The sequence below is a fragment of the Cetorhinus maximus genome, unplaced genomic scaffold (genome assembly GCF_964194155.1).
Source record: "Cetorhinus maximus unplaced genomic scaffold, sCetMax3.hap1.1 HAP1_SCAFFOLD_145, whole genome shotgun sequence".
Classification (NCBI taxonomy): Eukaryota; Metazoa; Chordata; class Chondrichthyes; order Lamniformes; family Cetorhinidae; genus Cetorhinus; species Cetorhinus maximus.
This window is the reverse complement of record NW_027596139.1, coordinates 116,318-404,675: the sequence shown is the minus strand read 5'-3', so window position 1 is coordinate 404,675 and position 288,358 is coordinate 116,318. Positions and strand designations below refer to the sequence as shown.

General features: G+C 43.7%; 1 protein-coding gene and 1 non-coding gene across 2 annotated transcripts; both read left to right on the top strand.

Moving 5' to 3' along the window:
* Nucleotides 1-65,179: 65,179 nt before the first annotated feature.
* On the top strand, nt 65,180-189,318 carry LOC144672925 (NACHT, LRR and PYD domains-containing protein 3-like). The gene is given in 19 exon segments (XM_078534938.1): nt 65,180-65,204; nt 72,348-72,443; nt 76,202-76,368; nt 82,304-82,475; nt 82,581-82,646; nt 86,156-87,893; nt 91,869-91,955; nt 92,317-92,492; nt 100,743-100,908; nt 102,384-102,554; nt 103,946-104,110; nt 112,023-112,190; nt 113,541-113,616; nt 158,719-158,884; nt 162,106-162,183; nt 170,576-170,822; nt 174,186-174,343; nt 181,898-182,020; nt 189,233-189,318. Coding segments are annotated over 18 exon segments (4,074 nt in total). The 5' UTR covers nt 65,180-65,204; nt 72,348-72,379.
* Nucleotides 129,779-129,861, top strand: trnac-aca (transfer RNA cysteine (anticodon ACA)). The gene has a single exon. It is a non-coding gene; the product is annotated as a tRNA-Cys (tRNA).
* Nucleotides 189,319-288,358: the final 99,040 nt, after the last annotated feature.

Sequence of the window (288,358 nt, the reverse complement as noted above, 5' to 3'; positions counted from 1 at the left end):
CAAAATGTTAAACTGCTCACCGCGGCTGATCAGCACAGATTGTGAATACTAAGGTTTGAAATCTGGCTGGCTAATAGAATGGAGAAGCAGGATGTAATGGCTAAATTCATCGTTGAAAAAAGAGAGGAGAGGGTTGGAGAGAGAGAGAGGACAAAATAACGTAAAGCTATCATCAGTGTGAAACATGCACAAGGTTGGACGGCTGATATGCTCACAACAATTATTGAGACAAAACTGATTTTAAGTTGCACAAATGATGGTGCCACATATAGTGAGGATTCATGGTGGATCTGCTCGGTGTGAGGTAAAACTGTCAAGCCTTCAAGAGAGTTTATTTTGAAGCTTCATTTTCCTTCCTTACTGCAGGCTAGGCATAATAGGGTCATGTTTTCATTTCCATGATGACAATTGACAGCTTCACTATCGTGATTTAAATACCATCTGACAATTCGGTTGAAAAAAACAACATGATTTCAAGAACATAATTAAATTTAGTGCTCAAGAAAATGTGCTGAGGGAATTGATCACACAAGTATTGTTCCCAGCTTACTGGTACCATAACACAAATGGGCACAGGTAATGATGCTTTATTGCGCTAACTGAACTGTTAAAGACATGTTTGCACTATTATTCTGCTGAAAGATATCCCTTTTTATCTCATCCTACTCTGATTTTAATCAGTTTATCCAACTGCCAAATCCATCAGCTCCTGTCTTCCTTCCAGCTCGGATATGACATTTCCTCTCTCTTCCTAAATATATCATTCACAGTCTAGGCCTCCAAATCACTCTTCCAATGGTATCCAGAACCTTCAACTCACTCTGGTGTGAGTTTATTTATTTTATTTTAAAGACTGTTTGAGCAAAGCACTGATTGATTCGCTTGTAGCAGTAGAACAAACCAGCTGTAATAAACGTTGTCGCAAGGAATTCCGTCCCGTTCGAACCCAGCCCAAATGACAATTTCAGACGTTGGATTCCGCCTGTGTAAAATGCCTTCCGCCTCTCGGCTGGCACTGCACTGCAGAGTCACTCTGTCCTTTCTGTGGAATCGATAACATTGATACAAATTGTTTCAAGATTTCATGAATCATTGTTGTTTTTAAAAATAAAACCCAATCAAAGGTTCAAAAAAACACTGTGAATCGGATGATGCTGCGATAAAGTATTAAGTTCCACCACAGATGGTTCCACCTCCTGCTGTGGCCCCACATCTTAACAATAACTGCTATGCTTTATCTTTCCCCCTCCCAGAGTTAACTTGGCGGCGAATGCGATCCTTTCCCGAGGAAAGTGCTTTCTGCCCAAATGTCTCACTGGGCACCAGCTGGGAAAGGCTGTGACCGATCTCCCTATCGTTCTACCTGAAGCGATATTGCGATGGAATGGGGCGCTTTATTCCCTAGATTACTTCCTGAAAATTACTCCTGTGTGCTACCTCATGATCACCTTGTCCTTTGAAGCAACAGCGCTTTCCATATGGTTCACAGTCGCTTTCAACGTTGACCGATTCGTGGCCATTTGTTGTGAAAAAGTGAGAACAAAGTATTGGCCCGAGAAAACTGAAGCTGTGGATTTTGGAACAGTGAGCGTGGTGGCTGCTTTGAAATGGTCTCATGGGACTTTATACGGGAACCAATATGTAAACTTGATAATGTATTGTTACTTCACCCACATCATCCTTATATTTGATGTTCTTCAGATTTTGCTTCTCAATCTCCCAATGATCAGACATATTTTGATTTCCAGTAGAATCCAACGAAACCTCCAGAGCTGCAATAAGAAAGAGGATCTCTAGGAACTAGAGCTGGTGAGCCGAAGGAATTCCATCATTTTAATTTTCCGAATTTCTGGCAGTTTAATTCTGTTAACGGCATTCCACCTTCTTTATAGCAATTATCCGAATTTCCACAAACTGTTAATATAACAGAAATCAGAGCAGTAATTCTGCAGCGTCACAATAATTGCACCAACACGTGTATTCACATTCTTACCCGGATTAAATCAGAGAGGAGTTGGTGAACGATGTAAAACGCCCCCTCAACCTTAATCCAAAAAGGGCGAATATTCGATTCGAATGATGGCCATCCAGCAGTGTGAGATCCTTGCCCAAGTACACTGGAGCCTGGTGATGGTGATGGTGGTGACTGACTGAATCACCATCACAGAACAGCAAACTCAGCAAGGTGGATCGGAGTGTGGGGGAGGAGGTTTGGGGGGCGGTGGGTAAAGCTTGAGCTGCTACTTGATCCTCTAACAGCTCAGTCAGTGGTGGGCGGGGCGTGTGAAAGTGGGGTTGTTCTGTGAGTGGACTGTTCCATTTATGTTAATGGTGATGCTGTGAAGTGGGGGTTTTTGTGTCCACAGTGCTCTCTGTTAACCATTTATTCATCCATAGGCTTTGGGTGTCGCTGGCAACTCCAACAGTTATTGCATATTCCTAATTGTCCTTGAGACGTTTGTGCTGAGCTGCCTTCTACAACCGCTGAATTCCATGTTGTGTAGTTACACCTACAGTGCGGTGAGGGAGAATTCCAGGAATTTGACACAGCGAAAGTGATTAAATGGCGGTTTATTTCCATGTCATTATGGTGTGTCGTGCTGGGGAAAATGGAGGTGGCGGTCTTCCAATCTGCCTGCTACCCTTGCACTTGTAGGCGGTAGTGGGCGTGAGATTCTAAGGTGCTATGCAAGGAGGGTTGTGGAGCCTGCAGTCCTTCCTGTTGATGGTACACACGGCTGCCAATTTGCGTCGATGGTGGATGTAATGAATGTTCGTGGAAAAGGCAGACAAAGAGCTGCCTGCTTTCTCCTGTATGTTGCCAAGTTTCTCGAATTTTGTTAGAATTACACTGACACAGGCAAATGTGGAGTACACCATCACACTCCAGACTGGTTCCTTGGAGATGATTGTGTTGCAGATCAGAAGTGCTCGCCCTTGCTTTATTCCCAGCGTCTATAAACTTAACGAAGGAGAACACTTTCTTCCTGTACAGCCTGCACAGGATCCACATTGTTATGAACACCAATATCATAACTCCAATTAATCGCCTCCTCTTCAAGGAGAACAGATCAAATTTCACCCACCTAATCAGGTAATTGAATTCTTCCACTTTGAACCACCGTCTGTGCTTCCTCTGTAATACCTTCATGTCATTCCTATCGTGTTCTGTTCAACACTGTGCAAAGCACTGCAGCTGAAGCTGAATTATTGCTGCTCACGTGCTTGTCATGACTGTTTTGCCCTTAAGCTTCACCTCTCTTGCTATAAAACAGAAGGACTGTATGCTTTAACATCATAGTCTGTCAGCTTCACATATTTATGGGAACAAAGCAGCCCTCTCTGCCTCGGACCCACTTTAAAATATACACATGATTCTCAATAAACTGACCTCAATCGTCTTAACAAAGTAATCACTTCAAACCTTTATGTCATTGTCAAATTTTGAAATGATGTGTTGTGCACCCAATTTTCAGCCATTACCGCACACTTTGAAAAGAAGGCAACTAACATTGATACGTTAATTGTTTTTGAGAAAAATGGGAAATGCAAGTTATCTTACGTAGAAAGTTTGGACAGTCTTGGGCAGGATCCAATTTCGAAGAACGAGGGATGAGTGGACATACACATATAAGATCCTGACAGGACTTGACAGGGTGAATGGTGAATGGACGTCTCTCCTCTTCGGAGAGTCTAGAACTTGGTGGATCAGTGAAAAAACATGGATTCTCACATTTAAGACGCAGGTGTGACGAATGTTTCTCTCAGATCTTCGTGAACGTTTCGCTCTCTCTTGTCTAACGAGCAGTGGCATCAGGGCCTGTGTAATTTATTTTTAAGGCAGGTGTAAATGCATACATAACTAACAAGGGAGCCGAAGCTGATCGGGGGTAGGTCAAATGTGGAGTAGAGTTCACAGTAACATCAGCGATGATCTAGATTGTCCAATGACATGTTCTTGCTTCGAATTTGCATGTGTGCGGAGTCTGTTATTGCTGAAGAAACTCAGCCTGTGGCTGTTTCTGTGTAAGAGTGGGAGAGGTGGCTGATCTTTGTGGAGAGATATCTCTGTGTTGGTAATATTTAACTGTGTGAGTGCTGCCGGAGGTGGGCGCTTGTATCCATGAATGGGGAGAAGTCCTCCCTGTGGAGGAAGGCTGCATCAGAAAGACTGAAAAATAGCGATCTACGCCATTGCCTCCTTCTCCTTCTGTCTACTCTCTCTTCTATACAGGTCTTTCTCTGAATGAAACTGTTTCCTACATGTGGCCTTATTTCATTTTGGCCGCCACCTGCTACAAAAAAAAAACATGGGCAGAGATCTCTCGACTCCTCAAATACTGCTCGCTTGTCCATCTCAGATTTTCATCACTTCACCATTGCCGAGCAAGTGTTACATCAGAGCGACAATTCGATCTACTCCTGCTATCATGCGATCAACATAACTTCAGAAAGCATCTTTCAAACTATGACCCAACCACTGTTATCACAGATGAAACACATAAGTTACTTCGTTTTATGGTCAACTTATATCTCGTCATCTGTGAAAATAAAGAAGAGTATATCATATTGCAATTTTAATAAAAACTGAAAATATGTGAAAAGATACCTGATGGTCCGTCAGCATCTGTGAAGGGGGAAACATAGATAAAATTAAGAGTCCAATATTACTTATTTCGTAGGAACGGGAGAGATGTGGATATCTGATCAGTTAAATGTTGTTTTAATAAAACAAAGAAGGGACAGGAGCGCAAATTGAGAGGTCAGGGACATGTGAGAGGGCAGGAGAAATATCATTAGAAAGATGTACTGAAACACAAGACAAAGGGAACGACAAGGAAATGCTGAAGTTTAATAATTAGTTCTCGACCAGGTGCCGATAGCACATGAGCCAGAGTAACGAATTAGCAGGAAATGGCAGAACAAACGCGCTAGCTCTGTCTGAAAGCAACACCAACAACAACAAAAAAAAAACAAGTTACAGACTTGCACGTGTGTAGAATTAAATCTGAAAAAATGAACAAAATTCATTGCCTGAAGATGTTAAATTCAGTGCTGAGTCCAACAGGCTTTCAACTGCCTAACTGCAACTGAAGGTGTTGTCCTTCCAGCCTGCATTGGCCTTCATTAAAACATTCCCAGAAACTGAGGATGGAAGTTTGAGCATGAGAGCAAAGCTGGTGAAGAGACATAGCAAGCGTCAGGAAGGTAAGGTTCATGTCTGACATAGAACATTGATTTATTTTCGCAAAGAGTACACTCACTCTGATTTCGGCCTTCCAAATGTAGACTCAGCGTTGTGTGCAGTGAATATAGTAGACTACATTGAAGGAAGTACAAGTAAATCACGGCTTCACCTGGAGGGATTGCTTGAGGCTTTAATGGTAAAGAGGTAAGACGTAAAGTTGCAAGTATTACACCTCCAGCTATTGCAAGTGAGAGTACGGTTGAACGGCAATGATGGTTTAGCGGTGTTTGCGGGTTGGTCCAAGTGGTCACAGAGACAAATGTTCCTTTGGAATGATGCCAGATTAGAGAAGGGATGATAAATTTGTTCCTGACCTCAAGCTACATTTCGTGTAAGTGACGCAGGCTGCTAGCGTGGAGAAGGAGGGCGAGGGGAACCACATCCTGGCTTCAGGAAGGGAGGGGAAATAATGAATGCAGAAGTTCTGGATATGCATCGGACACGGTCGAGGGGCCAAAATGTGGGAGCTTGCTTGGCTGGGGAAGAAGGAAGTTATTTGGGGATTTTAAATGTGAAAACTAATATCATGACATATGTTAGAGGCAGGAATGTTGGATATTGGAATATAGTCATTACGGAAAGCAGGATGTGAGGATGTTCAGCCGAGGTAGCTGTGGAAATCGGTGGGTTTGTATATAATATTAGTACACAGCCGATCGCCAGCAATTGAGACAGAGAAGTCACGGAAGGGAAGAATCGGAGTTGGATCATGTGAAGGTGAGAAAGCTCCGCAATTGGAAGCAAGTTTGATTGTTTTTATTTTAACCATGGGAAAGCATGAAGTCGCAGCAAAACGGTCATCAATGTTCCGTAAAAAAGACAAACGTCTAAAATGACACCCCCCCCCCACCCCCAACGAAAAAGTCAGATGTAATTCTGGTCCATGCTGCCACCTATACCCCCACCTATGTGAGTGCAAATGTGAGGTGAGAAAAAAAGCTTTTTCAAATAGTGAAAAGTTAGGGTTTTGAATGCACTGCTTGGAAGTTTTGTGTAGGAAGCTTCCGTTGAAGCATTCAAGACGTTATTGGATGTTTATTTCAATTGAAACCGCAAGGAACAAAAAAACAAAGGAAAGCGCCACAGAGAACAGGCCCTTCGTCCTTCCAACCTTGCGTCCATCATATTGCCTGTCAAACTAAAACATTTAGCATTTCTGGTTTCTGTATCCCTCTGTTTGCATCCTATTCGTGTATTTGCCAAGCTGCCTCTTAAACACCACTTGCGTACCTGCTTCCACCACCTGCTCTGGCAGTGCATTCCGGACATTCACTACCCTCTGCGTAAAAGAAGCTTGCCTCGCACGTATCCTCTATAGTATCCTCCTCTCCCCCTAAATCCATGTGCCCTATTAATTGAATCTTTCACCCTGGGGAAAAGCTTCTGACTATCTGCTCTGTCTATGCCACTCAGAGTTGTATAAACTTCCATCAAGTCGCCCCTCAATCTCCGTCGCTCTAGTGAGAACAATCCGAGTTTCTACAACCTCACCTCATAGTTAATAACCCCCAGGCCAGCATCATCCTGGCAAACATACTATGCAGCTTCTCCAACGCCTCCATATATTTCTGGTAATGTGGCGACCAGAATTGCGCGCATTATGCCAAGAGTGGCCTAATGAAGGTTCTATACATCTGCAGCATGACTTTCCAGCCTTAATACTCAATACCCCTGCCAATGAAGGTAAGAATGGCATATGCCTTCCTAACTAACCTGTGAACCTGCGTTGCTACTTTCGGTGACCTGTGGACCAGTAAAACCAGATCCCTCTGCCCGTCGATGCACTCAAGGTGTCTGCCATTTGCTTTATAATTCCTAGCTGTATCAGTCCTTCCAAAATTCATCACCTCACAATTGCACGGACTAAACTCCATCTGCCTTTTCTCTGCCCATGTCTCCAACCCATCTATATCCTGCAGAATCCTTTGACAAACCTCTTCACTATCTGCAATTCCTCCAAACTTAGTGTCGTCGCAACCTTACTAATTAGCCCAGTTACAGTTTTCTTCAAATCATTTACGTATACTGCAAAAAGCAAAGGTCCCAGAAACAATTCCTTCGGAACACCACTAGTCACCGTTCTCCATTCATATAAGCACCCTTCCACTGCTACTGCCTTCTATGACCGACCCAATTCTGTATCCATCTTGCCATCTGATCCTGTGCGACGTTACCTTCACTACCGGTCTTCCCTCAGGGACCTTCTCAAACGTGAAGGTTTACGGGGAATAGACAGCAGGTTTACGCTAAATTAAAATGCCCAGAGTGCCGAAGCAGTCACGATGGGCCGAATGTTCTTCAATGCAATGTTTCAGCTGTGTGACTCTGTGATTCTTATTTGACGAAAGGAAAATAAAAACAATTTAACGTTTGTTTTCTCAAGGAGAGATAAACTTCAGCCAGGCTGTGATGGACGTGGGTGGATGTGGACTGATCGGCCCTCTGTTCATTGAAGAAATTGAGAGCCTTCAAAGCGCCAGTGTGGCGGATGGAGGTCTGGAGAGATAGGATGTACATTGTGAAGTGTGACGATTAGGGCCAGGCAACTGGAAATTAATGACGAGATTGAGGGCGACAGAGTTATCACGAAGCTGGGTAGGAGGCTTCTACACCATGGGGAGAAAGATCTAGACAAGTATGAAGAAATAATTTCACCGGGGGAGGCAAATGTGGAGTTAGTGGGTATAACAGGACAGACATTTTTGAGAGGATTATATTAAGAAGCGAAATGTGGGCTGTATGGGGGCACCATAACTTTAGAGGCTGTAGTGGGAAGGTTTTCTTTGGATTTGAGTTCGGTGGCAGGCCTGGAATCTACGACTTGATTGTACCTCTTGATATGGTTATGGTCCAGATGGGGTGTATAAGAAATGTCTGAGAGTTGATGCTCAGATTCTGCAAAGTCGATGCCTATGCCAGACACGTACGCCATACTGAGTGCGTCAACTTTGTCATTTTATGGATAATGTGTTTTTGTAAATGACTGAACACAAAAAAAACTACAAGTTGATTTAGTTTGTGATTATAATCCAAGCTCATAGAAAAGCCAAAACTCAATTAACTGACGGTTTGACTATACAGTAACACTCGGCTATAAGCTGGCATCATGATGTATAAAGTAACATTGTGACTAGAAAGTAACCGGACACTTGGCAAATAAGTAATCATCCCCTAAAGTGATCAGAAGACCTTCACACCTGCGCAATACTAACGTTTTGGCCATGTTTTTGCAAAGCAAACAAAAACCAAAAGATTATCCACGTCCCAAGATGATTGAAGAGCCAGAAATGGTCGGACTGCTGATGCGCTGCCCCATTTTAAGAACATAATCGACTGCATTTAAACTTTTCCATCACCTCCAAACTAACACAGAGACATTAGCTACCCGACTGCCATTGAACTAACCCGCTGACAATTAACTCCCTCACTCCGCAAATAGGGAAAATTCCCCACAAACGAGCCCTCTTTAAACCAATAAAACAACGTTACTTTCGAGCAATCTAAAAAGTGTAAATCTCGTTCTTCCAGCACAGAATAATCCATAAAGGCACATTCTTATCTGTTGAAATAAAAAATTAAGCAATACTATTAAAATCAAGCTGCACTGGCCCAACTCACATATTGTGAACCTGCAATATGTACCAATGACGTTCCGGAACACCCGTAAACTGACACTGTTCCCGGTAACTTGTTAGTGCCTTAAGCCTATGAACAATGGCAAACTGAACCAAAAACAACAAATTGGCTCAAGAATATCAACCCGACCCCCTGCCAATGTACTTAATCTTGTACTCATTTAAAAATGAAATTTTAAAAATCCTGCTGAGTGATGCACTATCAATTAACTGAACTATTCCAATATAGCGAATAATCACTTAATACAAACTTAGGGTCCATTATATGACTCATTGAGCTGAAAAAAATAATAAAGACCCTCTAAAATATCCGGTAACATTGAGTACTCAAATAGCACTCAGATCTATGTATCAGTAATATAATAAATCAATCCATGGGTTTGATATGAACCCAGTAACTGAATAAGCTCTCTCATTAATCTTACTCATTTTCTACAGACTGACTCACACCAATGAGACGGACGTATGAATGCTCTGGGTCAGCATTTTGAATCATCAACCGTCAATTCAAAAAACAAGCTAAAACTGTGTCAACAAAGGCAAGGTTGTTGCATAGCCTTCGAAGGAAAGCCGGGGACAATTGTGGACCAATTTTAAAACGGTATGCACATCAGGCAAAGTCATTGCGCGCCTTCAAACGAAAGTTCGGGACTATTGAGGAGTAAGGAGAAAGTGGTTTGAACATTAGTCACATTCATTTAATGGCCTTTGAAGTGTGGTTCAAGATGTTTCGGGACGAACAAAGAGACATTCCATTGTCGGCAGAGGGCATCATTGTTGTACTAAACTAGTACTTTGCATGTGTCTCTATTGAGGAACAGATGTTTGCTAAAGTGGGATTAAATGAGTAGCAATTGGCGACATTGAATATGAAACAACATTGATAAATTGGGTCTCTAAACGCCACATAGTCCTCAAAGTAGCAATATCACCTGATCTAAAATCCGCCAGGGGTACAGAAGGCAGGCAGTGATAATGATTGGTCGTTGATTTTTAGTGGAAGCAGCAATACATTACTACTCCGAATGTGTGTGTGATTGGGGAACTTTCTCATATTTCGGAATTACAGCCGTCATCAAGTGAAACATTAAATCCTTCAGCATTATGTAGGAACACTGATCAAGCAAAACAAAAAATAGCAAATGTAATCTTGCTTGGGGGTATTCTATGTGATACATTTTGATGCTATATTCATAGGTGCCAAACAGAAAGATACACCTACCGCGATATTCAAATAACATATAATAACAATGAATCATTGCTGAATCAACATCCATAAAATGACTCGACGCACACACGACTGCTACAATAACCAGCAGATAAGATATTAATAAAACCTCACACGCCACAAAAATTCAGCTCAGTATCCAAATCTTCAATTTTCTGAGCACCCAGGAACTGATTTAGAATTCATCACTTAACAAAGTGACCAGGTCCCATCAACTCACCCCTCACTAATATATGAATACAATGTAGATAAAGCTAACCTAGTGCTCTGAAACTGACCTAACATCTCAGAAATACCCCAGTTTTTTTCACTTGTCATCATATCTAGCCATCTATTAGAATTAAAACTGACAGAACACATATACGCTGACCCACAATCATTAAAAATATCCAGCATCAAAACAAAATAGACATGCTCATTATCCGAGGTGTTTTTAGCCCGGATCCAAATACTCTTTGTAAAGGGGTGCCCAGGACTGCTCTGTGGAGTCTGCCTTTACTGGAAAATTTCTGTATTTCAACAGAATCCTAAACGGTCAGTGGTTCGAGGGCGGTGGGGCGTGGAGGCTGGTGTGAGGGGTTTGGTGAGGGGGGTGGTGGAGTTGGAAACTTCCCATGTTATGGCTGTAGATTTCCGCATCCTCAGAAAATACAATAGTTTGTTAAACCCACCAAGGTAGACGTGATGTGTGTTTCACACGTCGGATTCTCTCGACAGATTACCGACATTTTGTTCCCTGACCAACTATTTATGATACTGGTTACGATTATTTGCTGGCGACATTCTGTTATGTTGGTTTTTTTCGCGTGAATTAATGATGTTACCCAGATGTACTGGCCCGATTCAATGGTTTGGACATGTTCAATGCCCAATAGCATTAAGTCAACATTAGAAGCGAGCAGCTACTAAGATGCTTGTGCAGGCATAACCAGAACGACAGGTGTGTCCTGTCTGCTCAGCAGAACAGCAAAACAAACAGCGAGCTCTCTGTGATTCTACAGGCTGCGAGCTGCTTTGGGTTTGCACACAGCCATCTTCAATACTAATTGCTCATCTTTAGAAAACACATATTTTTACAACAAACATTTCTGTGGGCTCGACTTCTCTCCAAGAATCGGGCTGAATGATGGTAACATTATTCAATTCAAATGATTGGCAATGTTTACTGAAAAAGGTGCAAGTGCATTTCTGCTGTATTTAGGGAATGATTCCTGAGCGGCCTTTTTCCGAGATGCACGTTCGGGGGAAATTGCACAAGTAATAATGGTGGTCTCTGTTATTGGTGATATTGGTAATCGAGCAACTGACTCTTAAATTAAGCATTTGACAAAGTATGACAATAATGAACCCCAATAAATTTAGCCAATGAAGATTCACAATATGCTTAGATTTAGGGTTATTTCAATATCAATAGTTTGCTTTATCCCTCAGTTCAGCTGTTTGAATCTTAAATGTTTCCAATATTTCCTTAAATAGAGTCATCTTCAAATTCCCCTCGACATCGGTGACAAATTATTCTGGTTTTGGGACTACAGACAATGCAATAATTCATATACTATGTAGCCACAAAAAAATAAGAGTACAAACACACAGCGCCAAAAATGCACGCAGAGTTATTTACCTGAGAACCTTTTAAACTGGGTCCTTCTGCCTTGCACCTTGGAGAGAGAAGTTGGAAATATATGTTTGAGTGGATTGTGCCTATCGCTTTCCGCAAGTGATAAGGCCTCTAGAGAAAATGTGCCGGTGTGACAAGTATTTTTTTATTGTTCCGTGTGTTTATTAAAATATTGACCTTACGGCACAAGGTCCTGCACGCTCTTCTCGCTCAAACATAGATTAAAGTGAGATTGCAGAGAGTACATCACACTAAGTTTAAAATATAAAACCTTACAACAATCAAACGAAACCGAATATCAATCATGAGAATAATGAGCTGCCCACCTTGATTCTGATATTTAGAATGATGAGGAAAATTTACCCCGTTTAATTCATGGTGTTCATTCTTTCCATGTATTATTGCCTGCAGGCATTTTCTTCTCCATTTTAAAACCCACTTCCAGCTGGATACGATAATCCTCTTTGTCTTACAATGTCTGTTAATTTTCAAGTGAATTTTCTTTATCATCCGAAAGCCCTCAGTAACCAATCTGTTAACGTTTGAGGTCGCAGTGACCTGCCATGTGTCCCAGAACTGATTTTGGTGAAAGGTCATGTCGACATGAAACGTGACTGGCTTCCTGCCAAAGATGATGAAATGATTGCAAATTATTCTGGCTTTTTTTTATTTCACATCTCCAGCGTCGTATTTTTTGTTTCTTTTCTACTACTGCATGAGAAAGTCCTGAAAACAAGCAAATAGTTGGAGAGAACGTCGGAGAGAAATACAGACAATGAATCACAGAGAGTAAGCCAGGAGCAAGGCAGGCTGAGCGAAACACAGAAAAACATGCATCAACACACACACGCAGAGAAAGAGATTGGTGGAAATCGTTTATATTCTTGAACTTCATAGATGGGCGAGTAGGAATAAGTATTCCAACTGGCTGTGTGTCATTAGCTAGATGGTATGAACATAAAATAATTGTCAACATGGTTGCTGAACAGAAAGCTCATCAAACAGCAACTTTTTAAGATCTGGAATGTACTACTAGAAATAAGGATGTAATCATATTCCTTGGATTTTTGGAGGGCAGTTGGGCACGTACTACAAGACGGCTCATTTTCAGACTTATGGAGGAAAAACCACAGTTGTGACGCAGCAGGTGTATGAGCCCATTGCTTTTCTAAGTTTCTGTTGTAAGTGTCAACGATTCAATGATCCCGTACAGTTTGGTGACTGATTTCCTTTCCTTCCTCACAGGAAAAAAGCGTAGGAATGGTACATGGATAGATTGTATCCATTAATGGGCCGTTTCAATCGCATTACTGTGTGTTGCCAGGCGGCATTTTAGAGCTCTTACATGACAACATCTATCGGTTAATTGGAAGAAAGAAGTCACCTCTGTACAAACTATTTTCAACAAATTAACTGCCGCCTCCGCCGAGGTTTCAGAAGGTGTTGGGAGGAGAGCCAAGCATCAGTGCACCGCATTCGGTTAATGCTCAAGTCCCATCGCCGGAACGCACTGCCGGGAGGCTGCTGCGGTCCATCCTGACTCTAAGTGCACTGCAGCTTCTGAACGTTGAGCGATTACCAATGATCAGTATTATGTTCTCTGTTAAGGCTTCCAATAATATTAAACAATTAACCATATCAAGACAGGGATTGGTATTTACTACTTTAGATATTGGGATGTTATCGAAGGCAGTTGTGGACTTGTTTTCAATATTCGCTCTTCTACCTGGTGTCTCGTGGAATATTGATGGATAATAATATAGAGTGAGAGGATGGGAGCTCAGCACTTTTATAACATGTTCGGTTGCGCATTGAAAGTGCAGCAGCTCACAAGGCAAGGAGTTAAAACTGGAAAGTGGGATTAGGCGGAAGCTATTTTTCGACCCTCGCAGGCTCGTTTGATCAGAGGCCCTCATTCTGTGCTGTAAATTGCGATGGCTTCGCCCGTGAACTAAGGTCCATATTCTCTATCGGCAGCGACCTGATATTCCTGTGCCGGCTGGTTCGACAGGAGTTGAAAGTCATCCCGGCTGAGGAAACTACGTTCAGAGGGCTTCCCCGCTAGATAGTATTGGAGTCGGGGCGTTATTTATTGAAAACGGGAGTTATACATTTAGTTACGTCCTTTATTCATATCGTATGAATTGAAGATTGAACTGGCAAGTTTACTTAGCTGAAATCTTGTTTTATGACTCTATTAGGCAGTTCAATATCTTTCGAAATCGATCATTTTGAATTATATATAGAACATATTACATCTTATTATGATAGTTTCAATGTCCACTTGATATTTACATTAGAGACATTAAAATCCGAAATTGAACATAATTCCCACAGCAGATGAATTTATTGAGAACCCTGCTTCTCTTCCTCAAGCACAGTTTCGTCGAACTTCCGTCTGAATTTCATCTAATATAGAGACAGGCACGAAAGCATTAATAACATCTTGCTCTGCCTGAGTGTTTTGCAAGTTCGTTAAATTGTGTACATTAACATTAAGAATAAAGAACACAATTAATATTATAATGTTTTGTTATGATTAAGTGCATTCTACAAATATATTGGTATTGCAATTTATTTAATCTTTGGGGAATTTTCTTTGTCAATGTTATTCCATAGTTTGCGTACATATTGCACTAAATTATTTGCTTTTGAAGAATCATGTCATCAGTAAGTTGGCTGAAATTTATTCCATATTCTAACTTCTTTCACGCTCCAATGAGGTGGTAATTGAGATATCGAAACTTATTCCTGCATTTCCTTGCAGCTGCCCAATATTATTTGCTGAGTTTCATGTCGATGCCTTGGTTCAGCTTTTTTGCTGCTTCCAGCATGTGTTTTTCCATTGCTGTATAAATATCCAATTTGCAATCACATATGTTGGTTTACTGACTGGAAAAACCTCGCTGCAAAGTTGCCAGGTACAAGGTAAAGTGCTTATGGTTCCATCAATCTGTTTACTTTTTAAAAAGTAATGAATGCATAGTAATCGCCTAGTATTGCCGTTGATATAAGGAAAATGTCTTGTAAATCAAAGAACTGCTGGAGGCACATAATGTAAATTGGTCCACAAATTATTATCAGAAATCCAGGAGTAAACAAAATGCTTTTGCAGAAAACTGGAATATTCTTTCCATAAATTTGCTACTAATTGGGATTGCGTGAAGTGCGTTTTGAAATAGTTAATTTAATTGTGTGGAATTCTGAGTTAGCAGATGATTTGCACATTTGTTTAATTTTAAATTCGTCAAGTACAAACCGCTAAATTTTCTCCAGTGATTTCGTTGTCCGTAAGCTGGGATTTATTTATTTTTTACAGCTGTTTAATTTATTTCCAATTGCAACTGAGACGTGGTGACGTAAGCTCGAAAGTGAGCACACTCCCAGCAGTTTTTTTTTAATCTTGACCGCTGCGCCTCTTGTCCATGAACAGAAGGGTGAACATTGCATTCTAAACTGGTTAATTAAATTCAGCAAATAAGGAGCCGAGCCCATCGCTGTTATAATGGAGAGTATCAGATCTGGGGGATAATTAACTCACCGAGTACAGAATATCAGTCAGAGCTGCAGAATGAACTAATGCAGATGTTTCTATCAGTCAGATGTCTCAATGGAAATGTTGTCAACCCTCCTGGTGATACAGCGAAACAAAGAAACAATTAAATAATTTATTCTGCATTAGAGGGCGGGCTAGAATTTTGGAATATAGTATGATAAAATATTAAGCATTCTCAGCATCAATATTGTTTGAAATAATATTTATCATCAGTAAAATTACTGACTGCAATCCCAAAATATTAACATAGGTAAATTAGTTCTTTTTGTTTCTATTCATTTGCTCTGAGTTTGGATTAGGTTCAATTTTCTTCATAATTAGGACAATTTGATATGAAGTTGGTGCTTTGACTTCATTGATTTTACATGTACAGATACAAGGAAATGATCATGATTTCTCCTCCTCCTTCCACATTGCCGATAACTTTTACACAGAGTCGTGTGGTGTTAAGGGGATCAAGGGGATTATGATTTTTTTCGATCTCCTTGCAGGGGGACGTGCAATTTTTTTTGCTGCTTTCTAGTTCGAAGATTCAAAAATCAATTTTGTTTCACTGACAGGGTATACGTTCCAGCTCTGTTATTAGATAACTATTTTATTTACCGGAAATCATTTCCATTGTCTATTTACTTTAATGAGAAAAGATAGAGAAAAAAAATGCCTAAATTCGGAAACCCTGATTGTATCGGTAATTTAATGACCATTTTCTGCACAGGGTAGAAAGGAGACTGATGTTAGCCAGACGAATTTTCACAGACCCAACGCAGATCAAGTTCAAATTACACAAGCAGGCCTGTTCTGTTCAAATTTGGAACAGGTTGTCTCAGGGGAGCGAAATTTGAAAGGGCTTATTTAATTTCTAGGCATTTCATTGAAGACATATTATGGTCTGTTTTATTTTCGGTTCATTTGGCTTTTAACAGAACAATTATTTTATCCAATTCGATTTACAATTGTGACGTGTATTGTGCAGCTTGCATCTGCTGAACAAAAAGTTTGACATCGCGACAATATTCATATCAAATTTAAATTTCATCCAGAATCCAACTCAAGTAATGAGAGGGTTCGTTTAATTTCACCCCTGCGGCTCTTGTAGACAGAGCAGAGCGTAATTGCAAATCTTGTTAAAGCCAACCTGCTCGAAGCAGAGCGCCGTCACTCTTAGAATAGCATGTATCACATTCTGGGATGGAAGTTCACTCACTGGATGTAGAAACCCAGTAAAACCTGCAGTTGCTGCCGACTGAAATAACGCGCACATTTTTCAAAACTATATTCGTCAGCGGTAGTGCAGTGTGACTGATGTGAGTTGTAATGAGCGGAAAGATTTTAAATCGTGTTTTAAGCTTTGGACTTCTGGGAATTCCTGTAAATTTTGCAAATAGTAAACTTAAATCGAGATAGATTAATATTGGCTTTGAGAGTATAATTATGATTATAATAAGTATCAACTGCACGCTGAAAAATGAGGAGAGTAAAAGATCTCACATCTTCCCGGGAATTAACCGATGAAAATTATTTGATTATTTTTTTTACGGAGATTCTGAAATTAATATCAAGTTTCCTTAGACACGCAATTAATGCATGTTATGTACGTGAACATGAATATTTGTCAGCCTCTTCCTTATACCCAACATTTTTTACATAGGATCATCTTGTATTTAATGAGATATCAGGTCTCAAGTATCAATCTCGTTACGCTCCATGTCACTTTGCATCAAGATTTTAAACTCATTTGTATCTAGGAAGCAGGACGTTCTATCCGAGGGAAATGTTACTCAGTTTTGTAAGTATTGGATAAATGGTTAGTAGTTTTCTAACTTTAGTGACTATTAATCCAACACTAATTCATTGGGTAGGAAATATATATATTTTTTAAATTTGCAATAGTAGATTGCGAGCCTTATCAGTCCTGAGCTTAATGGAGAACTTAACACGAATAATGTTTTTTTTTAATTCATTTTGCTCGCAACTCTACCGTGTGGGGTGTCTGTGTGGGTGGGGTTTGCCTGTGGGATTTGGGGTATTGGGGGTGTCTGGGTGAATGGGGGTTGCCTGAGGGGAATTGGGGGATTGGGGGTGCCTGGGTGGGTGGGGGTTATCTGTGGGGATTTGGGGGTTTGTGGGTGTCTGCGTGGGTCGGGTTCCCTGTGGGGATTTGGGGGATTGGGTGTGTCTGTGTGGGTGGGGGTTGCCTGAGGGGATTTGGGGAATTGGGGGTGTCTGGGTAGGCGGGGGTGCCTGTGGGGACTTGGGGGATTGGGGTGTCTGGAGGTTGAGGGGTCGGGCTTTACGGTGTCCGAGGTGAGGTTGGGGATTTGGGGTCTCCGTGGGAGGCTTGGTGTTGGGGGTGTCAGGATTCTGGGGGTGGAGTTCAGCCGTGTCTGGGGTTGTGGGTTCAGGGTATCTGCGGGTGGTTGGGGTTGAGGTCGTCCGGAGGTCGGGTGTAGGGTTTGAGTCATGGGGGTGCCTGGTGTGGGTTTTGGTGGTGTCTGACGGGGGTTTGAGGGTGTCTGAGGGGGGTGCAGGTTGGCAGTGCCCGGGTGTAGTTGGGTTTGGGATTGTCCAGGGGGTGGGGGCCGGGGGTACGCAGAGGTCGGGGAGTGGTGGTGAGGCTTCAGGATGCCAGGGGTGGGGGTGCGGGTGGGGGGAGTGCAGTGGGAGGAGGTTTCCGGTGTTGGTGGGGTGGGGAGATTTGGGGTTCGGGGTGTCCGACGTCGTGGGGTGTGTGGCTGGGGGCGGGGTTCTGGACGTCTGAGGGGTCTTATTTTTGGGGGAGGGACCAGAGTCGTTGGGGGTGGAGGGCATCCGAAGGCTGGTTCTGGGTCTTGGGAGGTCAGGGAGGGTATTGGAGGTTGGAGGGAATTCCGGGGGTTGGTCGGTCGGAGTTGTGATACGGAGGGGGATGGGTGTGGAGGGGGAAGGGGAGGGGGGGAGGGGGGACGGTGTTACGTAGGTCGGGATGGGTTGGGGTGTCTGAAGATCAGAGGGTGGGGATTGACATTTGTGGCATGCAGAGATCGGGGGGTGAAGTCCGATGTTCAGTGTGGGGCGGGGGTCCAAAGGTCGATGTGGATCCTCAGGTCGCGGTGGGTCCTGAGGTCGAGGTGGGTCCTGAGGTGGAGGTGGGTCCTGAGTTCGAGGTGGGTCCGGGGCTGTGGGTGGGTCCTGAGGTGGAGGTGGGTCCTCAGGTCGAGGTGGGTCCTGAGGTCAAGGTGGGACCAGGGCAGAGGGGGGGAAGGGGGGTCCTGAAGTCGAGGTGGGCCCGGGGCTGTGGTGGTGGGGGGGTGTCCTGAGGTCGAGGTCGGTCCTCAGGTCGAGGTGGGTCCTGAGGTCGAGGTCAATCCTCTCTTCCATTATTTCTAGGGCCACTTCCTTAAGTACTCTGGGATGTAGATTATCAGGCCCTGGGGATTTATCGGCCTTCAATCCCATCAGTTTCTACAACACTATTTCCCTATTCACACTGATTTATTTCAGTTCCACCCTCTCACTAAACCCTGTGTTCCCCAACATTGCTGGTATGTTATTTGTGTCCTCCTTTGTGAAGACAGCCAAAGTATATATTTAGTTGGTCAGCCATTTCTTTGTTCCCTATACTAAATTCCGGTGTTTTTGACTGTCGGGGACCTACATTTGTCTTCACCAATCTTTTTCTCTTCAAATACCTATAGAAAGTTTTACAGTCAGTTTTTATTTTCCCCGCAAGTTTGCTCTCATACTCCATTTTTCTCTTCTTAATCAATCCTTTGGTCCTCCTTTGCTGAATTCTAAACTGCTCCCAAACCTGAGGTATGTTGTTCTTTCTGGCCAATTTGTATGCCTGTTCCTTGGATCTAATACTATCTCTAATTTCCCTTGTAAGCCATGGATTGGCCAACTTTACTATTTTACATTTGCGCCAGACAGGAAAAGCCAATTGTTGAAGTTCACCCATGCGCTCTTTGAACGTTTGCCATTGCCTATCCACTGTCATCCCTTTAAATAACGTTTCCCCATCCATCATAACCAACTCGTGTCTCATACCATCGTAGTTTCCTTTATTAAGATTGAGGACCCTAGTTTCAGAATCAACTACATCGCTCTCCATCTTGATGAAGAATTCTATCATATTATGGTCGCTCGTCCCCAGGGGGCCTCGCACAACTTGATTGCCAATTATTCCTTTCTCATTACACAATACCCAGTCTAGGATGGCCTGTTCTCTGTAATTGGCATAGGACAAATAAGATTAAAGAAACTAATGTGTGGTTCAAAGACTGGTGTGGGAGAATTGGGGATTGTGGGGCACGGACAACAGTATTTGGGAAAGTAGGAACAGTACCGTTTGGGTGGTCTACACCTGAACTGTGCTGGGGCAGGTGTCCTTGTGAGCTGCCTAACTAAGGAAGTAGAGAGGATTTAAAACTGAATAGTAGAGGCAAGGGATCAAATCTCAGAAGATGTGGTCAATTAAAGAGTAGAGACAAGAGAGACAGCTATTAATATGGGAAATAATAAACAGGCTGAAACAGGAATGGACAGAGAGTCCAATTCTCAGGAGTAAATCGGCAGAAAAGGCTATATTCGTTCACGGGATATGGGCATTGCTGGCTAGGCCAGCATTTATTGCCGATCCCTAATTGCCCTTGAGAATGTGGTGGTGAGCTGCTTTCCTGAATAACTGCAGTACATGTGATATCGGTCTGTGGTGACCTGTCTTACTCTCTGTCTCCCACATGTGCATGTGGTGCTGTCTCCTCGTCAGCCTCCCACACTGTCTGCATCACTCTCTCTCTTCCTGTATCTCACCCCACGTTACCCTCACTTGCAGCACATACCCTATATCATCCATCTGTCTACACCTGTGTGTCCATGATCTGATTTACTATCTTTCTTTGTCCAATCTTTCCCACTCTATCAGTTTGCACCATTAACCACTTTCTCCAGCTGCCCACATCTGCCTCTCTCTCTCTTTATCTGTCTCCCCTGCCCGTCACGTTCGCTCAGTCCCCTCATCTCTCTCCTCACATCTGTATCTCTCCATCTACCCATTTATTCTCTTGTTCTCTTTTTTCCACCTGGTGCCCCATCTCTCTGTCTCTCTCTAAACCAGCCCCTTAGTTTGCTGTATCCCCAATTCGCCTCTCTGTCCGTCTACCTCATATGTCTCTCTCTCTGTCTCCTATATCCATGTCTGTCTTTCCTCAGCCATGTCTCTCTCCCCCATCTGTCTCTATCACCGTCTCATCCTTAATCTATCTCCCATGTCTGTGCCTTACCCTCCCCACATTGCCTCCCTATTTCTCTGTCTCTCCCTGTACCTCTGCACCTCTCTCTGCCCTTTGCTCATCTGTATATCCCTCTTTCACTCCCATGCACCTCTCTCTCTATCCTTTCATTGTCTGTCTCTCCATCTTTCAACCATCTTCCCTGGCTCTGTATATCCTCCATCTGTCTCCCCATCATATGGCCCCCAAATACTTATCTCTCTACTTATGCTTCTCTTTCTCTTTGACTCCACCCATCCCTCTCACTCACTCTGCCCCCATACCCCCAGTATATCTCACATCTCTCTCTCCATGTCCCCCCATTCAGCTCCTCCATCTGCTTTCACTTCCAGTCTGCTTCTCCCCAGTTGACTGCCAGTCTGCTTCTCTCTTTCTCCCCCATCTATCCTCCAACAATCTGTATCTACAGGTCTCTCTTTCTATCCCTCTGGCTGTTTCTTATGTATGTCTAGCCAGGTTGTCTTCACATTTCTGTCTCTCTTTCCCACCTGTCTGATTAAATCTTATTTAATAGTTGCTGTTTTACTAATCAAATTGATTCTTTTTGATGGCATAGCAGAGAGGATTGATGAAGGGAATGCAGTGGATGTTGCCTATATGGATTTTAAGAAAGCCTTTGACAACGTAGCACATAAAAGGCTGGTTAAATATTGAGGCTCATGGAGTAGGAGGGTCATTGTCAGCTTGGATAAAAAATTGGTTTAAGGATAGTAAACAAAACAGGTCTTGGTAAAAGGTTGTTTTTCAGAATGGAGGATGGTAGTTTTGTTCCCCAAGGATCAGTGCGAGTACTGCTGCTTTTTAGATATATATATATATATATATTGCAAAAATGTGCAAATATTACCAAACTTTGAGGATGTGGCAAACAGTGAGGATGATATCAACTGACTGCAACAGAATATAGATAGGTTAGCAGAATGGGCAGGCAAGAGGCATTTGGAATTTAATGCAGAGAAGTGTGAGGTGATGCATTTTTCCAGAAGGGAAAGGGAGAGGAAGTATAGACTAAATGTCACAGTTCAAAAGAGTGTTCAGGGACAGAGGGACCTAGGGGTTCACCAGCAGAGATCTTCAAAACTGGAAGGATATATTGGGAGAGCAGTTAGCAAAGCATATGGGATCTTTGCCTTCATCATCAAGGTATTGAGTAAAAAGGTAGGGATGTATTGCTGAACTGGTTAGGTCACAATGAGTGTATTGTGTTCTGGTCACCACACTTTAGGAAGGATGTAAAGGTCCTTGGGAGGATGCAGTGGAGATTTACCTGAATGGTTCCAGGGTTTTAGGTTAGGTTTGAGAATCTGGGGTTTCTTCCTTGGACCAAAGGAGGCGGAGGGGAGATCTGGTAGAGGTGTGCAAGATTGTGACATACATAGATAAGGTAGACAAAGAAAAGCTGTTACCCTTAACTGATGGCACAAGGACTTCGAGATACAGGTTTAAGGTTTTGGGCAAGAGATGCAAGGGATTATGAGGAAAAAGATTATTTATGCAGCCTATGGTAATAACCAAATTTAGCCAAAATTAGATGACTGAGCAAGTGAGTCTGGAAGGCATAGAAATTGTAGGCCAGTTAAGGCACAATGGATTTTGGCAAGGTTGGATGGTGTTTATTTTAATGCAAGGAGTCTGACGAATAAGGCTGATGAGTTGAGGGCACAAATTAACACATGGAAGTATGATGTCATTGCTGTCACAGAAACATGGTTGAGAGAGGGGCAGGATTGGCAGCTCAATATTCTAGGATATAGGGTCTTCAGGCAAGACAGGGAAGGAGGGAAAAGAGGAAAGGGTAACACAGTATTGATCAAGGGATCAATTACAGCAGTAAGGAGGGATGACATCTTAGAAGGATCCTGAAATGGAGGAATATGGGTAGAACAGAAAATCATAAAAGGAGCAATCACCTTGTTGGGAGTGTACTATAGGCCTCCAAACCGTCAGAGAGAAATAGAAGAGCAGATATGTAGGCAAATTTCAGAGAAATGTAAAAATAATAGAGTAGTAATAGTGTGGGATATCAACTTCCCCAACATGAACTGGGTTAGTCAGACTGTGATAGGTTTAGAGGAAGTGAATTTTTAAAATTGCATCCAGGAGAGCTTTTTAAGCCAGTACGTAGAAGGTCCTAAAGAGAGTGGGTGGTCCTGGACTTAATTTTAGGGAATGAAGCTGGGCAAGTGGTAGAGGTATCAGTGGGGGGAGCATTTTGCAGATAGTGATTGCAGATAGATTCAAGGTTGTTATGGAAAAGGACAAAGATGGGCCAGAAATCAGAGTTCTAAATTGGGGGAAAGCCGATTTTAATAAGATCAGATATGATTTGGCCAGAGTGGAATGGGAGCAGCTACTTTTAGGTAAATCTGCGTCAGAACAGTGGGACTCATTCAAGAAGGAAATGGGGAGAGTAGAGGGCCAACATATTCCAATAAAGATAAAGGGTGGGACCAACAAATTCAGGGAACCCTGGATGTCAAGAGATATACAGGATCGGATAAAGAGAAAAAGGAAGGCTTATGGCAGATACCGAGGGCGCAAAACTGTGGAAGCCCTAGAGTAGTATAGAATGTGTAGAGGGGAACTTGAAAAGGAAACTAGGAGAGCAAAAAGGGGGCATGAAAAAAACATTGGCAGGTAAAATAAAGGAAAATCCAAAGTTTTTTTTACAAGTACATTACGAATAAGAGGATAACTGGGGAAAGAGTAGTTCCAAATAAGGTCCATAGTGGTAATTTGTGTGTGGAACCGGAAGACATAGGTAGGGTTCTAACTGAATACTTTGTGCCGGTGTTCACAAGTGAGAGGGTCGACGTAGGTATGGAAATCAGGCAGAAGGACTGGGATATAATTAAAGAAATTAGCATAGAAAAGGGGGCGGTTCTAAGTGGTCTGGCAGGCTTAAAAGTAGATAAGTCTCTAAGCCTGGATGAAATGTATCCCAGGCTGTTGAATGAGGCATCTGTCTGCCTCTGTCTGTCTCGACAAGTCTGCCTGTCCCCTTCCCTCAGGATTTCCCTCCATCAGTTGCTGTCCCCACAATCTGCCTCTTGTACTGAATCTGTCAGATTGTTACTCTGGAAATAGAGGAAATGTCTCAGCAAAAATAACTGAAAATAGAAATAAAAAAGCACCATCACGTGTGCAGAGCTCAGTAAGAGGGAGGTTAACCCTGAACATCCAGACAGGTGTTTTTATTTAAAAATGAAGTGGTGATTCCAGTAATGAGATCCCTCCACAGACACAGCTGGACGAGCTTTGTTTTTCCAGGAGTTTCTATGTTTATTATAAACAAACCGCTCACTGGAAATCCCCCAATCGATAGCAGGAAGCAGCAACACGAGTGCGTGGGAGACAGATACACGCCCCACGCATGCACATCAATGTTTCTGCACCGCCCCCTTTTCAGTGAATATTGATTGGCTACCAGCGCCGGGCATGCGCAGTGAGTTATGTTGCTCCTTCCTCAGCTGCACATTGAATATCACAGTCACCAAAACAGCAGGGAGAGAAACAGAGTGAATCCCACATTGACTCACATTAGTGAGTCTGACAGAAACAGAGATGGACAGACATTGAAATGTTCCAGCTCACAGGCAGGACCAGACACTGAAAGATTCAATCATATAAAAGCAAAATATTACAGGTGCTGGAAATGTGAAATTGTAACAGAAAATCCTGAAAGACTCAGCAGGTCTGGCAGCATCTGTGGAGAGAGAAACAGTTAACGTTTCGAGTCCGTGTGACTCAGAATGAATTTCACACTTGGACATAGTGCAGAGATTGACAATTCACACTAAATCGGAGTCATGTACCATATACGAGACAATCTCTACAAACATCATTCCACGACCGTTGAAATATTAATGTCTGAGACACTCAGTTTTTGTTGTACAAAACTGGTAAAATATAAGAGGAAAATACTGTAAAGTACATAGAAAAGTTTAAATGATATTACAACTGTTTGATCTAACAAAATGCACTTAGATTTCATCTACATCCCCATAATTCCCAATTTTCCCCAGTCCTATTAAATGTGAACAATTATTTTATGTTGTGTCCTTCTTGGATCAGTTCTTCAGTCACAGTTTGTAGGTTGCTTGTTGTTTTTGAAGCTGCACAGAGACACTAAGCAGAAAAAAAACATCCTAAATGAATTGTGAATAGCGATGTCTCTGCACAATGTTTGGGACTTCAAAATTAACAGCTATTGATATGGAGTATATAGATATTACTTTCCAGCTACCAGCTGCTGTTTAACACTCAATAAACCAACAGTCATCAAATCAGAATTGTTAATCTTTCACTAAGAGTGCCGATATCCAAAATCACACCATTCCCAGAAATCTAACCTGTAAAGTTCATTGTTCTGAAGTGTGGGGACATGTAACGGCAGGAACTGAGGTGCAAGGGTAGGGGAAAATGATTTTTAAAAAGGGGGTTAAAAAAGGTTAAAACAATGAATGAATGAAAATCAAAATAAGTAAATAAAATACTTTTTTTAAAAAAAGAAAGATTTAAAAAGGGGTGAAATTTGAGGTGAGGGTTCATGGCCTGATGTTGTGGAAGTCAATATTAAGTCCAGAGGCTGTAAAGTGCCTGTTCGGAAGATCAGATGCTGTTCTTACAGTATAAGTTGGGCTTCACTGGAACATTGCAGCAGGCCAAGGATGGACATGTGGGCATGAGAGCAGGATGGCATGTTGAAATGGCAATTGACAGGAAAGTCAGGATGATGCTTGCGGACAGACCAAAGATGTTCCGCAAAGCAGTCACCCAGCCTGCGTTTGGTTCAGTGTAGAGGAGACTGCATTGGGAGCAGCAAACACAGTAGACCAAATTGAAGAAGGTTAAAGTGATGCATTGCTCCAGCTGAAAGGAATGTTTATGCCCTTGGACGGTGAGGAAGGAGGAGGTAAAGGAGCACGTGTTGCATCTTCTGCGATTGCATGAGAAGGTGTTGTGGGAAAGGGATGAGGTGTTAGGGAATAGTGATGGAAGAGTGGACCAGGGTCTCATGGAGGGAATGGTCCCTACAGAATGCTGACTAGGTGGTTGACAGGAGGATGTTTTTGTTGTTGGCATTGTTGTGGTCACTTTGACAAACGGACCACAGGAGTCTCAGGTACAGGTCATGATCATTTTTCGAGCAATTGCAAGGAGAGAACCATCTCAATGCAGCTTGAGACAGTACTCTGCTAAATTACAAGTGTTCAACATATTTATACATTATTGGTGACATACAAGTACAGTTTCCAGATTCCAATCTAGCCAACATATAGGTTTACATTAAACAGACATCTCTGGTACATGCATCGTCTATCCATATTTTCACCCAGGCAGAGACCTTCCCTCCCATCTAAGCTGGGACCATCTGTCATTCCCCTATCTGTTGAAGATCACACTTCATCTTGGTTGTTTTCCAACCTAAGTCTCCAGTCTAACTCCCAGGACCTTGCTGGTGATTGCAAACCCTGAGGGTGCACGAAGTTTGAGGGTGTATAAGGTTCATATGTTTTAACTCTTTAATTGTTGATTTACTGATTTGCGCTGGCCTGTCTATAGATTCTAATTTATGAAATTCATTCACTTATAATGAATTCTCCCTTACCATAAATTCTCATTTACTCTCTTCCCCCTAACGGTCCCCTCTTTTGGCCCTTGGCCTAGCCCAAGGTAGCCAACGACAGTGGTACTGTCTGTCCCTTTACACACCGCCGCCCATTGATGCTGGCCAGCCATTCAGCTTTGGGTTGTAAAAGGTATCGTCAGACCATCTGTATAATCTGGCCCTTCAATTCAGGCCTCTGGCTTCTAAAACTCCCCCAGCACCACCTCTTTTGCCACCTTTGGGTACAATGAATCAAGTATGTTAAATATATAACTAGTATCAGCTGAATCACCACCAGGGCATAGGAGATCATTTGAATCCACGGGTGTATTTGTACATTTGAGCCTTAGTTCCACCACCATCATGTGGAGGAAATTATTTGCTCGATATCCTCTTTTAAGGCTCTAACCTGTTGCTGCAGTGTATAGTAAGTTCAGTATATCTGCTGAGCCTGTCTCCGAATCGTGGTTAGGTGCTTAGGTAATAAGGGAATTTCATAGGACAACTGGTTCAAATACTGGGTCAGGTTATCCTTAAGACTTTCCTTGACCTAAACAGTAGTCGTTCCTCTCCTGGATAACTCGACCAGTTCCACTTTCCCTACCCTTGCCGTCACCTGTGGGTGTAGGCACACTGAATGATTGTGGATTGGGCACATGCGGTTGCTCCCGTACTGGACCTTTTCCTGCCACGTGGTAATACAATATCTCCCATTCCCCGTATATGCAACATGGGTCGTTTCTTGGCAGCCCATATACTTTCCATTGTACAACTTGTTGCTGCTTTAAACTGGCACTTAGCTCATTCTGTCTCATATATTGGGTGTGCCTACTACTGCGGAGGTCTCTATTCTACACTCTTCTAATGTGGTACGAATTATATTTCCTTCTATGTCTACTGCGTATGGTGGAATGTCATGATACCTAATATAATAATGCCCCTTTATAACCCCAATATTTTCTACTCTATATAATGCCCTGCCGGTTGTTGACATAGGTATGACAGGTGTTACTAATACAATGCCTATCAGCATATTACTATTGACTATACATTCAACATTCAATCTATATATGCGTGCTAAACCTCAGAGCTGGCAACTGGTCAAGTCATGATCCTCATGTTGTGAAAAATTAAATACATGCACATTAGTAACCCACAAAGGAACTACCCCTTCATTAATCTGTCTTAAATTCTCTCAGGCTTGTTGCAGTGCCCAGGATCCATATGTGTTGCAAACATCATTTCTGCTTGCTTTGTCTGAAATATTTTCCCCAATGTTAATCAGTTTATTGATAGTCCCTGCATGACTTTCGAGCATGGCAGCCAGGTTTTGGATTAACCATGTCATGTCCTGGTCTGTGTTTAATTGGGTGTTATGAATTCTCTGTCCCCGCTCTAAAATTTCCTTAAGCTTAAAGCTCAAGGTCTGGACGTTCTGGTCAACAGTTGCCAGTTTCTGAATTAACCACTGATGTCCCTGTATTGAATATCGTAGCGGCAACATTTATCAGGCTGTGCTTAACGGAGTTCCCTCCCAAGCCTGAGCGCATCCCGCTGTTGAACTGAGATGCTTCAGTCATCAGCTGGCCCATCAGAGCCGTATATAGTTTTCGAATATGAGTTGAGCACCACTGGGGCGTGGCAATTCCGGATATGTTCAAGACCACGGGTAGCAGCTCGAGGTGTACATTGTCCATACAAAACTTCTGATTAACCAGTACCGAACCATTCGTCGGTCCTGGATGCATAGTTGGACAAGGTGGATCAGTCAGTGTGGTGTGAGAAGTTTTAATTATCTCTACTCGGACTGTGGAAGTAGAGGTGGGAGGTGGCTAGATTGTGGCTCTTTTGGGCGGACCACCCACGCCCGATCTAAAGCAAACCCTTACTACAATTCGGAAGCATTTGTTCTCCTACTGTTACATTTATTATTCCCCGTTGCGTGTCACATTCGGCACTGTCCGTGCTGGACCAAAGTTCCTCCTGCGATGCGGGATGAGCAGTGATGATCCCCGACCTTGTTGCCAGTACTGATACGCCCACGACCAGGATTGTAGCTCTTTGGAGACATTAACATCGGCTCCCGTTCTCCGGGTTACCGCTTGGTCAATTATCATGTATCTTTAACTGTGTGTAATGCCTTCATTTACTTCCCATTGTCATATCTACAAGTGTGCATGTATCACCTGTCATAATTTCCTCGAATGGTCCATGCCTGTTCGCTCCGGGCTCACCTTGATGATCAGCTTATCCTCCACTTGGTCCATTGATGCTCTTTAGATTTACCAGTTTCCATATCCTTAATCACCTTTCGGTCTCTGACTTCCCTCCTTAACTCATGCAATTGCTTACTTATTTCCCTCACATAGTCTCGCATCCTTCCTTTTAGTGGTCCTACAACTCCCATTTCTACTAAGATTCCCTTGGGCAACTGCATTGTTCTGCTTGTCATTATTTCAAATGGGGTGAACCTGGTGGTCCTGCTTGGGACAGCCCTAAGGCGCATTAGAATATTGGGCTATTCCCTGTCTCTTGAATTGCTTTCACTATTGATGACTTTTTTAAGTAAGGTTCATCCTTTCCAACATCCCCGAGCTTTGTGGCTGTTAGGGAATGTGGAATTTCTGTTTAAATTTAAATTTATACATTTCTTTAATGACTCTTCCTGTGAGATGAGTTCCCTGATCTGAACCCATCTGGATAGGCACCCACACTCCTTCCAATCTACTGTCTCCTGCTGCTGTTCCACGTTGAACCTCAATTCCTTAAACTGCCAACACAACTCTACAATTCAAATTCTTATCTTATCTTTCAATGGCGCAGTATCTTCACTTCCAGTGATGGTTCTCTCTGGGAGCCGCTTAACTCTGCCTGTCATCATAGTGTTAAACCTGTGATCTTACTTTTTGCAGCTCACAGGCACATTAATACAATCAGTGATACATCTATTTAGTCTTTTTCCAGCTTTCCCTTTACCTATCTTGTGTTAAATTGTTGTTAAGTATTATTTCCCCTTACATTTCAATTCCTGAACTACAGATTCCACATAGTTACAACTCTAAGTTTTTTTTCCCCTGACCATGATCATCCAAAGATTGTCTTGGTGTCAGTTTCTCTATTGCCTTGATCGTTTATAATGTTTCCTTGCTCTTTAGGCCATATTAACTATTCTATGTCAATGAGGATCTCTGTCTCTTGATCCTTGCTTATCTCCCCCTGTGCGTTTCCAATGTGTCAGTTGATGGCCAGATTATCAAATTCACTTCCCTTGAAACAGTTTGTATATTGTGTCCCCTTGCCCTAACTCTTTCTCCTATTTGCCTCATAAGATTTTACACATGCAACAGCTACCATCTTATCTTGTTCAGGTTGCCTGGAGAGACTTTAAATTAAATAAAATATTCTCATAACAGTTTTAAAAACAGAAATCAGGCATTGACATGCTCCTTATCTTCTTCTCAAACAACATTTTATTATCTCAAAGGTAACCCACTAAATTGTGTCTGACCCATTTCTTTTAGAATTATCCCAGATTCATTAACTCGGCCAAAAATTGGATTTCGGTCAAATTTTGTCAAGGTCTTGAGCTTAGCTTCATATTTTGGGAACAGACTTACAAATACAAAAGCTTGCAGCATTTGAATTATTGCCAATTGTTGTGCAAAACCCTTTAATATGTAAAATTCCTTTTGAGAACTTTATCACGAACCAAAACTCAAAATTGTAAACTTTGAAAGAAATGTAATTTATGCTATCAAAATTAAAACTGCCTCTTTCTTATGTGTATTGATTTGTAACCAAGCTATAATTCCCATATGTTTATCGACACATTCTCTATCGTTGGATGACATCCTCGTTATTCAAAGTAATCTTCTAAACTACACTGCACTTTACACCTCAAGCCTTGTCCCAACTTCAAATAACAGTGCTGTTGAAGGGTCATGAGGACTCGAAACGTCCACTCTTTTCTTCTCCGTCGATGCTGCCAGACCTGCTGAGTTTTTCCAGGTAATTCTGTTTTTGTTTTGGATTTCCAGCATCTGCAGTAGTTTTTGTTTTTATATTCAAATAACAGTGCTGTTGGGATGCAGATTTCCTTTCATATTTAATTCATCTCTTCAAAAGAAACCACTTTTTATCCATTGGAGCCACCTAGGCCGTGTGTTTATGCCTTTTGGTTTTCCTAGAATCCCTTGCGTTTCAGGTAATTTTTCCCCTCAGAAATTTAGAAAACTAACTCGTCTGAGTTAATGTAACTCGTATGTATCAATCCCAATCCGTTGGAAGCTGGTAATACTAGTCTGCAAGGGGGTGGTACATAGGTTGGTTCATCTAACCCTGTTTAGCTTTATGATACCTTCAAATTGCGATTTTTTTACGCCAGAAATCTCTACTCAAACCTTGTACTCAAAACTTTGGAATGTTTCAGTATACTTTTCCTTTAATCTAACATGGGGCTTTGAACCCTAAAGTGCTGAATTACACACATAAATAACAAGTTACGTAAGAAAACACGTTAAAACTCACATACAAATGCTTCCTTGCACACAAAGAAACTTATATTTAGAGGTATGTATTTATATTCCTGTATCCTTAACTTAATGACTTAAAATTCTCATATTCTAAACGAAACTTCAAATAGCAGTGGTGGAAATAAAGAGATCTTGAAGGCTCCACCTATAGGGACCATCAAACTGACGAAAGCTCACATTTCCCTGCTCCTGCCTGTCAGTGTTTATTAACTCCCTTTTCTCTCTCTCTCTGCACAGCTCAAGCTCTTGTAACTTAGATCACTTATACAAGGTAATAGTATCCATTACCCCTTTCTTTTCCTTATCCTTTTAGTTCTTAGTTCTACCCACCACTGTTTTAGTTCTCCGGAGGTTCCCTGTGGATTCCACCCCTCCTTCTGCATTTTTGTGATTAGTCTTGACTGTTTTTACGCTATGAACCTCGTAATGGAGTCAACGGGTCCCTAGTCGAGTTCCATAGTATGATTCTGTTTCCCTGACCGCCCTCTGTTCTTATTCCTGTCTATCTCTGCGCGGTACGTTCGCACGGCCCTAACAACTTAGTTACTTGCGGTATGTGCAGTTTCACTTATTTCACTGGGATCTGGCCTTCCTGCGCGGCTTCGGTTATGGTTATATTTCAAACCGTAACCCCCCAGCACAGCTCCCCCTCCTCTTAACTTGGGTCTGGCCTTCCTGCGCGGCTTCGGTTATGGTTATATTTCAAACCGCAACTGGCCAGCACGGCTCCGCCTCCTATTTTGGGTAGTGCTCTGGTCTCCCTGCGCGGCTTTGGCCCCGCTAGCCACCTGCGTGTCTCCCCCCTCCTCTCAGCGCCTCCTATCTCTGTCCTGTCCCGAGTCCTCCCCCTGATTATTTGATACTCGGCCGGACTATACTCGGGTAGGCTTAATGGACTAACTACAGGTGGTAAATGAAATATACTCACCTACTTTGCAGAGCCTTCCTGAGAGTCCAATCCGAGTATCTTGCCGACTACGCCAAACTGATTTGGTCACTTTGACAAATGGACAACAGGAGTCTCAGGTACAGGTCACGATCGTTTATTCAAGCAATTGCAAGGAGAGAGCCATCTCAATGCAGCTTGAGATAGCACTCTGCTAAATTACAAGTGTTCAGTATATTTATACATTATTGATCACGTACAAGAACAGTTTCCAGATTCTGATCACGTCAACATACAGGTTTACATTAAACAGACATCTCTGGGACATGCATGTTCCTATTTTCACCCAGGCAGAGACCTTCCCTCCCATCTAAGCTGGGACCATCTGTCCTTCCCCGATCTGTTGAAGAGCACATTCAATCTTGGTTGTTTTCCAACCGAAGTCTCCAGTCTAACTCCCAGGACCTTGCTAGTGATTGCAAACCCTGAGGGTGTACAAAGTATGAGGGTGTATAAAGTTCATCTGGATTAACTGTTTAATTGTTGATTTACTGATTTGCGCTGGTTTGCACTGTCCTGACTATAGATTCTAATTTAAGCAATTTATTCCCTTATAATGAATTCTCCCTTACCATAAATTCTTATATACTTTCTTTCCCCTAACAGCATCATGCTGCAATTGGCGGAAATGGTGGAGGATGATCATTTGAATGCGGAGGCTGGTGGAGAGAAAAGTGAGGACAAGGGGGACCCTATCATGGTTCTGGGAGAGAGGGGAAGGTGTGAAGGCAGAAGCGTGGGAGATGGGTCGGACACGGTTGAGGACCCTGTCAACACAGTGAGGGGTAAACCTCAGATAAGCAAGAAGGGAGACATGTCAGAAGCCCCATTTTGGAAGGTGGAATCACCAGAACAGATGCGACGGAGGTGAAGGAACTGAGAGAATGGGATGGAGTCCTTACAGGAAGCGGGGTGTGAGGAGCTGTAGTCGATGTAGCTGTGGGAGTCAGTGGGCTTGGAATGGATATTGGTGGACAGTCTATCACCACAGCAGCTTTCAGCTTCCTTGGAGCTGAAAGTTTCATCTGATCTTCCTGTCCACTGACATATTTGCATTTCCCCCTTTATTTTTGTAAATTTCTCATTGGATTTCAGAGTTGCAGATTTTGTGTTGAAAGCTCACTGGGAACCCACAGCAGCTCCTTTGATTGACAGCTCTCTCTCTCTCTCTCTCTCTCTCTCTCTCTCTCTCTCTCTCTCTCTCCCCCACGTGACCGGCCGCAGCGTCACACCCCCTTTCCGAGCTGAGACGCCGCGCCTGCGCCCTGCCACCACTGAGCCGCGTTGCCTTAGCAACGGGCCGGGTCCGGCTGATGAGCCGCCTTGTTTTCAGTGTCGGGGGAGCCGGGAGCCCCGTTACTGAGAGTGTCCGCGCTCGGGGGAGGGAGAACCAGCAACACGGTCCGGGGCTGAGTCTCTGTGAACCTGACCCTAAAATAAAAATAACAGACATAAAGGTAACCGACATCAGACAAGGGGTAAAGTATCTGAAAGGTGGGCTGTCCCGGATCAAAGCGGCCGAATGGCCACCCCCAGCTCCAGGTCCCGGCAATGTCCCCCCCGCCCACCGGCCCCGGGCCCTGGAGGTAAAGCGGGCTCTGAGCTCTGGCAGCGGGAACAGGAGGAGCCATTCAGCCCCTCCAGCCTGAGCCGCCCATTCACTCAGATCATGACTGATCCGGGAGACAAACTCCATCCGGCCGCCTGGGCTTCATATCCACAGCCTCGGGCAGCAACAATATCCCCATCTCAGGCTGAACATTATTCACTCAGCTAATGTCTGCTGCTTTATGTGGGAGAGACTTCCCCCCTTCCACAAGTCTTTGTGTGAGGAAGCGTATCCTAACTTTCTCTCCTCAATATCCTGACTCTGATATTAAGATATTTGTCCCCTTGTCCTGGGCTCCCCCACCAGTGAGTAAAGTTTCTGTCTCCTGACCAATCCCTTTAAACACACTAAAACCCTCTGTCAGAGCTGGCAGTTGGAGAGGGGACAGGATGGGGAGTTACTTGTGCCCTCAGTCCTTCAGATAATTCCTTCCAGATCATCATAATTCAATGTTTAAAATAAAAACTCTCCTCCCTCTGCATTTACCACAATTACAGAATACCATAAACCTGTCGTCCTCTGCCTCCCACCCATGTCATTCGAAACACTTATGTCAGTGGAAATCCTTTCGCCCTCATTATCAAAACATTGTTCATTTTAAACTTCTCTGTTCAATCTCCCTTCTATGCTCTAAGGAGAACAGCATTAGTTTCCCCAGGGTCTTCACATAACTGAAGTTTTTTCTCTTTTGTGAGATGTGACTGGCAAGGTCAGCATTTGTTGCCCATCCCTAATTTCCCTTGAGACGGTGGTGCTGAACCAGCTTCTTGAACCGCTGCAGTTCATTTGGTAATATTCCTGATTCCTGGTACTGTTGTGGGAATCCGGTCCGGGGACCCAGAATTGGACGCGGCTGAGGTGGAACCGATGAGTGATAATATATCTTTTAACATAACTTCCTCGTGTTTGTAATTTATAGATTTGTTTATGAAGCTGAAGATTCCTAGCTATTAAAACGATTGTCTCAACTTGTCGTGTTATCTTTAAACATCTGTGTTTGTTATCCCCCAGGTGTCGCTGTTCCTGCAATACCATTAACATTGTACCTCAAATTAACATTATTTTTAATTTGAAGGTTTCAGTTGCATATCTGGAATCTCTAATTGAATAAGTAGAAGGCAGTGGCATGATATGATTGCAGATTGATTTTGGGAAATGGAGAAGGTGGTGATTGTAAATTCAGACAAGGGAGGGAGGTGGATTTTTGGGACTGTTCATGCTCCATTATAAGATCCTTCTCTCTCTCTGTCTTGTTCCAGCTGTTCCCATTTGCACCTGTAATCTGATTGACCCAGTGTGCGAACTCAATTGCTGCTGTGACACTGACTGCTCCTCCACAGACATCAATGCCTTCCCTTTCTGTTTGCCAGGCAGTGAATCGTAAGTGTCTATTAGAGTGTTGCTATATTGGCTCTGAATCAGGAGATGCCTGGATTTTAACTTAAGAATGTAAAAACTATGAGCAGGAGTCGACTGTATGGCCCCTTGAGTCTGCTCTGCCATTCAATATGATCAGGGCTGCTCCTTTGCCTCAACTCGACTTTCCTGCCCGATCCTCATTTCGCTTTTTTTCCTGAGAGATCAAACATTTCAATCTCAGTCTTGAATATACTCAACAATGGAGCGTCCACCATCTCTCGGGTAGAGAATTCCAAGGATTCACTATATTTGAGTCTCCTTATCTGAGTCTTACAAGCCTCCCAACTCTGACAGCTACCTCAACTACAGCTCCTCACACCCTGATCAATGTAAGAACTCCATCCCATTCTCTCAGTTCCTTCGCCTCTGTCGCATGTGTTCTGATGATGCCACTTTCAAAAACAATTCCTCTGACATGTCTTCCTTCTTCCCTAACCAAGGTTTTCCATCCACTGTGGTTGACAGGGCCCTCAACCATGTCCAGCCCATCTCCTGTGTATCTGCCCTCACACATTCCTCTCCCTCCCAGAACCATGATTGGGTTCCCCCTTGTCCTCGCTTATCAACCTACCAGCCTCCGCAATCAAAGGATCATCCTCCGCCATTTCCGCCAACTCCAGCATGATGCAACCACCAATCACATCTTCCCTCCACCCTGCCGGCGGCATTCCGCAGGGATCATTCCCTTCGGTTCACTCTGGTCCACTCCTCTATCACACCCTACACCTCAACCCCCTCCCACGGCACCTTCCCATGCAATCACAGAAGGTTCAACACCTGCCCCTTTACTTCCCCACTCCTCACTGTCCAAGGGCCCAAACACTCCTCTCAAGTGAAGCAGCACTTCCCTCAATTTAGTCTACTGCGTTCGCTGCTTCGAATGAGGTTGTCTCTACATTGGAGAGACCAAGCGCAGACTGGGTTACTGCTTTGCAGAACACCTTCGGTCTGTCTGCAAGCATGACCCAGATCTTCCTGTCGCTTGCCATTTCAACACTCCACCCTTCTCTCATGCCCACATGTCCGTCCTTGGCCTGCTGCAATGTTCCATTGAAGCTCAACACAAACTGGAGGAACAGCACCTCATCTTCCGACTAGGCACTTTGCAGCCTTCTGCACTTAACATTGAGTTCAACAACTTCAGATCATGAACTCTCTCATCCATCCCCACTCCCTTTCCAATCCCCCTTTTTCAAATAGTTTAAATATATTTTTCTTTTCCCACCTATTTTTGTTATTTTTAAATGTATTTTCATCCCTTGTTTAATCTCCTCCTTTTATCCTATTTTGATCCCTTCCCCCCACCCCACCCCACCCCCACTAGGGCTATCTGTACCTTGCTCGTCCTGATTTCTACCCTTAATGTCAGCATTAGCACATTCCTTAGATAATATCACCACCGTCAACACCTTCTTGTCTTTTTGTCTATGACATCTTTTGGATATCTCCACCTATCACTGGCCCTCTATCCAGCTCTACCTACCCCTCCCCCCTCCCCCCCACCTTAAACCAGCTTATATTTCACCTCATTTCAGTATTCACTCAGTTCTGATGAAGAGTCATTCGGACTGAAAACGTTAACTGTGTTGCTCTCCGCAGATGCTGTCAGACCTGCTGAGTTTTTCCAGGTATTTTTGTTTTTGTTTCAAATTTCCAGCATCTGCAGTATTTTGCTTTTATTTTATTATAAACATTTTATTATAAATATTACGGGTGCTGGAAATGTGAAATTGAAACAGAAAATACTGAAAGACTCAGCAGGTCTGGCAGCATCTGTGGAGAGAGAAACAGTTAAAGTTTCGAGTCCATATGACAAAGAAGACACAGAATGAATTTCACACTTGGACAGAGTGCAGAGATTGACAATTTACACTAAATCAGAGTCATGTACCATATACAAAACAATCTCTACAAACATCATTCCATGACCATTGAAATATTAATGTCTGAGACAGTCAGTTTTTGTTGTACGAAACTGGTAAAATATGAGAGGAAAATACTGTAAAATAGATGGAAAAGTTTAAATAATATTATAACTGTTTAATCTAACAAAATGCACTTAGATCTCATCTCCATCCCCATAATTCTCAATTTTCCCCAGTCCTATTAAATGTGAACAATTATTGTATGTTGTGTCCTTGTTGGATCAGTTCTTCAGTCACAGTTTGTAGGTTGCTTGCTTTTTTTGAAGCTGCACAGAGACACTAAGCAGAAAAAAACCCATCCTAAATGAATTGTGAATAGCGATGTCTCTGCACAATGTTTGGGACTTCAAAATTAGCAGTTATTGATATGGAGTATATAGATGTTACTTTGCAGCTACCAGCTGCTGTTTAACACTCAATAAACTCAAATCAGAATTGTTAATCTTTCACTAAGAGTGCTTATATCCAAAATCACACCATTCCCAGAAATCTAACCTGTCAACTTCATTGTTCCGAAGTGTGGGGACATGTACTGGCAGGAAATGAGGTGTGAGGGTAGGGGGAGAAGGCTTTTAAAAAGGGGGTTAAAAAAGGTTAAAACAAAAATGAAAATAAGTAAATAAAAGATTTTTTTATAAAAAGGGATTTACAAAGGGGTGAAGATAGAGGAGAGAGTTCATGGTCTGAAGTTGTGGGAGATAATGTTAAGTTCAGAGGCTGTGAAGTACCTGATTGGAAGATCCAATGCTGTTCTTCAACTTTGCGTTGGGCTTCACTGGAACATTGCAGCAGGCCAGGGATGGACATGTGAGCATGAGAGCAGGATGGCATGTTGAAATGGCAAGTGACAGGAAAGTCAGGATCATGCTTGTGGAGAGACTGAAGGTGTTCTGCAAAGCAGTCACCCAGTCTGCGTTTGGTTTCGCCAGTGTAAAGGAGACTGCATTGGGAGCAGCAAATACAGTAGACCAAATTGAAGAAGGTGCAAGTGAAGCATTGCTTCACCTGAAAGGATTATTTAGGCCCTTGGATGGTGAGGAAGGAGGAGCTAAAGGGGCAGGTGTTGCACCTTCTGCGATTGCATGGGAAGGTGTTGTGGGAAGGGGGTGAGGTGTTAGGCGTGATGGAAGAGTGGACCAGGGTCTCATGGAGGGAATGGTCCGTACAGAATGCTGACAGGGAGGGTGAGGGGAAAATGTTTTAGGTGTTGGCATCGTGCTGCAATTGCTGGGAAAGGTGGAGGATGATCATTTGAATGCAGAGGCTGGTGGGAAGAAAAGTGAGGACAAGGGGGCCCTATCACGGTTCTGGGAGAGAGGGGAAGGTGTGAAGGCAGAGGCGTGGGAGATGGGTCGGACAAGGTTGAGGGCCCTGTCAACAAAGTGAGTGGTAAACCTCAGTTAAGCAAGAGGGAGAAATGTCAGGAGCCCCATTTTGGAAGGTGGCATCATCAGAACAGATGCGACGGAGGTGAAGGAACTGAGAGAATGAGATGGAGTCCTTACAGGAAGCGGGGTGTGAGGAGCTGTAGTCGATGTAGCTGTGGGAGTCAGTGGGCTTGGAATGGATATTGGTGGACAGTCTATCACCACAGCAGCTTTCAGCTTCCTTGGAGCTGAAAGTTTCATCTGATCTTCCTCTCCACTGACATTTGAATTTTCCCCCTTTATTTTTGTAAATTTCTCATTGGATTTCAGAGTTGCAGATCTTGTGTTGAAAGCTCACTGGGGACCCACAGCAGCTCCTTTGATTGACAGCTCACTCTCTCTCTCTCTCTCTATCTCTCTCTCTCTCTCTCTCTCTCTCTCTCTCTCTCTCTCTCTCTCTCCCACGTGACCCGCCGCAGCGTCACACCCCCTTTCCGAGCTGACACGCCGCGCCTGCGCCCTGCCGCGACTGAGCCGCGTTCCCTTAGCAACGGGCCGGGCCCGGCTGATGAGCCGCCTTGTTTCCAGTGTCGGGGGAGCCGGGAGCCCCGTTATTGAGAGTGTCCGCGCTCGGGGGAGGGGGAACCAGCAACAAGGTCCGGGGCTGAGTCTCTGTGAACCTGGGCATTGTTCCTGACCCTAAAATAAAAATAACAGACATAAAGGTAACCGACATCAGACAAGGGGTAAAGTATCTGAAAGGTGGGCTGTCCCGGATCAAAGCGGCCGAATGGCCACCCCCAGCTCCAGGACCCGGCAATGTCCCCCCCGCCCACCGGCCCGGCCCGGCCCCGGGCCCGGGCCCCGGAGGTAAAGCGGGCTCTGAGCTCTGGCAGCGGGAACAGGAGGAGCCATTCAGCCCCTCCAGCCTGAACCGCCCATTCACTCAGATCATGACTGATCCGGGAGACAAACTCCATCCGGCCGCCTGGGCTTCATATCCACAGCCTCGGGCAGCAACAATATCCCCATCTCAGGCTGAACATTATTCACTCAGCTAATGTCTGCTGCTTTATGTGGGAGAGACTTCCCCACTTCCACCAGCCTTTGTGTGAGGAAGCGGTTCCTAACTTTCTCTCCTCAATATCCTGACTCTGATATTAAGATATTTGTCCCCTTGTCCTGGGCTCCCCCACCAGTGAGTAAAGTTTCTGTCTTCTGACCAATCCCTTTAAACACACTAAAATCCTCTGTCAGAGCTGGCAGTTGGAGAGGGGACAGGATGGGGCGTTACTTGTGCCCTCACTCCTTCAGATAATTCCTTCCAGATCATCATAACTCAATGTTTAAAATAAAAACTCTCCTCCCTCTGCTTCTTTTACCACAATTACAGAATACCATAAACCTGTCGTCCTCTGCCTCCCACCCATGTCATTCGAAACACTTATGTCAGTGGAAATCCTTTCGCCCTCATTATCAAAACATTGTTCATTTTAAACTTCTTTTTTCAATCTCCCTTCTATGCTCTAAGGAGAACAGCATTAGTTTCCCCAGGGTCTTCACATAACTGAAGTTTTTTCTCTTTTATGAGATGTGACTGGCAAGGTCAGCATTTGTTGCCCATCCCTAATTACCCTTGAGAAGGTGGTGCTGAACCAGCTTCTTGAACCGCTGCAGTTCATTTGGTAATGTTCCTGATTCCTGGTACTGTTGTGAGAATCCGGTCCAGGGACCCAGAATTGGACGCGACTGAGGCGGAACCGATGACTGATAACATAACTTTTAACATAACTTCCTCGTGTTTGTAATTTATAGATTTGTTTATGAAGCTGAAGATTCCTAGCTTTTAAAACACTTGTCTCAACTTGTCGTGTTATCTTTAAACATCTGTGTTTGTTATCCCCCAGGTGTCGCTGTTCCTGCAATACCATTAACATTGTACCTCAAATTAACATTATTTTTAATTTGAAGGTTTCAGTTGCATATCTGGAATCTCTAATTGAATAAGTAGAAAGCAGTGGCAGGATAAGTTTGCAGATTGATTTTGGGAAATGGAGAAGGTGGTGATTGTAAATTCAGACAAGGAAGGGAGGTGGTTTTTGAGACTGTTCGCGCTCCATTATAAGATCTTTCTCTCTCTCTCTCTCTGTCTTGTTCCAGCTGTTCCCATTTGCACCTGTAATCTGACTGACCCAGTGTGCCACTCAATTACTGCTGTGACACTAACTGCTCCTCCACAGACATCAATGCCTTCCCTTTCTGTTTGCCAGGCAGTGAATTGTAAGTGTCTATTAGAGTGTTACTATATTGGTTCTGAATCAGGAGATGCCTGGATTTTAACTTAAGAATGTAAAAAATAGGAGCAGGAGTCGACTATATGGCCCCTTGAGTCTGCTCTGCCATTCAATATGATCAGGGCTGCTCCTTTTTCTCAACTCCACTTTCCTGCCCGATCCTCATTTTGCTTGATTTCATGAGAGATCAAACATCTCAATCTCAGTGTTGAATTTACTCAACAATGCAGCATCCACCACCTCTCGGGTAGAGAATTCCAAGGATTCACAACATTTGTGTCTCCTTATCTCAGTCTTAAAAGGTCCACTCCTTGTTTTGAAACTGTGCCCCCATGTTCTAGATTCCCAAAGTAGGGGAAAGAACCTCTCAGTGTCTACACTGTCAAGCCCCTTCAGACTCTTGTATCTTTCAATGAGATCACCTCTCATTGTTCTCAACTCAGAATAGGCACAATTTACTCAACCTGCCATCATAGAACAACCCTCTCATCATCCTGTTAACATTCCTACAAAGCCCCTCTTTTCCCTATCCCTGTAACCTCTTCCAGCCCGACAATTCTCATCCTCCTAATCGCGTAACTCCATGGCAATCACATCTGCAGTAAATGTTTGCGGCTCGAACAACTTTAGCTCAGAGTCATTGAGCTGCAGGCCGCACTGCAGACAGTGTAACACATTAGGGAGGGGGAGAGTTACCTGGATACTTTGTACCTGGAGGCAGTCACATCTCTTAGGACAGGGTCTTCTGATTTGGGCAGTGGTCAGGGACAGGAGAGTGTGACTGCGAATGAGGAAGGTAAGGGAACCCTGAACGCAGGGGCTCAGCCTTTGCAATTGTCCAGCAGCTTTGAAGTTCCCTCAGCTTGTTTGGATGAGAGTGGGGGCTGCAGGGTGGATGCCCTGACTGAGCATAGCACCTATATACCAAATTAAGAAACAGAATCTCAAAGGTAATAATCTCTGGATTATAACCTGCACCACATGAAAATTGGCATAGGGCAAATAAGATTAGAAAAATCAATATGTGGCTCAAAGACTGGTCCTGGTTCGTGAGGCACTAGCGCCAGTATTGGGGAAAGTAGGCTCTGTACCGTTGGGACGGTCTAGACCTGAACCATGCTGTCAAGTCATTGTTTCCAGGACTGTTACTGACCTCATCTCCTCTGGAGATCTTCCTTCCACAGCTTCCAACCTAATAGTCTCCCAACCTCGGACGGCCCACTTCTACCACCTACCCAAAATCCACAAACAGGACTGTCCCGGCAGACTGATCGTGTCAGCCTGTTCCTGCCCCACGGAACTCATATCTTGCTATCTTGAATCCATTCTCTCTCCCCTTGTCCAGTCCCTTCCCACCGACATCCGTGATTCCTTTGACACCCTACATCATATCAAAAATTTCGAGTTCCCTGGCCCCAACCGCCTCTTCTTCACCATGGGCCTCCAATCCCTCTACACTTCCATCCCCCACTGGGATGGTCCGATGACTCTCCGCTTCTTCCTCGAAAAGAGGCCCAAACAATCCCCATCCACCACTACTCTCCTCCGTCTGGCTGAACTTGTTCTCACACTGAACAATTTCTCCTTAAACTCCTCTCACTTCCTCCAAATAAAAGGTGTGGCTATGGGTACCCGCATGGGCCCCAGTTATGCCTGTCTCTTTATGGGGTATGTGAAACATTCCTTGTTCCAGTCCTACTCCGGCCCCCTCCCACAACTCTTTCTCCGGTACATCGATGATTACTTCAGTGCTGTTCCATTCTCTCGTCTGGACCTGGAAAAATGTATTAATTTTGCTTCCAATTTCCACCCCATTTTCACATGGTCCATCTCTGACACTTCCCTTCCCTTCCTTGACCTCTCTGTCTCAATTTCTGGTGATAGACTGTCCACCAATATCCAATACAAGCCAACCGACTCCCACAGCTACCTCGACTACAGCTCCTCACACCCCGCTTCCTGTAAGGACTCCATCCCATTCTCTCAGTTCCTTTTCCTCCGTCGCATCTGTTCTGATGATGCCACTTTCAAAAACAGTTCCTCTGACATGTCTTCCTTCTTCCTTAACCGAGGTTTTCCACCCACGGTGGTTAACAGGGCCCTCAACCATATCCGGCCCATCTCCCGCGCATCTGCCCTCACACCTTCCTCTCCCTCCCAGAAACATGATAGGGTCCCCCTTGTCCTCACTTATCACCCCACCAGCCTCAGCATTCAAAGGATCATCCTCCGCCATTTCCGCCAACTCCAGCATGATGCCACCACCAAACACATCTTCCCTTCACACCCCTGACGGCATTCTGCAGGGATCATTCCCTCCGGGACACCCTGGTCCACTCCTCCATCACCCCCTACACCTCAACCCCCTCCCACGGTACATTTCCATGCAACTGCAGAAGGTGCAACACCTGCCCCTTAACTTCCCCTCTCCTCACCGTCCAAGGGCCCAAACACTCCTTTCATGCGAAGCAGCATTTCACTTGCACTTCCCTCAATTTAGTCAACTGCATTCGCTGCTCCCAATGTGGTTTCCTCTACATTGGAGAAACCAAACGCAGACTGGGTGACCGCTTTGCGGAACACCTTCGGTCTGTCCGCAGGCATGACCCAGACTTCCCTGTTGCTTGCCATTTCAACACTCCACCCTGCTCTCATGCCCACATGTCCATCCTTGGCCTGCTGCATTGTTCCAGTGAAGCTCAACACAAACTGGTGGAATAGCACATCATCTTCCGAATAGGCACTTTACAGCCTTCCAGACTGAATATTGAGTTCAACAATTTTAGATCATGAACTCTCTCCTCCATCCTCACCCCCTTTCCAATCCCCTTTTTTTTTCGAATAATTTATATAGATTTTTCTCTTCCCACCTATTTCCATTATTTTAAAATATATTTCCATCCATTCTTTTATCTCTGCCTTTTAGCCTATTTTGATTCCTTCACCCCACCTCCACTAGGGCTATCTGTACCTTGCTTGTCCTTTCTACCCTTAATTAGCACATTCCTTAGATAATATCACCACCTTCAACACCTCTTTGTCCTTTTGTCTGTGACATCTTTTGCTTACCTCCACCTATCACTGGCCCTTTATCCAGCTCTACCTGTCCGACCACCACCCACCCCCCCACCCCCCCTTACACTAGCTTATATTTCACCTCTCTTCTATTTTTACTCAGTTCTGTTGAAGAGTCATATGGACTTGAAACGTTAACTGTGTTCCTCTCCGCAGATGATGCCAGACCTGCTGAGTTTTTCCAGGTATTTTTATGTTTGTTTTGGATTTCCAGCATCCGCAGTTTTTTGCTTTTACCTGCTTTTATATTCTAGTCCTCTCGAATTAAATGCCAACATTGCATTTGCCTTCCTAACTACCGACTCAACCTGCAAGTTAACCTTAAGAGAATCCTGGACGAGGTCTCCCAAGTCCCTTTGCACTCCAGATTTCTGAATTCTCTCCCCATTTAAAAAATAGTCTGTGCCTCTATTCTTCCTACCAAAGTGCATGACCTCACACTTCCCCAAGTTGTATTCCATCTGCCACTTCTTTACCCATTCTCCTAACCTGTCCAAATCCTTCTGCAGCCTCCTTAATACTTCCAGTCCCTCCACTTATCTTTGTATCATCTGCAAACTTAGCCAGGATGCCCTCATCTAGATCATTCATGTATAAAGTGAAAAGTTGTGGTCCCAACACTGACCCCTGCGGAACTCCACCAGTCACCAGCCGCCATCCTGAGAAGGATCCCCTTATCCCCACTCTCTGCCTTCTGCCAGACAGCCAATCTTCTATCCATGCTAGTACCTTGCCTCTAACACCATGGGCTCTTATCTATGAGCAGCCTCTTGTGCGGCACCTTGTCAAAGGCCTTCTGGAAGTCCAAATGGATAACATCCATTGGCTCTCCTTTGTCTAACCTACTCATTACCTCCTCAAAGAATTCTAACAGATTTGTCAGGCATGACCTCCCCTTGATGAAACCATGCTGACTTTGCCCGATATTACCATGCATTTCCAAGTATTCTGAAATCTCATCCTTAATAATGGACTCTAAAATCTTAACAACAACCGAGTTCAGGCTAATCGGCATGTAATTTCCCGTCTTTTGCCTCACTCCCTTCCTAAAGGAATTGTCAATCTCTGCACTATGTCCAAGTGTGAAATTCAATCTGAGGCACATGGACTCGAAACATTAACTGTTTCTCTCTCCACAGATGCTGCCAGACCTGCTGAATCTTTCAGGATTTTCTGTTACAATTTCACATTTCCAGCACCTGTAATATTTTGCTTTTATATGATTGAATGTTTCGGTGTCTGGTACTGCCTGTGAGCTGGAACATTTCAATGTCTGTCCATCTCTGTTACTGTCAGACTCTCTAATCTGTGTCAGTGTGGGATTCACTCTGTTTCTCTCTCTGCTGTTTTGGTGACTGTGATATTCAACGTGCAGCTGAGGGAGGAGCAACAGAACCGACTGCGCATGCCCGGCGCTGGTAGCCAATCAATATTCACTGGAAAGGGGGCGGGACCGAAACATTGCTGCGCATGCGCTGGTGTATCAGTCTCCCGCGCATGCGCGTTGCTGCATCATGCCACGATTCGGGGAATTTCTAGTGAGCGGTTTGTTTATAATAAACATAGAAACTCCTTGAAAAACAAAGCTCGCCCAGCTGTGTCTGTGGAGGGATCCCATTACTGGAATCACAACTTCATTGTTAAATAAAAACACCTGTCTGGATGTTCAGGGTTAACCTCCCTCTTACTGAGCTCTGCACACGTGATGGTGCTTTTGTTATTTCCATTTTCAGTTATTTTTGCTGAGCCATTTCCTCTATTTCCAGAGTAACAATCTGACAGATTCAGTGCAAGAGGCAGATGGTGGGGACATCAACTGGTGGAGGGAAATCCTGAGGGAAGGGGACAGGCAGACTTGTCGAGACAGACAGAGGCAGACGGATGTGGGAGGCACAAAGTGACAGGTCAGGGGCAAACTGATGGGGTGAAGCAGAGAAGAGGAAGTAGAGAGAGAGAGAGAGAGACAGTGAGGGGGTCAAGCAAGGGGACAGAGAAAGAGACCAATGCGGGGAGGCATCCGGGATGGGGGGTGGGTGTGGGAGAGATGAGAGGCAGGCATAGAGGTCGACAGCACAGAAAAAGGCCCTTCGGCATCGAGTCTGTGCTGGTCAAACAAGTTCCTAACTATTCTAATCCCATTTTCCAGCATCAGGCCCATTGCCTTGTATGCCATGGCATCGCAATTGCACATCCAAATGCTTCTTAAATGTTTTGAGGGTTTCTGCCTCTACCACCCTTTCAGGCAGTGAGTTCCTGATTCCCACCACCCTCTCGGTGAAGAAATCCTTCCTCACATCCCCTCTAAATCTCCTGCTCCTTACCTTAAATCTATGCCCCCTGGTTATTGATCCCTCCACCAAGGGGAAATGTTCCTTTCTGTCTACCCTATCTCTGCCCCTCATAATTTTTTAAATCTCAATCATGTCTCCCCTCAATTTCCTCTGCTCCTGGGAAAATAACGCCAGTCTATCCAATCTCTCCTCATAACTAAAATTCTGCAGCCCAAGCAGTTTCCTGGTAAATCTCCTTTGCACTCTCTCTAGTGCAATCACATCCTTCCTATAATGCAGATTCTGGAACTGCACGCAATGCTCTAGCTGTGGCCAAACCAGCGTTTTATACAGTTCCAGCATAATCTCCCTGCTCTTATATTCTATGCCTCAGCTAATAAAGGCAAGTATCCCATATGCCTTCTCAATCACCTTATCTACCTGTCATGCTACCTTAAGGGACTGGTGGACCTGCACGCCAAGGTCCCTCTGATCCTTGGTACTTCCCAGGGTCCTACTATTCATCGTGCATTCCCGTGCCTTGTTTGTGCTGCCCAAATGCATCACCACACACTTACAGGATTGTATAAAGATATTCAGGATTAAATTCCATTTGCCACTGATCATCCCATCTGACCAGCCCATCTATATCCTTCTGTAATCTAAGGCTATCCTCCTCACTATTTACCACCCCAACAATTTTCATGTCATCCGCGAACTTGCTGATCAACCCTCCTACATTCAAGTCTAACTTGTTGATATATAACACAAACAGCAAGGGACCCAACACTGATCCCTGTAGAACCCCACTGGACACAGGCATCTAGTCACAAAAACACCTCTCGACCATCACCTTCTGCTTCCTGCCACTCAGCCAATTCTAGATCCAATTTGCCAAATTTCCTTGGATCACATAGGCTCTTACCTTCGTTATCAGTCTCCCATATGGGAGCTTATCAAAAGCCTTGTTGAAGTCCAAGTAGACTATGTCAAATGCATTGCCCTCATCTACACATCTGGTCACCTCTTCGAAAAATTCAGTCAAATTGGTCAGACATGAACTCCCCTTAACAAAACCTTGCTGACTGTCCTTCATTAATCCCTGCCTCTCCAAGTGTAGATTAATTCTGTCCCTCAGGATTGCTTCCAATAGTTTCCCCACCACTGAGGTTAGACTGACTGGCCTGTAGTTCCCTGTTTTAACCCTTCCTCCCTTCTTGAATAATGGTACCACATTAGCTGTCCTGCAGTCCTCTGGCACCTCTCCTGTGGCCAGACAGGTATTGAAAATTATTGCCAGCATCCCTGCTATTTCCTTCCTTGCCTCATTCAACAGCCTGGGATACATTTCATCCAGGCTTAGAGACTTATCTACTTTTAAGCCGGCCAGACCACTTAGAACCTCCTCCCTTTCTATGCTAATTTCTTTAATTATATCGCAGTCCTTCTGCCTGATTTCCATACCTACGTCGACCCTCTCACTTGTGAACACCGACACAAAGTATTCAGTTAGAACCCTACCTATATCTTCCAGTTCCACACACAAATTACCACTATGGTCCTTAATTGGCCCTAATCTTTCCCCAGTTATCCTCTTATTCTTAATGTACTTGTAAAATAACTTTGGATTTTCCTTTATTTTACCTGCCAATGTTTTTTCATGCCCTCTTTTTGCTCTCCTAGTTTCCTTTTCAAGTTCCCCTCTACACATTCTATACTCCTCTAGGGCTTCCGCGGTTTTGCGCCCTTGGTATCTGCCATAAGCCTTTCTTTTTCTCTTTATCCAATCCTGTATATCCCTTGACATCCAGGGTTCCCTAAATATGTTGGTACCACCCTTTATCTTTATTGGAATATGTTGGCCCTGTACTCTCCCCATTTCCTTCTTGAATGAGTGCCACTGCTCTGACGCAGATTTACCTAAAAGTAACTGCTCCCAGGCCAAATTAAATCTGATCTTATTAAAATCGGCCTTCCCCCAATTTAGAACTCTGATTTCTGGCCCATCTTTGTCCTTTTCCATAACAACCTTGAATCTAATGGAGTTTTGATCACTATCTGCAAAATGCTCCCCCACTGATACCTCTACCACTTGCCCGGCTTCATTCCCTAAAATTAAGTCCAGGACTACCCCCTCTCTTTCGGACCTTCTACGTTCTGGCTTAAAAGCTCTCCTGGATGCATTTAAAAAATTTCACATACTCTAAACCTATCACAGTCTGACTAACCCAGTTCATGTTGGGGAAGTTGATATCCCACACTATTACTACTCTATTATTTTTATATTTCTCTGAAATCGGCCTACATATCTGCTCTTCCATTTCTCTCTGACTGTTTGGGGGCCTATAGTACACTCCCAGCAATGTGATTGCAATTTTTTGATTTTCCGTTCTACCCATATGGCTCCATTTGAGGAGCCTTGTAAGATGTCATCCCTCCTTACTGCTGTAATTGATTCCTTAATCAATATTGTGATACCTTTCCTATTTTACCTCCTTCCCTGTCTTGCCTGAAGACCCTATATTCTAGAATATTGAGCTGCCAATCCTGCCCCTCTCTCAACCATGTTTCTGTGACAGCAATGACATCATACTTCCATTTGTTAATTTGTGCCCTCAACTCATCAGCCTTATTCGTCAGACTCCTTGCATTAAAATAAATACCATCCAACCTTGCCAAAATCCCTTGTGCCTTAACTGGCCTACAATTTCTATGCCTTCCAGACTCACTTGCTCAGTCATCTAATTTTGGCTAAATTTGGTTATTACCATAGGCTGCATAAATAATCTTTTTCCTCACATTCCCTTGCATCTCTTGCCCAAAACCTTAAACCTGTATCTCGAAGTCCTTGTGCCATCAGTTAAGGGTAACAGCTTTTCTTTGTCTACCTTATTTAAGTCTGTCACAATCTTGCACACCTCAACCAGATCTCCCCTCAGCCTCCTTTGGTCCAAGGAAGAAACCCCAGATTCTCAAACCTAACCTAAATCCCTGGAACCATTCTGGTTAATCTCCATCGCATCCTCCCAAGGACCTTTACATCCTTCCTAAAGTGTGGTGACCAGAACTGGAACACAATACACTCATTGTGACCTAACCAGTTCAGCAATACATCCCTGCTTTTTTACTCAATACCTTGATGATGAAGGCAAATATCCCATATGCTTTGCTAACTGCTCTCCCAATATATCCTTCCAGTTTTGAAGATCTCTGCTGGTGAACCCCTAGGTCCCTCTGTCCCTGAACACTCTTTTGAACTGTGACATTTAGTCTATACTTCCTCTCCCTTTTCCTTCTGGAAAAATGCATCACCTCACACTTCTCTGTATTAAATTCCAAATGCCTCTTGCCTGCCCATTCTGCTAACCTTTCTATATCCTGTTGTAGTCAATTGGTATCATCCTCACTGTTTGCCACATCCTCAAAGTTTGGTAACATTTGAAAATTTTTGAAATTTTACCCTATATTCCAATACCCAAGTTATATATATATATATATTCTATACCTAAAAAGCAGTAGTCCTCGCACTAATCCTTGGGGAACAACAATACCCTCCTCCATTCTGAAAAACAACCATTTACCATGACCTTTTTAAGTACTATCCTTAAACCAATTTTTTATCCAAGCTTACAATGACCCTCCTACTCCATGAGCCTCAATATTTAACCAGCCTTTTTTATGCTACATTATCAAAGGCTTTCATAAAATCCATATAGGCAACATCCACTGCATTCCCTTTGTCAACCTTCTCTGCTATGCCATCAAAAAGAATCAATTTGATTAGTCAAGCAGTAACTATTAAATAAGATTTAATCAGACAGGTGGGAAAGAGAGACAGAAATGTGAAGACAACCTGGCTAGACATACATAAGAAACAGCCAGAGGGATAGAAAGAGAGACCTGTGGATACAGATTGTGGGAGGATAGATGGGGGAGAAAGAGAGAAGCAGACTGGGAGTCAACTGGGGAGAGGCAGACTGGAAGCGAAAGCAGATGGAGGAGCTGAATGGGGGGACATGGAAAGAGAGATGTGAGATATACTGGGGGTATGGGGGCAGAGTGAGTGAGAGGGATGGGTGGAGTCAAAGAGAAAGAGAAGCATGAGTGGAGAGATAAGTATTTGGGGGCCATATGATGGGGAGACAGATGGAGGATATACAGAGCCAGGGAAGATGGTTGAAAGATGGAGAGACAGACAAGGAAAGGAGAGAGAGAGAGGTGCATGGGAGTGAAAGAGGGATATACAGATGAGCAAAGGGCAGAGAGAGGTGCAGAGGTACAGGGAGAGACAGAGAAATAGGGAGGCAGATGTGGGGAGGGTAAGGCACAGACAATTTGAGATAGACAAAGGATGAGACGGTGATAGAGACAGATGGGAGAGAGAGACATGGCTGAGGTAAGACAGACATGGATATGGGAGACAGTGAGAGAGACAGATGAGGTAGACGGACAGAGAGGCGAATTGGGGAGACAGAGAAACAAGGAGATAAAAACAAATAACTACTGCGGATGCTGGAAATCCAAAACAAAAACAGAATTACCTGGTAAAACACAGCAGGTCTGGCAGAATCGGCGGAGAAGAAAAGAGTTCACGTTTCGAGTCCTCATGACCCTTCAACAGAACTGAGTAAAGTTAGGAGAGGGGTGAAATATAAGCTGGTTTAACGTGGGGGGTTCGGAGGGGGGGGGGGGGAGAGAAGTTTGGTGGGGGGGTGGTTGTAGGGACAAGCAAGCCCTAAAGATAGGGCTTTAGGAGCAGATAATCAAATGATGTCACAGACAAAGGAACAAAGAAATGTTAAAGGTGGTGATACTATCTAAGAGAATGTGCTAATTAAGAATGGATGGCAGGACACTCAAGGTACAGCTTTAGTGGGGGTGGGGTGGAAAGACAGACAGGGTATTACAGGTATAGATTTAAAAATAATGGAAATAGGTGGGAAAAGAAAAATCTATATAAATTATTGGAAAAAACAAAAGGGAGGGGGAAGAAACGGAAAGGGGGTGGGGATGGAGGAGGGAGTTCAAGATCTAAAGTTGTTGAATTCAATATTCAGTCCGGAAGACTGTAAAGTGCCTAAACAAAAACAGAATTACCTGGAAAAACTCAGCAGGTGGAGAAGAAATCAGTTAACGTTTCGAGCCTTCACGGCCCTTCGGCAGAACTGAAGCATAGTTAGGAGAGGGGTGAAATACAAGATGGTTTAAGGTGGAGGGGGGCGGGGGGTGGGAGAGTGAAGTTGAGGGTGTGGTGATTGTGGAGATAAGCAAGCAGTGATAGGAGCAGATAATCAAAAGATGTCACAGACAAAAGGATCAAAGAGGTGTTGAAGGTGGTGATATTTGTCAAAGAAAAGTGCTAATTAAGAATGGAAGACAGGACACTCAAGTCACAGCTCTAGTGGGGTTGGGGTGGAAAAGTCTAACAAGGTTTTAGTTTTAGATTTAAAAATAATGGAAATAAGTGGGGAAAGAAGAATCTATATAAATTATTGAAAAAAAAGGGGGGGGGGAGAAACGGGGTGGGGATGGGGGGAAGGGGGAGTTTAAGATCTAAAGTTGTTGAATTCAATATTCAGCCCAGAAGGCTGTAAAGTGCCTAGTCGGAAGATGAGGTGCTGTTCCTCCAGTTTGCGTTGGGCTTCACTGGAACAATGCAGCAATCAAGGACAGACATGTGGGCAAGAGAACAGGGTGGAGTGTTAAAATGGCAAGCGACGGGGAGGTTTGGGTCTTTCTTGCGGACAGACCGCAGGTGTTCTGCAGAACGGTCGCCCAGTTTGCGTTTGGTCTATCCAATGTAGAGGAGACCGCATTGGGAGCAACGAATGCAGTAGACTAAGTTAGGGGAAATGCAAGTGAAATGCTGCTTCACTTGAAAGGAGTGTTTGGGCCCTTGGACGGTGAGGAGAGAGGAAGTGAAGGGGGAGGTGTTGAATCTTCTGCGTGGGCATGGATAGGTGCCATAGGTGGGGGTTGAGGAGTAGGGGGTGATGGAGGAGTGGACCAGGGTGTCCCGGAGGGAAAGATCCCTACGGAATGCCGAAACGTTAACTGATTTCTTCTCCACCGATGCTGCTAGACCTCCTGAGTTATTCCAGGAAATTCTGTTTTTGTTTTGGATTTCCAGCATCCGCAGTAGCTTTTAGCTTTTTGTTTTTATCTCTGTATTTAATTGACTTTCACCTCTCTTCAAGAAATGCCCTCTCTGAAGAAGTACGGTTCTGTTCTCCGACAGGATTTCCGCCTGTCTCTTCTGCCCTGCTCACCTTCATTGCTTTCCATTTCTCTCCTGGTGTTTGACAAGGTGTTTACTAAAACCCGCTTTCACAGCCATATCTTCTTTCTCAGTGACTGTCTCCGTCTCCGACTCACCCCACGTGGATTTCAACTGAAATTCCATCCCTCTTGTTTCGAACAACCCAGGATTACAGGTATCTCCGGGACATAAAACGTTTCTCGGACTGCTGTTCCCGTCGCATTCTGAGATCCACACTCAGTGCCATGCACCGCCATATGAACACACTCGAGCTCTCCCTCCAGCAGCACCGCCGCACCCTTTTGCAAAGCTGCGCATGCCCCCAGTTTCATTTTATTCTTTGCCTCATCCGTCGCCTCAACAAGAAACTTTTTCTCTTTCTCTCAAGTGCTAAGGAACGCAAGCTCCAACAACTCATCGACACCAACACCCATCTTGGACCCTCCACCCCTGCTTGTCCCTCCGTCCTCACCCCATCTTCCAATCCCAGCCCCAGCCGCATATTCACTATACCCCCTGACCTTCCCCTCTCCGATGCTGAACGTTCAGTGCTCAGCAAAGGACTTAGTTTCATACCCTTACGCCCTCATCTCAATGAATTTCGGGCTCGGCATGATGCTGAACTCTTCTTCTGCCGTCTTCGTCTCCGTGCTCACTTCTTTGGGCAGGAGTCCTCTCCCCGTTCAACGGATCCTTTTACCCACCTCCAATATTCTCCCTCCACTTGGACCCCTCCCTCTGGATTCTTACCTTCTCTTGATCTTTTCATTGAGAACTGTCGGCGTGACATTAGCTGTCTCAATTTCTCTCCTCCTCTCACCCATTCTAATCTGTCTCTCTCTGAACTCACTGCACTCTCAGGTCCAACCCCAACATTGTCATCAAACCCGCTGACAAGGGTGGTACTGTTGTTGTCTGGCGCATTGGCCTCTACCTCGCGGAGGCTGAGCGTCAACTCGCAGACACGTCCTCCTACCTCTCCCTGGACCATGACCCCACCACAGAACATCCAGCCATTGTTTCCAGGACTGTCACTGACCTCATCTCCTCTGGAGATCTTCCTCCCACAGCTTCCAACTTGATAGTCGCCCAACCTCGGATGGCCCGCTTCTACCTCCTACCCAAAATCCACAAACAGAACTGTCCTGGCAGACCGATCGTGTCAGCCTGTTCCTGCCCCACGGAACTCATTTCTCGTTATCTTGACTCCCTTCTCTCTCCCCTTGTCCAGTCCCTTCCCACCTACATCCGTGATTCCTCTGACACCTTACGTCACATCAAAAATTTCCAGTTCCCTGGCCCCAACCGCTTCCTCTTCACCATGGATGTCCATTCCCTCTACACCTCCATCCCCCACCAGGATGGTCTGAGGGCCCTTAGCTTCTTCCTTGAACGGAGGCCCCAACAATCCCCATCCACCACTACTCTCCTCCGTCTGGCTGAACTTGTTCTCACACTGAACAATTTCTCCTTTAACTCCTCTCACTTCCTCCAAATAAAAGGTGTGGCTATGGGTACCCGAATGGGCCCCAGCTATGCCTGTCTCTTTATGGGGTATGTGGAACATTCCTTGTTCCAGTCCTACTCCGGCCCCCTCCCACAACTCTTTCTCCGGTACATCGATGATTACTTCGGTGCTGCTTCATGCTCTCGTCGGGACCTGGAAAAATTTATTAATTTTGCTTCCCCTCCATCATTTTCACATGGTCCATCTCTGACACTTCTCTTCCCTTCCTTGACCTCTCTGTCTCAATTTCTGATGATAGATTGTCCACCAATATACATTACAAGCCTACCGACTCCCACAGCTACCTCGACTACAGCTCCTCACAGACAGTACCACATGCACATGTGGGAGACAGAGAGTAAGACAGATCACCACAGACCGAAACCACATGGACTGCAGTGATTCAGGAAAGCAGCTCACCACCACATTCTCAAGGGCGATTAGGGATGGCAATAAATGTTGGCCTAGCCAGCAATGCCCACATCGTGTGAACGAAAATAAAAAAAAGATCAGATGTTGACAGATGTGAGGAGGTGGCGGGAGGCCAGTGGCGGGACAGTAATCAAAACATTTTCACCCAAATTCTAGCTATTTGCTGTAAGCCCAGGAGGACAGGCCAGGGATCTGGGGAAAGTGACATTCTACTTCACATTGTCAGTTGTCATCACATTTTATATCCTGTAATAATTAGATCTCCCAATGAATGATGGAGTGAAGGACACAGCTGGAAGTAAACAGGGATTGTAGACTGAGGAGCAACAGGTGAACCAGCACAGGATTGAGAGAGAACCAACTGGAGAGAACCTTTCCAATTCAAAGAGTTGTCATAGACTGACTTGGGGAGAAAGGTGAGAGGAAGCCCTATTTACTCTGATAAACATTGGTCCTGTAGACAGTATACAAAGATTACAAGGTAAGGCAGGAATTGGCGAGAATGAGACTGAGAGAGTCTGGCCACCCAGCACAATTATCCAGCATGAGGCCGTACAATGGAACCTGAACTGAGATCATTTTCTGTCACAAAACACAGTCACAAGTGAATTTAAGACACCCCACTGACCCAGCCCACACCCCACTGACCCAGCCCACACCTGTGCCCCACTGACCCAGCCCATACCCCACTGACCCAGCCCACACCTGTTCCCCACTGACCCAGCCCACACCCCATTGACCCAGCCCACACCCCACTGACCCAGCCCAAACCCCACTGACCCAGCCCACACCCCACTGACACAGCCCACACCCCACTGACCCAGCCCACACCCCACTGACCCAGCCCACACCTGTACCCCACTGACCTGGCCACTTGAAATTTCTCTGAAATCTGCTTCCATTACTCCTTCATGTTGTGCACCCAGATTTTAAACAACCCACTGATTTTTTTTCAATTCTCCTCCCGTTCTTTTGCCAATTACTTTAAATCGTTGCCTACACTTGCCATTCGCTTGATTCTTATCTTCTTCCATTAAAACCCCTCCACTTTGAATCTCTCTGCCCTGCCTGCTCTTCACCTTCCCTGTTCTAAAGGAACAATCCAAGTTTCTCCAATCTCTCCATGTAAAAGATGCCCCTCATTCCTGGCATCATCCTGGTAAATTTCCTCTGAATCCAATCCAAGGCCTTGATATTGTTCCTGAAATGTGGTTCAGAGAATTGTAGTGTTACTGACAGGAGGGGATTGAATTTAAGCAGCCCTGATTTCTCCTCTCACCACCCGTCCATGAACAGAAAGCTGTTTTGATTTTGATTTTCTCCTTTATAAGCAGTGGTGTATTTCCCAACCCCTCAGCTTTGGTGTGATGCAGTTTCTATTAATAATCCCAGAGGAAGGGTGAACTCAGAGCATTAGTTTATTTACACACACTCAAAACGCTTGAGGGAGGTGTCGCTATGTAGCTCCCTGTGCATTCATACAATAAATGAGGGATAGCGAAAGATTGATTTACAGGGCAAAGACCACAGAGCAAAGTATTGTTGTTTCACATGAGTCCAGAATCAAAAGCTCAGTGATGAATTCCTTCACAGAGGTCGGCAGGCTGAGCTGATGCTGGATCATTCATGTTTCCAGTAGAGTTGACTTCTACAATGAGACAGGTTTGCAGAGATGAATTAGCCTTGTCGGCAATGGTATTGAAGTTCGGAAGTTCCAGTAGAAACAGTGTCGATGGGGGCAGGCATTCAAACCTGGACAGATGAAAGGTAAATAAAAGATGTAAAGAAATGAAATGAGGACAAAAAAATAAGAAATACGTAAGAACAGAAGTGCCGGTTAGTGTGTAGAAATCACAGAGTATAAAGTACAAATTCAATTAGTTGCAGGTGCATATTTAACTTGGAGGTTATGGCACACTACCCATTATGGAGACATGGCCGCAAGATGGTCAGGACTGGGAATTAAATATACCCAGTTTTAAGGTCTACAGGAAAGATAGAGTAAATAAAAGGTAAACAGGAGATGCCACACCTGCCCTTTTACCTCCTTATTTCTCACTGTCCAGGCTCCAAAACAATTCCTCCCAGATGATAAAGTGATGTCCTTGTACTTCTTTCAGTTTAGCAACTGTATTTGCTACTTTCAGCACTGTCTCCTTTACATTGGGGAAGAGCAAATGCAGATTGGATGCCCACTTTGCAAACTCCTCCAATTCAGTTTGTGGGCATGACCCTGAGCTCCCAATCTCCTGTCATTTTAATTCTGGTCCCCACTCCAACTGTGTCCTGGGCCTCCTGCTCTGACCCACTGAAGCTCAGCGTAATATCAGGGAGCAACAGATCATCTTTCAATGGGGGAGGTGGTGGCATAGTGGTATTGTCACTGGGCTAGTATTCCAGTAAGACCCAGGATAATTCTCTGAGGGACCCAGGTTCAAATCCCACCATGGAAAATGGTGAAATTTAAATTGAATAAAAATCTGGAATTAAAAGTCTGATGATGACCACAAAGCTATTGCCAATTGTTGTAAAAACCCATCTGGTTCGCCAATATCCAATGTTCCATTCTATAGGGACAGAAATCTGCTGCCCTGACCTGGCCAACACATGACTCCAGACGCACAGCAATGCAGTTGACTCTTAAATGCCTTCTTTAAATCTTAGTACAGGACATCCACCTGCTCCATTTATCCACAGCACATGTGATTCCTTCAAAAAACTCCAATAAGTTGGTTAAATATGATTTGCATTTTACAAAACCATGCTGACTCTGTCTGATTGCCTTGATTTTTTCTATGTGTCCTGCTATGACATCTTTAACAATAGCGTATAACATTTTCCCTATGATAGATGTGAGGCTGACTGGCTTATAGTTTCCTGCTTTCTGTCTCCCTGTCTTTTTTAATAAAGGAGATATATTTGCTAAATTTCAAATATAATGGAACCTTCCCTGAACTTAGGGAACTTTGGAAAATTAAAATTAGTGCATCAACTATCTCACTAGCCACTTCTTTCAAGACCTTAGGGTGAAGTCCATTTGGACCTGGGGATTTGTCAGCCCGCAGCCCCAACAATTTGCTCAATACCACTTCGTTTGTGATTATAATTTTCCCGAGTTCCTCCCTCCCTTCCACTTCCTGATTTACAGCTACTTCCAGGATGTTACTTGTGTCCTTTATAGTGAAGACCGAAGCAAAATACCTGTTTAATTTGTCCGCCATCTCCCTCCTTTCCGCTATCAATTCCCCAGACCCACTTTGTCTAGGACCAATGCTCACTTTATTACTTTATAACTCTTTTCCTATTTAAATATCTCTAGAAACTCTTACTATCCATCTTTATATTACTAAATAGCTTTCTCTCATACTCTAATATTTCTCTACTTATAAACCTTTGTCATCATTTGCTGTTCTGTGTATTCTTTCCAATCTTCTGACCTACCGCCCATCTTTGCACAACTATATGGTTTTTCTTTAAGTTTGAAACTGTCTTTAACTTTTTTTACTTAACCTCAGATGGTGGGCCCTCCCTTTGGAATTTTCCTTTCCCATTGGAATGCATATATTCTGAAATATCCCTTTAAATGTCTGCCACTGAACTTCTATTGACCTATTCCTTAACCTCATTTTCCAGTTTACTTTAGCCAGCTCTGCTTTTGTGCCCTCATAGTTGCCTTTATTTTAGTTTAAAATACTAGTCTTGGATGCACTCATTTCTCCCTCAAAATGAATGTAAAATTCAATCAAACGATGATCGCTGCTAGCTAGGGGTGCCTTCACTAGGAGGTTATCAAGTAATCCTATCTCATTGCTCAATACCAGGTCTGGTATACCCTGCTCTCTGGTTGGCACCAGAATGTGCTGTTCTAAGAAACTATCCTGAAAACATTCTATGAACTCTTCATCTACGCTACCTTTGCCCATGATTTTTCCAGTCCATATGTAGATAAAAATCCCCCGTGAGTATTGTTGTACCTTTCTGGCAAACTCCCATTATCTCCTTTTTTATACTCTGTCCTACAGTGTAGTTACAATTAGAGGGCATGTGCGCCACTAGCACAAGTGACTTCCTGCCTTTATCATTCCTCATCTCAACCCAAACCATTTCAAATCCTGGGCTACTGAACTTAGGTCATCCCTCTCTAATGTGCTGATACCATCATTAATTAACAGAAACACTCCTCAACCTTTTCGTAATTTTCTGTCCTCCCTCTATGTCACATACATTTCAATATTCAGGTGCCAATCTATGTCATCCTGTAGCATGTCTTTGTAATTTCTAATCAGATCATGCTTATTATTTCTATTTACACTGTCAGTTCATCTGTTTTGTTTCGAATGCTACGCGTGTTTCGATACGGAGCCTTTAGTTTTGATTATTTTTGCAGCATCTAGCTTTTCCTGCCGATTTACTCCTGAGAATTGTACTCTGTGTCCCTTCCTGTTTCAGCCTGTGTATTATTTTGCATATTAATAGCTGTCTCACTTGCCTTGTCTCTACTCTTTAGTTTACCACATCTTCCCAAATTTGATCCCTTGCCTCTACTATTCAGTTTAAAATCCTCTCTACTTCCTTAGTTAGGCAGCTCGCAAGGACACCTGCCCCAGCACAGTTCAGGTGTAGACCACCCCAACGGTACTGTTCCTGCTTTCCCAAATACTGGTGCCAGTGCACCACAAACCCCACTTCTCCCACACCAGTCTTTGAAACACGCATTAGTTTCTTTAATCTTATTTGCCCTATGCCTATTTTAGAGAACAGGCCACCCTAGACTGGGTATTGAGTAATGAGAAAGGAATAATTGGCAGTCTAGTTGTGCGAGGCCCCTTGGGGATGAGCGACCGTAACATGATAGAATTCTTCATCAAGATGGAGAGTGACGTAGTTGATTCTGAGACTAGGGCCCTAATCTTAATAAAGGAAACTACGATGGTATGAGACGCGAGTTGGTTATGATGGATTGGGAAACGTTACTTAAAGGGAGGACGGTGGATAGGCAATGGCAAACGTTCAAAGAGCACATGGGTGAACTTCAACAACTGACTTTTACTGTCTGGCGCAAACGTAAAATAGGAAAGGTGGAAAATCCATGGCTTACAAGGGATATTAGAGATAGTATTAGATCCAAGGAACAGGCATGCAGATTGGCCAGAAAAAAAACAACAGACCTCTGGTTTGGGAGCAGTTTAGAATTCAGCAAAGGAGGACCAAGGGATTGATTAAGAAGAGAAAAATAGAGTACGAGAATAAGCTTGCGGGGAACATAAAAACTGACTGTAAAACTTTCTACCGGTATGTGAAGAGAAAAAAATTACTGAAGACAAATGTAGGTCCCCGACAGTCAAAAACAGCGGAATTTAGAATGGGGAACAAAGAAATGGCTGACCAACTAAATACATACTTTGGCTGTCTTCACAAAGGAGGACACTAATAACATACCAGAAATGTTGGGGAACACAGGGTTTAGTGAGAGGCAGGAATTGAAAGAAATTAGTATTAGTAGGGAAATGGTGATGGAGAAATTGATGGGATTGAAGGCCGATAAATCCCTAGGGCTGATAATCTAAATCCCAGTGTATTTAAGGGGGTGGCCCTAGAAATAGTGGATGCATTGGATTGAATCTTCCGAGATTCTATAGACTCTGGAACAGTTCCTACAAATTGGCGGGTAGCTAAGGTAAACCCACTATTTAAAAAGGGAGGTAGAGAGAAAACAGGGAATTATAGACCAGTCAGCCTGACGTCGGTAGTGGGGAAAATTCTAGAGTCCATTTTATAAGATTTAATAGCTGAGCACTTGGAAAACAGTGGCAGAATCGGACAGAGTCAGCATGGATTTACGAAAGGGAAATCATGCTTGACAAATCTACTGGAATTTTTCGAGAATGTAACTAGTAGAGTTGATGAGGAGGAGCCAGTGGATGTGGTTTATTTGGACTTCCAGAAGGCTTTCGACAAAGTCCCACATAAGAAATTAGCGTGTAAAATGAAAGCACATGGGATTGGTGGTAGTGTATTGAGATGGATAGAAAACAGTTTGACAGACAGGAAACAAAGAGTAGGAATAAACAGGTTTTTTTTTCGAATGGCAGGCAGTGACAAGTGGGGAACCGCAGGGATCGGTGCTGGGAAACCAGCTATTCGCAATATATATTACTGATTTAGATGTGGGAGCTAAATATAATATCTCCAAATTTGCAGATGACACAAAGCTGGGTGGGAGGGTGAGCTGTGAGGAGGATGCAGAGCTGCTTCAGTGTGATTTGGAGAAGCTGAGTGAGTGGGCAAATGCATGGCAGATGCAATATAATGTGGATAAATGTGAGGTTATCCACTTTGGTAGCAAAAACAGGAAGGCAAATTATTATCTGAATGGCTATAAATTGAGAGAGGGGAATGTGCAATGAGATCTAGGTGTTCTCGTACACCAGTCACGGAAGGTAAGCATCGAGGTGTAGCAGGCGTTAAAGAAGGAATAAGCTAAAAGCAAATAACTGTGGATACTGGAAATCTAAAATAAAAACAAAAGTAAAAATACCTGGAAAAACTCAGCAGGTCTGACAGCATCTGCGGAGAGGAACAGAGCTAACATTTCGACTCAGTGTGACTCTTCAACAGAACTAAGGAAAATAGAAAAGAGGTGAAATATAAGCTGGTTTAAGGGGGGTGGGGGTGGGACAAGTAGAGCTGGATAGAAGACCAGTGATAAGTGGAGTTTGCCAAAAGATGTCATAGACAAAAGGACAAAGACATGTTGACGGTGCTGATATTATCTAAGAAATGTGCTAATAGGTGACATTAAGGGTAGAAAGCAGGAGGAGCAAGGTACAGATAGACCTAGTGGGGGTGGGCTGGGGGGAAGGGATCCAAATAGGCTAAAAGGTAGAGATAAGACAATGGATGGAAATACATCTAAAAATAATGGAAATAGGTGGGAAAAGAAAAATCTATATAACTTATTGGAAAAAAGGGGGATCGGAAAGGGGGTTGGGATGGAGCAGAGAGTTCATGATCTAAAATAGTTGAACTCAATATTCAGTCCAGAAGGCTGTAAAGTGCATAGTCAGAAGTTGAGGTGCTGTTCCTCCAGTTTGCGTTGAGCTTCACTGGAAGATTGCAGCAGGCCAAGGAGAGACATGTGGGCATGAGAGCAGGGTGGAGTGTTGAAATGGCAAGCGACAGGAAGGTCTGGGTCATGCTTGTTGACAGACCGAAGGTGTTCTGCAAAACGGTGACCCAGTCTGCGTTTAATCTCTCCAATGTTGGGTAAACTGCATTGGGAGCAGCGAATGCAGTAGACTAAATTGAGGGAAGTGCAAGTGAAATGCTGCTTCACTTGAAAGGAATGTTTGGGCCCTTGGACGGTGAGGAGAGGGGAAGTGAAGGGGCAGGTTTTGCACCTTCTGCAGTTGCATGGGAAGGTGCCGTGGGAGGGCTTTGAGGTGTAGGGGGTGATGGAGGAGTGGACCAGGGTGTCACGGAGGGAACGATCCCTGCGGAATGCCGCCGGGGGTGTGAAGGGAAGATGTATTTGGTGGTGGCATCATGCTGGAGTTGGCGGAAATGGCGGAGGATGATCCTTTGAATGTAGAGGCTGGTGGGGTGATAAGTGATCAGAGGAACTGTTTTTGAAAGTGGCAACAATGATTGGCATCACTGTTCACCAATATCCATTACAAGCCCACCAACTCCCATAGCTACCTCGACTACGGCTCCTCACACCCTGCTTCCTGTAAGGACTCTATCCCCTTCTCTCAGTTCCTTCGCCTCTGTCGCATCTGTTCTGATGATGCTACCTTCAAAAACAGTTCCTCTGACATGTCCTCCTTCTTCCTTAACCGAGGTTTTCCACCCACGGTTGTTGACAGGGCCCTCAACCGTGTCCGGCTCATCTCACACGCATCCGCCCTCACACCTTCCTCTCCCTCCTAGAAACATGATAGGGTCCCCCTTGTCCTCACATCACCCCACCAGCCTTCGCATTCAAAGGATCATCCTCCGCCATTTCCGCCAACTCCAGCATGATGTCCACCTCGACCTGAGGACCCACCTTGACCTCAGGACCCCCCCACCGCCCCAGACCCACCTCGACCTCAGAACCGTCCTGCCGTCCTGGTCCCAGCTCGACCTCAGGACACCCCCACCGCCCTGGACTCACCTTGACCTTAGGAGCTCCCCAGTGCCCTGGAACCACCTCTTCCTCAGGACCTCCTCACTACCCTGGACACACCTTGACCTCAGGACCCCCCACCACCTCTGAGCCAACTCGTCCTCAGGAGCCCCCCACAGCCCTGGACCCACCTCGACCTCAGGACCCCCCACCGCCCCGAACACACCTTGACCTCAGGACCCTCCCACTGCCCCACCCCCTTTGATCTCCGTACCTCCCTACCACCCGGGTTCACCCTCGGATCTTTGGACAACCCTGAAACTTGGACCTCACCCCCTGATCTCCGAATCCCCCAAACATCAACCCCCGCCCCCTGATCTCCAGGCATCCTCACCCATCCTGACCAACGGAACACCGCCCCACCTCCCCCACCTCTCCCTCCGTATCACAACAGCAACCTGCTGACCACTGGAATCCCCTCCAACCTCCGAAACCCCCCCTGACCTCCCAAGACCCGGAACCAGCCTACGGATGCCCTCCAGCCTCCACGACTCTGCGACATCCTCCAAACTCAGGCCCCTCAGACGTCCAGAACCACCCCCCCAACCAACCACAACCCTGCGACGCCGGACACCCCGAATCCCAAAGCTCCCCACCCCACCAACAACGGGCACCTCCACCCACAGCATTCCCTCTAGACCTACCCCCATCCCCGGCATCCTCAAGCCTCACCACCACTCCCCGAACTCTGCGTACCCCCAGCCCCCACCCCCCCGGAGAACCCCAAAACGTACTACACCCAGGCACTGCCAACCTGCACCCCCCTTAGATACCACCAAAACCCACACCAGGCACCCCCATGACGCAGCACTACACCCGACCTCCAGTCAACGCCAACCACCCCCAGATACCCTGAACCCCCAGAATCTGGACATCCCCAACACCCAGCCTCCCACGGAGACCCCAAAACCCCAACCTCACCTCGGACACATTCAACCCTGACCCCTCAACCTCAAGACACCCCAATGCCCCAAATCCCCACAGTCAACACCCACCCACACAGACACCCCCAATCCCCCAAATCACATCAGGCACCCCCACCCATAGAGACACACCCAATACCCCAAATCCCCTCAGGCAACACCCACCCACACAGACACCCCCAATCCCCACCCCTGGGCACACCCAACTCCCAGCCCCGGACACGCCAAGCCCAGAAAACAAACCCCACGCCTAAACACACAGTCCCAAACACCCTCCCCCAGGTCCCAACCGTCACCCCTCCAGACACTGCCAACCCCCCAATCCCCCAGACATCCCCAATACCTCCCCAGACACCTTCACCTCCAATTCCCACCCGGACACACCCAACCCCCTCCACCCAGACACCACCAACCCAGACAATGATCACCACGTGGAAACAGCCCCCCCGGGGCCCAACCCTCATCCCTTGAGACACCCAATCCCAGCCCCCTTCCCCGCCCAGACGCCCCCGACACCCGCCCCCCGACAGACCCCCAACCACTGCACACCCTGGACACCCCCAACAACCCAGACACCCCCGACTCACACGCAAACAACCCAACCTCCACAGCAACCGAGACGCCTCCAAACAACACCTACCTCCCGTGACACCCAACCCCTGACCTCTGGACACACCCAAACCCCATCACCAGCCGACCACCAAACCCTCCCCCCCCAAACTCTGGACCTCACAACCTCCTCCTGATCTCCAGAACCACACCCCCTGACAATTCCCTCACTATATCCAGATAGCCTCAACCACCAGCCGCGCCCCCCCCTCTCCAGACATTGCCGGCTGCTAAGCACCACCCGATCTCCAGCTACCCCAACCAGTATCCACATTCCCCGACCTCTGGACACCACCAACACCTACCCCACGACCTCTGGGTACCCTAACTCCTAGCCCCCAACAACCGGACAAACTCAATTCTCATTGCCCCGAACTCCAGGTACCCAGAAACCCACCGCCCCTGCCCCTCGACCTCCAAACACCGCCAACCCCACCGTCCAGTCCCCAGGACACCCCCAACCCTCTATTTACACCCCCGGCCTCCGGACACCCCAAACCCCACACCCTTGACTTCCAGACACCCCCCACGCCCACCCAGACACATCCAACTCCTCACTCTTGCCCAACGCCGAGACCCCCCCAAATCCCCACTCTTCCCCCCGCCCTTTAGGCACACCAACACCCACCCACCGGGACACCTCAAGCCCCACCGACCAGGACACCCACAAATCCACACCCAACATCCGGGTGCCCCCAGCCTCCCGGCCCCCTCAAACTCCACCTCCCCCAACCTCCGGACAGCCGCAAAAACCCCCCTTAACCTCTGGTCACCCCGAACCCCTAGCTCAGCCAGAGACTCCCACACCTGAACCCCCACAACGCGGCCTCTCCCGCAACCACACCACCTGGGAATCTCCTGCACCCCACACTCCAGACTCACCCGCACCACCACCGACCTGATTTTCCTGCACCCCAAGACCCTGGTCTCTCCCACACACCAACACCCCCCCGGAACGACCCACAACCCACACCCCGGACTCTCCCACACCGCCTTGCTCACCCATGGACAGCACCCTGCCAAACTCCAGACATGAGCATGGACCCCCCCCAAACTCCGGACATGATCATCCCCCCCGCCCCAAACTCCAGACATGAGCATCCCCCCCGCCCCAAACTCCAGACATGAGCATCCACCCCGCCCCCAAACTCCAGACATGAGCATCCCCCCCGCCCCCAAACTCCAGACATGAGCATCCCCCCCGCCCCCAAACTCCAGACATGACCACCCCCCGCCCCCAAGCTCCAGACATGACCACCCCCCCGCCCCCAAACTCCAGACATGACCACCCCCCCGCCCCCAAACTCTAGACATGACCACCCCTCCGCCCCCAAACTCCAGACATGACCACCCCCCCGCCCCCAAACTCCAGACATGACCACCCCCCCGGCCCCAAACTCCAGACATGACCACCCCCCCGCCCCCAAACTCCAGACATGACCACCCCCAAACTCCAGACATGACCACCCCCCCGCGCCCAAACTCCAGACATGACCACCCCCAAACTCCAGACATGACCACCCCCCCAATTCCTGCTCACTGAGCTTGTCACTGGCCTGTCAATCTCCCTGGCCCTTTAGCCAATCAGCGGGTGGTGTGTAACCGGGGGCGGGGCCTGCGCTGGGCCCGGGAGGAGCCTTTTCCCTTTCCGCCCCGAGCGGCTCTGGGGAGCGGATGCGGCGCCGCAGTTTTGCGGACCCGGCAAGCGGGCGGTTATTTTCAGTGTAAATTCAGCGGGGCAGCAATTTCCGGCGGGAGTTGGAAGTTGGGGCCCAGTGTGAATGCGGGAATGGGGGCTGGATCTGCAGAGACTCCATCCGGAACCACTCCAGCCGGAGATCCCAGTTTGCAACCTACTTCCTGCTCCGCTGGCCGGGGTGTGTTTAACCTGAGAGCCGTTGGGGGCGGGGCTGGGGGAGGGGCTGGGGGCGGGGCTTGGGGGAGGGGAGGGCCTTGGGCGGGGCCGGGTTGTGGGCGGGGCCGGGCAGAAATTGCAATAAAGCGGAGCCTGGGAGAAAAGGCGGGAAGAGTTTAAATCGCCTGTAAATAGTTTGCGGGTTTTCAATGTGAGTCCCGGGACTGGGAGGATCCCCTCACCTTCCTGGGACCTTGGAAAGGCGGCATTGCCGACATGGCAGCGATTTCCTCACTCAGCCCTGGTGATGTTGTTTGGATTTGTTCCCATTCTTCACCTTGGGCTGGGGGACACGATCTTCAGAGCGAGAGTGAAGCTGGGTCTAGGAGGGAAAAGCAGCCTTTCGCCTTTCTCCATTCTCCCCGCCTCTCATTGCTCCATTTTCCTCAGGAGAGGCGCAAATGCGCCCTTTTCTCTCCACACTTCTCAGGATTAAATTCCATTTGCCACTGCTCTGCCCATCTTACCAGCCCATCTATATCTCACTATTACAGGACTTTCCTCCTCACTATGTACAACACCACCAATTTCCGCGTCATCTTCAAACTTACTGATCATACTTCCTATATTCATGTCTAAATCATTAATGTACAGAACAGACAGCAAAGGTCCCATAACTGATCCCTGCAGTACATCACTCGTTACAGGATTCCAATTGCAAAAACAACCTTTGACCCTGACACTCTGCCTCCTGGCACTAAGCCAATTTCGGATCCAATTTGCCAAATTGCCCTGGATACAATGGACTCTTACTTTCTTGCCCATTCTCCCATCTGGAGCCTTGTCAAAAACCTTACTTAAGTCCACGTTGACTACATCAACTTCATTACCCTCATCTACAAAACTAGTCACCTCCTCGAAAAATTCAAACAAATTTGTTAGACATGATCTCCCCCTGACAAAGCCATACTGACTTTCCCAGATTAATCCCTGCCCCTGCGAGTGGAAATTAATCCTGTGCCTCATATTTTTTCCCAATAGTTTCCCTACCACTGATGTTAGACTCACTGCCCTGTCATTACCTGGTTTATCCATACTATGCTTCTTGAATAATGGTGCCAAATTCGCTGTCCTCTAGTCCCCTGCAGCCTCTCTTGTAGCCAGAGAGGATTTGAAAATTAGTGCCAGAGCCCCTGCAATCTCCTGCCTTGCCTCACAAAGCAGCCTTCGGTACATCTCACCTGGGCCTGGGAATGTATCTACTTTTAAGCTTGCTAAAACCACTAATACCTTTTTCTTCAATGTTAATTTCTTCAAGCATATCACAGTGCCCTTCCCTGATTTCTACACCTACATTGTCCTTTTCCATAGTGAACAAGGCTGAAAAGTAATCGTTCAAAACCTCACTCTCTGGCTCCACGCAGATTGCCACTTTGGCCCCAAGTGGGCTCTATTCTTCCCCTGGTTATCCTCTTGCCCTTAATATATTTATAAAATGCCTTTGGATTTTCCTTTATCTTGTCTGCCCGTGTTTTATCTTGCCCCTGTTTTGCTCTCCTAAGTATTTAATTACTCCTGCGCCCCACCCCACACCCACCCACACTTTCTTTACTCCTCGAGGGCTTCTGTTGTTTTCAGCCCTCTGTATCTGACATAAGCCACCTTTATAAACTTATTCAATGTGCTATATCCCTTTGACATGCAGATTTCTTGGACTTGTTGGTCCTACCCTTCACCTTCAGGGGAACATGTTGGCCCTGAACTCTCACTATTGCCTTTTTGAATGACTCCCTCTGCTCTGATGTGGACTTTCATACAAGTAGCTGCTCCCACCCCACTTTGGCCGGATCCTGACTTATTGTATTGAAACTGGCCTTCACCCAGTTCAGTAACTTTCTTTCCAGCCCATCTTTGTCCTTTTCCATAACTACCTTAAATTTTCAGAGTTGTGGTCACTGTCGCCGAAATGCTCCCCCATTGACACTTCTCCCACTTGCCCGGCTTCATTCCCTAAGATTAGGGCCAGGACTACCCCTTCTCTTGTGGGACTTTCTACATGTTGGCTCAAGAAGCTCTCCTGGATGCACTTTAAGAATTCCACCATTCACATCATGAGCAGCCCAGTTAATATTGGGGAATTTGAAATCCCCTACTATTATTACCCTATTACTTTTACACTTCACTGAGATTTCCCTACATATCTGCTCCTCTCTCTCCCCCTGAATGTTTGGAGGCCGAAAGTACACTCCCAGCAAAGAGATTGCCCCCCTTTTTGTTTTTTAAGTTCTACCCATATGGCTTCATTTGAGGAATCTTCTATGATACCATCCCACTTGACTGCAGCAATTGACCCTTGATCAATAGGGCAATGGCACCTCCTCTTTTACACCCTGGGATGTTTGTCCTGTTCCAGTTCATGAGCAACTCTCCGACTTGTACAGGCCCCAACTCCGCCAGAAACGGACCCAATAATTCCGGAAACTAAAGCTCTCCCTCTTGCACCATCTCTTCAGCCTCGCATTCATCCTTTCTATCTCCTATTCCTATACTCACTAGCACAAATTTCATGGTCTGAAGTTGTTGTGCTTAATGTTCACTTCAAAAAGCCGTAAATTACCCAATCAAAAGATGAGGTGCCGTTCCTCCGGTTTGCCTTGGGCTTCACTGGAGCATTGCAGGAGCAATGGACGGACATGTGGGCATGGGAGCAAGGTGGTGTGTTGAATTGGCAAGCAACAGGAAGGTCTGGGTCATGCTTGCAGACTGAGTGAAGGTGTTCTGCAAATCGATCCCCCAGTCTGCGTTTAGTCTCACCAATATAGAGGAGACTGCTTCGGGATCAGCGAATACAGTCGGCAAAATTGAAGGAGGTGCAAGTGAAGCGCCCTTTCTCCTGAAAGGAGTGTATGGGGCCTTGGATCATGAGAACGGAAGCAATAAATGCCGAAGTGTTGCACCATCTGCAATTGCATGGGAAGGTGCCATTGAAAGGCGATGAGGATTTGGGGGGTGATGGAGGAGTGGACCAGAGTGTCACAGAGGGAATGCTCCCTATGGAATGCTGACAGGGGGTGAGGAAAAGATGTGTTTTGTGGTGGCCTCATGTTGGAGATGACAAAAATAGTGGGGGATGATCCTTTGAATATGGATCCTGGTGGGGTGAAAAGTGAGGACACGTGGGACCCTATCAGGGTTCTGGGAGACAGGGGAAGGGGTGAAGACAGAAATGTGGCAAACAGTTCCTCTGACATGTCCTCCTCCTTCCTTAACTGAGGTTTTCCACCCACAGTGGTTGACAGGGACCTCAACCGTGTCTGGCCCATCTCCCGCGCATCCGCCCTCACATCTTCTCCTCCCTCCCAGAAACATGATAGGGTCCCCCTTGTCCTCACTTATCACCGCAGCAGCTTCTGCATTCAAAGGATCATCCTCCGCCATTTCCACCAACTCCAGCATGATGCCACCACCAAACACATCTTCCCTTCACCCCCCCTTGACGGCATTCCGCAGGGATCGTTCCCTCCGGGCCACCCTGGTCCACTCCTCCATCACCCCCTACACCTCAACCCCCTCCCACGGCACCTTCCCATACAACGCAGAAGGTGCAACACCTGCCCCTTTACTTCCCCTCTCCTCATTGTCCAAGGGCCCAAACACTCCTTTCAAGTGAAGCAGCATTTCACTTGCACTTCCCTCAATTTAGTCTACTGCATTCGTTGCTCCCAATGCAGTTTCCTCTACATTGGAGAGACCAAACGCAGACAGGGTGACCGCTTTGCAGAACATCTTCGGTCTATCCGCAAGCATGACCCAGACCTCCATGTAGCTTGCGATTTCAACACTCCACCCTGCTCTCATGCCCACATGTCCATCCTTGGCCTGCTGCATTGTTCCAGTGAAGCCCAACGCAAACTGGAGGAACAGCACCTCATCTTCCGACTCGGCACTTTACAGCCTTCTGAACTGAAAATTGAGTTGAACAATTTTAGATGATGAACTCTCTCCTCCATCCCCACCCCGTTTCCGATCCCCCCTTTTCCAATAATTTACATATATTTTTCTTTTCCCACCTATTTCCATTATTTTTAAATGTATTTCTATCCATTGTTTTATCTATATATTTTAGCCTATTTCGATCCCTTCCCCCCACCCCACCCCCACTAGGGCTACCTGTACCTTGCTCGTCCTGCTTTCTACCCTTAATGTCACCATTTGCACATTCCTTAGCTAATGTCACCACCGTCAACACCTCTTTGGTCCTTTTGTCTATGACATCTTTTGGCAATCTCCACCAATCACTGGCCCTCTATCCAGCTCTACCTGTCCCACCCCCCCACCCCCCCTCCCCCTTAAAGCATCTTATATTTCACCTCTTTTCTATTTTCCTTAGTTCTGATGAAGAGTCATTCGGACTCGAAAAGTTAACTGAGTTCCTCTCCGCAGATGCTGCCAGACCAGCTGAGTTTTTCCAGGTATTTTTGTTTTTGTTCTCTTATGCTGTAATCTTTCTATGTTGCAAGCAAGGATGATAAGGGGGAATCTGTAGATGTGGTGCATTGGATTTCCAAAAGGCATTTGATAAGGTGCCACATTAAAGGTTACAGCACCAAATAGGAGCTCATGATGGAGGGGGTAACACAATAACATGGTAGAGGATTGGTTAGTTAACAAGATACAGGGAGTCAGAATAAGTGGTTCAATTTTAGGCTGGCAAGTTGCAACTAGCGGAGTGCCACAGGGATCAGTGCTGGGGCCTTAACTATATCCAGTTTATATCAATAACTTGGATGAAGGAACCGAATGCATGGTAGCTTAAGTTTGCTGATGTCACAAAAATAGGTAGGAAAATAAGTTGTTAAGAGAACATCAGAGTTTACGAAGGGGTTTATACAGGTTAAGTGAATAGGCAAAAATTTGGCAGATGGCGTACAATATAGAAAAAAAATGAACTTGTCCATTTTGGCGGGAAGAATAGAAAAGCAGAATATTATTTAAATTAATAGAGATTGCAGAGCTCTGTGTACAGAGGGATTTGAGTGCACTGGGAGATGAATCACTAAAGATTAGCATGTTAGTTCAGCCAGTGATTAGGAAGGCAAATGGAATGAAGATAGGACAAAGCTTGGTCAGTGTGGGGTGCGGGGCTGGGTCAGTGGGGGGGTGCGGGGCTGGGTCAGTGGGAGGGTGCGGGGCTGGGTCAGTGGGGGTTGCGGGGCTGGGTCAGTGGGGGGGTGCGGGGCTGGGTCAGTGGGAGGGTGCGGGGCTGGGTCAGTGGCGGGTGCGGGGCTGGGTCAGTGGGGGGTGCGGGGCTGGGTCAGTGGTGGGTGCGGGGCTGGGTCAGTGGCGGGTGCGGGGCTGGGTCAGTGGAGGGGTGCGGGGCTGGGTCAGTGGGAGGGTGCGGGGCTGGGTCAGTGGCGGGTGCGGGGCTGGGTCAGTGGGGTGTGCGGGGCTGGGTCAGTGGGAGGGTGCGGGGCTGGGTCAGTGGGGGGTGCGGGGCTGGGTCAGTGGGGGGTGCGGGGCTGGGTCAGTGGGGCTTTCAGGGTTGGTTCAGTGGGGGGTGGGTGTAATGTGGGTTAAACAGCAGATAACTAAATTTTACATTGTCTCAAACTTCTTTACAAATTAACGTGGAGAATAATTTAATTTGTAATTTGGAGAAAAGACTGATCCAAGACTGAATCATTTTTATACTTCGACAGTGGAGAAATGATAGGACACTGGCTGATAGTTTGATTGGGCACAAGGGTATGGGCAGACATTCAGTGAGACACACAAGTGGAGAAAATGCATCAAATTGCATTTGTATAGCAACTTTCATTAACAAAACATCCCGTGCTGTTTAACAAAAGCAGTGCAGTTCCTTTTGAAAATGGTACCGAGATACTGAAGGAGCACCAGAGCAGGTGACCAAAAACTTTGGTCAGAGAGTTAGTGTTCTTAAGGAGAATTTGAAAGGAGGAGAGAAAAGTAACAGAGGCTGAGAGGGTAAGGAAGGGAATTCCAGAGCTCAGAACTTGGCCCCCAGTTTTGGACGATTATCATCCGGATGTGAAACATGTCAGACTTGGAGAGATGGAGGGCAGAGATATCCATGGCTTCCAGAGCTGTTCGAGGTTACATAGATAGGACGAGAGGGGCCATGGAGAAATTTGAAATGCTAGGTTGGGGATTTTAAAATGAGATGTTGTGAGACTAGGAGCCAGCGTGGACCAGTAGGCACAGGTGATGGGTAAAAGAGACTTGTTTAGAGTCAGGATACAGGAAGCAGTGCTGAAGTAGAGCTGGGTGTCCTCAGCTTACATGGGGAACCAGGTTGCCAAGGGACAGCGTATTGATGAGAAATAGAAGAGGGCTAACGAGACATCACTGGGAGACTCCAGAGATAATGGTGTGGGAGTGGGAAGAGATTCTTTGGCTGCAATTTAATAGATAAGAATTGATCTGGGAACTTTTGCCGCATTTTCACCCAGCTGGGTGACAGCAGAGAGGAGTTGGAGAAGGATGATGTGGTCAACCATGTCAAAGGCTGTAGACAGGCCGGGAAGGATGAAGATGCTTCATTTCTTACTGTCTGAGCCAGGAAGGGTGTTATTTGTGACTTCAATAAGAGCCGTTTTGATCCTGTGGAATGGTTGCACCTTGATTGAAGGGATTCAAACATGGAATTCCATGAAAGATGGGCATGGATTTTGGAGATAATAACATGTTCAAGGACTTTGAGAGGGAAAAGGAGACTGGAGGACAGTTGTTTGCAAGGGAAAAGGGGTCAAGCGTGGATTTTTTGAGGAGAAGGATTAGAGCAGGTCACACATTGTCTAGCAGTCAAAAAATCTACCATCTGTATCACCGTGACATTTGTGAGATTGTAAAATCTCTAACGGTATCCTGCAAATAAATGCTGTGCGTCGCCTCACTGTTTGAAGCTGCCAATGTTCTTCTGATTTTAATATATCCATCTAATCCTTGTATTCGTCTAAGATTTATTACAGAACATCCTAATCTGGGAACATCTGTCAGCACCATGGCTGAAGGTCCAAACGAGACAGAATATCCAACAACTACAAAAAGAATGAGAATGGGCACAGGTATGTTCATAAAATACTTCAGAATAAAATTTCTATGCTACTAGATTGACCATATCTTGTGCAAGACCTGCGGCTCAGACAGGAAGAGGGAACAGGACAGAGACCGAGTAGAAGGAGTTAAATGAGTGACCCTCTAAAGGGACATCACAGTCACAGGTTGAGGGAGCCCCTGAGTTCTGGAACTGTTGAGTAGATACCTGGCATTGGTGCCATGTGTGGTCAAATGCTGCCATGATGGCAGGGACAGTCACCTCACCTCAGATCTAGAATCAATTGGCTGCTTACAGAAGAGGGTTCCCTTGTATTGAAGTTTTTATTATAGTCTCACTCCTGAAAAGTCTGGCTCCAATCTTTTTTACTACACTCCCTAGTCTTAGAGCCATGGAGAGAATTCCACACCAAGGCAGTGCAGTGATCCGCACCACCTCCCTGGATTAAAATTAAACTGCACCAAGCTCCATGTGACTGGGAGTGTCCGAGCCAAATTAACAGCCATAGGGCCATTAATTGGCTCAGAACAAGACTTAAGCTGCTATCAGAAAGGATGTCCCACCTCCGAGAGCTACCTCGTACCAAGTAGCATTCATGCCATACAAGTGCCAAGCAATGATGATCTCCAACAAGATAGAATATAACCATCTCCACTTGACATTTAATGGCATCACCATCATTGAATCGCCCACTCTCAACATCCTGGGGGTTACCATTGACCAGTAACTGAACTGGATTCGCCATATAAATACTGTAGCTACAAGAGCATGTCGGAAGCTGGGAATTATGAGGAGAGTAACTCACTCCTGACTTCTCAAAGTCTGCCCACCATCTGCAAAGCACAACTTAGGAGTGCAATGGAATATTCTCCCCTTGCCTATATGTCTGCAGCTCCAACAACACTCAAAAATCTACACCATCCAGAAGAACGAGCCCACTTGATCGGCATCCCATCCACCACTTAAAACATTTTTAAAAATTAATTCATGGGTTGTGGGCTTCACTGGATAGGCCAGCATTTATTGCTCATCCTGAGTTCTAAATTGCCCTTGAACTGCTGCAGTCTATATGGCGCAGGTATATCCACAGTGCTGTTATGGAGGGAGTTCCAGCAACAGTGAAGGAATGGTGAAATATTTTCAAGCCAAGATACTGAGTGGCTTAGAGGAGAACTTCCAGATGGTGGTGTTCCCATCTATTTCTGCCCTTGCCTTCTGAGATGGTAGCGTCTGTGGGTGGAAAGTTGCTGTCTAAACAGCCTTGGTGAGTTCCTGCAGTGCATCTTGTAGATCGTACACACTATTGCAACTGTGTCGGTGGTGGAGGGAGTGAATGTTTGTGGATGGGGTGCCAATCAACTGGGTTGCTTTGTTCTGGATGCTGTCAAACTTCATGAGTATTCATGGAACTGCACTCATCCAGGCAAGTGGAGAGTATTCTATCACACTGCTGACTTGTGCCTTGTAGATGGTGGACAGGCTTTGGGGAGTCAGGAGTTGAGTTACTCACTGCAGCATTCCTAGCCTCTGACCTGCTGTTCTAGCCACAGTATTTATGTGGCTGGTTCAGTTCACTTTCTGGTCAATTGTAACCCGCAGGATATTGATGGTGGAGAATTCAGCAATAGCAATGGCATTGAATCTCAAGGGGCAATGGTTAGATTCTCTCTTGTTGTAGATGCTCATTGTCTGATAGTTGTGTGGCACAAATATTACTTGCCACTTGTCAGCCCAAGCCTGGATATCACCCAGGCCTTGCTGCATGTGGACATGGACTGCTTCAGTATCTGAGGAGTTGTGAATGATGCTGAACATTGTGCAATCATCAGTGAACATCTCCACTTCAGACCTTATGATGGAATGAATGTCATTGCTGAAGCAGCTGGAGATGGTTGGGCCTAGGACACTACCGTGAGGAACTCCTGCAGTGATGTCCTGGAACTGAGATGATTGACCTCCAACAACCACATCCATCTATATTTGTGCTTGGTCTGACTCCAACCACTGGAGAGTTTTCCTACTGATTCCCATTGACTACAGTTTTGCTAAGGTTCCCTGATGCCACACCCAATCAAATGCTGCATTGATGTCAAGGGCAGTGACTTTCATCCCACCTCTGGAGCTCAGCTTTTTTGTCCATGTTTGAAACAAGGCTGTAATGAGGTAAGGAGCTGAGTGACCCTGGCGGAACCCAAATGAGTGTCAGTGAGCAGGTTATTGCTGAGCAATTGCCGCTTGAAAGCACTGTTGTTGACTCCTTCCTTCACTTTACTGATGGTCGAATGTAGACTGATGGGTAATTGGCCGGGTTGGATTTGTCCTGCTTTTTGTGTACAGGACATAACTGGGCAATTTTTCACATTGTAGGGGCAGATGCCAGTATTGTAGCTGCACTGAAACAGCTTGGCTAGGGGCGCTGCAAGTTCTGGAGCACAAGTCTTCAATACCGTTGCTGGAATATTGTCAGGGCCCATAGCCTTTGCAGTATCTGGTGCCTGCATCTGTTTCTTTATCACGTGGAGTGAATTGAATTGGCTGAAGACTGGCATCTGTGATGCTGGGGGTATCTGGAGGAGGCCGAGATGGATCATCCACTGGGCACTTCTGGCTGAAGATTGTAGCAAATGCTTCAGCCTTATCTTTTGCACTGATGTACTGGACTCCCCCATCATTGAGGATGGGGATATTTGTGGAGCCGCCTCCTCCAGTGAGTAGTTTAATTGTCCGCCATCATTCATGACTGGACATGGTAGGATTGCAGAGCTTAGATGTGATCCAATGGTTGTGGAATCTCTTAGCTCTGTCTGTTACTTGCTGCTTATGCTGTTTGGCACACAAGTAGTTCTGTGTTATAGCTTCACCAGGTTGACACCTCATTTTTAGGTATGCCAGATGCTGCTCCAGGTGTGCCCTCCTACACTTTTCATTGAACCAGGATTAATCCTCTGGCTTGGTGGTAATGGTTGAGTGTGGGAAATACCGCGCCATGAGGTTATAGATTGTGGCTGAGTACAGTTCTGCTGCTGCTGATCGCTCACAGCACCTCATGGTTGCCCTGCCTGGAGTTGCTAGATCTGTTTGAAATCTATCCCAATTAGCATGATGAGGGAAGGTATCCTCAATGTGAAGACCTTAGCTCCTTCCACCACTTATGCACAGTGGCAGCAGTGTGTAGTGCCTACAAGATGCACCGTAGCATCTCACCAAGGCTCCATTGACTCCACCTTCCAAATCCATGACCTTTGCCACCAAGAAGAACAAGGGCAACAAATGCATGGGAACACCAGAACCTGCAAGTTCCTCTCCAGGCTACACACTAACCTGACCTTGAATAAAATCACTGTTCCTTTACTGTCACTGTGTCAAAATCCTGGGACTCCCTTCCCAGAAGCGCTGTGGGCATACAGGCACCAGATATATTGCAGTGATTCAAGAAGGTGTCTCACCACCTCCTTCTCTGGGGCAATTTGGGATAGACAACAAACGCTGGCCTTGCCAACGACTCCCACATCCAGCAAACAATAAAGACAATTGCTGGTTTTAAATTTGAGATTGATAGCTTCTTGTTAACCATGGGTATGAAGGGATTTGGGGCAAGGTTAGGAATTAGGTCACAAATCAGCTATGCTATCACTTAATGTTTCTGGATTTTCACACTTTGTTTGATAATGTGTCTCACAGGAGGATTCAGTCGCTTCCTGTAAAGGAAGTAGAACAACGTGGCTAGAAATTCAATGATGTTTGTTTTTCTCCATTTTGTGTTCACAGATCCAAACTCCAGAATCACTGAGTTCTTGACAAAGTGGGATGATTTCCAGCTGTTCCAGTTGACAAAGTTTTACTGGGACAGACTAGAACAGGCGATTGAAGAAGGGGTGGATGGAATCAGCTCATTGTTAACATACGAGAAGATTTTCAATGGAAAAGAACATCGGGTAAGTGGGAGGGTTGCAATGAGTTTGGGTTATTTAAACATTACAGAAGTTGCAGAATGTAAGGATGATAGAAGACCAAGATCTATCTAGATCATCTTCTAACACCCGGGCAATCACATGCTGATAATGGTGATAAATCAACCTCCAATAATTAGCCTACAACAGAACCAAGCATGAGGTGAGGAAAGCCTCAGAGCTTTGGGAACCATAGACCCAAAGTGATCTGTTTCTTCCAAGCATACAACACTTACCACATACAGATACAGCAGCATTGTGGTTGTGTTACTGAATTAACAAACTAGTAGCCTGGACTCATACTCCAGAGACCTGAACTTAGATCTTACTGTGACAGTTTGTGAATTTGATCTAAGGTAATTAGATAATATTGAATTGTCATCAAAAGCCATCTGGGTGGCTCATGTCCTTTAGGGAAGGAAACCTGCTGTCCTTACTCATCCTGACCTGTATATGACTCCAGACACCCAGCAACATGGCTGACTCTTCACTGCCCTCTGAAATGGTCTAGATCAACATGCAACACATTTATAAAAAGGTGTAATAAGACCACCCAGCATTGGATTCAGTCACAGCTCAGTCGACCATGCAAAGTCCCTATTAACATTGAAGGACTTGTAACAAATGTGACTAATAAAACAACAGCCTGACATAAGAATAATCCTGTCAATATGACCATCAAACAACATCCCAAACTCTTCTGCTACTATTCCTGGGTATACCCTTTCCCACTAGATGGATCCACCAGAGATGGCAGCCTAGGGGTATACAGTAACCAGGGAGAGTCCTCAATATAGACTCAGAACCCCAGGAAATCTCTTGGCATGGGGCCAAAGATAGACAACAAAACCACCTGCTGATTGTTGCCCTCCTTCAGTTGATGAATATGGACTCCTCCAGGTTAATTAGAAAAAGCAGGGGCAGAGAATTCACTATAGGTGGGGACTTAATTTCTCCCATCAAGAATGGCTCGGTAGCACCACTAATGACAGTGCTTTCTGAGTCCTGAAAGACATATCTGCCAGACTGGGCTTGCAGCAGTTGGCCAGAGAGCCAACAGGAGGTGAAACCTTATTTGTCCTCAACCATCTACCTATTGCAGATGCATCTGTCTATGACACGATAGGAGTGACCACCGCACAGTCCTCGTAGGAAATGAAGTACTGTCTTCAAATTGAAGACACCTCTCATTGTGTTGTGCGATAGTATCACCGTGCTAAATGTGATGGATACACAATAGATCTAGTGTCTCTAAACTCACTATCCACAAAGTGCTGTGGGCCATCAGCTGCAGAATTGTGGTAAGGTATATCCATCACATCACTCCACCATTTCAGTCAAACCAGGGGCTCAACCCTGGTTCAATTAATGTGTAGGAGAGCATTGCCGGATCAGCATCAGGGGTAAATAAACATGAGATGCCAACCTGATGAGGCCACAACACATCACCATAACATATATACTTCACATCTGTCTTCACAAAAGAGAATGAGGATGAAGGTATCGAACTCGGGTATAGAGACTGCAAGGTTCTTGAGCAACTTGATATCGGGAGTGACAAGGTATTGGAGGTGTTGGCAGGCTTAAGAGTGGAAAAATCTCCAGGTCCGGATGATGTGTGTCCTAGACTGCTGAGGGAGGCAAGGGAGGAGATCGCAGGGGCTCTGACTCAAATTTTTAATTCCTCTCTGGCCACGGGGGAGGTTCCAGAGGACTGCAGAACAGCTAATATGGTTCTGCTATTTAAGAATTGTTATAGAGAGAAGCTAGGGGACTACAGGCCAGTGAGCCTCACGTCAGTGGTAGGGAAACTATTGGAGAAAATTCTGAAGGAGAGAATCTATCTCCACTTGGAGAGGCAAAGTTTGATCAGGGATAATCAGCATGGCTTTGTCAGAGGGAGGTCATGCCTAACAAATTTAATTTAATTTTTTGAGGAGGTGACCAGGTGTGTAGATGAGGGTAGTGTAGTTGATGTAGTTTATATGGATTTCAGCAAAGCCTTTGACAAGGTCCCACATGGGAGACTTATAAAGAAGGCAAATGCACATGGGAGACAGGGTAATTTGACGAGGTGGATTCAAAATTGACTTAGTTGTAGGAGACAGAGTGTGATGACAGAAGGATGTTTTAGTGACTGGAAGCCTGTGTCCAGTGGTGTACCACAGGGATCTGTGCTGGGTCCCCTATTATTCATCATTTATAAAAATGACATAGATGACAATGTGGGTAGGACTAGTAAGTTTGCGGATGATACAAAGATTGGCCGGGTTGTTAACAGTGATGTTGAGTGTCTTGGGCTTCAGGAAGATATAGACGGGATGGTCAAAACCACAGATAAGTGGCAGATGGAATTTAACCCTGTAAAGTGTAAGGTGATATACTTTGGAAGGAGTAATTTGACAAGGAAGTATTCAATGAACGGCATGACACTAGGAAGTTCTGAGGAACAAAGGGACCTTGGCATATGTGTCCATAGATCTCTGAAAGAGGATGGGCATGTTAGTGGGGTGGTGATAAAGGCATATGGGACACTTGCCTTTATCAATCAAGGCATAGATTACAAAAGTAGGGAGGTCCTGTTGGAGTTGTATAGAACCTTGGTGAGGCCACAGCTGGAGCACTATGTGCAGTTCTGGTCGCCACATTATAGGAAGGATGTGATTGCACTGGAGGGGGTGCAGAGGAGATTCACCAGGATGTTGCCTGGGATGAAAAATTTAAGTTATGAAGAGAGGTTGGATATACTTGGGTGGTTTTCCTTGGAGCAGAGAAGACCTGAGGGGTGACCTGATTGAGGTGTACAAGATTATGAGGGGCATGGACAGAATAGATAGGGAGCAACTGTTCCCCTTAGTTGAAGGGTCAGTTACGAGGTGACATAAGTTCAAGGTGAGGGGCAGGAGGTTTAAGGGGATGTGAGGAAAAACGTTTTTCCCCAGAGGGTGGTGAAGGTCTGGAATGCGCTGCCTGGGAGGGTGGTGGAGGTGGGTTGCCTCACATCCTTTAAAATGTACCTGGATGAGCACTTGGCACATCATAAATTCAAAGTTATGGGCTGGTAAATGGGATTAGGTAGGTAGGGCAGGTGTTTCTCACGTTTCGATGTAGACTCGATGGGCCGAAGGGCCTCTTCTGCACTCTGTGATCCTGTGATATTCAGAAGCAAGTGATCCCACAACCAACAGTGCATATAGCTTTGCATTCCTGCCAGACCAGTAATATTGTGGTGAACAGCTAAACAACTAACTGGAGGAGAAGATTCCACAAACATTCACATAATCAATGATGCGGAGCCCAGCACGAGTGCAAAAGATAAAACTGAAGCTTTTGCAACTATCTTCAGTCCGAAGTGTTTAGTGGATGATTCATCCACTAGGTTCTGGTTCCCATCAGCACTGAAACAAGTCTTCAGCCAATTTAAATCCCTCCACATGATGTAAAGGAGCAACCGAGCTCACTGGATACAAGGTCCCCAACAATATCCCGGCTGTAATGCTGGAGATTAGTGCTCCAGGACTAGCCGCAATTCTAGTCAAGTTGTCTCAGTGCAACACTGGCATCTCCCTGATAATATGGAAAATTGCACGGGAATATCCTATCCATGAAAAGCAGGACAAATCTGAGCCAGCAATTGCAATTCCATCAGCCTACTCTCAGTCATCAGCAAAACAATGGAAGGTATCATCGACAGTGCTTTGAACTGGCCCTTGCTCAGCAATAACCTGGTCACCAATACTCAGTTTGGGTTCTGCCAGGACCACGCTGTTCCAGACCTAATCGCAGCTTTGGCTCAAACATGGCCAAAAGAATTCCAGAGGAAAGGTGATGGTGCTTTCCCTTCACATCCAGGCAGCATTTGAGCTAATGTGGCATCATGGTGTCCTCACAAATTGAAGTCAATGGGAAACAGCAATCATATTACTTCTCAATCTCTTTTTCCAGTGAGGACACGCCCAGTTTACACAATAGATCCTCGCCCAACCCCTCCATCCTCTCAAGCGTTCTAGTTGTTCTCTTCAGTAGCTCTCATAACCTTGTTGTACTGAGGCAATCAGGACTATACACAATATTCTAAGTATGGTCACACCAATGTTTTTAGCAAGTTGAAAATTACCTCACACTTTTGGCTCAATATTGCCCTCTTAATATACCCCAACACCTAATTTGCTTTCCATGCTGCCACTGAGAATTGTTCCCATATTAGATAACGGAATCACCAAATCTTACAGAATAGAAATGGGAAAATGGATCGAACTGCAAATATTGTGAATCTGACACAATGATATGAAACTGAAAACACCCAGCAGATCCATCATTATCTGTAAAATGATAGGGGAGTGATTCAGGTTTATCTCTATAAATAAAAGGAAAGAGTTTGATGAGGCTGGGAAAAGGAGAGAACAGGGAGGGTATAGTGGGAAAGCCTTCACCATCCCCTTCTCTAGGGTCATTAAGAATGAGTAACAAATGCTGACTTAGCCAGTGATGCCCACATCTCGTCAAAGAATATTTTAAAACTCCTTTCCCTGTTTCTCGCTCTGACAGTCACCCCTCATGGGTGAACATCAGGTAATTGAGTTCATTCACTGTGTAATTTCCTGCCTCTATACTCTTGGTGTGGAACGTAACTCCCTTTTCCGACTGTTAGACATTGGAAAAATTAACCCCATTGTCTGCTTTCCCAGCCACAAACTCCATCTTCTCACCACTTGATTGGATTTCTCCCCCTGGTCACTGACTAAAGCTTAGCCAGGCTATCTGGGATTTCAGTGTCCAGCTTCAAGCTGAACTCAATTTGCTGCAAACTTGCCAGCACAAAAATGTCCTACTTCTCTCCACATAACACTGCAAGTCTCTCCCCCTATCTCAACACTTCTCCTCAACCTTCATCCATGGATTTGGAACAGTTGAGTGTGGAGGTAACCAAGGTAACCTTGCAACCACTGGAATGTTAAGCTACTCAGATTCTGCTGTCTTTACCCTGAACCACTCCAGGTCCCAGATATCACTTGTGTGCTCACAAACCTATCATATCTCCCAGTACTCAGATGCCTTCAACTTAAAATTCCAATTCTTCTGTTTAAATAACTTAATGACCTTGACCCTTTCGTTCCTTGTAAGCTGCTCGAGTCCTGAAACCTCCCATTGGAATTCTCCATTGCTCTGACTCTGGCCTTATGAGCAGCCTCTCCTCCACACCATCACAGTGTTCAGTTATCTTGGGTCCCACTCACTCTCAAAACCTATCCACTTCCCACTCCTTACCAAGTTTTCATACTTGTAGCAAATTTGCAGAAATATCAAGCTTCTGAACTTTCAGTTACTGAGGGGGAAATTGATCGGATTGATTGGATTTTTCACCATTATTATTGGTCGATTCTCCTAACAGATAAATCAACAGTACTGGTTTGGTTCAGTCAATGGTGATTTCTGTGCCAGTTTTCATTTTAAGATTCCCATTCTTCTGTGAAAATAACTTAATGACCAGAATTGTCTCTTCCCCTCCACCAGAGATCTGATTTGCTGCTATTTTCTTGCTGAGTAAATGAGAAACTGTAACAGTAAGAAGTCAGTGTGAGGAAACAAGTGGATCATATTGTCAATCAATAATTTGACAAAGAAAACTCATCACACTGATCACATTAAAATACTGCAGATTGTCAATGATTCCTCACTCCCCCCAAAATGTATTTCAGACTTCTGGCTTAGTTTATTCACATTTATTTGCTATTAATGACTGAAATGAGATGAAGATGATTTTTAGTGAATGTTCATTATGTATTAGTTCTCAGCCCAGTGACTGTTTATTGGACTCAAAACAATTGGAAATGCCATCACTGAGCAGATCCTTTCCTTCTCATTCTCAGTGTTTATCTTTCACTCTGATCCTCAATATATTCATTATTATTCTTTGCAGAAAGTCACCGAGCTCACGGATAAGGGAAACCGGGCGGAGAGTTCCAAGCTTCTCCTAAGTCTGGTGATGGAGAAAGGCTCTCGGGCCCGAAGGGTGATGTGGGAATCCTTTGTGAAAGTGCATCATGGGGTCCCAAAGTTGGATAAAATAATAAAAGAAATACAGGAACTTGGTACGGTAAAATCACACAGTGAATTCAATTTCAGATTCAAACATTGCAGATTTTGCTATAACATTACACAGATCTGATTTCATGACAGTTAATTGCTTTAAACAGGTTCTGATCCATTTGATTACATGAACATTGGAAGAGGCTTATCTGAAATGCCCAGTCACCTGAAAGGTAAGAGATGAAATGGACATTTAAAACCATTTCACTTTTTTTTATTCATTCACGGGATGTGGGCTTCGCTGGCAGGGCCAGCATTTATTGCCCATCCCTAGTTGCCCTTGAGATGGTGGTGGTGACCTGCCTTCTTGAGCCACTGCAGTCCCTGTGGTGTAAGTACGCCCACAGTGCTGTTTGAAGGGAATTCCAGGATTTTGACCCAGCGACAGTGAAGGTATGGCGATATATTTCCAAGTCAGGATGGTGAGCGACTTGGAGGGCAACCTCCAGGTGGTGGTGTTCCCATCTATCTGTTGCCTTGGTCCTCATAGGTGGTAGTGGTCGTGGGTTTGGAAGATGCTGTCTAAGGAGACTTGGTGAGTTTCTGCAGTGCACCTTGTAGATGGCACACACTGCTGCTACTGTGCGTCAGTGGTGGAGGGAGTGAATGTTTGTGGATGTTGTGCCAATCAAGCAGACTGCTTTGTCCTGGACAGTGTCCATCTTCTTGACTGTTGTGGGAGCTGCACTCATCCAGGCAAGTGGGGAGTATTCCATCACACTCCTGACTTGTGCCTTGCAGATGGTGGACAGCTTTGGGGAGTCAGGAGGTGAGTTACTTATTGCACGATTCTTAGCCTCTGACCTGCTCTTGTAGCCACAGTATTTTTGTGGCTAGTCCAGTTCAGTTCCTGGTCAATGGTAACCCCCGAGGATGTTGGTAGTGGGGGGATTGAATGATGGTAACACCATTGAACATCAAGGGGCGATGGTTGGATTCTCTCCAGTAGGAGCTGGTGATTGCCTGACACTTGTGTGGCGTGAATGTTACTTGCTACTTGTTAGCCATGCCCTCCTGCACACTTCATTGAACCCCTGGCTTGATGGTATTTGTAGAGTGGGGGATACGCTGGGCCATGAGGTTACAGATTGTGTTTGAGTACAATTCTGCTCGTATTCTTCTCTGACCTCCTCAGTTCATCGAATCAAATTCAGGAAATCGCGTTGTCCAGTTGTTAGCTATAAGCCAGTTACTTTCTACATGATGCGATCTCTGTCCAAGTCATGAACTGGTCCAGCTCACTCTTCAGTGTCAGCACCCACCATAGAAACTGGAAACTCATTCCAAAGGTTCTCTGTTCTCCGGGCAGAGAAAAGAAACACTGAACATGCTGTTTATTCCTACACTTACATAGTTTAATCTAGTCCTCCCCAATTTGATAAACTAGCATCATCTATCAATAGGGACTCCATCCAGGCATTCATGTATTTACAAGGCCTCTGTAAATTAGCGTAAATCTTTGCTGCTTGAAATTAAACAAATTAAAATCCTTGAGCATGTCTGAGTAGATGAGCTTCTCTAAGCTGGGAATCATTCCTGCAGCTCTCCATTGGAACTTTACCAATGACACTATATTATCTAACACGAAGGGGTAACCAAAACTGTGCACACTATTGAGATGTGGTCTGACCAGGAACCTGTACAGGCAATGTGATAGACCTTGTTTAACACTGATTGGTTCCATCAATATAAACTCAATACTCTGTTAGCTTTAACTACAGTTTTTCTGCACTGATCATGAACCTTCAGTGATCTGTACACAGTAGCACCAAGATCTTTTTTATCTCACCCTGTCTCAGTATTGTTCCCTGCAAGTGATGCTTGTATTCAATATTGGCCCAGTCAATATGTATGAGGTACAGTTATCTGAATGGAACACTCTTTGCCAATGTGTGTCCACAGTTGTAGCACATCTAAACGTGTTATTGGATTTGATCACCCTCTACTATCTTAATCTTCAAATCGATGTTTTTGTCATCTGAAAACGTATATATTGTACTCCTAACACCCTACTACTTGTGCTCCTGATTCATATTTTCACCCTGGTCCAGCTCATGAATACAGATTGTCAAAGTCATGGGTGTAGGACCAACCCTCGGGAGAGATCACTTGTCACATGTCTTCCAATTAAATTTGAGGTTCGGGATTGAAGAGATTTCCTAATCCAGAGCTTCAAATTTCAACTCACACTCCATCAAATGAAGTAACCTAGTGTGAGGATGCATATCGAAGGCTTTCTGAAAGTCTAGAGTGACAATGTCCACCAGATTTCTCTCATGCCCTATCCTAGTGACTTCCTCAATAAAGTCCTCCAAATTTGTTGGACACAAGCTATTTTTTTTGAAGTTGTGTTGTGATTTCTAATGGCCTCTTCCCTTTCCCAGTGATCATAAAGAACATTCCTTATTATCCCTTCCACTATTTTTCCCTTTTTAAATGGTATGGATAATGTTAATGAAATTTGAAACATTACATTTTTATTATTTCACGGAACAGGATGAGAGGTCAGAAAGTCTTTGATGCGAAATGAAAATATCTACAGATATTCACACAACAGAACATTAATGTGGAGAAATGTGAGGAAAAGGGAATATTCAGGGTGACTGGGAATCTACTGACCCATTTCCTCATGGCGGTGAAAGAGAGCACACTATTCTACTCAAAGAATATTCGTACAATTCACGGGTTGTGTTTGAACCCAATGTAATAATTACAATAAATATATTTTCAATTTCCCAAAACTACATTGTGGGAAACTAGAAGCAAAACTAATTATTTGTAAACAGTTCAAATGAACTGTGAATGTTACTGCGGTAATGTTACATGGAGTGAAGTAGGTAGTTGTTCTATTTCGAGTTCTGATCAGTAAGATGACAGGACTGTTATAAAAACACAATCAATGTATGCATGTGTAAAACTCCTGAAAAAGTGTTAGCGATTTCTGAAACGCAGGACAACAGGAAAAGGATTCTTCTTTTTGAGTTCTCTGTCCGAAGGCAGGTCCGACTCACAGCTAAACCATGGTAGGGCAAGGAGGCAGGTCCAAGGTCCACCCCAGCTGGAATGGAATCGAACCCCATGCTGTTGGCACCAACCTCATCCACACTGGCCACCCAGAAAACTGAGCCAATCGGCCCTAATATCTCAGATAACCTGCCCACAGCCTGATAGAATACCAGAAGGAACCTTGCTCTCCAAGTGCACAGTGATATCAAAGATAACTTGCTGAAGGAAGGTTATAATAACAGTGGGACTCCTGAACAATTACACTCACTCCCTCTCCCACTCCTATCCAATGTCCTATTTACCATTGCTGCAGAAGATTGGCTTCGCTGAGGATTTCATAAACTGATTGACGAGAACATCTACCACCATATAACCAGGGCCTTTGTGGATTTGTAATGAGGTGTCCAGAGTAAAGGCAGGTCAGAAAGTGTTCACCATCAGAGAGAAAATATCATCTTTATAAATTCTCCATGTTCAGTAAATATTAGAACCAAGTGACGACTTTAAATTTGTCTTGGTCATTGCTCACTTTCAAGCGAGGTTTCCAATAATTGAGCTTTAATTCCAGCAGAAACTTTGATTGAAACCGTAAAATGAATCTATCTATTCAGCAAAATCATATTGAGAAGCCTTTTATGTTATTACAACTAACATTTACTGTCTACTTTAATTGAAGGTGTTGAACAGAAACACAAGGAGATCCTCCGGGTACAAACTGAAACATTGAGAGTGAACACTATCCTAATAAAGGAGAAGGTTAATATTTTCCAGCTGATTGATCGATACGCTGAGCTAACGATCATTTCTAATGTTCGAGATCGGACACTTGTAGAACATGAACTGTTGGCAAGAGGCCGGGACCATGAAGAGTGGAGAAAGAAAGATCTCCGGAGAGAACTGGAAAAAATCCGAACTGATCAATTGTTCCAGAGCAGTTTTTCCCTGAGAAAATCCAAATCTGGGAGTTCAGCAGCAGTGAGTGGAGTCCCAGGGATCGGAAAAACAACAATGGTACAAAAGATGGTTTATGACTGGGCCACTGGGAAAATATACCCAGACGTTCAATTTGTTTTCAGTTTTAAACTCCGGGATTTGAACACCATTAACTGCAGAATAAACCTGAGGAATCTGATACTGTTTTTCTATCCTTACTTTGGGAATGTTCTGGGAGAGCTCTGGAAGAACCCAGAGGGATTGCTGTTTATATTCGATGGTTTGGATGAATTCAAGGACAGGATTGATTTTGCTGACAATCGGAGAAATACAGAACCTCAGTTCATGTGCACAGATCCTGAATGCAGGTGTAAAGTGTCCGACATTGTGTACAGTTTAATACAGCACAAGCTGCTCCCAGGATGTTCAGTGCTAGTGACCAGCCGCCCCACTGCATTGCATTTATTGGAAAAGGCTGCGATCAGTGTCTGGGCTGAAATCCTGGGATTTGTTGGTGATGAACGGAAGGAATATTTCAACAAGTTTTTTGAAGATCAGGCAGTGACAGCAGCTGTTTACAAACACGTGGAGGAGAACGAGATCCTGTACACCATGTGCTACAACCCTTCCTACTGCTGGATCCTCGGTCTGTCACTGGATCCCTTCTTTACACAAAGTGACAGGAAACTGCAGCAAGTTCCCAAGACCATCACCCAGCTATATTCCTACTATATTTACAACATTCTGAAAAACCATGGCCGAGAGATTGAAAGCCCCCGTGATGTGTTCCTGAAGCTTGGTGAGATGGCCTTCACAGGAGTCTCTGAGAAGAAGATTGTGTTTAGAAATGGAGATTTGATCAAGTACAATCTGCAACCTTCCCAGTTCCTGTCTGGGTTCCTGATGGAACTTTTGTAGAGAGATGATTCTGTCCAGAGTGTGGTTTACACGTTCCCACACCTCACCATCCAAGAGTTTGCAGCTGCACTCGCACAATTCCTGACTCCCGATCCCAAGGACATCCAGAAACTCCTCAGTGAAGCGTACAGTGAGGAAGATGGGAGATTTGAGATATTTCTCCGTTTTGTTGCTGGTCTCTCCTCCCCACAGTCAGCTCGGCCCCTGGAGGAGTTTCTGAGTCCATTTCTTCATCAAACAACCTGTCGAGTGATTGACTGGGTGAAGGAGAAGGTTCACGGTCAGCTTCAAAATGGAGGGACTAAAATTGTTAAAAGGAACCTCCTGAACACGTTCCACTACCTGTTTGAGTCTCAGAATAAAGCACTGGCTCAGGCCACGGTGGGATCTGTTGGAACACTTGCATTTAGTGGATTGCGACTGACCCCGATTGACTGTGTGGTCCTGTCTCATGTCCTTGGACTCTGTGATACAATAAAACACCTCAATCTACAGAGGTGCTACATTCAGTGTGAAGGACTCCAGCGGCTGGAAAACGTTCTGTACAAATATCAGAGTTTGAGGTAATTGCTTGTTTGGTCCTGGAGCTCGTATTTTGATTATTGAAGTAAAATTTACTATCTTATAAATGAAAAAATAAATAACTTCCAGTTCAAGAAAAAAGAGGCAGAGTCAGAAAAAACTTTGCAAAAAAAGATGAGTGTGAAATTCCAAATTAGAAAATAAGAATAATACTTTTGAGAACAAATTGTTGGGATACTTAATGGTGAATCAAATAGTTTAAGTGTGGGATTTTGATGATAAGAAATAGGGCTAATTATATACAAAGGGAAAATAATATAGATAGTCTAAGGATAATAAACACCAGTGGAGATAAAAATAACTTAAATAATAATAATTATAAACCACATCAACTGTAAGCTGTACTCATCGCAAGGAAAATAAGTCCTATATATCATCATAATTAATCAAATTGTTTCTGGCGGGAGGGTGAAATATCTTAAATTTAGATAATTACGAAAAAAGACCTTTCAAATTCAAATTATTTAAATTTACTCCCAATTCTGTTCATTTAATGAGGAAACCTGCTGCTGACCTAAAAGTTCGAATTCCCCCATTGCACGTTCATACTCAGAAGGCAGACAAACATGCTGGACAACTGGGAGGAATTTTCAGGAATCTGTACCATTGACTGGCTCTTACACAGAGTGGACAGTCTCTGGTAGAACTGACAGTTCGACAGTTACAACAGGATTTTCTGATAATCCACCCCATATCTGTGAAACTGCTGCAAGCAGGGAACTCCCGGAAATTCCCGGAAATATAATAAAAGCTGCACCTGCAGTAAATGTTGTTGTTATTTAATGGGGAATAACGTGGGAAACACCCCTCCCATATCAACTACGGGAACAGGGACATGTCAACTTTGTAACAGGACAGAAAAAACTTTCCTTGTTGCTTAAAATCCAGCGGATAGATTTTACAGCAGCAGTTAGCACACTTTGACAATATCCAGTAATAGCTGGAAATCAAGATGTGGAAGGGAGAGAGGAACCTGGTGAAATTAGAATCACTAAGGAAGCAGTGCTGAGTGAACTGATGGAGCTGCAGACTGACAAGTCTCCGCGTCCTGATGGGCTTCATCTTAGGGTCTTTAAAGAGGTGACTAATGAGGTATCGGATGCGCTGGTGTTAATTTTCCAATATTCGCTAGATTCTGGAAAGGTTCCATCAGATTGGAAAGTAGCAAATATAACCCCTCTATTCAAGAAGGGAGGGAGGCAGAAAGCAGGAAACTATAAGCCAGTTAGCTTGACGTCTGAAGTGGGGAAAGTGTTAGAGTCGATCATTAAAGGGGTTATAGCTGGGCATCTAGAGAAACTCATTGTAATCGGGAAGAGAAAACATGGTTTTGTGAAAGGGCAATCATGTATAACCAATTTAATGAAGTTCTTTGAAGGAGTGACATGTGCAGTGGATAGAGGGAAGCCTGTAGACATACTGTGCTTGGATTTCCAGAGGCATTTGTTAAAGTGCCACATCAAAGGTTATTGCATAAAATCGATGGGATTAGGAAAACTCCGGAAATTTCTCTGAAATATAGCAATAGTCTCACCTGCGGTAAAGGTAGAGCCTGTTTAATGCTAAATAAAGTGGGGGACAGCCCTTTCCTGTCAACGAGGAGAACAGGGACACTTCAACTTTCTTAAGGGGAGAGAATAAAATTTCCTTGTTGTATAAAATCCAGGAGGATGGATTTTAAAGGAACAGTTAGCAGAGTTTCACAATATAATTCACTCCGAGGTGTTATACAGAGTAATGTCATGCACAGAGTTATGAAGGACATGGAATCACTGCTTTAATTCTTGGAAAATTGGACCGTTCTTATAAAAGCCCCAGAATTAACGAAGAACAGAAATGAGACAAGTTTCCTCAAACTTGGCCGGCCAGTCACTGAGCTTCAGGAGAGTAATTCTGATCATCAGGGATTGAGGCCAAACAGGGGGACATTTAGATGCTGCACACAGACTGTCTAATAAACATTGAGAGGGGTGAAAGTGGTATTCACCAGTAGTTAAATTAGTGATAGTGAATTGTTCACCAGTTTACACTGCTCACTGTTTCCTTTTCCCTTCAATTGAAAGGAAAATCGGGTGAGCTGTAGTATGGGCGGGTGATCCAGTATCACCCATCATACACTATCAACAAAAGATCAAATTACCCCCAATAGATTTAATTTGCAGTAACAGTAAAATCTCTGCATTGATTTCTGATGTTGCTTCCATGTTTCCTGTGATATTGGGAAAAACAATTGAATCTGAATTGAGTTTTAATTCAATGTAATTACATTTCGGGGCTCCCCGAAGGAGGGAAACAGAGGCAGCGGAGGGAGGAGGCGAAATTGCCAAGAATACTGGCACCGGCAGTGTGTCAATTTCAAGATGCTGATGCTCGTTTCATCATGAATCACCAAGAGTAGGCGGGTTGGGACAGGAATCTCAAGTAAGACAGTTGAGAACTTTGTTCAGCAGATAATAAGGTTTGAGATTTAAAGTTCTAAAGGGGTGGACAGTTTACCTGTTCATCTGAAGGAAAGTGGGCACAGAGTGGGAGCCACACGTGGCTGCCACAGCCCGATAAGAAGGTCAGTGGGGTAGGCACTTAGTAAAGAGGTGGCTTGGTGCTGTGGAGGTGGCAGGGAGAGTGGAAACTCAGGATTTGAATGGGGTTGGCACCCCCAGCAGTGCGGAGGGAAACTCAGGATTTGAATGGGGTTGGCACTCCCAGCAGTGCGGAGAGAAACTCAGGATTTGAATGGGGTTGACACTCCCAGCAGTGTGGGGGTAAAAGAGGGAGAAATGCTGCCAAGAACAATTGAGAGGCCACCTTCCCAGAAGGAAGGCTCCAGCTGTCAGATGTTGGATGAGGGGCAACACCCTCTGCAGGGAGGGCAGAACCCCAGGCATCAGAAGGGCACGGGAGAGGAAAGTGGGGCAGGAAGGTAACAGAGGCCAAACATTCAATACTGGAACTGTTGCTGAAGACGGAGCTATCAAGGCCCAGTGATGGTGGATATTGTGACCCTTCAGGCAATGCCCACATACATCTGTGTCCTCAATGCTGAATACCTCGCAGCGCTGGTCACAGTTATTGTGGCATTGAACTCCTTCACTTCTGGCTCCTTCCAAGGATTGGGTGTGGACCTTAGAGACATGTCACATGTGGCTGCTCACCAGGCCATCTCACAGGTCATGGATTCATTTTTAGCCAGAGCTGGACAGCGCATTCATTTAATAACAGGGAGGCCTTGCAGGGACACAGGGATTCCCCCAGGGGCAGGGTATCACTGATTGTACCCATTGGCCATCAAGGCACCCAGTGACTGACCAGGGAGATGCATACAGGAAGGGCTTCCACTCCCTGGTGTGCCTGGACCAGTCGGGTGGTGACCTCCAATCCCCTCTTGCAAGTGTCTCTGTCAGTGTGGGAATCTGCTGCATTCTCCATAACATGGCTCTCCAGAGAGGAGTGGACCTTGAGGAGAATGAGGCACTGGCATGACACAGCTCATCGAGGGAACAGCAGGCTGTGAGAGAGGAGGTGAAGATAGAGGACGCTGAACAAAGTGGAGCCCCTGCTGCATGATGAGGTGGCTTCCTCCTGCCCCCCTCGGGGAAGAGGAACTCGCCCCCGGCCCCTCCCTCATGGCCTCCAGTTTGGCAGCGATAAAGTGAGGGGATTCCCTGCCCTGGGTACCAAGCCTCGGGCTTCCCTGTGACATCTCAGCTCCCTCTGGTGCTGTGGGAGGCTTTGGTACAAACTCCTGATCTCTCCCTCAGGACAACCAGCAGCCTCAGTGATGGCTGCCAAGTGAACAGGAAATCTGTCTCCATGACGAATAATGATGTCCCCATTTAAAAATCATAACTTTAATCACTTTCCCACCGGTTGTGTGTTTTGGACCCAAAATAATCCTGTTCCTTGCCTCCATTGTGAAAATTCAGCCTGTTTTAATGTGTTTCTCATTCTCTGTTTAGACTAAGTCATAATAATCTGGGAGATTCAGAAGTGAAACTACTGTCTGCGGTCCTGAGGAATCCAGGCTGTAAAATTCAGGAACTGGAGTAAGTACCAGACTGTGTGAGTTTGTGTTTATAATAACCGGATGTCTGACACTGTATTTTATTTTTGGTTTCAGGATTTTGGTTATTAATAGCACTATGTACGTTATTATGAGTATCAGTAACAGGATTAATATTAATCAGTGGGGTGAAAATGGACATGGAAATGGCAGGGATGTAAAACAGGTAAAATCACATTTTCTGGTGTCTATAGGAACACCTGATATTGAGGACTATTGAAGTAGACCCATATCGCAGATGGCCGATGCACTGCTGACTATTCTGCAGCTCCATTCATGTCCAATTTCACCCCTACCTGTATTTTGTCCAGATTTCCACTGTTTTCTCTCCCTCTGATCTCCAGACTGTGTAACAACTCTCTCACAGTTTCTTGTGCTAAGGATCTTGCCTCCGCTCTCAGTACAAACCAGTCACTGACAAACCTGGACCTCAGTAATAATAAACTGAAAGATTCTGGAGTGAAACTTCTGTCTGCAGCTCTGAGGAATCTAGGTAGTAAAATTCAGAAACTGAGTTTAGTACATAAGAACATTAGAAATAGGAGTAGGAGTTGGTCATTTGGACCCTCAATCCTGCTCTGCTATTCAATAAGATCATGGCTGATCTGCTTGTGTTTTGAATTTCACATTCCTATCTACTGCTGATAATCTTTGATTCCCTTGCCTAACAATAATCTATCCAGCCCCACCTTAAAAATATTCAATAACCCCGCCTCCACCATCTTCTGAGGCAGACAGATCTACAGTCTCACAACTGTCTGAGAGAAAACAAATTCTCATATCTGTCCTTAAATGAAAAACCCTAATTTTAAAAACAGTAACCCCGAGTTCTGGACTCACCCACAGGAGGAAAAATCTTTTCCATGTCCACCTCATCAAGACCATTCAGCATCTTATACACTTAAATCAAATCACCCCTCACGCTTTTAAACTCCAGTTGAAACAAGCACAGTCTTTCCAACCTTTCCTCACAAGACAACCCACTCATTCCAGGTATCAATCCAGGAAACCACCTATGAACTGCTTCCAACGCATTTACATCCTTCCTTAAATAAGGAGACCAAAACTACACACTATTCAAGATACGGTCTTACCAATGCCCCGTATAACTGAAGCATAACATCCTTACTTCTCTGTTCAATTCCCTTTAATAAAGGACAGCATTCCATTAGCCTTCTGAAATACTTGCTGTACCTGCAAACTAACTTTTTATGACTCATGTACTAGAACACCCAGATCCATCTACACCTCGGAATTCTGCTGTCGTTCTCTGTATAAATAATATTCTACTTTTTTATTATTCCTGCCAATGTGAACAACTTCACATTTTCCCACGTTATAATCCATGTGCCAGATTTTTGCTCACTCAACTTATCTATATCCATCTGCAACCTCCTTCTATCCTCTTGACAACATACTTTCCAACCTATTCTTTGTATCATCTGAAAATTTAGTGACCGTGCCATCACTCCCTTCATGTAAATCATTGATGTAAATTGTAAAAAGCTGTGACCCCAGCACAGATCCCTGCGGGACTCCACTCGACACATCCTGCTCTTCTTAAAAAAGACCCATTTATACATCCTCTGCTTTCAGCCAGCCAACCAATCTCCTATCCATGCTAATATGTTACCCCCTACACCACCAGCATTTAATATCCACAGTAACCTTTGGCATGGCACCTTATCAAACGCCTTCTGGATATTCAAGTACAGTCTGTCTACAAGCTCGCTTTATCCACAGTGCATATTACTCCTTCAAATAATTCCCAATAAACTGGTTAAATGTGGGCAGAATTTTCGGGTTGGCGAGCGTGGGTGGGGCCTGCTCACCGTCACATAAAATGACGCACGATGACATCGGACGGGAGTCTCAGCGTCACCGCGCGCTATTTAGATTTTCAGTTTGGCGGGTGAGCAGCCAAACTGTCAAAGGCCTATTGAGGTCATTAAGAAAGTAATGAAAGTAGTTCAGAATGCTGCCTGTCCAACCTTAAGGTTGGGGGGCAGGCAAAGAGTCCAGGTGGCCTTCACATTTTTCATAAAACCTCATCTATGGGCGGGATGAGGTTTCATGAAGGGTTTATTAATTAAATAAAACATTTTTAAACATTTGATAAACACTGTCTCATGAGGGGACATGTCGAAATAATTTTTTGTGTTTAATAAAAACTTTCATTCCACAATTAATCTCGGTGAGGCCGCTCTGTGCCTCAGGGAGATTTCTGCCTCTGTCACCCGCGCATGTGTGAAAGAGTGCAGGCCCCGACTCAGGGAATCCCTCCTCCCCACTCCCGCTGCCCCCACAGGGAGCGTTTAGCGCTTCGGGGGCGTGCGTCACGCTGGGTGGGCTTTAATTGTCCGGCCCACGTAAAATGGCGGCACAGCCTCGATCTGGGGCACCCATCGGGATCGCGCCCGACCCCACGCAACCCCCATCCCTTTCTGCCCATGATTTTCCTTTCACAAAACCATGCTGACTCTACCTGATTACCCGAGTTTTTCTCAGTGTTTAGCTATCACCCCCTTAATGATCAATTTTAACAACTTCCCCACCACAAATACCTATAGTTTCCTGTTTTGTGCCTTGCTCAAGGTTTTAAAGTTTCGGGTTATTTAATTTCAAAGTCTTAGTTATTTTTATTTATAGATCTACCTTAACTCCCACACCAGTCTAAGCCTGCACACTGTCCCTTCCACTGGGCACTTACCGGCCAATCAATGCACTGGCTTCCTGTGACGTCACAATCGCCTTTACCCCCCCACTGCTGCCTGACAGCAGCTGAAACGGTGCATTCCTCAGCTCCCGACTGCCCCCTGCAGCTCCGCTCCCACTCCCAGCAAGGTCGGCCGCTCTGCAATCCCTGGTCTTTATTTGTAGGCATTCCTCAGCTCCCGACTGCCCCCTGCAGCTCCGCTCCCACTCCCAGCAAGGTACCAGACTGTGGAATTATGTTTATAATAACTGCATGTCTGATGCTGTAAAGTATTATGATTATCAGTGATAGTGTCACTAATAAACACTGCACATTATCATTACTACAAGTATTTGTGTTATTAATAAACACCACGGATTTACTCTGATTCATGAAATGTTTCTGTCTCTGATCTCCAGCCGGATAGTAACAGCCTCACATATTCATAGCTCCCCTCTCAGCACAAATTGGGCACTGATGAGCCTGGACCTGAGTTACGACAAACTGCAAAATTCAGGAATAATACCTTTAAAAATAATTTAAAGTCATTCTCAAAGACATGATTCAGAATTAAAAACTCGACAAAACGATTATTGCTTCTACAGTTCCCATGGTGGAATTTTACGGCCCCTCTCGCCAGCGGGATTTTCCAGACCTCACCGAAGTCAATGGATTGTGAACGGCCCATCCTATTTTACAGCCCCTCCCGTGCAGTAAAATTCCCCCCCATATTGTATTCTTACATTTTTAGCTTAGCTTAATTAGACATTCACATTATAGATCTTTAAACTAGAAAGCTTCTCAGTTTGTAATAAAAGTGTAAAACATTCACAAATATATTGGTAAGGCAGATAATAAACTATCAAAATGAATCAGCTATCACAGTCTGTGGCTCCCAATAACCCAACAGTAAAATTCAGAAACTTTGTGAGATGTTGTTTCTGATAACAGGATGTTGAACACTGTACGGTATCATTAGTATCAGTCATGGTGTCATCAACAACAACATCAACTTTCATTCATATAGCAGCTTTAATATAATTAATTGTCCCAAGACACTTCACAGGAGTGTTATCGAACAGACTTGGGCAGCGTGGAAAATGAGATATTAGGACAGGCAACTAAAAGCCAAGTCAGGGAGGTAGGTTTTAACGAGAGTGTTAAAGGAGAAAAGAGGGGTAGAGAGGTGGAAGGAATGAGGAAGGGAAATCCAAAGCTTGGGGCTGAAGAGCTCAAGGCGCAGCTGCCAATGACAATAATTTCCATATTTAATAATCTGAAACATAAACACGCTATTATTAGTATTGGGAATAGTGTTATTTAAAATAAAACTTATTACTAGGCACATAATTAGCTTGGCAGCGAAGTTAAAGCCCAAGTAATAAGAGGGACTGTGACAGCATGGATATAAAGTTGTCTGAGTGACAGGAAACAGAAAATAGTTGTTAATGGTTGTTTTTCAGTTCGAGGAAGCAGACAGTGGAGCTCTCCACCGGTTGCTTCAGGACGAGCAGTATTACATTTCTTGATATATGTTAATGACTTAGACTTGGGTGCACCTAAAAATGAGGCACCAAACTGGTGAAGCTACAACCCAGGACAACTTGCAGGCCAACTAATGGGAGAAGAACATGATCCCACAACCAACCGATAAGATCAAAGATTTGTACACCTGTCACATCCACTTGTGAATGGTGACGGGCGATTAAACAGCTCACTGGAGGAAAACACTCCACCAATATTCCCATCCTCAATGGGGGAGGCCAGACACGGCTGACGATTATTGGCTCAAACAGTCCAATTTAACTGGGTCAGACCCATTCATAGACCATTAAAGTTGGCTTTCCCCATATTAATTATTCTTACTCTGGACTGTTCTTTGTTTTATCCCATAGTCATCTTAAACCTTATGATACAGTGATCACTCCTTTAGACTTGATCCACTAGGCCCATCTCATTCCAAAGAATCATATCAAGCTGTGCATCCTTTCTCACACTGGAAACACTCTGCTGTAGAACAATTTCCTGGTCACTCTAGGAACTCTGGCCCCTCTCTGCCTGTCACATTAATACTATCCCAGTCTATATTTGGAAAATTAAAGTTCCCCATTATAACTAATCTATAATTCTTGCACCTCTCTGGAATTTCCTTGCAAATTTGTTCTTCTCCATCTTTCCCCTAGTTGGTAGCCTAGAGACTAGCAATGTAATTGCACCTTTTTTGTTCCATAGATCGAGCCATATAAATTCTGTCCTTGTCCTCTTTGGATCATCCCCTTACTCCAGCACTGAAATATTCTGCTTAATCATTCCAACCACCCCATTCCATTTTCTCCCTTTCCTATCTTTCCTGAATACCCTACATTCAGACCAATCTTATTTATCACACTCCATGCATTCACAAACATGCTCTGTAACGCTGATTTAGACTTTAGTGTCTTCTCCCTTACTCTGTACAGACTTAATAACTTATTATTTCCTACTCTTGTGCTATATATTTCTCGCAGTATTCATTTGTATTCCTCTCTGTTATTACCTGCTGGTTCCCACACCCCTGCCAAGTTAGTTTAAACCCTCCCCAATACCAGGAGCAATTCACCAGGAACTCAGCTCCAGCTCTGATTAGGTGCAATCCATCTGGCCTGTAGAGGTCCCACCTCCCTCAGAGCTGCTTACAAAGTACCAGCAATTCTAAATCCCTTTCCCCTGCACCATCTTTCCAGCCACTAATTCATCTGCTTACCCTCCTATTTCTGTGTTCACTTGTGTGGGATAGAAGGAGTTATCCAGAGATTACTGCTTTTCAGGCTGCACTTGCTAATTTCTTACCTAGCTCCCTAACTTCTGTCTGCAGGGAAACAGTCTCAGTATAGGCTACTGAACTTCAAAGACTGATGCTTCACTTAAGGGGTTATGAATCTTTCGAATTCTCTATCCCAGAGGGTTGTGGATGCCCATCGTTGAATAAATAATTCTAAGCCTGAGATGGACAGGTTTTTGTTCCCTCATGGGATTGAGCAACATGGGGAGTGGGTGGGAAAGTGGAGTTGAAACCCTCGGTCATCCATGATCATATTGTCTGAGCAGGCTATTCCGGCTCCTATTTCTTTGTTCTTGTGCAGCACGACTTAGAGAATTTGTAGGCTTGGTCTGATATATGGCAAATAACAAATGCACCACACAAGAGCCAGGCAATTACCATCTCCAACAAGAGAGAATCTAACCTCACCACCGCTCCACCACCACCTCCACCCACCTCCCAGCCCATAGAGGCTGGGAATTCTGCAGTGAGTAACTCACCTCCTGACACCCCAAAATCTCTTAACTATCTAGAAGGCCACAAGTCAGGAATATGAAGGAATGCTCTCCACTTGCCTGGATAAGTGCAGCCCTAACAACAATCAAGAAGCTCGACACCATCCAGGGTAAATGAGCATGCTTGTACAGAATCCCATTGACCAACTTAACATCCATTCCCTCCAGCACCGACCCACATTGGGGGCAGCCTCACACCAAGACTCCTTCAACAGCAAATTCCAAAACCGTGGCCTCTACCACCTGGAAGGACAAGGTCAGCAGATGCATCAGAAACTGCAAGTGCCCCTCGAAGTCACACACCATCCTGACTTGGAACTATATCACCGTCCCTGCACTGTCACCTGGTCAAAACGTGCAAGTGAAGCTTCAGATTCAACATACAGACGTGTTCCATATGAGTCTTTACTTAGACACCCATTTAATTTAATTAATCTTCCACCTTGTGCAGCTCTGTTGCTGTTTCTTTGAATGTCTTTAACATTTCCCTTGAACCGTTAGCACATGAGGCAAAAATGCTGGAAATGAATTGAACTTATTCTGTGTTGTCCTTCCATTGTCATCCTTTGCAGGAGGCAGTGAACTGTTAAAGGCCCAGTAATGTCCTTAAAATAATGGTGAAAGATTAATTTTGTGATGCACCATCTTAAAATTCATTGAAGACACATACACAGCAAGGTGATATGTCACAATAAAATATAACCCTGTGAAACCCAAGTGCAATGAGATGAACCTTTTAAAGTGATGATGGGGGCTCTTACGTTGCACTCCCCCTGCGCTGTCAGCGGAGGTGGAGGCAGGGTGCTGACCTTTCTCCTCCGAGGATTTCAATGACCATGGTGGTTGTCCTCTGGTTGCCTGAGGTCTGGAGGGCCCCAGCATACTGAGGGCCTCCTGCACAGATAGGCTCTGTTATCGTGGGTTTGTGAGGTGCTGGTGTTCCGGTCAGAGCAGTGGAGGACCCGCTGCCAAATCCAGGAGCACTCTGAGAGGAGACCCCAGATGCTGCAAGCAGTCTCTCCTATACACTTTCAGGGCATACTGGACCCTCCCTGCTCACCTGAGGAGTCCGAGGACTTGGTGGTGACTCCAGTCACCTCACCCCCTCTCACCCAGCCATTGCTCATGGAGGTGGCGATGAGATGCAGGTCAGTGTGTATCTCCAATCGTTGGTCTGCTGGATTGACTGTCCATCAAGGTCACCAATCTCTCAGTACAGGATGCCTAGGGCACTCATGCCTGGGACAAAGCAATACTCATCGCTTGGATTAACTCCTAAAGCCTTTGTGTCTGGTTACACACAGCTTCTTTATGTTAACACACCTCATGCTGCAGTTCCAACATCTGCTACCTTGTTGAAGACGCTGGTGACATGTCATCAGCCTGAAGCTTGACATTGCCTTTCCCTCCCAGAGCCCTCCGAGTGTGAGTGACCTTGGCTATTACTGTCTCCATCAGCTGCTCGGGCGTGTCTGTGCTGTTCACCAGATTGTGACTCCTTTACTAATGGAATGTGACTATCTCCCGACGTGATAGTACCTGCACTGGTGGAGGGTGCGAGGGGAATAATGTGACGGTGCATCCTCTGAGGTCCCCTTCTCGTCCTCAGAGGTGGATGGCTGTCACCCGGTCACAGCCCTCGATCTGTGAAAGAAAAAATAGTGTTTCTAGGGAAATGTTTGTTTTGTGCTCGCCAGAGGGTCTCCTGTGTCCATCCATTAAGGCACTCATTCTCTCATCTCCACAACCCACCTCAACATCAGTGATTGCGCACCCTGCCTCCAGATCTCCCAGTTCATGTGTCTGAATTTCCATGGGTGGAAGGATGAGGAGATCTGGGGTACAGTGACCCATCTTGGCTCAGTCCCTCTCGTCAGCTGTTTTCATCTGCAAGCATAGAAATCTTCATGTAACTCGCCCATCAAAGAGGCACACTAGCCTATACTGGTGGCAGCCTGACTGTCCCACATGGCACCACATGCATGTCTCCTGCATGCAGCACTCATCAGCGTGCAACCCTTGATCTGTCTTCTGCCATTTCAGCTCTTCATTCAGTAACCAGGGCTCCCTCGCTGGTCCCTCCAGAGTTGCTGTGTTTGAAAGTACTGCTGGCTGCCCTTACAGATGGCGCCAGCATTGTCTGAACCGGGACGTCCCCCGTCTGCACCACCGAAGTGGACGGCTCCTCCCACCTGTCAGCTCTGATAATATCGCATTGGTAACTCTGACTACCCTGACCCTCCGTCCAAACACCCACTTACAATCTGATCAGGCCTTCACCGCCTCCGGTAAAATTCCAGTCATTATCTTCAGCCCCATCACAAACTCCATTCCCAAGCCATTGACCATCCCAAGCCCCTCCCTAGCAACCCGGATAAGGACATGGGAATCCTGTGCTTTTGTTTTGTATCATCATCCTTTTTCATATTGTCCTTTCCTTGCCACCCTCCCATCCCCATTTCCCTGTTGCTTAAAACCTGCTGATTCGCTGATTTTTTTGTTCAATTCTAATGAAAGTGCATTGACAGAAACACTTAACTCTTTTTCTCTCTGAACAGATATTGCCTGACCTGCTGAGTATTTCCAGCATATTCTATTTAGATTTCAGATTTACACCAACGATAGTATTTTGCCTTCTAGATAAATGGAAGTTGTTTCTTGAATTTCTCACACTATATATTATTATTGTCATTCATGGTCTTTAAAACACTGACTTTACCCTGATCCCTGTTATCTTTCTCCCTCTGATCTTCAGCCTGCGTCATAACAATCTCACAGCTTCTTGTGCCGAGGATCTCGCCTCTGCTCTCAGTACAAACCGATCACTGACGGATCTGAAACTTGGTAATAACAAACTGGGAGATTCAGGTATGAAACTATTGTCTGAGGCTCTGAGGGATCCGGACTGTAAAATACAGAAACTGTGGTAAGTACAGACTGTGTGACATTGTGTTTATAATAGCAGAATAGTAAACAAAACAATGTCAGCACTGTTGCTGGTATAATAAATAAATGCTGTCCAATTTTATTAGTGCCAGTGATAAAGTTATTAATTTTTGAGTAAATCTACATTTACTCAGATTCATGTTATTTCTGTCTCTAATCCAGTCCATGGGATGTCAGTCCCACAGAATGATGTGCTGAGAGTGCAGGGGAATAAAGTGATGATTCACCCTCTGAGGACCCCTCCTCCTCCCCAGAGGTGGACGGCTGGCCCCAGGTCACAGAAGTCCTTGATTTGCGAGAGCGAGAATAGTGAATGGAGGGAAATGCATATTAAAACACATCCTTCAGATTATTGTTTGTGACCAGTGATGGACAAATGAACAAGATGTTTTGTGGTCAGCAGAGGCTCTCCTGTGTCCATCCATTAGGGCACTTATTCTCTCAACTCCACAACGCACCTCAACATCAGTGATTGACCGCCCTGCCTCCAGATCTCCCAGTTCATGTGTCTGAATTTCCATGGGTTTAAGGTTGAGAAGATATGGGACACAGCGACCCATCTTGGCTCAGGCCCTCTCGCCAGCTGTTTCATCTGCAAGCATAGAAATCTTCATGTAACTCGCCCATAAAAGAGACACACTAGCCTATACTGGTGGCATCCTGACTGTCCCGCATGGCACCACATGCATGTCTCCTGCATGCAGCACTCATCAGCGTGCAACCCTTGATCTGTCATCTGCCATTTCAGCTCTTCATTCAGTAACCAGGGCTCCCTCGCTGGTCCCTCCAGAGCTGCTGTGTTTGAAAGTACTGCTGGCTGCTTTTACAGATGGCCCAGCATTGTCTGAACCGGGACGTCCCTTGTCTGCACCCCCGAAGTGGACGGCTCCTCCCACCTGTCAGCTCTGATAATATCGTATTCGTAACTCTGACTACCCTGACCCTCCGTCCAAACACCCACTTACAATCTGATCAGGCCTTCATTGCCTCCGGTAAAATTCCAGTCATTATCTTCAGCCCCATCACAAACTCCATTCCCAAGCCATTGACCATCCCAAGCCCCTCCCCAGCAACCCGGATAAGGACATGGGAATCCTGTGCTTTTGTTTTGTATCATCATCCTTTTTCATATTGTCCTTTCCTTGTCACCTTCCCATCCCCATTTCCCTGTTGCTTAAAACCTGTTGATTCGCTGATTATTTTTTTTTCAATTCTAATGAAAGTGCATCGACAGAAACATTAAACTCTTTTTCTCTCTGAACAGATATTGCCTGACCTGCTGAGTATTTCCAGCATATTCTATTTAGATTTCAGATTTACACCAACGTTTTACCTACTAGATCAATGGAAGTTGTTTCTTGAATTTCTCACACTATATATTATTATTGTCATTCATGGTCTTTAAAACACTGACTTTACACTGATCCCTGTTATCTTTCTCCCTCTGATCTTCAGCCTGTGTTGTAACGATCTCACAAGTTCTGCTGTCGAGGATCTCGCCTCTGCTCTCAGTACAAACTGGTCACTGACGGATCTGAACCTTGATCATAATAAACTGGGAGATTCAGGGGTGAATCTATTGTCTGAGGCTCTAAGGGATCCGGACTGTAAAATACAGAAACTGGGGTAAGTACAAACTGTGTGAGATTGTGTTTATAATAGGATAGAAAACAAAACAATGTCAGCCCTGTTACTGATATAATAAATGAACGCTGTCCAATTTTACTAGTGCCGGTGATAAAGTTATTAATTTTAAAAATCTCCATTTACTCTGATTCATGTAATTTCTGTCTCTAATCCCATCTATGGGATGTCAGTTCCACAGATGATTCTGCTGAGGGTGCTGGGGAATAAAGTGATGGTGCACCCTCTGAGGACCCCTCCTCCTCCTCAGAGGTGGGCTGTCCCCCGGTCACAGTAGTCCTTGATTTGTGAGAGCGAGAAGAGTGATTCGAGGGTAATGCACATTACAACACACCCTTCAGATTATTGTGTGTGAACAGTGATGCACACATGAACACGATGTTTTGTGGTCACCAGAGGCTCTCCTCTGTCCATCTATTTAAACACTCTCTCTCCCAGCTCCCTAACCCATCTCACCATCAGTAATTGCCGCCCAGCCTCTAGGCTTCCCAGCTCCAGCTCTTCACCTTCCATCAAAGTCCGGAATGAGCCTAAGCTGGTGCAGCTTGACTGTCCATCATGACACCACAGGGATGGGTCCTGCATGGAGCCATTTGGTCATCACAAATCAACTCTGACTGGGCCCTCCAGAGAGGCTGACATGTCTCTAACAGCCAATGCTGCTGCCTGGGCATTGCCAGTGGCTGGGAGGGAATGACATTTCTACCAATTTCACTTTCATCATAAGTCATAAGTGAAGTTGTAAGCTTCACCCTGTGTGCAGCACTCACGGCCATTATCCTCATCCCCACCACAAACTCCATCCCCTGATCACTGATGTTCCATGTCCTCTAGCAATCCCGGGCAAGGACTTGGGGATACGGTGGATGTGTCTTGCAAGCAGGGAAATTATCCCTTTGAGGTCGTGACCCTAGAATTACAGCGAATATGACGTGGTTCAACACCCAACTGAACAATTGGGACGTTAATGGGTTTAATTTCCCGCTTCATCATCCGCGGGAGCTCTTCAGCGTTTGCGCGTGCCCGCCAAGCGAAATATCGCACGAGTGCGCGATGACGTCAGGACGCTCGTCCGACATCATCTCGCCCGATTCCCCGCCTGCTTGGGTCAGGCACGCGCCCGCCTGCGGGACTCTGGGCTCTGTTTCTCCCTTCACAGATACTGTCTCCCAGGCTGACTATTTACAGAACTTTCCTTTATATTTCACATCCACAGCATCAATTATAGATTGCTTTTATGTTTGAAGTTGTGTTTCTTGAATGTTTCACACTGCATATTATTATTTTAATTAGTTACATTCTTTGAAAAAAACTGGAAATTTATTCTGATTCCTGTTATTTTTTCTCTCTCGAACCCTCCCCCCACCCCCTAGTCTATGGGGCAACAATCTGACAGATTCTTGTGCTGAGAATCTTGCCTCTGTTTTTAATCGCTCACTGACAGATCTCGACCTGACTGCTAACGAACTGGGAGATTCAGGAATGAAACGACTGTCTTTAGCTCTGAGGAGACCGGACTGTAAAATACAGAAACTGGAGTAAGTACTAGACAGTGTGAGATTGTGTTTAGAATAACTGAATATTTAACAATATATTTGTGCACTGTTACTAGTATTAAAAAACACTGTCCATTATTATTAGTGTTAGCTATGAATAAAAGGAAACATTTAGTTTGATTCATGTTCTTTCTCTCTCTGAACCCTAGGCTATGGGATGCCAGTTCCAAAGATCTTTGTATCTCGGGTGTAGGGAAATATTGCGAGGTCTCCCCTCCTCCTCAGAGTTGGGTGTCTGTCCCCGGTCACTGTGGCCATTAATTTGCGAAAAAGAAAAAAGTGATGAGATGGCAAAAGTGAGGAAAAGGTCCTGGGGTCGCTCTGTTAATAACTGATGACATTAGCACAGTAGTCAGAGATGACCTTAGTTCAGAAGATCAAGATGTAGAATTAGTTTGAGTAGAAATAAGAATTAGCAAAGGTAACATGTCACTTTTTTATTCAATCATGGGATCCAGGCATCACTGGCTAGGCCAACATTAGTTGCCCATCCTTAATTGTCCTTGGAAAAGTTGTGGTGAGCTGCCTTCTTGAACCACAGCAGTCCATGTGGGAGTAGCTTATAGGCCCCTAATACCTTCACACTTTCGGACAGAATACACAGAAAAAAACATGTGCGCCTGTAAGAATGGTGCTGCAATAACCGCGGGTTATTTTAATCTTCATACATGTTGGATGAAGCAGAATGGCAAAGGTTTCCTGGAAGATGAGCTCGTAGAGTGTATTCAAGACAACTTCTTAGTCAGTATATCCTAGTACCCACCACAGAACGGCTATTTTAGACCTGGGAATGCTCAATGAGACTGGATTAATTAATGACATCTTAGTAAAGATGCCTATAATTAGCATAGTATAAGAGCAAGTTAGAAGTATAAAACCTGATAAAGGTTCTCCAGATATTTATATAGGAAATGAGAACTAAAGTGTGCACAGGTTTCTTCGAGAATGAGGCTGGGAAATTAATATTGGGAAAGGAGGAAATGGCAGAAGTGTTGAACAGGCAATTTGTGTCCCCCTTCACTGTAGAATACATAAGAAACATCCCAAGAATACTTGGAAATCAAGAGGTAAAAAGAAAGGAGGAACTTAAAACAATCAGGGTTCAGAGGGAAAAGGTATTAAGGAAACTATTAGAACCAAAGGTTGACAAGTCCCTTGACTTGATGGCTTTCATCATAGGGTCTTAAAGGAAGTGGCTGCAGACAGAGTAGATGCATTGATTGTGATCTTCCAAAATTCCCTAGATTCATGGAAGGTCCAGCAGATTGGAAATCACATGGGGAGAATGTATTAGATTTCTTTGAGGAAGTAACATGAAAATTGATAAAGGAGAATCTGTAGATTTGGTGCACTTGGATTTCCAAAAGCAAATTGATAAGGTGTGACATTAAAGATATAAAAGATAACAAGATAAGATTTTGTAATATAGGTAGTAGCATATTAGTATGTATAGATGATTGATTAGCTAACAACAAACAGAGAGTTGGGGTAAAGGGTCATTTTCGGTTTGGCAAACTGCTACTAGTGGAGTGACACAAAGGTCAGTGCTGGGGCCTCAAATACCTGTGTAAATTACTTGGGTGAAGGAACTGAATGCATGGTAGCTAAATTTGCTGATGGCGCAAAGGTAGGAAAGTAACTTGTCAAGTGGACATAAAGAGTCTATTAAGGGATTTAGAGGTGAAGTGAATGGGCAAAAAATTGGCAGATGGAGTTTAATGTGGGACAATGTGAATTTGTCCTCTTTGGCTGTAAGAATAAAAAAGCAGTGTCTTACCTGAATGGAGAAAGACTGCAGACTGTACGGTACTGAGGGATCTGGGAGCCCCAGTCCATGAATCGCTAGGCATGCAGTGGAGCAAGTGATTAGGGAGACAATTGGTCTGCTGGCGTTTCTGTGGATGCTGTGGCTGAAGCAGTTCCAACGACTGTCTAGTAAACCGAAGATCCTGAGTGTGAATCTCAGTGGTGCCTTTACCCCAATTTCCATTCAAGGCTTTGAAATGTGATGTGTTTACAACAAAAATACTTTGATGCACAAAAACCCAGCAACCAAAGTGTCCCAACGGAAGAAATCAAGAATTGTATTAGATCAAGGGAAGAGATGTATAAAGTTGCCAGAAAAAGGAAAGGCTGAGAATTGGGAACATTTTAGAAATCTGCCGAGGAGGACATAGAAATGGAATAAGAAAGAAAAGATAGAATATGAGAGTAAACTAGCAAGAGACAAAAAAACTGATTGTAAATGCTTATGTAGGTATGTAAAAAGGAATAATATTAGTAAAAATAAATGTGGTTCCATTTCAAGCAATGTCAGGAAAATTTACAATGCGGAATAAGGAAATGGCAGAGAAATTAAACTAATACTTTGTGTCTGTCTTCACAGAGAAAAATACTAAAAAATCGCTCAGAAATAAAGGAGAATCACGGGAATAGTGTAAACGAGGAACTGCAAGATATTAATATTTGTTAAAAAAAAAGTATTCGAAAAATTACTGGGACCTAAAATAGATAAACCCCCTGAACCTGATGTTCTACATCCCAGAGTGTTGAAGGAAGTGGCTGCAGAGATAGTAGATGCGTTGTTGATCATATTTCAAAATTCTGTAGCCTCTGGAATGGTTTCTGCAGATTGGAAGGTGGGAAATATAACCCCGTTGTTTAAGAAAGGAGGTAGAGAGTAAACTGGGAACTAGAGATCTGTTAGCCTGACATAAGTAGCAGGGAAAATGCTAGATTCTGCAATAAAGGATGTGATAATAGAACAGTTAGAAAATAATGGTAGCATTGGGCAGATTCAACATGGATTTATGAAAGGGAAATCATGTTTAACATACTTGTTGGGGTTTTTGAGGATGCAGTCAGCAGAATAGATAAGGGGAGACCCGTGGATGTGCTACAGTGAGGTAGCACAAGGATCACAGCCGCAGCTATACACAATCTATATCAATGATTTGGACGTGGGGATTAAATGTAATATTTAGATGTTTGCGGGTGACTGGAAATTAAGTGGAAGTGTGAGTTGTGAGGAGGATGCAAAAATGATTCGATGGGATCTGGAGAGGATAAGAGATTGGCCAAAATTTGGCAGATGGAATACAATATGGAGAAATGTGAGGTTATCCAAATTGGCTGGAAATAACAAATACAGACATCTGTTAAATGGTGCGAGACTGGGAAGCGTTGATCGTCCAATGTATTTCAATGTCCTTGTTCATGACTCACTTAAAGCTAACATGCAGGTACAGCAAACAGTTAAAAAGTTAAATGGTATGTTGGCTTTTATTACAAGTGTATTTGAGTTTAGGAGTAAAGATGTCTCACTGCCCTGGTGAGACGGCAACAGGAGCATTTTATGCAGTTTTTGTCTTCTTACCTAAGGAAAAATATACTTGTCTTAGACTGAGTGCAATGAAGGTTCCACTAAAATAATTCCTGGAGCAATGCGTGCTGAGGAAAAATTAAATAGACTGGACCTCTATTCTCTTGAGTTTAGAAGAATGAGAGGTGATCTCATTCAGGCATACAAAATTCTTACAGGGATTGACAGTGTAGATGCAGGTAGGAGGTTGCCCCAGGCTGGGGGTGTCTAGAACCAGGGGACGCAGTCTCAGAATAAGGGGCAGGCCATTTAGGCCTGAGATGTGCAGGAATCTCTTCACTCAGAGGGTGGTGAATATTTGGGATTCACTGCCCCAGAGGAGGCTCAGTCATTTAGTATGTTAAAGACTGGGATTTATAGATTTCTACACACTGAAAGCATCATGGAACATGGGATTAATAAAAGGAAATGTTGTTGAAGTGGAAGATGAACCATGATCTCAGTGAATGGCGGAGTGGGCTCTAAGGGCTGAATCGCTGGCTCCTGCCCCTATTTCATATGTTTTTATTGCAAGGGGAGTGCATTGTAAAAGTAGGGAAGTTTTGTTGCAGCTAAACAGGGCCTTAGTCAGACAGCATCTGGAGTAAACTATACAGTTTTGGTCTATTTAGTTAAGAAAGGGTAAAATTGCATTAGAACCAGTTCAGAGAAGGTTCACTCGACTGATTGCTGGGATGAAGGGCTTTATTTTATGATGAAAAGTTAAGCAGATTGGGCCTATACACGTTGGTGTTCAGGAGGCTGAGAGGTGATCTTATTGAACACAGAAGATCCTGAGGGGACTTGATAGGCTTTGTGCTGAGAGGATTTTTCCTCTTGTGGGAGGAGAACTTAGGGACACTGTTTTAAAAAATAGCGGTCTCCCATTTAAGACTCAGATGAGTAGAAATTTAGTTAGTCTGTGGAATTCTCTTCCCAAGAGGCGAGTGGAGGCTGGGTCATTAAATATATTCAAGGCTGAGTTAAGGTAGATTTTTGATTGACAAGAGAATTGAGGGTTACGCAGACCAACAGGAAAGCTGAGTTCAGGCCAGAATCAGATCAGCCAGAATCGGATCAGCCATCATCTTATCAAATGACGGAGAAGGCTTCGGGGCTGAATGGCCTACTCCTGCTCCTAGTTATTCTGTTCTTATTCCAACACGTTCTTCAGACTACAATCTGTGGCCAGTGATGGATAGAGAAGCATTATGTTTTGTGGACCCCAGCGGCTCTCCTGTGCCCGTTCACTAGGCCACTCGATCTCTCAGCTCCACCAACCATCCGCCCTGCCTTCAGGCCTCCCAGCTGCAGCACTTCATCTTCCATTGGTGTAAGGATGGCAAGATCTGGACGCCAGCACTCTTAGTGGCTCCTTCCCTGACATCATGTGCTCTTTTCTACAAGCACATACATTTCTATGGTTACTCACCCATCAAAGGTACACATTAATCTATGCTGATGTCAGCCTGGCTGTCTATCTTGTCACCACAGAGATGCCTCCTGCATGTGGACACTCAGTCTAGGCAGTGCAGGGTCAACTCTCACTGGCCAGGGCCTTCCACAGAGAGGCTGACATGTCTCTGACAGTCAATGCTGCTTCCTGGGCATCCTTAGTCACGTATAAGGCTGTACGTTTAACATTGGTGCTGCACTCACCTTGCCAGAACACATCAGAACTTTGATCCTTTTGTGTCACTACAACCACGTGCCCCACACCTGCTCACCCCGTCGTCCCCCGAGCAGTCTGGGGAAGCGCCTCCAGGGAGACATCAGTAAACCAGGGATGTTGCCTTCATAGCTTCCAGCAAGATCACAGCCATTATCCACAACCCGACCACAAACTTCATTCCTGAGTCACGGACCATCCCATGTCCCCCCCGCCCCCGAGTGACATGGAGATACTATGCTGCTCTCTTGCACCATCATCCCTTCTGTCAGTTAATCACACCGCAGATCCCATTCTGATCTCTCCTTGCCCCCAGATCCCCCAAACGCCGTAGCTTATAACCTGTCAATTCACTGCTATTTCCTAGTTCTAATAAAAGCTCAGACTTTAATATGATAGAATTCTTCGTCAAGATGGAGAGTGATGAAGTTGATTCTGAGTCTAGGGTCCTGAATCTTAATAAAGGAAACTACAATGGTATGAGGCGCAAGTTGGCTGTGATGTATTGGGAAAACGTTATTTAAAGGGGTGACGGTGGATAGGCAATGGCAAACATTCAAAGAGCACGTGGGTCAACTGCAACAATTGTTTATTCCTGGCATGCGCAGAAGTAAAACAGGAAGAGTGGACAAACCATGGCTTACAAGGGAATTTAGAGACAACATTAAATAAAAGGAAAAGGCATACAAATTGGCCAGAGGAAACAACAGACCTGAGGATTGGGAGCAGTTTAGAATCCAGTAAAGAAGGGCCAAATAATTGTTTAAGAAGAGGAAAATAGAGCATGAGAGTAAGCTTGCGGGGAACATAAAAACTGACTGTAAAAGTTTCTATAGGTATGTGAAGAGAAAAAAATTGGTGAAGACAAATGTAGGTCCCTTACAGTCAAAAACAGGGCAATTTATAATGGGGAACAAAGAAGTGGCCGGCAATTAAATACATACTTTGGTTATGTCTTCACAAAGGAGGACACAAATAACATACCAGAAATGTTGAGGAACTCAGGGTTTAGTGAGAGGGGGGAACTGAAAGAAATCGGTATTGGTAGGGAAATGGGTTGGGGAAATTGATGGGATTGAAAGCCGATAAATCCCTAGGGCCTGATAATCTACATCCTAGAGTACTTAAGGAAGTGGCCCCAGAAATAGTGGATACATTGGTGGTCATCTTCCGAGATTCTATAGACTCTGGAACAGTTCCTACAGATAGGAGGGTAGCTAATGTAACCCCACTATTTAAAAAGGGAGGTAGAGAGAAAACAGGGAATTATAGACCAGTCAGCCTGACGTCGGTAGTGGGGAAAATTCTAGAGTCCATTATAAAAGATTTAATAGCTGAGCACTTGTAAAACAGTGGCAGAATCGGACAAAGTGAGCATGGATATACGAAAGGGTAATCATGTTTGACAAATGTACTGGAATTTTTTGAGGATGTAACTGGTAGAGTTGATGAGGGGGAGCCAGTGGATGTGGTTTATTTGGTTGTTCAGAAGACATTCGATAAAGTCCAGCCTAAGAGATTAGCATGTGAAATGAAAGCACATGGGATTGGGGGTAGTGTATTGAGATGGATAGAAAACAGTTTGACAGACAGGAAACAAAGAGTAGGAATAAACATGTATTTTTCCGAATGGCAGTGGGGTACCGCAGGGATCGGTGCTGGGACCACAACTATTCGCAATGTATAATAATGATTTAGATGAGGGAACTAAATGTAATATATCCAAATTTGCAGATGACACAAAGCTAGGTGGGAGGGTGAGCTGTGAGGAGGATGTGGAGATGCTTCAGTGTGATTTGGACAAGCTGAGTGAGTGGGCAAATGTATGGCAGATGCAGTATAATGTGGATAAATGTGAGGTTACCCACTTTGGTAGCAAAAACAGGAAGGCAGATTATATACGAAATGGCTATAAATTGAGAGAGGGGAATGTGCAGCGATACCTGGGTGTCCTCGTACACCAGTCGCTGAAGGTAAACATGCAGGTGCAGCTGGCGGCAAATAAACCAAATGGTATGTTGGCCTTCGTAGCCAGAGGATTCGAGTACAGGAGCAGGGATGTCTTCCTGCTATTATACAGGTCCTTGGTGAAACCACACCTGGAGTATTGTGTGCAGTTTTGGACTCCTTATCAGAGGAGGGATGTTCTTGCTATAGAGGGAGTGTAGCAAAGGTTTACCAGACTCATTCCTGGGATGGCGGGACTGAGATATGAGGATGAATTGGGTCGGTTAGGATTATATTCGCTAGAGCTCAGAAGAATCAGGGGGGATTTCAAAGAAAGCTATCAAATTCCAACAGGACTTGACAGGGTAGATTCAGGAAGGATGTTCCGGATGGTAGGGGATCCAGAACCAGGGGTCACACTCTGAGGGTACGGGATAGACTATTTAGGACTGAGATGAGAAATTTCTTCACCCAGAAATTGGTGAGCACTACCACAGAAAGTAGTAGAGGCCAAAGCATTGCATGTGTTGAAGAAGGAGTTAGATATAGCTCTTGGGGCGAAAGGGATCAAAGGATATGGGGAGAAAGCGGGAGCAGGATATTGAGTTGGAAGATCAACCATGATCATAATGAATAGTGGAGCAGGCTCGAAGGGCCGAATGGCCTACTCCTGCTCCTAGTTTCTATGGTTCTATGTTTAACTCTGTTTCTCTCTTCACAAATACTTGCCTGATCTGCTGAGTATTTCCAGTATATTATATTTATATTTAATTTGCAGCATTAATAGTGTTTTCTTTTTCCTTTATAAATGGATGTTGTGCTTTTGGAATGTCTCTTACTGTATACTATTAATAGTATTCGTTAAAACACTGTGGATTTACCCTGATTCCTGTTATTTTTCTCCCCCTGTTCTTTAGTCTATGGGGTAACCGTCTCACTGATTCTTGTGCCGAGTATCTCGCCTCCCCTCTCAGTACAAACCAGTCACCGACGGATCTGAACCTGGTATACAACCGCTTCACAGACCAATCTGTCCCCACTTTCAGCCGACTCATCCTGACCTGTAGGACTCCAAATCAGATCAAGTGAGTGTTTGTGTTACTTTTTAGTGTAATAATTAAAATATAAAAGGGATTTAAAATATAAATGGGCCTGAATCTATCAAACAGCAGCAATGAAAAGCGGATTGCCGCTGCTCGACAAGATTCTCCCAAACTGAAACTGCTTCGTTTTCCTCCCGGGACCTTCAGCAGTGACCCCCCCCGCCCCGGGGAGCTCCACCCAAGCAGAGTCTAGTCGGGTCAGGGGAGAGTGGTGGGGTCGGGGGGTTAAGGCGGTCAGGTGGACGGCCAATGGGGCTGGGTCAGCGGCGTTGTTGGGTCGGGCTGTAGAGCCGGGGGTTTAGTCAGATTTGGTCAAGGACAGATTTGGGAGGGTCAGGAGGTAGTAGGGTTGGCGGGGGTGTTTGGAGGGGTTAATCGGGTAGTGTGGGTGTAGTATTATGGTCAGTGGGGGGTGGGGGTGGTTGGAGGGGTTAATCGGGTAGTGTGGGTGTAGTATGATGGTCAGTGGGGGGTGGGGGTGGTTGGAGGGGTTAATCGGGTAGTGTGGGTGTAGTATGATGGTCAGTGGGGGGTGGGGGTGGTTGGAGGGGTTAATCGGGTAGTGTGGGTGTAGTATGATGGTCAGTGGAGGGTGGGGGTGGTTGGTGGGGTTAGTCGGGTAGTGTGGGTGTAGTATGATGGTCAGTGGGGGGTGTGGGTGGTTGGAGGGGTTAATCGGGTAGTGTGGGTGTAGTATGATGTTCAGTGAGAGGTGGGGGTTGGAGGGGTTAATCGGGTAGTGTGGGTGTAGTATGATGGTCAGTGGAGGGTGGGGGTGGTTGGTGGGGTTAGTCGGGTAGTGTGGGTGTAGTATGATGGTCAGTGGAGGGTGGGGGTGGTTGGTGGGGTTAGTCGGGTAGTGTGGGTGTAGTATGATGGTCAGTGGGGGGTGGGGGTGGTTGGAGGGGTTAGTCGGGTAGTGTGGGTGTAGTATGATGGTCATTGGGGTGTGGGGGGTGGGTGATTGGGGGAATCGGTTGTAGAGTTACCCGGGTATTAGACCGGGTTTTACAGTCTAACATTTCCTGGGTAACTACCCGGGTAAGTCCTGTGGATTTGTCCCAAGTCTCCGATTCTAACCCAGAGTCAGAGACATTCACACAGGGTCCCGGGCAGCAGGGGTATTGCCCAGTGCGAATTTAAACCTCTGGGGCAATTCCCACGTAGGCCCGCGGGTCAGGACATCCCAGGGACCCGCTGCCAATCTTCAGCCATATGTCTGGTCTCTGCTGACCCAGTGAGCAGGAGATTTGGCCCATTAATTCCAGTCTCCCTGTTATTGACACTGTTGTTCAATATGTTTATTACTGTTTAATCTTTAATCTCTTTCAGGCTGTGGGACAATCAGTTCAGTCCAAATGGAGAAAATCAGCTGAAGTTGCTGCAGGGAACCAGATCTGGACTGAGAGTGAGATGCGAACTTTAGGATTGAAAAACATTCCTGTTCTCATTATAGGAACATTTTTAACCGAATTTCTCTCCCTCCTCTTTAACCGGCCGCGCTCCAGGTTTAAAGGGTCTATTGGCCCTTTCCCAGTTTCCAGCTCGAGCTGAGTGAGCGTCATCTCCCATTGTGACGTCAGAGGCCCAGCCACAGGGTCACAAGACTCAACTGCCCGGCCCCACAGGCGCTGCTTCTTGCAGGATATCAGGGTCTGAATGTTCCCCAATGGGTCACTGGGGAAATGTACAGACAGGGAGGGCCCAGGGTGGGGATCAGTCTGGGCTGCAGTGGGACATTGACAATTACACTCAGTATTCCTGGGATTGGGGGTAAAGCCCCGAGGGCTCCCGCTCAGTATCGCTGCCCAGTGACCCTGCTGGGAAGTGAACCTGTGTGGGTTCAGGGTGGGTACAGGGTCTGTTCAGCTGGGATAGATCCTACTGTCCAATAGAGACAAACACCCACTGCATGGGGTGTCCCAGAGAGAGTATCCTATTGGGGAGGTTCCAGAGGATTCTGTAACCGAGGGATTGGACTGAAAGTATCAATGCTTTTCTGTCGTCCCTAAGAAATAAATCATCAGTTGTTGAAACAATGTGTTGAATTTAGACTCTGCCCTATTGATATTGCTGTAATTTATACACAGAAGGGTGAGTTTCTAAACAGCTGGAATGACAAAGAGGGCTGGAGTGTGTCAAATAAAGATGGTGACCTGGTAAATTCACCCACCCGCTCAAAGAGTAACAAGTTGTGGAAGTTAAGTGATCCAGTGGAAACTACACTGCAGTAAATGGACAGGATCCATGTAGGGACCCACAGCCTGAACCTCTGCGGGCCGAATGCATGGATTGTGGTCTAAACACAGAGCAGGATCGCCAGTATTTAAACAGAGAGAAGATAGTTTGATGTTCTGGGTCAGGTTCCTTAAGATGTAACTTTGTTGGATTGATATTATTTTCCAGATACTGATGGGCCTGTTGTACATTACACTATTTCCTGATTTACTTTACATTCCCCATCACATACAGTTTGTTCATTCTCCCCTCACTCTGGTACAATAAATTGTGAAGTTTTACTGTGTTCATCAGGCTTCAAAAAATCAAGGAAGGGAACCAATAATTTGAAATCAGTAATAACCAGATTCGAACAACAGGCTCACACAAGAAAGATGATCTGGTATTAGATATCTCCTGGGGTCACAGACTGACAGATCAAGGGACAGAGAGATAAGACTCTATGGTTTAATGTAAGGAATCAACTCAGAAATGTCAACATAATCACCATGCAGTAATGAGAGAGTAATACTGATACAGTGGAAAGAACAGGTAACAGGGACAAAAAAACACACTTTGTAAAGGCTTTTACACGTTTTTATGGTGTTGTCACCGACACCCAATTAACGCTCATAGCCCACAAATTGCAATGAGATAAGTGGCCCATTTAATGGAGTCGATTTCAACTATCAGGGGAGGATTGTGTATTGGGTTATGTTGCTGGACAAACAATCCAGGGGTTTTGCTGATAACCTAGAGAACATGAGTTCAGATGAAAGTTTGAGAATTTTAATTCAGTTTAACAGAAGCTGGATTTTAAATAGAAACTGTTGTCATTGATCATTAATCTGCCCGAGTGTTTGTAAAGGAAACGTGCTGTCGTTATCTGGCCTGTTCTGTCTCTGACTCCAGACTCTCCAATGTGATTGACTGTCATGTTCGCGGCCTCTGAAGTGCCCGAGTATTCCGCATAGTTGTATCAAACAGTCACATCGATCATTCTAGGAGATGCCCCAACAGCGACATCTCAGGGTAATTTGAGTCGACAATTACAGTGAATTCACCAGCAACAGCCACAGCTGGGAAGTGGGTGGAACTTGTCACTCGGGTGTAAAACTGGTGTTTCAGATCCTTGAAATGGAAATTGAAAGGTTTCTGTGAGGCCGCTGATTTCTAATGACAGTTTCTCACCAGAGGAGCAAGTTGGGGGATAAATGTTCATGCAGTCACCGGTGTGCTCCCCATATCTTCTTGTACTAGAGCGGCTGGGATGTGTTGTATCCACTGGAAAAGACAGAGAGCGCCAGGGATTAACACATCATCGGGGAAACAACAAACAATGGAAAAGAGAATCGGGCCGAGTCCAAAAAACCCGGACGATTTACTATATACCCCGTTATGGGCAAAATCCCAAGACAAACCTCTTCTCCAATCAACAGTATTAGATCGACAGACTACGGAATGGATGAATTAGATTCCTGAATGGTTCAGAAATGAATCTCCCCAATCTGATCTAAACTATAATTTTATAATCAGTGATCTACTGAATACTTTTTGATGGTGATAGACTGAGTTAGCAGCCTCTCATTCATTGTGCTACTTACCTGCCTATTAATTGTCAAATTAATGTTCCTGGGTGACCCTGTCTGCAACTATACAGAATAGCTCCTCCCGATCCACTCCAGCTCTACCCTCATAATTGTCAACACCTCAAATAAATGGTCCCTTAGTCTCCTCTGTTCCAAAGAAAACAACCCCAGCCTATCCAGGCTTTCCTAATAGGAAATGGGTGAGTGCCAGGCTGTCAAGGAGGACAAGGCCAGTAGTGCAATAAACCCCTCAGTGCATCTCGCTCTACAACATTTATTCAGCCCTGAATACTGGTGAGAATGACGGGTCAACTGGGGAGTGCAGCCAGAGCCAAACCCATGGTACCATGGATTGTTCAGCTGTCCGGTGGTGAGGAGGTGCAATAATTGGGGATTCTGTAGTTCAGGGAGACCGCTGGCCTTTCTGCGGCTGCAGACATGAGTCTTGGATGAATTGTTGCCAGACCAACCACCTCCCCCCAACCCCCATGGTGGGTCAAGGCCACGCCGAAATTGGCAAAGGCAAAGAAAGCAATGCTCAAAAAGATGCAAATAAAAATATATAAGTTGTTGAATTCTGAGCTTGGAGGTTCTTCTCAGCATCACCACATCTCTCTTAAAAGAGCTGAGACCACAAGAAAATGGCACTTGCGGCCCAGCTCCTTCTCTATAGAGATCAGTAAGAAACATGTACTACACCCGCGCTTTCTCTTTGTCAGATCTGAACAATTATTGTGTGTTGTGTCTCCTGTGTAATGGACCTAGAGCTAATCTTCTTCCCTATTATTCCCAAATTTCCCCTGTCCAATACAATGTGAACAATTATTGTGTTGTGTTCTTCTCTAATCTGTAAACTTCATTGTTCCGGAGTGTGGGAACATCTACTGGCCGGAACTGAGAACTGTAACAGAGCGGCTGAGATTCACATTTACTGTCAGTGTTACAAAAACAGCCACACTGTGCAATGTAAGCAAATAGTTTCTGTCTGTTAATTATGTTGTATTGTTCCACATTTTATAGTGAGAAATGAATAGAATCGAGAAATTATAACGATATTGCTTCACTCCTTGGATTATTGTGAATTTACCATTTTATTCTTTACTAGACATTAAGCACCATTATGTCTGATTTCTCAGGTTTACATGACTGAAAAAAACAAACACAACTAGAATAAAAACTAAGCTGATGGCTTCACACGAAATAAAAGCAAATGAAATGGGGGTGAAATACAAACAGAATAAAATGAAATAAATCTGAAAATGCTGGACAGGCTGATCCTGAAACATCTGTGGAGAAGTTCGGGTTAACAGTTCAGGGCCCTGAACCTTCTCTAGACATGAAAAGATAATCCAGCTTCTCCACAGAGAGATTTGAACATTCGCCTTCTTTATTTTAATAATGTTTTATTTTGATTTCAGAGTTGCTTATTTGGTATTGAAATATTCTTTTGTAAATTCCATGGGCCCAACTCTTCCTGTCTCCGGATGGTCAGAAATGGGGTGTTTGTGAGAAGATGTGTGTTAGGATCTTGCAGAAGTCCTGACTCGGGGACTTTCCTTATTCAATGGGCCAAGGGAGCTGGACAGGCTTTTCCTGATTCCACATCCTGGGTTGTTCTTCCCCGGTGTCTCGGGGATGACACTAGGCAGTAAATAGGAACTCTCTGCTTCTTTCTTGCCTGTGAGCTGTCTGATTGGGACTCTTCCTGTTAATCCTGTTTTATTGTCACACTCACAAGGTCTGAACTGCTGCTCTCTTTCCCATGGTCTCTAAGATTATTAACCAGGTTAGGAAGGAATCAGTGACCCTGACCAGTAACAGCCGTTTCCGCATGGTTATCCACAAGGGCGGTTCAGACATTCTCGTCACTTCATCATTAACGACCATAAATAAAACATAAAAGATACAGAACTACAGCAACAACAATAACTTCCATTTATAGGGCGCCTTTAACAAAGTAAAATGTCACAAGTTGCAGGAGGGTTACAGACAAATTTGACACAAGAACAGAGTAAATAGGAGCAGGAGTAAACCACACAGCCTGTCCAGCCCGCTCCGCTATTTCATATGGTGAGGGCCAGGATTCCCTTCCCGCCATCCGAAGAGTTGGTGGTGAACACATTCCCACCAACTCCCACTGCCCCGCAGCCATTTCACTCTGGGATGAGAGTCAATTGGCTGCAGGTGGAACTTCCGCCCCTCACTGGGAGGAAGTCCCGCCTCAGAGAGCTGTTGGCTATTCTGATTGGTCGAGAGCTCACTGGTCCCTGAGGCTCCAGGAGTGGAAAGTACCGGGACTGGATGTAGCTCCCAGAGACTCAATCCCAAAATTGCAGCAACAGGTAATTTCTGGGGGCCTCAGGCCGGGTGGGGGGAGGCCTTGCAGCTACCGGGCTTAAGGGGTGGGGGCAAAGTTTTTCTTTATTGGTTCATGGGGTTTGGGTGTCCCCGGAAAGAAAGAATTTATTGCCCATCTGTAATTGCCCCTGAACAGAGTAACTGACTACGCCACTTCCGAAGGCATTTAAGAGTCAACCACATTACTCTGGAGTAATGTAGGAGTTTGGAGTCACATGTAGACCAGGCCAGGTAAGGATGACGGATGAGAGATTTCCTTCCCTAAAGGACATTCGTGCACAAGATGGGTCTTTACAACAATTGACATTGGTTTCATAGTCACCATCACTGAGACTAGTTTCTATTCCAGAATTTGTGTAAGTAAATTCAAACTCCACAAGCTGCTGCGGTGGATTTGAACCCGTATCCCCAGAGCAGTAACCTAGGAATAAGGATTACTATTCCAGCGACAATACCACTACAGCACCATACCCAGCCCTGATGGAGGAACCTTCACTCCGCCCCCATCCCTCGCCCAAGGCCTGAACTGGATCATTGTCGGGCATCCTCCAGACTCGGGAAGTCCTCCCGCCAGATTAAAAATTGAGGCTGGGCAGAAAAGGGCCGTTAAGGGAATATATTTAAGAAGGAAATTGATATATCTCTGGACTCTAAAGGTGCCAAGTGTTCTGGGGAGAGAGCGGGAGGATGGCGTTGAGATAGAGAATCAGCCATGATCATACTGAATGGCGGAGCAGGCTCGAAGGGCCGAATGACCGCGTCCTGCTCCTATTTCCTATGTTTCTCAATTGGGGCAGGTGTGGGCAGCCCATCTGAGACCTCGTCCACCCCAGCATTAAATTGCTGAGAGATCGGGCAGGCGTGAATGCAGTGGGAAGCCTATCTGTGATACTGCCCGCTCAACCAGCCACCCCCTTCGGCCCCCTTCCCCTGCCCGGCCAACCACCGACAAACCAGCCAGACACAGCATCAAATTCAGGCCTCTTTTATTGCAGCTCACAAGCTGTGGGAAGCTCCACCCGCTTTTACTCTTATTGGTCTAACAAGGTTGACGGTTTTCTCTAGTGCAAACTAACTGTTTTAGTTTTATTTTCAGTAATATTACAGGCATTTTGAAATGTGTCTGATGAAAGAGCAAAAAAAAACTTTTGAGCAAAGCTGAGAATAATACCTATAGGATTGGAAAAAAACAAAGATTAAAATAGTTTTTGGTTTGTCTTTTACCTGATTACAAAAAGTTGACACAGTTGTGCACATTTGGGAATGTTTGCTCCACCCTTTTGAAAAGAAGCAGAGAAGTTCACCCTTTCCACTGACAGCCCAGTGATTATTGAACTAAAAACTTTCCCTTTTAAAGATTTGGCTTCATCCCATTTGTTATCTTACAGGACAAACTGTTTGTGAACAGGAGATATGGGAGTTATCCCTAAACTGATTGCAAACACTTCTGTCTCTGATGTCAAACACCGGATTATATGAATATTAGTGGACTATAACTTCCTCCAGGGCTCATGCATGAGCGAGAAGAGTAATTAATGGGATGTCACACTTAGAATATAGGAGCGAAATAACACAAACAAATGGAAATGAATAACTCTTCCTGGCTATAATTGAATGGAATATATCAATCCGTATGGATCTCTGTACATTTTAATAAAAGTCAGGAAAGGGTTGATGAAACTAATAAGTTGAGTGCTTTATCTTGAGGTCTTTGTGTCTTTGCCTCTGAATGATTTAAGGAAACTCCTTTTGATAGTCTGCCCACTCCCTCGGGCATTGCAGCACACGAGGGAGATAAGCAAATATCTACAGGCAGATGCCAACCCTCCTCCCATCACCCCCTTGCCCCTGAACAACTTCTGGTAAGATTACCTAAGAGTGAAGAGTGGCTTGTATTAGATGGCATGATATTGGCATTTCGGTATGCGTGTGCAGTTATGATATGTTAATGTGCAGTTACTAACATGTGGAAATGTATGATGCTCCTGCACTGAAGAATGGGCCCCAGACTTGCTCAGATACTTGGCAACAGAACCACATGAATGGATTAATGTGATCAGTAGCGTGATAAAACATTATAAATCACCAAGGCATAAAATAGATATTCCACAGAAAAAATGACTTTAGAAGAATCAGGGTACAATGAAACACACCGGTATCTACCAGGAGGAGGAAAATTTAAATGAAAAGGGATTTTGATTTAGAAAATATCCACAAGGTGGATGCAGCTGAAGACAGCTGGAGAATATTTAAAGTCAATGCATAAACTTCTGTTTGAACTTTAAGTACTTAGGACATTCCAATAATTTAGAATTGTGTGAGGTGATGTGCAGGTGGAGAGGATGAATCAAAGTCAACAGTTACCACATTTTACTGGAAAAGGTTTTAAATGTATTTTTGGGGGCCGCTCAAAAGTTTGTGTTGTTGATTTTGATCATTTTAATACCTTTAGTATGTTATCTACAGTTTGTAATCAAGTAATTAGGAAAAGAAGGTTATAGGTTAGAAATAGATGGATTAACCAGAAATCTGTTTGTGAGAGGGCTAATTATTGGGAGGGCTAATTTTTCGAAGAGGTGACCAGGTTTGCAGATGAGAGCAATGCAATTGATGTAGTCTACTTGGACTTCAACAAAGCTTTCAGCTTTCTTCCAGTTGTTCTATTTAGGCCTCTCTCTTTCTCTCTGTCTGTCTGAATTTAGTTCCTGAAATGCTCACTGACTATTGCTCTTATGGTCAAAAAATTGCTGGCAGTGTTCCAGCTCAGAATGGGATTATTAAGGAGCGGAATAGGGTCAGTTTATGAGCTCGGTCCAGGGCTCAGTTCCCCTCTGACAGCGCTGACCCACTGACTGTGCGGCGATCCCTCATTCCCAAAACTCTGACAGTGAAGCGATCCCTCATTCCTGACCCACTGACTGTGCAGCGCTCCTGTTTTCCTGACGCTTTGAAAGTACAGCGGTCCCTCATTTGTGGCCTACTGTGAGTGCAGCTCTCTCTCTGTTTTGACCATCTGACAGCATAGCGCTGCCTTATTCCTGACCCTCTGACAGTGCAGCGTTCCCTCATGCCTAACCATCTGACACTGCAACGCTTGATCAGTCCTGACTCTCCGACAGTGCAGCACTCCTCCAGTCGTGACTCTAAGAGTGCCGCACTCCCTCCGTCCTGACTCACTGACTGTGCGGTGCTCCCTCATTCCAGAACCTCTGACAATGAAACGCTCGCTCATTCCTGACCCTCCGACTGTGCAGCGCTCCCTCAATCCTGAGCCTTTGACAGTGCAGCAGTGCTGCAGCCGTGACTCCCTGACATTGCAGCGCTCTGATTTTCCTGATCCCCTGACAATTCAGCACTACCTCATTCCTGAGCCTCTGAGAGTGCAGCGTTCCTTCATGCATAACCCTCTGACAGTGCAGCGCTCGATCAGTCCTGACCCTCTGACAGTGCTGCGCTCCCCGAGTCCTCACCCACTGACAGCACAGGGCTCCTTCAGTCGTGAGAATCTCACAGTGCAACACTGCCTCAGCCCTGACCTTCCGACAGTGCAGCGCTCCCTCAGTCCTGACAGTCTGACAGTGCAGCAATCTCTCAATCCTGACCATCTAACTGTGAAGCTCTCCCTCAGTCCAAACTCTCTGACAGTGCAGCACACACTCAGCCCTGAAGCTTTGACAGTGAAACGCTGCTGCATTCCTGACGCTCGACAGTGCAGCGTTCCTTAGCCCTGTCACTTTTACACTGCAGAGCTACGCCAATCCCTGCCATCTGACAGTTTAGCACTCATACAATCCACATCCTCTGGCACTGCTCCTTCAGTCCTGACCCTCTGACAGTGCAGTGCTCCGCCAGCCTTGACCTGTGTCAGTGCAGAGCTCCCTCAACACTGACCTTTTGACAGTGCAGTGTTGCCTCAGTCAGTACCCCCTAACAATGCAGCACCCCCTGTTTCCTGTCCCTCTGACAAAGCAGAGCTCCCTCATGACCAAACCTATCACAGTGCAGCGCTCGATCTCCCCCATTCATGACACCCTGACAGTGCATCGCTCCATCAGCCCTGACCATATGATGCTGTAGTGTCACCTCAGGCTTAGCCTCTGACCGTGCTGTGCCCCTCAATGCTAACCCCCTGAAAATGTAGCGCTCCCTCAGCCCTTAACATCTGACAGTGCAGCGCTCCCTCAGTCCTGAGCATCTGACAGTGTAGCGCTTCCTCAGTCCTGAGCATCTGACAGTGCAGTGCTCTTTCAGTCCTAACCAACTGACATTGAACGACTCTCTTACGCCTCACCCACTGATAGTGCAGCTCACTGTCAATCCTGACCATATGGCAACACAGCGCTCCCTCAATCCTCATGCACTGACAGTGTAGCGCTCCCTCAGTCCAAACCCTCTGACAGTGAAGCACTCCCTGATTCATGGTCCTCAGACAATGTAGCGCTCCCTCAGCCCTGTCCCTCTGGCAGTGCAGTGCTCCTTCAGCTCTGACAATGCAGTCCTACAACAGACCTGAGCCTCTGACAGTGCAGCGCTCCAACAGACCTGACCCTCTGACAGTGCAGCGCTCCTCCAGTCGTAACTCCCTAAGACTGCAGCACTAACTCAGCCCTGACCCACTCGCATTGCAGAGCTCGCTCAGTCCTGACATCTGACAGTGCAGAGCTCGCTCAGTCCCGACCCACTGACTGTGCAGCACACCCTGATTCCTGACCCTCTGACAATGTAGCCCTCCATCATGCTTAACCCTCTGACAATGCAGCGCTCGTCCTGACCCTCTGATACTGCAGCACTCCCTGATTCCTGACCCCCTGACAACGCAGCCCTCCCTCATGCGTAAACCTCTGACAGTGCAGCACTCTATCATTCCAGGACCTCTGACAGTGCAGCGCTCCCCCATTGCCGACCCCCTCACAGTGCATTGCTCCATCAGGCCTGACCCCATGACACTGCGGTGCCACCTCAGGCCTGGCCTCTGACTGTGCAGCACTCCCTCAATCCTAACCCACTGAAAGTGCAGCGTTCCCTCAGTCCTGAACATCTGACAGTGCAGCGCTCTCTCAGTCCTGACCATCTAGCAACGCAGTGCTCCCTCCATCCTCACACACAGTGCAGGGCTCCCTTAGTCGAAATCCTCTGACAGTGCAGCAATCCCTCAGTCCTGGTCCTCAGACAAGGTAGCGCTCCCTCAGCCTGTCCCTCTGAAAATGCAGTGCTCCTTCAGGCCTGACCCGCTGACAATGCAGCCCTCCCTCAGAGCTGACCCTCCGACAGTGCAGCGCTCCTCCAGTCATTACCCACTGAGTATGCAGCAGGTCCTCCATCCCCACCCACTGACTTTGCAGAACTCTCTCAGTTCTGACCCACTGACTGAGCGGCGACTGTCTGAGCGGCGCTCCCTCGTTCCTGAACCTCTGACAGTGAGGCGCTCCCTCATTCCTGAACCTCTGACAGTGCGGCGCTCCCTCATTCCTGACCCACTGACTGAGCGGAGCTCCCTCGTTCCTGAACCTCTGACAGTGCGGCGCTCCCTCATTCCTGAACCTCTGACAGTGCGGCGCTGCCTCATTCCTGACCCACTGACTGTGCCGCGCTCCCTCATTCCTGACCCACTGACTGTGCGGCGCTCCCTCATTCCTGACCCTCTTACTGTGCGGCACTCCCTCGTTCCCAGAACTCTGACAGTGAGGCGCTCCCTCATTCCTGACCCACTGACTATGCAGTGCTCCCTCAAACCTGACTCTCTGACAGTGCAGCGGTACTGCCGTCCTGATTCTCTGACATTGCAGCGCTGCCTCAATCCTGATGCTTTGACAATGCAGCGGAACTGCAGTCCTCATCTCTGACAGAGCAGCGCCCCCGTATTCCTGACCCCTCACAATTCGGCACTACCTCAGTCCTGACCATCAGACAGTGTCCGACAGGCTTCCTCCTGAAACACCAGGGTTTTATGATTCACGAGTCTGATTTCTACAGGGACTGGGAGATTAGAAAACGGCTCAAGACGCGAAGGTAATGAGTGATTCCAGGCAGTTCCCCCATGCTTTGTACCGACTATTGTGCCTGATGTTTTGTACCGGCATGTAACAAGGTTACACGTGTCCAGCTGTGGTGACCGAGGGTCTAAGTTGTTGTACATGAGAGTTGTCCACGGGGTTCGGTGTGAATGCTCAAACACTGCCCGCAGCCTCCATGATTGAAATTATTATCTTCTTCTACCAGCTTCTTAACTCGAGAATGCATTTCATTTAATTCATTGGCACAAAGCTTGGAATAAAAATAAGTTATCCAGATCAGTTGAATAATGTTGATTTGTTAGATACTGAAGAAACTTCTAAAGCCGGTGAACAACATGGTCAGAAATAGGTTGAAATGTATTTTAATAGAGAACCAGGCTGGGGGGAAAAGCAGCGCCTTCAGCTCATGTAAATTAATGGGATGTGATTTCATTCAGTTTTATCTGTGTAAAGCGACCGCAATAGGGCTCGAATCCACATTCTCCTCATAATGTTGCACGATAAACGGGGCTTAAAAGCCGAATCTATTCGGCCTTGAGACAAGCCAAACCTCCAGCAAACAATTGTGAATAAATGTTACCGATACATTCAAGACCCTGAGTCACACTGTAAGTAGCGCACTTTGCCCCCGAGTCCTCATCCACTCCTGAAGCTGAATTCTGACTGTTTTCTAGGAATCGTGTTTGTTATTGTGTTGTTTTAACAGGAAAACACGATGTTCACCGCGGGAAAGCAGCAGACACCGCAAGGCAGGAAGTTGAGGAAATGTTTTCAATTTCACAAGAACAATTTATTTTCGCCGTAGTAGAAATACAGCCAATATAAATTAGAACAGTGGCGTTAATTGAACTCGAGTTAGGACAGGAAACATGGGTTCGGTTTTTCACTTTTCTAGCCAATACCCGAATAACGGCCCAAACAGATTGAACCGCCTTCTTCAGTTCTTCCCTGAATTCAGTTTGTGTAGCTGGCTGAAGACACGTGTTTGTACAGGGACACAAAAACATCAGCATGTAACCTGATTGAGGAGCGATGTATGTGAAACATATATAATCGGGTCGGTAATGCACGGCTAGGTTGTGAGTTACAGAACAGACAGCGGCTGTCAACCGCAACACTATAAAACTGCCTGATATAATGAACAGGTAAATAATGGATTTCCTTCCGTTCTCCACCTCTAGATCATTGTGATTCTTAGTGTCGTGAGCCCGGAGTTCCCTGCGGGCTCTGGGAGCTGTTAAATTGCATCTGATTGTCAATTGAATAACAATATGAAAACAAAAGGAAGTAAAAGAGTGAAAATACTTCCGATCCCATAGTCCGCTACCCGGCAGGTGATAAAAAATAAATCCCAGCTTGGGCGGAAACCCCCGTGAACATTGTTAATGATCAGTTGGTGTTCATAGGCAAACCAGAATTGGATATTCTCCAAATAGTTCAGCACAAAGGCCGTTATTAAGGTCACTGTAGCAATTTTGACAACGCAACACTTTATTTTAACCTTCTGACAGCACATAGATACACAACGGTCAAAACTGAAGGAGATGTAAACCACACAGACGTTTATATGTCATTATTACTCATGTACATGTTTAACTTGCCGACGGCAGTGTAGGAGAGGAATGAGTGTGGGAAGAATTTTCTGCATTGAATCACTTGACTCCTCAACTTCCACAGCCGAACCTGGATGTCTCTGCATCCCTTTACATCGCCCCAACGAGTTTCAGTTTGCACAGAAGGTTTGGTTTCCAAATTTCAGTTTTAATTTTTGTTTCCTTAGGATATGGGAGGATCAGATTTCTTTCTCTGTTTCCTTTTTCAGATTGGGCCTGGCTCAATAAAATAAAACAAGCTTTGAAAGGAGAGATTCCATCACAGGAACTAATCGAGAGAATACATTCTGCCGCATTTGTTGTGTGTTCTATTATCGAGAGTAGCAAGTTCCTTGCAGCAAAGTCTAGTTTCTCAATACACGTTTCTACAGAGCACTTCCGCTACCAGGTCAACGTGCCATGTTTTCCTTTCACTGATCCACTCTCCGCGAGCCTCTCTCTTGGTGGGCTGCTGTGTTGTTGTTCAGCCTATTAAGTTGCATGTCGATCAGAGCTATCTTGCATCTGTTATCGACCAACTTCAAATTGTCAGTCTGATTCATGCGCATAGTCCTGACATTCCCGCTTGCGAATCGACGAGTTGACATCTCCTATATTTTAGTTTGTTTCATTTATTTGCCTGGTGCAATGGATTCTATCAACTTGTTGTGGAGAGACTCTAATCTAGAAGAACCCATTGAAGCAGCTGGGCTGTGGTGGGTCAGCACCTTAGTAGTCGGGCGCTCCCCGATGTGAGGTGGGTGGCGAATGACCAGAGAGATACGATTGTCCATCCCACCGCCAGAGGCTGCCTGTAGCACTCGTTCATTATGGCAATCAAATTGGAGTTATCACTCATAGCTACTGTTTCCCGTGTTGTGTTAACATTCTGCAATGAAAATGGGGTGCCCTCTCTCCAGGGATCCAGGTTTGACAAAATGTATGTAGATCTGGGCTGCGCAAACGGCAGGGTGCGACTTTTGACCTCCCCGGTTGAATCTGCATCAATGCAGAAAACTGCGATCGGCACCATCTTGGTTGCAAAGGTAGCCAGGAATGTGCCATATTTAGACATCAATCTGCCTTTGGGTTCCAGTCCAGATATTTTGACAGGGGTTATTCGCATATTCTTTAGCTCTCCCGAGGCATCCATATCGCAGTGGAGCTATTGTCCCACAGCTGCGAGTTCGGTTCCTGAGTCCACATGGCAGTGGGCCTGGACACGGCATGTCTGGGGCTAACCCGCTCTGTGTTTCTCTGAAACTTCAGCCTGGGGCTGTGAGGAACCCGTTTCCATGGTCACTGGGAAGATGCACAGTTGAGAACTTGCTCATGGAGAGGCCCTGCACCGACAGAGGGTGATTTACACGTTTCTCATTGTTGTAAGCCAGCAATGTGGGCTGAAAATGAGAAAACATTCAGCGCACAAAAGCAGAAAGCATGCTCACTCTCTTCACCCACACATTGGACACATCCCATCAATCTGTTGGATGCATTAATTTCAATTAAACCGGAAAAAGGAACAGGTGTACCATGCATCTACGTCAAAGCCATTAGAGTTATGGGGTACAAAGTAATTAATGGAAATTGCCCATGTCTACATATATAGAACCAGAATATGTCATCGCACTGTGTGAAGCTTCATTTGCTCTGGATATCATAGAGGGGGTATAAGTGAAGACAGAGCATTTCTGAAGATGATCAACAAAGACAGGTGAGAGTTTCTGCCCTTGACATCTAGGCTGCATTTGACCGAGTGTGGAATCAAGAAGCCCTAGCAGAACTGGAGCCAATGGGAATCAGGAGGAAAATGCTTCACTGTTTGGAGTCATACCTGGCAGAAGCTGAGCTGGGCGAACCATTGTGGCTACAAGAGTAGGTCAGAAGCTATGAATCCTGCAGCGAGTCACTCACCTCCTGACTCCCGAAAGCCTGTCCACCATCCACAAGGCACAAGTCAGGAGTGTGATGGAATACTGTCCTCTGGCTTGGACGAGTGCAGCTCGCACAACATTCAAGAAGCTTGACACCATCTGTGGCAAAGCAGCCCGATTGCTTGGCACCCCTTTCACAAACATTCACTCCCTGTGCCACCGACAAACAGCAGCAGCAGTGTGTACCATCTGCAAGATGCACTGTAGAAACTTGCGAAGGCTGTTTTGGCAGCACCTTCCAAACCCACGACCACTCCCATCTAGTTGGACAGGGCAGTAGACAGATGGGAACACCACCACCTAGAAGTCCCTCCCAAGCCACTCGCATTCCTGACTTGGAAATACATCTCCGTTCCTCCACTGTCGCTGGGTCAAAATCCTGGAACTTCGTCCCTAACAATACTGTGGATGTGCCTACACTACAGTGAATGCAGCAGTTCAAGAAGGCAGTTCACCACTGCCTCCTCATGGGCAAATGGGGATTGGCATTAAATGATCGCCTTGGCAACGATGACGGCATCCCGTAAAATGAATAGAAATGTGATAAATTTTATTTGCATCTTATAATTATTTTTTGTTGATAGAAAATTAAAAATCCAAAATCCTTAGGCATCGACTCCAATTTGTTCCAGCCAACCCCTGAATATTCCAACCAGCTGTGCGAGGTTTTGTGCACCCCTGTCCAGTTGTTGTTCCTGTGTATCCCTGTCCAACTGTGGTAGCCGTAGGAACCCCTACTTCCACTGTGGTAGCCCTAGGTTCCTGTGTGCATCCGTGGTCCCCCTGTGTATATCTGCTCAGAGGTGCCAGTGCCTGGGTATACCTGTCAGCGGTGTAACCTGGTCAATTTGTTCATGAATGTCGTCTTCTAGGGTCGTGTTCATAAGATTTATGTGGTTATGGGAACTCGTAATACACCGTCCAAACAAAGTTTACCCCATTCACAGAATTGGAACGGAGCTTTCCGGAGCCGGAGGGCCGTCGCTTTCCATCCAAATGTAACCGAAAGAGAGTGATCTCCTGCCGAAAATTCCGTGAAGGAAATTCGGAAGTTGAGTCAGGAATTTAAAAAAATGTAAAGTATATTTTTTCCCTCTGTCACTTGTATGGCTTTGAACGTTGTGACACTTGCTGAAGTGAGTGCAGTGGATTCAACATTTCACTGCCTCTCTTAACATTTTCTTCGAGCTGAGACCAAAAACATGGGTGTTTACATCGTGTCGATGTTATCAGCTTCGCCTGACACGTGAAAGGCCCCTTATTACTTGATAGAAATCTGCTTCCGCATGCGGCGGCTATTCATAGGCTGAATGCAATTGTCCTTCATCCACAAATGTGATCTGACATGTTAACTGTTTTGTAAAATGCACTTTTCTGAATGGAAATCGAACCAGAACCGCGGAAATCCTAACCATTAGGCCGGCAGGGAAGGATACCTAAATGTCGTTGAAATGACGAAAGGATCATTTGGATGTGCTTTTGATTTTGTGCATTAAATGAAAATTAATTTCATGAGTCTGCTATTTAAAGATCTGTTTACGTGTTCCTCTATTCTTGTTCATTTATCCGGCTGCATCTGACTTCAATCTGGAAGGGCTTTTTTCTGCCTATTTAATTCTCCTTTACATTTCAAATACATTGAAAAATAACCCACAGGTACACATGCAGTTTTCGAGAATAATGAACTATAAAAATCTTCCCAGATCAGACCACATTCAGCCGAAATGAGGAAAAATACAGATCCATGCAAGCAGCAGAGTGTTGAAACGCATTTAGATCCAGCAGATCATGTCAAAATCACATCGCGAGTCTCGCGCTGAGAATTGTTTTGAGCCGATATCAGGGTAATTTGCGCTCCCCCATAACGTAGTCATGGCCGAGTGGTTAAGGCGATGGCCTACAAAGTCCATCAGGGTTTCCCTGCGTAGGTTCAAATCCGGCTGGTTACGCGGTTACATTTGCTCCATCAGTTTCAATATTTGACGGAGTTAATTTGTGATGTATTATGCCTGAGGTGGAATGCTACCGCACCGAGGAACAACAGGAGACAATCCCTCCCATTATTGTTCATCTGCGTATAATTACGAAATTTCTGCCATAAATTCAGCAAATTAGTGACATGTTTCCTGCTGGTCCCCTCTCCCTTTGTCTCAATTACTCCACGTCTAATTATACATAACAAAAACAGAAAATGCTGGAAAATCTTATCTGGTCTAACAGCATCTGTGGAGAGGAAAAAAAAAGTTTCCACTTCTCATTAGTTCTGAAGAAGAGTCAAACGGTCTCGAATCGTTAACTCTGTCTTTCTCTCCACAGATGATGTCAGACCTGCTGGGATTTTCCACTAATTGTTGTTTTTGTTTCAGATTTCCAGCATCCGCAGTATTTAGGTTTTAACTTAGTGTTTAATTGACTGCCATCTCTTCCAGGAATGCCTACCTTGCTGAAGTACTGTTCTTCACTCCGACAGGATTTCCGCGTTTCTCTTTTCCCCTTTTCACCTTCATTGCTTTCCATTTCCCTTCTGGTGTTTGACAAGGTGTTCAGTAAAACTCGCTTTCACAGCCATTCTTCCTTCCTCAGTGACTGTCCCCGCCTCCAATTTACCCCTCGTGGTTCCAACTGAAGCTCCGTCCCTCATGTTTTGAAACCGCCAAGGGTTACAGGTATCCCCGGGACATACAACCCTCCTTGGGCTGCTGTTCTCGCTGCATCCTGAGATCCACACTCAGTGCCGTGTGCTGTTATTTGATCACACCCGACCTTTCCATCCAACACCACCGACTTACCCTATCTCAAAGCTGTCCTTGTCCCCAGTTTCATTGTATTCTTCCCCTCATCCGAGGCCTTAAAAATAAACCTTGTCTCTCTATTTCAGGTGCTAAGGGGCGCAAGCTCCAACAAATCATTGATATGAAAGCCCAGCCAGGACCCTCCACCCCTCCCCACCCCTTTGGCCCCATCCAGTCTTCCAATCCCAGCCCCGGCCGTGTATTCACCATGCCCTCTGACCTTCCCCTCTCTGATGCTGAACGTTCAGTGCTCAGTAAAGGACTCAGGTTCATACCCTTACGCCCTTGCCTCAATGAATTCTGGGCTCGGCACGATGCTGAACTCTTCTTCCGGCGCCTTCGTCTCCGTGCTCACTTCTTTGGGCAGGAGTCCACCACCCCCACACCAACCCCCGCCCCCCCGCTCACCCCCACCACCTTCAAAGGATCTTTTCACCCGCCTTGAGTATTCTCCCTCCACCTGGACCCCTCCCTCCTGCCTCTTACCTACTCTTGATCTTTTCTTTGAGAGCTGTCAGAGTGACATCGGCCGTCTCAATTTCTCTGCTCCACTCTCTCACTCTAACCTGTCTTCCTCTGAAGTTGCCACATTCCATTCTCTCAGGCCCAACTCTAACTATGTTATCAAATCTGCTGACAAAGGTAGCGCTGTTGTTGTCTGGTGCACTGATTTCTACCTCGCAGAGGCTGAGCGCCAACTCAAAGGCACTTCCTCCTACCTCCACATGGACCATGACCCCACCACCAAAAGTCAGGACATTGTTTCCAAGGCGGTGCCTGGCCTGAACACCTCTGGGGATCTTCTCTACACAGCTTCCAACCTCATAGTCTCCCAACCTCACAATCTCCCAACTTCGGACAGCACGCTACTACCTCCTCCCCAAAATCCACAAACAGGCCTGTCCCAGTAGACCGATCGTGTCAGCCTGTTCCTGCATCATGGAAATTATTTCTTCGTATCTTGACCCCATTCTCTCTCACTTTCTCCAGTCTTGTCCCACCGACATCCACGATTCCCCTGATCCCGACATCATATCAACAATTTCCAGTTCCCTGGCCCCAACCACCTCCTCTTCTCCATGGACGTCCAATCCCTCTACACCTCCATCCCCCACCGGGATGGTCTGAGTGCTCTCCGCTTCTTCTTGAACAGAGACCCGAACAATCCCCATCCACAACCTCTCTCCTCCGTCTGGCTGAACTTGTTCTCTCACTGAACAATTTCTCCTTAAACTCACCTCACTTCTGCAAATAAAAGGTGTGGCTATGAGTATCCACATGGGCCCCAGTTATGCTTGTCTCTTTATGGGATATGTGGAGTATTCCAAGTTCCAGTCTTACTCAGGACCCATCCCACAACTTTTTCTCCGGTACATCGATGACTGTTTCAGTGCCACTTCATGCTCTCGTCTAGGCCTGGAAAAATGTATCAATTTTGTTTCCAATTTCCACCCTCCATCATTTTCACATGGTCCATCTCTGACACTTCTCTTCCCTCCCTTCACCTCTCTGTCTCAAGTTCTGGTGATAGACTGTCCACCAATATTCATTACAATCCAACCAACTCGCACAGCTACATCAATTACAGCTCCTCACACCCTGCTTCATATAAGGACTCCATCACATTCTCTCAGTTACTTCAAGTCCGTCGCATCTGTTCCAATGATGCCACTTTCCTAAACAATTCTTCTGACATTTCTTCCTTCTTCCTGAACGGCGGTTTCCCACCCACGGTGGTTGACAGGTCCCTCAAGTGTGTCCAACCCATCTCCCACGCCTCTGCCCTAACACTTTCCTCCCCCTCCCAGAACCTTGATAGGTCATGTACTCACTTTTCAAACCACCAGCGTCTGCATTCAAAGGATCATCCTCCACAAATTCCGCCAACTCCAGCATGATGCCACCATCAAACACATCATTCCTTCAGCCACCCTGTTGGCATTTGGTATGGACTGTTCCCTCTGGGGCACCCTGGTCCACTCCTCCATAACCCCCTACACCTCAAACTCCTCCCACGGCACCTTCCCATGCAATCGCAGCAGGTGCAACACCTGCCCTTTTACTTCCCCCCTCCTCAACGTCCAAAGGCCCAAACACTCCTTCCCAGTGAAGCAGCGCTTCAGTTGAACTTTCTTCAACTTAGTCTACTGCATTCGTTGCTCCTAATGCGGTCTTCTCTACATTGGAGAGACCAAACGCAGACCGGGTGGCTGCTTTGTGGACACGAGCACGACCCAGACCTTCATGCCGCTTGCCACTTCAACACTCCACCCTTCTCTCATGCCCACATGTCTGTCCTTGGCCTGCTGCATTGTTCCAGTGAAGCTCAACGCAAACTGGAGGAACAGCACCTCATTTTCTGACTAGGCACTTTACAGCCTTCTGGGCTGAATATTGAGTTCAACAACTTCATATGATGAACTCTCTCCTGCAACCTCGCGCCTTTTTGATCCTTTTTTTTAAAATATGTTTTTATTAATTTATATATATAATTTCTCCCCACCTATTTCAATTACTTTTTAAAAAATGTATTCGTTGTTTTATTCTGCTTTCTACTCTTAATGTCACCTTTAGCACCACCTTTAACACCACCTTTAGCACCACCTTTAGCCAGTATCACCACTTCGGATTTATGCTTATTACATCTTTTGCAATCTCTCCTTTGCCGCCACCTACCACTGGCCTTCTACCCAGCTTCAACTATCCCACTGCCTTAAACAGTTTACACTTCACCACATTTTCACCTCTTTAGTTCGAAAGAAGACGGACTCGAAACGTTAACTCTGTCTTTCTCTCCACAGAGGCTGTTAGGCCTGCTGAGTTTTTCCAGCAATTTTTGTTTTTGCTTCAGATTTCCAGCATCCGCAGTATTTTGCTTTTATCTTAAAGGAAAATGTCGTTATTGCGCAGGAATAAAAGAAGATCATCAACAGTTCCCCAAATCTGGCTGCCAGTGGGATTGGCAGAGTCTGGCCGCCACGTGATCCTGCAACAATCTAAACTTTGGCTTTCGGAGAGCCTCACGATTATGTGGAACATTAAAGTGTGACTGGTAAAGGGTTAGGTCACAGAACTCAACAAAAGTAGCTCTTTCACAATTGAAGTTCAAAATCCATTGTACATGTAAGGTTTACAATAACATTCTTGAACATTGAGGTGATCTGCCATAGGTTTATTAAGGATGCAATAATACACAAGGGGGAATTTGAAATTGCAATCACTCCGAGCTACTGTTGGTGGGCGACCCAAACATAGCAGAGCGCTGAGTTCAGTATCTGAAGCCGAATAGACAGTAAAGCTTTGAGTCAGTGGACGTTTGTTTCCGCGTACTAGACAATGCCCCTAACATGCATTGTTTGATTGCATTGAAGCTGAAATACTTATTTATTGATAATTTCACTCGTGATAAATATCCAAGAATAAAACATTTTAAAAGCAAGTCTGTCCTTATTTTTGTATCTATCATATTACATAAAACGGTGCCCGTTCAGGTGTTTCCTCAGGAGAACCACACAAGACGGTTCTCAAATCTGACTTTTTTATTCGTTCATGCGGTGTGGGGTTCTCGGTCAGCATTTATTGCCCATTTATTGTTCAGGGAGCGTTTAAGTGTCAACCACTATGCTGTGGGTCTGGAGTCACACGTAGGCCACACCAGCTAATGTCTGGAAGATTCCTTCCCTGAAGCACATCAGTGAAGCAGGTGGGTTGTTATGACGATCGGCAATGGTTTCATGGTCATCATCAAACTTTTGCTTACAGATTATTTTGAGGAATTTATTTTTCACCATTTGCCTTAGCGAGATTCGAACCCAGGTCACCAGAACATTGCCCCAGGTCTCTGAATACTAATTTAGTGAAAATATCGCGATGTCATTCCATCCTCTTAAAATGTTGACATCATAGGCAATGGGTGGATCAAATTAAATACCTTATTATTTCATCCTAGAACTGACTATTGTTGCACGGTCGGCTCAGGCCATTCCAAAAGTACTTTCTATAGACTGTTACTTCCCCGTGTAACCGGCAAAGATTAAGGTTAATATAGCTGAAAAATAAAGGACAACTACTATAGCTTGAACGCACCAGAGGATAGTCTGATCAACCTTTTTGTTTAAGTGCCTGTTATTGAGGTTAAATTATTTAAATTCAACACTAAATTAGATCTCCTCAAGATCATATACTTACTACGACCTATATTATGTCTTTGCCCTCCGTCCGCTCGTTTGTTTAATTCCGCTCTTCAGAACCAGATTAAGCATTTTATTTAGTAGTTATGGTCTTACATTGGAACTGCTCTTTTGAACATTTCAATCATCCTTGGCTCTACGTGATCATAGTTTCACTTTTGCGTGTCCATAGATAGCCTCAAGATTATGGACATCATTATATTCAATACAGAAAATTGCTTCCTTTCTGGCTGTCTAGGAGAATATAGCGGTGGGGGTGGGGTTGGGGGTGGGGGTGGGGTGTTGGGGGTGGCCTGGAGTCATTTGTTTGGAATCTTGCCCTCCATTCCCCAGATGTTTAGGGTACTGTTTAATTATGAAAGCTAATATTCACATTAATCAGTATAACCAATATCACAACCAACTGCAAGACAGAGCTATGAATGAACTCTCTTAACTCCACTTCCCTGACACTCACTGGTTTGGTTATTGATATCAGGTTGATTTTATTTGTTGAGTCGTGACCATCTGGATTATATTCAGGAGGACTGGATAAATAGATGCAGATAGCGCCCGTCAGTTGAGGGATCAAGAACTAAACGCCAGCTATAAAATATTAAATGACAGAACGATTTAGAAATTATGGTGAAGAAAGGTCTTTACTGGAGAACTGGGAGATGGTGGAATTCGCAGATTCAGAAGTTATTCCAAAATAAAGAGGAAAATAAATAAGCTGGTGACTAAAAATAAGCAGGTGATGTTCTTACAAGGCGGCTAAAATTTATTGGGACTATTTTCTTGGCTGGAGGGTAAAGGCCCAAAAGGTTTGGCTGGTTGGAATGATCTGTTTCCTTGTTACAAAATACCGACATGTTCACGACCAATTGAGAGTTGTAGTTAATACGATAAGCCAAGTTCTTGCTGCCGTTATAATTAGATACTGATCAGGAGACAGGACGCTCGTCTATTACTCCTGGAAACAATGGAGAGTGAAACCTTACTGGGGTCCAGGGTTTGTAACATTCACATCAATATTACAGGTAAACTATAAACAACCACGATTTCAACACCCACTTCGTTGCTTCTATTCTAAAGGAATCTATCACTTAATATTACAGAGAGTATTATTCCTGTAGCTGGAGTGGAAGGCACTAAGCGCTAACTCCCACGTGTTCGACTCCATATCTGAACCTCAAGTATGACTGTTCCCTTTGGTTGTGGGGTAAAAGGTGGAAGGTTTCAGCAGGAAATTGAGCTGCACAGTTTCGGAGAGTAGACATGAAACACACGGCTCTAAGGTCAGGAAATGTTTTCTGATGCCTGTTCATTTTCAATGACAACAAATCCCTTTGATCCAAACGGAAGGTGGCCATTCTGTACGGAATCACGGGCTGTAATTCTGCTCTAACTTGGGCAGGTCGTTTGGCTTTGTTTTTTTATATTTTTAACCACGGACGAAATAAATATCCAAGGAGATTTCACAACATTAATGAGCTCTTCCACGAACTTCGCTTGTGTCGCTGCATAAATGCACGTGTTTATAGAAGACTTCAACTGGGTGAGCATATATCCGGTCTCATTGGCAATATATTCAGGATCTGTATATACTGGTTGGATACGTACGACCAGGGCACCAGTCCACTGACTCACCACTGATATCAGACTCAACAATATAACATATATATTCAGTATTACAATATATTCAGTTCTGTTGAAGGGTCGTGTGGACCCGAAACGTCGACTCTTTTCTTCTCCACCGATGCTGCCAGACCTGCTGAGTTTTTCCAGGTAATTCTGTTTTTGTTTTGTCAACAATATAAAATTGGCCGACACGGCGAACAGAAAAATAATGGATTTCCTTCGGCTCTCCATCTCTGGATCGCGCTGATTCCCAGTCCTGGGAGTCCGGAGTCTCCTGCGGGCAATATTGGTTACTACAATGCGTCTGACCGTTAAACAATTACACAGCAATATCAATGCAAAAGGAACCAATGAAAATAGAAAACTTTGTAATCTGAAGTAGGCTCCGCCTGCAGGCGATCTGAAAAAGGCCACATTGGGGCTGAAACCCCACTGAATGTTGTTCATTATTATTTTATGTTCAAATGCAAACCAGAAAGGGATGTTCTCTAAACACATTATCACAGAAAATTATTATGACGATGGACGCAGTTCTCACTGTACAATACCTGGTTTTCAGTTTCTCACAACATATAGCTACAAACTGGCCAATTTTAAACAGACAGTAAACCACACGGACAAGCCGACGTTGGTACAAGTCATGTACACCATAAGTTTGCAAATGACAGTGTAGGAGAGGAATGAATATGGAAAACGTTCCCTGAGAATTTGATGAGCAACTCTATAGACTAGCGTGGCCAGTAGGTGCACAGCCGCCATGGCCACCATGTGAATGGAGATACTTATTGGAAGGTGGCACTTTCCTCTGCAGACGGTCACTATTGTCAAAAGATTCACTGTAAGAAAGAGGAAGAAGAGTTAAATAAGGTTGGGGCGTGGGGGTGGCACTCAGAAACCTCCGGTCACAATTTGTGGGGCAACGTACAGATTTGTTGCTACTTTCAATTGGGAACACGGTTTCCTTTTAGAATATTCGGCCAGCATTGATGACATTTCTTTTGAATCAAGTAAATCATTGAAGACTCAATTACCTTCAAACACATTTCATTTAGGAGGTAACAGGTTCGTTCGGATTCAGGAAGGGGAATGGTCAAAGAGAACGGTCCACAACATTGAGGCCCAGACGCTGATAACACATGGCAGATGTCGGGGGGCTGGGGCCGTGGTGTGCAGCGGGGGGAGGGGGATGGTTCACTTTGGGATGGTGGCGGAGGTTTACCGACTTGGGACGATATAGTAAAACATGAGGGATCAGTCAATTATCTGTCATTTTTCTACAATGATTTGTTTTCCATGCTTAACACAATTAAACTGCAAAAAAGTCCACATATCTTCCATAGCTGTGCGATTAAGGAAAGATGGGGTGTGAACAGCAACAGCAAAACAATAAATATTTATCTAGCGCTTTCAAGGAAGTGCCGTAAAAGCAATCTAGACAGGGAACACGTGGGGAGATTTTAGGACGGTGGCGAAAAGCTTGGTCAAAGAGTGAAACTTTAACAAGTATCTTGAAAGGCCGACGAGACGTGGAGAGGCCGGGGAAGGGGCGATTTGGCGGGAAATTCAGAGAGTTGGACCTAAGCACCAAAGATACGGGAACGAATCGTGGAACAACTAAAACTGGGGATGTCCAATATGCCAAATTTAGAAGATTGCAAATTTCACCGCGGTCTGTGGGGTTGCAGGGGATTTCAGGTTTACAATGGGCAAGACCAGGGAGTAATGGGTGTTGTGGATAAGGGTTTGGGAGCAGAGATTTTATGACCACAAGCTAATGGAAGGCAGAATGTAGGAGGCCGGGCGGGTGTGCATTGGAATAGCAAAGTCTGCAGGTGACAAAGGCTGGAATGAGGATTTCAACAGCAGATCAACTGAGACAAGGCAAAGTCGGACAATGTTAGGGAGATGATCAAAGACTGGTCACGAAATACATTGGAACTGTGGTCAGAAAGTCACCTCATGGTGAAATTCTGACACCAAGTTTGAAAACAAACTTCCTTAGTCCAATACAATTTCTCAGCAGGGGAAATGAGTCAAAGTTAGGCAATGGAGTTTTGAAGAGACCAGTAACAATGGCTTCTGTCTTCCTGATCTTTAATGGGTGGAGATTTAGGATCATTCGCTGCTGGATCTGTGATAAGCAGCCTGATGAATCGGTCGAGGTGGAGCAACCTACAGGTTCGATTGCGAGGCAGATCTGGGTGTCAACAGCGGACATTTGTTTTATTCGTTCCCGAGCTAGGCCAGCATTTGTGGCCCATCCCTTGTTGTGCTTGCGAAGGTGGTGGTGAACCGCCTTCTTGCACGGCTGCAGTCCATGTGGTGCAGGTGTACCCGCAGTGCTGTTACAGAGGGAGTTCCATTGCGAGCTGCAATGAGGGAATGACGATAGATCTCCAAGTCAGAATGATCAGTGGCTTGGAGGGGAACTTCGACGTCGTGTTGTTCCCTCGATTCTGTTGTCCATGTGCTTCCAAATGGTCGTGGATTTTGAAGCTGCGGCGGAAGGAGTCTGGGTGAGTTCCTGATTGAGTCCCTGTTCATGTGAAAACAATTGCTCTGTTTGAGCGTTATGTCGACGAGTGGCAGCATGCTGATGGGAAATAGGAAGCGGACAGGAATAGGTCTTCACGGCGGTTTCGATATCAGAGGTAATGGCGCAGAAGAGGGAAGAGAAGCCCTTGCAATCGATGCTCTGCCTGTGATTAAATGAAAAGGAATCGCACGGAATCACAGAATTGTTATGGTGCAGAAGGGGACCATTCGGCCCCTCGTGTCTGCACCAGCTCTCCGAATGAGCAACCCATCTAACATTATTGCCCGCATCCCACCTTCCCCCCCCTCCACCCCCACCCCTACTTCCCGTAACCCTGCACATTCTTCCTTTTCAGATAACAGTCTAATTAACTGTGAGTGTTTCAATTGCATCAGTCTCCTCTACAGCCTCGGGCAGTGCACTCCAATCCCGAACACTCGCTGCACCAAAATATTTCTCCTCATGCCACTTCTCCTTCTTTTAGTAATTACTCCAAACATTTTCCCTCTCCTCGATCCTTTCACGAATGGGACAATTATCTACTCTGTCCAAACGCCTCATGATTTCGAACACCTCCGTCAAACCTGCTCTTAATTTCCTTTCTCTATGGAAAACAGTCCTAACTTATCCAATCTATCTTCATAACCAAATTTCCTCATCCCTGGAACCATTCCAGTCAATCTGTTCTGCAACCTCTCTGATGCCTTCTCATCCTTCCTGAAGCGTGGCGCCCAGAACTGGACACAATACTGTAGCTGAGGCCGAACTGAGGCCTTGTACAAATGCAACTTTAACTTCTTGCTATTGTACTCTATTGATAAACCCCAGGATACGACAGAGCACTGTCAACATGCCCAGTTCCCTTCAATATTCATGAACAATCGGTCGCTTAGTAATACAGAACTTGAGTACTGTTGAAAAAAGACATTTTGTCGATGCTTTTTGTCTTGCCCTCATGTGGACAATCACATGAATAACAATGTCAGGGCAATTTTTAGCAAATGCTGACCGATCACAGAATCACATCTAATGTCGGACACTGTATTTTGAGTCCTGCAACCACGGTCTGTACCTTGCCCGTTCCGACAGCAGAAGTGAAGTGCTGTTTGATACGATTTGATAGGTCTCCTATCAAACAGCATCTCCCTTCTCCTGTTCACAACGGGCAAGGTACAGACCGTACCCAACCAGCCCGTGCTCGCAAAACTCAAAACACAGTGTCCAAATTAGATGTGATTCTGCGATTGGACAACATTTGCTAAATATTCCTCAGTGAGAAAAAAATTATGCTGAAAACCAATTTAAGACTGTGAGTTGGGCTCTGTGTGTATAAAGAGCTACATATATCAATACCCAGAGCAGTGTTCTTTGCAGCCAGAAAGAACATGTACACACAATGCGCCTGTTTCAGCGAAACAAAATAAGTGATAGCCATTCGTTCCTTCTTTCCTCGGTGCAATGCCTTGGTGAATTCCAAGCCACGTGGTTTAAATTTTGAAACAATTCAGTAGCCATCGACCAGTTCTTTCTCCACGGCAACACCTCTACCAATCAGAGTCCACTTGCCAGTCATTCAGCACTCTCTTATCAGACAGTATAAAGTTGTTACTTCCCTGACTTTGGTAGTCTTGCGATTGTCATTATCATTCTCATTGCAAGGCAACAATCTTTGACAAAATGCCTTTTTTCAGCATTAACCAATTTATGAACACATACAACCAAGTCTGTCTGTCCCTCCACACCCTTCAGAGTTGTACGCTTTATTTTATAATGACCTTCCATTTTCTTCTTACCAAAATTAATCACTTCACATCACTTTGCATTAAACTTCATCTGCCTCTTGTCCGGCCATTCCACCAAATTGTCGACGTCCCTTTGATGTTCTATACTATCCTCCACACATTTCGGAATACCTCAAGGGTTTCTATATCTGCAAGGATTAAAACTTTGTCCTATACACGAGGGTCTAGGTCATTAATGCATATCAGGGAAAGCACGTGTCCCAACACTGACCCCTGGGGAACTCCAGTTCAAACCTTCATCCATCCCACAAAGAAATCCATTCACCAAAACTTCCCGTTTCCTTTCGCTCAGCGAGTTCCATCTCCACCTTGTTACTGTCCCTTTTATTGCACGAGCTGCAAACTTGCTCACAAGTCTGTTGCGTTATATTGTGTCAAATGGTGTTTGGAAGACCATGAACACCATATCAAAAGTGGTGCCCTTATCAACCATCTCTGTTAGCTCTTTAAAAAAATCTACAGCAATTTCGTGGAACAAGATTTTCCATTAAACAATCGATCCATGCTAATTGAACCAAGAGAGTGCGGTCCCAGTTCACTCCAAGACAATGTAAAACAATGGAGGGGGATGTCTTGGTCAACGCCATCTGCAGACAGACCCACCGGCGCCCACATCCCAGGAGTGAATAAATAAAGTCACTGGATTTTATGCTCTGATAAAATAATGGAGTAGCGAAAATCATAGAGAGCAAATCGATTCTCCCAATTTGCCGACCAGCAGAGCCCCTCGCCGGCGAGGTGGACACCTAAATTTCCCGCTTATGTTCATCAAATGATCCCGCTGGACAAGTGTCAAAGCAAGGAGGAAATTCTCATTCTGTTACATAATCATTAACAGTGAGATATTCAACAGCTATCAGACAGCAGGAAATATTGACTTACCAGGAGTACCAATGGCTACCAGCACGGGATAGTAAATATCCTTGATCTGTAGAATTATTGGCCTTTCCATTCTTTAGAAGAATCTTCGCCTCCTGCCCTGTTTTGCAGTTCCCATTGGAATGTATCTGAGATCCTTAAGTGATCCCCTTAATAGTACAATCCGTGCCCAGCTGAGAAAAGCAGCTTGCGTAACATTTGGCGTTAGTTCCAGTCACTTAACAAACAAACAGCGCTTCCGCTTCAGTGACTTCAGAACGGCAATGGCAAAGTTGAGCAGGTCAGTCCACAAAACGCCTGCCATTGAAATTCATCATCAGAATGAAATCCAAGGGGAGATGTGCCTCAATATATACATGATAATTTGGTGGATCAGCATTTCAACGACCCAAAAAAGGTTCTGGATCTAGTTTAGATCCCTTTTAGATCTAGTAGTGTGCAATGAAGACGGTTTAATTAATAATCTTATAGAACGCGATTTCTAAGGGAGACTGAAAATAATGAGGTAGAAGATTAGATTTTGTTTTTGTAAATGATTTGGTTTACGCTGAATCTCGGATGATGAGTCTCAAAATAGCAAACAAATAGCTTTTGAATTCGAGCTGTCAAATGTAAGTTAGGTCACCACATTTAAAGATATGATTTTGGACAAACAATGGTTCTCATTAAAATACTTACTGTACAATTTTAAACACGTATACATCCATTTAAGTTGTATCAGCCCCAAGACAAAGAAGAACAGCGCAACCGTTACGAACAAGAGTGCTTAAAGATACCATAGTAATAAACCGCGGAAATCGAAAGCTTTTAGGTTTCAGCCAAAGAGGATCTACAATTTACAAGGATACACTAAAGAGAATATGATATTACACAACAGTTAACTTTAAAAAAAAGTTTGTAAACATTTCTATAAATTATGCAGATGAAAGAAAATAATTGTGAGAGTAAACATTGACCCTTTGGACTCAGAGAAAGGTGGAATTATAATGGGGAATCGGGATTTGGCTCAAAAACGATTCAGAATAAACCTGAAACCAAATATCAAGTGAATATATTGAACTTTTGTAACTCTGTACCAGGAAAGAAAGAATTCTGGAGACATTCATGGAGGTAAGTTTCAAGCAATCTCCTAGACCTTTCCACTTGCAACATGGAGTTTGACAGAAGAGGTAGCTGCAAAGATAGCAGATGTATTGGTTTCGATCTTTCAGAATTACTTAGAATCCAGAACAGTTCCCAAGGATTGGAAAGTAACAAACCCCGATATTTAGGAAGAGGACAAGAAAGAAAACGGGTAACTATTAGCTTCACATCACTGCCAGGCAAAATGATATTTTCCTTTCATTTCGGGATGTGCTAATAGAACATTTGGAAAATCATAATGTTATTCAATAAACTCCACACAAGATTGTGAAGGGGAAATTGAGTACGGCGATCTTATCAGCGTTTCTGAGGATGTAATTATGAGGGGGATAAAGGAAACACAAGTGAATGCACTAAATTTGGATTTTCAGAAAGCATCCATTAAAAAATCCTTAAAGGTTCTTATACAAACTTAGGAATTATGGGATTTGGCGTCAATTCTAGCATGGAAAATGAATTGGCTAATGGACAGACAACAGAGAGTAGGAAGAAAAGTGACATTTTCACCTTGGCAGGTTGTAATTAGTGGGGTGCTGGATGGATGAATACTTCGGTCTCAGCTATGTACATTCGATATTAATGGCTGATATGATGGAACTGAGTTCGAAGTGTAGGATAAAGTTTTTTCCCACAGCAAGAGTTCATGTGAGACTGGAAAACAGCACCGCCACAGTGTGATGTAAAGAGTCACATAACAGTAAACCTGGGATAGACAGGTTCGGACAACGGAAAGACGTGAACTCGAGACGCTCGTGTAGAAAACTGCATGGAGATAGCTCTTAGTCTGGGCTATACTGGTGGTTATGTATACAGCTGTGTGTTACCAATAAACAGTGACTGTTCAACAGTTGAACTTTCTTCGTAAGACCAATGGACAGAACTCTTACAACTTGGTAGCAACTAATGACCGAACCCAGAACTCAAGACAAGCTGGGGAAAGACCCCAAAATCTGAAAAACTAAAGGAACCACATCGTGACCTGACGAATTCACCAAAACTGAAGAGAACAGATGAAGATCGCCTAAGAAGAAACCCCATTGCAGAACTGGAGGCTCAAGGGCAGAAGAGAAATCCACTGTGTAGCTGAAGGACTCCAGCAGAGCCCACCCCGGGCATTGTGAATCCCCATCCAATACAGATTCAAATAACCGAGCCAGATCGCAAGGGCGAGTTAGCTGAATAATATTTAAAATAGGTACAAAGGCTGAACGGGTCTTTAAAAGTATTGAGGGAATTAATCAGGCAGAACAGTCCATTTCTTCAGTCACCGCCCCCAGACCAAGTCCAGAGTCGGCGGCCTAGATCCGTTGAAATAAAAACATTTGACGCCTCAGTGAAAGCCGGAAATCCCCTTTGATGAATTGAAGACTCTACTCTGGGAAATTCGCGAGAAGACCCAAACGTTCGATTCAAAGACTTGCTGCAAAGAAAATAAATCACTTTGAGGTCGGGTCCGACATCGCCGCTGGAGCCCGCCAAACCCCAAAAAGCGCGGGGTGAAGTGAACTAAACGGTTTCTGCAGATCCATCTTTAAAAGTGCAACAGCAATTAAATCTGAACTCCCCTCTGGTGAAAGAAAAACAGCCTTGGATAATAAATCAGAGCTAACAGGTCGATCTTTGCTGATCCAAGGGGCAATTCAGGCACAGAATTGGTGACGTTGGCGGGCATTTTTAAAAGATATACCATAGCTTCAGGGTTAGATAAAGAGACACAGGTTGAAGAACTGAAAACATTTTTGTAAACAGAAGGTCCGATAACCGGTGACGTCATTGTGAGCCAAGGAATAAATGAATCTCCGGGTAAATTTGAAGCTGTTCTGAAATCTTTCGATACCTATTTTGATTTAAGAAGGAATACAGTTTTAGTGCGAGGAAAGTTCAACAACAAGTCCAACAACCTGGAGAGCCCATTGGCATCCTGGACCTGGTGGTGTCCGATAACGGCCCGCAATTCACTAGTGAAGGCTTCACTCAATTCACCATCCATTACGGATTTCAGCAACTTAACTGCTCCCCAAATTTTCCACAATCAAATGATGAGGCGGAAAGAGGCGGCCCACCATTAAACCCTCTTCTGAGATATAGAAAATACGTCCCATAGACGCTTTGAACATTGAGATCCAACTTGCCTCAGTGCAACAGGCAGGAGCTGTGCAATGTCCCGCATAATCTTAGTAGAACTTAATTCTCCTAGCTTCTGTTACCAAGCTGAAACTGTTTACATTTCGGCATATTGTATTCTACCTGCCCTGTTCTTTCCCACACACTCAGCCCATCCATCTCCATCTGCAAATTTTCTGCGTTATCTCCAACACACACTTTCCCGTCACTTTTCATCGTCAGTAAACTTGGATACTTTGTGTTGTAAGAGTTCTTTTCAGTAGGTGTTCAGAGGCTTGTAATGTTGAACAATAACCGTTTGTTGGCAACACATAACTGTTTGTGTATGTATGTGTGTGTGTGTGCGTGTGTGTGTGCGCGCGCGTATGTGTGCTTACGTGCGTGTGTGTGTGTTTTTGTGTGGTTGTGTACAAACTATAGGCCAGACTAAGAGCTATCTCCATGCTGACATCTACTCAAGTCTCCTGATCATGCCTGTCCCATGCGCTAACCTGTCTATCTTAGGTATACTGTCATGTCACTCTTTCTATCACGCTGTGGGCAGTGCTGTTCTCCAGTCTCACATTAACTCTTGCTATGCCGAACGTACTCGCAGTACCGTTCCCTCCACTCTTAATCCAACATAATTGCATTACAATATTTTTTACAGCTACCCTTTCTCCTTCTTCAAGCCTATGACTTTATAAATTCAGACAGTCTGGAGGCCTGACAATTCTACCAGATCTCGTTCTGGTCACATCTGGAGGGTTGCAGGCCCAGTTGTTTTGGGCCAGCTTTATTGGTTTGGAGTTGAAAAATCAGAATATCCTTTCTATCTGGCACATTTTTTTAATCATTCATGGGATTTGGCAGGCGGCTGGCTAGGCCAGTGTTTATTACCCATCACCAATTGCCCTTGATAAGGTGGTGCTGAGCTGCTTTACTGAACCGCTGCAATGGATGTGATGTAGGTACACCCACTTGACTGTGTCTACCTGATTAACTTAGAAGTATGATAGGAGGTTCTTCTGAACAGATGAGGAGGAGAATCATGTTCCGGCGGATTGTACCTTCTGGAGTATGTAACAGGTATGATCTTGCTTGATCATCACCTCCCCAGTCTATGATGCCCGCTCTTTCAAGGTGCCTGGTCCAAACCTTGTCACTTCTGTTTAACTAGAGCAGGTTCTTGGTGCAGTATCTCCGACTGCAGGCAGAACAGTGCATTCTCGGTCCTGAACTTCCTTCTGATCCCTGACTGGCAGAATAACATAGAGATCCAACCTGCCAGGGTTTCGGTCTCCTTACCAAAGGAAGGGCAGCTTTCCTTCACAGAAAGGACAATGTATCTTCATTAGACTGGTTCATGGGAGGAGATGATTGTGTGTGAGGAGGGACTGTTTAAGCTAGGCCTGTACTCAGGTGACCGGCCTGCTTTGAAAACTTTATTTTCAGTAAGATTTGAATCTCAGAACACTCCAGCTTAGAGAATCACGGGAAACACCAGAGTCAGGAGCTGCGACAAGAGCTCCATCATCTCAGTGCTGACCAGTAGCTCCATTCAAGATCCATCTGCCAACTATATAACTGCAGCAGCTTTAACAAAGACTTTTCCAGCTTCCACTACCTCAACTGCTGGTAACATACTTAGCATCAAATCGCTCCTGATTAAGAATTTACTGGCAGATCACAGAGTCACAGTAGCATAAGGTGTCGACAGGGGTGCTTCAGAGTCGCCTGAGTTCTGGATCGATGTGATATCGTCCTGTGATAACGCTGTAAATGTAAATTATTCAGCACCGGGCAGAGATGACAATAACCTCACGCACTATCCTTATTACAGCTCTGGTTTGGAAGGTGGGGGCACGATTTAAGTTTCTAACTTTTCACAAAGATACGGCGACACTTCATCTCCGGCCGCCATCTTATTCTTGCTCCACCAGCTCTATGTTTATTCATCTGCCAAAGTGATTTTTACTGACGTGACCCCAGAATTTTATCTGCTTTCATTTTATGAAGGAGCACAGTTTGATGTTGAACTGAATGAGTCACAGGCATCAACCAATATTCTCTGGGTTATCCGCTTCCCACTCCACAGGACCCAGCCATTTCCAGTGTCACGGGGCGAATGGATAAAATGAAAAGCAAACATCTCTGCATCAACCTCTCTGTCTCTTCTCCAGGTCTCTCTCCCTCGATATCCCTCTATCTCTCTCTTTCCATTTTTCTCCCTCTGGCTCTCTATGTATCTCTCCCTCTCAACCCCCAACATCCCCGCCCCCCTTCAACCCGTCCCCCTCTCTCTCTCTCACACACGCACACATACGCACACGTACACGCGCACACACGCACACACACGTACACGCGCACACACGCAGACACACGTACATGCGCACACACGCACACACACGCAAACACAAACGCACACTGATGCTAACACACTTTCTTCCTATTCTGGCCCAAACGAATTGAAAGGAAATATTTTCAGGAAAGCCACAGTGACGGCCTTTAAAGAGATTGTTTGGGTGAAGTCGTGGTTCCTTGCCACGATTAGGAAAGGATGGCCAGACAAAACCAAAGGTTTTCGATGAGGAAATATGTATCGAGCAAATTGAAAGAAGTAAAGGCTGTCAGATTGTTTTCTTTTATTCCTTCACGTGATGAGGGCTTGCTGGCTGGGCCAGCCTATATTGCCCATCCTAATTGTCCTTGAGAAGTTGATGGTGTGCTGCCTTCTTGAACCGCCGCACTTCCTGTGGTGTAGGTACACCCACAGTTCTGTTAGGGAGGGGGGTTCCAGGGTTTTGACCACGTGACAGTCAAGGAACGGCGATATATTTCCAAGTCAGGATGGTGAGTGACTTGGACTGGAACGACCTAGTGGTGGTGTTCCCATTTATCTGTTGCCCTTGTCCTTCCAGGTGGTAGTGGTCGTGGGTTTGGAAGGTGCTGCCTAAGAAGCCTTGGTGAATCCCCACAGTGCATCCTGTAGATGGTAGACACTGCTTCTACCGTCCGTCAGTGGTGGAGGGAGTGAATGATTGTGCGTGGGGTGCCACTCAAGCGGGCTGCGTGGAACTGGACCGTATCAAATTACTTGAGTGTTTTGGGAGATGCACTCATCCAGGCAAGTGGGGAGTATCCCATCACACTCCTGATTTGTGCCTTGTAGATTACAGACAGGCTCTCAGGAGTCAGGGGAGTGAGTTACTCGTCGCGGGATCCATAGCCTCTGACCTGCTCTTGTAGCCACAGCATTTATATAGCTAGTCCAGTTCAGTTTCTGGTCAATGTTAACCCCCAGAATGTTGATTGTGGGGATTCAGTGAAGTGCAGTCGGACGTCAAGGGGCGATGGTTAGATTATCTCTTGATGGAGATTATCATTGCCTGTCACTTGTGTGCTGTAAATGTTACTTGCCACTTGTCAGCCCAAGCCTGGATATTGTCCAGGTCTTGTTGCATTTGGCCATGGACTGCTTCAGTATCCGAGGAGTTGTGAATGGTGCTGAACAGTTTGCAATCATCAGCGAACATCCCCACTTCTGACCACATCTTGGACGGAAGATCATTGATGAAGCAGCTGATGATGGTTCGGCCGAGTACACGACCCTGAGGACACCACACCGCAAGTGAGAACCATGGAAAATAATAGAAAATTCATTGGGGAAGTGAAGAATAAATACAGGTAGAAAAGAGAGACTGGGAGAATAGACTAGCAGATTTTTTTTTTGCTTTATGGATATAAATATAAAAGGTTGCGAAAACAGGAACGGGCCGAATAGGGACTAAAACGGAATTTCGCGCCTGGAGCCAGAGGACTTATATTGTGTTTGCCAAGAAAGAAAAACACTGCCAAAGGCAGAGTGAAACACGAGATGGTTGTGAAATTGGGTGGACGACAATGGTAGATAGAGGAGGCATTATAAACCTGGTTTTAATTAAATGTTGATAATTCACCAGGATTGGTTCAGGGGCACGGTGTTGAGGAACGTAAGTTTGGAAATTGCGGAGGGCAGTGGGCCACAAATTTCCAATCCTGCTTAGTTTTAACGGACGATGCTAGAGGATTGTAGAATTGCAAATGGTATACCATTGTTCACAAAATGTAGCTAATTATTTGTAAACCACACACGCACCAGTTTAACCTCAAGTGGTGGAAGAGCTTTTGGAAACGATATCCAGAGACAAAATGTATTACCACATGGATAAGTGCGGATTCATTCAGGAAAACATGTCTGGATGTGTTAAAAGCAGTTAGCGTTCAGTTAACTTGATTGTTTTGGGATGAAGACTGTCAGTGGAGCATGGGCACCAAGTCAGCTGAATGATAGGAAACCAAGAGCCGTGGTGAATTGCTCTATAATGGGATTCTCCAGCCATCAGCAGAGTCATCAATGCTGTTTTTCGTCAACATAGGACCGAGGCGTCAACGTGGAGGGCACCATTTCAAAACTTGTGGATGACACAAAACTCAGAAGTGTTGTCAAATTCAGAGGAGGATAATGATAAACTTCCAGAGGACAGAGGCAGGGTGATGGAACAGATGGCATGAAGTGAAATTTAACGCGGAGAAGAGTGAAGTTGTACATTTCGTCAGGGAGGGCGAGGAATGACGATATAAGGTACACTAGTCATTGCTAAATGAGATGCAAGAGCCGAGGGGGCGGGAGAAATGTCTTGAAGTTGGCAGCGCATGTCGGGAAATTAGTTAAATTACTGACCGCGATTCAGCGCAAAATCAAGTGGGTCACCGACTGTGCGGTGAATTTTCAGTTCACTCCCAGCATTCGGCGGAGTTGCAAGGAGAGGGAACTGGAAGATCTTTCTACCTGGCTTTCATTCAGAGATTTGTTATGTTTATAGCAAATATGGTAACAACTAACCAGAAAGAAAAATAATCCAACTGCAGTTGTCATTTATGCGTTGATCTCAGTGCCAGCTTGTGGCAGCACCGCTTGACAGAAGAGAAGACAACACTGTGGAGAGTTCTCACTGCTTTCCGCTAGTATTTGCGCTGCGCTGAGTGTTCTTCATAAGAAGTGAAACCGAGTTAAATTTAATTCAAAAACGTTATACGGCGAAAGCGTTGGTTTCTCAGTTAGTGAATTATGTGTCGCCGACAAATATCTGAGCTATGACGTACATTTTGCAATATCGGCGTTTTGTTTCATTCGGACGTGGTTTAAAGCAATTCGCAATAAATTATTACCCTGTTGTACGACGCTTGTAAAGCACATAGAAGCAAATGATTTTAGTGCCTCCAGCTGAACAGTCGATGTAGAGACAGACATTAAGCATGTGGAGAGTACACAAAGAGCTTATCCAGTGAGCAATGGGCGTATTTTCTAGGTGGTGAGAAACAGGGGACCGTAGAGAAGCAAAAGGATTTCGTTCTACAGGTGCAGGGCTCACTAATCGCCAGTGCACATGCACAAACAATCATTTTAAGATCTGGACTTCCAGGCTGTCATATCCGAGGTGCCACTCATTCCAACAGATAGTTAGACAACTGTCTTAAATCTGCAGCTACGCAGATCTATGTAACAGACGGAGTGGCATAAAAGCTACAAGCGAGTTTTGTAATGCAATATTGTGAATTGCATCCCACTATTTTGCTGTGAACATGATTCTGGGGCTGCAAACGCATTAGGAATTCTTTATCTGTGATGGTGCTGCATGACGGTGCGAATTGAGGATTCTCAGGATGGTGCAATTGAAGCAGGAGATCAGTCAAAAAGTTCGTGAATTATTGAGAAGTTGTGAAATACATAATACACCTGTCCCTATTTCTCATGTTCCTCCAGACGCTACTCAGAGGAAGCAGCAGGATTACATTGACCCTGGAGTGGAAGCAGTGCTGATTCCGGAGTTTAGTAGGTCACTTTAGAAGTTCAGTTTTGATAATTCTAGATTTGTATAAGTATAGGATGGGTAAAGCACAGAAGGTGCCTGTCCGTTCTGTGCTGCTTCTCTGAAGGAGACGATCACCTAGTGTCAATCCCTCGAAGTTTCCTGCAACTTTCTTTCGTTTGCAGGGCTTCTACCTGTTTCTAATCTCTTGAGAAAAGAAGAATGAAGGGTGGTTTGATCGAGGTTTCTATCTTGTTAGAATCTAGTGTGAGATTAAATGGGGAGAAGCTGCTTCCACCGGCGTTAAGAATGGGGTTGAATCAGAACATATTGTTGGCACTGATTCACAGGGATAGCGTCTCTGCAAACCAAGGGAAAAGCCTGGAAGAACCTTTCACACTTAGAGTAGCTGGAAATCTGCAAATAATTCCTAAAAATCATCGAGAACGCCACAATTTCGAGAAGAAAGTTTTTTTTTGTTGCAAATCGAAGAAACTTATACGTCTCTTCTGTTCTCTTGAATAATTCAGCATACTTTGCTCTTTTTTCCCGACACTTCAATGAGTCTGTGCCCTTTGTCCCAAAAGGATGCATTTGGATAAGGACTGGAGCCATGGACCTTCAGATTAAATGTCTGATGCTGTACCGATTCGGCTATCCGGCCTCCATTGAGCATGTTTCCCATAGCAGCCTTCACTGTCTAACAAGAGTCATTACAGCGTCTATTTTTTCCATTCCCTTCTTTGTATTTCACCCCCTACAACGCGTTTCCCTCACAGACAGACCGGCAGCGTCACTTTGGCTTCATTTCACAAACCTTCCAACTTGCATCAACTATTCACTCCTAACCAGTGGATGAGATGTGATGATTGCTGTTATCCTGGTCTGTGCATTAGACCTTCAAAGGTTTGAAGAGTGTATTCATTTCAGGGAGCTATTAAGTTGCAGAAATTGAAGGGGGAAGCACTAAAGTCACAGGGATGGATTTCACGAGTGGGTAAATGATTTGTAATGGTGTTTGATGTGGGAAAGTGTAATACCATCCCCTTGAAATCAAGACAGCTCATTAGGAGTAACGTTTAAATAGTGTGAAGCACTAAGTGTAGGTGTCTAAATCGATCTGCAAGCCCGAGAGCATTGATTAAAACGATTCACCATGCACCCCTCCCCACTCTTTCCTGCATAACGTGCGGTAACATAGACCAGTCAACATCTTCCCTTGCTCTGCTAAACCCGGAATAAATCAAAGTGCTTCCTTAAGTAAACACCTCCAAAGGTAATATTGGTCCATTCGGGCTTCTTAATATTGGCACGTAAACCCAAATGCTTTTTTCGGGCTTTGTTACGTTGATGTAAACTTCATAACATCTGCCTCCAGTTGATGTCTTGCTGGGTTTTACTGATTTAGTTTTGTCACGTTTCTATCTTTATTCCTTCATGTTACTTTCGGACGGTTGCAATGCAGCCATTCACAGCCCCATCTGGACATATCCTTTGTTTCTTTACCATGCTCATTACAACTCTCTATGGATTTTACATCAAAAAACCTTTTCCCTCCTTCCCTCCACCCTCACAGACATTCGCTTTGTACATCCCGCCCCTTCCTCCTCTCCACAGGATTAACATTTAATATATTTATATCTTTCTTCACTTCTGATGAAAAGTCATCGACCTGCACAGTTCACTCTGTTGCCTCCACAGGTGCTCCCTGACCGCTTGAGTATTCCCAGGATTATTTTTTAATATTCCCAGCAATTACGTTGCATTGCTTTACTGTCTGAAAAGTTGGTGGAATCAGATTCAATCTGAATTTAAAGGGAACTAATTTACAGGGTGACGTGGGAAGCTTGATTGTGGAACTAAATTGACAGTTCATTCCAAGAACGGGCACAGAGTAGATGTGCCGACAGGCCTCCTTCTGAGCTGCAGGATTTGATGAATCACGTCTTTAATTTCTGCGTTGACCGGGAGATTAGAAAATGGCTGAAGACGTGAAGGTGATGACCGAATGGTTACAGGTAATTGTCTGATGTTGTGTGCCGAACATGTAATACATGTAAGAGGATTTCAAGCACAGCACAAGTCTATAAATTGCTACTATATTAACTCCTAAAACCCCTAATTAACCTCGCTTTCACTTACACTCCCGTTAAGGAAACAATAAAAACAAATATATTTAAACAGACCCCAACAAGTCCACACAATACCCTGGGCAGAAGTATTCAAAGTGGCTATTCCAAGCTTCGGTCTGTGTAGACAGCAGGCTTAATGCACAAATACTGAAGGCTGTTTGCACTTCCCGTCGACCTTAGAATGCCTTCCCTGCCATCGTTCTCCTTTATAAATGTTTGTCTTTTTTAATGTAATCCCCATTGTTCCCATAAGTCTTTGAAACTTACCTTTCTCATAATATGAATCATATTGCTAATCATAGTGCTAATATTATCAGGAAAATTTGGAAAAATAAACATGCTGATTGCTTGCCTTCTCCGGCTAGGTGCAACATTCAACCATCTCTTTGAAATTAAAACTATTGTGATTTACCTAAAACTGCAAATTCTGCTCACCTCACATTCTAAGACTTCAGCCATGTTTTCCCATTTAGCATTTCAAACCTAGATTCAGCTGATGAGTCAAAGACTCCAGACCAGCTGCCCCCAATTCAATTACATCCCACAAACACTCAGAGAAACTAATCAAATCCCACTATGTCCTACATTTACAATAAATCACAATAATGTTACGAGAATTATTGTACGTTCGTGACATCTGGAATTCCCTCCCTTAAGCTCTGTCCCACTTTACCTCTCTCTTCTTCTTTCAAACACTCGTTCAAATCTACCCATTTGGCCAGACAGTTCGTCATTTTCCTAAATACCTCCTTGTGAAACTTCGTTTTAAATGTTGATATATAACGCTCCTTTCAAGCACATTGGCGAGGGGAGGGGTGGGGAGTTTGTGAAATGCAATAGATACATAGAAGATTCTGCTGTGTTGTTCAGTTGAGCGGGCTTCAAAATTAATTTGTGTGGATCCGTTCAAAGTTAATATATCCCTCCGGTCAGAGCTCGGGTTATGGAATATTGATGAGGGTCACTGCTGAATCTGGGATGACGAGTTTTATCTAACGTTGGTTCCCATTTTTAGCAGCAGAAACCACAGGATATCCACGTTCATCATGCCGGAACTCCACCATCGATTTGTAATTTGGTAATTTCCATGAGGTGACCAGGACTGCACACAGTTCTCAAATTGTGGCCTAACTAATGATTCATACAGCTCCACCATAACCTCCCTGCAAGTATATTTAAGCCTCGTCTAATAAACGAAATGATTCTACTTGACTTCTTAAACACCTCATCGGCCTTTCATGTAACATTCGGGAATCTGTGGAGATTCGCTCCAATGTCCATCACTTCCTCGAAACCTCCCAATCCTCTCTTCATTAATTGTGTATTCCCTGCCACCTGTTTGAGTTCCCCAGCTTCATTACATCGCTCTCCCCGGGTTGAATTCCATTTGGCATTTTTCTGACCATCTAACCAGTCAATTGATATATCTTTGCTATCAAACCTCCTCACTATCAAACACAGCCACTTTTCTCGTTGCCTAAAAACTTCATGAAGATTCCCCCTATATATATTTCCAAATAGTTAATATGTGCCATGAAAAGCGCTGCTAAATATACATGTGGCTTTTTTTTTTCAGGGGAGAAATCTGGTTGGTGCAAATCCATCTCCCAAATACCCTTAACGCTGATGTTTTCAGGATTCACGTCGATTCTCGGGCGCTGTTTTAAATGTAAGTTCTCCATTGGCTCTGCCATACAGCCCGATAAACAAATACCAATGATCTTTGCAGCAAAACAGTGCAACGGATTTGAAACCTTTGCATTATAACCACTCACCGTTCATTGGTGACACATAACCTCCTGGGCTCAGAAATCAATGCCGCCCCCGTCTAATTCCAACCAATCCCGAACGCTTCGTTATGAAGACAGCCAGAAGAGGGTAAACCCGAGGCAAAACAAGATTGAGCTCCCCCAAAACTGTTGTTCAGCGGCTTGTGAAGCGGCGCTGCTGTATGACTGTTAATCAGGTAAATACATCAATCACAGCGGCAGTTGGCCTGTTACTTACCGCTTTCCCAACTTGCTCTGATCGCCTCAAGTCATTGATTGAGGGCCAGGCGGAAATATATTTTGTTCCCTGACATTGCAACTCCCGCGAATGATAGCATCAAATGTAAATTTCAACAGGCACTCGGTAATTTCTCGTTGAAGCCCCCGCCTTGAGTTTGCCCGATTGTGAGCAACTTCCTTCCAATTCGCCATGAAATCCACACGCTTCAATTCCTACATCCTAGAGATACTGCAACATTTCCACACTATTTTTACTTCAGTGTTTGAAGTGCTTATGTATTTTATATAATTTAGCATCGTTCCGAAGGCAATTGTGAATGAGCAACTTGCACTGGTCATGCGCGACATGCCCACACCCCATGAAATAAATAGAAAAGAGATTGCATAGATACCGGCCTATTGACGGGAGATTTTGCAGTTTAAGGTTTGCTTTGAGCAGATTATTTTCATCATTGACAAGAAGGAGAAGGTATCTGTTGCTGAACAGCTTTGTGAAGATCGGATCATTCAGCAGCTCTGGGAGAAACATACACTCACAGCTCGCTGGTAACCTGAACTTTCAACTGGGCAAATCCGGGAGTTCCAGCCTGTGCGCGATCAATCAGCGAGGAAGATTGCGGAATCCTCCACTCACTGCCCGTTGAATTTGAAAACCAGATACTAGGGAAACTTCACCAGGTGGCCGGTTAGCTCAGATGGTTAGATCGTGGTGCTAATAACGCCAAAGTCGCGGGTTCGAACCCCGTTCGGGCCAACGTAATTTATTCGAGTTAGAAGTAATTAAAGCCCGGACCCGGTTCAGTTGTTATTCCTCCGCTGTCACATGGAAAGAGCGTTTCGAAAAGTTCTGCTGCAGCGTTGCAGGCTGTGTTTTTTTTTCCATCCATGCTTCTTCCTTCTGGAACATTTCTGCCTCTAGTTCTGACAAATCCGTCCTTCTTTTAACAATTCTGTGCCACAAATTTGTTCGCGACAAGACAGCAAAGCTTTGCTACTGTACAACGGATCACTTGCAAACGACGCTCTGCTCAGCATCTCTGGGGCAAATATATCCTTACAGCTCCCTGGTAACCTGAAGCTTTGTCTGGGCAAATACGAGAGTTCCAGCCTGTGCGGAATTTGTCAGGTAAGGAAGAATGCTGAATTCTCCACTCACTGTTAGACTGAATTTGAAAAACATTTGATCAAACTAGGAACGTGCTGCTTGGCGACCAGTTAGCTCCGAGATAAAGGCAAAATGCTGCGGATGCTGGAAATCTGAAACAGAAACAGAAAATGCTGGAAAAATCTCTTCAGAGTCATACGGACTCGAAATGTTAACTCTGTCTTTCCCTCCACAGATGTTGTCAGACTTGCTGAGTTTTTCCAGCACTTACTGTTTTGATCAGTCAGCTTCAATGGTTAGAGGATGATGCTAATAGCGTTAAAGCTCACGGGTTCCATCCCCATTGAACAATGGGACATGGGAAATGTGTGGTAATTCTGTCCCTATTCCAGTTCAGTTGCAGTCCTTCTACTGTTCCATAGTTCGAGGTTCAGTTGTAATTCCTATACTGTCACATCGGAATGGGATTTCGAATCGGACCGTGTTCTCCTGCCGCATCGCAGGTTGAGCCTTTTTCTCTTCCACACTTCTTGCCTTTGGAAAATTGCTGCCTCTTGTCCTGACAAATCTGTCCTTTTTCACACTTCTGTGCAATAAACCGGTCAGCATCATGGCAACAAATATTTTCTCCTGTACAGAGAAACACTTGCAGACGAGCAGTGACATCGCTGTTAACTGTGCCCATGCCTGCCGTTCACTGCAATGCTGCAGGCAAATTACCTCGAGCCAATTTGCAAGTGTCAGTGCAACCAATCGTACTAGCCTACCATAAAGTGATTGCATTGAAGCTATCAACAGCTCTCTACACGACAACAATAACTCGCTTCACAACAATTTCACGCAAATACTGCATCTGTCAGCAAAGTCTATCCATTATCAAATTTCTCAACAGTCAGTCAGCTGCTGGCGAGGCCAAAAAAACATTTTCTGCTTCGAGATATCTTTTAAAAAAGCAGCACAATATACTCCTAATGTGTTGTTAATTATTCTCAAACATGACCGGAACGAAGTAAAATACTGAACCGCGCCAAGTCTACTTCATTGCTGAGCGACTTGTAAGCGACGGATAAACTAGGTCCCTGAGAAGCCATTGTTTTCCCGTCTAACTTGTCGTAATTCCAATCTCTCTCAGACATTCTAGTGACGAAGACACCCAGCAGAGGGCAAACCCAACGCAAAATTACTGTGAGCTCTCCCCACGGTTTAGTAGCTTTGCTATATGACTGTTACTGGGATAGATTTTTAAATCACCGAGGGCAGTCGGCCTGTTATTTGTTCTCTTATTTACTGGTTCCGCAACTTGCTCCAATCGCCTAAAGCCCTGACTGAGAGCCAGGTGGAAATATCTTTTAGTTTCCTGCACTTGCAACTTCCCCGGCTTTTACTACCAAATTTAAAATTCAACAGGCATTCGGTCATTTCTCGCTAAAGAACCGCTCATAATTCGTAAAAACTGTGATCGTTTTACTTCTCATTCGCAATTCAGTTCCAATTCCAAGCTTCACTTGCATCATCCTGAGGACAGGGCAACATCTCAAAACTAATTTTACTTCAATGTTTGAAGTATTTTCACTTTGTAAAGTTAGCAATCCTTCTCAAGGCAATTTCGGATGAGCAACTTATACTGGTCGTGGAGGCATATCCATATCTCATATAATAAATAGAAAAAGAGAGTTTGGATAAGATATCAGCCTGTTGATGGCGAGAAGGTGTTCAGCTTGAGGTTTGCTTTCGGCGGAATATTTTGAACATTCAGAAGGGGAGCGTTGAAGTTGCTGATCAGCTTTGTGAACATCGGAACAATAAGGCAGCTCTGGGGAAAACTCATTCCCTTCCAAATCCCTGGTAACCTGAAGCTTTCAATTTACAAAGACGATAGTTCCAATGGTCCAGCTGGTGCGCGGTCAGTCAGCAAGGACTGAGTGTCGATGGTCCTTGGGTCGTTCTTCGGTACCATTCCAGACACAGAATCCGAGTGACCCCCGCCCCCCTGCTGCCTTGATACTGTCTCAAAGAAGTGTACAGGAAGGATATTGAGCGTATATTGTTTTCATGCTTTGAAAAAGTGTCTGCATGTATGACAGGAAAGAATCAAGGCGCATAATACTCAGTCGAAACACATCTGAACATTCCCTCTACATACTGTGATATTTATCTGGCTCTCTCTATCACTGATCTCGTTTCCCTCTTTCTTACGGCGAACCTGTTGACAATCATGATTCTCGCCAGAAGAAACTGCGGCCTTTTCAAATTTATCTGTCTATATGGTGTCTGGAAACAGCAGATCTACTGATCATGTTCTACATATATTAGAATATCAAACTTTCAGCAAAGTCTTTACACGTTCATTCCTCTCCAACACTGTCATTGTTATGGCAGCACCAAACTTTAAATTGAACAGGCACTCCGTCATTTCGCGCTGAAGCACCCGTCATAAGTTGGCACTGAAGTGGCCGCCTTACATCTCATTCGCAATTTAGCTCCATTTCCAATCTTCAATTGTCACTGTCATGGCCAGAATTTTAAAGCAAAGTATGTCACTGTGAAAACTGCTACAGTGACCATAACAGTGGTCTCTGTGCTGATCTATTGGGAGAATTTGCCATTTTGATTTGCTCAGGAACACAAATGTTCATTTCTCAGCAACTGAACAAACTGCAAAAACGGGTGATCAACAAACTGATCATTAACAATCTTCACTTGGGTTCCCGCCCTGGCGTGGACTTTGTTTCCATCGTCTTCCGGGGTAGTGGACTTTTCCCATGTTTTCAGGTGAAGTTCCAGGCAGCAGAATTTTGGATGAGCACAGGTATGTGTGGTGTGGAAGATGGGAGGCCGGCCAGGTGAACACTGGAATAGTCAAGCCAAGAGTGAACAAAGACATGGGTGAGGGTTTCAGCAGCAGATAAGCTGAGGCAGGGCCGCAATTGGCCGATGTTCAGGATGTTCAAGTACTGAGTGTTCATCTGATAACAGCCTGTCAGTCTGTCTATTATCATGTAGTTATATCAGAGATATTAGGTGTAAAATGGATACAGCGTCAGCCACTATTGTTCAATATTAGGATTGTTACTGTGTCTGTATCTCTGGAACATTATGTCGCTGCGGGACTTTTCACATTTCACTGCAATCAGAAGCTGAACAAAATTTCCCAGACTGTGGCCAAGGACTGAGACCCTTTAAAGCTGACATTAGCCCCTTTAGCTCGTCCAATTGGGATAATTCCCTGTAGGATATTTGCTGTTCATGAACCATTAATATCAATAATTCCTGTCACTGGGTTCACTGAGAGGGATGAAGAGTCAGTGAACAGACCGGAGTGTCACAGTTGTTCTGTTCCTGACTCTCCCCCTCCCGGTCTTTTAGTGAGGACTCGGTCTCTCAGGGAATGTGTTGTCTCCAATTCCGCCCGATTTCCGTCTTTTAACACTGAGAGAACTGACAGCTGTCAGTAACTCCAGTATCGGGATCCTGGTGAGTTCATTGTGGTTCAGTGTTTAGACAACACAATAACAAACAAGGTTCACAGAACATATCATAACTCAGATTCAGGAGGGGATCAGATACGTGGGCAATCTGCGCTCTCTACCTTCTGATTCAGGTTCCTGAACGTTGCGGAAAAATAAATGATAATTCTGGAATTGTTGATGTTGTGGTCGTATTAGATGAGGCATTTTACTTCCCTGTGTCGTGCAAGGTTATCAGAAGATTGTAGGTTGGAGTCCTGCAATTTGTCCTATGTTCTTTTGACGCAGATAAATTGTCGTGTACAGAGGTTCTCGCACACTTAGTGTGTAGAATTCTTTTTTCTAATTCCCTCGGTAAAAACCCTGACTTTAACTCCTTGACGGTGGCATTGGGTCCGAGATTCCCAGTCAGCGGGAATAGTTTTGGGCTGATCTTACTTGTTCAAATTTACAAAAAAATGCATCGAATGCCTCCTGCAATCATGGGGAAGGATCTCGGTAAAGGGACGGTCAGTGCGTTAAATGTAGGGGCTGAGCTCTGGTTTGATGTCGGGAATTGAAGAGGGTTAGGAGTGAGTTCAAAAGACAAACAGATTTGCAGAGGAAGAAAACGGAAAGATTGGCGACGAGGAAGAAAGAGGAATATGAACGGTCTTCGCCATCTTTCAAATTTTATTCAATGAAAAATCAAAAGAGAAAATAATCTCTGTGCCAAGGAGCTGCTGATAGTGCGGAGAACAGAAAATAGAGCTGGAATTAGGAGAATCATCGTGTTCACTGAGGGAGAGGAGATGGGATAAGAAAAGAAAAGTTGCGAGGGGGCGGGGATGAATGGCTGGATCCTGAATAGCTGCCGTCCAAAAACAATGGAAATAAAGGGAAAAAATAAGTTTAATAAATTAATAAAATGGTGGCAGATGTTATAATGTAAATTACTCTATCATGTTACAGTCACTGTTTACAAGATACTCGTTGACTGTCAGATTATTAATGAATTCTGCCTCGTTAGTCATTACTAAACCGAGTGTGGCCGGCTCCTCTCGGTTTTAAAATACCTTTTTTCAGCAACCTGTCCTGGCTTCAAGCTACCAATTCACTGATTTCACTAAAATTCCGATTCAGCCCAGTTTTAGTGAAAGAGCCAGAGTCGGGTGTTCGGACACATAGGGAACTGTCGGCTGACTGTTGGTGTGAAGGGCCTTTCCTCTCAAGGAACTTTAATATTCCAGGATCTCTAAAAACTACCGCTGTTCCTAAATTTCTGAGACGAAATCTGCACTCTCCCCTGTATATAAAACAATGCCCAAGACATTTCCAATTTCCTCTTATGAAGGACAACGCCTACTCCCCTACGGGGAATTGAACCCCGGTCTCCCGCGTGACAGGTGGGGACACTGACGACTATACTAACGAGGAACTGCTAAACTTAAACACAGAGTAGAAAAACCTGGGGTTAACTTCACTCAGTAACAAATGAAAATGCTGAAGTGGCAAAATGTGGGACTGGAGGGGGCTTCCATCAGTTGTTTCCGAGACTTCTGATTGAAGTCGCTGTTGTTCAATTGCTGTCAGGAACTTATAATGCTTAATAACCCACAAATTGATATTTGAAGAATGAAAGAAATTAAATTGTCCTCCGATCAGCACATTCATATCGTGAAGAATTCATCTTTTCTGTAGTGTCTCGGTTTACAAATGGGAAAATCTGACCGCCAGTGAGATCCGCGGATGTAATACTCACACCAAACTTCCAGGGAAGTTGTCAATATGGGGAATTGTCGGTGAATACGCGGCACAGGCCTATGCTCAATAATGCGCACGACTGAGGAAAAAATGTAAATTCTGCACCTGCAGTGAAAGTCTAGGAGAGTTCGGAGACAATGAAAATATCATCAATTCAGGTTATCTGTTGTGTGGCAAATGCTGGCAAAATAACACTCCTTCTGACCCCATTTTGGGACTTTTAATAATGATAGGGATTTATTTTTCCTCTTGAAACATTTCCCGACCAGGAACCCAATGAGGGGGAAAAAAAAACAAATGTTAAAATGAAAGGTGAGTATATTTATGTTCACCCTGCAGTGATGGGGGAATTCCCCCCGCCCCCTGTCATTATTGTGTCCAGCCTCCTGCTGGGCCGCCGTCTTGCATTTGTGCAGCAGCTGTTTATTATTCGGTTCAGCTCCGTCTCTCCCGTCACTGGCTCTCCATCCTGTCGATGGTGCTGTCTCATGAACTCCGAGAAGGTAACGCATTCGCTTATTAAAATCACAAGACAGAGGCTCTTTGAGTGAAACATTTGGACCCAGGCCAAGTGTTTAGTTCACCACCCAGCAGATCCTTGGAATTACATGCAATGCATTCACTTGCTTTATAAATGCCTGGTTACTGGTTGATATATGCACTCATCCTTGACTGTCTCAATGGCCTTTAAGGGTGAAGGCTTCCTCCCGCCTGCTGTAGAAGCTGCGCCCCTGCAGCTTGAGTTGTGCAGGACATCACTAGTGAAGATTGCATGCGCCAGGCGGCTTATAACCAGGTTTCTCTTTTCTACATTTTTCAGAGTCTCCAATTTTTCCGGTGCTACAAAACACATTTGACGATGTTGCAGTTCCACCTTCTCGTGCCCAGGGTTCTGAAAGTTAGGGAATTAATTAGAGACCCTGATAGTCCGATGGCTGCAAATGTGTGTTGCTGCTAAAACTTGATGGGATGTGAAAACTAGACAATGTGCTTTCATTTCCTGAGTGAATTGTACTTGTGTCAAATCTCCTTTCCCACTCCCATTCCTCAATCCTGCCTCCAGCAGGTATCCTTTGTGTGAAAATGGATTCTTGAGGGCCCTGTAACTTTGTAATTTCGGCATTCATGTGTGGTTGATTGGCAGTTACCCCCTGAGGTCTGCATAATGCTGGGAATAACTGCTGGTCTGTTTGTAAAATATTTTTAAAAATGTTTCAATGATGGACATTGAACCATCGTAAAGAGCGAGTCAAAGCCTGATCGCTGCGATTTCTCATTTAAATTCCCAAACCGGAGACAAGAATCATTCATTGGCATCGATCAACCTCAAAGCTTCGAGGCTGAACTAGACAGGCCACTATATGCCTTACAGAGCGGGTAGAACAAGGTCTTTCTTCATTCTCTCAAATGTAACATCCCTAACAATGCCGGCATCCCCATCCCTTGAGAAAGGTTAAGAGTCAACCACATTTCTGCAGGTCAGGCTGGGTAAGGACAGCAGGTTTCCATCCCTAAAGGACATTTATGAACCTGATGGTTTTTTTTACAACAACCGATGATAGTCTAATGTGAGTCAGCATTATTTAAATTAGTTTTATATCCCAGAATTTCTTAAATGATTGTAAATTCGATCAGTTGCCGTAGTTGGATTTGAACCTGCGTCCCCTGAGTATTAACCTCCCTGGATTATTAATGCAGTCACATGACCAGAGAAAAAGGCCAGTAAATTAATGTAGGCCCCAGTCTCTCTGTTCCACTGCTTGTGAGCATATTCTCGGGAAAGTCGAGGGTGAGAACATGATTAGACCTCTCAGTTTGACCTAAGTTCACATAATGGAGGGAGGGTTCCACAAACACTCACCCACTTTTCATTTTCAGACCTGCTGTCAATTGCCACTGTCCATGCCCTCCAAGGGACCAAAAATGCCCCGCATGTGATGTAGCTTTCCAGGATTCATAGCTTCAATGTAAAGAGGAAACTCGCAGATTACATTATCTTGCTCTCCAGACAAATCCAAGGGCTATAATTTCAGAAGCCGTGGAGGGGTCCGGGGAACGGGGGCGGGGTGGGGGGGATGATCCACGTGAATTTCACTACATTCAATATCAGGATCTCTATTCACACACATCTGTTTTCAGGCGCCTCAAACAATTCATCATAATGTGCAGGGACCCGGCAATCACACACTGACACACTGTAGAGGAAGCTGCTGATTTGTGGGGTGCAGCATGGGACAGAGAATTCTTACCCAGCTTGTCACACAGAGGACATGCTCGTACCTTGGCCCAGCTGTTCAATTAAGCGCGCGGTCTATCGTTCTCTACACACAGGATAACATTCTCCTGTCTCACGGCTTCCATTTCAGTCTGTCACACTCGCTGTCTCACAACTGGAATGTCTGGATCTGTGTAAAGTGTTATTCGATCTGCGATGCTCGACTGCGCATGTCCATTACCCACCAATGTAAGTTCAGTTGTTACCAAGTGAAGTCCAGCAGAATGTGGCTGTGAAAGCAGCTGGTGAGGGGCTCTGTGTCTTATTGGCCTGATGTGGCTGTTATCATTCTGACTGGGGGTTAAACGTTGAGTCTCAGCATCCTGCTGCCTTTCCTCCTTCCCTCTGGCTGCCTCACTCGGCTCCTTTCCGCTGTCACTGTACAGAGTGTCGGTTTTCACTAATGCTGAGCACTGCTCGGTGCCACTGGTGGAGGATGATACGGTCCTGGTGGGAGATGGTTCCTCCTCCCCTCATCCTCCAGCTTGGCCATTATCCCTGCAAACAGGAATTCACCAAGGCTCCTTAGCCAGCTCCTTTCAAACAAACCACCACGACCATCTAAGAGGACATGTGCAGCAGCGACATGAGACCACCAGCAGCTGAAAGTTTCCCTCCAAGTCACTCAACATCCTGACTTAGAAATATAACACCGTTCCTTCGCTGTCACTGGGTCAAAATCCTGGAACTCCCTTCCTAAAAGTACCGTTGTTGTACTTTACATCACAAGGACTGCGGCGGTTCAATAAGGCAGCTCACCACCACCTTCTCAAGGGCAATTAAAGATGGGCAATAAATGCTGGCCTACCCAGCCAAGCCCACATCCTGTAACTGAATAAATTTAATTATTGGTAATCAATTCCAGGAGTTGCACTTGGAACCAGGGTTTCTGGCTGAGTCCAAAAGACCTCACATCTACTACTTTAGAGGTTCTGTATAAACGCGACTTGATGTAGTTAATAATAACACTATGACTGATGGAAATGCAGTGGTGAAGTGGGGGATTTGAAGGTGTAGGAGCTCTAAGCAAATGAGTTTGTCATATCATCCCTTAATCTACTCTAACCTTCTCTCCCCCTGTATTAATCATTTGATTCCGCAAATATTATTAAACCTATGCTTTGTAGTTAAAACTTTTAGTTCCCGGAAGTATTTTATTTCCAACCATGTGGCGTTGTGAATCGTTGGTCTTTAGCATAGCTGGAATTCAATTGTGCCACAGTTTAATAATTGAATTCAAGCCTATTAAAGCATGACATACAGGAAACGTTCCTTACTTCTGACTGGGGCTTGGAGGGAGGGCGTGAGGCTGCGGGGTGCGGTGGGGCTACCGGTATGCAGCGGGACCACTGCATTTTCAAGATTGAGATCAATAACCTAGACATAGGTGTGCAGGGCATAATTTCAAAATTTGAGGATGGTGCAAGACTGGAAGTATTGTGAACTGTGAGGCGGATAATAATATACTTCAAGAGGGTATAGGTAGGGGAAGTATGGAATGGGAAGACACAAGGCAGGTGAAATTTAATGTACAGAAATGTGAAGTGATACAATGTGGTCAGGTGAACGAGGGGCGGTGACATAAAATGATGGTCCTGATTCTGATTGGATGCAGGAGCAGAGGGACGTGGGTGTACAGGTGCATACATCATTGAAGGTGGCAGGGCAGTTTTAGAAAGCAGTCCTTCGTCCTGAATACTCGGCTTTATAAATCAGGGCATAGAGAACGAAAGGAACTAAGTAATTAAACTTCATAAAATTCTGGTTCAACTTAAACGAAGGTTTTAGAAAGAGTTCAGAAAAGATTTACGAGAATGATTCCAAGGATGGGAGACTTCAATTATGTGGATAAATGGCCAAAGCTGGGGCTGTTCTTCTTCGAGAAGAGAAAGTTGAGAGATTGGTTAGACGATTCGGGTGGAGAAATTATGGTCATGTCTTAAATTGTGTGGAGGTATAAAGCAAATTATTCCCTATTGTATAAAGAACCTGAAAACGTTAACTCTGCTGTCTCTGTTCACAGAAGCTGTCAGGCCCGCGGAGGATTTCCAGCATCCTCTGATTTTATTACAAATATCTGTAAGGACAGCTGTGGCCAGTCTGTATGGTTCAGAGAGAGGGAAGATTCACCCGCCCCCCATCCCCCTCCCATTTCTTCGTCGCTTTACAGAACAAACCCTGGTAGGAGTGAAATACCAGTCATCTTTCGTTTCTGAGGCCTGTTTTGCGGGCAATGATAATTGTGCAAGACGAGTTCACCGATTACGAGCTCGATGCGTCACTGCAGGGTTGACAATGAAAACTATATTGACGCAGAAATTGTTACAGGTGTCACCTCGGATGCTCTAAATCCAGTAACAACTTCTGCAAACGCAAGTTAAATTCGGATGACACTCGCCACTCACAATGGCTTTGGTTTATGGCAGGTAGAATGAAGAAACATCATTTAAATGAAAGAACTAGTGACCGCTCGCTTCTTAAACATAAGGTGTTTTTCCATCTGGTTGCGAGATAAAGAGAGCAGAGTCCTTGAATTAACTGCTGTCAAATGCCAAAAGTGGCTGCTTTACAACAAATTTACCACATTTTAAGTGATTAGTCATGATTGAGACACAGGTGGGTTTTGTGCTCCTGCCCGCTATATCTTCGATAACATTGATTGCTATTGGCAGATTGGTGCATCTTCCCCTTGCATCTGCATTCAAGTGTAACAACCACATTTAGCTCCCCTCTTGAAAGCGACCATTGTCCTTCGTAAGGCAATTGTACTTAGGTGAATTATTACTGTTTTGTTCGCTGTCAACTGGGGAGATACATAATCGATCTATCGCCAATTGGAAGCAGTAATATTCTCCATAGCTTGACTTTTCAATTTGTGACTCCACTTTGTGTTCAGTTATAAGGTGTAAACGTCAATATGAACTGTGCATATTCAAGGATAAAATGGTTCCTGCTGCATTAAGTTTGAGCGAGGAATAGATTTATCTGCCCTATTAGCATTTTTTTCAGTGATATGTCATGACACCCTTTCATTCTCCAAGCGCAGTTACAGCCTAAAAGTTTCTTTTCATTTTCCTTATTTCTTTTTGTTTATGCCCAAGGGTACTTGTGCCATGATACTTGGCCAAAGCATTATAAATGCTCCTAAAGTGAAATAGAGGATTGTAGGCAACATCACTTTCATATAATAGGGGCTTTCCCAATTTTACCCAGAGTGCTGATTAAAATATTAACTCCGGCAATGCAGAACATTACCTTATCATCAGGCGACCGTATTTCGGAAAGAAATAAAACAAAACAAGAAAAAAAATCCTTGGAGGCACTGGATCACCCCCAGCAATGTGTCAGGGATGTTATCACGAATTACTTTGAGTACAGGCCTCCGCAGTAACATTATAGTGTTACAGCTAGAAATGTTAGAATGATTCTCTGCACGGACACAACTATTATTGTTCGTGTAGGGGCTTCCCCAGTGATGCTGCGATACTCGATATCTGAAATTTAAAGGTCATGCTGACCATTGCCTGAAAGGTAAACTCTGATTCACTCTACGCTGATGCTACAAGATCTCCTGAGTATTCCCAGCATTTTCTGTTTGTATTTCAGGACAAAAAAATTTGGAGCAGGGCATACAAATGTTTGAGTGGAGTTTTCATGAATAATGATAGGTTAAAATCAGCACCGATAATTTTCTAACTTTTCCTACTATTATTGTTATAGTAGGTAATGTCTAGTACTATTGACTGACAGCAAAAGCATAAATACACGGACATATCCAGTATTGTTAACGTTCGAGCAATATCATCGCCAGTCATAATAACGCCGAGTCATCACGAGGTATCCACACAGAATACAATAGGTTTAAGTTGTACATTACAGTCTATAACAGGTTTACATTCTGCAATGCCTGAGTCCAGATCGCACCAGAATAATATGAAGCTCCAAGAGACCAACACTCTTCAGGAGGAACGTCCCTTTCAACATTCAAAGGTGGCATGCGCAGAACACATCACCTCTGGGGTTACTTTCCGATCATTCATTTTAATTGACGAAGTTTCTGGAACTGAGCTGGTCAATCTTCCCATTGGCGGACCGGGGTCTCTGACGAGGTAAATTAGCCGCTTGTTTGTTAAGTGACTATAACTAACACGAATTATTAAATGAGCTGATTTCATCAGTCGAACAGGGGTTGGCCTATAAAGGGGGAAACAATTACGGTTCTTAAATACAATCAGAAAACTGAGTGAAATCTCGCATCCTTCTAAAAAAAAATGACCCGGCCAACGATTCTACAAGTAACAGATGTTTACTATCCAATTCTCGCAGCCTTTGGTATTCCCGGTAAGTCAGTGTTGTCTAATAGCTGTTTGATTTCACTGTTAGTGATTATGTAGCTGATTGAAGGAATGTCTCACTGTCGAGTCATTTCACTGCCAGGATAAATTGCTGAATATCAGCGGGAACCCTAGCCGTTCACAGGGCCTGTGAGCCGCGGTAATGCTCAGCAGATCCTCACAGTGAAGGAGAATTAGGCTAATGTCCCGCCCCCACAAAACTAAAGCATGTGTTGCGTAGTGTCAATGGCCATCATCTCATATGTAATGTTGCCCATTCTCTACATTACATTGATAATTCCTAGTACTTCAGCGCCCTCCACCCAGCAGTCGGCGGGAAGTTTTTTTGAGGAATACGAAGCTATTCCTCATTCCTCCCTGGCAGCGAATCTTTCCGGATCCACCGCCTACCGTTCAGTTCCTGAGCGGATCCTTCAGACCGCTTATAAAGAAGCAAAGGCCAACGTTTTGAATAACATTGGATAGTTTATCTTCAGCTGAAGGTTTTATTTGAATTTATTGCGTCCTGTAATGGATTGTAAATTATATTGAATGCCGCTGGCATCGGATACTCTTCCCGAGATTCTCATCTCCAAATAATCAGAAAGAACCGATTGTAAAATTATTTTTAGTGTAACATGGAGCCCAGTGGCAATTTATCAAATTCACTCGGTGTATCACTTGGTAACGGCCCGATGACAGGAAGGTTGTTTGAAAGGAAATATGTATATTATTTGACTGTTGAAATTCAAGAAGATATAAGAATATCCCACTTTCCCTTTACGAAAGTTATATCTGTAACTGGACTGCCTCTGCAAGGTGCTGACGGCTGAGTTGCGCTGGACAGTTCCATGCAGCCTCAATCTAGCGACAGGGACAATGGTCAATGAAAGGGAATCGGGCGATATGTATGCCGGACGGCTGATCCGATTTAGCCAGTTTTACACTGTTGTCCGAAGTCACCATTGGCCCCAGTTGAGGCATCAATGCATTAGGGTCGGTGGTAGTGGGAGGAGTTTGGAGCTACTCTCCGTTACTATTTTCCAGGCTGAATTCGAGTGACCCTTCTCTCAGCATCATGAAAACATCAGACTGAAATTTAGCGGGAGGACGGCAGAGACCCAGTCCCGATACAGTGTTTCTCTACACTGAGGATCAACTCCCTGAAAGAACCGGACTTCCCCTAAGGACCCCGATGGAAGAAGACAATGGACAAAAATTAACTTTTTAAAACATATATTGTAAAAAATCAAACCAAAGTCAAAAAGTTTATAATTAGCTTCTAATTGTATTCAGTAGAAAGTATTGATTATTGTTGAAGTAGCTGATACAACAATGATAAGTCTCACGGATATCTCAGTTAGCCCACAGCACACATATGGCACTGTGTTCAGTCCTAATGTCTCTCACAACTCCATCTTGTTCCAGCAGTGCTCAACCACTGTTCTTAACGTAAGGTCTGATTCTCAAGTGGCCTCCAACAACCACTTGAATCCAATCCAGCTACACGGATATGATTATCGACAACAAGCCTACTTCTGTGTGGCCTGTTTCACTGGGGTCACAACAGTCCTGATAGCGGAGTTTTCCCAGCGGCACTGTCACTCACCATTCAATAGCGCTCTCGTGTACAGTATCATTAGCTCTGTGGCTCATAGCTTTTCTCAGGTTTTAGTATTTTAAGATTGCTCCCATACACAACTTCAACGAGAACCACTGAGCCTTGGCGGCTTCTGCTGAAAAGGAATTGAACTTTTTAGACTCCTGCTTGTTCTGACCACATGGTGAAACCCGATCTCCCAAACTGTTTACACTTCCCAACCAGTTTCCATTCCCTTACCAATTACATGCGCACATTCATTTCTCAGAATTCCGGTGTCCAACGAAGAGATCCCTCCCCCATAAATCTGGTTCCGATCTCTGTTTCAGCGAGGGGCCAATCTCAAAAATACTGCCCTTGAAACTATTTAAACACAATAGAGTGCATATTCGTTTATTTATTTTCGGAGTTTCATCAACACTGGCCAATGTTATAAATTGGACACATGTATATAACGCTGGGTAGAAATGCACAGTAACATTTCCAATAATATTCTGTGGAAGGTATCTGAGTGTCCATGTTACCTACTTTCTCTCCCTTTTTCCCACAGCGAACCTTATGACAATCGTGATTCTCTCCAGAGGAAATTGCGGCCTTTCAAAATGTATTTCTTTCTATATGGTGTCCATGGCAATAGCCGATTTACTGGTCATGCTCAACAATGTTCTTGTGCATAAAATCCTGAGTAAACGTTTTCCACATATAATCCTTTCCTATACACCCATTTGCAAGTTCATAATGTACTCAATTAGTACCAACCTGTATTTGTCGGTGTGGTTTACAGTCTCCTTCACACTTGACCGGTTTGTGTCTATATGTAGCCACAAGCTTAAGACAAGATATTGCACAGTGAGAACTGCGGCTACAGTTCTAACAACAATCTGTGTCCTCTCACTTTTACAGAACATTCCAAACTGGTTTGCATTCGAACCTCAGCGAACAATTAACAATTCTCACTGGGGCTTCTAGCCCAGCCTAGATTTTTATACATCTCCTTTTGGTGTAATATTTATTTGGCTACAAAGCATTTTATTGACATGGATTCCTTTCTCTTTGATATTACTGTTTAATTGTTTGACAGAAAGACAGATTTTAATAGCCAGTCGAGCCCGTAAGGAGCTCCGGGGTCACAGCAGCGAGAATCATAATGATCCGGAAATACAGAACCGAAGGAAATCAATTATATTACTGTTCACTGTATCAGCTACTTTTATACTGTTGTGGCTGACAGCAGTCGTTCGTACGTTAGTCAGTAGTATGCTCATTCATGTACGACCTGATTATGCAGCTCCTGCATACATCGCTACTGAAACCGGATACATGCTCATGTATTTGAGTTCCTGCACAAACACTTTTATTTATGCAGCTACACAAACTAAATTCAGGGAAGAGCTGAAGAATATACTGAAATCTCCATGGACAATAATTTTGTTAATGTTAAAAAAAATGCAAAACGAAACCAACTGTTCCTGTTCTAACTATAGTTAACTTGTAGACTATGTTCCAGTTTTGAATGGTGGCCTTTCTGTTGCGACGACAATGAATTGTGTTTTTTAAGGCATCAGAAATCATTATTCCACATTGTTCCATGTGTTTTATGTCTGCTGATATTCGACGGGAATTATAATTGTTTCTTGTTATAGCGGCGCACTTGCAAGTCAGGGGCCATAGAGAACAGTTATTAACATGTTTCAGCATTGGAGTAAAACCTCTCTGTGTTGGCCTTAACTCCCCTCCACTGCAGGAACTGCATGAGAAGCGCCAGTTTAATAAGCAGCTAAGGTCCCAAAACTTCCAATGTCAACAGCAGTGAATTGAAGTTGTTGTTGCGCATCCCAAACACTGCGGACGTCCTGACACGTGGACACGCTCTGAAATTGCCCCGGAAGTTTAAATTCCTGATTGACTGATTTGCGCTCTCCTGGACCCGCTGTCATTGTCTGCCACACTGAGCTCAGTGTCAGAGATTTGGGTGTCAGATACACGGGACTTGCCTGCATACTCACACTGCGAATGTTACGCTGGTTAAACTTGATCTATCTCAGGGATTAACCAACAGAACTGAACGAAACACCAAACTCAACTCTCCAATTCACCACCACCTCCCCCCAACCATGCCGACCCGATCCGACTGCCCACGAGACGCAATGGTCCACCGATCCAACTGCCACCCGAATGATTGCCCAGCCCAGCTGACTACCCTATCTCCACCCGGACTAATCCTTCCAATTTAGCTATTTCCCTCCCAACCCGCCCCCAGCCACTCCCACCTCTCCTCAGGACCTGACTGCTGTTCCCCGAACTGACTACCTGCCAACACGGCTGCTCTCCTCGACCCAGCTACTCAGCCAACCTGACTACCCACCCAGCTCAATGGCCCACCTGATCCAAAGCGACTACTGCCGATTGGGCGTGATTAACGTGATTACCCACCTATGAAACCCAACTCCAGTTCTCTAGGCAAAGGGATTGCTTATTCTCTCAGTCCTAAATACCTTACATTCGCTAATATGTGGACGTTCGTCCTCAACCATACATAAATTCAAAATCCAGTGAATCTCAACAAAGTGCAGTTGAACCAGTTAATTAACATGTTTCAGTGTGAGATGCCTGTGTCCTTCCATCTACTGATGGGAGAAGAATGGATTTTACAGGTGGGAGCTGCCCAAATGACAGGGTCCGTGCAGGAGAGATTCCAGTCAAAGACCTGCAGGCCCATTCCTCTGGACTGGATAGGCAGAAAATACAGGAATGCCTTCTAATAAAGACGCAGACTGGAAGACCTTCTCGATTATAATTGACAAGATTGTCATGAAGTTTCTCCACATTGTATCCTCTTGTTTTCTCTTTATATTGTAGTAGCTGCTATCTTTAGCCATTATATACTAAGTAGCGAAGAATATGTCAATTTGCAACAACACGAGACTATCAGGCCAGTACTGACCCTGCAGTAAGCATCAGTTTCAGGATGAAGTTTTATGGAAGTTATTTAAAGATATGTTATTGCACACTGATTAATAAACTTCAAAAACGTTTACTCGTTTGATACCGTCTAGAAATATAATCTTTTGTCATAAATCATCCTCTCAATTGGCAGCAATGATAAAGGTGAATAGCAAGGTTTATAAATAAACAATTGTTAGAATTTCAATTATGTTGACCTAGATTGAATTTATCTATTAGACAACAAGTTAAGGGCCTAATACTTTTGGCCGATTGGTAAAAAAAATCTTGTTCAGTAGGGGAAATTATCAACATTGAATAAGAATAAGCAAATTATATTCTCACGATATGAAATTGAAATTTAACAATTACAGAATTGTGTAAAGCAAACTTATAGGAATTGTTATATAGAGGGAGTGAGAACAACGTGTAAAAATGTAGTCGTAGTATTTCAGTTAGTGAAAAATGCAAGATTTGTATCTGCCCACGGTTCGCACCCGCCGCCCTGCAACCTGCCACCACCGCCAAATAAAATCATTACCTGCCGCTGCAATTTCTGCCTTTAAATGTATTTTAAATAAAATTGCACGGAGTGCGTTCTCAATAAGAGAAACATTCATTCCAATGCTCTCGAACCTGATTAAAGCATTTATGCTTCAATAGCGATATAATTATACTGGTTTTGAATAGCCTGTCATTAGCTGCTTACATTGAGCGTCACTCTGCCATGTTCTCATTCATGTTGAGATCCTTCAAAAGTCGAACTTCACATTGGAATCCAGTGCGACAACACTGAATAGGTGCTTGTCAAAGTCACAGATCACACGCATGCAGGATATGAGCGTCTGACCACGTATCACCCCGATCGCATTGATTACACAATGTCGCGCAGCTCCGCCTTTTTTGCTGCTAACCTCACCCGCCAAGTTGATGTCACTCCAGACTTGGCTTATGCATTGTTACTCTGCCGGCCTTCTACCGTCCACTATCCAGAAAAGCAATATCAGAGAAAGCCCTGATGGCCAGAATGCAACTGGCACTGAGCCCCAATCACACAACACTAGCGCTCGCTGAACATGTGCTCTGGTATGGGCAACCCCTCTATTTAAAAATGTTCATTCTCGTATCAATCCCATCCTTATCCTTGTCTCTACCATCGTCTGCGATCTCCTTCTCTACAGTCTTCTGAAAATTATGTATTCCTCATATTCCGGCGTCTTGCTCATCTCCTAATTCCTTCACTGGACAATTGTTGGATTTTCTTTCAGATCTCTATGATGTAATCTCTGGAATCTTCTCCCAAAATCTATTTCTCCCACTTTAAAGTCGTCATTAAAACTAACATCTGGCCTCTTTTCCTAGTGATTTAAATATCTGTCTCAGTCTCCTTATTTATCCAAATACAACATTTGTAAGCCCAACGACACTATGTTAGCAAGTTAACACCGTGATATCAATGAAAGTTGTTATTTGCTAAAATGAACTATCCATTCTTGCCAGTCCGTCCCCAACACATGCCTGAATGGTCCTGTCCATTTAACGTGGATGGAGCATAAATTACTGAATATTATTGAGTGTTGGTTCCATTAGTGACACTGAACCTCTGATCATCACAGTTTACGGTTTCAGCACAGGAATAGGTTCTAATCCCGGTTCACAGGGTATTCACTGGTAACCAGCACTGGGGCAGAGATTGTCATAGCGCAGTGACTGTTCTCAACTACTAGGCCATCAATTGCTCCCTACAGGGTTCACCATGTCAGACCAGTTTCAGCTTATGCTGGAGAGATAACCGAAAGTGGCAACTGCGAAATGCTTTATGACAACGACAAGGAAAAACGTCGAAGCGATTATCATTCCCGGACCCCGCCATTACCATTGAGACACACTCAAGAGATCGCGGCAAGTTAGCACAACGGTTCCCGCTTGCTTCATAGATGATTTTGATCCAATCGTGGTTCCTTATAATCGCACGTGATTTGCTTCTTCCCGCGTTGAAAATGCCCGCTTCTTTTCCGGATTAATTTAAAGCCACACATTGCAGAAACAGACAGAGGCACTGCTGAGATTCACAATTGGGACCTTCATTTTAATAGACAGGCGCCTTCACTAAATAAGCCGCGGTGACAACCTGCAAGCAAGCATTGAAATACAAAGCTTTGAATTGTAGATCACGATATTGCTGCAGAATGATCTTAAGAAAGAGAGGGGAAGTTGTATTAACTCATTTTAACAATCAAGCATCCAGGTAATATCAAGAGAATGCTGGAAATACTCAGCAGGTCAGTCAACATCGGTGACGAGAGCAGGAGATGTAACCTTTTAGATCGCTGGCCAATCGAATAAACTGCTCTGTTGTAAAGTAAGTCAGATACCGAATCAGAGGGAGTGTCCAAAATAACCTTCACCTCAGCCCTATCCAATCCCGACAGATTGACCTTCATTCAGATGGACATGACGGGGAACAATAAAATATTTATATGATGCTTGTTATTTGCTTCTTGCTAGGAGACGCTTTCTGACGCCTGGTTTTCATTGTATGTCTTCACGCTCTACACTTCCTCCTGACAGGAGAAACAACACACTGCCAAATTTATGGAGGTGTCACTTCAGTCCCTCAGGAAACATGAGGAACAGATTCAGGCAGACTGGGCAGAACCACCTGATGCTTTATTAGTAAACAAAAAATAAACACCTTGAATATCTTCTCTGTTGTGCATTCGGCTTTCCTGAAAAAATACCTTCTCGATTTTTCAATTTCAATGTCATCTTCTTATAACAGTCAAACGTCAATGCATACATCACTTCCTCAACGGCCAACTTCAATTGCTTGGCGTAATTGGGTGCTGCCAGATCTGGCGTCGCATTTAATACAGTTTTCAAACTATCAAATGGCTTCTGAAACTCCATTGTACATTGCAAATTCTCATTCTTTTTTACTACTTCAGTTAGTGAAGCAAGCACACGGCTTAAATTTGGTACAAACTTCCAGTAACACCAGCTCATGCCCAGAAATCTCAAAACTTCCCATTTTGTTGTAGCACTGGGAAATCCATGATAGCCATGAATTTCACACCTCTTGGAGCCACCTTTCCATCTCCAATTGTATGGCTTAAATACATAACTTGCATTGTTGCAAATTCACATTTAGACAAGTTCATCGTTAAATTAGCTTCTTGTAATCGAATAAATAATTCTTCCAGATGCTGTAAATTCTCCTCCCAAGCCTGACTATAAATGATTCGTTCATCAACATAAACAACATAATTGCATTGATCTGCAACTACTTTGTTTGTCATCCTGTGATGTGTCACAAGTGCATTCTTCTTACCAAATGGCATGATTTTAAACTGTTATAGTCTATTTGTCGTCACAAAATCCGATTTTTCCTTTGCTCTCTCCGATAATGATACTTGTCAATATGCTTTTAGCAAGTCAATATTTGCGATAAATGTTGTTTGCCCCACTTTTTCAATGCAATCTCCAACCGTTCTATTAGATTTGAATCCTATTTTGTCACCGCATTCACCTTTTGATTGTTCACACAAAGCCTTTGTGTTCCACCTGGTTTTGGTGCCAGGACAATGGGTGAACTCAAGTTACTGCAACTAGACTTAATGATATAATTTTGAAGCATGAAGTCAATTTATTTCTGTGCTTGTGATCACTTGCTGAATTTAATCCATAAGAATGTTGCCTTATCGAAGATGAAACACTTACAGGGGCATCTTGCACAGCTAAATCTTTCCTCCCCAATGCATTCCCACAAATAAGCATTTTTGACTGCAAAAGCTTACCTAAACCACTTTGATAGATTTTGGAAGGCAATTCAATATTACATTTAAGTACTCAAGTATTCCCTCTTTATCTATTTTGAACAATGGAAAATCAATTTCAGAGTCCTGCATTTCTACTTCTTCTTCATAATCTACCACAACTAAAGACTAATTTCGTCGTCTTCCCACCTCTTTGGAAGCGGTGAAGAACGCTCTCATCATGGTTTTTAATAGTTTGATGCAATCCTTCCAAAGCTCCTTGTTGATAAGCTGTTGACTTAAACTGTTTTGTTCCCTAAACTGTTACTTTCGCCCTTAAACAGCTGTGACATTAAATTTGAAAACTGATCTGATTGTTTTTCCTGAGATAAACCATATCTCGTAAAAAAAAATAGTCAACCCTTCCACAGTCTCCTTCGTTATGTATATATATTTTTTAAGATATCGCTTCAGGAAGCCTGGTAGACACATCCATCATTGTCAGTAAATCCTGATTTCCACTTTAATATTATGAAAGGGAGCTACACAATCAATTATGGCTCTCATCAAAAGCTAATCAAATGTTGGTATTGAGATTAACGGTACCGATTAATCACAGTTGTGGTTTCCCTATCACCTGACATCTGTGACAAGTTTACAGAAGGTGACGACAAACCTGTGCAATCCTGGTCAATAAAAACATTTCTGCATTGTTGCCTGTGTCTTCCCAATTCCGAAATGCCTCCACATTGGAATTTAATGAACAATGCTCTGAATCTGATTTCTATATCCTAATGGGATGACAATGTGATGTGTCTCTCAGCAGTTTTCATTAGCTGAGACATGGTCCAGCCTCCAATTTCGCATTTCAAATATCAACCGTAAAGGAATAACACTCTGGGATGCATTTGCCTCTCTTTCTGAATAAACCGTCTGATATAACTGTTTTAATCCCAAAACCTTTTGCTGCATCTCAATTAACTGGCTTGAATTAAACCTTTCAGCAGAAATACATTCTGTTGTGTCTTTCTGAACAATAATATCAGACACATTGCCGGCTAATTGGATTTCAATACCCTCGTCCTGCATTTGAACTGCCTGTCCATCTGGTTTCTCTTGCTTCAAACGTTGTGCCTGTCATCTCATTATCACATATTCTGGAAACAATCCAGGATGCTCCTATTGTAACACGTCTGTTTAAAACGCTTCTACACGCTTCTCAAATGCCACATTGGTGATCCAGCGACTCATTAACCAAAATAAATTAAACCTCTGCAATGGGCATTTTTTCCACCACCCCAACAATCACTTCGCTAGTTTTTCACTTAGTTTTTAAATTTACCTTCCACAATGGAATATGTTTAGCATCCCCAAGAACCTCACTCAATATGACCTCTTCCTGCAATTCTCTGTATGAAAAACAAACATCACTATCCCACAACAGTAATGCTTTACTAGCCGCTGTCTCTCCTGAAATTTTAACATCCTTACCTACTCCACCATGGACACATGGAAAGACATTCCCTTCACACACAAAATCTTTAAACATTTTTACAAACTGCTCTTCATAATTCTCTTGGGTAAATTTTGCACACATTCCAACTTCTTTACCTGTCACTCATTCTCCTGGTTTTACTTGTACACAAACCAGGGTTTTTTTGCTGTGCCTGAACACCAATATTCACAGTGCGTTTACTTCCAGAACATTTCTGCCCCCCCCCCCCCCACCCCCCCCCCCCCAATAATTCCAACAGGTTTTTCCTGCAATTTCCAACACACTGCCTTCATGTGTCCCACTTTATTAGAATTAAATCATCTCACCTTTCAGCACCTTCCTTTTCATTCAGAGATAAAACTTCCTGGGGGTTTACAGCTATTCCTTTTATTCCCTGACTCCCTACCTACCTGCTCCATTAATTCACCTCCTGGTGCATCCTTTCATCTGTGGAATTATTCTCAACTGTAACTGTCGCCTGTTATTGAGACAATTGGAGTTCCGCTTAACTGCGCTGTTAAGCAATGAATTTACTTTTAAACGAATTGGAGGTGAAATTTTGAAGGAGCAGAAAACTGGCTTCCAACTTTGACTTACCATAATTGACGGAAACCATTTTTACTGCCCACATTCCCCAGTAGGAACATTTTTACTATTTTTCAATACTTAAATTTGAGTTGCTTTTTCCCTGAATTTTGCTGTGGCCCTGTTTATGACTGTGCAGCTGCCGGAACCCATTTTATTTCCAATACCTTTTTCAGCAAAGCCTATTCATGAGAAAATTCCTTTACATTCAGTCAGCTGCTGGCGAGGCAAAAAAAGCATTTGCTGCTTCCACATGTCTTTTTGAAAAAATACTGCACGACGTACTCCTAATGTGTTGTTAAATTACTTTGAAATACGCCCGGAACGAAACAAAATACCGGCCCGAGCAACGTCTACCTTATTGCTGAGCTACTTGTAAGTGACGCATAAACAAGGTCGCTGAGTAGGCAATGCTTTCCCGTATAGCTTGTTGAAATTCCAACTTCTCTCGAACAATCTTGTTACGATGCCACCTAGCAACGGCAAAATAACAGTGAGCTCTCCCCACCGGGAAGCAGCGTTGCTGTACGTCTGTTACTGAGATAATTACATAAATCACAACGGCTGTTGGCCTGATATATGTTCTATCATTTACTGTTTTCCTAACTTGCTCTAATCGCCTAAAGTCCTTGACTGAGAACCAGGCGGAAACATGTTTCAGTTCCCTGCACTTGCAACTCCCCCGAATTATACGACCGATTTTAAAACAAGCCAGAGCCACCAGAGGTGGCCGCACGCCGGTCCACCGTCACGGAGGGGTTGGAAAGTCGCATTGCACGAGGTAGCTCGTTTTTCGGCCGGCGCAGACACGATGGCCCAATTGGCCCCTTTCTGTGCTGTAAACTTTCTGTGATTTCTATGAGTACAATGTGAAGGTGTCGGCAGAACTCATCAGGAAACGACAACTTGATTTGGCCTCGAGGCCGATCATTCAGTCGGTGAGATGAGGTGTCAGAGGGTCCTTGTGTCGGCTGTAACCAGCTAGGGACTCGATGACAAAGGATTGGGAGTAGGTGGAAGGGGAATAGGGTGGAGGGAGTGGTTCATGGCCTGGTTATCTTCAGCCAGTTAATGCAATTACAATCAGTATTAATCCGGCAACCATGAAAACCACTGGAAATTCAGGGGCCTTATCTCAGGTAATTATTGCAGAAGGAATCATGGCGAATGATAAATTTAGATGGATTGAATGGAAAACTGTGGGCAAATGGGCTAAATGGCCTGAAGGGAACATTATAAATAAGTGGGCTAGAACGTTTGAAGGGAATATCTGGTAGGGTGGGCTTTATAATTTAATTGTATGTGCTGAAGGGAACACTGCTTATTGCCGAGCTGGATGAGTTAAATGGATTATTATGGACTTGCTCCTCATTCCTCCCTCGCAAAGAATCTTTGTGGTTCTACCCGCCCCCGCTCATATCCTGAATGGGTCCTTCAGGGCGACTGTAAATAGACAAAGGGCAACGTTTTGAATTACTTCGGATAGTTTTTTTCTTCAGATGAAAGTTTTATTTGAATTTATTACTTCCTGCAATGGATTAGGACTCATATTGAACACCGGTGGGACCTGGTGCCCTTCCCGAGATTCCCATCTCCAACTAATCAGAAGGAGCCGACTTTAAAATAATTTTTAGTGAAAGATGGAGCCTCAGTGGCAATTTATGAAATTCACTCGATGTATCAAAGGGTCATGGCTTGATAACAGGAATGTTGTAGTTAAGGACATTTGTTTACTATTTGACTTTGAAATTGAACAAGTTATGGAAGTATCCCATTTTCCCTTCACGAAGCTTATATAGGCAACTGGCCTGTCTCTGCAAGGTACTCGCGGTGATTTGCACTGTTGAGTTCCATTGAGCCTCAATCCAGAGATGGGGCGATGGTCTTTCAAAGGAAATCGGGTGTTATGTACAACAGACGGCTGATCCTATTCAGCCAATTTTACTCAATTTTCCGAAGTCAACAATAGTCCCAGTTGAGCTATCAATGCATAGGGGCGGTGCGACTGGGTGGAGTTTGGGGCTGCTCTCCGTTACCATCCTCCAGACTGAATTCGAGGGACCCTACTCTCAGCACTATGAAAACATCAGTCAGAGATTTACCGGGAGGTCGACAGAGACCCAGTCCATATAGACAGTGTTACTGTTCACTTCAGGATCAATTTCCTGAAAGAACGTAACTTCCCAAAGGTCCCAGGTGGAAGAAAATAATGGATAAGTTTTCACTTTTTATAGCATTATCTTAAAAAAAAATTCAAACCAAAGTCAACAAATATATAATTAAATGCTAATTGTATTGGGTAAAATAGTATGTATTATAATTGATGTAGCTGATATAACAATGATAAGTCTCACGCATTTCTCAGCTAGCCCTCAGCACATAGTCGGCACTGTGTTCGGTCCTAAAGTCTCTCACAATTCCGTCTTGCCCCAGCGTTGCTCAGCCACTGTCCTTAACGCAGTGTCTATTTCTCAGGTGGCCTCCATCACCCACTGGATCCCAATCCGGTTTCACGAAAATGATTATCATCAATAAAGCCTTCTTCTTTGGAACCCCTTTCACTCGGGTCACAAGAGTTCTGATGGCGGAGTTTTCCCAGACGCACTGCCACTCCACCATTCGTAACCCTCTCGTATACAGTATGTTCAGCTCTGGGTAAAAGAAAAAAAAATTCTCAGCTCTTCGGCGTGACTGGGTGGCTCATAGCTTTTCTCAAGTTAGAGTTCTTTAAGATTGCTCCCACACACATTTTCAGCGAGAACCCCTGGGACTGCGGCCCTTCAGCTGAAAAAGAATTGAACTTTTTAGACGCCTGCTTGTTCTGACCTTATACTGAAATCCAATCTCCCAGCCTGTTATACTTCCCAATCAGTTTCCGTTCCTGTTCCTGTTTCAGCTGGGGGCAGTCATAAAAATAAAGCCCTTGAAACTGTTTAATCTCAATATTTATTTTGCGAATTTCATCAACACTGGCCAATATTATTAATCGTATACGTGTATATAACGCTGGCTAGAAATGCACATAATTTCCCATAATATTCTGTGGAAAGTACCTGAGTGTCCACTTTATCTACTTTCTCTCCATTTTCCCACAGCGAACCTGATGATAATCGTGATTCTCTCCAGAGGAAATTGCGGCTTTCAAAATGTATTTCTTTCTATATGGTGTCCATGGCAATAGCTGATTTACTGGTCATGCTCAACAATGTTCTCGTGCGTAAAGTCCTGAGTAAGCACTTTCCACATATAATCATGTTCTATACACCCATTTGCAAGTTCATAATGTACTCAATTAGTACCAACCTGTATTTGTCGGTGTGGTTTACAGTCTCCTTCACACTTGACCGGTTTGTGTTTATATGTAGCCATAAGTTTAAGACAAGGTATTGCACAGTGAGAACTGCGGCTACAGTTCTAACAACAATCTGTCTCCTCTCACTTTTACAGAACATTCCAAATTGGTTTGCATTTGAACCGAAGCGAACAATTAACAACGTTGACTGGGGTTTCCAACCAAGCCAGGAATTTTATACATCTACTTTTGGTGCCATATTCATTTGGCAACAAAGTATTTTATTGCCCTGGATTCCTTTCTCTTTGATATTACTGTTTAATTGTTTGACAGTCAGACGGATTTTAATAGCCAGTCGAGCCCGTAAGGAGCTCCGGGGTCACAGCAGCGAGAATCAGAGTGATCCAGAAATACAGAACCGAAGGAAATCGATTATATTACTGTTCACTGTATCGGGTACTTTTATATTATTGTGGCTGACAGCAATCGTTTGTACGTTAGTCAGTGGTCTGGTCATTCATTTACTACCGGATTATACAGCTCCTGCATATATCGCCACTCAAACCAGACAAATGCTCATGTATTTGAGTTCCTGCACAAACGCGTTTATTTATGCAGCTACGCAAACTAAATTCAGGGAAGAGCTGAGGAAGATTGTGACATCTCCTCGGGCAATAATTCAGGTATAGATTTTTAAAAATGCAAAATGAAATCAACTCTTCCTGTTCTAACTATAATTAAATTGCAGCCAATGTTCCTGTTTTGATTGGAGGCCTTTCTGCTTCCACGACAATATATTGTTTTTTTAAAAGTTATCAGAAAACACTGATCCACTTTGTGTCACGTGTTTTATGTCTGCTGATATTCCATGGGGATTATAATTGTTTCTTCCTAAAGCGGCGCACTTGTCACTCAGGGTGCACAGAGGACAGCCATTAACATGTTTCTGCATTGGAGTAAAACCTCTCTGCACTGGCCTTTACTCCCTTGTACGGTCGGTACTTCAATGAGAAGCGCCAGTTTAATAACAGCTAGGGACCCAAAACTTTCAATGTTAACGGTCTGCCGAAGGGCCGTGAAGGCTCGAAACGTTAACTGATTTCTTCTCCACCGATGCTGCCAGACCTGCTGAGTTTTTCCAGGTAATTCTGTTTTTGTTTCGGATTTCCAGCATCCGCAGTAGCTTTTAACTTTTTGTTTTTATCTCTGTAGTTAATTTAAGATGCTATTGCGCATCCCAGATACTGTGGATGTCCTTACACGTGCACACGGGCTGAAATTGCCTCGGGAGGTTAAATTTCTGATTGGCTGTTTTGCATTGACCTGGATCCGCTGTCAATATCTCCCAGGCTGAGCTCACTGTCAGAGACTTGGGGGTCAGATACAGGGGACTTGCCTGCATACTTGCCCTGCGAATGTAACGTTGGGAAAAACTTAATCTAGCTCATAGCCTAAGCAGCATAACTGACCTACTCACCACAACCAGTGCTGAAACTCCACAAACCCCCGAAAAACCTGACTACTCCCCCAACCCTAACTGTGTACCGAACCAACTGCCCACCCTACTGATCGCCCACCTCACCTGACTATCCTCTCTCCGCCCCGACTACACCTTTCAATTCGGCTACTTCCCTCCCAACAAGTCCACCCCCTCCCCGCCACCCCCCAGCCCTCCCCACGACCTGACTGCCCTTTCCAAAACTGACTACCTGCCAAAACGATTGCACTCCTTAACCCGTCTACTGACCCAACCTGGCTACTCACCTGACTCAACGTCACTCCTGAATCAAACTGACAAATGCCCATCGGACTGCCTACACAATCCGGCTGCCCGCTCAACCCGATTACCCACCTATGCGACCCAACTACACACCCAACCTGAATGCCCAACTAGAGAGCGGACTGCCCACTGAACCCAATTACCCACCTAGTTGACACAACGACCCACTCAACTTGTGTATCCAACTACACGACCTTACAGCCGGGCCAACCTGATTATCCACCTACGTGATCTGACAACCGGACCAATTCGATTTCCCCACCACCACACCCCTAACGGCCCAACTGCCTATGCAACTGGATTACTTATCTGCCCAACCCCGAATACATACCCAACGCGATTACCCACTAATGTCACCCAACTCTCGTTCTCCAAGCAAAGGGATTGCTTCTTCTTTCAGTTCTAAATTCCTTATATCCTCTCATCTGTGGGCGATGGTTCCTGATCCTTCAGATCTTGGAAGCAGTCTGCTGCTTCACACCCTTCTTATGTTAAATCACCTGGGCACAACTCGCCAAACTATATCAATCATATTAATTTCAAAATCCAATAAATGTTCGGAAAGTGCAGATAAACCAGTTAATTAATACCTTTCTGTAGGAGTCTAAACACGTTTCTATTTTAGAATTTTCATTCCCGCATTCAAATCCACCCATGGCCTTGCCTCTGCGATCGTCTATGATCTCTTCCCTCTCTACAATGTTCTGAGAATTCTCTATTCCTCATATTCTGGCGTCATGTTCATCCATTAATTCTTCACTACACTATTGTTGGACTTGCCTTCAGGTCTCTGGGATCTTCACTCTGGAATCCTCTCCCAAAACCCATCTCTCCTCCTTTAAAATCGTCATTAAAACTAACATCTGTTCAGTTGCACTAATGCTTTAATTATCCGCCTCAGTATCCTTATTTGTCCAAATGCACTCAATGACGTTTTTTAATTAAGTTACAGTGCGACATTACGACCGTTCTTATTTGCTAAAATGAACCACCCATTCTTGTAAGCCCGTCTCCAACACATATCTGAATGGTTCTGTCCATTTAAAGTGGGTAGAATATTAATAACTGAACATTATTGAGTAATGATTTCATTCGTGGTACTGAACCTATTATTATCGCAGTTTGAATGTGAATGGCTTCAGCACAGGAAATGAATCCAAGGCCGATTCACAGCGCATCCAGTGGTAATCAGCACTGGGGCAGACAGTGTCATAGCGCATTGACTGTTCTCAAATACCAGGCCCTCAACTGCTCCCTACATGGTTCAGTATGCCAGACTAGTTTCAGTTGATGCTGGCGAGATAACTGAAAGTGGCTACATCAAAATACTTTGTGACAACAATAATAAAGATGTAGACGCGGTTATCTTTCACGGACTCTGCCAAATTCCCTTGGGATACATTCAAGAGGCCGCGACATGTGTGCACAACGGTCCACATTCGCTTCATAGATAATTTTGATCCAATAGTGCTTCCCTATGGTCGCACGTGATTTGCTCCTTCCCTCCTGAAAAATGGCCACTTCTTTACCGTATTACTTTAAAGCCGTACATTGCAGAAACAGAGGCACTGCTGAGTGAATTGGACTCTTCAGTTTAAAAGACAGCCGCTTTCACTAAAAAAGGCACGGTGACAACCTGCAAGCAAGCATTGTAATCCAATGTTGTGAATTGTATACCACTATATTGCTGCAGTATCATCAAAAAAAGAGTGGGGGGAGATGTATTACCACAGTTTGATATTGTAAAATCCAGCTCATATCAAGAGAATGCTGGGAATATTCAGTTGGCCAGGCAGCATCTGTGAAGAGAGAAGGAGATGTAAACTTTCAGATCGGTGACCAATCGATTAAACTGCACTGCTGTAAAGGAAGTCAGATACCGAATCAACAGAAGTGCCCAAAAAACCTTTCACGTCACGGCTATCCAATCGCACCAGGCTGCTCTTCATTCAGATCGACATGTCGGGAATTAATGAAACACTCGTATGAGGATTCTTATTTGCTTCCTTCAAGGTGCCGCTTTCTGACACCTGGTTTTCATTCCATGCCTTCACGTTCTATACTTCCTCCTGACATGTGAAACAACCCGCCACCTAATATATGGAGGCGTCACTTCAGTCCCTCAGAAAACCTGATGAACAGCATCAGCCAAACAGGGCAGAATAACCTGATGCTTTATTATCACACTCAACAAGCAATAAACACTTTGAACATCTTAAACAAAAACAGAATTACCTGGAAAAACTCAGCAGGTCTGGCAGCATCGGTGGAAAAGAAAACAGTTGCCGTTTCGAGACCTCACGACCCTTCGGCAGAACTGAAGTATAGTTAGGAGAGAGGTGAAATATAAGCTGGTTTAAGGTTGGGGGCGGGGGGAGAGAGAAGTTGAGGGTGGGGTGGTTGTAGGGATAAGAAAGCCGTGATAGGAGCAGATAATCAAAAGATGTCACAGTCCATATACCATTGCCGCTGACCCAGGGTCACAGTCAAAGAATTAAAGCCAGAGATTTCCCAGCGGGAATTAGAAAATAATTCTACACACAAAGTAAGCTGGAATTTCTCTACTCGGCAATACATGTTTCACCCGTTGTTTATTTGAAATCTGAGATTAAAAGAGTTTTCTTAAAAGAGGTTATTAAGAAATATGAGGGAAATGCGAAAATATGGAGGTAGTTACCAAACAAACAGAAAAACAGAACATGCTCCAGCGAATAAAGGGTCTGAACAAGAGTAAAGGTCGAGGAACAGCCCCTGACCTTGCAACTGGGTATGATAGAGCATTCTGGACTCAACACTGAGTTCAACAATTTTAGATCAGGACATCTGCCACAATATTGTTCGGTCACGTTACTTTCTTTACTCCTTCATGTTACATTCGGACCATTGCTTAGCGGCAATTCACAAACTCAGATGGACATCTCTTTTTTTATTGCTTTCCGACAGCCACTGCAATTTGTTTGTAACCATGGAAACTCTCTCCCTGCTTTCCACCCTCATTGTCATTGTCTTTTGTACATCCCACCTCCTCCCGCACTCCACTGGTTTAACCCCTGTCACATTTACATCTTTCTTCCATTTTGAAAAAAAAATCATCGACCTGAATAGTTCGCCTATTTTCTCCACAGATGTTTTGTGAACTGCTGAATATTTCCACAATTTTCTGTTAATTTCGGTTTTCCAGTGTCTGTACTAGCTTCCTTTTCAATCTGAAGGCATTTTGGAAAAAATCTTGAACGCCATTCATATTCCTCTCACTTTCTTCTTCGCCAATCTTTCAGCTTTCTTGCTCCGCAACTCTGTTTGCCTCTTGAGCTTCGTCCGAACGCCCCTCAATTCCGGACACTAAAACACAGCTCAGTCCCTATTTTGAACACGCTGGCTATCCCTGTAACGAATCCGCCCCCGTGATTATTGCACTAATTTGATCCAAAAATTTGGAATGCTAAGGTAAACATAAAATCAATCCAAGACCTATTTCAGTTTCCTGGGAATCTCGGATTAAGGTCCACAGTGAAAATATTCAAGCCAGGGATTCCAGCATGGAAATTAGGAAACAATTCTATGCACAAAGATTCCCAGAACTTCAGAACTCTCTACAGTACAAGGAAATTAATGCTTGATCGATGGTTGTATTTTAAATCTAAGAATGTAAGATCTTTGTTAGAGGATATTAAGGGCTATGGGGCAAAGGCGAGCATATGGTGATAGTCACCAATCAGCCACAATATCATTGAACATGTTCTAGGGACTAAATGGCCTCAACAGCAATAAACTTCGAGAGACAACAGATCAACTTCCAACTGGGTAATCTGCAGCCTTCTGCTCTCAACATTGAGTTCAACAAATTTAGATTCTAATATCTGCCTCAATGTTGTTTCGAGCGTGTATTATTTTTCTTATTGCCGGTTTGGTTTGTGACGTTTCTTTCTTTATTCTCCATGTTACATTTGGGCCGTTGCTATGCTGCCACTCCCACCTCACCTGGACACAACTTTTCTTTCCTTATTATACTCCCATCACCTGGACACACCTTTTCTTTCCTTATTATACTCCCACAACCACAAAAACTCGGAAATGTTACAACGCAGGAGAAGGTCATTCGATCCATTGTGTCTGAATGAGCAATTCACTTAGTGCCATTCCCCGCCTTCTCCCCGTATGGACGGTCTTCCTTTCGAGATAACAGTCTCAGTCCCTTCTTTATGCTTCCCTCGAACCTACCTTCACCACACTGTCAGGCGTCAGGCGGTGCATTCCAGAACTTAACCACTTTCTGCGAGAAAAAAATGTTTTTTTCATCGTGTCTCTTTTGCTTTATTTCAAACAACTACTTTAAAGCTGCGCTAGCTCGAACTTGATCATTTCACGGATGGGAAAACTTGCTTCCCATCAAACCTTTCCAGACCTTTCGCGATCTTCAATCCCTCTAGCAAATCTCCTCTCAACCTTCCTTTCTCCCAGGGAATCAGTCCTAACTTCTCCAATCTATCTTCACAACTGAAGCTCCTCATCCTAGGAAATATTCTCGTGAACATTTTCTGCCTTCCTTCCAACATCCTCCACATTTTCACATCCTTCCAAAAGGGAAGCGCCCAGAACCGGGCGGGATGCACCAGCTGAGGCTGAACCAGAACCTTCTATATATCTTGTTTATCTTATTCCCATTACAACACTCTTTGAGTTTTAGTGCCGTGAAAACCATTGCCTCCTGCCCTCTCAGACAATCACTTTCGAAGTGACCCCATAAACATCGGATCAGACCTAAGCTGTGCAGGCCTTCCACATCCAGTTGTGAATAGTGGTGGACAATTAAACACTGACTGGAAAAGGAAGCTCCACAAATAAATGATGGCCTTACCAGCGGTTTTCACATCCATGAAGCAACAATAAAAAAACTGTCAATGTATTCCGGGAATGGCAGCAATCCTACCCCGGGGTCCTATTCCGAAGGTTCTGCCGAAGGGCCATGAAGGCTCGAAACGTTGACTGATTTCTTCTCCGCCGGTGCTGCCAGACCTGCTGAGTTTTTCCAGGTAATTCTGTTTTTGTCCTATTCCAGTCACTGTTGAAAGGGTTCCATAGTGGCCCAGTCCGCTTCTTCGACACTTTGACGGATACCACAAGGCCACCCTCTGTTTCACTCAGATTCATGTCAAGGACAGTTTCCAGTTGGCATGAAACAGCGGAACAAACTTTATTGAAATAAATTGTAGTTCATGGAGATGCCTTTAAAGCCTTGGTTTTTTGCCAGAATTACTTCTCAAACCCCTTGAGACATTCGTGGATTAATCCGTAATATCCCAGTTTGTGAAGGTGTGTGCGCCGGATCAAGATCAAAGAGCAAAAGAAAATCGGATGTCCTCTGTAACTACTGCTCTAACCCAGAAACGGTTATCATTCGATGAACCAGACAAACCCGTTAGTTCATTAGAATGATCTGAAGAGGAAGAGATGCTTCTGCACAACTGTGCGCGCTCGCTTTAAAGGGAATTTCGATCCTATTGTTCTTCTTTATATTCACATGTCATTCTAAATGCTTCCCTCTGACTTAAAAATGCTCAGCTCTTTGCTTGGTTAATTTGAAAAAAAAGCAAAAGCGCCATTGAAATTGGAACTCAGCATTGCCTGCATTACTGATACAAGATATCACGCACCAAACCACAGCGCAAAGTTATAAACGACACCAGGCTGCGATGTTTTGAACCATATTCCACTATTTGGTGTAAACACATTGGGAATTCTTCATCTGCTATGGGGCTGGGTGGCAGCGAGAATTGAGAATTTTCAGGAAGGGAAATTAAGGCGGATATTCAAGCAGGAAGTTCTGGAATGTTTGAGAAGCCGGGAGACACGTGATAAACCTGCTCCTATTTCTCATGTTCTTACAGACACCATACAGAGGAAACACCAGGGTTATATCGAACTTGGAGTGGAAGCAGTGATGATTCACCAGTGGGATTACGGAGTTCAGTAGTTTACTTTTGGAGTTCAAGTTTCCTAATCCTAGATTCGTGTAATCATAGAATGGGCTGTTTGGCCCATCGTGTCTGTGCTGGCTCTTTGCAGGAGAAATTATTCTACTATCATTTCCCCGCCTTTTCCCTGATCCCTGCACACTTTTCTTTTCTTTTCAGGGATTCAATTTTTCCTATTGCCTTGATTTACAGAGTTTATTTTTCCTTCTTCATTATGTCTGTCTTCAGTACTTTCCCTTTACAGGTGAGATGAGAGTGGCTGACCTTGACATCAAGGCAGATTTTGTCCGAGTGCAACGTCATGGATCCCGAGCACAACAGGAGTTAATGGGAAGCAGGGAGAAAACGCTCCGCTGGTTGGAGTCATAAACACCACAAAGGTAAGTTGTTGTTGGAGGTCAATCATCTAAGTTACAGGACATCACTGCAGGAGTTCCTCAGGGTAGACACCTCGGCCTAAACACCTTCAGCTGCTTCATCAATGACTTTCCCTCCATCATAAGGTCAGAAGTGCGGATGTTCACTGATGATGGCACAATGTTCAGCACCATTCGAAAATCCTCACACACTGAAGCAGTCCATGTCCAAATGCATCAAGACCAGGACAATATCCAGGCTTGGGTTGACAAGTGGCAAGTAACATTCGTGCCGCACAAGCGCCAGGCAATGACCATCTCCAACAAGAGAGGATCTAGTCATTGCTCCTTGAGTCCAAAGGCATTTTCATTACTGATTCTCTCATGATCAAAATCCTGGGATACCATTGACCAGAAACTGAACTGGACTAGCCATACAAATGCAGTGGCAGCAAGACAGGTTAGAGGCGAGGAAACCTGCGGCGAGTAACTCACCTGATGACTCCCCAAAGACTGTCCTCCATCTACATGGCACAAGTCAAGAGTGTGTTTCAATACTCTGCACTGGCCTGGATGAGTGCAGCAACAACCCTCCAGAAGCTTGACACCACCCAGCAGAAGATAACCCGCTTGACTGGCACCCTATCCACCCAACATCCCTCCACCACAAGAGTACAGTAGCAGCAGTGTTCTTCATCCAGCTGATGCACTGTAGGAACTCACTTGGACAGCAAATTCCAATCCCACGAACACTGCCATCTAGAAGAAGAAGGGGAGCAGATGCACAGGAACGCCGCTACTTGGGAGTTCCCCTCCAACCCTCACACCATTCTGACCTGGAAATATATCGCCGTTCCTTCACTACCTCTGGATCAATACCCTAGAAATACCCCTCCTCCCACAGCTAACGGCACTGTGGGTGTACCTACACCACGTGGAATGGACAAGGCAGCTCAGCAGCACTTTCTCAAGGGCAACTAGGGATGAGATTTTATTCTCTACACATTGACAACCGTGCTTGATGCTGACCTGGTCTAAAATTCTGCATTCCCTCCCTAAACTACTCCACTTCTCCAGCTCCTTCCGATCTTTAAGATGTTCTTTAAAAACTTCCGCTTTGACCAAGCTTTTGTCATCTGATCTAATATCTCCTTCTGTGGATTAGCATCATTTTTGCTTTATTTGTAATTATAACCCTCCTGTTAAGAGTTTTGTGACTTATTGCTATGTACTTATGCTGGCAGTTAGCGATGGTGGTATAGTGGTGAGCATAGTTGCCTTCCAAGCAGTTGACCCGGTTTCGATTCCCAGCTGTCGCAGTTTCTTTGTTTTTAAACCTCCAAATCAGAAACCCCAAGCTTGAAGCTGAATTTGATCCGTTTCGGTGAGATTTTGCTCCGAACACACGGGCGGATTTAATAGAAATATAATTATTTCCCACCTCCACTTATCTTCCATTTAAAATGTAACTCAGATGTATTCCTTCTTGATGATAATGAAGGTTGTCCCTGAGCTGCGGTGTGGAGCCGGGATAGAATTAGTCGGATTTGTAAAATTCAGCGATTCTCTGAATATTTTCACTCTGCTGCTTCCAATTTCTTATTTGAATATCGATTGCTGCGCAGGGATTGTTTTATTGTTCATAAAGTGACAGACTGCTCACGCTGGGAATCTGAAAGTATAATAGAAGGTGCTGGAAAAACTCAGCAGGTCCTGCAGCATCTGTGGAGACAGGATTATGGGGTTTCACATTTCACCTTGATTGAAGATTTAACGAATAGACCCGTTATCGAAGCTTTGAAACTGCCGGAGCTACTCAGTTCTCCCAGTATTTTCCATTAGAATCATAGAATGGCTACATCACTGAAAGAGGCTATTCGGGCAGTCTAATCTGTGCTGGCCCTCTAAATGAACAATTCACCCAATGCCACTCCCCGTAACCCTGCAATGCTTTCCTATACCAGTGAGTGCGGATGGATTCTATAAATAAGTCTCTGGTACCTTCTGCGATTGTGGAATTGATTCAGTAAATATCAGTCTCTGATACTGTCTGTAATTGTGGGATTGATTCGATCAATTTCAGTCCCTGGCACTATCTGCGAGTATGGGATTGATTCTGTAAATATCAGTCTCTGATACTGTCTGTAATTGTGGGATTGATTCGATCAATTTCAGTCCCTGGCACTATCTGCGAGTATGGGATTGATTCTGTAAATATCAGTCTCTGATACTGTCTGTAATTGTGGGATTGATTCGATCAATTTCAGCCCCTGGCACTATCTGCGAGTGTGGAATTGATTCGATGAACATCAGTCTTTGGTACCATCGGTGGGTGTGGGATTGATTCTGTAAATATCAATCTCTGTTACTAGCTGTGAGTGTGGAATTGATTCTGTATCTATCCGTCTCCGACTCACGAACAAGCAGCGTTCGGTTTGGGACTAAATACCTCATGCGTGGTCTTCCGCTGCAAATCAGTAATTGAAATCAACATTTTCTGCAAATCACTTTGATCAGCATCTAAACATATAAACTGGAGATGGGGAAACGGTCAGAGAACAATGAAAAATCGGACTTGTCCTTTTAGGAAGCTCAATTTGGGATCATTCCCCACAGGGCATTTGCTGTTTACGATCCCATCTTCACAAAGAAATCCTGCAGAAACATAGGAGGAGTGAGGGGGCTAGCGAGTTTGCTGGGACTGTGCAATAGTAAATACTTACTCACCTCTGAAGTGAGAATTAAACGGAAAGATTTAGTTGATTTTATGATTTCAGTAGGAAAGTAGAGAACATGTCAGCGAATGGGTGAGAGTGCGATCGCAGCAGCAATAAAAGAGGTTTAAGTCGAGACTGAGGCTTTTTCAGCGAATGAGACGTTTGCAAAAGCAACCATTCTGGTCTGAGACAGGGAGGATCTAGCATGGGACTCTCGACTGTCCTATTTTCAATGCTATTGGAGAGTTTAGCAGCACACAGAAACCAAATGATTCATGCACTAGGACACCCAAACTCCTTTTCATCTCAGAGCTCTGCAATCTCTCACCGGTTGGATTATGTGCCTCTTTTTTGTCCGTCCTGTCAAAATGGACAACCTGACGTTTTACTACTTTCTACTCCATTCGCCATGTCTTTGTCCAATCACGTATCATATCTAGATGCTTAAGCCCTCTTCACAACTTACTTTCCGACCTACAATTGTGTCGTACTTACTTTACAGCCTTGCCGCATGTTCAAGTCTCATTTGTCACTTTTAGAGTGTTGTGAAGGGGGTGTTATTCCCGCCGGTAATTTTTGAAAGCGACAGCAGGACGAACCACAATTTATACAGGATTTTAAAACATGAACATTTCACCAGCTGTAATTCACCTGCCTTCTCCCCGCAACCCCCCACATTGTTAATTCTCCAATCAACATCTAATCCCCTCTTGCTCCGGGAGAGGAAGTGGGAATGCAGCCTGTGTCTGGCACGGTCAGTATTAGAGGAATGGCCTCTGCACCTCGCAGACATACAGAAGTGGTCACATTAAAAATCCATTGTGTGGTCCAGAGGCCACTCCCCCAGTACCTGCTGCTCCCAGGGGCATTTCCACTTCCTGTGCTGGCCGGTGCCCCTTTTCTACTTGTGATCGGGAAGTGAAGAAGTTCCATGTGGGTCAGGAGTGAGCAGGACCGAGAATGCGAGAGTTTGGAGCCTTGGGCCCGAGCGGGGAGAGGCCGCAACGTTATAAATTGGGCGCGGGTGAAGGGCGAGGCCGGAACCAGGTGGATCCCGAGAGAGGGAGGAGTGGCGAATGCAAACAATTATTGTGATATTGGGGAAGGGGAGGGGGGAATCATGCCAGCATGGAGACGGGGGGAGGGGGGAGTCAGGCCAACATGGATACGGGGGAGGGGGAATCAGGCCAACATGGAGACGGGGGAGGGGGGAGTCAGGCCAGCATGGATACGGGGGAGGGGGTTCCAGGACAGCATGGAGACGGGGGAGGGGGAGTCAGGCCAGCATGGAGACGGGGGAGGGGGGAATCAGGCCAGAATGGAGATGGGGGAGGGGGAGTCAGGCCAGCATGGAGGCGGGGGAGGGGGATCCAGGACGGCATGGAGACGGGGGTGGGGGAATCAGGTCAGCATGGAGACGGGGGAGGGGGGGTCAGGCCAGCATGGAGACGGGAGAGGGGGATCCAGGATGGCATGAAGACGGGGGAGGGGGTGTCTGGCCAGCATGGAGACGGGGGAGGGGGGGTCAGGCCAGCATGGAGACGGGGGAGGGGGAGTCAGGCCAGCATGGAGACGGGAGAGGGGAATCAGGCCAGCATGGAGACGGGGGAGGGGGGGTCAGGCCAGCATGGAGACGGGGGAGGGGGGGTCAGGCCAGCATGGAGACGGGGGAGGGGGAGTCAGGCCAGCATGCAGACGGGGGAGGGGGATCCAGGACGGCATGGTGATAGAGGGTGGGAGGAGGGAAGCATGACCGGCATGGAGTTGTTTTTAGTGGGGGAGGCGGGTGAGAAGGGGGAAGAACTGGCTTGAAACAACTACCCTGATTTTTTTCGGATATTCTTTAAAATAAATGGCCCGTTAACCTAATCTTTCTGCGTGTAAGGGCTGTGACATTGGGAGAATTCTCTGCTTCATCCTCCGAACTGATCTTTATGGAGACGGGGCACATTCCTGCTGCAGTTTGAAACCTCCTCCACATGATGAGGCCGCTAGTAATGCAGCACTCGGCCCTGTGCTGAGTCAGCCCGCATGGTGCACCCTGGGCTAGAAATTGGACTCCCTGCTTTCGGGATGGAGAGAAAATAAAATATGACCGCAGGCCAGTCTTTACCACAAGGGGACCTGCAAAACCTCCAGCACATTCGGGAGATGATCCTTGCTACATGTTTATCTCAACCACGGAACTCTCTTCATCTGCCGCTCATGCTTCATTCAAACATTGTTTCAGTTTCCACCCTTTCTCAGTGCCATCCCCGCATTGGGAGATGTTTTCTTCAACTTAGTTTAGAGTGGACAAAATGTCCACTGGAGGTTTAATAATTACACCCAAATGAAAATGGTCTAGAAACATCTGCATTCCAATAGAGATCAAACAAATCTCTGGATTGGTATAGTCACGAATCTTTGTCATAAACTGTTCCCAGATCATTTTGCTTCCCGCCACAAATTTTCAGTCTTTTCTGACCATTGCTGCCATTCTGACCATTGACCATTCTCACTCCCTCAGCAGGTTCCTATAAGGCTTTGCCCACTATTATTACAATCCCTTTCGGCCATCTGGACATCAGTGACCTTATTGCTGCCGAGCACTCGGCATCCCTGGCAAATCCAGCCGCAGCGACCCGAAAGTTATGTCTGGTTTTCTGGTTCGCAGAGCTGCTGACCAGGATCGAGCCGCTGTCTGCGGTGAGCGACAAGAAGGATCGAGAGGAAGGTGGGGGCACGCACTGTCAAATAGAAGGGGCGAGGGAAGGTCTTGGGGAAAATTTTGAGATTAAGCGGTAAGATTTGTTCTTTATATTCTCCGACTGTAACATCGAGAAGGCCGCAGTGACAGGGAAAAGCGAGGTTAGCGAATAGGCCTGGGGTCATGGCGAAAAACGTAGAGTGTAAAACTAGCCAGAAAACTGCTTAAAAAATCACTCTGCGCAATAATTTCTTCAATATCTCCGATTAGACATACATGTATAGGTCAAACTCGACCATTTCATTTTTTGTAAAGATACTAATGTTTATTTTGCAACCTGAGCCAAGAGTTCGAAGGAATGTTTACATAATCTTTCGCTATTTCCTCATTAAGTCACGATCAACACTCAAAACTAACAAAAATACAAAATAAAGGCCCAGCCCCCACAAGAAGACAAACCTACGGTCCAATAATGTTTTAGAAAATGTTTAAATGTGACTTCAAAATAGTCTGGAGGAAATGTGATGAAGCAACGAGTTTAAGCACGCTGCCCCCGGTTCCGTCGTGCAATCTGGGTGTCTTTGGGCATTACGGTCACTCTTTTGGCATGGATGGCACACAGGTTGGTGTCCTCAAACAGGCCAACCAAGGAGGCCTCACTGGCTTCCTGAAATGCTCCAATTGCCGCACTCTGAAACCTCAGGTCAGTTTCGAAGCCCTGGGCAATTTCCCTCACCAGGCGCTGGAAGGACAGTTGCGGATAAGCAATTCGGTAGAATTCTGGTATCGGTGGATTTCTCGGACCGCGACTGTACCTGGCCTGTAGCGATGAGATTTCTTCACTTCGCCAGTGGAGGGACATTTCCGGGCTGCCTTGGTGGCAGCTGCTTCCTGGGCGCTTTTCCGCTGGTGATTTACAGAGGTAGATACTAATAGCTGCAATAAACAAAGAACCCTTTTATTCAATCCTATTTGTGTGAATTGACTGATTTCGGAGACATTGAGATATTCCTTTTGCAGAGTTAAAGAAGGAGCTGAAGGCCGCCCAGCACACTGTTGATCTGTAGCTGGGCGCTGCTGCTGACCGGGCTGCATGAGCGAGCGCACAGAAGGTGAAAAAGTGAAGACCAAGGTCAGTGTGCAGCCTCCTGCTGCTGGTCACCATGGCAATGGGAGTGGCCCTCCACAGAGAAAGGGAAAAACGTGTCATTCACCCGGGCCTGGGTTGGAGACTAGCCGACTGCTGTTTGCAGGGATAATGGCCAAGCTGGAGGATGAGGAGGAGGAGGAACCATCTCCCACCAGGACCGTGTGAACCTCCACCTGTGGCACCGAGCAGTGCTCAGCATTAGTGAAAACCGACACTCTGTACAGTGACAGCGGAAAGGAGCCGAGTGAGGCAGCCAGAGGGCAGGAGGAAAGGCAGCAGGAGGCTGAGACTCAACGTTTAGCCCCCGGTCAGAATGAAAACAGCCACATCAGGCCAATGAGACACAGAGCCCCTCACCAGCTGCTTTCACAGCCACATTCTGCTGGACTTCACTTGATAACAGCTGAATTTACATTGGTGTGTAATAGACATGCGCAGTCGAGCATCGCAGATCGAACACCACTTCACCCAGATCCAGACATTCCAGTTGTGAGACAGCGAGTGTGACAGGCTGAAATGGAAGCCGAGAGACAGGAGAATGTTATCCTGTGTGTAGAGAACGATAGAACTCGGGCTCAATTGAACAGCTGGGCCAAGGTACGAGCATGTCCTCTGTGTGACAAGCTGGGTAAGAATTCTCTGTCCCATGCTGCCCCCCACAAATCAGCAGCTTCCTCTACAGTGTGTGATTGCCGGGTCCCTGCACATTATGATGAATTGTTTGAGGCGCCTGAAAACAGATTTATGTCAATAGAGATTCTGCCATTGAATGTAGTGAAATTCACGTGGATCATCCCCGCACCCCACCCCCCCACACCCCCCAACCCCCCACCCCCCATCCCGCCCCCGTTCCCCCGCCCCCTCCACGGCTTCTGAATTTATAGCCCTTGGATTTGTCTGGGGAGAAAGATAAAATAATCTGCGAGTTTCCTCTTTCCATTGAAGCTGTGAATCCTGGAAAGCTGCATCTCATGCGGGGCATTTTTGGTCCCTTGGAGGGCATGGACAGTGGCAATTGACAGCAGGTCTGAAGATGGAAACTGGGTGAGTGTTTGTGGAACCCTCCCTCCATCATGTGAACTTAGGTAACACTGAGAGTTCACATCATGTTCTCACCCTCGACTTTCCCGAGAATATGCTCACAAGCAGTGGATCAGAGAGACTGGGGCCTACATTAATTTACTGGCCTTTTTCTCTGGTCATGTGACTGGATTAGTAATCCAGGGAGGTTAATACTCAGGGGACGCAGGTTCAAATCCAGCTATGGCAACTGATCGAATTTCAAATTAGTTGAGAAATTCTGGGATATAAAACTAATTTAAATAATGCTGACCCACATTAGACTATCATCAGTTGTTGTAAAAAAAACCATCAGGTTCATAAATGTCCTTTAGGGATGGAAACCTGCTGTCCTTACCCAGTCTGACCTGCAGAAATGTGGTTGTCTCTTAACCATTCTCAAGGGATGAGGATGCCGGCCTTGTCAGGGATGTTACATCAGAGAGAATGAAGAAAGTCCTTGCTCTACCGCTCTGTAAGGCATATAGTGGCCTGTCTAGTTAAGCCTCGAAGCTTTGAGTTATTCTTGTCTCCGGGTTGGGAATTTAAATGAGAAATCGCAGCGATCACGCTTTGAATCGCTCTTTATGATGGTTCAATGTCCATCATTGAAACATTTTTAAAAATATTTTGCAAACAGACCAGCAGTTATTCCCAGCATTATGCAGACCTCAGGGGGTAACTGCCAATCAACCACACATGAATGCCGAAATAACAAAATTACAGGGCCCTCAAGAATCCATTTTCACACAAAGGATACCTGCTGGAGGCAGGATTGAAGAATGGGAGTGGGAAAGGAGATTTGAGGCAAGTACAATTCACACAGGAAATGAAATCACATTGTCTAGTTTTCACATCCCTTCATGTTTTAGCAGCAACAGACATTTGCAGCCATCTGACTATCAGGGTCTCAAATTAATACCCTAACTTTCAGAACCCTGGGCACGAGAAGGTGGAACTGCAACATCGTCAACGGTGTTTTGTAGCACCGGAAAAATTGGAGACTCTAAAAAATGTAGAAAACAGAAACCTGGTTATAAGCCGCCTGGTACATGCACGCTTCACTAGTGATGTCCTGCACAACTCAAGCTGCAGGGGCGCAGCTTCTACAGCAGGCGGGAGGAAGCCTTTATCCCTGAAGGTCATTGAGACAGTCAAGGATGAGTGCATATATCAACCAGTAACCAGGCATTTAAAAAGCAATTGAATGCATTGCATGTGATTTCCAGGAGCTGCTCGGTGGTGAATTAAACACTCGGTCTGGGTCCAAATGTTTCACTCAAAGAGCCTTTGTCTTGTGATTTTAATAAGCGAATGCGTTACCTTCTCGGAGTTCATGAGACAGCACCATCGACAGGATGGAGAGCCAGTGACGGGAGAGACAGAGCTGAACCGAATAATAAACAGCTGCTGCACAAATGCAAGACGGCGGCCCAGCAGGAGGCTGGACACAATAATGACAGGGGGCGGGGGGAATTCCCCCATCACTGCAGGGTGAACATAAATATATTCACCTTTCATTTTAACATTTGGGTATTTTTTTCCCCTCATTGGGTTCCTGGTCGGGAAATGTTTCAAGAGGAAAAATAAATCCCTATCATTATTAAAAGTCCCAAAATGGGGTCAGAAGGAGTGTTATTTTGCCAGGATTTGCCACACAACAGATAACCTGAATTGATGACATTTTCATTGTCTCCGAACTCTCCTAGACTTTCACTGCAGGTACAGAATTTACATTTTTTCCTCAGTCGTGCGCATTATTGAGCATAGGCGTGTGCCGCGTATTCACTGACAATTCCCCATATTGGCAACTTCCCTGGAAGTTTGGTGTGAGTATTACATCCGCGGATCTCACTGGCGGTCAGATTTTCCCATTGATAAACCGAGACACTACACAAAAAAGAGGAATGTTTCACGATATGAACGTGCTGATCGGAGGACAATTTAATTTCTTTCATTCTCCAAATCCATCAATTTGTGGGTTATTAAGCATCATAAGTTCCTGACTGCAATTGAACAACAGCGACTTCAATCAGAAGTCTCGGAAACAACTGATGGAAGCCCCCTCCAGTCCCACATTTTGCCACTTCAGCATTTTCATTTGTTACTGAGTGAAGTTAACCCCAGGTTTTTCTACTCTATGCCAAAGTTCAGTCGTTCCTCGTTAGTATAGTGCTTAGTATCCCCGCCTATCACACGGGAGACCGGGGTTCAATTCCCCAATGGTGAGTAGGCGTAGTCCTATTATCTTTATTAAGAAGAAACACACGAAATGTCCTGGGCATTGTTTTATATACAGGAGAGAGTGCAGATAAAGATTTGGTCTCAGCGACAGGGAGATTCAGGAACAGCGGTTGTTTTCAGAGATCCCGGAATATTAAAGTTCCTTGAGAGGAAAGGCCCTTCACACCAACAGTCAGCCGACAGTTCCCTATGTGTCCGAACATCCGACGGTGGCTCTTTCACTTAAACTGGGCTGAATCGGAATTTCGGTGAAATCAGTGAATTGGTAGCTTGAACCCAGGACAGTTTGCTGAAAAAAGATATTTTAAAACCGAGAGGAGCCGGCCACACTCGATTTAGTAATGACTAACGAGGCAGAATTCATTAATAATCTGACAGTAAACGAGTATCTTTTAAACAGTGAGTGTAACATGACAGAGTAATTTACATTATAACATCTGCCACCATTTTGTTCATTTATTAAATGTATTTTTCCCTTTACTTCCATTGCTTTTGGACGGCAGCTATTCAGGATCCAGCCATTCATCCACGCCCCCTCGCAACTTTTCTTTTCTTATCCCATCGCCTCTCCCTCAGTGAACACGATGATTCTCCAAATTCCAGCTCTATTTTCTGGTCTCTGCACTATCAGCAGCTCCTTGGTACAGATGTTATTTTCTCTTTTGATCTTTCATTGAATAAAATTTGAAAGATGGTGAAGGGCATTCATATTCCTCTCTCTTCCTTCTCGCCAATCTTTCAGTTTTCTTCCTCTGTAAATCTGTTTGTCTCTTGAACTCACTCCTTACCCTCTTCAATTACCGACATTAAGATCAGCCCAAAACTATTTCCGCTGACTGGGAATCTCGGACCCAGTGCCACCGTCAAAGAGTTAAAGATAGAGTTTTTACCGAGGGAATTAGAAAAAAGAATTCTACACACAAAGTGTGCGAGAACTTCTGTACACGGCAATTTATCTGCGTCAAATGATCATAGGACAAATTGCAGTACTCCAACCTACAATCTTCTGATAATCTTGCACGACACAGGGAAGTAAAACGCCTCATCTATTGGGCCATACGACCATAACAGCAACAATGCAACAAATATCATTTATTTTTCCGCAACGTTCAGGAACCTGAATCAGAAGGTAGAGAGCGCAGATTGCCCACGTATCTGATCCCCTCCTGAATCTGAGTTATGATATTTACTGTGAACCTTCTTTGTTAATGTGTTGTCTAAACACTGAACCACAATGAACTTACCAGGATCCCGATACTGGAGTTACTGACAGCTGTCAGTTCACTCAGTGTTAAAAGACGGGAATCGGGCGGAATTGGGGGCAACACATTCCCTGGGAGACCGGATCCTCAATAAAAGACCGGGAGGGGGAGAGTCAGGAACAGAACAACTGTGACACTCCGGTCTGTTCACTGACTGTTCATCCGTCTCAGTGAACCCAGTGACAGGAATTATTGATATTAATGGTTCATGAACAGCAAATATCCTGCAGGGAATTATCCCAATTGAGCAACTTAATGGGGAAAATGTCAGCTTTAAAGGGTCTCAGTCCTTGGCCACAGTCTGGGACATTTTGTTCAGCTTCTGATTGCTGTGAAATGTGAAAAGTCCCGCAGTGACATAATGTTCCAGAGATACAAACACAGTAACAATCCTAATATTGAACAGTAATGGCTGACGCTGTATCCAATTTATCCCTAATGTCTCTGATATAACTACTTGATATTAGACAGACTGACAGGCTGTTATCAGATGAATACTCAGTAATTGAACATCCTAAATATCGGCCAACTGTGAACCTGCCTCAGCTCATCTGCTGCTGAAACTTTCATCCATGCCTTTGTTTACTCTCGGCTTGAATATTCCAGTGTTCCCCTGGCCGGCCTCCCATCTTCCACCCCACACATACCTGTGCTCATCCAAAATTCTGCTGCCTGGAACGTCACCTGAATCTAGTCCAGTTGACTAATCACCCCCGTGTTTGTTGACCGACACTGGCTCCTCCCCCGGCAATGCCTCAATTTTGATACCCTCATCCTTACTTTAAAATCTCTCCATGACTTCACCTCTTCATTTCTCCGTAACCTCCTCCAGCCCAACAAAACTTCCAGATTCCTGCTCTTCTGCCATCTTGTGCATTCCGGGTTTTAATCTCTACAGCATTGACAACCGTGCACTCAGCTATCCTGGTCTAAAATTCTGGACTCCCTCCTTAAACCCCTCCACTTCTCCAGCTCCCTCTCATCTTTAGGAAGCTCCTTAAAGTCTACCTCTCTGAGAAAACTTTTGTCACCAGACCTAATTTTTCCTTTCTTGGCTGAGCATCAGCTTAGTTTTTTAACGATAACGCTCGTCTTAAGTGCCTTGGGAGACTTTGAAGCTGCAAAAGTACCGAGCTCAGTGATGGTGGTATAGTGGTGAGTGGCTTTGCTTTTCAAGCAGTTGACTCTGGTTCAATTCCCTAACATCGCAGTTTGTTGATTTTTTAATCATCTCAAATCAGAAACCCCACACTCGGATCTTTATTTGATCCGTTTCGGTGAGATCTTGCACGGAAATCATGCGCAGGTGTAATTCAAATAAAAAGGTTTTCAACCTTCACTTATCTTCCATTTAAAACATAACTCAGGCTTGTTCCTCATTGCTGCTAATGAAGGTTTTCCCTGAACTTTAGTGTGGTGCTGGGATAGGATTACTCGGATTCAGTAAAATTCACTAATTCTCTGAACGTTTTCCCTCTGCTGCTTCCTAATTCTTGATTTGAATGTCGATTCCAGCACAGAGATTGTTTTATTGTTCAGAAAGGGACAGACTGCTCACGCTGGGAATCTGAAATAATAACAGAAGGTGCTACAATCAGCTCCCAAAGAGGAAGGTTACTAAATATTTCAGGTCTATCGAAGGTTTCAATAATTGACCCCCTAAACCGAAACTATCAGAGCAGCCGAATTTTTCCTGCATTTTTCAATTTTTTCAGATGAGTTCTTTCAATATTTCACCTCTTTCCCAACTCAATGTTTCCTGTGAAAATTTCAAGGCTGTGCTCAGTTCCTTGCGTATTTGTGTTTTATCTGAAGTGATGTAGGTCATATCCTGAGAAATCAGACTGAAATCCTGCTTATTCTAGGGTAAAATGTACTTGGGTTTTGTAATCTGCCTTTCAGGGATAGCAGCATGACTTACTAGAAGGGAAATGGGCCGTGAAATCCAGTCTTAGTTTCACTGCTGCCTGTGAGCAGAACAAGGCACAGCTGTGATGTCTTGAAGCGTGAAACCTCTGGACAAGTATTTATGTGTCTCTAATCTAAATATATGAAACCGCACCAATCACCCCGCATTTGCTGACCTAGAAAACTCGCTCCTGACCCGCCAATATCTCCATTATAAAATTCTCATTCTCAATTTCAAATCCCTCCATGACTATTTTCCTCCCTTATATAAGTGGACCTTGGAAATCGTTTCACTTGAATTACAGCCGCGTGTGTTTTCGGAACAAAATCTCATCTCATCAGAATCAACTCCTGCTTGGAGCCCCTGAACTCAGAAATCTAAAATGTACAAATTGCGATTGTTGGGAATAGATCTCAGATCAACTGCTTGAAAAGCAGCTATGCTCACCACCAGGCCACCACAGCTGACGACATGGAATTGGTAGGGCAAAGTATCTCAAAGCATTAGCCATATATTTGAATGGTGGTTGGAGCCTCCATCATTATAACAACAGAAAATGGTGTTCAGCGGTGGTCAGACAGCCTGGTATTAAGATTAACTACAGATCCGATTGGTGAACAGTGTCAGGTTATGCTACATGGCATGAGGCGACTCTTGAAGTTTTGATCAGACCTAAAGAGAGCCGAAGTTCGGAAAGCATTAAAAAGACAGCGCGCTGACTGTACAGAAAAGCATGTAAAACAGAGTCAGATAGTGTTCAAATGAAGCGCAGGGAAGCAGACGGATCCCTCATGGTGAGATTGCAGTGCATGGCCTGTGACTTCAGTGAGTGGGAGAGGGTTTCAAAAGGACCAGCTCCAGATTAGGTCAGTCAAGAAAGGCGACTGACCAGGGCGTGGACCGGATTGATAGTGAGCGAGGGAGAGTCAAAGAATGAAAATAAATAAACAAAACTGCATAAACATCAGGCCAGAGAAGGCTGCGATTATATTGGCACAACTTTGGAAAAGTCAGCAAAAGCAGCCACAGTGACAGTCATTCCAGGTACTACAGAAGAAGGAAGGTCAAAGGGACTTTGTCAAAATGTCCACAAAATTCCCCAGATTGAATTCGGATGCAGCTGAACTACCACCCGAATACAAAAAGTTTGAACAGAGCTATGGTTTCTTGATTCAGGTGTGCCTGAGCCAGACAAGCAAGACATTAAAATTCACCTAAATTTGTGAATGATGGTCTACGCAGGCTGAACATGTCAGGATTAACAGCAGAAGAGCTAAAGGATGCGCAAAGATATGGGTTATATTGGAAGACCGGTTCAGAATCACGTTCAACTTCAGAATTCATCATCGACATGTCATGTCATTTCCACCACAGACCGAACCCACGAACAACTTTGTCAGCAGATGCAGCGAAAGGGGTCCATCGTATGATTTTTCTAGTGCAGAAATAGTCGGCAGAATTGGTCAGTTGTTAATCACATAGACACATTCCAGCAAGACTTGCAAGACAAGCCCAAAATAAATAGCATCAAAGAAATACTCAAGGATGGACATAAGTGTTAAATGAGCTTCGCTGGTCAACGAAGCTTAAAGGTTCCAAGTGCAACACCAACTGTTGATGCACTCAAACCAAGCAAGGCATGTGCAAGTCAGGAGGACGCATTTACAATGCTGTGTGAACAGGCCTTCATTTATTCACGCAGCTTCCCCTCCCAGTTAGCTGTTTAATTGTCCACCACCATGCATGACTCGATGTGGCAGGACTGCAGAGCTTCGATCTGATCCAGTGGTTGTGCCGTCGTTTCGAAAGTGATTGCCTGTGAGGTAGGAGACAACATTTTTCATGGCACAATGTGCAGGGCTAGGGGGAGAAGCCAGGGAATGTCTCATTCGGAGATCTGCTGCAGACAGGGTGGTCTGAGTGACCTTCTGCTGCGCTGTAACATTTCTGTATTCCTGTGGGTAAAGTAAAGAATAAAGAAATGTGTCCAGATGAAGTTCTGAGTGGCAGCATAACAACCACCTAAATGTCACATGATTTAGAAAGAAAGAATCGTGACAAAACCAAACCAGGAAAATAAAAATAGGCGCAACAACCAACATAGAGGCAGATGCTATGGTGTAAATTTCTTGAACTGAATGTTGAGTCCAGAAGGCTGTAGGTGAGTTGTTTCCCTCGAAGTTTGCTGTTGCTGAGGCGAGTTAGCCCCTGGAATATGTTCAATGACGTTGCGTCTAATTTGTTACTAACTCCATCTGCTCGCCTTTGCCTCAGATTCCTTAATACCCTCCTTTAACAAAACTCGATCAATCTCAGATTGAAAATATAACAATCAATCAAACATTAGATTCCGTTCACAGAATGTGACCCTGAAGTTCTAGCTCGCTTTGTGTGTAGAATTGTTTCCTAATTTCCCTGCCGGAATCTCTGGTTTTAATGTTTACACTCCGAGATTATCAGCCAATCGAAATAGGCTCTTCGACTGACTGATCTGTTTCCCTTAGCATCTGGTAAGCTTGTGTCAAATCACTGCAGAAATCGGGAAGGGGGACTTCATTACTGGGGCAGTCAGTGGCTTCAGCATACGGACTGAGCTGTGGTTTAGTGTCAGGAATTGAGGAGCGTTAGGAGGGAGTTCACGAGACAAACAGATCTATGGAGGAAAACAACTGGAAGATTAGCAAGGAGCAAGAGCGAGGAATATAAATATTGTTCGCAACTTTTTTTCGCAAACCTTTCAAATGGAAAAGGGAAACGGTGTAGTCACTGGAAAAGTGAAAAGAAAAACAGAATCAAAAAAAGGACCCAAAAATGTTTAGGAGGTCATAGAGCATCAGTGTAGACAAACACAGTGAACTGTTTAGGTCGATGGCTTTTCATCAGAACAAAATAAATTAGAAGAATACAATGTTTAAACCAGTGGAGAGCAGGAGGGCGCAGGGTTAACAAAAGAGCTGAGTGAGGGTTTTTGTTGGGGCGGTGGGTTGTTGGGGTGGAGGAGAGAAAAGGTTTCATGGTACAAAAGCTGAACAGAATTGTAATGGTTCTATAAAAATAAAGGATGTGTCCAGATGAGATTGTGAATGGCTGCATAGCAACCGCCCGTTTTATATTTAATGATAACGCTCTTGGTAAGTGTCTTGGCATTTTCCTGGCATTGAAGGGCCTGTCATCAGCGTTAGTGGTGCAGTGGGGGATATAATCTGTCTTCCGCGCTGCTGATTCGTGTTCCATTCCCGCCAATCGCAGTTTGAGGAAGTCATGCCGACTCGAAACGTTAACTTGGTTACTCTCTCCACAGACGCTGCCAGACCTGCTGAGCTTTTCCAGCATTTTTTGTTCTTTTTATTGTTAATTTTAAACCTCTCAAATAAGAAACGCCAAGCCCGGAGATTATTTTGATCCGTTAAAGTGAGATTTTGTTCCTAAAACACATGCGGGAGAAAATCTAATGAGAAGATTTCCAACCGCTACTTTCTTCAACACGGATATAACATTCTCAATCCTCAAGTCAGCTGGCATCATCACTGGCTCTTTCTCTCTCTGTCTCTCTCTCCACCTCTCTATCATTACCTCCGCATAACACACACACACCACATGTTCACCATTGCATTTTGTGGCTTTATATATGATAGATTGCTTTACCCAGGACGATTATTATGCTCGTTTAGATCAGTCGGAAAGCATCTCCTCTACAACAGCGCAATGATCATTGCTTTGCTGCGCTGTAAATGAGTTTGTGTGTGCATGTCAGAGGCATGGAAGATCCAAGCTTGTACACATCGTGCAGTTCAATTCACTCGTTAGCATAGTGTTTAGTACCCCCATTTGTTACGCAGGAGATCGGGGTTCAATTCCCCGAAGGTGCGAAAGCTCTGGTATTTATACAGAGAAAGCACGAGAAATTGTAAACAGAATTTGAATTTGGTAGGTATATGGGAGATAGATGCTGATAAAGGTTGTATATCAACAGAGTCAAGAATCTGCGGTTGCTTTCAGAGATCCCGGAATATGAGCGCACGTTGAAAAGAAGGGCCCTGAACCCACACAGTCAGGCGACATTTCCGTGTGCGCGTTAACACAGAAACTGACTCCTTCACCTCAATTGGGCTGAATCGGAATTTCTGTGAAATTAGTGGTTTGGTAGATTGAATCGAGGACAGTTTGCTGAAACAAGATACTTTAAAACCGAGAGGAGCCGGGCTATGCTCAATTTGGGAATGAATATACACGCAGAGTTCATTAATAATCTGACAATAAACGTGCATCTTGTAAACTGTGACCGTAACATGACATAGTAACTTACACTTTAATCTCTGCCACCATTTTGTTCATTTTTAAAATTTACTTTTTTCCTTCATTTCCTTTGCTTTTTGACGGCAGCTATTCAGAATCCACCATTTTTTGTTTCCTTGCTTACCCCGTTTCCCCTCCCTCAGTAAACACCAGAATCCTGCTAATTTCAGTTCTATTTGCCGCTCACTGCACTAATCAGCAGCTGCTTGGCACAGGGATGCTTTTCCCTTTGGGTTCTTCATTGAATAAAATAAGAAAGATGGAGGACGCCATTCATATTCCTCGCTTTTCCTCCTCGCCAATCTTTCAGTTTTCCCCCTCTGGAACTTTGTTTGCTTCTTGAACTCCCTCCTAACCCTCTTCAAATCCAGACACTAAACCACAGCTCAGTCCCAACATTTTACCGAGTGACAGCCCCTTTACCGAAACCCACACTCATGATTGCAGGAGGAATTTGATAATTTTTTTTGAAAGTTATTTCCAATGAATTTGTACCCTAGGACCAAGGGCCGCAGGCACGGATTTAAAGCCAGACAACAGTGTAGCTCTCTTTTTAATGCTTCCTTTGAACCTGCCGCCAGCACACTCTCGGGCAGTGCATTCCACGCCTTAACCACTTTTTGCAGGGAAAGTAAAGTTTTTCCTCGTGTCACTTTTACTTTTTTTTAACGAACTACTTTAAATTTCTACCCTCGAAGTCTTGAACATTTCACGAACGGTAACATTTCCTCCCTGTCACTTCTGACCAGGCACCTCGTGATTTTCAATCCTTCTATCAAATCGACTCTCGGCCTTCTTTTCTCACAGGAAAACAGTCCTAACTTCTCCAATCTACCATCATAACTGAAGTTCCTCATTCCAGGAGTATTCTCGTGAATCTTTCCTGCCCTCTTTCCAACATCCTCCACATCACCACATCATTCATAAAGAGCAGCGCCCAGAGCCAGACCTGATACAACAACTGAGACTCAACTAGTGCCTTCTCCAAATCCTGTGCACCTCATTCCCATTACAACACTTGGTTTTTGAGCCTATTGCCTCCTGTCCTCACAGACAATCGCTTTCGATGTGATCCCACAATCAAAGGATCAGATTTAAGCTGTGCAGAGCTTGCACGTACAGTGGCGAATGATGGTGGAGAATTAAACATCTATAATGGAGAAGAAGGCTCCACAAATAAATGTTGGCCTTGCCAGCAATTCTCTCACCCAAGAACGAAAAATAGTAAAAGCTGTCGATGTATTCCAAGCCTCACGGCAACTCTAACCTGGGGTCGTGTCCAAGTCTCAGTTGAAAAAATCTCATTGTGACCTCAACTCATTGCCTACACACTGACAGAGAGAACATAATCATAGAATGGGCACAATACAGAAGGCCATTTGGCCCATCCTGTCTGTGCTGGCTTTCAGAAGGAGAACTTCACCTAGTGTCAATCCTTCGCCTTTTTCCTGATCCCTGCATAACACCGCACCCCACCACCCCCCTCCACCCCCGCCACCCCCCACCCTTTTCAGGGCTTCCAAACTTTTCTATTTCCTTGAGTATAGAAGAATGAAGGTTTAAACCTGTTAAAGTGATTTGTTAGGTTAAACACGGAGAAACTGTTTCTCCCGCCAGTAAGAATGGGGTTGAAACTTGACATGTTTTTGCCTGTGATCCACAGCGATCGTGCCAACCAAGGGAAAAATCAGGAAGCACTTTTCACACTTAGAGTAACTGGAAATCCGGAAACAATTCTAAAATCGATCGAAGCTACCACAATTACGAGATGGTGGGTATTTTTCTTCAAACTAAAGGGTTCTCGGTTTCTTCAGTTCTCCTTGAAGAATTCAACCTCCATGACTCGTTTTGTTGCCGTTTTGCTGGGAGTGAACACCTTGAGCCAAAAAGGCAACGCCCAAACAGCGATGGAAACCTGGACCCTCAGGATAAAAGTCTGATGCTCTACCGAAGGCGGGACCCGGGCTTCGTTTCACATGCATCCCACAGCCGCCTTCATTGTCCACAAAGAGGCATCGCAAACATTTGTTGCATTTCTTTCTTTGGCAGTTCTGTTTATTTTCATATTGCCAGTTTTCACGCGACTTTGTTTTTCACCTCAAAGGAAGGTGAAATCAGATTCAATCGGGTTTTCAATGGAACTAATTTACAGGGTAATGGGGAAAAGCTGGTTTGTGGAACAGTATTTACAGATCTATCAAAGAGCATGGACAGACTCGATGGGCCGACAGGCTTCCTTCTGAAAGATAGGATTCCGCGATTCAGGAGTTTCATTTCGACATGGGCTGGGAGATTGGAAAAGGGCTCATGAGGGTGAAGGTGATGAGTGAATGATTCCAGACAATTGTCTGATGTTTTGTACATTACATTATGCCTGACATTTTGTACCGACATGGAACAAGGCTGCATTTGTCTTGCTGTGGTGACCGAGTGGTTAAGGTGTTGTGCATGAGTGTTGTGTATGCGGTTCGGAGGGAAGGTTCAAACACCGCTCGCAGCCTCCCCATGATTAAAATGATTATCTTCTGCCATCAGTTCCCTGACTTGAGAATGCAGTAAATTAAACCCATTGACCCGAAACTTTGAAACACAAATAATTTACGCAGATCAATTAGATAATGTAGATTTGCTAGAAACGGAACGAACAGCAAAAACAGGTGTTCAGGAAACTGGTTGAAATGTATTTTAACAAAGAACCTGAAATGTTTGGGATGAAAAGCAGGATTTTCAGCTCATGAGTATTAGCGCGGTTTGCTTTCAGTCATATGGAGGGGGTTTGTCTGCGTGAAAGGATGGTAACAGCTTGTGTGGCTGCATAGACGCAAGTTTTTGGACAGGAACTCAAATAAATCAACATATAACTAGTTTGAGAGGCGATGTATGTCAGGGATGTAAAATCGGGTCGGTAATTAACGGCTAAGCTGATAGTTGCAGAACAGACAGCAGCTGTCAACCACAGCATCATAAAACTGCCTGATATAGTGAACAGGCAAATAAAGGGTTTCATTCTGTTTTCCACCTCTGTGTCATTCTGATTCTTGCTGTTTTGAGCCCGGAGTCCCCTGCGGTCTCTGGTAGATGTTAACATGTGCCTGATTGTCAAACAATTAAATAATAAAATATAAAATAAAATTGAGAAATGGAGATAAAATACATCCGAAAATTCCGCTACCCCGGAAGACGATGGAAAAAAATCCGCGCCAGGGCGGGAACCCGAGTGAACATTGTTAATGATCAGATTGTTGATCACCCGTTTTTGCAGTTTTTTCAGTTGCTGAGAAATGAACATTTGTGTTCCTGAGCAAATCAAAATGGCAAATTCTCCCAATAGATCAGCACAGAGACCGCTGTTATGGTCACTGTAGCAGTTTTCACAGTGACATACTTTGCTTTAATATTCTGACCATATATCGCTGACAGCAACAGTGACAATTGAAGATTTGAAATGGAGCTAAATTGCGAATGAGAATTAAGGCGGCCACTTCAGTGCCAATTTATGACGGGTGCTTCAGCGCGAAATGACGGAGTGCCTGTTCAATTTAAACATTGTTCCATTTGTTCCTTGTACCTTTCTTCAGCCACAGTGTCTCACTTGTGTTTCAATGGATCATATATTTTGTCAATCAATATATTTTCTGGATTCTTTAAGAATTATATAAACCTTTCTCATTGTTGGCATACATAAGTATTTGCCAATATTGCCATTTTTAAACAATTTTTATTCCACTCATTCAAATTTGGTTGTGCTCCCCAATCTATTGCAAAGATCTTTGTCATTTCTTGCTATTAACTTAAAGTCCAATATACTATGATCATTATAATCCTCTTATTTCCAAACTTATGCTCTCTATCAAGTCCAGATAGATTGCGTTTCTTGCATAATGGGTTGGAAGTTTTACTGTTAGCCTTGTTGATATCCGTGCCCTCAACATCGTTGTCAAACTCATCAGCCTTTTAATTTCGTGGTAGTTGACATTTACCCATGATTATTCATCTATGATTTACTTAACTAATTGCTCGAAATGATTGTATGATTATCATTCAACCTCCCTCCAATTTTTAGTTCAGCTGCAGTTTGCCACCGTTAGCATGATTTGATTGTTTTTAGACAATCAACGGATGAGGTCCTCTACGCGCATCCGGATACCTGAAGTTCGTAGTCTGCAGCCGAGCGGGAAACAGAAACCTTGATATCTGCTGGCACTTTACTCCAAAACAGGGCAAAAAGAAACATTATTTGAATGATAAATAGTAATGAGAATCTTTCCAAACTCATGTCTCGTTTCACAGCACAGAAGGACAAAGGCACAACCACTGGAATCTGATTCCTGTAAATGAGTACAAAGAGGGGAATGCTGATCGAGTTCATTCAGTTCATGGTCACTTAAAAAGAAAACAAAGGAAAGTAAAGCGACATTTACCCAGTCAATATTCGGTGCGAAAGGAAAATTTATACTTGATCTATTTGCCTGAGTCGGCTCCTCGCCAGGTGGAATATTTTCAATCTCATTATAAATTGGTTTGTACAAACGAACAATGAATCGCTGTCGCCAATCACAGCATCTGTTGGATGAAAGGTGGAAAGTGGAACTTTTCCCCCCTTTTCAGACGCGTGTAAACATTAATTACGTGTTTCCTTGCATCTCAAAATACATCCGGGACAGTTTCAGTACATGTGCATGTGCTGTCAGTGCCAGCCTATGACTGTATAAAGTGAGAGATGATTTTAAGTGCAGCTCTGCTTTCTGCCTTTGAATGACGCATCTTATGCCAGTTGGCATCTTATAACTTTCTCAATTTACAAATAAGTTGCTGTTTTTTTTAGAGTTGTACTTAAAATGGAACATTTTGTTTTTAGGATTTAGGTTTTTAAGACTGAGAATCATTCAGTCAAACAATATTTGTTTTGAAATAGTTTATTCCAGCACTGAATGCTAGAAGTTTGCGAGTGGCAGGTGAGTATGTTTCCCCCTGCAAACTGTTAAACATTTACAGAAATAATGCAATAAGTAACATGTGTTAGACAGATAAAGAAGCAAATACGGGTCTCAGATAACTCCATTATCTAACAACTGATCTCATCGGCCCTGGCAGGAATTCACTTCACAAAGCCTTTCCAACTTTAATAACTACTCTTCAATCAAACTCTCTAAAGTGGAAAGAATCTTTGATAGGGCCTTAGGTATTTATGCTCAACATTAGTGTTTTGTATGAACGGGCAGCCCGCATTATAACCCATTCTGTGAACGGTACCAAGATATGGAGCGAAGCAAGTTCTGAGGAGGATGCAAAACATATGAAAATGAATATAGTCTGGTTAAGTGAGTGGCCAAAATTTGAGAAATGAAGTATAATGTGCGAAAACATGAGGTTTTCCAGGGACTGGAAGAATATAAAATCAGAATGATGTCAAAATGAAGATAAACAGTAAGATGATTTGATAAAAGGGACACCGGTATCCAAGTACATGAACGTCAAAATTTCAGCGTGCGTCTGGAGCAAACTCAGAAGGGAAAGGCAATAATGCTCTCCATTGAAAGGCAACAGAACAAAATATCGCTGAGACCACAGCTAGAATACATCGCGCAGTTTTGATTAGCTTATTTAAAGAACCATTTAATTGCATTAGAGGCAGCTCAGGGATGAATCAGGGGACCGATTCCTGTGATAAGGGGGTATCTTTTGAGGGAAGGCTGAGCATGCGATGTGGAAAGCATTGAAGTTTAGAGGACCGAAATGTAAGGTTTCTGTTAAATATAAGATTCTGAATGGGATTTATTTGGCTGTTGCTCAAGTTGCGCTGTTTAAAAATTAACGAGTTTTCCAATTAATTGGGAGAAGAGGAGGTATGTGTTCCGTTTAATCGCAGCATTGCTGGTGTTTGAAATTTTCTCCCGCAACGGGCAGTGGAGGCTGGATCACTAAGTATATTCAGTGTAGATGTAGACACGATTTCGAAGGAGAATAATTTAAAGCATTCTGGGTACTTGTCACAGATGTGGATTTAAGATCGCATTGCCTCAACCATGATAGGATTGAATGGTGGGGCAGTCTGGCGAGCCCGATTGGTCTACTCCTGTTTATATTTCTGATCTTCCAATATCCTATCAACAATTGGGTGGACCCCATTCAATTTCTTTGTTTTTCAAAAACAAAGAAATTTTCTAAAATACTGTGTGGGCATCGTTAGGCACTTCATCACGCCCATGACTGAGGATGATGCGGCGCATGCGGCTTACGTTCGAATAAGCTGCAGAAAATCCGAAATTCGTTCACGTTGCAACGTGAACCTTGGCCTCTGTCAAGCAGACTTAGTAATAAACACTTTGAGACCACACCTATCAATGATCCACCTGATAATTTAACATGAGTGCTTTACTTTCTTTGAGATTAAAATATAACAAGAAATTAAAGCAAACTATTTCCCATCGTGCTAAAATAATGCTAAGTAGCTCCCTAGGCCTGCATCAATCCATAATTATCATTGTCTGTGTATTTTCTTTCCCCTCCAATCGATATGATTTTTTGATCCTTCCCAGATAAAATCACTTGGAAGAAAACTCTGTCACTAAGAACAGGAATCTTTAATTTGAATATTATGCTGGCTGGATATTGTTTTTATCGAGCACTAAATATTTCTTTGAAAATTCAATTTTTGATTTCGGACAGGCATTTTGAAGGGTCCTCTTTTGGGACATTACTCACTCACCGTCTTTCCAATTTTACATTACCATTGAACTCTTGTTTGCTCATGGGATCTAATCTTCAACTGTTCAATTAGGTCTTATTTCTCTTGCTTCTTAATTCTATAACCTTTGACATCTCGACGTCTGTGCTCATACTCCTGACTGCAGTTTGCAAGCTTTAAGGATCAGAAATCATAGGTTTCCTTCAATGGCATTCGAAACAATCAGGATTGATTTTAAGATAGCCTATTAAGGAGCAACAGATTTTATGTGATACCTGGGGAAAATAGACCTGACAAGCAAACAGCACATGAGATTTGAGAGCAGTTCAACGATCCAGTGAACAAATGACCCAATGGATGCTGACATCTGGAGCTTGTGACGAACAAATTTTCGACTGTAGTCGAAGTGTTCGGAAACCCTTCCAATGGTCTTCTTCCATCTTCCTTGGAATTTCTCGATATGGGCATCTGGAAACGGCGTGATGAGAACAGCCACCTGCCTCCGTGCTCTTAATACACTTCAATTCTATGATTTGGTTTTTTAGCCTGTTGAAAATTATGAAAGTATAGGCACCCATTAACTCGAAACACAAGTGTGTAACTTCATACCGATCTCACCTGTGAGATTTCCGCTTGATCATAAACTTTCGCTTCTATTTACTCATCGCATAGTGAGGCTGAATGTTACCACATCAACTTACGGATGGGCAGTTATAACAAATTGTTCATGCATTTGTTTGCGATCTTGTGGCTCAGTTGGTAAAACCCCTTTCATTGAACAGGTGAGCCCCAATTTCAATTCCAACCCCAGGCAGTAATGGCCATGAAAATGTTGTTCAACGTTAATCTTATTCCATCCTCAATACCATCCTCTAAAATGGAGAAAGATAAGTGATAATTTCCCCAAAAAGAATAAGGTCATAGTCTGTTTCTGCAATCTGACTGGTATGGACTTGTCATTTGAGGCATAAAACGTTGTGCTCAGGGAAGTAACGGGTTTGGGGGATGTGAATATTTCAGAAGGCTTATCAAGTGAGGTGTGGTAAATATTGGTTATATGATAGCTTGCAAGAACGGAAGGGCTCCAGTGTTCATTTTTTAACCACACTTACGTCAGTTTAAACAAAGTGGAGAACAATAGCAGAAGGGAGAAAATGTAAAGATGTCAGCCAAGACGAAGAGAAGGAAGGGACTTGATCCCACCAACCAGTCGACGCCTCCAAAGTCAGAATCGGAGAGGGAGTTAGAGAAATGGTGTGAAACAACTTGACAAGGGGAATAAAATAGCGACACACTCAAAAAATTGTATTCGAAATTGTCCGTCATCTCCCCCATGCATGGTTTCCAGCACCTTGTGCTGTGGCTATCATTTTTAAAAATGGGACTTTCAGTGAAATGGCAAAAACTAACTAAAGTGCGTTACTTGTGACTATGCATTCCAAACTTAAACTAATGCAGAACCCAAATGATAATATAGGCAATAAGCTGATACCAAATCTCAAAACAATCTCAGAAGACGGAATTAAAATAAGGCCGTGGCCAAGTGATAATATTAGTGGACCAGTTATCCAGAATCTCATGTTAATGATTTGGGGATTCGAGTTCGAATGGGGCATGGTGTGGTGGAAAATTCAGTTCATAAAATGTGGAATTGAAAACTAGTCTCAGAAATGATGATGATTAAAATGTAATCAACTGTTGCAAAATCACAGTTGGTTCGTTAATGTCCTTCAGGGAAGAAAATCTGCCATACGTAGCGAGTTTGACAGACATATGATGGAGGAGTGTCTCTGTTGATTGCCGACGATGATAACAGAACACAGAGGGAAATCAGTATTTGGAACGCGTTTGGGAAGAAGTGAAAATGATAAGGTGAAGAAATCACTTTTGGAAGTGGTGTTCAGAATCTGGGCAGTAATGGGTAGGGCAAAGTACTAAACGTCAAATAACGAGTTCATATCTGAAAGGCCGAGCGTAATTCATGGAGGATACTCATCTACATAAACTGTAACGATCTGATCAACAAATGGGGCGCAGCTGAAGGATTCATAGAATGGTTTCCGGATAGCAGCATTGGACGTTCGGGATCCAACTATAGTGCAGCGCTCAACCTGGTACTTTGCAATAAGACAGTATTAATTAAATAGTTCATTATGAAGGCGTCCTAGGTAGACTTGATCAAAACATTACTGAATTTAACACTCAGTTTGATGGAATAAATGGTGTAGCAAACTAGCATTTTAAACGTAGGTAAGCACAATGATGAGGGCATGAGTGCAGATGCAGCTAAAGCGAACTGTTAAATGAGGTTAATGAATAGGTCAATAGAAATGCAGCAACATACAGTTAAAGGGATATTTCAGAATACACAGAATACCTACTTTCCGACTAGAAAGGAAAAAAGAAAAAAATCAAGCCGTGGGCCCACCAAACGTGGCTAACTCATAAAAAAAAATAAAGACAATATCAACCTTAACGGGATGAAAAACTAAAGCACTTAACGGTGCAAATGCTGGTGGGATGTCCGGAGATTGGAGAGATTGTACAGAATATGAAGGAATGCCAAAACAGATGAATAAGGGTGGAAACATTAAAGTATGGGGGTAACCAAGCTGGAGACATACAGAGCGTGGTAAGAAATTCTATAGATTTCCAATAAGAAAATAATTAACTAAGTAAGCGTTGGTACTATGAAAAGGAAGCCTGGGAAATTATGAATTGAAAATAACGGAGCCGGCAAAGTAACTGAACAAGTGATTTGTATTGTTCATCACTACAGATGATGCACGCAACATTCCAGAAATACCTGTAAATCAGGGAGCAGAATGGCAGAGTTGTGGCTCTGAGCAAATGTTGGGGGCTGCGTCCTGACAAGCGCCAGGTCTAGATGAACTTAATCTCCTGCGGCCCTACAATAAGTGGCGAGGGAGATAATTTATGCGTTGGTTTCATTTAGTTCAAAATGCCGATGATAATGTAACTTTCCATTCGATTTGAAAATAGGGATTGGAACTCGTTAATTAGATAGGGTGCGGGGGGCGTGATATTTAGAGGGGGGAAGGCAGTGCAGGAAGCAGGGAAATAAAGGACAGTTAGATTAACAAGAGGAAATATGTTATGACAGCGGACTTAACAAATAAACAATTCAAACAGGCGGATTCATCATAGTTAAGTAGATCGGAAATCCTCTTTAACAAAAATCAGTGGATTATTTTCAAGACATGTGCTGCGTATAAAGGTGCACGGTGGATGCACCGTACTTTAGTACAACAATTAGTTATGAAAGCTAACAGAATGTTATCGGTTATTACTGTGAGAATTTAATACTAATGTAAGTATGCTCCATTTGTGCAGGGAGCTGGTGAGGCCACTACTACAGTATTCTGTACACTATTGGCCTCCTTATTTATGGAAGGATGTACATGTGCTGGAAGCAGTTAAGAAACGGCTAAATAGGTTAATGCCAGGAATGGGCAGGTTGCCTTCTGAGGCAACATTTGTCAGACTTGGCTGCAGCCACTGGAGCTTAATGCGTAATAGGTGGTTTGATTGAAATATTTAAGTTCCAGAACAGTGTTGACTGGATGGATGTGGAGGTGATCATTCCTGTTGTTGGAGTATCTAGAACTAGGGGCCACAGTTTAAATTAAAGGGAACACTCGGTAAAGATAGAGATGAAGAAAACGTTTTATCTTCTCTCAGGGCAAGTGAGACCTTTACTCCCCTTCCTCAAAAGAGAGTGGAAGCAGTGTATTTTCGACATTTGTTAATGCTGAGTTAGATAAATGCTTGCTGAAGTTGGGGGTGAACTGTTAACGGCAGTAAGCCGGAGGTTAATTCAGATCAGCAGTGACCTTACTGAATGTCGGAAAAGGATCGAGGGGCAGAGTGGCCAACTCCTGCTACATTTCAGTTAATTTTTATTCTAATTGTTCGTACGCATGCTCGTTTGTTATTGTTAATTAACGAAGGAATGGAATAACGGTACAGTTTCAGATCCAGTAAGTAAATAGTCAGAATCAACTTCCGCTTGAGGGGTACCACAAGGAACAATGTCGATCGATCCATTTACCTTTATACAATTATCACCAAACATTTTTAACTAACGTAAAACTTCCTCAGGTTGCATGTTAAAATATCTTAAGCAAAGAAAATTTCTGCGGAGTAGAAATATCAGTATACTAAAATAACGATTTCAGGAAAAAAACCTCCCTCTTTCTTTCAGCTTGCACAAATCTAAACGGACAGAAAATCCCATTGATTCATGATCGCTGGTGTAAGGTATTAAAATCTGATTAGTGCTAGCCCTCATTGCAACTCTGCACTGATATATACTCCCAGTAAGGCATGGCAACTGGGGTCAGGTGCACAAGTCTGTTTCGTGACAAACACTCAGTAAATTTGACAGTGGCAAATAATTACTACATACATATGCACAACGTACTCTATCACTGATTGTAAGATTCCAGGGCAGTGCACGAAATTTGATTATATTATAATATAGTCTTGCTTGAAGTTAAAAAGCTTCCGTGTGTTGATCAGTCAAGGAGTGGCCCATCATTTTATTGATGCTGCCGATTTCTGTCTGTTCTCAGTCTCTTTGCAAGACGTCAACTGTTGAAAACTATTTCACTTTGTAGTTTTCGGCCACTTGATGAGTCATGCTATGGGCCATGCGGAATTTTTTGGCTTGATCTTGAAACAGCTGGAAATTTTGGGTCTATCAGGGACCATGTAGAGAAATATAAACATTGTACCAGGTGCTGCCCTAGACTTAGTTTATGGAGTGAATTCTACGTATGCAGATCGGCGCTATCAAAGACACATGACCAATGTACATCCCAGTGAGCAAATGAGAAGGAGGAATTTAAAGTTTACAGTACACGGGGCTAGTGTTCTACAATACTCACCAGTGAAGGGAACCATTCCTGTATCAACTGCGAGTCGAAATATTCAATGTTCATCATTGTTGTATAAAGGTGAACATATCACTATTGTATTCACAAAAACATGCAGACAGTAGCATCTTGATGTTAGACTTGAACCGCACAATATCCATAGGCAAAGATGCGCATATTTTCTATTACTGCCTCTATCAGTTGTGCCGTTTATCGCCAGTGGGATAGTTAATGAACTTAAAATCTGGGCCTTGAAATGTTTCAATTTCCCTCGACAATGTGTCCAGTTAATAAAATTAAGTGATAGAATTATGAAGTGTTCGGGCAAACCTGCATGGCTGAACATGTTTGATTAATAATGTAACAATTGCCGTTCGCCATGATTCGTGATTACGTCTCTCGATGGCTTATCTCTGTTATTAATAAGAACTTCGTGGAAATTTAACTCTCCTATAATGTCCCTGAGAATATCAGATCTGTACCTGATAGATGACAGGTTCCCTACAGAGAACAGGAGATTTCAGAAGCATTTCAGAACAACATTATGAAATAATATAAATATGAACATTGAAATTGCATGCAATGTTTTAGGAATTGAGATATCTGTGGCAGGTCTTGGTTTCTGGAAGTTTCTGGAACAGTAACACTACATGGAATGATTGCGTAAGAGCAGCAAGTGAATGAAAAAAAAAACGGCTTCAAGGTTGTAATGGAATACGCAAATCAATTCAAAGAATCATCCGTAAACGATTGATGAGTTTTCTGCAGAGGGTGCCACATGACTTGATATATTGAATCTAACAGAATACGTGCGCAGTGAAGGGAAAAGGACGTCTCTGTCTGCAGTGAACTCTGGAAGGATAGGGAAAAGAAAAATAAAGTTGGAGGCGGTGTTGTTCGGGGTATGATGACAATTCTACAGGAGAGCAATTTCGCAGAGCAATGATCGCCTAAGTCAATATAGTCATATAAGCAGAAATAGCAATATAAAGTAGTTCGGCCGGTTTTATAGATTCCAGGATAACACGCAGCATATTATGGAGTTAATTTATCATCAAACTTCAGTGACATGAATCATTAACCGGAAACAATACCGGGCACATTAATTTAACAAGTACAGAGTGGGGAACGTCACAACCAAAGGAAAGGAGGGTGAAGGATTCCTAAATTCTCTTGAATATAAGCTGCTTAATCAATAAGTTAGAAGCAGCTTGAGGAATGATCAAATGTTCGATGCAGTTCTACGTAATGAAGTCGCACAAATGTTTCGTGTTTCAGACGAAAACATTCGGTGGAATTAAAAAATATATACAAAGAACAACAAAGAACAAAGAAAAATACAGCACAGGAACAGGCCCTTCGGCCCCCCAAGTCTGCGCCGATCATATTGCCCGTCAAATAAAAACTTTGCACTTCCGGGGTCCGTATCCCTCTATTCCCATCCTATTCATGTATTTGTAAAGTTCCCTCTTAAACACCACTATCGTACGTGCTTCCCCAAATCCTCTGGCACCGAATTCCAGACATTCACTACCCTCTGCGCAAAAAACTTACTCCGCACATCTCCTCTAAAGTTTTCTCCTCTCACCTTAAGTCGATGTCCCCTAGTAATTGACTCTTCCACTCAGGGAAAAAGCTTCTGACTATCTAATCTGTCCATGCCACTCATAATTTTGTAAACTTCTATCAAGTCGCCCCTCAATCTCCGTCGCTCCAGTGAGAACAATCCGAGTTTCTCCAACCTCTCCTCATACCTAATAACTTCCAGACCAGGTAGCATCCTGGTAAACCTCCTCTGCACCCTCTCCAACGCCTCCATATCCTTCTGGTAATGTGGCGACCAGAATTGCACGCAATATTCCAAGTGTGGCCTAAACAAGGTTCTACACAGCTGCAGCATGACTTCCCCGCTTTTATACTCAATACCACTGCCGATGAAGGCACGAATGCCATATGCCTTCCTGACCAGCTTTTCCGACCGGGTTGCCACATTCAGTGACCTGTGGACCTGTAGACCAAGGTCCCTCTGCCCATCGATGCACTTAAGGGTTCTGCCATTTACTGTATAATTCCTGCCTGTATTAGATCTTCCAAAAATTATTACCTCGCATTTGTCCGATAAAACCCCACCTGCGATTTCTCCGCCCAAGGCTCCAACCGATCTATATCCCGTTGATTCCTTTAACAATCCTCTTCACAATCTGCAACTCCTCCAACCATTGTGTCGTCTGCAAACTTACATATTAACCCAGTTACATTTTCCTCCAAATCATTTACATATACTACAAACATCAAAGGTCCCAGCACTGATCCCTGCGGAACTCCACATGTCACAGCTCTCCATTCAGAAAAGCACCCTTCCACTGCTTCCCTCTGTCTTCTATGACCAAGCCAATCCTACATCTATCTTGCCAGATCACCTCTGATCCTGTACGACGTTGCCTTCTGTAACAGTCTGCCTTGATGGACCTTGTCAATGGCCTTACTGAAATCCATGTGGATAACATCCACTGCCCTTCAATCCTCGATCATCTTTGTCTCCTCCTTTAAAAATTAGGTCAATTTGGAGAGACATAAACTCCCTTTCACAAACCCATGCTGCCTCTCACTAATACGCCCATTTGCTTCCAAATGTTAGTAAATCCTCTCACGAAGAATCTTCTCCAATAATTCCCCTGCCACTGACGTAAGTCTCACCGGCCTGTAATTTGCTCGGTTATCCCTGCTACATTTCTTAAACAATGGAACAACATTTGCATTTCTCCAGTCCTCTGGGATCTCAAAAGTAGCCAGTGAGGATAGAAAGGTTTATGTCAAGGCCCTAGAAATCGTCTCCCTTGCCTCCCTCAGTACTCTGAGGTAGATCCCATCCAATCCAAGGGAATTATCGACCGTAATATTCTTCAAGACGCCTAAAAGCTCCTCTTTTTTGATCTCAACATGATCCAGGCTATGTACACACTCTTCCCTAGACAAATCGACGGCTAAGTCCTACTCTTTGGTAAATACAGATGAGAAGTACTCATTTAGCATCTCTCCCATTTCTTCTGGCTCCACACATAAATTCCCACCTCTGTCCCTGACTGGGCCTACCCTTTCCCAGGCTCCTGCTTTTTACATATGTATAAAGGGACTTGAGATTTCCTTAATCCTGGTTGCCAGTGACTTTTCATGACCCCTTTTTGCCCTCCAGACAATTGCATAAGTTCCTTCCTACTTTCTTTATATTCTCCACGGGCTTCATCTGTTCCTAGCCTTCTTGACCTTACGAATGCTTCCCTTTTCGTTTTGACTAATATCACAATATCCTTCGTTATCGAAGGTTCCTGAAACTTGCCATACGTATCCTTCATCCTCGCAAGAACATGCCGATGCCGAATTCTAATCAACTGACGTTTGAAAGCCCCCCACATGGCCATTGTTGATTTGCCCTCAAACATCCGCTTCCAGTCTCGATTCCTCAGTTCCCATCTAATAATATTACAATTAGCCTTCCTTCAATTAAGCACCTTAAACCGAGGACTCCTATTATCCTCATCCACCAACACCTTTAAACTTACTGAATTATGGTCACTTTTCCCGAAATGCTCCCCTACTTTAACTTCGACCACCTGGCCTGGTTCATTCCCCAATACCAAGACCAGTATTGCCCCTTCCCTAGTTGGAAAATCTATACATTGTCTCCGGAAGCCCTCCTGGATGCACCATACATAAAGAGAATACCGGGATAGTTCCAGAAACTTGTAATTAACTAAACAGCATCATCCTCTGCAGGAGTTCAATAAGGGACGATGTCAACGATACATTTACCTTGATACACTTATCACTAAACATTTTTAACAAACATGAAACTTCCTCCAATTGACACATTTTAAATTGTCTTAAATATAGAACATTTCCATGGAGTGGAGAGATCAGTAAGCTAAATTAACGATTTCAGATTAAAGCCTGCTTTATTCTCTCAACTGGCACAAGTCTACACCGACAGAGCCTCCCATTAGCCAATGGTCACTGGTGTCAGGTATTTCAACTCTGGTCAGTGCTAACACTCATTTCAACTCTGCACTGACATATTATCTAAGTAAGGCATGGCTACTGGGGTCAGGAGCTCAACTTGGTTTCGCAACAAACACTCTGTGAAATTGACACTGGCAAATCAATTCTGCATACATACCGACGACGGATTCCGAAACTGTTTGCAAGGTTGCACGGTAGTGCACAAAATTTTATCATGTTATAGTATAGTCTCGCTTTAACGTATAAATCTTTACATGTTGTTCAACAAAGGCCGGCCCATAATTTTATTGATGGTGCTGATTTATGTTTGGCTTCAGCCTGTTTGCAAAAGGTCAAGTATTGAAAACTCTTTCAATTTCTGTTTTTCTGCCAATTGATTGTTTGAGTCACAATGTGAGCTTTGCTTAAATGTCTTTCTTGATCTTGAAACAGCTAAAATAATGCATTTGGCAGGAACCTTTGTAGAGAAACGTACATATTGCACCACTAGGAACCGCTGGCTTAGCTTATGAAGGCTTTCTAAAGGTGGAGGTGGGCATTATGGTATAAATGTGAGCAATGTACATTCTAGTGATCGAAAGAGAAGGAGGAAATTGCTCCATAAAATTCGCTAGCGCAACGGGCAGTGTTCTACAGTAGGGAACCATTATTGTATTCATTATGACGCAAAATATTCAATGTCCATCATTACTCTGTGAAGTTGAACACTGCACTACTGTTTTCACAAATGCAAATTGCATTCCAATCAACATGATACCTTTGAACCCCACAACACCCTTCGGCGATGATGCACATCGTTTCTCTAATTGCATCATTCGTTTGTGCAGTTTTCGCCATTGAAATAGTTAGCGAATTTTAAATCTGGACCTTGATTTTTTTTACAATTTCCGTTCACAATGTATCTGGTTAACAATATTAGGAGTTACGGGTCACAAAGTGTCAGGACAACCATGGATTGCTGAACTTGTTTGATAAATGATGTAACTACTGTAGTTCCCTTGAATCGTGATTGTGTCTCTAGATTGTTTAAATCTGTTATTATTGACAACTTCGTGACAATTTAACTCTTTCTCCCTATCCGTGAGAACATCAGCTCTATATCTGTTAGTTGACAGGGTCCCTGAAGTGTAGAGGAGGTTTGAGTAGCATTTCAGAACATCATTGTGGAAGAATATAAACTCGTACAATCAAATTACATGCACCGTTTTTAGGAATTGAGATATCTGGGTGTCTGGGAGTTGACTTCTTCCTTAACGGTTGCTGGTTGTGTTCTTGGTAAGGCTTGATATCCAATTGTGTACTCTAAGGTCAACTTTTTTAATGAAATACCTTCTCGTTACTGCCATTTTCCCTGTGATGAGACACTGAGCGTCGATCTGACAGTGCAGCGTCCCCATCCGTTTCCATGAAGCCATAACTTCCTGAGTTACATGTCGTGTGGATGTGTGGTTCCTTGGGGGCGCTGTTCTAATAACAATAAATGAGAATGTTCAACAATTGTTTTACAATACCCTGGGTAACTGTCAGCATATACATGTTGATATGTCTATTCTTGGTTTGTGGAGGGCTGTTCGTTTGTTTGTCGATATGTACAATTAGTTCACGTATTTCACAAAATTTGAAGGCAGTTCTGGAGTGAGTTTAGAAGCCCTTATGAATGTCAAAGGGATTTCAGGAGATCAGGATTCAGCCATTATTTAATTTATTTGTTAAATGTAGCATTTGTTACGCAATGCACTCCAGGCAGATTTGGAAGATTGATTTTTATAGGCCGGGTGTTATGATGGACAGGCAGGGCGGTGGTGTTGAGTCCACAGTCAGATTATCCATGCTTATTTTGAATGGTGGAAGGAATCAGAAGGGCCGAATGGGCCTTCATTTACTTTTAATAATAACGGGGTTCCGAGCTAGTTACAGTGCTTGCAGGGGTATTCCCAGAATTCACATTCATGGAGGGTTATGAGAATATGCAGAAGCTGTAACACGAGTAGCACGGATTCCATGCTTCGAATCCTTGATTCTAAAATGATTATTCGTAGCCAAATATATCCTGTTAATATTTCCAGGATGTCCGTTTGTAAGTGCAAAATATTGATATATGTCACTGTCACTGAGTCCACTCAGATACACGGCAGCAACTCTAATATCTGCCAGCTCCACAATTCTGTGCGAGTATTTAAAGCTGCTGAGGAACCTTCTTGCTGTCTATATTCATGTTCCATGCTCATGTTTGTTGTCTGCAAAGTTGTCAGAGTGAATCAGTTTGTGTTGAACCAGATACATCAGTGGAAACAGATGGCTGCTGGGCAAAGTTTTCAACGGAAATATTCTGTTTCAATTCATTTTCATCACCGTTGACAATCGATTTAAAGAAATAACTTTGTAAATGTCTATGTCTGCTGAGATTGTTTTCATTCTAAATAGCGTCCGGTAAATGTGCCATCCGATGAATGGCTCTTGATAAAAACTGTAACTTTATAACTGCACCACTTCTGTGTTCGGACATTGATCTTCATTAAATATTCAGACACCTATAATTATCCAGATAAACCTTTAGACCCCGAGATTTCAGGGTGACGGTAAAATATGACTATTTAGGTTGATTCGAAGCAAGTAACCAACTGACTTATTTTCAAGGTGCTTTCTCGTCACTGGATAACAGCAAGTCAAGGTTTTGCATTTACACATACTCAATCTATGTGTTTGCTTTTGATAAACAACAATATTAATGCTACACTGGCCTAGAAATTAGTGCAGAAATAGTGCCTCATTTTCCATGGCTTAGACCATAAGACATAGGAGCAGAAATTAGGCCATTCGGCCCATCGTGTCTGCTCCGCCATTCAATCAGGCCTGAGAAGTTTGTCAACCCCATTATCCCGCCTTCTCCTCGTAACCTTTGATCCAAAATATCTCGGTCTTAAATACACTCAAAGACCTGGCCTCCACAGCCTTCTGAATTCCATGGATTCACCACTCTCTGGCTAAAGAATTTTCTCCTCATCTCTGTTCTAAAATGTCCTCCCTTTACTCTGAGGCTGTGTCCTCGGGTCCTAGTCCCTCCTACTAATGGAAACATCTTCCCCAAGTCCACTCTATCCAGGTCTTTCAGTAATCTAAGATTCAGTTAGATCCCCCCCCCTTCATACTTCTAAACTCCATCGAGTATAGACCAAGAGTCCTCAAACGTACCTCATATGTTAAGCCTTTCATTCCCGGGATCATTCTCGTGCACCTCCTCTGGACTCTCTCCAGGGCCAGCACATCCCTCTTCAGATATGGGGCCCAAAATTGCTCACAATATTCTAAATGTGGTCTGACCAGAACCTTATAAAGCCTCAGCAGCACATCCCTGATTTTATATTCTAGTCCTCTCGAAATAAATGCCAACATTGCATTTGCCTTCCTAACTACCGCGTCAACTTGCATGTTAACCTTAAAAAAATCCTGGACTAGGACTCCCAAGTCCCTTTGCACTCCAGGATTCTGAATTCTCTCCCCATTTAGAAAATAGACTATGCCTCTATTCTTCCTACCAAAGTGCACAACCTCACAATTCCCAATGTAGTATTCCATCCGCCACTTATTTGCCCATTCTCCTAACCTGTCCAAATCCTTCTGTAGCCAGCCCACTTCCTCAATACTACCTGTCCCTCCATTTATCTTTGTATCATCTGCAAAGTTAGCCAGGATGCCCTCAGTTCCTTCATCTTGATCTGTAATATATAAATTGAAACGTTGTTTTCCCAACACTGACCCCTGCAGAACTCTACTAGTCACAGGCCGCCATCCTGAGAAGGATCCCCTTATCCCCACTCTCTGCCTCGTGCCAGACAGCCAATCATCTATCTATGCTAGCACCTTGCCTCTAACACCATGGGTTCGTATCTTACTGAGGATCCTCCTGTGCTGCATCTTGTCAAATGCCTTCTGGAAGTCCAAGTAGATAACATCCATTGGCTCTCCTTTGTCTAAACTACTCGTTAACTTCTCAAAAAATTCTAACAGATGTGTCAGGCATGACGTCCCCTTGATGAAACCATGCTGACTTTGCCCGATTTTACCATGCACTTCCAAGTATTCTGAAATCTCATCCTTAATAATGAACTCTATAATCGTACCAACTTCTTCTATTTCACTTCAAATGTACATGGAGGATTGTGGTTCCATCTATACATGAATTTACTGATTGATTTGGAATCGGAGACATTGATCCTGGCCTGTGGATTTGTTGTGTTATACGTTTGGGAAAGTGTGCACAGATTACGGTAACTTGGTACCGTGATGCTCTTTTGTGATCAGGGAAAAAAATATTTGCAGGCACTAAACTGTCCTGTAGTTTCAGTGAATACATCAAATTGCTCAAAAAAAATACTTGTTGTCTTTTTATAGACTTTATTTATACAGCTCAAATTCAAGTTCCGAGGGGAAAATTCCAGGCACATTATGTCCACATTGGAGGTGAACTGCAAACATAACACGAGCAGAGAAGCCACCACAACGCCAAGTGCTTCTTGTTAGTCCACAGGACAGCAAAACGCGCAGTGACTGTTGTGAGTCTCTGCAGGCTGCGAGTTGCATTTAATGCGTTGGGGGACATGAATGCCCCCATCGTTTCCAAGAGCTCGCCTTCTATAAAGCACATCCCTTCCTGTTTAGAGGGAACTCAATTACGTCTCCCCTGATAGAGATCATTGAATGTGGAACTTAATTTTGTTCTCTGTTTTCGGTAATTCTTTATATTTTTTTATTATTCTCTCCTGAAGTCTCTTCGAGTGATCATGTTTCCTCAACTATTTGGAAAGTTGCCCTATGCAACTACGCAACACATATATGGTGTGCAATGCAGCAGCAATACTGAGTCTACAGTTCAGAATGTCTAAAAGCTCTTCAAAGTGCACATGCAGCAAATTTATGATTTTAAAACGTGTTGCCTTCATTGCTGGCTGCATTGATAATGGTAATGGACGTGAAGTGCCATGATTCTAATGTTGCATTTGACCGAGACTTCAACCAAGAAGGCGACTTTGATAATCCATTTTAATACAATTTGCCAGTGTTTCTAGAGTTGTTTAATACTTTCTCTGTAGCATGTTATTTCCCGTCCATTGCACCCCGAAATCTTTATGTGTCCTTAGAATCTCTTTTTTAATGGCAGTATGCTATAGATGCTGTGAGACTGAAAATTGACCAAAAAACCTTGAAATATTTAGAATTCCAAGCAACAGGTGTAAGGAGAAAAATAATCTTCATCATTCAGCCAAGTGTCCTTTTGTTAAAAATGGTAAATGTTGTGTCGTCATAGTTCCAGTAGGAACAGGCACCTTGAAAGTGGGAAGGGGGAAAATTGTTTAAAGAACTCAAGTAAATCTATATCATACTGAGAACGGCAGAGGTGCCTAAACGGAGGGCATAATCTTTTCCAGCTCCCTTTGTAAGCAATATTATAGAAAAACAATTTTGACATGATTTATATTTAACTCGGTTCTGAGCTTGGGAAGATGCAATGTGTGAAGGAGGGAAATAAGGTTCATTTGTAGAAAATTCAGTTAAAATCCATTGAAATAGGTCCAGCGGCTGAAGAGAGAATGGCCTGGCTGAGGTGGGAGAAAACCATTACATTGAAAACTTACTTGAAGGTGATTGTCATGCTTGAGGACTTCACAGTAATTTTCAGCAAAACAATGACATAATGTTTGCTTTGTCTCTCGAATGTAAGCAGAAAAATATTGGGGTTAATGAACACTCAACCCTTTCACTTTGGAAGGATTGAATATGGCTCTTCATATTGAATGAGAGGACATGAATGGAAAGCTGCTGCACATCCACCAACTATAGGGGAAGGTGCCATTAAATGAAGAGTGGGTATCCTTGGTGAAGCAATAATGGACCAGGGACTTTTTAGGGAATGTAACCATGTAATTAAATAAAATAAATCGAGAGGTAGCTTGGATAGGTTTTATGGTAGCTTTCCATAGAATGTGGCGGAAATGGCAAAGCCTGAGGCCTGAATTTGTAGTTTTTTGGAGTGAATGTCGAGGAGCAGTTTTCACCATGGTGTAAACAATAATGGAGACGAGCGTCACCTGAACTCTTTGAAATGGAACACGCATTTTTGACGGACGGCAACCATTGAGTCAGTGAGCCCACAATTGAGGAAAAGATAAGTCATATCCGAAGCAACCTTTGGAAGGTTGCATTGCCAAAATGGAAGTTAGAGAAACAGAGAAGTTGGGAGTTTGGCATAGCATCCTCAAGAGAGGAGGATTGTGGAAAATTTAATCCAGGTAACTGTGTTGATCAGATTCTTAGGGTATATTATTCTTGACAGAAATGGGAAAGCTGCTCTCCCCCTCCAGCATCTTTATGTCCCCAAGTGTCTGAGTTCCATGAAGATTGTATTCGTGTTCTAGTGATCTACACTAGATAAATCGTTCCCGCCCCTTCCCTTTCATTACTTCAAATTGACACTTCCAACCTGTCCTCCAACACCCTGAATTTCTGCTCTCCTCTCTATGGGACAATCCCATGCCATCACAGGTGAGAAAAACAAATGTTCCATTGGGGTGAGGCTGTACGGCTGACCTGTCCTTCACAATCTAACAGCTGTAACCAAATAGATTAAATTGTAGGAACCAAAATATTTTGCCAAAATCTCCCAAAAGGTTTTTACTACAAAAAGCGAGTATCAGTGGGCAAAAAAATTGGCTGTTCCGAACAGCAAATTTAAACATACTTAATTTCAGCTGACATTCACCCTCTTAACTAAGGCTCCAGATAGACTTTTTATACTCGCAGAAATGTTAACTATAATCTATTGATTACCTCTGGAGAAATTTACCATGATAATCATCATATTACCGAATGCTTCATTGCTAGAATGTGTTTGGGGTTAGGGTATGGACAATGAATTATGTAATAATTATGCAGATGAAATCTATAACAAATGCATTACGATAATACATTCTCAAATGTTTGCATGGACTCCTTTTCAACTGGTCATTATAAGACAGAGGGTCTATGTTTCAGTTCGGAATTGTTCAGCTAAGTTCTATCTGTGAATTAATGAGTCTGTGTAATGTTCTGGTAATGAGCTTGCGTTTTGTGACTGACACCAAAAAGTGTAATTCGCATGTCAACTCACCTAACACCAACACGTGTGGACCGAGATTTAAAAGGTAACCGTGCTTTAAGCTATTGTATATTACTCTATTCGGACATAAGTGAAAAACAGTCTCTCAAATTGCCAACGTGTCTGAGCTTCAAATAATTATTTCCACGAGAAAAGTGATAACGTTAATATAATGCATGGATTCATTTGCCTTGATTTGTTTCAAGCCTTTGAATGGAGTTGCACGGAATGTGGAATGATAACCAATATTCATTGGAAATGTTTAGTGGAGTTAAGGGCTCCTTTTATTTTAGTACTCGGTAGGTTGAGGGCTGTAGTTGTGACAAAGTCGTGCTTTTTTTCTCCATACTGGTCAATCCCGTTGCTCCCTTTGCAGATATTTTACAGGCCAGGAAACACGTACCAGGTGTAACGTCGGGACGCAGAATGGAACTTAGGTAAAGATTACTTGCTTCCTCTTTTTAACCAACTAAAATGAAATTTATCAAAAAGTAAAGGTGATTATCTTTAGTTCTGCTCTCGGCTGCTGTGCAGCCCAGTGCATGAAACAGCCATGGACATTTTTAAAATTAACAGTGGAATGCTGAAGCTCTGCTCAGTGAGGACAGGATAGGAGCAGTTACTATCGTGACCACACGATAGAAGCTGCCTTCATGGTGCGAACATAAATGTTCGTGCCTGCCTGAAACGGTAGAATCCTGTTTTGTGAATAGCAATCCAGGTGGTAGTACAGAATGGAGAATGGTTTAAGATTTAAGCACCGCTCCTCTGTGCACCGCCCTTGGGTCAGGAATAAAGTATATTTGAATGCATTTGACAGCCTTTGTTTCATCACTCTAATCTTGTCCATTTCAATTCCTTACATGACTAAATTCATGCAGTGTAACAAACATGTGATGAGATTCAATCCCTTCACCTCTAACTAAGACAATTGATCATTAATTGTTATCAATAGAGCTTTTCACAATCCAAAATTATATATCATGCGATATTAAATCACTTCTTCCTCAATTGTCTCCATTTTCACGTTTTAAAATTGATGGTCCGCGTTGTCTATAACTCAGCGCAATGAGATTAGGTTGAAGTGCAGTCAGGAACCATTCCTAGACCCTGTTCGGGGATGGGCTGCACAGCGTGGGTCGACAACGTGCATCAATGTAGAATGTTATTCCTCCTGTCAAGTTCGCACATTTTGCATTTCCCCACCCGTCCCCCTAAACACCCACACCCCCCCCTCCCCCCCCGCCCCCCCCCCCGCCCCCACCCCCCCCCCCGCCCCACCCACACCCCACCCCCACCCCCACACCCTCCTCGTAACAGAGAAAAAAATGCAGTTGAATGGGTGCAGTGAATTCTGGAAAGGCGAGACGAGTAGAAGGCACGGTCCAATTTGGGACAGATGACATAGCTAGAGAATTGACACAGCTCATTATTACAAATTTTCATCAACGAGAAACTGTGAAAACCGGGCTTCACAGTTCATTATCTGTAGATTCATCCCACAGCTGCATGCTGGGAAATATTGAACCAAGAAGATAGTGCAGATGAATGCATGGTTCCGCACATGATGGACGATAAATAGCTTCAGGTGCCTAGGATAATCTCGACAAGAGGGAAGAGACAAGATTAATTTTGATAATCTGTGGATCTTGCCCCCGATCAGGGCTACGACAATGCATTTAAATATTGTTGTGGGCGACAGCCTAAAATGTATGAGTGTGATTGGACACCAGGACCCAGCAAATGAGTGAAGGAGCAGCAACACGACAAGGAATGGAGACGTAAGAGCAGCAACAACATTTTAACAAATATATTTAAGGCGTGTAGGGTATTATGGAATAGCTGGCTGTCAAGTTAAGGAATTTTCCAGAATCGATTGACAAGTTTGCTACAGAAGGTGCTACATGAGTTGATGATAATGAGAATAAAACAGAATACTTGGGAAATGATGGGAACCGGGCGCCTTTGTCTGCAGTAAACACTGAGCGGATATAGTTGAGATAAATGAGGTTGGAGGCAATATTGTTCAGGAAACAGATGAGAATTCCACAGGAGTGCAGAATAGCAGAGCATTGATAGCCTAAATCATTTTGGTCAGATAAACAGAAAGAGCAATGTAAAGTAGTTCGACGTCTTTTAGTGATTATCAAATAACACACAGCAGATTCGCGATTGAATTTATCAGCAAACTTTAGTGACATGTGAAATTAAAGGTCAACAATATCGAGCGATTTCACTTACCATGTACAGGCTGGGGAACATGATAAGAAAAGGCAAAGAGGGCGAAAGATCACCAAATTTTCTAGAATAGAATCTGCTTAATCAATTTGTTAGAAGGACAGTGAAGAAGGTTCAAATTTTCGATATAGTTTTGCTGAAAGAATTCGCAAAAACGTTCTGTGTTTCAGACGATGGAATGCGGTGGAATAATGCATATATATATATGTGTGTGTGTGTATAATAATTATTATACCAAAATTTCAAGGTTCAAAATAATAATTACGTGATTTTTTATGCAATTGATGAAGGGAAGATTATAAATCGTCTACATTCAAAGTAGAAACGGTTATGTAACCAGCCAAAATATTTCCATGCCGAAGGAACAATAATAAAGTTCAGAAGTTTGAGGAAAATGTTTCAATCTTCTTTGGGAATTGAACTGCCGCTCGAGAAATGAATTAGTTCAAATGTTATGGTGTTGTACATGAAGGGGCAGATGGCAACTCTTGGAATAGCGGACTCATCTTTATAACATCTTTGACATTGGAGAGACCTCATCAAGGAAAAAATAATTCTCACTTGGGAAATGGATTAACAATGTCAACCAGACCATTTGTTAAAGCCAATCATGTCTGAATTATCTGTGAGTTCTCTGATGAATTAACAGACATTGCGAGGAAGGGCATGCTATCGATATGTATGACGTGGGCTTTCAATTTTGTCAAACAAACTCTTTGCAGATTTTCACAGTCAGTCCAAGTGCATTGCATGAAAGAACATTGTTAACTTGCTTGTTTGGTTGACGAAAAGGGAGGCGGATGAAAATAGTCGTAAATGAATTGTCATCCGAGTAGGAAGAGTGTGTTCCGCTTAGGCATCGAGTATAATACTATTCATCTTTTTTTTACACATATGTTTAAAATATTAAGATAAGTTTGGGTACAGAAAGAAACTGGTTACAACACTTTATAATGTTGCAAAATCATAAACATATTAGCAACAGAAATAAGACGGACACAGGCAAAGTGGTAAAGTGGCCAGACGCGTGGCTGCTTGAATTTTTTGTGCTTTTGTGAGACGCAATGCATCATAGGAAACATTCCGTCTTGTGGCATCAAGGTATAAATGTGACTACTTTGAAGGGGGAAATGAACACAATTACGATGATGTGCATGCCCATGATTACTTGAAAGCGGCGTGGAGATTGGGGCAAATGAAACATACTCTGTACTGGTTTGGTAAACATGGGCATTAAATTGAAATCTAATGAATCACTTAATACATTTGTAAATTAATTGCTATTATTCAGGTGGCATATGGCGCACAATTTTAGTCACTGTAATGGAGGATGGATGTGAAGGTCCTGCAGAAGGTACAGAAAAAGTTGTTAGGAAGACACGATGACAACTAAATAACATCATGAACATAAACCAACAACATTCTGGGGTTGGCCTCACAATGTAGATAGTGGGAAGGCGTCCTTCTCGCATGAAGTCCTAGAAATAGGGAGCGATATTCAAAAACATAGGATCTCTCAAACAAGTGGCAGATGAGCAGGAATGTCTTATTCCAGAACGATGTTAGTCTTTGAAAGCTCCTTGCACGGAGGTTGATGGGCATTGAAGTTTTGTCAGTTTGAGAAAGACAATGCATTTGATCCTCAAAGAAGCTGTGTTATTTTGAAGGGTTGTGGCAGAGACATGGATTTCTGGCTCAAATCAGATCAACAATGATCATATTGAACAGCAGAGAAGTCTTGCTGAGGCATATGGCCTCTTCCATTCCCGGAGTATCTTATGGGCGGGAGAATGTTGTTATGTGGAGAGATTCGTGAAATTGTTTTTTTTTTTTTCCCTGTTGGAGCTGAATAGCTTATGAAATATTCCAACAGCGCTTGTAACACATAATCATAGAACAATTACAGAATATAAGGAGACCATTCAGCCCATCTTTTCCATGCCATCCCGAGGAAACCAAGGAGCCCATTCTAATCCCACCTTCCTTCAACCGGCCCATATTCCTGCAGTTTACAACACTTTAGGTGCACATCCAGGTGCGATTTTAAAAGCGTTTAAAGTTTCTGCCTCTACCACAAATATGGAATGCGAATTCCAGTCATCGACTAGACGCTGTGTAAAAAAAAATCTTACCTATTTCACCCCTACACCTTCTGCCAATTGTCTTGAATCTATGTCCCCTGGTTTTAGAATTCTCCGTCAAGGGATACAATTTTATCCAGTCCACTCTATCTATTCCCCTTATAACTTTGTACACTTCAATCAAGTTACCTCTCAGCCTTCTTTGTTCTAAGCAAAATAACCCCAACCTATCCAATCTCTCCTTGGAGCTACGCTTTTTAAAATCTGGAAACAATCTTGTAAAACTCCTCTGCACTCTCTCTAAAGCTATTCCGACCTTCCTGTAATGCAGTCACCAGAACTGCATACAATACTACAGTTGAGGCCTTACCAATGTGTCATACAATTCCAACCATTTATCCTTACTTTTATGCTCTATACCTCTGCCAATCAAGGAGAGCATTTCATACGGCTTCTATCCAATCTTGTCTGCTTGAAATGCTGCTTTCAGTTACCTATGTACTATTACGCCAAGATCACTACAGTTTAATCTGCACTAATGTTGTTTACATTTTATCATGAATGATTTTCTCTTGAAATCCATGTCCCTCTTCATAAAGCACAAAACCTGTATGCTTTATCATCATACTCTATCAGATTATGTAATTCATGGAAATATAGCAGCCCTCTCTGCCTCGAAACCACATATGTAAACTACTCAGTATTTTCTATATTCTCGCCTCCAGGTACTTACCAAGTTAATCACCTCATACCTTCGTGTCAATGGCAAACTTTGAGATCGTGTGTTTGCAGTCAATTATCTGCCATTACTACATACTAGTAAAAGCAGGAGATTAACGTTGATATGTTAATTGGTTAGCGAGGTGATGGCGGATTGGGAGTTATCGTACGTGGAAAGCTTGGTCAGACTTGTGGAGGATCCCATTTAGAATAATGAGAGATGATTTTATTTTTACACTTGAAAGGTCCTGATGGAGATTGATATGGTGACGGCTGAATGGATGTTTCGACTCGTGGAACAGTCTAGAACTGGATCGCAGGGCTTAAAAGCTAAGTTTCCTCCCACTTCAGTCGCGGGTGAGAAAAAATTTTTCTCAGGTGATCTTGAAACTTTGAATGTCTCTTGTCCAAAGAGCAGTGACAGCAGGGCCAGTGCACATTTTTAACGTGAATGTAGAAGCACACTTGATTAACAAGGGGGTCGAATTTCATCGCGGGTAGATTAAATATGGGGTTGAGGCCACAAGAATATCAGTCATGATCTTATTGAATGGCGGAGCAGGCTCTAATGGCAGAATGACCTTCTGTTGCTCCTAGTTAGTGTGTGTGGGGAATTAGTTATTGCTGAAGAACGTCTGCTTGCTGCAATTTCCGTGTGAGAATGCGAGAGGGCGTAGTTCTGTGTGGAGAGAGATCTCTGTGTTTATGATGTTTCTCTGTATGGATGGTGTCTGCGGGGGCGCTAGTGTGCGTGAATGGGGAGAAGTCCTCTCTGTGGGGCAAGGCTGCATCAGCAAGAATGGAAAATAGCGATGATAACAGCAGTATCCTCCTACATCTGTCTACTCACTGTCCTGTGCACGTCTTTCTCTCTTATCTTCCTCTGGCCTCATTTCATACCGTGTTCGATTTCCAAAATAAAAGCACTGCCCGAAATCTCTCAACTGCTCAAATTCTGCTCCCTTGTCTATCTAAAATTTTCATCACTTCACTATTGAGGAGCGAGGGTTACATATGACCTGCAATCAGATCACCTCCTGCTGTAGTGCAACCAATGAAACTTCACAGAGTATCATTCTAAATATACCTCAACCACCGTTATCGGAGATGAAAGCTAGTTAAATTACTTCATTTTAAGTTCAACCTATAACCTGCCTTCTCGGAAAATAAAGAAGAAGATGCAAAATTGTAATTTAAAAAAAAAACTGAAAATGCCTGAAAACAAGTCTGCTCGTCTGGTAGCATCTGTGGAGAGGGAAACAGAAAAAATCAAAACTGTGAGTCCAATAATTATTATTTCTTAGGAACTGGAGAGAAGTGGAACTCCGATGAGCTTAAAGCTGTTGCAAAAAAAAGAAAAAGAAAGGGGTAATGCAACAAATTAAGAGGTCAGGGATATGCCGGAGGGATGGAGAGTATACATCAGAAAGATGCAATTGAACACAGGACAAAGGGAATGACAATCACGTTGCTAAAGTTTGATACTTTTGTCAGGGCCAGATGTCGATAGTACAATAAATGTCAGCACTGTCTGAAACAAAATAAATGGTTCGCAGAAAATGGCAGAAAAAACACGCCCGCTCTGTCGCGAGACAACCAAGTCTGCTTTCGGTCTCCGCAATGAAAACGAGACTGCATCGTGAGCAGCAAATACAGTGGAATACATTGACTGAAGTACTAGTAAATCGCTGCTTGACCTGGAGGGATTGCTTGATGCTTTGAAGGCCAAGGGGGATGACGTAAAGGTGCAGATGTTACAGCTCATTCGATTGCAAGTGAGAGTGCCCTGTAAAGGCAATAAAGTGTTGGGGTAGATAGCGGATTGAATCAAGGTGTCACAGAGGGAACTGTTTCATTGTAATTTTGGCAGGCAAATGAGGGGGCGATGCGTTTGCTGCTGGTATCATGCTACAATTCGTGGAAGAGGCGTAGATTGCTGGGGTGGTGAATGAGTTCGTGGTGAACCACTCCTAGTTTCAGAAAAGATGTGTGCAGAAGTGCTGGATCTGTGTCGGATACTGTTCAGGGGCCAAAGAGCAGGGTTTGTTGGGCTGGGGAAGAAGGGAGGATTCTCCGGATGTTAATTGTGAAAGGTAACATAATCAGATCTGTGGAAGGCAAGAAATTTTGGAATATTAGAGACTCCTTACCGAAATAATGATGTGAAGATTTATAACCCAGAAGTCTGTGGAAATCAGTGGGTTTGCAAAGAATGTTTGTGGACTGCCTAATGTCAGCAGTTGAGACAGGAGAGTAACGCATTGAAGGTATCGGAGAAGGATCATGTGATGGTGAAAAAAAGTTTATAATTGGAAGAAAACTTGCTGAATTATATTTGTCTCCAGACATTCAGGCAAAAGCATGATTTTGCACCAAAACAGACTTCGATGTTCCAGAAAAAAAAGGAATGAACCCTGTGAGTGGGCCTAAGTCGGACTATATTCATGAATGTCGAACATGACCACACACAAAAAAGGCAGATATAACTGGGGTCCATGCTGGCAGCCATACCCTCACCGATGTGACTGCAAATGTCACATGAGAAAAAAGTTTTTTCACGCAGTGAGAAGTTGGGGTTTGGAATGCCATGCCTGGAATCGTGGTGGAGGCAGGTTCAATAGAGGCATTCAAAATGCCACTGGATGATTATTTAAATTGAAACAAATGTGCAGGGCTTCAGGGAAAAGGCAGGAGATTGACACGGATTTAAAATGTCCAGGGAGCTGATGTAGACACGATGTGCCTAATGCCGCCCTTCTACACCTTTACAGTTCTTTGATTCTGTGATTCTTGTTTTGCGGAATTAAAATAAAAAAAATGTTAATGTTTGTTTCCTCAATGCGAGAACGAGTTGTGCTACACTGTGGTGTGTGGTGGTGGATGAGGAATGTCCGGGCCTATGTTCATTAAACAAACCGAGAGCCCTCAACACGCCCATGTGGAGTAGGGAGGTTTAGAGGGATTCGATGTACATAGTGAAGAGTGCCTATCAGGGCAATGTAACTGGAAAATTTTGAGGTGATGTAGGGGATCTTAATAATCACAAAGTTAGGTAGGATGTTTAAGCACAGTAGGGGGAAAAATAAAGCCTAATATGAAGAAATAATTCCATCGGGGTAGGCACTGGTGGAGACAATGGGTTTAATAGGAAAGTCCTTTTTGAAGTATATATATAAAGTTGGTACAAGTGGGCTGCAGAGCTGGGGCACCATGAGGCTGGAGACTTTAGAGGGAGGGTCTACTTTGGAGTTGACATCAGTCGCAGGCTTGCAAACTATAACTTGATGTTTGTTGATGGGGTTTTGTTCCAGATGTGGTGCAGAAGAAGTGTCTGAGTTTAGGTCCACAGACTCTGCAAGGTAGAGGACGGTGTGCCAGACAACATGCGCACCAAATTGAGTTTGTCAACTTTGCTTTTTTGTACATTGTATCAATGTCAATGACTGAACACACAGTCACACAGAACTAGATGTTGATGAAGACTGTGATTCTGAGCCAAGATCAGAGAAAAGCCAAAGCTAATTTATCTGCCGTTATGACTCTATAGTGACACTCGGCTATGAACTGGCATAATGACTTATAAACTGACACTGTGAATATAAAGTAACCAGAACGATGGAAAATTAGTAATTACCCCAAAGTGACCCATTGTCTTCAATCCTGAGCAATAATAACATATTTACTCACTTTTAGCAAAACAAACAAAAACCAAGAGATTATCCGTGTCGCAAAGGATTTGAGGAGTTAGAAATCGACGCCTTGCAGATACACTGCCCCAATGATTAGCAAGTAATCATGTGAACTTAAGCCGTTCGATTACCTCCAAACTAGCGATGAGATATTATATACCCAACTGTCATTTAACTAACTCGCTACCCATAAACTCCCTCACTCCTCCAAAAGGACAAGCTCCCCACAAATCAACCGTCGTCCAACCGATAAAATAACATTAACATCGACCAGTCCAAAAACTACCACTCTCGGCCTAACAACGGAAAAAGTCAACAAAGCCTCTGTCTGATGTGTTCAAATAGGAGATGAAGCAGCACTGATAAAAACAAGCTGTACTGACACTACTCCCATGTTGGAGCCCTGCAATATTCGCCAGTAATCTGACGGAACACCCGTGTTAACTTACTGAGCGCCATAAACCTATGGGCAATGGCAGACCGACACAAAAACAACAATATATACCCGTATCACTGTCTATGTAGTTAATCGTGAATTCATTTAATATAAAAAAAAACTGAAAAGCAATGCACTATCAATTAACTGAACTATTCCAATAAAGCGAATACTCTCTAATTAGAAACGTATGTAAAATTACATGACACATTGAGCTTATTGAAAATGCAGGCACAGTAACATTGTGAAGTAGCATTGAGTATTCAAGTAGCGCTCATAAAGAAATATCAATAATGAAGTAATTCAATCACTGGTTTAACCTGAACTTAACCATTAACTGTATCAGCTTCCTGATTAAACCTTACTCAACTTCAGTAGATTGACTCACATCAATCAGCTGGGTGTATGAATGCCCAACATCAGGAAATTGTATCATCAACTACCAATTCAAAAAAAAGGCGAAAACTGTGTGAACACAGGCAAGGTCGTTGCACGGCTTTCGCTGGAAGGCCGGGGACGAGGGTGGGCCAAATTCAAACCGGTTTGAACATGAGGCAGAGGCATTGCGTGGCCTTCGAATGGAGGCCCAGGATTATTTGGGACTAATGAGAAAATGGTTCGCACATTAGCTTAATTCATTAACTGGCTTTAAATAATGGCTCGGGATGATTTGGGACTAACAAATAAAACTTCCATTGTCGGCAGAGCGCATGATTTTTGTACTAAACACCTACTTTGAATCTGTCTGTGCTGGAGAGTAGATTTTTCCTAACTGGTAGAGAGAACAAATTGGCGACCTTGAATTTGAAACACATTCACATATTGGATATAGGTAAACTCCAGGCATTAATCAAAGCAGCAAAATCAACTGGCCGAAAATCTGCCAGGGGTACAGAAAGCAGGGAGCGAAACTGAATGGTCGTTGATTTTACATGAAGCATCAGTCCAATACTGCCCCGAACGTGTGTGTGTTAGGGGTACTTTCTCACATTTAGGCATTACAGTCATCATCAGAAGTGAAACATTAAATCCTTCAGCACTGTATATAAGCAGTGATCAAACAAGACAGCAAATAACAAATTAAATCTTGCATTGGGGTTTGCTAATTGATACATTTTGAGGTAAATTGACAGTTGGCAAAATATAATTTATATAAACCGAGACATTGCAAATAATATATAAAAATAAGTATTCCTTGCTGATTCAACATCAATAAAATGACTCGAAGCACACGACTGTTTAAAAAATAGAACCTGCTACAAGAATTTTACCTCACCTGGTACAACAATCACCTCAACTTCCAAATATTCATTTTACTGATTACCAAGCAACTGATTTAGAAATCCTCACTTAACAAAGTTACCACGACCCATCAATTCATCCCTCGCTAATAAACGAATACAATGTAGAAATGGTAACCAAGTGCTCTGAAACTGACCTAGCATCTCAGAAATTCTCCAGTGTTTATTACTTTTCATGTTAACAAACCATCCATTACAATGTAAAGTGATACACTGCAGACTGGCCAAAAACAATTCAAAATATTCAGCACCCAAACAAAAAGAGGCACACTCGTTATCCGAGGTAATTTTTAGCCCTCATCGAAATCCTATCCGTAAAGTGCTGCCCCTGGACTGCTCTGGGGAGTTTGGCTACACCGAATCATTTAATTTATTCAGCAGAAACGCTGGCCGCCAGTAGCTTGAAGGCGGAGTTGTTGAGGAGGGTGACGTTAGGGAGGGATTTGGGGGCGCGGTGGGAGCGGTGATAAATGCCGACATGCCGGTTGTAGACTTTCACAGCCTGAGCAATGGCAATAGTCGATTAAAGCCGCCAAACTAGACGTATTGTTTGTTGCACACGCCAGACTGTCTCGACAGTTTACCGGCATCTTATTGCATGAACAACTATTAATGACACTGGTTTGGATTATTTGCAGGTGACATTCTGTCATGTTTTTCCCGTGAATTGGTGCCGGTACCCAGATATACTGCCACGACTCATTGGCCTGGACATGTTCAATGTTCACAAGCCTTATGTCAATATTGTAAGGGAGCAGCGACGAAGTTGCTGGTGCAGACATCACCACAACGCCAGGTGTTTCCTGTCAGTTCTGCACAACAACAAAACATACAGCGAGTGCTCTGTGAATCTGCACACTACGAGCTGCTGTGGGATTACACACAGACATTTTCAGTAGTAATTACTCATCTTAAAGTAAAAACACATTTCATGTCGCAACAAATGTCCCTGTTGGCTCTACTTCTCTCTAAGACTAGCGCTGATTAATGGAAAAACATTTATTCAAATGATTGGCAATATTACCCAAAGAAGGTGCAAGTACATTTCGGCAGTTTATAGAGAATAATTTAGGAGCGGCATAGATCCGACTGGGTAAATTGGGAAAACCATCCAAGAAATAATGGTGGTCTCTACACTTCTGTTATTGGTGATAATGGAAATCAAGCAACTGCCCTTGAAATGAAGCATTTCCTATAAGTTTAACAACAATGAGCACCAATAATTTAGAAGTCAATGGAGATGAAGCCGGTTTTCAGATTTCAGGTTATTTCATTCTCAATAGTTAGTTAAATCGCCAAGTTTAGCTGCTTGAATTTCTAATGTTTTCACTATCACCCTATTTGGAATCTCCGCCCAATTCTCCTCCACAACTTTGACAAATTAAACTCGTTATGGGACTGCAGACAACCCACTGAAATATATAAGTAGTAGCCACAAAATAATCAAGCGCAAACACACAGTGTCATCAATATACACAGAATTATTTATCTGCGAAGCTTTTAAACTGGGTCCTTCGGCCTTGGACCTGAGGAAGAGAGTTTGTAAATAGATGTTTGCGTTGATTGTGTCTTCGCTATCCTATGGTGAAAAGGCCTCTCGATAAAGTGTCCCAGTGTGAAAAGCATTTATTTAATTGTTTAACACGTTTAATAAATGTAAGAATTAAGCTGCAGTCTGTCTAACATTGAAACCTGTAAACCAGACGCTCCCCAGCTCAAACACAGATTATAATCAGGATGCAGAAAATACATCACACTAGTCTTAAAAATTAGAACCTTAAAGCTGTCAAACATAACCGAATAACTCTCATGAGGCTCCTGAGTTGGCCACTCTGATTTTGATTTTAGAATAATAATGATAAATGAGTACATAAACACTTTGTTGTTCCTTACATTCTTTGTTACAGTCTGAAGGAGTGTTCTTCTCCTTTTTATACCCGACTTCTAGCTGGAAAGAAAAATCATATTTTTTTCTTGCAATGTCTGTTGAATTTCAAGTGAATTTCATATCTCATCCCAAAGCCATCAGTAACGAATAGAGTTAACGATTCATGTTGAAATGACCTTCCATGTGGTTGGGAACTGGTTAATATGACAGGTCATCTAGACATGAAACGATAAACGTTTCTTTCCGGAGTTGATGCATCACTGGCTGTACATTCTAGCTTTCTGTTTAGTTTGTATTTTACGTTAACAGCCTCACATTTTTTTCGCGTTTTTTGTACTGAACAGGAAAGCCATGTAATAGGAGCAAAGAAACAGAGAGACAGTTAGAGAGTCTGGTGGTTAGAAAGACAGAGACTGAGTTAGAGAGGGTAAGCCAGGAACAAGGCAGATACAGAGAAACACAAACATTCACACAGACACACACATAAACACACATAAAGAGATATATCTCAGGGCAAGTGGGGAAAAGTATTCCAATTAGCTTTTGTGTCATTAACTGGATGTTATGAACTTAAATAAATTGACAACATTGTTACTGAACAGAAATTTAATCACACAGCGGCTGACTAAGATCTGGAATGCACCATAAAACATAATGGTGTAATCATATTCCACAGGATTCTTTAGAAGGCAATTGGACATGTGCTTTAAGAGAACTCATTTGCAAATGTATGTCGGGATAACAGCAGTTGTGACACAGCAGGTGTAAGAGCCCACTGCTTTGTAAGTTCCTGCTGTAAGTTTCAATGATTGAATGATCTGATACTGTGTTGTTGACTCATTTCCTTTCCATTCTAACAGGAAAAGGCGGTGGATGGGCCCTCGGTTCGTTTTATCCATTAATGGGCAAGTTCATTCTCATTGGTCTGTTACCAGACGGCACTCTAGAGCTCTCACATGATAACATCTCAATGTTATTTGGAAGGAAGAGTCAACTCTGTTCAAACTGTTTTCAAACACTTAATTGCCGCCTCAGCCGGGTTTTCGGAAGGTGTTCGAAGGAGAGCCCGGCATCTGTGTACAGCATTCGGTTAAAGCTCAATCCCCAGCGCAGGATCCCAGTGCCGGGAAGATGCTGCGGTCCTTTCTGACTCTAACGGCACTGCAACTTCTGAAATGTAAGTTTTTAAAATTAATATTATCCTGTTCTACATTGCGGCTTCCACTGTTATTCAACAATGAATCTTATCAATACAGATATTGATATTTACTGCAGAAAACATTGAGCTATTTTGTAAGGTAAATTTTGGATTTGTGTTCAAATATTAACACGTTTGCCTATTGTGTAATGGGATATTGCTGCATAATAATACGCAGATCGAAGGACGCTCGCTGCCTGAAAGGCCGGTGAATGCAGGAACCCTTATCACATTTCAAACATGTTCGGTTGCGCATTTAAATTATGGTAGCGCACAAAACAAGCTGCCAAAACTGGAAAGTGGGACTAGGCGGTATCCGATTTTTCGACCCGCGCAGGCCCATTCAACCGAAGGCTCTAATTCTGAGCCTCAAATTGCTATGGCTTTACCCGTGTGCATAGGTCCCTGTTCTCTGTCAGCGATCACCTGAATTCCCTTAACCGGCTGGCTAGTTTGGAGTTGAAAACATTCCCAACTGAGACAGTTGTACAAATATGAAACAGATCGATTTGCCGAGAGAGAATAGTCCAGTCTGGGCTTTATTTATTGAACACGGACTTTTTTACATTTATTTCTGCGCTTCATTAAGATCGTATGAACTGAGGATTGATGAGTCGAGTTTATTTGCCGAAATTTTATCCAGTTAATATTTTAGGCATTTCAATTGATTTATAAATATATCATTTTGAATCATATTTGAAAGGTTTTGCACCTGGTTGGTGATTGTTTTAAATGTGATATTTAGTTCAGAACGATTTAAATCCGAAAGAGAACAGAAATAACACAGCAGCTGAATTTATTGAGTCCCCTGCTACTCTTCCTCACACACAGCTTATTAAGATTAACACTCTAATCAGACAATTTCAGCAGAGCTGGTACGACGTCGAAAGCCGTCACTGTTAGAATATCATGGAGCGGAGTCCTGGTTTATGTCAATTAACTGAGTATGAAACTGCACCTACTAACGTGTGAGCCTCCACACATAGTACTCTCAGGGGTATTTCTCAGTCGACGTTCCGCCTGAATTATGTGTGATATAGGGGCAAACACTAAAGCATGCATAACAGTTGGTTCTGCCTTCGAGTGTTTTGCAAGTTCGATAAATAGTTTATATTGAAATAAGAAGAAGGAGCACAATTAATATTATAATGTTTTCTTTTGGCGATTAATTGCATTCTCCAAATATATAGTTACTGCAACTTCTTTAACTCATGGGAAATGGTACTTATCAATGTTCTTGTTTAATTTGTTAATACACCCTTCCAAGTTATGACCACATTGTATGAAGTTTAAAATTCCCATTGAACTATTTGTTTTCACGGGTTAGGTGATAAGTACGTTCGCTCAAATTTATTCCGAATTCTCATTGTTTTTCAAGGTCCCATGTGGTGTTTAATGAGGTATCGAGACTTGTGCCTTTACTTCCTTCCACCGGTCTGATATTATTGTTCAATTTTATGTCGATGCCTTGGTTGAAATTTGTTGCTGCTTCCAGTGCGTGTCTTCATTTACAATTCTAAATCTCTTATTAGAAATAAGAAATGCTGCCTTAGTGACAGGGAAACCTCGCTGCATGCTTGTCAGGTGCACAGTAAAAGGCACATGGCTCTCCCAATAAGTTTCTAATTATTTAGAAATAAATGACTGACACTAAACTCCAGTCTTTGTAATTTATTTGAAGAACATGTCTTCAAAATCAAAGAACTGCTGGAAGCATGTATTATATATTGCTCCGGAAAATATTTTCACAAATCCCGGAATGAACAAAATTCTTTGTCGAAAATTGGAATATTTTTCCTTAAATTGGAAATTAATTTGGGATGAAATAGTTAGTTTAATTGTGTTGAATTCTGAGCTAGTAGACTCTTTGCTCATTTGTTTCATTTTAAATCCGCCAAGTTCAAAAGGCCAAATGTTGACCATTGCTTTTCGTGGCCGTTATCTGGGCTAACATGTTTTACTTATTTCCAATTGCAACTGAGACTTGAGTGTCAAAAGGTCTAAAGTGATCATACTCCCAGCAGTTTGCTTTTATCTTGACCTCTGCCCCTCTTGAACAGAAACCGCAGACTGAACATGCAATTCGAACCTGGTTATTTAAATTTAGTGGATAAGGAGCGTAAAACGTCGCTGTTAGAAAGGAGCGGATCAAATTCTGGAATGTAAATTAACTCAATGAGTACCGAATCCTGGTCAGGGCAGCACTCACTGGTGAATGAACCAATGCAGATTTCCAGTAACTGACTTTCCTCAGTAGAAATGCGGTCAAACCTACTTGTGATACTTTGAAATAAGAAACATGCAAATTGTTTATTCAGCAGTATAGTGTTGGACCCAATTTTTGAATAGAGTATAATAAAATATTAATCATTGTCAGCATCAACATTGCTTTAATTATCTGTTACCATATATATAATTATTAACTGCAATCTACAAACAATAAATTAGCTAAAAACGTTCTTATATTTACGTATTTGCTCAGAATTTTGTTTAGCCTTTACTTTCATCAATATTATGGCTGATTGATATGAAGTTGTATTTTCTGCTTCGCTCATTTTCTATGTACAGATTCACAAAATTAACAAGTTTTCTCCACCTCCTTCCAAGTTCCCGATAACTTTTATGTAGAGTTAAGGGGATCTCTGGATTTTTTTTAAAAATTACTTTGCATCGGGGCGAGGATTATTTTTTTTTGGCTGCTTTGTCAGTAAAAAGAACTAAAATAAATTGTGTTTTATTGTCAGGGAATAAATTCGAGAATAGTTATCAGATACATTTTTCATTTACCGAAATATATTTACATTGGCTATTTAATTTAATTCTTTAAAAAAGTAATATTTTTAAAAGTTTAAATTCTAAAATTCTAACTGTGTCGCTAATTTAACGAACATTCCCTGCGCGGCGCAGAAAGGAGACAGAAGACAAAATTAATATTATTCAGAATCATTTTCACAAACCAAGCACAGATCAGGTTTAAATCCCCAAAAGCGGGCCAATGTTGTTAAAATTTAGAATCCGTGTGATTAGATGGAGCGAGATTTGAAATTGTTTAGTTACATTGTGGAAATGTCATTGAGTGCATATTATGGACTGTATTATTTTCCGTTCATTCGTCATCAAACAGGGAAATTAATTTATACAATTCTATTAATAACTGTGACATCTAAATATTAACTTGCATCTGCTTAACATAAACTTTGAATACCTGACCAAATATATATCACATTTCGATTTAATCCAGAATACAACTCCAAAAACGAGGCAGTTAGTTTTAATTTCTCCCCTTGCACAGGCAAAGCAGACTCGATTGCAAATGTTTTTAATCCCAGAGTGCTAGAAGCAGAGCGCATTTACTCTTGGAGAAGCATGAATCACATTCTGGGATGTAAGGTCAATGACTGACTGTACCAACCTGTTAAAGTTGCAGTTACTGCCAACTGAACCCGGGCACATATTTTTCAAACATATGTTTATCAGTGGTAGAGCTTTGTGACTGTTGTGTGCTTTCATGAGCTGAAAGGTTTCAAATACTATTTTCAACTTTGGAATGATGGACAATGACTGTTTTTTTTTTCAAATTTAAATTGTAAATTGCGATCGATCAACGTTGGTTGTGATAGGATAATTATGGTAAAAATGAGTATTAATTGCACGCTGATAGGTGAGGAGAGCATAAGATCTCAAATTTTACCGAGAATTAACCTGTAAACATGCTTGATTATTTGTATCTTTTTGGGGGCCTGAAATCTGTTTTAATTAAATCACTTTCCTAAGGCAGGCATTTATGTGTATATTATTTATGTGAACCTGAATGTTTGTCAGCCTGTTGCACATGCTTCATATGTTTTTATAATAGATCATGTTGTAGCTAATGAGATATCAGATCTCAACTCTCAAACTTGCATTCCTTTATGTCGCTTTGTATCAGGCTTTAGGTGGTATTTATATCTTGTGCACCTTGTACATGAGGTACTTAAAGAGGACATGTTTGGGCTGACGCTCAAGGGGGTTGCTATGAACTTGCTGGTGCGCAGCTTGTTGAGTATTGTTGCGACTTCCATTACCCAGGCATTCACAGACAATTCCAACAAACTCCTGAGTAATATTTTCTAGGTAGGTGCACGCTTTGTGCAGGACTGGCAGAAATCATGTAAGGGGTTGCAGAAATCCAACTGTGGGTGGGAATCAATGTAAGATGTTTTATAACACGTCAAACAGGGAATATAGAGATACCAGGGTATCCTCCTGGTTAAAATAAAAACCCGAGCCAATTTTGGAAAATGTTAACGCACAGTCAATGGTGTGAAACCAACAAATGGAAAGTGACCAAGAAACATGCAGGCCACCATGTCTTCGAGAACCGAGCGTGAGTGAGGTAAACATACCATCGATAGTATGTTAGAGGGACTTTAGATGGTGAGAAGGTGATCTGTGCAATGGGGTATTCTCGGGATCTCCTGGGTAAACGTTGACCAGTTAATAACATGAACTTTCTGCTGAGCCTGTACTGGATGCTTCATTAGGAGTGGAAAACAGATGAAATCACAAACCGCTGGATTATTTCTTCCGAAAAGCGACGGGAAAGCTACCTTCAGATAATAATGGAAACTTGGATGTTTGTTGAATTTTTTTAACATAAAGTTCCTGAAAACATTATGTTCAAAAAATGACAAAATATTCTCGCAGTTGCTTTGAACAAATAACGTTTCTGGCCGTTTCATCGTCCTCTTAACCCATGAAACTTTAATTCTCAACATTTCATTTCAGGCAGAACTGGGAGCAGTCAGGCTGATCCATCAGGTAATAACTCTTAATTTTCATATTATCTGATATTTTCCTGTCCAATCTACGTGAATTAAAACTAACTGTCGGAGAAAATTGCGGTACCGATTTGATCATTGATTAACTCGCTCTCCATGTGCCTGTCAGGGAGGAATGGGATGTTTCCTGCACTCTGACAATGAACATATTTAAAGCCTGTTGAGGGACAATTGCTGCCGAATGCAGAGCGACCATGACTTGGGTCCCGGAGAGGGGAATGTCAATAACCACTGATACTGCTGCCGATCCCAAATGGGCTGCCAATTCTCGAATTACATCCAGACAGAGATAGAGGTTACATGACGTTCCAGTTCCGGTGGGCGGGGGAGGGAAGGGTTGGCTGGGAGAAGGAGATTGCGTTTGTGCTCTGGTGCTCTGAATGGACCTCAGTCTCCGCCAATCAGTGAGTTCGCTGTTATAGTCACGTCCATCTCCTGATCTCCGGGGACTGGAATATATTCTGAACGTATCGACCAACTGTCCCAGAAGGGGCATCTCTCCCACTTATAACCGGCTCGTTTAAAGGGTTGAATACAATTATACCCTTGTGTTTGAGAGGTTTTATTTTTAAATTGGGATTCAATGGGAGATTGGGCACAGGCCAATATTCCAAATTCTTCTGCTCTGACCTGCAGAAAGTGGAGACCTGTTAGCTGGGTCTCGCGGATTTAATGGATTGTAATTCTGCGCTTATTATTGTATTTTACAGAGGCGGTGAAACTGAGACTGGCGAATGGGGGCAGTCGGTGCGCAGGAAGATTGGAGATTCACTACAGGGGACAGTGGGGGACTGTGTATGATGAGAGCTGGGACCTGCAGGACGCCGCCGTTGTGTGTCGGGAACTGGGCTGCGGGACCGCAGTCTCTGCACCGGGCGGGGCTCACTTTGGGGAAGGCTCCGGACCCATTGTGACGTATTATGTTGAGTGCAGCGGGAACGAGGCCGCCCTGCGAGACTGTAAATCAGATTCCTGGGGTCACTATTCCTTGTCACACGGCAATGATGCCAGCGCGATCTGCTCAGGTACAAATATTTCTTCTGCTTCTCATCGCCGCCGGGTCTGATTTTTTCCCCAGGAATAAAGGTGGAGATGTTATTTTGGGACAGCCGATTGCTGAAGAATGAGACTTAGGGCAGGATATTTCACTTGGAGTTAATGTTAATTTCAATCAGATTAATTGTGTGTCATAACTTCATGTCAATAATTGTGTTAATTTTTTTTAAAAATAAGCTCACACCGGAATGGAAGGTTGCACCCCGCTCTATATCACTGCTGGCTTCTTGCTGTGAGGTGACCCGGACCATCCGAGGATAGGGAAGAATGTCCGGAAAATCCCGCACGCATTCTACCCTCTCCCTCGCCACTCGCCCGGATGGTTCGAGATGCTCTTGGGGGAATGAGTGAGAGCGATTGCAGAGTCCAGTTGTTCAGTTGCCCGGCTGTTAGATCATTGATTTATGTTCTCCCTCGCTGTATAAATTCCCTGGTGTAACGACCCTGGGAAGCACAACGGAGCGCGCACGTGTCTTTCATTCAGCTCCATTGAGGAGTCTCCCAGAGAGCAGGGGAATTCCCCAGATGATGTTGAAACTTCCCGGGCTGTTCACACATAGTTCAAGGCGCCAATACTTACGCAGGGGCCGCATGCTCATCTCTGCCATTCCTTAGGTTTCCGAGAGTCACTAGTACGGAATATTTGGGCTGCTATTTTACAGGTTGTGAAACGGGAATTGGGGAGGAAGGTTTCTGTGCGTAGGGAGAGTCTAAGTCATGGGGCAGCACAGGTCTAATCTGCAAACAGAATCCCGATGTTAACTGCACAGTCCATTCATTTCAATATTTAATTTATATTGAGATCGGAAGAAGTGCTGCATTTCAAACAAATATGTTAAGTGCAGTGCACGGCACAATTGCAGTCAATAATCTTAACAGCGTTATAGTACTGGAAGAAAGGGGAAAGTTCACCATCACCGCACCCAAGAAATCCGACCACATGGACCTAACGTGGCCATCCTCAGAACAGATTCATTAGCAATTTAACACTTTGTAGGATTTTGTTGCAAAGGGCAGCAATTATAAAACTGAATCAGTCTTTTAAAACTAAACTCAATGGAGATTAAACGGAAACTGCATTTTCTAAGTTACTGATCGATGTCGAACTTTTTTCAACTGCTACAGTCATGTCTTTCTTAACGTTATATGTTCTGAAGACGAGTTGTTAGGGCATGACTGCTCAGTGCTCGGCTCCATTCGCAATTCATCAAATTAGGAAGCAGCCCAGGAGCACACAGAGCAAATCCTGCACAACATCTATGCCTCAAATGATAAAAGACAAATAATAAGTGCACCACACGTGTGTCTGCAAACGGCTAACGACAGCAAAGAATGAGAGATTCCACTTAACATTCAGTTGCTTTACAATCTAACAGTCCATCACCATCTTAAACTTCGGGAACACCGTTGACTGAACTTTCATTTGCAATACCCAATGAAAATGCCGTGGCATCTTCAGCAGGCCAGAGGCTGAATGTTCTGTGAGTTTCGGTCTTCAACTGTCTTACCAGAGTTTCTTATTTCCCGAATGATTGCTCATCGTGGAAACTGCACTTGACCTGTATAGGCGCTGCTGAGGCACTATTCAGGAGACTTCCCATCCCCAGACGAAGTTTTCTCTTTGACTGGATGTTTAATCACCGCTATCAACCACCATTCTCTTCCTCAGCGGGACAATAAGACTGATTCCTTAATTATGTGCAGGGGGAACGGCAGCCCCTCTAAAAACATTCTCTTCTCCATCTCTCAAAGAAACGGCCTTCTTCTTGCTGGTTCAAATTCCATGAACTCCCAATCTAACAGCAATGTGGTAGCCCGTTCACCACACACAAGGCAGCTTCTTTTATGAAACACAAAATAATCTTCTCAAGCAAAATTGGATGGACACTTAATACAGGTCGTGTTAGCGAAGTTCACATCTGTAAATCTGTTGGAAACATTACACAGAATCACACATTTTCGACGATAAAGCTACTTACTCCATAGGACAACCGGTCAATCTCAGGGTTAATGATCTAATCGAGCCTCCCCCGCTCCCCAACAAATTTAGCCTCCCGCCAAATCAACACCACGTTTTCTATCTCCATCAATATAACGTGAGGTTCCATTCTCCCCCATCTGTTCATCAGTCATAAATAAATCCATGTCAATCACCTCATCTTCTGTGGCCAGGAGTTCCACATTCTAACAACCGTCTGGTAAAAAAAAAACATTTCTTCTTCTTAACATTTCTTCTTCTTATTTGCATTTGCAAATTTTAGTAGTTTTTTTATGTTTGCAAGTTTGGCCATAGACCACAGTTAACGATCATCTATCCTGTCAATTCGTTCAATCGTCATAAAGATCTTTATCATTTCAGTGCTCGGGCTACCTTCCCTAGTGAAAACAAATGTACCCAAGCAATTAATTTCATTTCCCCCGACCTTCCTCGTAGAACTGTCAAAATCCAATTAAATAACTTTCAACTTTTCTCGCGTCTCTTGGAATTTGACTGCCCCGTTGCGACGGTGCCGTGGGTGTAAATGGCGGTGAGCTATTCAAATGTCCATTGACTTCGGCGGGACTGTAATATGCCGGGAGCGCAAGAGTGGGCTCACCGAAATATAATGAAACTATCAAGATTTTTAATTTCTTCCCTCCAAAAATGAAGGCCGAGACTGAGATCCATCCGATGGCGCATCTAACTAATTTGCACTTTCATTTTCCAATGAATACTTGAGCTCTGAATTAATTCTAACAAAAGTACTGCATTGTCCTTAACTATTATAACATTCATTTGCAAATTAAGTGCACATTTTGTGAATTTATTGCATTTACTGTTTATTCTGTCTCTGTAAGTACCTCCTCACAGATTTCCTGAGTTTCAGCTGAGCTTCGAATTTGACTTCACAGACTAATTTTGAACTGTTTCCTGTGGATAATCTGTTTCTGTAAACGGTATAAAATATTGTTCCTGGCATCCGTCCTGCTGGAACACAATGTACTACCTTTGTACTGGTCTGAATATCTACCCTCAATCCCTAATCATTGATTTCAGTTTGCTATGCAGTTTGGAATTAATTCTGCTCGCTGTCCGCTAGCTCCACATCGTCTCTCACGGAATTAGCTTGTTTTTTTTCTCTCTATTGCACGACAGTACAGAAAATCTACTGTTAAATGTAAAGGAAACGATGTAACTATTAAAAAAAAAACAGAAGATGCCAAAACCAATGATTTGAGTAAGACGTTCCTGTGGAGAGACAATGTTCTCGTTTAACACCAGTAGGCTTTTGGCACTAAAACTGTGGAAGCGATATTCAGAGACGACATTCGTTAATGGTCAAACAACCCATAACCAACGTTGGTAACCATTACAGAAGGCAGTGATCTGATACTCTGTTATCCAAACGTTTGAATGCATCCGGCAGTGCAGTTGCTGTCCTGGATCAAATGACCCTTAATTATTGAGGGTCATTTTTGTTTTTATCTCTTCTCCCCTACATTATACGATGTAATTTAGGCTACGTGATGGAAGGTTACTGGACATTAATTGCCAAGGCCCGTGAAGACTATTCGGTTGCAATGAGTTTGCTTCTTCATCGCCTCTCACTGTCCTGATTAAACTAGATGTGAGGGCCGAGTGACGATGAGAGAGAATATTGTTGGACTATCACTGTCTTCCCATTTATTGCTCGTCGATCAAAGCCTTAAGAGGCTCCCTAATGCTTCGGGACTCAAAAGGTGATGTAAGGGAACAAGAACCAATCGACATAAGCTGTCCTTTCAAGTTTACACTTGAAAGACGAGGAACATCCTGGGGAGCTCTAAATGCACTCCTTACATGATCAGCGTATTCAAACCAAGGCTTGGTTCCCAGAACTGTACATGGTTATCCGGTGATTGGTTCCTTTTGATTCTAGCTGTCAATATGTTAAAAATGCTAAAATAGCACGAGCCATTTTTTTCCCCTTGTATGTGACCGTTACATTTTACTGACAGATTCAAAAGGGCTCTTAACATTGCTTTGCGCTTCCAGTGTTCGGAACTTTTCACTGGGAAGGTAGTGTGGAATCAAACAGTTAATGTTTGAGGTTATTTCGTGTCTGTGTTCGTCAATGTGCTCCATTGACGAAATGACAAACGCCAGCAGATCAAATGGGAGACTCTAAACACTCGAGGACAAGTCAAGGTTCCTGGATTTATCCGACTAATTTTCTGGCCTTTCACGGTATGTGCAATAGGTGCCAGGGAAGAGTTACGCCCTGAAAGTATTATGAGGAGAAAGCTGCTGTCGCTTCCATATAAGTAGATGTTGTGAAGAGACGGTCTTATAATTTCTAGAGAAGGGATTGAAACGTGAGGGACCAGAGGTAGTAAAAGTAGATAAATTGGGACTTTGAGAATAGATTTGTAATAAAATTATTAAATACAACCCGATAGAAAATACAAAATGGAAGGGAAAGGAATTTTTTTTGGTGATCAGATATTTTCCCGCAGGGATAGATGGGGGTGGGGAGGGGAGGTGCCTGGATGCAACTTGATGTAGTTTATATTTGCAAATTAGTGCCAATGTAATACCAGCTGTGAAAAGTCGAATTCTGGGTGGTCTTCATTATTGAGATCTATCGACTGCGCCTCGAAGGTGTGCACGTGTGTTGGGGTGAAAGATGGTATGGTTGGAGGGAAAGGGTAGCATTGTCTTTTTGTCATTCAGTGTAGACAGAATTTCAGTGTTCTTCATAGGCCGCATTTTGGTCTATAGTTTCAGGGCGGGAATCGGGATAAGAACGATATGGGAATGAAGAAAGTTGGCTGCGGGTAGAGTAGACATTGTTTGACGTCAAAGTGCACATCTCTTTCAATATATGCTTAGCCAAGTTCCCTCTGTAGATATAGTGCGTGTTTGTAACACGGTACTGAGGTAGCAATAAATCTAAGTATATTAAAGGTTGCATATGGCCACTTTGCAAGCAATAACTTCTGGAGCAATGTAGGGTTTAGCTTAATCGCGATTATGCCAGAATGAAAATTTTATCAGCAGTCATCATGACAGGGTTTGCTTAAACAGATATGCACAAAATTGAAAATGATTGCGACTATCATGAATTGTTCTTCCTCAGATCACAGGTTTCCCAGACTCGTTTCCGGGGATTCCCAATGCTCGGGCAGACTGGAAATACAGTTCGGCAAAACCTGGGGAACAGTGTGTGATCTTCACTGGGATTGGAATGACGCCAGTGTGGTTTGTGATCAGCTTCAGTGTGGAGTCGCTGTGTCCGTGGCAAAAGGGGCTTATTTTGCAAAGGGCACTGGACTTCAACGGAGCGATAAATTTGAATGTAAAGGCAATGAGACAAGCCTGACAGACTGTCCTAACTCTCCAGTAAATGAAAACGAGTGCACCCACATGAACGATGTCAGTGTGAGCTGTTCCGGTGAGTAAAACGAATCCGAATGACATAAAAAGTTTTCTGGTGAACTTTTCAGAAACTGAGAAAAAGCCAATTGATTCTTTCATGATCATTCCCAAGCACTTCTTTATAGTTCACTGTCGCTTTTTTATGATTCTGGAATAACACAATTCTGTGTAAGTCAGTAACTTCTACGTTATCTGAAAATAGCACATTATTATTGCTAAATTAATGTTTGCACCATGCATAGGTTCTTCATTCACATTTGCCAGAACACCCATTATCGAAAGAACTCTCAAGTCGTGTTCTGTTTGCCAAACCTGAGGCAGACTTCATTAAATACAAACGGAGGCGAATCATTAATTAACAGTGGTTGCGTTATTTTAGAGAGGCGTTTCAATGAATTGACCCAAATGAGGTAAATAATTAGGAGAAAATTTCCTTTCTGGTTTCTCGCTCAAAATAGTGGGATTATCTCAGTAGCAGCATTGCAAGTCTACTTTCAATCTGCCCACGTCAGCAGATCAAGAGAATGGATTTCAATCGTTTTTGCAGGGGAGTGTAGGAACCAGTAATAAATGCAAACTTGTCAAATATATTCCTATCCCCGGCAACAGCAAATTCATCCTTTGAGTGGCCTTCTTCTGGGTTACTGCACCCGTGACTCTTTATCAAATCTTTGAAATCAATATAAGATTTTTAACATAGTTTTATCAGCCCTAATTCTTCCAGATTAAATAGCTTCAAGTCATCTTTGTTCAAACTGGGATCATAATACAATGCTTAATTACATTATACATCTTTCTTATCTACGTTTTATCCCCTCCAAGACGAATATTTTCTTCCGGAGTGCCCTGTCCAAATCTGACACATGTTATACAGGTTGGTTCTGGCCAATATTGGGTATGACTGAAACGTCACGTCCAGTCTTTGGAATTTCAAAGCTGATGTGATAAAGTCCAAAATTCCATTAGCTTTTTGTTGGATGAACTCTCTACTTTGAGCAAATAGACGCGTTAGTTTAAAGGCTTTCGCAGTCTGGTGAGTTTCAAACAATAAGATGTGTAAAAAGTCCAGTGCAACACAAACTTTTCCATTTTCATCTTTTCCTTTTTTATCTTTCGCCATGTCTATATTCAAATGTGGATTTACAAAATGTTTTCGTCCTTATTTTTATTAAAAACAGGGAAGCATGGACCCCGATTGGTTGGTGGTGAGAACAGGTGCTCCGGCCGGGTGGAAGTGCTGCACGGAGGGCAGTGGGGGACGCTGTGTGATTTTCACTTTGGTTTACAAGACGCCAGTGTGGTGTGTGAGCACCTTCAGTGCGGGGCTGTAAAGGAAATCCCGAGGGGTTCTTACTTTGGGCAGGGAACTGGCCCCGTGTGGAAGGAAAATTACAGGTGCCGCGGGAATGAATCCCGATTGACAGATTGTCCGGTTACATCCGGGGAAAATTTTAACTGCTCACATGGAAATGACGCGAGTGTCAACTGTTCGGGTGAGTCCTCTCAGTAGGTGTAATCATGGATTAAAATAATCTCCCTGCAGAACTGAAAGAGGCCTTTCAGCATGTTCTGTCCATGCAGGTTCTCTGCAAAAGTATCTCACCCACTCACACACCCATGCAATTTACAATAATCCGGTATTATTTTCCATGCAATTATCTGACAACATATATTTTAAAATCTCCGATTGATATTCATCCACCAGATCTTCAGCCAGTGCATTTCAGATCCTCGCCGCCAAATCCTTAGACGGTGCTTTTCGTATCTTCAAGCATCATATTTTCCGACAATGAACTGCAGATCCTCATCATCATCATTTTCAGAGAGTGCATTTCAGGTCCTCATCCTTCGCTTTCTCAGGCAGTGCATTGCAGACCCTCATCATCCACATTTTCGAACAGTACATTGCAGAACATCAAACACCCACATTCTTAGACAGTGCATTGCAGATCTCCATTCCCCCACATTCTCAGGCAGTGCATTGCAGATCCAAATCCACCACATTCTCAAGCAGTACATTGCAGATCCACATCCCCCACAATCTCTGGTGAATTGCAGATCCACATAGGCCACAATCTCAGACCGTGCGTTTCATATCCTTACCCCCCACAATCTCGGAAAGTGCATTTCAAATCCTAATCCACCACTTTGTCAGATAGCGTGAAGCAGACCCTCACGTACCACATTCTCAGCCAGTGCATTGTAGACCATCATCCACCACATTCTCAGACAGTGCATTGCAGATCCGCAGCCACTACAATCTCAGACAGTGTATTGCAGATTGTCATCCACCACATTCTCGTACATTGCATCCCGGGTCCTCATCACCCACATTCTCAGTCAATGCATTGCAGATCCTCATCCATAACAATCTAAGACAGTGCATTGCAGATCGTAATCCAGCATTTTCTCAGACATTGCATTGCATTTCCTCATTCACTACAATTTCAGTCAGTGCATTGCAGATCCTGGTCCTCCACATTCACAGGCAGTGCATTGCAGGACCTGATTAATGGCACCATGCAAAATTAGCATCCTTACGTCACCATTTCCAATTTGTCCATCACCATAAATCTGTACTGATCATTCATGATCCTTCCGCCAATGGCAATAATTTTTCTGTGTCATATTGTCCAGATCCCGGAGGTTTTAGGCGTTCCCTCTCCAAGTAGAATATTCGTAGCTCTCTAAAACTATGTAGATAAAGTAAGTTTATCATCACCATAATGATCTTATGAAGCATTTCTGCATCTTTTCTAATGCCTTCAGACCCTCCCTAAAGTTTGTAGCCCAAAAATGGAAGGATTACTCCTGATGAGGCCGACATGAATCATCACATCTTCCCTGCCGTGTACTCAGTGCCTTAGTTATACACCAAAGAACTCAAAACTTTAGTAGCCTTTTCGCAACCTGCGCTGTGAAGTACAATTGTTTGTAGAAATGCATCCGAGATACATCAGCTGCTGAAACTCATTTAGAAATGATCCCGTTCTTTATTGTTCCTTCTACTCGTCCTTCGTCTGCCAGCCTTACTTCACTTAAAAACACTCTCAATTCTAAAGCACAAGGCCAGGTACAAGAATGACTCAAGTTATTTACCAGAGCAGTCAAGTCTGTGAATGAAGTGCAGTGCTGTGGGAATGCTGCCCTCTATAATATTTCGTGTTCCAGGTAAGAGGGGTAATCGATGCCATATCTGCATCAGTGGACGTTAATAAAAATGTGAACCATGGCTCTACTTTGAGGGAAACGAGAGTGTCTTCCCCGGTGTCCTTTCCAAAGTTATCCCTTGATCAACATCAAACAATGTAGCTCATCTGGTCATTATCACATGACTGTTTGTGCGATTTTACTGCGCCCATTATGGCTGCGGCGTTCCCTAAATTGCAACATTGACGACATTACACGATGCAAATAAATGCCTGTAACTTGCGTTGAGACATCCGGTAGTTTTGAAAAAAACACTTATCAACTTTAAATATACATTTATTTACTTCCGACAAAAGTGAGCCAACCAATGCTTCCCTCAGCTAAATTTCATGTGGAACTTTCCGGCCCGTTCTAACAGCTTGTCTGTGTTCGATTGAATTTTATCCTTTCAACATTTTACAACACTTAAAAATTCCGTGAAAAAAAAAACAATAAATTGTTCCTCTTACAACCAATAATATATATTACTGGAATAATATATATAATATATATTACTGGAAAATTAGGGTTGCTATCCGGGTGGAATGTTCTTTTCCTCTGGTCTGGAAAAGAAGAAATCTTGAACACGACATCCTGTCCCTTTCAAAGAGCAATTCCATCTCCAAGCAGCCATTTTAGCCTTTTATTCCACAGGCGCTAACATTTCTGCCAAGCATCATTCGTGGCCCTTTTCCAAAGGTCATTTGAAAGTCCATCAAAACCACATCCACCCCATGACCCTCATTAACACTCTCTGTAACCTCATTTATTTACTCTAGCAAGTCCGTGCAATGCGATGTCTCTTACCAAATCCGCCCTAGTTTGTTAATGAATCCACATTTTTTCAAGCATAACTTGCTGTTACTTCTGCCCCAAGGGATATTTTCCAAGCAAAGAAAGCTTTCCCAAAGACAATATTAAACTTACTGGTCTGAATTTACTGCATTTATCCTTACACCCTTTCTTGAACAAGGGTATAATATTTGGAAACATCAGTTATCGGCATTGAAGAAGGATGGGAACATTATGACCATTGTCTGGCAATTTCAGTTCAGGTCATGCCCCTCGAATACATCTCATCCAATCCATGTGTCGTGTCAAATTCAACATCAGTTGCCCAAGCCAATTCGTCATCTTTAAAAATATCTAGCCATTCCATTTTTTTTTCTTCTGCTTATTCTTTGTCCACCATTGAGCAGCGTTTTCTTCTTTGGCAAAAACATACTCAAAATGCTCACTCAACAGCTGAGCCAAAACATCAGCCTTTATATACCGATGTCCTTCCTGGTGTCGGTTTTGTGCCTATATAAGACTGTAAGATCACGTTTTATGTTAGTGGGACTCTCTTATACGGTCTGGATATTGTACATTAATCTTGGATCTCACTTGCATTATCCAAATTCAATATCCTATGCATATATTTTGTTCTGCTTCACCTTAATCCCCACCTCTTTAATCAGCCAGGGAGCCTTGGAGTTTTTGCATCGTCCTGCACGTGTCTAAGCCAATTTTCCATTTTTGCACCTGCAAAAGAGCCTGCACGTCACGAAAATCATTTATTACAATGTATGTTCACACACCTGAATGGTAAATATAATTGAGGCCCTTATACAACCCCTATTGCTCTTATCCTGAATAACACCACATTATTTCCTCCGTTATTGCAATCTTTCTTTTCTAGTTTTCTGTGCAGTTTGGTTTTTCTCTCTAACATTATCTGCCCGTTCACATATCCCAGCCAAATTAGTTCTGAACTGTCCAACAAACAAACCAGACGGACATTGCCCTCGGACTTTTTCATCTGAAACACATGAAAACATCCATTGGTCCTTTCTTCACAGAACTGAATCTATGAGTCCATGAGAACAGATCTTAAAGTCACATGAACTTGATTAGCGCTCTCATGCACCGTTTATCCGGCGACATTCATCAGTTCTATCGCTCGTGCGTTGTGCTGGGATATTTTAATATTATCAGGATATTATTCCGTTGATGGCAATTTACTAGATTGTTTGCAATATCCTTAAAAATCATCTTCAGGACTACACCCCTCTTCCTACCTCTGAAATTGCTCCACTAACGGAGCACGAATGCCACTGCTCACCCTACCGCATCAGAGGGCTCAGCAGGGCCCCAGTGATCTACCTCACCTTGGCACCACGGTCACAACATTTATTGAATAATTATTGCCCCGGTTATGTTGAATCAAATGTGCATTTTTTTTTGAACGTTAACCCTTGCTCTCAACGGCTTTCTTCTTGTAGATGAAAGTTGGTCACTGAAATTGACAAATGGGGGAAGCCGCTGTGATGGTCAGGTGGAAATTTACCATAACGGTCGCTGGGGCAGAGTACAGGACAGCCTCTGGGAAATAAATGATGCTAACGTGGTCTGCAGGCAACTCGGATGTGGTGTCGCAATTGCCGCTTATATCTTTTCAAATTATGGAGAGAGTGAAGTGCCTGTGTGGGTGAATGATGTCCAGTGTGGAGGAAACGAATTGCATCTCAGCAACTGCAGCTCATTTGCAATGAATTCTTCTCTCAATGAGAGTGTCGGCGTCGGAGTTCTGTGTTCAGGTGAATAAATAGATCAATTTTACAGGAACATACATAGAGATATCTAATAAGGAGTGTGGTGTGAATATACATCACTTGTTCCTCGAGTTCTTTTAACCTCACTGCTTAACACTGGAGGGCTAACGTGGAGAGAGTGGGCACGGACAGAACTGATCAACAAACAGCACTTGCATGTTAGCTGTGCATTTATTAACGACAGAATTCTCAATTATCTCTCAGACAGGAAATTCTGACTGCACAGTTGGGAGAGTGTGTTGTTAGCGCGGGTCGGGGGGTGTTGTGAGGCGGAGGTGAGGTGGTGTCGGGAGGAGCCTTGCAGCTTGGTGCGAAATTGTGTTAATTTAACAACGTTTTCATAGAATTGCAGTTCACATACTGGTCAGGGCAAGAGGAATCTCATGGGATTTCTGGATTATTCCATCCTTGAAAAACTCAGGTACTTACAGGCCTTTCAGCAGCAGAAGGCTGAGCTTCTGTGAAATGTCTTTCTTAAAAGTCAACTTGGTTTATTTTTCCACTGATGCTGCCAGACCTCCTGAGGAGTTACAGCATTTTTTTTCAACATAATCAATATAAAATAGCGAGATATTCAGAAATCGAGTGAAATAAGGGTTCGAGATGCGTGCAGGGAAAAATAAACTGTGTACAATTGAAGTTCATAAGTAGTTTGGGTGCAACGATGAATACAAAAAAGTTTAATTGAGGTTGAAACAGGGCACACAGCATTGAGCACACAATATGTGAACTGCACTCCAAAATATCGTAGGAGTCAGGTGTGGGAATATTTGAAATATTTGTGCATTCCACACTATAAATTTCAAATAATTAGAGATACATGGTTTCAACTATAGAAACAGTTACCTATCATAGTCAAGTCAAATATTTTTTAAATTACTTTTGCTGGATAATATTCAATAGTTTCAATTGGGTTATGACATAAATGCGTAATCGAATCCTCTTGATAAATACTGTATTTTTAGGTTCAGAACACATACAGTTAAGGCTGTCAGATGGTGGAAGCCCATGTGCAGGACGAGTGGAGATTTATTACAACGGGACCTGGGGCTCAGTTTGTGATGATTCCTGGGATCTGACAGACGCTGACGTAGTTTGCAAACAGCTGCATTGCGGAAAGGCATTGGACGTGACACTTCCTGCCTCTTGTGGACCAGGCTCAGGTCCAGTTTGGCTGGAAGGCTTGCAGTGTTCAGGGGAGGAATCGTATCTCTGGCAATGTCCCTCTGCATATTGGGGTTCCCACGACTGTTCTCATAAAGAAGATGTGAAGATTATGTGCTCAGGTGCGGGTGACCTAAATGAACTCATTTCCTTTATACAAGAAGATTCACACAGATGGTATTTTACTGAATAGCGCAGAAACTGCACATCAACGGTTTATGCTGCTCAACGCGTCTGACAGCTGCTTATTCTGCTCATAATCTTACATCATTTCATCTGGTATGAGCTGAATTCCACTCTGCATTTTCCTCTCGTGTCTTTATCAAACGTCACATTCAAGGCATCACCACAATTCGCCCCACCAAACGTACATGTTCCGTGTTCCACATTCTCCTTCTATCTGGGTAATAGAGAGTGAAAAAAAACTGACATGGCAATTTTTTTGGCTCTTGTGTTTATCGTCCAAAAAAAGCACGACTTTATTCTAATCAGCACTGAAATAATTTCGGCATTGACACGCCTATCCTGCCGTCTCTGAACGTCTTCCTGCAGTTATTGGAGTCTGTCTTGGTATTAACTGCAAATCCTAGTGCATTTTGTACATTTACTTCAATTCCAAATACCAAGTGTAGTATGTTAATCTTAAACAGATGTGACCCCCAGCATTAATCCATATGCACAGCACGCTCCATCTTCTGCTATTCTATGTGAAATCCTGCGTTGTTGTTTGTTGGCTCTTCTTTTAATACTGTGCCAATAATTTCATTTTCCCTGATCTCAGCCTTAATTCTGCTGCTTGAAAACTTTTCGAAAGTTATTGTTTTCAAAATCCATGTGGATTACATAGATATTATTATCTCCACGTAATCTTTCTGAAACTTCTTCAAGTAATTCAATTAATTGGAAGATATAGAGTTCGCTCTTTTGAAATCTGCGTTGATTATCCTTGATTGTATAATTGGATTGTACATGCATCACTGTTACATTTTTGGAATAATTATCTCTATTCAGTGAGCACATCTGGCGCAACTTGGGTTGAGGGGACACTGTTGACTTGATTCAATTTATCACTGGAAACATCTGGAGATTTCTTATTTCGTTGATAGAACACAAGGAGCTGCGGCTGGTGAATGGAAAGCATCGCTGTCAGGGGAGGGCGGAAGTGTTCTACAATGGGACCTGGGGAACAGTGTGCTCGGAATCACTGAATCGCCATGATGCTGAGGTGATTTGTAAACAGCTACAGTGCGGCCCTCTCGCTTCTATTGAGTATAGCGCTCGGTCATTCGGAGAAGGATCAGGTCGTATTTGGCTCGATGAGATAGAATGTATTTCACACGAGTCGACCATTTGGCAGTGTCGGACTGACCCGTGGGGACAACACAACTGTAATCACAGAGAAGATGCAGGCGTTTTATGTTCAGGTAACAAAACAAACCCTCTAATGTGAGAGTGTTATTTCATTCATTGATGTCCAAATGAGTCAGCACGTTTCCTTCCCCAACAGGAGGAAAGATAACGAAGGACCAACCCGAAAGTGAAAAGGATTGTGCTCGACAATCAGGTGATCTATCCGCTTTATTATATCAATTATCTGAGTTGTATACCTGTATTTTTGTGCAGAAATAATAGTGATTGATTATCATTGACAGATTCGGGTGTAGATTTGCGCCTGATTGGAGGTAACAGCAGATGCTCCGGACGAGTGGAGATACGGTGCAAAAACACCAGCGGCACGGTGTGTGATGACTCCTGGGATATGGCCGATGCCAATGTTGTCTGCAGACAGCTGGGTTGTGGCTCTGCTCTACTTGCCGCAGGAGGGGCCGCTTTTGGCCAGGGTGGAGGTGACATGTGGTTTGATGAGGTGAGGTGTACCGGAAGCGAATCCTTTCTCTCCGATTGTCCTTCTTCAGCGTCTGCTCAGCCTGACTGTGATCACAAGGAAGACGCCAGTGTGATTTGTTCCGGTAAGGGTAGTGCAGAACGGGGCGGGTTGGGGCCGGGAGATTGGCGGTTGGTGAATGTTCGCTCAATATGTCTCATGAATTCGTAAATGATGAACAACAGATCACTTTCTAAATTAAAGTTCTATCTTTTTTTGCATAATAACCCATAGGTCCCGAATTGTCGTCGGCTGCTTATCCATTCACACCCGCAGGTTGGTCTTATGAATAAGTAGTATTCATGTCAAGGCTAATGTCCAGAATGATCTGATGTGATTGACATTTGCTTGTTTTTATAAAAAAATTCCGAAGTTAATCTTAGTGTTGCAGAATGTTGGACTATTTAACAATACATAGCATCCTGTGTCCCAGTTGAATCTTTCTTTAACATTTCATTAAGAACATGAAGACAATATCACTTCCATCCCTCTTGTGATCGGTATAACAATCGGGATCCTGTTGATCTGTGAGTTCATCGCACTAATTGTGGTAATGCGGAGACAATCATCAAGGAAAGGTGAGGTCAAATATTACCACTGACTTCACATTAAATCTCGGATATTTTTATTTTTTATTTCAATTCATGAATGATAAATGAGCCTCGCTGGCAGCCCTGCATTCATGGCCCATCCATAATTGCCCTTGAGAAAGTGGTGATGAGATGTCTTCTTGATCCGTTGCAATCCATGTTGCGTAGGTACACCCACAGTGCTTTTACAGAGGGAGTGTAAGGATTTGACCCAGCGACCATGCCGGAATGGCGACAAATATGCAAATAAGAATGGTGAGAGGCTTGGAGGGTGACTTCCAGGAAGTTGTTTTCCCATGTCTCTGCTTCCCTTGTCATTATCCTTTGTTGTTTATGTGGTTTTGGAAGGTCTTGTCTAAGTAGACTTGCTGGATTCTTCAAGTGCATCTTGTAAACAGTACACACTGCTGCCACTATAAGTCGATGGTGAAGGGAGTGATTGGTTGTGGATATCGTGCCAATAAAGCGGAAAACATTATTCTGGATTGGGGCAAACTTCTAGAGTTTTGTTGTAGCTGCACTCAAACGGGCAAGTGGAGAATATTCAGGAACACTCCTGATTGTCCCTTGTAGATGATGGAAACGATTTGCCTAGTCTGGAGTTGAGTTCCTCAGAAGCGTTCCTTGCCTCTGACCTGCTTTTGTCACCACATCATTCATATCACAAGCCCAGTTCAGTTTCTGGTCAATGGAAACCCCCGGGATGTTGTCAGCGGGGAAATCAGTGATGGTGATGCCACTGATTGTCAAAGGCTGACAGTTAGATCACACCTTGTTGTAGATGGCCATTTCCTGGCACTAGTGAGGCGCAAATTTTACTCACCACTATGAACTTCAGGCCTGGATATGGTCCATGTCTGACTAGATGTGGACATGGCCTGCTGCAGTAGCTGAGGATTCGAGACTGGTAATAAACATTGTGCCATAATCAGCGGACATCCCCACGAATGACCTTCAGATGAAGAGATGGTCATTGATGAAACAAGTGAAGATCGTTGGTCCTAGCATGCTATGCTGAGGAGCACCTGTATTAATGTCCATTTACTGAAAGATGATTGGCCTCCAACAACCACAACTCCCTTGTTTTGTGCTCACTCTGACTTCAAGCAGCGAAGATTTCCCCCTGAATCCTATTGGCTCCAGTTTTTTTTTCAGGCGCCTTCATGCCTGATACGCCGACGAGAACTCACTTTATTGCCCTTTTCCATTGAATGTCACTTGTCATGTTGGAAACTAATGTTAACCGATTTAGCGAGTATTCTCGTTCAAAGTGCTCGGTCAAATAGTGAAATGTGTCATTTAAATGGAAGAGTCACTTGACTGTCCACATTCACAGTGCTAATTGTTCCACCGCTACTGTGTCTGAAGGTCAATCAATTGTTGTAGCCATCGATCTGAGGGTTATTTGAAGCATTTTAGACTTAGTGCCCAGTCATGATGTTTCCGTCAATCGAAGTCTATCCAATCAGTGTCCGTCCAGTCCTTCCGTTTCCGTGCCCAGATGCCCAATCTCGAGCTCCATAGCCAGAATCGATCCACACTTTTGAGGCAGGAGACTTTGATGGGATTTTAAGCACCAGTTTATGAATATTGTGTACCCTGACTTAACTAACTACTCTGATCTGAACAACCAAAACACTCCTGTTCGATGCGCACAGCAAATTAATTTTAATACTGTTGCGATACATAAAGGAAACGTCAGCTCCTCACTCGTCATTCCAACCTGATGCTGTCAGCAGAATTCAGTCATTTTCCCGAGCTTCTCTTCAGCTAAAATCCCCTTGGGTCTCACAACAGAGTTTTCAGCTGGAATTCATTCCTCCCGAAAACGCCTAGTTTCGTCTTTTCCGACCTTAATTACATTTTCCATAGTCTGGTGGAGTTGAACACGCGTCCATGCGGTTACCCACACACGCACACGCCCACACAGACACAGCCACACGCACATAACGTCTATCTCTCTCTATCTCTCTCACACACACGTATGGATACGCGCTCTCTCGTAAAAAAAAAACTACTTAACAAAAGATCCTTCATAGCCAGCTCACTGACTTTCTGCATTCACTTTCGCCATCAGTTTTGTGTTAATATTTGCAAACACTTTTATTATTAAACAAAGGTAAAACGAAACAAATTATTAATCCCTCTGCATTGTCTCCATCAGGTTATGTCACTGGCAGTTGGGGTACACCAATTGATTTGTACCAAGCAATTTATGAAGAAATTGAAGATATTCCGCCTGTCAAGGATCCCGCTCTGACCCGTGGCTCAGGTTTGTAACTTCCATTGCAAAGCCAATCCGCACTGGGGGATTCCATTTCCGTTTACCCATTTTAAAAGTCAGGGCAATGAATGGGCCCGACAGGCATTCCGCTCACTTTACTCATGTGAAAGTTTCCGATCTCCGTGTGCTTCTGTTATGTGAGAAGAGTGATGAGCTCCTCAAATTTCCCAAATTCTGTGTTGCTCAAAGGGTGTTTTGCCGTTTGGCGGAAAATAGGGAGCAGATCGGTGTTTCCAACTTCCCAAGGGACTGCTCACTGCCTCCATTAGGTATCTGACTGACTAAATTATACAAAGAGAGGATTATTGAACAGAAAATGCAATCCACTCTCCCCAACTATGATAGTCTACAGGGCCGCTGATCTCAGGGGCCGGGAATCACATTCGGGAATAATTGATCCAACATTATGAATATCCATAATGAAAAAGAAAATACATTCAAACTACTTTCAACCGAATCCTGGGGACCATATATCAATAACTAATAAGAATATGATAAATACTGGGGCAAACCATTGGGAACAAGAGCACACAGAAAAATAGAAATAACGATAAAATCGCGAAGAATAACAATGATGGTAAGCGGCGTGGTGGCAAAGCAGCATAAGGGAGAAAACGAAGAAAGACGACAAATGTAATTACGGTGATAATAATGACTAATCAATGAAATGATCGTGGACCGTCTAGCAAGTTAGTACAATATTTAACGGCACAAAGAAATGGTCAGTCAGTATGGTATGACCGTGTTCCAAAAAGGAACTGAAAGAATAGAGCAGCATTCATGAAATATCAGAAATATTAATCAACGACATTATTTTAGTATTCACCAGGGGTAAGAGGGAATGACTTTGGAAAATTAGGTTAGGAGTGACAAAATTTCATTTAAAATCAACTTAAAAAGAAAGTTTAAAAAAATCTTACCAAAAAAGCACGGGTCATAACAATTTGCTTCCAATCATTATGGAAAAATATTATAAGATAGCAGAGGCACGATTACAGTGATTAACCAATTAATTTCAAGCGGTGGTAGTGCCACGATCCTGGCAGATAATTAATATTAAATGTACAATTAAATATGGAGAAGGAAAATGCCCAGGGATGAATGATCCGTTATCTGAACGTTGGTGGGAGAAAAACTAATAAAATTGATACAAAGGAGGAAAAGGGTACAAATTCGCATCAAACAACCAAAAGCGCAGTCAGCAAATACTCCATAATGGGAACTGTCACATTAGCAACTTCAGCAAAATGCTGAAAAAGTTAACAGCATAGATAAGGTTAGCAGTCAGGACATAAAATCTGTGGATTTGATAAATAATGTTTGGAACTGTGCACTTAATATTCCGATGGATAAGACAAGTGCTAACCTCTCAGCTATTGCCCAGTGGGTGTCAATCTTGCCTCTGAATCAATATCCTCCGGCATCCAGTTCCACTCCAGTACTTGTTCAGAAATTTCAACGCTGACACTGTGGTGCAGAAATGAGCGGCTGATGCCTTCTTGGCCGTGTTCTCTTTCAGAGTCGTTGTTTAAGTGGTGACCAAAATGTCTTCTCCTGGAGAATTTAGACCTGCCCTTGGTATACTGACAAATATGTATCTCTTGAGCAAAATCACAAAGTCAGATTATCTGCTAATTAGCACATCGCTGTGATTGCCTGTGGAAAGTTTTTTGTGTACAAATTGTCTGCTGCATTTCCCATATTTAAATAGTGATAATACATCACAAGTATCCATTAGCTGTAAAAAGCTTTGGACATCTGGTGACCTTGAAAATCACTGTTTGCTCGTATCCATCACATTTATATGCAGTAAAGTGACACCTATGAGAATGGGTAGCCTGCTGCCTGCAAGACAGGAAACAGAGAGTGGTACACAAGGTAGTTGTGTTGGGGGAGGAAAGTGGGAATGGGTATTTAAAACGCGTCTCTGCTGTGATTACTATTGTTCTAAATTAATCTGAACGATTTAGACTTTGGATAAAAATGATATTTTTTCTAAATTTAACTATTGAACAAATTGTGTTGGGATGGGGGTAGTGAAAGCATTTTAAAAACATAAATTATTAAATTTGCGGCAAAGAACATACGATTGGCAAATGAATATCTACATAAGTAATTATGGGGAATTACAATCTAGTATATAAACTGAGAATTAATTTTCGGTCTGTAACAATGAATCCGAATTAAATTTAAAATCGTGGAATGCAGGAGTTCAGGGAAATAAATAAAGAAAGTAAATCGATGGAGAATGATCAGGCTGTAAAAAGCCAAAACAAACACTATATTTTATTTCTGGATAGATGTGCTTAAATAACAATATTATTCTGTTGAACCTCGATCGAACATTAGTTAGAGGGAATTTGGAGTATAATTTAGGGTTCTGGTCAGCATATTTTTAAAGATATAGAGGAGTAGTTGATGAGGCTCAAAGCACTTTACAAGAATGGAAACCGTGTTAGGAGCAAAAGGAATCCAAAAATGCTGAAAATAAGGATCAACAAATGCTTGTTGGTCTCTTTTTGGTTCCATTGCCCATGAGTTCCTTTCTCCTCCCTCAAATAGGACGGATTTAACGTCTCTGATAATGAAATGGAAAGCGGAGTTTTGGGGAGGGGGCTACTTATTTTAACCTCTACTCCAAAGGGCTGTTTACTTCTGTACCGTGATGACACTATAATGACATAAATAATTCCTCCAAGAACCAATTTATTTTTTGCCCCTTTCTTTAACAGTTTCTGCTTCCATTGATTCGCTCAATCATATCGAATATTACACCAGCTATGTTTTGGATTTCAAAAGTCTTGGATCGCAAAATCCTGACGAGAACTCCTCCAGTATTCAGGGTGGGTAAACTTTTACTTCCGACCATCTGGTTTTCATCCTTCACACTCAGTAACATCTACAATCGAATATGAAGTATTAAAAAGAACGAATACAAGTTAAGTTGCACGGACGATGATATCAGCTATTACAGTGACTTTAGATAAAAACGCTTCTAAAATACTTTCAGGCTGATACAATATGATATCAAGATCATGTGATTGTACTCAATAATATAAAGGACTGAAATAGTTTCATTTAGAGTACATATCATCTTATTAGTTTCATCACAAGGCCCAGTAATCTGTGAAATGTGAAATACGCATGCACGCTGTCGAGATCATTGGGTCAGTGAGACACGTGACATCAAAACATAAAATAAAAATACTGTGACGCGAATGGTTCCAAAAATTCTCCACACTTTAAGATCCCTCCCCTGTTAGCGCAATAGAACCACTGTCCTCTCTTCTGATTGTTTTGTTGACAAGTCTCAATGTTATTCTAACTGTTCATTGTTAGCAATAATCTCAATGAAAGTCGTTTGTTCCTCCCAGCTCTCCGCGATTACGACGATGCTAAGACTACAGACAATGATTCTAAGGGCGATCACTTGCTGCTGGACAGTGTTCATGATGATTTCTTCACACGGGAAAGTGCCGGCGGTGATATGTGAATTCTGGGTGAGATAGAGATTTATTTATCTTCTCAGCCTGTCCTCTGTATTGTTGGTGACTTTCTTACTCTCTGCTTATATCGGTTCTGAAATGCCTGATAATCCATTGGATGATCTGCGGAGTCTCTCACTAACGGGATACGCGCTGCTTGAATGGTTGGGTAGACAGGTTGTTCGAAGGGGTGTGCGCTCCATCCATCATCTCGACTTAGTATATGCACGTTTGTGTTTGTTGGATTGCGGGGTTAGTTGTGTATCTTCAGGGATGCGTTGGAAACATCCCTGAATTGATTTTCCTCCTCCTTCTGGGAGAAATCGGCCTCCTCCACCTCCCACCACTGACTTCGGAGTAGATGATGACTTCTGAGTATTCCTTCCCTCACCTGCTCACATTTGCGGAATGAACTGGATCTGTTTTAAAGTTCATTCATATTGGCGATGGAACAAACATTTGTTTGGTGTATGCTCCTCTTGAGGTGATACCATTTATTTCATTAATTAATTGGATATGGGCGTCGCTGGCTTGGCCAGCATTTATTGCCCAAACACAATTGTCTTTGCGAAGGTTGTGGTGAGCTTCCTTCTTGTAGCTTTGTAGCCCCGCTATTGTAGGTACCTGCTCAGTGCTGTTGGACACAGGATCCCAGGATGCTGAGCCAGCGACACAGAAGTAAAGGCGATAAATTTCCAAGTCAGAAAGGCTTGTGACTTGGAGGGACATTACAAATGTTGGTGATCTCATGTATGCTATACCCGTGTCGTGCTAAATGGCCCTGGTCCGGCGCTCAGAAGGTGCTGCCACAGGGGCGTTAGTGAGATTCTGCAGTGCCTCCTACAGATGGTGCGCATTGATGCTACTATTCGTCGATGTGATGGGAGGGAATGTTTGTGGAAGGGGTATCAATCAAGCAGAGTTCCTAGTTCTGTAGGTTGACGAGCTTCTTGGGTGTTGTTGGTGGTGCAATCGTCCACTCAAGTGGAGACTATTCCATTAGGCTCCTGACTTGTGCCTTGTCGATTATGTACAGGTTCTCTGGAGTCAGGAGTTGAGTTGCTCGCCTCAGGATTCCGAGCATCTGACATGCTCTTGTAGTCAAAGTGTTTACCTGGCTATTCCAGTTCAATTGATGGTCAATTGTAAGCCCCAAGATTTTGATAGCAGGATTCAGAGATGAGCATGCCATTAAATGTCAAGGGGTGTTGGTTAGATTCTCTCTTGTGGGATATCGTAATTGTCTGGCACCTTGGTGGAGTGAATGCTACTTGTCGCATGTCAGCCCAAGAGTGGATATTGTGTAAATTGTGCTGCATTTAGTCATGGACAATTTCAGAACCTGAGCTGTTGTGAATGGTGATGATCATTGTGCAATCTACAGCGAACAACCCCTCCTCTCACCTTCTGGTGAAAGGAAGGTCATTCATGAAGCAGTTGAAGATGACTGGGCCGAGGGCACTACTCTGAGGGACTCCTGCAGTGGTGCCCTATAACTGAGATGCATGGCCTCCAAAAACCACAGCCATCTTCCTGTGTGGTATATATTACTCCAAGCAACGGCGAGTTTTTTTTTTCATTCCTTTGGATCCCAAAGACTCCGGTTTTGCTCGGGCTACGCTCGGTCACATGACGCCTTGATTTCAAAGGCAGTCACTGTCCATTCACCTTGGCAGTTCAGGTTTGTTGTCCATGTTTGATCCAAGGCCGAAAATAATAATGAAGCTCAGTGACCCCGTCAAAACCCATACTGATCGTCACTGAGCTGGAGATTGCTAAGCATGAGACGCTTCTGATTTTACTGATGATGGAGAGTAGACTGATTGGGCTCGAGTTGGCTTTAGTCATTAATAAAATTAATGCTGTTGGGTGTGATTTTCTCACTTGTTCAGAACCCAAGCGGCAATACGTCGAGTGCTAAACATGAAACATCGGACTTTGCAGGACGTCGTCTGTTGCCTCACAGCGGCACAACACAGCCCGGGCAAAAATAAACACCATTTCTCTTTCAATCATGAATAAATAAATTCTAACCTCTTCATGCTGCTGTCACACACCCACGCACATGCTCACTCGCGCGCGCACACACACACCAGACACCTGAAATGCACCCGCTCTCAGCCCATTATTAACCAATAATATGTTCATTTTAAGTGCATAACACTCAGGTTATTTTTGATCACGCCTTATCGGCCCCTCCCATTCCTGATATGAATGGCAATGTCCTCTGTGAAACCTTCACAAGCCCACCCAATCTGTCCCCAGAAAGCAGTGAGGGTGTTGCTCAAACTTTACAACATATACATTAAACTGGTAAAGCCAATGTTTCATTACCGGCTACAAGCTTGTTCCGCATAGTTGGGGAGTATGCAGCCCTCTCTGGTTTTTACCATGTCATTACATGGAGTTGTTCTGATGCTTTTAATGATGCTGAAATTATCAATGAGAACTTGCTGTTTTTTGTTTCTCTAGAAACAACAACAACAACAAAAAAAATCAAGTTGATTTGGAAATATTCTGAAGAAGAAAATGAATGCATGGGCTTCATTTCGATGATGGTGGACATAGTTGCAACACTCTCTCAAAAGCAATACTATTTTAACCCATCTTTCAGGTAAAATACATCGACAAATCGAGGATGCGAAGCCCCAGGCGTGTGACTCGCTGTGTAAAATCTGAGGGAACGCCCTTAAGTTTTCAAAAAAATACATCCATCTCGAAGATGCTTACCTTTCCGACATAAACATGTTTTGAGAAAAAAAGCAAACGTTACCTTGTGTGGAGACATCTAGATTCGTTTCTTAAATCTATAAATTATCTTAAAAAGTATGAATAAATACTGTCTAATCAGAATTGTAGGACAAAGGGATTTTTTCGCGCATTTTCATGTATATAATAAAACTGTACCACACTGCGCTGTATCGACAATACAACCCATCAAGAGAATTGAAGAACCGATGACTATCATTACAAGTTAATTTCAGCTCCATTTTCTAAGATTTGTTTTTTTTCCCCAAATGCCTTAAAAAGAAGTATTAGAACAGGGAAATAAATGGAATATCTGTTTTCCATCCATTTAGTGTACTTTCTCTCTAGACTGCCACATACCGGGTACACAGAGAGCTGCATTCTCATAGCAGCTCAAAACAACACGATGTTGCTTGACAGCACAACATATAACTCTCGGGTTATCGAGTCTGGAGGGAGGCAGGAAAACAATCAGAATTCAATATGTCTCCAATACTTTATATCTATAAAATAACTATTCAGTTACCCATCATTGGAGCTCAGTGCTAACTGACTCAGGAGAAACAATTCACCATGCACTATCCCCAGCAGCAGTTATTATAGTTCCAAGAGGTTGGCGATTGTATCAGGCATGACCACATGCTGTGGGCCACCATTATAATAAATACAGCACAAAATAGAGAAAAAATGTTCAAATAATGAGATAACATAGACTGAGAGAGAAACAATGCTCATCTTTCCTGTCTGTGAAAGGGTCATGGGCCGGAGTGATTAAGTAAACCCTCAGCTCTAGCACTCTGTGTTCTGTCCCTGTGAACTTGCTGTGCTCTGTACGCTCAGGGCCAAAATTCTTCCTTCTCTGAAAGGCTGGTGGAAAAATAATCGCACTTGGTGTTTTATACCAATCTTCCATCTGCCGGATCGGATTCACCAGCAGTTTGGAATTTCGTCCAAGTCTTCACCTGTAGCGAGACACCAACAGTTGGCATCAAGCCATCCTTCCCCAGACACTCTCGACACGCCATGTACGCTGGAGTTATGCTCACAAAAAACTAATTCACCCTCACGCCACACTGTACTCGAGCATATTCCGCATCCTTCCAAATTTCCATAACACTCAAGATGCTCTTCGTTCTTTTACTGCCAATGGGCAAAAATACTGGAAATCCCTCCGAGCCGCACAGAGAATGTATCTACACCACAGGAATTTGGCTCCCACCATAAATATCAGGGCAATTGGCAATGGGCAGGATATAGTGGCCTAGCTAGTGATGCAAGATCACGCAAATGCCTTTATAAAAATGGTGTCGCTGTCCGACACATCATTCCCACTTCTTCCTATCACTAATCTTTGGAAAGATATTTAAAATTCTCTTCTGACATTACGCAACATGTTTAACCATTTCCAGTATCCTGGCTTTTCCGCTGCTGCCAGACCTGCTGAGTTTTTTCCAGATAATTCTGTTTTTGTTTTGGATTTCCAGCATCTGCAGTTTTTATGTTTTTATCCAGTATCCTGGCCTTCACTAATTCTGTTTCACAATGGACATCCAGTTCCCCAACAACAACCAGGACATTGAACTACATCTGTATCACCGTTCCTTCATTGTCGATGTTTTAGGGTCCTGGAATTCCCTTCCTTACAACACTATAATTAAAGGGCAATTAGGAATCAGCAACAAATGCTGAATTTACCACTGACTCCCGCATACCACGAAAGAATAAAGAAGTGATACATTCTTCCCTCAGCAGAACAGCCAATCCCCCTACAACTCTATCTTCACCAGGTATCCCAATCCCTCTAAGCCTCATCCATCACGACGACATTCATTCCCCCTGCAAATCCGTTCATCAGCAGGACATCCAGTTCGTCTACACACACATACCTCAGCAATACAACTGGTCCCTCTGAACATGCATTGTTCAACAAGACATCCAGTTTCACTATGCCAACGTCCCTCACAACGACATTCAGTCCTTCTTTACCTCCATCATTCGCCAGGTCTTGCAGGGCCTATGTGTAACATACCCTCACCAGGATATCATGTTCCTCTACACCTCAATGACCCAGCTGGAAATCAAATCCCTCCACATCTCCATCCCTCTCCAGGGCACACAGTCCTTCCACCTCTCCATGCCTCACGAGGAAATTCACTCCCTCTGCACCTCCGTCTACCAGCAGGGTATTCAGAACCTCTACCCCTTCATCTTCATCAGGAAGGCCAATCTCACTTCACCTCCATCCCGCAATACGACCGGCAGTCACTTTTCACCTCCATCCATCACCAGGGCATGCAGTTATTCTGCACATCCGATGCTCAACAGCATGCACTTTCCCTCTACACTTTCATCCCTCAGCCAGGCACACAGTAAGTCTGCATTCCCATTACTCAGCCGGACATCTAGCCTGTCCAGGCCACCTCAATCACCCCTGGCATCCGGTCCCTCTACATTTCTCCTTCCGCGGACATCCAGTCCTTCTACACTTTCACTCTTCAACAGTGAGGATGAGCGACTATGAGATGGTGGAGTTCTTCATGATGATAGAGAGTGACGTATTTGATTCTGAAACAAGGGCCCTGAAACTTAATGGAGGAGGCGACGATGGTATAGGGTGCGGCCTGCCTATGCTGGATTTGGGAACGTTTGTTTGGAGGGATGACGGTGGATGGGCAGTGACGAATATTCGGGGGACGCTTCTGTGGGCTGCAACAGTAGTTTGTTCATGTCTGGCACAAGGGAGAGATAGAAATGGTGTCAGAACCATGGCTTACAGGGGAAATTGGGTATAGTGTTGTTTCCCAGGAAGAGGCAGACAAGTTGGGGGGAAAAAAAGAAAAAGTCATGAGGATTTGGAGCACTTTAGAGTTCATCAGGGGAAGACCCCAGAGGATTAATTAATTAGGCGAGGGTGGAGTGTGAGAGTAGGCTTGCGGGAACATATCAGCTGTCTGTTAACGCTTCTACAGAGGAGGGAAGGGTTGGTGGATACACGTGCGGGTCTCTTACAGTCAGAAACACGGGATTTATGATTGGGAACGGAGGGGTGGCTGACCTATTAGATGGATATTTTGGTTCTGACTTCACAAATGAGGACGCAGATGACGTGCCAGAAATGTTGGGGAGCAGGGTATAGAGTGAGAGGGAGGAGCTGTATGGGACCAGTATGGGCACGGAATTGGTGTTGGGGGGATTGATGGGATTGAGGGGCCGTGGAATCCCGGGGCCTGATGGTCTACGTCCCTGTGTAATTGGGGAGGTCGCCCTTTAAGTGGTGGATGCCCTGGTGGTCATCTTCCGAGATTCTATAGTGTTGGGTAAAGTTACTGCGGGTTGGAGTTTACCTAACGGAACGGCAAAATTTGCAAGGGAGTTCGAGAGAAGACGGGGTGTTGTAGACCAGTCGGCCTGACATCGGTGCTGTGGTGAATTCAGGATTCCGTTTTGGAATATTTGTTAGCTGAGCCCTTGGGAAGCAGTGGCAGATTCGGACAGAGTCAGAGATGGACAGAAGACTGGTTGGCAGACAAGAATCAGGGAGCGGTCATGAGCAGGTCTTTTACCGAATGGCAGGCAGTGAATACAGCGGTGCTGTGGGGGTTGTTGCTGCGATCCCAGTTATTCACGGTGCGTGTCGATGATTTGGATGAGGGAGCTGGGCGTGGTCTCTCTGAATTTGCAAATGGTGCTGGTTGCGAGGCTGAGCTGTGTGGAGGATGCAGAGATGCTTCGGTGTGATTTGGACAGGATGAGTGGGTGGGCAGCTGCATGCCAGAAGCAGTCTACTGGCGATGGTTGTGAGTTTGTCCACTCTGGTCGCAGGGATGGGAGGGCAGATCGTTATCTGAATGGCTTTGAATTGAGTGAGGGGAGTATGCAATGAGGTATGGGTGGCCTTGTGCACCGTTCGCTGAGGGTAAGCATGCGAGTGCAGTGGTCGGTGGGGGAGCTGGATGGTGTGTTGGCCTTCGTAGCTGGAGGATTAGAGTAAAGGAAGGGGGATTTCTTGCTGCAATTATACAGACAATCCAATTTCACATCCGAGTGACACAAACATTGCTCATCATAACAAGGAGACACAGGGAAGGCACATTCTGGGGAGGTAATTTACACTAGTGAAGTAGAAGGGAATAACACACTTGCCCAGGCTGTGCAAGTCCATTTCCCTAACCTCCCAAAATCTGCCCATACGTATTGGTAGACCCCAAAATCCAGATCAGAGGTGGACACAGCCTGTTGATTGTCTTTACCTTGACGGGCGGCCTCTGGAGGGCCGAGACCTGGAGGTGCCCGGCCTGCTTTAGTTGTCCTGCTATGTGGCAGTGATACCCTCCTCGGCATGTGGAGCTGGGGCTGCTGAGGTCACAGGAAGTGGGGATTCGCAGAGGATAGGTGCTCGCGGAGCCATCTGATTGTATAGACACGGTGATGTGCATTGGCGGATCATCCTGCATATTGGTGCCTGAAAGTCCTTGGCTGATTCATTGGCTATGTGCATGAGTTAATGTGTGTGTATGTGCCTGCGTGTGCATGCGTGTGTATGTTCATTTGTGTGTTCATGAATGTGTGTGTGGTAGAGAGAGGGAGAGGCGTGTGTGTTTATTCCTGTCTATATTACTGTGTGTGAGAACGTGCGTTTGTCTTAAAATTTCTGCGAATGTGAAAATTCACATGTGTTTATGTACCTGATTTATGTGTATTGCTGTTAGTGTGTGCGCGTGTGCTTTTCTGTGTGTCTGTGTGTCAGGGGGTGCTTGTGAGATCTTGTGGGTGTGCATGAGTATCTCTGCTTGTGGCAGTAATTTTGTGAGCATGTGTGCATCCTTTTTTGTGTGACTATGTGTGCATTCGTATGTATGTCTGTGCATTTGTGCGTTTTTGTGACTTTTTGTGTGTGTGTGCGTGTTCTGACTGTGTGTGTATTTATGTGTGTGTTTGTGTGAGTGTGTGTTTCTTTGCGCATGTGAGAGAGAGATAGAGAGATAGGGAGAGAGTTTATGTGAAACATAGGAACATAGAAATATAGAAATTAGGAGCAGGAGTGGGCCATACGGCCCTTCGAGCCTGCTCCGCCATTCATTATGATCATTGCTGATCATCCAGCTCAATATCCTGCTCCAGCTCTATCCCAATATCCTTTGATCCATTTCACCCCAAGAGCTATATCAACTCTTCCTTTAAAACATGCAATGTTTTGGCCTGTACTAATTCATGTAGCAGCGAACTCCACAGGCTCAGGTACGATAGAGGTGTTGAAAACGCAGCTTGACAAATGCATGATTAGGATGGGAATAGAGGGATACGGACACCGGAAGTGCAAAATGTTTTAGTTGACGGGCAAAATGATCGGCGCAGGCTTGGAGGGCCGAAGGGCCTGTTCCTGTGCCGTACTTTTCTTTGTTCTATGACATCCATTCCCTCTACCTCCTCAGACCACATCGGAACAATCAATCCTTCTGCAAGTTCATCCCTCACCAATACACTAAGTCGCTCTATAACTCTATCACTCAGTTGGAAATCCATTCCCTCTAACACCTCAGCTTCTGTTAAGGACAGCCTGGCACGTGCCCCACGACCACGATCTCTCAGCTTTCCGTTCATATCCAGTGCAGCACAATACTTGGAGAAGCCATTTTGACAGAAAACTCCTCTGCCTCTTCTCGGAACGGGTCGCATCAATCTCCCCCACATCTCTATTCATTATTATTCACCAAGATTACAAGTGGATATTTGCCCTCCAACCTTACTGGGAATTCTGTGGATTGCTTCACCGCTGCTCCCATCCCCGCCACGCATACGACCCATCTTTTTTATTCATATACGTCCGTCCAAATAATTGCCTTGTAACAGCAGCAAACTTCATCTGTCGAAACTGTACTCTCATTGGAAAAATCACCTTTGCATCTACAGCATTTCTCCAACGAAATCAGAATAATTATATTGAAATTCTTAAGAGTCCTAGCTATCCCTGTGTTTACGTGAAGGGAACATTATTTCTGATATTTTGACTGCTATGTTATTCTGCCTTTACTTTACTGGTGTTGACTGGGAATAGACCACCTATCTATTATATAAAGTAATTCAATTCCTGTACTCCTTATGCATGACTCATTTGTGAGGCCTCCCGCTTCCTCCCTCGACTTCTCATTTCCATTTCTGGGGATAGACTGCTAGCAGTGCATGCTACAATGCTACCATCATGCACACCAATCTTTATCATAATTCCTGCCATTCTGCTTCCTGTAATTTCTTAGTTGATTTTTCACATTCCTCCGCCTTCATCACATCTGTATTAATTGGACCATGTTCCACAGCGCTACTATAGAAATTCCTTCCTCCCGGCTCTGCCCATAAGTCCGCTTCATTGGGGCACACAAGGATCTCGACCATGACGGTCCCATATCCTGCACTTCCGCCCTCGACCTGCTCCTCTGCATCAGCATCATGCCAGACTCACATCTATACCCACTTTCCACAACCCTAAAGATCAATTATTTTATTGTCTTTGCAATTTGCACCTACTACGTCAGGAAATGCACTTTCTTTGTCGCCTGGTCTCTTTCGCTAATCATAAGTGGACCGTTTTTCCTCCGGGACTCAGCTTTATTTCTGTACGAAACTGCAGAGCCCCCCGTAGAGGAATAATATATTTCATCCACATGCGGTACATGCAGAACACTCTTTCCCTGTTCGCTTTTCATTTTTCAGGGCAACAACAATTCCATCCTGGTGAAGTAGTCATGTTGGTGGTACTGCTTCTGCTTTCCTATACTGCATTCATTGAACATGCGGATATTACTACAACTCACTAATGAGCCATTTTGTATCAAAGTTAGACGTTGTACTGATCTGTCACTCAGCAACGTGGCAAATTATGTATGGAATTTAAAAGCAATTTAGTGCAGTCAGTGGAGGCCTGTAATAAGTACAAAACATGCTGGAAAAGCTCAGCAGGACATGCAGCTTCCGTGGAGTGAGGAACAGAGTTAACGTTGCCAGTCCAATCTGATTCTTCTTTGGAATTCAGAGTGCCAAAAAAAACGGAGTTCTTATTATCTCAACAGATGCTGCCAGAACTACGGAAATTATTCGAACATATTCTGTTGTTTAAATGAAGGTGGCATCTTGCTACCTGTTCTGTTGTGCCCTCTACTTGGTCGCTGTATTGCAAAGCGCAAACTAATGTTTGATATGAAGTAAGAACTATGAACATAATTGGTTTTCAAGGCTGCCTGAGACACGGTAATGCATTAAAAGAAATTGAACTGTGCTGCTATGTATGTCAAATTTCAGGAGTCACTCAAGGGGCATATTTTGTTTATAAGGTACATATTTTTTTTTGTAAAACTGAAGTAATGAATAGTTTCCATTGTCTGTTATCCAAATTGTGACAGTAATTATATTCTTTCCTGTCCCCACTACTACCTGTTTGTGTTTGACGTTTTCCAGCTCCAATATAAAATCTGCAGTGACGTGGCTACAAGGAAAGAAACGCTGGGACCTGATTATCGAATGGCATTGAACACTCAGGTAGAACAGGCAGATGTGGTGGATAGCACAGTTAATAAAACAGTATTAATACTATAGTGAGAGATAACCTTGGATCCGAACATAAATGCATGGAATTAACTGAGGTGGAATTAACAACCAGCAAACTCCAAAAACGATGCATGAAACAGCAACTGTAATGTAAATCATAAAATGAATCAGGACATTTTTAGTGCGTGTAACAAGAATAATACCATAATCACGGAATCACGGAATCGGAATCACAGCATCTTAGCGCAGAAGAGGCCATTCGTCCCATTGAGTCTGCAACGACACACGATGACAACCAGAACTAACAGCCTAATTCTGTTTCCCAGAAATGGCCCATAGCCTTGAATGTTATGACGTGCCAAATGTTCATCCAGGTACTTTTTAAAGTACGTGAGGCAACACACCACCACCACCCTTCCAGACAGCACATTACAGACCGACACCACCCGCTGGTAAAAATTAAGTTTTTCCTCACACCCCCCCTAAACATCCTATCCCTCACCTTTAACGTATGCCCCCTTGAGACTTCAACTAGGGGTAACATCTATTCCCTATCCAACCTGCCCATGCCCCTTACAATCTTGTACACCTCGATCATGTCGTCCCTTAGTCTTCTCTGCTCCAACGAAAACAACCCAAGTCTATCCAACCTCTCTACAGAGCTTAAATGTTTCATCCCAGGCAACATCCTGGTGAATCTCCTTTGCACCATCTCCAGTGCAAACACATCCTTCCTATAATGTGGCGACCAGAACTGCACATAATACTCCACCTGCGGTCTCAACAATGTTCTATAAAACTCCAACATGTCCTCCCTCCTTTTCTAATCTATGCCTTGTTTTATAAAGGCAAGTCTCCCCTATGCCTTTCTCACAGTCCCGCTAACGTGCCCCTCTGCCTTCAGGGAACTATGGAAACATACCCCAAGGTTCCTTTCTTCCTCAGAACTTCCTAGTGACATTTTGTTCATTGAATACTTCCTTGACAAAGTCATCTTTCCAATGTGTATAACCTCACACTTTTCATGGTTAAATTCCATCTGTTTCTTATCTGCCCAATTGACCATCCCGTCTATATCTTACTGTACCACCAGATACTGAACCTCACTGTTAACCACCCGGCCAATCTTTGTGTCATACGCAAAATTACTAATCCTAAGCCCCGCAAAATCAAATATGTCGTTCATATTATTGACAAAAAATGGTGGACCGAGCACACATCCCTGAGGTACGCCATTCAAGCATCCTTATGTCATCACGCTCTGCCTCCTTCAACTTAACCAATTTTGAGTCCACCTTATCAAATAACCCTGAATCCCATGTGCATTTGCATTCTTTATAAGTCTCCCATGTGGGACCTTGTCACAAGCTTTGCTTAAATCCATTTAAACTACTTCAACTACACCACCATCAGCTACACATCTGGTCACCTCCTCAAAAAATTCAATCAAACTTGTTAGGCATGACCTCACTCTGACAAAGCCATGCTGACTATCCCTGAGTAAACCTTGCCTTTCCAAGTGGAAACAGGGACTCTCCTTCAGAACTTTCTCCAACAGTTTCCCTATCACTGACCTGAGACTCACTGGCCTGTTCTTTCCTGGCTTATATCAATAATCATGAGGATGTTCGAGGTCTAATAAACTGGGAAATGCTAATCAGTACTAATGTTTTGTAGGTAGATATATTGGGGTGTATGTAAGGTGGTTTCCCGAACTTGCACGTTGAAGAACCAACTCGACAACTGGCAATTTTAGATCTAGTATCGTGCAATTAATTTGCCGAATTAATACTTTTGTTGTAAACTACCCTTTAGGAAGGAGAGACCATAAATCGCAAAAAAACAAGTCTTGATTCACAACGTGTTTTTGTTCAATGGGATATTCGTCTAAAAGGCAAAGGAATATGTGATTGCACGATCTTCAAGTTGACTTTGTTATTGCAAAGCTTTGTTAAAAGGCCTGATTATAGACAGTCAATAGCTAACACTTAAGGAACGCGTGCATAGTTTACCAGAAAAATACATTCATTTAATGCAATAAGGCCAATCAAGGAATGTGTTTCAGCCATGGCTCATTTATTAAATATAGGATTACATTGTGTCAAAGGAAGAAGCGTACAAATTTGCAAAAATGGTAAGCTTGAGAATTGGAAGCATTTTAAATTCCGCAAAGCGGAAACAAAAACAGAGAGAATCTTCACAGAATCACAGAATGACACAGTGCAGAAGAGGCAATTCGGCCAATCGAATCTGCACTGGTACGTGAGCAACACCTGGCTTAATTAAGGGGAAAAGATTATAAGGCAAAAGTAGCGTCAAACATTAAAATATAGATTGTTAAACATCCTACAGGCAAGCATAAAGGAAAATACTTGTGAATAAACGTCAAATATGGGCCCATTACCAAAGGATTATTGAGAATTTATAATGCAGAATAAGGAAATGGCCCAGAAGCTATACAAATATATTGTGCATGTCTTTATGGAGGAAAATATTAAAACCTCCAAGAAACACTGGAGGAGCAGGGGACTACTCTTAGCGAGGAAATTCATGATATTAATATTCGCCTTGAAAATAAAACTGGAGAAATTACTGGCCTTTAAAAAAAATGGTTCCCTTTGAGTTGAAGTTCTGCATCCAAATAAATTGAAAGATGTAGCTTAGAGATAGGAGATGCAATGGCGATCATCATTCAAATTTGATAGATTCTGGAATGAAATCTGCTGATCGGAATGTGCCGAATGTAACCAAGTTATTTAAGAAAATTAGGAGAGAGTAAATGGTGAACTACAGGTGTTAGCCTGACATCAGTAGTAAGGAAAATTCTAGTATTCCTAATGGAGAATGTGAACTTTATAGACCGAGGAAATAACCGGAGGGTTAGCCCGAGTCAACATTGAATTATAACAGGGAAATCGCGATTAATAAATTTGATGGAATTTTCTGAGAATGTGCCCAAGCAGAACAGGTCACGGTGATGCTCTGCAAGTGGAATGTTTAGAATTTCAGAAAGGCTTTAGTAAGTTCCCACACGTGAGGCTGGTAAGCAAAATTAGATGCATGAAATTGCGGGGGTGGGGCGATGGTGGGGGTTGGAGGGGGTGTGGTATTAAAGCCTGCATTGTGAACTGGTTAAGAGTCACAAAACAGAGACCAGGAATAATTTTAATATTTTCAGGTCGGCAGGCTGTGACTAATTTGGAACTGCAAGATTAATTCCCTGGGATCCAGTTATTTAAAATCTATATCAATGATTCGGATCTGTGGATTAAAGGCAACATTTCCAAATTTACAGATGACACAAAACAAGGTCGGAGTCGCAATTTTGAGATGGATGCAAGGTGGTTTGCAGAAGCTAAGCGAGTGGGTGTAGGTACCGCAGATGGAATACCATTTGCAGAAACACGATGTTATCCACCTTCGTCGGAAAAAAGAGAAATACCGAGTGTTGCTAAAATGTTCAGAGAGTGGAAGTGTGCCATTGGGTATACTTGTTCATGAGTCATTGAAAGCTAACATGGAGGCACATCCAGCAGTTAAGAAGCTAAATAGCACATTGGCTTTTGAAGGAAAAAAATTGAGTGCAAGGTAAAATATTTATTTATGTAATTTGATCGTTATATTTGCAGAATAGGAATGGCAACAATGTTTCACAAAATTAATTCATTAAATGGAGGGATTGTCATATGAGGAAATATTAAATAAAAAATACATTTAATATCCAGAGTTTAGAAGGTGTGGGGCGATCGCATTCAAACAAAAAAAAATCTAACAATGTTAGGCAAGGCTGATGCTGGAAGGATTGTTCACCTGTATCGCGAGTCGAGAAACAGGGGAGGCATTATCTCAATTAAGAACAGACCATTTAGGACAGGGATGAGGAGGCAGTTCTGAAAGGAGAGCGTGGAGAATCTTTAGAATTCTCTGCCCTAGAGGGCTGTGGAGGCTCAGTCAATGCGTATTCAATGCACCGATGTCAATAAGTTTCTAAAGTTAATCAAGGGATACAAGAAAATGCAGGAAAATCGTGTTGAATGCGAATATCACCCATTATTTCATTGGTTGACGGGAGGTCCCGAAGGTCTGAATGGCTTACACCTTCTCCTATTTCTTCCTCAGTGCAGATATGACAGCTCAGTACTGGGACATCAAGTAGGTTATATAAATCATCACGACAGCAGAATAGTATTCATCCACATTTTTCGAACATGCAGCCTCGAAATCTACTTCACTCTACCAATCGTTCAAAGGAAAATGTTCATGATTCAACGACATGAGTCATGAGCAGCCACATACAACTGAAATGGAGCTGCCAACACGGTGAAGTGACAGCACATGTCTCTTTGCATGCTGAATTGCGGAATCAGCATGAAATGTGCAGAGCTAAGCGATGCCAAAGCCAATGGATCAGCTCATAACTCTGTAGGCCTGCCACATCTATCGAGAATGGTCGTAGGTAATAAAACAACTAACATTCTGAGGCTGGTCCACGCTGACCAATCCGCTTCCAGGATTATTAAATGACAGGGATGAAGCATTTGATCCTATCTTCCTCCAGAAGCCCCCTCGCATCACAAATGCTTGCCTGGAAATAAATATTTTAAATAATTGTCGTAGATACGAGTTCTCCTCTGAAAGCAAGGTACATGCGATGGGATCATTGATATTGCCAAAAGTTTTCTCTGAATAATTAGCTTCGGACATTCTTTAAATCTCAGTCAAAACATTCAGTCGACGGCGTGGAGTTTGGTGGGATATTTAGACGAAGTGAGGTTGTTGGATGGTGTTGCGCACTCTGCACGGGATTTAGTCGCACCTCACACAAAAACCAGCGTCCTTTCTGTTTACGGTGGACAACCCTCTGAACCCCAGGGCAGCGTTTATGTAATTGGTCACATTTGTCTCCTAGGCCCAACAATCGTTTGGTCCTTTATAAATATCGTCCCTCCAACATAAAGCTATCAGTGTTGATTTTCGCCGAAGGCTGCACAATATTCAGCAATATTCCTATCTGAACAGGCTCTGAAGCCATCCATTCCAATATAAAACAATGTCTGGACAACTTTCCCGCTTTGACTGATAGGTGGCAACAGACTATTTCACCATGCCGTTCCCAGGTAATTTCCAACAAAATTAATTCGAAACATCTCCTCTTACATTTCAGTGCCATCAACACCAACAAATCTTCTACCTAAAATATGCTAAGGAATGTTAATATGTAGCTCCATAATCGGCGAGCAATATGAATATTGTGCTGGCAAGTCCAGGTAAGTGGTTGAATATACTGTGGCGATTAATTCATCACCTTCATCCTAAATGCTTGCTCAACCATCAATAAGTAGGAACTGTTCATTTCCATAGACTAATTCCGACTTTCCTAGATCAGCCAAGCTCAAGCAACACATAACAAGCTCGAGAGGATTGGAATCAAAGCGTGCCTTACTCACTACATGAAGCATTCTCATTCTGCACCGCCTGCGTACACTGACAGCAAGGAGTGCCATCCACAGGATGCATGGAGACCCTCGACAATTACCTCAAGGGCAGCAGAAACATGAGTCCACAACTAGCTGCATGTTGCGCTCGACGGCGCACAGCATCATCACTAGTGTACATATTACCATGTCTTCATTGTCTCTGCACCAACATCTTAGAGCATACTTCCTTAAATCACTGAGAGTGCACCATAGTTACACTTAATGGGGTACATCAATGTGGTCAACCTTCGAAATTGCAGTCAGGTGTGGACAAAAAATGGCGGAGTTTCCAGCGAAGCTCAGATCCTTAGAGTTAATACATCCTATTCCTACTGCTACCACTAATTCTACTACTGCTAATACTACTACTAGTTCTACTAATACCACTACAAATGCTACAAATACAATTAATAATAATAATATTAATAGTAATAATTATAACAATGATAATAATAATAACGATGATGATAACAATTATTATCATCATCATCGTAACAACAATAATACGACTACCGCATCGAATTCTATTTCCACTATTTCTCATACAAATATTAAAAATAATAAATTAAAAAGTACATCACAGTCGGGAGTCATTCCAACCATGATTTTTATTAGCCAGAATGGAGCTATGCAACGTAATTTATTTTTCAACACTCATCCTTAGCCCCAAGGTTTCGATAGTTCAGATGATTTTTTTTGTTATGCGATGAGAAGTTATGCGTCGAGAATAAATCCAGGCAGCGCATTCCGGATACTCACCAACCTGTGGCAGAAAGTAGTTCACCTCAACTAAATTCTAATTCGTTCATTATGTTTTGATTTATGTATACGCCCCTTCGTTATTGACAATGTTTCAATGAGAAATATGGGCTTCCTCTCCACTATATCTGCCACAATAAAACTTCATCATAGTTTGGTAGAGCTCAATTAAACCTTCACATAGTCTGTGATGTTTTAACAGCCCCAGCACATCAACTCTTTCCTCATAGATATCATTTTATATTTGTGACAAAATCGCCCATTTCCCTCCTCCGTCCGCTTTCTCATTTGATCACGTTCTTCCTGTAACACAGTCACCAGGAATGTGACAGTGCACTAGTAGAATAGATAGGTTTTTCGAATCATTCTAGCTCAATATTCCTGAAGTCATATCCTATACATTGAACAAGACTGGAAAATATGTTGTACGACCCCTGTTGTTGAATGTTCTTAGGGAGAATAAAAACCGACAAAGAGCTGGACTGACTGGCTTCCTTACTCTGAAATTCCGCGGAATTTGTTTCCATCGACTTTTTAGGGTGTACATTACAGATCATCACGACAAATCTATTCATCTCCTTTTGGAAAAGGCCAGACATTCCAGGTTCCAATACTTGTGCTTTCATGAACAGCGTTGTGTTCACTCCATGGTCTGAGCTGACTGAAACTCGAATAGAATAACAGAGGAAAGGAGACTGACCCCTTCCCGCAGAGAAAACTTCGGTTTGGGGAGGAATATTGGTAGAGACAGAGGGAGAGGCGGGCGGTGAAGGGGAGGGTGTTGGGAGAGAGAGAGAGAGAGAGAAACAGAGAGAGAGAAGGTAGAGAAACAGTGAAAAATTAGGTGTGAAATAATTTGCGACGAGAAAGGAGACGGTGGGGGAAAACGACATCTCTGGGCGGTGCATGGTGGGCAGATTTGTTGCTGCTACAATCAGCATTGCCAAAAAAAGCCCACTCTTCATGATTTGGTTTTTGTACTGTTAAAATTGAAGGTGCACGTTTTGCAAAATGATGGTGACTATTACAATGTGAAAGGACACAGTTAGATTGAAAGACACATGTGCTGCATGGCATGATCAGCAATGTCATTTATGGAGTCAAATGCGGCAAAGGCAATTGGATTTTCTACAATTAGACCTGCGTTTTTGTGGAATAATTTGTGTTCAGCTAAACTCCCTGATTGTGACTCGTTTCCAAGGTTCTTGATTATTCACTTCTCAACAGCAATGCTTACAGAGAATTTCATTGCTCTAGTTATAAACCTGCCTGCTTCAGTCTAACTATCTGTCTATCAATGTTCCATTATTTACCTCATCCTTAGTAGAAAGAATCTGGAAGAGCCAGAATGTATTGATCATCGCAAATGGCCCACTTATTTAACCGCTACAGTCCAAGTGATCTGGTACACCATTGGAAATTCTGGCGGGAAAGTGAGCAGCCGGGATTTTTTGCCCAGCTTCAATGATTAAAAGACTGATTAAATTCCAAGTTTAGAGGGTACATGCCTTGGACGGGAGTTAGCAGCTATTAGTGTCCGCATACAGCTGCTGTTTTTGTCCTTTTCGGACGTCAACATCTTAGGTTTATAATTTGCTTTCCAAGTATGTTTGGCATCTTGATGAACGTAATTTTGTCGGAGGTACAGGCTGCACTGAAGATGACATGGTTGCGGGGCCACAGCTTTTTTCTAGCACTGTTTAGCGTAGTGCTGACCCAGGCTGTTTTGTAATTCTTCTTGGGGAAATTCTTGCGTTTCTTTCAAGCTGGACTTAAATAGGATTTGGGGGACATTCCATCACACTCCTGACTTGAGCTTTGCAGATTTTGGAACATTGTTTTTCGGACTCTTTGGGAAGTTATTTTCTGCAGAAACTCTAGGTTCTGCGTTGCTCTTAAACCACGTGATTTATTGGCTGCACCTATTCCTGGTCAATGTTTATTTCTCAACAATACTCTGACACACTGTTGTACATGAGTTAGATAAGCTGTGTAACTTAACGAGCCGCAGGTAACCCTCTACAATCAGCCACGCTGAAGGCACTCTGACGAAAATTTCTTACGGATCTGTAGTTACAGGTGT